Below are 221,621 nucleotides of genomic sequence, written 5' to 3' on the forward strand. Positions count from 1 at the left end.
CCCGGTCCTCGCCCTCCCCCCTGCTCCCTCCTCCTGCTCTCTCCTCCCCCTCCTCCTCGCCGGCTGGAGGCGGGCAGGTCCGGGCGGGGCCGCGCCGCTGAGCCCACAGCCCGTGATCCCGGCCCGGTAGCTGCCGCCGCGCCCTCCGGGAGGAGCTACCGAGCGAGGCTTTGAGGACGGAGCGGCCCGCGCGGGGCGGGGGGCATGAAGTTGGGTACGCGAGGAGCTCAGAGCAGGGGCGCGGCGGAGCCGGGAGCCGCCCGCATCTAGAGCCGGCTCTGTGCGCCATGGAGCTCGGGGCCCCGGGGACGTCGCCGCTGCTGCTGCTGCTGCTGCTGGGGGCCGGCCTCCTGCCTGGTAAGTTTCGGGGCGCTGGAAGGACCCCCTTTCGCCCGGTTCAGGGCGGCCTCGGACCTCCGGAGCCAGAGGAAGGGAGGCTCCTGGCTGCGGTCCCAAGCCGCGGGTGCGCGCAACGGGGCAGCCGCGGAGGTTCCCCCTCCCCCCGTCCCCCCCGCATCCCCCAGACGCAGAAGACTGTCCTGCGGACGCGGGCGGAGCCAGGCGAGGAAAGAGTTAACCTGTTCTGCAATTCGAAGAAAAGGATTGGGGTGGGTGTGGGGGAGATGTTGTTTCAAGAGCTGGACCCAGAAGCTCCAACTTGAATGGAGAGAGGTGCGGCCCACCCCCGTTTATCCATTCTGCCCAAATTCCTTCCAGGCTGCACCATGCCGTCCCACCCTCCACCCCTGGGGGCTAGGGAATCAGAGGGCTGGTCTCTGCCCTTGGTAGGGCCCCACCCAAACCCCTTCTGCTCCCCCAGGCTCACTAGGACTGTCGAGGTTCCAGCCCCCTGCTCCTCCCCATTCTCTGGGGAGCCACCTTGCTATTTCAGGGGTGCATGGAGGGAATTTAATCCTCTGGCCTCCCCAGTGAGGAAGGAGTGACACTGTACTGTCTGAGGGACCAGGCTGGGGCTCTGGGCTGGGAGTGAAGGTCCTGGGGGTCTAGGAATGACCCCAGGCGTACTTGTGAATGCCCTCATGGGTCCAGCTGTAACTCCCAGGTGAGCAGGACTGAGCTGAGAGGAGCAGGTAAGCAAGGGTCTCCTGTCCTTGCAAGGGTCTCCTGCATCTGCCCTCAGATGCCCTCCACAATGCAGTGGTCGCAGCACAGGTGCCCAAGAGTGGCAGGGAAGCCGTCAGACCACAGATTGGCCACTGGGCTGGGCTGAATGAGGAAACCCCTCCCCAGGTTCACTCCAGACCTGGTCATCGAGGAGAGACCATCCAGGAATGCAGCGTGCCAGAGTCACGGGGTGCCAGGTCACTCATGCATCCAGGATGATTTTCCAGGATGATCGCTTGCAGTTGCTGCAGCCACAGGAAACCCTCAGGGGTCAAACCATCACTCCCCATCCTTCTCTCCCTGCCTGGGCCTGCCCCCTCTTGTCCTGAGGTTACCCCCACTTTGTGCTTCGAGACAAGGTGCTCAGGACTGTGCTAGTAGCTCGAGATAGAGCCCCTCTCTCCTGTAGTCACGGTCCGATGGGGAGCCGTCCAGTCAGCACTCATCACATCAGTGATACCCTCCAGTGATGGACCCGGTACTCAGAAGGCTTCCTTTCCCTGGGGTAGAGGAGAAACTATGAATGGAAGTAGGGCAGCAGGTGCAAAGGTCCTGAGGTAGGAGGGAGGAATGTGCTTTGAGGGGCTGGAAGGGAGCCCAGGTGCTGAGTGTTGCCTGGCAGGAGGCCCAAGGGCGCAACCTGGATGGCCACCATCCCCGCCTCTGAGCCACGCACCCGCGTGTCCCCCCAGTGAGCAGCCACGCAGAGACCCGGGCTCATGCGGAGGAGCGGCTGCTGAAGAAGCTCTTCTCTGGCTATAATAAGTGGTCCCGGCCCGTGGCCAACATCTCGGATGTGGTTCTTGTCCACTTCGGCCTGTCCATCGCGCAGCTTATTGACGTGGTAGGTGCTGGGGATGGGGTGGGGGTCGGCAACTCAGGGCCAACCTGTGTCAGGGAGGGACAGGCCTGGAGATGGCCCCAGGGCTGGGGGCAGGGGGCTGAATGAGCTGGGAGGGCTGCATTTGAGTCCCAGCCCTGCTTGAGTCCTGCACATACACCTAAGCAACTTCCGGGGCAAGGACTGTTCCATACGATGCCCCTCCAGGCCCCGCCCATTCTTCCCTCTCCATGTAGAAAAGCTCAAAGGGCCAGATTTGCAGCAGGGGATCAGGGCTATGACAGCCAGAGACAGAGCAGAAAACTCGTCTGTGGGGCCAGTGCAGGGTCTAGGGTAAGTCCTGGTACTGAGTGGGTCAGGGTGGGGCTGTGTGGTGCCCTGGCAGCACCTCTTGACCTTCACCTTGCTCAGGAGGCCCCCCCTAACCTGTCTGGAATGGGGCAACCTGGCGAGTCAGACAGGCTGTTTGTCAGGTGTGTTTACTTTCCTGGATGGGGACCGAGGAGGCTATTGGGAGGAGGCCGAGGTCCAGCCTCCGAGTGGCTGCAGCTCTCGAGGGGCGGGAGTGACCATTCAGGGTGGGGGCCCGTCCTATAGGTCTAACTGCGTGTTGGCTGCACATCCTGGGGCAGCAGCCAAAGGGTCTTGGAGTGTGGGCTCCAGCCTGGCCTGGAGTCCTCCAGGAGCTGGTTTGCTGGCTGCAAGGGGCTGGCTGGGTTTGGACTGGGGTTTCCAGTCAGCTTGGGTTCCAAGAGGAGCTGCCAGGGGCTGTAGATCTCTCCAAATGTCCACCCCACGCCCCTGCCAGGACCCCAACCCCAAGCGAGCTCTGTGAGGGGGGAGCCACCAGTTTCGGAGCCTGGAGGCCCTTGTTTCTGGCTCGTGCCAGGTGTGTTGAGTGGCCCCTGGGGCCCTGGTATTCTCACCTGTGGAATGGGATGAGTGAGCCGGCCACATCTGAGGGGCTTTGGGAGGTGGGGGGTGAGAGCTGTGGCTACGTTCACACTGACAGAAAGAGCCATGCTTGCGTCCCATTAGCAGAGAGACCCGGTCAGTCCCCCATCCTGGCCTGTGCTCTCAGGCCTCCTGGAACCAAGTCTCAAATGCTTCCTGTAAAGTACTCCTGGCCCAGGTGCAGCCAGAAGGCAGTTCAGGATGACGGGGGTTCCTACCCACTGCATTTGCAAACACTGTTCCCAGTATGGCTGTGGCTTCATGTTCCCAGTCAGCTGCACTGTGGCCCAGCCTCCTACCTGAGCTCCTGGGGTTTTCTCATCCCCTGGCCACCATGTTGCAGCATCTCCCCCACTCCCACGTCACAGCATCCTCCTCCCCTCCATCTCCCTAGTTTTCCCAGGAGAGACAGCCGGAGCACACCAGTCCCGAGACCCCAGTGAGGGACCCGCCATGGGCCCCATGGCAACACTGGACTGGCCAGAAGCTGCTCCCAGCCCCGCTGTCTGCAGCCGAGTCGGCCAAGGACACTCCTGCACACGTGTGTGCTGATGAGACGTCCTTGCCCGTCCTGGGTGCTGGCCTTTTGTCGAAGGGGCCGCCTCCCTGCCCACTCTTTGAAGGGCTGTAGTGTTTGCTGCAGGTTTGTGCCCCGGTGTGTGTGTGTGTGTGTGTGTGTGTGTGTGTGTGTGTGTGTTCACGCCTGCAGAGGAGGCTAGGAATCCCTGGGTGCCTCTGGGCCCTGGGCTGACGTTTCAGGTGCCCGAATGTATGAAGGGCACTTTATACGGGTGGGGTGTGCGGGTGGACAGCTGCAAGGGGTGTATGTGAGGGGTGGGCACAAGGGGAAGGAGGCCAGGCCTGGCACCTGGAAGCTTGAGCTGGGGGCAGGGAATGGGGCAAAGCTACGCCAGCTGCCTCCGGGGGAATGCAAGGATGTGTGGTGGGGGCGGCACCACTGCAGGACTGCATTGCCAAGGTCGAGGTCGTTGGAGTGGTTTCCGGGCCCCGCTCAGGTCACACTTATCCTCAGTGTCCTCTGGCGGCCTGTCCCAGGTGGCCCCAAGGGAGATCAGGGCCAAGGGCAGTGCCTGGGGTAGCAGGAGATGTGGTCCCCTCCCATGACTCAGCCGACCCAGGGCTTGTCCCCTGGTGGGGCAGGAGGTGGGGCTCCCGGGCCTTGCCTTTGAATAACCATCTGCCCCTGGCCCTGGTCTGGGCACTGGGTGCTTCACTTCTTGACCATCCTCGGGTTTCTTTGGCCTGAGCAGTTGTCCTGACAACCTGCGTATCCCTGGTCTAGAGCCGACAAGGGAAAAAGTTGGGCCATCAGAAAGTGGGGAGAGGCTGGTTCAAGTACCACCCCCCAGAGCCTGTGTCCAGTCCCTCTACCCTCCCCAGGGGAACAGCCCCTGCCCCTCAGGCCCTGTGGGCACCCTGCTCTCTGAGAAGTACCCTCCATCAGCAGCAAGTGTCCCACCCCAAACCTTTTGCAAGGAGCCAGCCCCCTCCAGCCCCAACCCAGCTACCCTCTGCCTGGGCTGCGTATGGCATGGTCCCTGGAGGTTCAGGGTGGGGTAAGAGGACCCCTACGTCCATGCACAGAACCTGACGTTCTTCTCCAGCCTGTGCTGGGGCCTGGCTGCCTGTGTCCAGTGAACAAGGAGGGCTGGGAAGAGGGGTGGAGGGAGCAGGGAGTGTGTGTGTGAGTGTGTGTAAGTATGTGTGTGAGTGTGTATTATGTGTGAGTGTATGTGTGAGAGTGTGTCAGTGTGTACATGTGTGTCAGTGTGTATGCGTGCATGTGAATATTGTATGTGAGTGTTGTGTGTGAGTGTGTGTGTGTAAGTATGTGTGTGAGTGTGTATTGTGTGAGAGTGTGTGTGTCAGTGTGTATGCGTGCATGAGTGTTGTGAGTGTGTGTGTGTAAGTATGTGTGTGAGTGTGTATTGTGTGAGAGTGTGTGTGTCAGTGTGTACGCGTGCATGTGAGTATTGTGAGTGTGTGTGTATTGTGTGTATGTGTGTGAGAGTGTGTGTCAGTGTGTATGTGTGTGTCAGTGTGTATGCGTGCATGTGAGTGTTGTATGTGAGTGTGTGTGTATGTGTGTGTGTGTATTGTGTGAGTGTGTCAGTGTGTCAGTGTGTATGCGTGCATGTGATTGTGTGAGAGTGTGTGTGTGTGTGTGTTGTGTGTATGTGTGTGAGAGTGTGTGTCAGTGTGTACGTGTGTGTGTATGCATGCATGTGAGTGTTGTATGTGAGTGTGTGTGTATGTGTGTGTGTATTGTGTGAGTGTGTGTGTCAGTGTGTATGCATGCATGTGAGTGTTGTATGTGAGTGTGTGAGTGTGTGTGTATTGTGTGTGAGTATGTGTGTGAGTGTGTGTCAGTGTGTACGTGTGTGTCAGTGTGTATGCATGCATGTGAGTGTTGTATGTGAGTGTGTGTGTATGTGTGTGTGTGTATTGTGTGAGTGTGTCAGTGTGTATGCATGTGATTGTGTGTGTGTGTGTGTATTGTGTGTATGTGTGTGAGAGTGTGTGTCAGTGTGTACGTGTGTGTCAGTGTGTGTGCGTGCATGTGATTGTGTGTGTGAGAGTGTGTGTGTGAGTGTGTGTATTGTGTGTATGTGTGTGAGAGTGTGTCAGTGTGTACGTGTGTGTGTATGCGTGCATGTGAGTGTTGTATGTGAGTGTGAGTGTGTGTGTGTGTGTGTGTTGTGTGTGTGTGGTGTGTGTGTTCCAGCCCTTCTCACCTGGCAGGTGGCTGCTCAGTGGCCTGGAGAAGAGCCTGCCTGGTGTCCTGCTCCCACCTCACCTGTTCTTGCCCCTCACCTGTCTACCTCTAGGTCCTGAGGCTCCAGGCCTGGAGAGGCAGTTTGGCTAGTGAGTGGGTGGCTCAGGGGTAGTGGAGGGGGCAGGCTGGCTAGCTGGGAGGGAGGGATGCAGGTGGGCAGGACCAGCATGGGCTGCTGGGAAGGGGGCAGCTCCTCCAGCATCCAGGAGCCCTGGGTGCCACATACCCTTACTTACGTAGCTGAAGGGGGCCAGACCCGGCCACCTATAAAGTCAGATGGACACTGTTCTCACTTTCCTTCTCAGAAGGGTCACGAGGACTTACCCTGTGGCCCTCAGTCTCCTCTGGGCCTGCCATCCTGGGCTTGGTTGCCTCAAGGGGCGAGACACTCCCTCCCTCCTGAGGTCACCCAGGCCCCATGTTTGGCCCTGGCCCGTCCTTGTGGGTAAGGAAGCTTGGCCAGATAGATGTGTCCTGACCAGAAGGGATCACAACCTGCCTTCTCGTTCATGCCCTAGGACGAGAAGAACCAGATGATGACGACGAATGTGTGGGTGAAGCAGGTGAGTGGGAGAGAGCCCTCGCTGCCCCCTCCCCACCCTCTCCCTACCCCTCTCTTCTGATCCCCCTCTTTCCTTTTCTCCCACAGGAGTGGCACGACTATAAGCTGCACTGGGACCCCGCCGACTATGAGAACGTGACTTCCATCCGAATCCCCTCCGAGCTCATCTGGCGGCCAGACATTGTCCTGTACAACAAGTGAGCTGGGGCCTTAGTGGGTGGGGCCACGCCCAGCCATGCCCCCTCCAGGAATCTCTGCCAAAGCCAGCGCGAGCAAGAGACAGACAGCTCAGCCCTTGAACCAGGGCTCAGGCGGAGATAAAGAGGGTTCTAAGGCCCATTGACGGGCAAAGCAGCAAGGAGATGGGGACTCTGGGGGCCTGCAGGAGCCTAAGGGCTCCTTCCCTGCCCGTGCCAACCCTGTGGCTTCAGTCTCTTGGGGGGCAAGGAAGGGGTCAGAGCCCCTCCCAGGATGACTACAGGCCCTGCAGTTGTTCCCCCTTGGTCTGGAGTCAGTTCCAGAATCAGTTCCTGTCTGGGGAGGTTAGGCCCCTGCACACTGGTCACCCAGTCCTGGAGCAGAGAGCGGGGTAAGGGGCGTGGAGAGGGAGCCCTCAGAACAGCCTGCCTGTCCCTGTCCTCCCCTGCCCCTCCATCTGTGCTCACAGCTCCCTGCACAGACATCACCGAAAGTCCCCAAACCCCAGCTCATCACACTCCGCAAACAAAGCCTCTGTCAGGACTGTGTGTCCCGGCTGTGGAAGCTGAGCTGAAATCTCATCTCTGGAGGGTGTTTCTGTGCTGGGGGGCCAGGGGGCTATGGGCATTGCTGTGGCAGACGTGGGCTCCAGAGGGCTGGCCTCCTTGAACTTGTCCTTTCCCAGGACCTTGGCTGGGTCCTTGACCTTGGGGCAGCCTGATAGCCTCTCGTGTCCCTTGTCTGCTGTGTCATTGCCAGGCCAGCTCACACAGAGCTGAATCCATGCTGGAAGACCCAGGCTCTGGGCGGCCATGGCCACACAGCACTGACGAACACAGCCAATGGCAGCACTTGGTCCCCCTGCCCACAGCCCCCTGTCCTCCCACCCAGCCCCTGGTGCTTCTGCACAAAAGCCCTCCTGGGCCCCGGGGTCGGGCCTGACCTACAAATGCTATTTGATTAAGAAAGACTGGGCTCCACTCGCAGCTTAATTGATTCCAGTAATGGCAGCGGGGAGAGTGGCTGCACGTGGAGGAGAGGGTTTTAGGGATGCATTAAGGGGGGCCGCTTGGAGAGTGGGAGGTAGGGCAGGCTCTCTGTTTTCCCTCTGCAAGCTGCCCAGTCAGACCCTGAGCACTGGAGTCCTCCAGGCCCCCTAAGGCCCCCCGGGGTCCCCATTCAGCTCCCCCAGCCCCCTGCCCCAGGGGACCCAGCACTGAATCTGCCTGAACCTCTCTGACCCAAAACACAGGGACCATGGTCAGGACTCTGGGACCCAGGGGAGCATCGTGCTCTGTGACTGAGCCCAATAAGCGGGTCTGGGAGGCATACAGCCCCCAGGATGGCAGCCCAGCCCCTTCCCTCTCTAGACTCCCTACTGAGACCCAGAGGTATCAGGTTGGACCCCTAGCTTCCCTTGGGGATGGAGGCTGGCACCGAGGCCCTCTTTGGAGGCAGTTGGGTGTGGGCATGGATGGACCCCAGGGCTGGTGGTGATGTTAGCCAGATGGCCACGGGGGCCTGTTTCCAGGGATCAGGCCCATGTGCACTTGCATGTGGTCCAGTGGTCAGCACAGGCTGCTGGGCAAGGGGAAGGGTTGAGGGTGGCTTTTCTGAGAGCTTTGGGGTACACCTTCAACGCTGGGGGGAGTGCATGTGAGGCCGTGCTGTTCACGGGGGCTTCCCTCCACTGGCCTGTCAGGCAGAGGCGCTCACATGGACTGCATCTTCAGCCTAGAGCAGGAATCTGACCAGCCGGGGTGACCCCTCTTCCCCAGAAACTGTCCCAATGAGCACTCCTCCCGGGCTTGCTGGCCCAGCTTCTGGGGGCTGCTTTGTCCCCTGGCATGGGAAGCCCACTGTGGGGGAGGGGTGAGACTTCCTAGAGCGGTGATGGGGGCGGGGTGGGGGTGGCAGGGAGGTGGGGGTGGTGACAGCTTCCCTTGGGAAAGCTTCTTTTTCCTGGGGTTGCCCTGGGCGGCTGGGTCCCAGAGTCCCACATGCAGAGTGAGGGGCTGACCCGGGGTGGAAGTGCCCTTAGCACAGGAGCGTGAAGACACGGGCTTGGAGACTAGTGTCTGTGGGGCTGTCCACGGTGGGAGGGGAGGTCTCCCGTCAGCATTTCAGAGCCAAAGCCCGGGACAGCTGCTCCCTCACTTGCCTGTGGGTGCCCCACGTGGTAGGTGTGGGCAGCTCGGGCCTTGCGGGGAAACAGGCTGAGGGAGGGCCCTCCTGACTCAGGCAATAACAGCTTGGGACCCAGACTGGGGACTGGGCACTTCCAGCAGCAGAGGAGAGACTGGCTGACTCTGGGGGCAGGCAGTGTTCTCAGCGGACTGCGGGCAGGTGTCCCCAGGTCGCCCATGGCATCAACATGCCCCTCTCCTCACCATGGGCATCTTCAGTGGCTGTCCCTGGGAGACCCAGGCCTGGGCCAGGGCAGCAGCCCCTACCTCTGTTGCCTGCCAGGTCTATGGACAGGGCACCCCAAGGCCAAGGAACAGGCAGGAGGGCCGAGGGCCTGGGATGTGATGGCTGGAGTCCACGTCCCCCTCTGGGGGGCCTGGTCTTTGCCTTGTTGGACCCTGGAGTCTTCACCTATGCAAGAAGGGGAGGGGTCTTGCCTCTAAGTTTGGAGGGATCTGTGGGGGAGAAAATGCCGGCCTAGAGCAGGAGAAGGTGGTGAGACAGCTCAGACTTCCACCCAGCTCCAGGGTGACTGCAGGGAACGAGGCACTCTGTGTGCTGCCCTGGGGCCACTAGTGCATCTGGAGCCCCCAATGTGGCATGGATGGCCCTTCTAGCCCCCAAATAATCGTGGTCATCACCATGGTCAAGCTTGGATGTCAAGCGTGGTGTGGGCTGCTGAGACAGTCTCCACAGCGTGTCACCCCCAAGGGTAGGGGAAACAGCAAGGTGTGCAGGTGAGCAATGAGCTGGACATGGGCACCATGAGCAATGAGCCCAGAGCCGTCTGGTCCCGGCGAGGCCTCACTGTGAAGTGAGGGTGTGTGTAGTGGGCAGAGGCATGAGAGCTCTGGACCTCGGGTGTCAGGTACCTCACCCACCACCTCTCTCTCCTGCCCAGTGCGGACGGGGACTTTGCTGTCACCCACCTGACCAAGGCCCACCTCTTCCACGACGGCCGGGTGCAGTGGACACCCCCAGCCATCTACAAGAGCTCCTGCAGCATCGACGTCACCTTCTTCCCCTTCGACCAGCAGAACTGCACCATGAAGTTTGGGTCCTGGACCTATGATAAGGCCAAGATTGACCTGGTGAGCATGCACAGCCGCGTGGACCAGCTGGACTTCTGGGACAGTGGCGAGTGGGTCATTGTGGATGCCGTGGGCACCTACAACACACGCAAGTATGAGTGCTGCGCGGAGGTCTACTCGGACATCACCTATGCCTTCATCATCCGGCGCCTGCCGCTCTTCTACACCATCAACCTCATCATCCCCTGCCTACTCATCTCCTGCCTCACTGTGCTCGTCTTCTACCTGCCCTCCGAGTGCGGCGAGAAGATCACCCTCTGTATCTCCGTGCTGCTGTCGCTCACCGTCTTCCTGCTGCTCATCACTGAGATCATCCCATCCACCTCACTGGTCATCCCACTCATCGGCGAGTACCTGCTCTTCACCATGATCTTCGTCACGCTCTCCATCATCATCACCGTCTTTGTGCTCAACGTGCATCACCGCTCCCCGCGCACACACACCATGCCTGCCTGGGTCCGCCGCGTCTTCCTGGACATCGTGCCGCGCCTGCTCTTCATGAAGCGGCCATCCGTGGTCAAGGACCACTGCCGGCGGCTCATCGAGTCCATGCACAAGGCGGCCAGTGCTCCGCACTTCTGGCCGGAGCCCCAGGGGGAGCCCGCCTGCTCTCCGTCCCTGACCTGTGGGGTGGACCAGTCCAGCAAGCCCCAGCCAGCCCACACAACACCCTCGGACCAGGTGCCCACTCTGCAGCCTTCAGAGGCCAAGAAGGCCAGCCCCTGCCCATCTCCTGGGCCCTGCTGTCCCCCCACCAGCACCCGGGCCCCGGGACTCACCAAGACCCGGTCCCTAAGTGTCCAGCACGTGTCCAGCCCCAACAAAGCAGTGGAGGATGGCGTGCGGTACCGGTCCCGGAGCATCCAGTACTGCGGGCCGCGAGAGGAGGCTGCCTCACCAGCCGCCCACCTGGCAGATAGCTCCTCTTCCTCTCCGACCAAGGCTCCCTCAGCCGAGCTCCCGCCCCCAGACCAGGCCTCCCCCTGCAAATGCCAGTGCAGGAAGGAGCCGGGGGCTCCAAATGCCACGCTCAAGACCCCCAGCACCAGAGCGCCGCCTCTGCCTCTGTCGCCAGCCCTGGCACGGGCGGTGGAGGGTGTCCAGTACATCGCAGACCACCTGAAGGCGGAAGACACAGACTTCTCGGTAAGTCTGCACCACGGCCACCTGGGGGGGACCTGCTGCCCTGTCCATGTCATGGGGCCCCACCACCCCCATTCACTTTGAAGGAGGAGGTGACTGGTGAAAGCCATAGAAACCAGGACCCCAACCTGCTGTTCCCTATGCCCCGAGCCTCCATCAGCTTGGGGGCAGGAGGTACCCCTGTGGTAGCCCAGTGGCAGAGTGGACCTCTGGCATCTCCTTTGGGCTTCAGGGCACAAGGAGCCTGCAGGTGGGGTGTTAGGCAGCCCCCAGCACCATCCGCACCTGGTGAGCGCCTCCCTCGACCTCAAGTGCCCCCCACTCTGCTGTGGGCCCCCCAGGGAGGGTCTGCGGTGAGAGGAGATGGGATAAGATTGAGTGGCCTCTGTGGCCTAGCACGGGGAGAGGAGAAATCAGGCCTGGGACAAAGGACCCTCTGGCCAGCACCCTCATGCCCGGCCAGAGAGAGGGCGCCTGGGGTCTGGGCGGGCAGGGCAGGTGCTCAGACACGGGTCACATTCAGGGCCCTGTGGAGTCAGGGACTGGAAGGATGGGTCCAGGCTGAGGGCCAAGCCCCAGTTCAGATCCTGGGTGGGGTGGAGCAGGGAGCACATAGGCGGGCGGGGGAGGGCACCGCCCAGTTTGCTTGGCCAGTACTGGCTGCTCAACCTGGGCTGTGACCTTGCCCCACATCAGCTTCCTCCTGGAGGAAAGCAGGCCCGTAGGCAGGCAAGACACTGCGGTTCCCTCCCCCACCTCCTCGCCCCTCTGCCTCCTCGAGAACAGCCTGTGGATGTTTCCCAGACACACATGATCCTTGGGGACTGTCTGTCTTGTGGCTGGGCCACCCCACCCAACAGCAAGCCAGCCTCCTAGCTGTCCCCTGAATCCCAAGTGGTTGTGAAGTCATCCGAGGGTTTCTGGAAGATTCCACCCAGGAGACACTGGCTCTGGGCCCGTCGTGTTCCCTAGTTCTTGAGGAGCTCTGACGTGCGGGTCTGAGGGGCTGCTGAGAAGAGATCGATGCCTTTGAATGGTCTCAGAGGCACCCAGCAGTTTTTAGTGCAGGACCGGCCCCTTGTCCCCAGACCCCTCCATCTGCATCGCAGGCCTGGCTGTCATGACCTGGTTCTGGTTCCGGCATTGTGCCCAGGTTATGGGAAGCAAAGCGACTTCAGGGGAACCGACCTGGGATGGGGGCTGGGCGGCTTTGTGAGCAGCGTTTCAACCTCTGAGGGGGTGGCTGGAAAGACTGCTCCTGCTTGGATGCAGCAGCACCACCAGCTGCTTCCTGGAACAGAGGGTCCTATTGCTCCCTCACTTACAAGTGACCCCATTTGCTCTGGTTACCCGAGAATAAACTCGGTCCTTTCAGCTTTGGCTTAAAACCGTCATGATGCCGCCAATTACTTTAAACATCAGAGCAGAAAAAAGCAATGAAAAGTTCTCTTTCTCTCAAGGCCCCCAAAACAGGAGGCTGAGCCTGCCCTTGGCCAGGCCTGTGGAACCTGCTAGGGTCCAGCTGGCCCAAGCCCAGGTACCCCTCTTTTCTGGTCTCTCAAGTGCCGACAACTGCCCACCCGGGACCCGCCTGTGGCCTCCCTGAGGCTTTGCCTGGGGGCACCCCAGGTGGGGTCGGGACCCACTCCCCCAGCGTGGACATGTAACGTGACCTGTCCTGCCTCTGGGCCTCTGTGTCCTCCCTACAGCCCAGACGGTGCAGCCACCTTCCTCGTTGGGTCCAGGGAGTGGCTGCAGGTGGTGGGCTCAGCATGTTCCCCACCTCGAGCCCGAGGTCCCCTCCCTTGTCCCCCGGGAGCCCTCCACCCAGCAGCTGCAGGCTCAGAGCCTGCTCGCAGCACAGGGCTGTGCCTGCATTCATGCGTGACCCTCGCCCTCGGGGGTTTTGGGGACAGACCTGAGCACCCACTGACCATGAGGGGCACAGGCCACCTGGGCAGCCAGCCATGAGCCCCGCCCTGGGCAGAGGCAGGAGTGAAGGGCAGCCAGCTGTGAGCACTGCCCTGGGCTTCTTGCTGGAGGTCAACTCCGCCCCACCACCACTGTCCAGGGTGCTCTGGCCCCTGACTTGCACTGCGAGGGGCTGTGGGTACCCGCCGACTCCAGCCTCACTGGCTCCATCTGTAAATGCAGGGGCCGGGTGGTCCCCGCAGTGCCACCAACTATCAAAAACCCAGAGCACACTTCACCATGTCACAGCCTGGACCCTAGCCTTCCTTCAGAGGTGTCCCCATCGCTACCTCCTGGGAGCTCAGGCACCTGCCAGGCTGGTGGAGTTGGTAGGGCCACCATGCTGGACCCCGTTTCCCACAGTGGCTTTGCTGCCACCCCCCATAGACAGCGTTAACACCTGCGGCCCAGGGTTTCTGAGCCCAGACTTCAGACAAAGCCGTTTTCGCTGCACCCCTTACCTCAGTACAGGTATGCCTGCAACCTTGGTGACCCTGGTGGCAAGAATAGGAACAGAGCTTCTCGAAGTTGCTTGCTGTGGCGAGGCCTGAGGGAGGCCGCTGGGAGTGACTGTGTGTGTCTGTCTGCAGGTGAAAGAGGACTGGAAGTATGTGGCCATGGTCATCGACCGCATCTTTCTCTGGGTGTTCATCATCGTCTGCCTGCTGGGGACTGCTGGCCTCTTCCTGCCACCCTGGCTGGCTGGCATGATCTAGGGGCCCGGACTCGGGACTCCCTGAACTCGATGGGGTCATGCTACTTACCAGATTGCCCCCCATCCTCTGTCTGCTATGAGATGGCCTTGGAAGGAGCTGCTGACCCCTGGGGACCTGCCCGGGGGACTGGTGAATGCCTGTCTGCAGGGTGGTGTCACTGCCTGTCTTATTAAAGTTTAACCGGAGAATGGCGATACGATGGCCTCCCACAAGGACGTGCGGCTGATGGCTCTCAGCAAACATCCCAGCAACCCTGACTATCCTCAGGCCATGCCACTCAGCCACCCTCAGCCCCTCTTAGCTCCCAAAGCCCTTGATCCCTGTGGGATCCCCGAGAGCCAGGCACAGATCCTGGCCTGGGGCACCTCTGGGTCCACAGGCTTGCTCTCTCTGACCCCAGAGGTGAGTCAGCAAACACGTGACCCTCACCTGCCGGGGACAGGGTTCAAGCAGGGGGTGTCTGAGTGGCTGGGGGTGGGGTCCCAAGCTGAGGAGTGGGGGGATTCTGAGCAGGGGCTGGGTTTCGTCTCTTCTGGGCACATTAGGCAAAGCCCAGATTCTGCACCCAAGGAGCCTTGGGGTTGGAGTGGTTAGACATGGTCCCTGTGTAGGAGAATCAGGTGCAGGACCCCTCGGGTGAGGGACCCTCAGCCCCAGGCAGCCCAGATGTCTCCCTGGCAGGGGTGCTTGGGTCTTGGGCAGACACTTTGCTGGCCTGGTGATGCCCCCCAGGCCGCCCGTGGACTTGAGACTTTGTGAGGGACCCAGATCTGGGCTCCCCACCCAGCACCTCCCTTGATTTCCCCTCTGCTCACAGTCAGGGGACCCCTCTGGGGCATAGTAACAGGTAGGACCTCCCTGACATGGCAGCCGTGGTGACTCTGGAGGTCCTGAGGACCACTTGTCTGGCTAGCTCTGGGGCCCTCTGGAGTGTGGTGCCTTGCAGGGGAGGGGCTGAGAAACGGGGGTGGAGGGGACCCTCCACAGCCCAAAAGCCTCTGCCTCACACCATGTGGAGGTTGCCCTGCCCCAGGTGGCCGGGGGAGGTTGGAGGGCAATGGACCCAGGGGCCTAGTGTCCCCTCCTCTTGAAGGCTGAGCACCAGAGGCCACCACAGTGTCCCCTGAGACCCCAGGGAAACACTGGCCCCGTGGTAATGTGGGGGTGGGCTGCCCCTGCTCTCTGGATTCTTGCAAGCCCTTAGGCTCCAGATGCCAGGTGGGGCCTGAACAATGGCCCCTCCCTCAGGAGCCACATCTGGGTGGAGGGAGCCTCCCCAGGCCCCAGGAATCCCTTCTCCACTGACGGTCAAGCTATGCCTCTCCAGAATCTGTGTGTCAGGGGTGTAGCTGGCAGGTTGAAGCTCTGGGTCTCCCCCCAGGCTGTGCCTGGGTCACGAGGAACTTGGGAGAATTGAATGAATAATTTAGTGAAGTTCAAAGACATTTCTGCAGAGGTCCTGCTGGAGGGTACTGCCCGGGCGGAGGAGAGTAGAGTTCACAGCCTCCACCTGGCCGCCAGTGAACCGCAGACCAGCCCCCTGGACATTCAGGACTGGCACCCGTCGGACTGGCACCTGTCCCCCTGGGGGCTATTGGGGCACCAGTCATCTCGGGGTGCTAGGGGAGAGCCCAGACTGGCAGCTCACCAGGACACAGGACGGGCCCCAAGGTCGCAGCCCGGACGCAGATATCAGACGTCATCACCCCAATCCTCCTTACGTAAGCGGATCCAGCGCCAGATGTGGGGCAGCAGTGGGGGCCCTGGGGCCTGCGTGCAGATGCTCTTTCCTGGGTTCGGAGAGACCAGGAGCCCTAGGGAGGAGGACAGCCCCCACTTTCTGGTTTCTGTGTTTTCCTTTTTTTGAGACTCAAAAACAAGTCAGAAAATCCACATGCAGAATAGATCACCCACATTCCCACCAAATTAACCATGACCACTCTTTTGGGCTACTTGCCTTTTTTTTTGACATAAAATTTACCTACGACAAAATTTACCTGGTCTTAAGCCCTCAGGTCAGTGAGTTTTAACTAGATTCAACCCCAGACCCCTCCAGCCCCTCCAGCCTGTGCCTGGTTTCCTCCCCGGAGAGGGGCTTCCCCCACCCTGACCTTGGTCTGAGTGGAGCCCCTGGTTCACAACCTTTCTGTCCTATTCTTCCACTGGATGTGGTGCAGTCAGCACCCACCATGACCATGTCTCCATCCGTAAGCAATTTGTTGTGCTGAGTCACGTTCTTCTGTCCCAATAAACTAAAATGTGTCTGTGTCTCCGTCGCCTCCACCGGCCCGCGGGCAGGTCTCTCTGGGCGTCCGTTTCCTCTGTTAGTGTTGACTGTGTCTCATTTTCTGCGTCTTGTGATAACTTGACACCTGGGTGCCTCCCAGACCCGCCTGGGAGGGTTGTTTTAGCCCTATTTGATGAAACACTGACCATTTCACAGTAAAATGCCTGAAAAGTTTCCTTGTATATTTTCCCTGCTTTTTAATGGATTTTGGTCTGGGGTGAGCTACTCCATCAGGGCTAGAAGCAGGAAGCTGTATCTTGCCTTTTAACGCGATCTTTTTAAGAGCTAACCCTCCCCACCACTTATTGTAATTTCTGCTCCACCTATATCTGGCTAGGTCGTCTCCCTTATTTTCATGTGTTCTGTCCCCTCCCACAGAAGAAAACTTGATCTCGTTGGCTAATCTTGCAGGTCATATATTCAGTCTTTTCCCTCCTGGTGGCTGCCCCTAATATAACAGTGTCTGTAGTCTTTGAGTTCTTCCCAGGTAGTGCTAGTGGTAAAGAACCCACCTACCAATGCTATGTAAGAAAAGTGGATTTGATCCCTGGGTTGGGAAGATCCCTTGGAGGAGGGCACAGCAACCTACTCCAGTATTCTTGCCTGGAGAATTCCGTGGACAGAGGAGACTGGTGGGTTACAGTCCATAAGATCACAAAGAGTTGGACATGACTGAAGCGACTTAGCACGGATGCAGGCATGTATATATTCTTTAAGAGCTTGATAAGATGGTATGGAAACTGTCTCCATCAGGCCTCCCACCTCCAGACAAAGCAAGCACCTCGCTGCCCCTCGAGGATTCTGGAGCAACCTGGAATCTAGTTCTAGGTCACTATGGACATGAGGGTCTGGAGAGGTCTTGATGGTTCCATGAACGGCAAACATCACTAGGGTTTTACTCAACCAGGTGTGTGTGCATGTTAAGTCACACGCATGCTAAGTTGCTTCAGTCATGTTGACTCTTTGCAACCCTATAGACTGTAGCCCGCCAGGCTCCTCTGTCCATGGGATTCTCCAGGTAAGAATACTGGAGTGGGTTGCCGTGCCCTCCTCCATGGGGAATCTTCCCGACCTAGGGATTGAATCCGCGTCTCTTACATCTCTAGCGTTGGTATGCAGGCTCTTTACCACTAACACCACCTGGGAAGCCCACTCACCAGGGATTTCTGGTGTAGTGAGTCTAAGTGCTGATGATTTTCCCTTTCTGCTGAAAATGCCCCCAGCTGGGTTCAAAAGGATCCTGTGTGATGTGTGACCTGCCTTCTTAGGCTTGGGTCTCAGGATGTATTTTCATCCTATTCATTTCAGTAATAGTTCTGCCAGGTTTAAGATTCAAGCCTTTCCCTGCAACACTCTGAGGTCATTTTCTCTCATGTTCTGATGTCGAGCGGCTCTTGTCCTCTTGTAGAAAAGGGTTTAAAGACTTTCCCCACCATCTCTGTTTTTGCATCAGTGAATCTAAAGGCATATTTTAAAACCTGGTCCCATTTGGCCCTTTGAACCCTTCAGTCTGGGATTTTAAGTCTTTCTCTAATTCTCAAATCTTTAAAAAGCACCTATTTCAACAATCCGACCCCTCATAGATTCACTGCTTCCTCTGGGAGCCCCTCGTGTGGAGGCAATGCTTGCTTTTGCTATTTTATCCTTTCCCGAGCCTCCTGGGTAGCCTCTCTAGTGATCTCTCAGCCTGTCTGTGGTCAGGCTGTAATTACCAAGCCTGCCTCACTGACTTTACTTCTCCTTTTATGTTTCCATGCTGTATTTCCTCAAGCCTGTTAATTTTGGCTCTGTGTTATTACTACCCATCCTTCCAACTCTTTGAAGATACTGTGGTTTTAATTAAAGGACTAAACAGGTACTCACATTCCCCTTCTTCTCCTGAGTCCTGCTCGGCTCACATGTCATTTTTTTCCGGGTTACCTTGGCTTCCAAAGCTGGAAATAGGCTATGAGTGTGGATGTGTGAGAGTGAGTGTATGCACACACAGGGAGGTGCAAGAGTGTGTGTGCAGAGGGGAGATTTGGGAGGGACTTTCACTGTCCTGTGAGGCTTCATGTCAGCCCTTGGTCAGGTCAAACTGTGAAGGGCCAGGGCCCAGCTCGTCTCTCTCCAGCCCCTGAACCCAGCCAGAGGTGATGCTGGTGGCCACCTGCGCTCTCATCTACAGGCCATTCACATAGACATCAGGTCACGGCAGCCCGTGCTTGAACCCTGGGGGCTTCCAGACACTCTGAGGACAAGACTCAGAACCCTCCCTGCAGCACCCCCACTACGGTCAGTGGGTTGACCCCTGGCCCAGCCTGTCCTCAGTTTGCTGTCTCCTCCTGCCATTTCTGGCCAGGCACAGACCCAGCCTGTTCAGGTGGGTGCCCCTGCCCAGAATGTTCCACAGTCTCCCCCTCCCAGCCTGTCTTGCTTCTGCCCCCATGTCACCTTGGAGCCCTCACCGGCGCCCCCCAAACTCTTCCTAGTGTTCAGAGAGCTACTGATTGGGCCACAGCAGGTGCCACCCCAGGGCCCATGGCTGGCGGGCCTCCCCGGCGGAGGGGGAGCCGAGGGATGTGGTCACTGCACAGGCTGTGGTGCCCAGGTTGGTCGAGGCAAGAAGCACTGGGCAGTGACAAGGTAAGGGGCCAGCAGGTTGGGGTTCCATGAGGACTGAGCACTTGGGGGTGAGCCAGACATTACTAGAGAGGCCACTACGAGGGAGGTAGGGAGCCCCTGGCTGGGCCCAGGCTGAGAGCTCTGAGTGGGGCCTGATCCCTAGAGGGATGGGGCTGTGGGTACCAGGGCCTGGAGGCTTCAGTGGCCTCACAGGAAGAAGCTGGTGAGGGAGACCATGGTGGGGGGATCCTCACGACCAAGGACGAAAGGCAGCCCCTCTCTGAGAGGCGCGTGGGGGAGGGAATCGGGGACTCCACTCGGTGGGGGAAGGGGCGGATGGGGGGGTCCCCGGCAATGAGCAGCCACCTCCCTTGACAAGCAGGCATGTTTATCTGAACAGGAAATGCACAGAGGGGAGGTTTCCAGGCCCAGTCTCTGCCGCTTCTCCCTGCACCTCTGGACCCTCTTCTCCAGCTGCTCTGGGGGGTCGGATGTCGGGTGTCCAGGATCCAGGGGCACATGCGGGCTCACTCGAGGCAGCAGGGGGACCGTCCTGCAGAAGAAGAGGCTGGACGGGTCTGGTGGACAGCTGACATCATCAGGACATGATGCTACGTGCACCAGGCCCCCGGGTCCCAGTAGGACAGTGAGCCCTCTATCTGAACCTACTCCTCTGGGCACTGACCCTTGGGCCCCCAGCCCCGATATGCTAGTCCTGGCCGGGTGTCCCCGGAGTGCTGAGCCCCATGAGGCACCCACCTGCAGACCTGCTGGGCTCCCCTGGGGCCCATGGGCCCCCACAGGCCGGGCCGCCCACGCCTCTGCCCACCCTGTCTGATTGAGGGCTCCAGGCTCCACCAAGGGGTAGGAGGATGTGCCTGAGTGAGGGGAGCAGGTGGCACTGCCTTCCTTTCTCAGGGGCCCTGCTCTGACCCAGGGAAGGTGGGTCCTGAACCCCCTGGGGCCAGGGGGCATCAGGTCCAGCCCCCAAGTTGAGGCTGAAAGTTTAGGGCTGGTGGTCCCTGACCTCAGACAGGCACTGATCCTTGTTTCATCTCAAAGGCTGAGGTTTAGCATGGTGTGGGGTGAGGGAGGGAGCTGGGGAGGGCGTCATGACAGCACCTGCCAGCCTTGCCTGGACAGTGGGTACAAACTAGGGAGGTGCATACGGCAAAGGCTGTGTCTAGGGGACTGTGGTGGGTGCTGGGGGGCAGGGACCCCTCTCTTTCCACAAATGTGTGGGCCTGGGCAAGGTGCTGTGGGTGGGTCCCTTCCCCCTCCCCTGTCCTCCCTCACCCAGAGCTGCAGAACTGTCCCCCAGCCAGCCTCAGCCCCACCCCCACCCATCTCCTTCTTCAAGACTGTGAGCTCATCTCCCCTCATCAGCCCATCCATCCATCTCAGCATCTGAGCCGTGAGCAGCCGCAGCCCTGTCACAGGGACGGATCATGACAAGGTCACTGGACCAAGCCTCCCACTGTGTCCCAGCAAGGAGAGAGGGAAGGAGTGAGGGGAGAGGGAAGAGGTGGAGGAGGGGGAGGGGCGGGGAAGGGTGGGGGTGGGGTGGGGGGGGAGGAGAAAGGGGACTCTAAGCTCAAGGTTTCTGGGAGGTTGGGGAAGGGGAATTTGGGAGACCCTAGGCAGCCAGGCAGCCCCAGGTCTGTATGGGCTGAGAGGGCCTGTCCCCCAACCCGTGGCCAGTCCACTCAGAGCATGTAGCCCCAGGGTTGGGGAAGACCGCTCCCTCAGGGGCCAGTACCTCTGTCCCCAGGTCGGGGGCCACCATGCCCCACTTCTCCAGGGAGCCGGGACTTGCTGCTCGTGCCAAGGGCCCTGGGGGCCTCCAAGATGGGCATGGGGGGCCGAGTGCTCTCGTGGGTGCAGGCATGGAGCTTCAGCACGTGCGCTGGGGTTGGGGGGAGATGTCAGTGGGGGTGGGGAGAGCCTGCCTTGCTCCCTGCCTTGCCCGGAGGCAGCGGCCCAGGAGAACTGCTCGAGGCTGGGGCGCCAATGACCCAGTGTGGGGCTCCCTTCCCTCCAGTGTGAAGACAGGGGCACTGGGTACCACAGGAGGCGGGGCGACTCACCCTGGATGGCAGACTCGCAGGCCTGGCCCACGAGCTGGTAGATGGTGGCCAAGGACTGTGGCTCTCCCTGCAAGAGAGGACAGGCCACGTGGCTGACGGCTCAGGCAGCGTGGGGGTCAGTGCCTCCCTGTGCTCCCCCAGGGTCGGCCCGGACCCCAGACTCTGCACACTCACCTTCTCTCCTCGCTCCCCCTTGGGCCCCGGCAGCCCCTGAGTGGGAGGAAAAGGAGAAGTGCCTGGACCCCGCAGCTGCCCAGAGACCCAGGAGTCCCCAGAGAGCAGAGGACCCACCTCTGCTGCTGCAAGAGGGAGACAGCCGGCCGACTCAGGCTTCCCTGTCCCCAGGCCCCACCCAGCCTGCAGGCTCAGGTCTTCTGCCACCCTGACCCCTGGAGCCCAAGTGGGGAAGCCCCAACCCCGCCTGTCCCCCACTTCTGTCTCGGGCTTGGCAAGGGGGCAGTCCAGGGATCCTTCTTTGTCAGCCTCGCTTTAAAAATGTGCCAGCTGCTGGGCACCCCCAGGCATCAGCACACATGACTGGCCCCCCTGGCTGTCGGGATGGGTGGGGAGGAGACTTACTGTGGGCCCCACGGCCCCCGGGGGGCCCCGCTCGCCGTTGCTGCCCCTGGCCCCCGCAGTACCTTGGAAGCCCTATGAAGGTGGGAGGTTGGGTTTGGTGGCTGCCCCCCAGGGGTGGCCTCTCCCTCTGAGTGCCCCCACCCTGGACCAAGATCAGGCTCCTCAGCTTGTCCCCAGCCTCGCACCAGCTGAGCCCCACACCCACCCAGCAGGCCCTGCTTTCCTCACCCACCCAGGGCAGCCCCGGCCCACCCTGACCACTGGCACTGGCTCTATAGGAATACATCCCAGTTGTCCAGGTGTGACGGCAGGCTGGGCCTCCCAGGGTGGCCTCGTGCAGGAGGGGCAGCTTGGCCTCCCCGGCATCCAGTGAGGCTGAGCCCAGGAGACCCTAGCCGGGTCTAGGCTGCTGGCCCCAGACTCCCACCCAGAGCAGCTCCCCGCTCTGAGTTCAGCTAGGACCTCTGGGAACACTGGGCTGGGAGGAAGCTACTTCTGAGTGAGGGGGATGCCCTCTCCCTCTGGTGGGAAGGGAGCCAGACCCACCCGTTTGCCCTGCCCAGGCCCAACCAGGGGCTCAGGCACCTTCCTGCTTTGTGCAGTCAGGGTGCAGGTGAGGCTGGGGGCTGCACAAATGCAGCATTTCCTACCAACCTCCCTGGTGGGGTAAGATTGGGGGGGGGGGGTGCTACCTCTGTGCTCCTGAGCACAGGACGTTTACATGCCACTGCAGTCTAAGTCCTGCCCCAGCCCAGGAGAGAGAGGCCTCCTTAGGTCACCATGTTCAGCTCAGCCTCAAGGAAACTTGAGGGACACCAGTGGGGTGGGCAGGGCTGGGGGGCTCACGGAGGAGGCAGTGCTTACCCTAGGGCCTGGGGGGCCAGGCAGTCCAGCAGTCCCCTCCAGGCCTCTCATTCCCTGAGGGCAAAGGAAGGGTGGGTGGGGGCAGGGCAGGTACTACTGCAAGCCCCTCCCATGATGACCCCCCAGACCCACAGCTGTGGGGGGTACATGCCTGTGCCTGGCTGAAGCTGGCCCATCTCAGGCCTGGCCCCGCCCTGGGCAGTGACCGCACCTGTCCCCGGTCAGTATCGACTGACACTCCCCTCCCCACTGGCCAGGCCATGCAGAAGGCAGGCCTGTGAGGACCTGGGTGGGGCAGAGAAGGAAGCCCCCGCTGCCTCCATCTCAAGACCCTCCAGCCAAGCTTCTCTCCCACCTTTGGTCCCTGAACTCCAACCTTCCCGGGGGTGCCCTGGAGGCCGGGGTGGCCCTGAAATAGAACAGAGGTGATCGGCCAGGCTGGGGCTGAGGTCCAACCCAGAGGAGGAGGCTCTGTCCCGAGCACACGGCCCTCGCATCCCCAGTGTGGTCTGACCTGCAAGCCGGGGTGTCCAAGGTCCCCCTTCTCTCCTTTGACCCCTGGTGGACCCTGGAGGGGGAAGATGGACTGGGCGGGAAGGCGAGGGGAAGGAGTGGGAGGACAGGGCGAGGGGAGGCAGCACCTACCACGGGTCCCTGGATGGTGCGGCCCTGGGTGCCTGGTGACCCCTGCTGACCCCCAGGGCCCTCGGGTCCCATCTGTCCAGGTGGCCCGGGCTCTCCCTGGAGACACAGGGGTGGGGGGCTGAGGAGGCACGTGGCTTTTCCTGCAGCCCCTCCTTTGATCCTGCCCTGGGTTGGGGGGTGCAAACCTGCCTGCACACAGGCATCTTCACCCTCACGGCCCACCCTGAGAGGGTCCTGCTGCAACCACGCTCTAAAGATAGGAGCTGGGCCAGCTCTGACAGTCCAGTCCCAGAGCTCTGAACCCCAGACACCGGATCATCCTACCAAACCTCTAAGGGACAGAGGACACCAGTACCATTTAAATGGCTTGATTTGCAGCTTTTTTTTTAAAGGATGCTTTCAAATAATTGTGAGTTAAAGCATATCAATGCACCAGACTCTATAAAGAAAACCACAGGTATTCCCATTTGCGAATATCAATGTGAAAATACTAAATAAAACATGAGCACACAGAAGCCTGTAGCCTGTTAAATGAGTGGTGAGGGCTCAGTGACCATGCCGGCTTCTAGCAGGAGCAGGAAGAGTTCAGCATTCGAGAGAGATTAAATCATTCACCAAACTAATAGCTCCAAGAAGGAAAATGATTTGCTTGTGTTCAGAGCAGCTGATGAGGCACTAAATCTTATTTAACACCCATTCTTGATTTTTAAAGTCTCCTAATAAAATAAGGTTAGGATTTGACTATCACATGACAAAATCCATCTGTCTCAGCTCCCAGGCCTGCCCCACACTCAACGGGCAAACCCCAGAAGCATTTCTGTGAAGCCAACATGGACATGTCTGCTATCACCGAGGTTCCTTAACAAACTCTGGAGTGTCACACCAGAGAAATAAGCAAGAAAAATTTTTTTCAAAGGGAAAATTGAAAAGGAGACGGTGATATGATTTTTCACAGGTGCTGTAAATAAAAACCAGGAAAGTCCAAGGAAACCATATGAAACTAAAAAACAATTGCAAATAAGATAATTGAGTACAAAATGGGGCCCAAAAACAATACACAGAGAGGAGAGGGGGTTTAGGGGAGAGGATGTGGAGCTGGACACCGGGACCCATCCCCGCCTAGACAGCGGCTGTTCCTGGGTCTGAAGAGCCTTTGGACTCTGGACTCCGTGCAAAGCTGGTGATGTGATTAGACCGCATTTGAAGTGGCAGGGGGTGTGGGGGACTGGATACTCAAAAAATAGAGGAACGAGGGGCAGCGGTCTGGGGAGGAAGGAGGAACCACAGTTCTGGGCTGGAAGGTTTTAGAAGCACTTTGAGGCCCATGAGGAGGTGGTCCTCGCAGGCTAAGGAAGGCCTTTAGATACAAAGCGAGTCAGGAGCTGTGGAGACAGACCCACACAGCTGACAAGACAGAGGGGATCCTAAATCTGCCTGCCACACATATCATAAGCCAGGTCAGGAGACCACGACTCAGTACACTAGTCACAGCTCAGGGCACAGGGTTCCCATAAAACCTAGAGCCCCTCGAATGAAGGAGAAAAGATAAGCCAGTCGAACGGGGCCGGAAGACATGCATCCAACGATATGCCAACAACTTCCAAGGGGGTGGAGCTGCTAATGGTAGAAACACAGGGGAGGGCAGAGCACACACGGCCCTGCCAGGCACCCAAGACTGCCCGTCACACGGTGCCCAGACTGGGTCCCCCTCCTGCCTAGGGTTGGACTGCTGGGGGCTCACTCCTGCACCCACCCCCAGGATGCCCCATGACTCACCCTGGGCCCTGGGAAGCCTTGCTCTCCTGGGGCTCCGTTCCTCCCAGGGAGGCCCTGCAGAGGCACAAGCAAGGCTAAGGCCGAGCTGCACATTGGCCCCCCTGGCAGTGCCCTGGACTCCAGTCCCCACCTTCATGGTAGAAGAGGGAGGGACTCCGGGGGCCAGTGCCTCCTGGCCCGCCTCCCCCACAGTCACTGGTTACCACACACATGGGCTCATGGCTTCCAGCCCTGGCCCCTCCCTGGAGAGGTCTGTGGACCACCAGCCGAAATGGGTCCTGCACCCTCCAGGCAACCAGAGGGTCTGGACCTGCCCCACAGTGGGGCCCAGGCCTGGAGCTGTGACTCATGGCCAGGCCATGACCAACACCATGATGCAGCCTGATGGGCTGGGCTCCCACCCCCGGGGGGAACATGTGGGCTCCAACACCAGAGAGGAGCTGGCTCAGGAGAAGGCTGCAGTGGGAAGTAAGGGGCTTCCAGGAGGGAACTCAAGGGCCAGGGGTGGACGAGGCAGCCAGGACACTCATGAACTCTGGCCATCAGTGAGGCAGGCCCAGGGACATCTTCGGGGCTTGGAGAGGGGGCCATATCCATCACCACTGGCAGCAAAATGTTGCTGGAGTCCCTGGTTACCCCAGGAAGGAATTGCTGGACTCACCGGAGGTCCTTGGGGGCCTGGGGGCCCAGGGGTCTTCGAGGAACATGCACAGGCAGATGGGAAGGCAGGGCAGGACTCTCCCTCCTTCTGGGAGAAAGGAAACCCCCACCATTAAATGCACCCCCTCCTTGGCTCTTGTTTAACCCCAGAGCTCAGCATCTGCACTGACACCAGGGTCCAGGGAGGCGAGGGGTAAAGGGTGGAGACCTGGTCCTGGCTGCCACCTTCCTGGCTGCTTGGTACAAGCCTGCTGACAGGATGCCGTCCCTCACTCCCATGCAAGCCCCCAACAGGGCCAAGCCCAGTGTGGGCACACAGGGGAGTCAGTGAGGACCCCTACCTGCGCCTGAGCCCACAGAAAAGGGTAGTGGCCCTGAGTACATGGCAGCAGCCACCCCAGAGCTGGGGGCTGCCTGGCCTGCTCTAGCTCTCCTTGCCCCAGGCCTTCCAGGACACCCATCCAGCCACCCTGGGCTCCAGCTCTGGCCCTGTGGGGTCTCACCTCCTCCAGGAAGCCTGCCTGGATTTCTCCCAGAGTGGCAATGACCTAGATGGCTTGTCTACCCCCAGACTCTTGCCCTCAGTGGGCACTTGGCCACCTACTGATGCTGGGAGTTCGCAGCACCTGTCCTCCTCTGCCCAGGAATCATTGCACACAATCTGTAGCACCTGGAGCTGGAACTTCAGAGAGGAAGAGAGAGGGGTGAGGTTGGTCAGGTGTGGCTGGCACAGGGGGTGGGAGGGGCCCACCAGCCCCAGCTGGTCTGGCTCACCGAGGCTGAACTGCTCCGGGGGCCCCGGGCTTTGGCCAACCTCCCCAGCATGACGAAGCCAGCAGCGGGCAGGCTGCCAGCCTCCCCAATGGGCCTCTCAGCCACCTTCCGGCAGTCCACGTAGAGTCTGACCTTGGAGCGGCCCACGGCCACATGCACCTGGGAGACAGCAGGAGGTTCCCTGGGGCACCAGCCAGGATGGGCTCCCTCCATGCCCACGGGCCAGGGCCAGAGCAGGGAGGGGCAGGGACCATTCCTGGGGCTGGCTTCCGGATCCTGACCACTCCACATCTCCTGAAACCCCTCACAGGGCCTCAGTTTCCTTCTGTACAATGACACCCCAATGGCCCCTTCCAGGGGCTGTGGGACCAGGAGCAAGGGCTGGATGCTCTCTGACCCAGATTAAGGTGGGGGCATCCAGGGCAGAGGAAAGTTCCTGCATTCTGGGGGATGCCATGGTGACAGGGCAGCCTGTGTCCTGCAGAGCCCAATGGGGCTCTGTGTCCCAGAACCTGGGAGCATAGAGGGTCTCAGGCAGGGAGGCATGAGCTGTAGTCCTTTCAGGACTTTCCAGTACCTTGTGGAAACTCCCAAAGAATATCCTCCTCACTTCGGGCAGGTCGAAGGTGACCTCCTGCAAGGTGGCCCTGGGGTCACGGTTGAAGTAGGTCAGCGACTTCCTGCCAGCTGGGGGACGGGGCAAGGATCACATGAGACCCCATGTGGAAGGCGGGAGGGGACCCCCCAGAGCATCGCCTGGCCTACTGCTGCCCCTCCAACTGACCGTCCAGCAGAACCCCGAGGATGGGCTGGAAGTCCTCACTCGCCACCTGCCACAGTGCAAAGGCCTCTCGGGGCGTCTCGGGGAGCAGGCGCAAGAGGAAGACGACCGTGTGCTCTGGGGGCAGGGTGGCCAGGTGGATGTCGCTGTAGGGAACAGGAGGGGCACCACAGGCTCAAGAGGAGGTTGGACCCTGGGGACCGAGAGCAGGGTCCTCGGGGCCGGGCTGCGGAGTGTCAGCAGTAGAACTCCCCTCTCTTCCTGGCCTGTCGAGTCTCAAGGGGAGCAGCTCTGAGACCCCTGTGATGGCCCCACAGGGACGGGAGGCCATCGCTTGGCACGTGCTGCTTCTTTTCCCGTGCCCTTCCCCCACATTCTCTCCTCATAGCTCCTACTGTCTGCCACCTCCTGGGAGCCCTCCACTCTTTGCAACCCCAGAGTTGCATTTTGTATTTTTCAAGTTCCTATCAATATTATAAAGCACGTGATTTACCTTTGCAATTTAAAACACTTTAAGAAAAATTATGCTATGTGTGTGGAAGTTCCAATGTGTGTTAAAGACACTCTGTATATGAAGTGGGGTGATTATTAGACATCGCGGGTCATACCAGCCATGGTCATGGTGAGTCACAAAGCAGTGGCTTCTCACAAACCCTAGATATGTGCAGATTTGTAGGATCAAATTAAAGCACACAGGAAGCTGGAGTTCTCAGGGAGACAAAGGTGGTGGCCCCTGCCCTGAAGTGCCACCTGGGCAAAAGCCCTCCCATCCCACCTCCAGGGGCCTCATTCCACCCACAGGAGAGTTATTAATTTGTGGAACTCGGATTCCCAGGGTCCACATGCCCCCAGGAGTCTGCCCCATTGACGCCCCCAGGGTGCCCTGCTCTCCGGCCCACCCCAGCTCCCACCTGGCCCGGCGGGTCAGCTGAGAGTCCTTGAAGAGTGTGAAGGTCCTGGTGGGGCCAAAGGCCGAGGGCTCCATGGCCACACCACGGATGGAGGCGTATTCCTTCTCCACCAGCCCGAAGGCCACCATCAGGTCAAAGCCTTGGGAGGGCGGCACCATTAGACAGGAGGGAAGGTGGGGGTGAGTAGGAGGCAGAGTAGAAAACCACATGTCTGGTGAGAGGAAAGTGTGGGAGCCACAGAGACAGTGCAGGGACGTCGGCCCTCAGGGGTCTGGTCCCCCCTTCCCTCTATCCTGGATTCAGGAAGGACAAGCAGGGAGCACCAACCTGGCCCTTCCATGCCCACAGCCGTCACCTCCCCACGAGTCTCAGTGCCCAGACCCTCGCCCGTCCCATTCCCACTCCCACCCCAACTCAGCCGGCCCTGCAGCTGGGTCTGAGCAGCTGTGGACATCCTTCAGGAGACCCAGGTACCAAGATATGTCCCCCGCCCTTACTACTCCCACTGCCCCCAGCTGGCAAATCTCCCTGACCAGGTGGGGCCCACGTGTCAGCCTTCTCTCTGGGAAGGGTCTCAGACCCACAGCAGTAAAGATGTGATGCTGTGGACCCAGGCTCAGCCCCTCGCCCGCCCACCTCCTGGTCAGCACAGGTTCACAAAGGTCACACAGGACCCATGGCCCCCACCATTGCCTGACCCCAAACCCAGGCCACCCTCCCCCAACAAGGACCCAGAGGAGGAAGTGTGGGTGGGGGCTGGCAGGGAGCAGCTACCACAACAGGGTGGGACCTACCTGGGAGGGAGCCGTCCAGGTGGAGGGCCGGGCAGGCTGCTGAGAGGGGACACAAGGGCAAGGGTCAGCGGGGAGGGGCCCCTTGTGGCCGGATGCCCGGCCCTGTGGTTCCCACACTTCAGGGATAGGACAGGGACAGTGTCCAACCCCCAGGAAGACAGCACCCGACTGGGTGCTCTCACAGGGTCTGCGATGAGAGGTGAGATGCCCTAGGTGCAGGCCAGGGGAGATCTGGGTGTGTGGACATGCCTGGGTCCACACCATCCTGGGGCTGGGCTGAGCCAGCCTGCTCCACTTCCAAGCACTGTGTGGACACTCTGAGTGTTCATGTATGAGTGTGGGCAGGAACTGAGACTCTCGGGGCAGGAAGTGGCTCCCTGCCACCCAGAAAGGAAAGGTGCTGAGCCTTGGGTAGTGAGGCCCCTGTCCCCAGAGGTATTCAAGTCAAAACTGGGCAACACCATGGAGGGGACACAGAGGAAAGCTGGGGTGGTTGGCCGAGGGCCTTCTGCTCTGAGCATCTGATTGTCGAGAGAAGCAGCAGGAATAGCAAACAGAAACTGAGGCTCCTCTCAGCTGGGTCCTGGCCTGGGGGTGGTGGGACCTCAGGGACCACTGATACCCCGAGGGCAAGGCCAACCCAGAGTGGGCCCTGGGCTATGCTGCAGCCACCCCGTCTATGGCATGCATCCGGTTTCCCACTCCTACAAGCTGCACATCTGCCCTGCACCTCCTGGACACAGACCTAGAAGAACACCGCCCATCCCCCAGCCCCGGGCCTCTGCAGGCTGGCCACAGCCACAATGCCCTCCATGCCAGCCTGTACGTGCTCAACTGGACTGCAGTGGCCTTAATCCTGTACCGGAGGGTCTCTCACTAAGCTCTGCAATATGGGGTACATCTGGAAGTCACAGGGCCCACACGTCCTGGCTGCCAGGGTCCTGGGCCTGGCAGGGATCTGCTGGGATCTGGGATCTTGGTGCCCATTCACCCGTCCGGCCGGTAGCAGACACTGCCACACTCTCCCCTGCTCCATAGACGGCTGAGACCAGGACCCGGTACTTGGTAGCCGCCAGCAGGTCAGGGATCGTCACGTGGCTCCCAGGTCCTGGAACGGAGATCTGGGTGGGGGCGGGGTGAAGGTGGTCACATGAGCGTCTCTGCTAGTGTGGGCATCTTGGTCCCCTATCTGTGGGTCCCGCAGCGGAAGAGTGGCCTCCTAGATAGGCAGGATGGAACGTGGCTCCCCAAGCCCAGGATCTGGTGGCCCATGAGGGGCGATGGCGTCCCTGGCTGCAGGGAGACCCACCGACTTCTCAGGTCCGGAGCCTGAGGCCAGCGCGTAGGAGAGCCGGTAGTGGAGCACGTGGCCGCTCGGGGGCGTCCAGCTGACCCGCAGGCTGTCAGGCGACTCTGAGGCCAAGGCCAGGTTGGAGGGTGGGCTCCGGCTAACTGCGGGGGAGCAAGGGGCGTGGGGCACCACAGGTGGCAACACCCCCTCCACTCTGCACCATGCTCGCCACCCTCCCACTCCCCGGCCCCCACCATGCCCACCACGCTGCCCAGTGGCCCTGGCCCAGACAGGGCCACCAGGTCAGCTGTGGGACCACCTTGGGTGCGGTGTCACACCACGTGACCTGGACTCTTGGCCACCCCAGGGATGCCTGCCTGGAGGGCTCAGGGAGGCCCTGTGGACCCAGTGGCCCACTCGCAGGGTCAGGACTGGAGGGGCTGTCTGTCAGGCCCATGGACTGGGGGGTTCTGGGGCAGAGCAGGGTCACCTACCAGGGGTGTAACGGAGGGACACAGGGTCGCTGCGGGCCCCGTCCCGGTAATAGGCCAGGATGGTGATCTCATACTCTGAGTGCCTCCCCAGGCCAGGCAGGATGGCCGTGCCCAGGTTCCCCGGGACAGAAATCTGTGGAGAAGAGGGACTGGTGTCCACCGGGGGGAGCTGTCCTTCCCTGGGAGCCGGGTTCATGGGAGAAGCTGGGGAGGGGAGGGTCCGCTGCCCCCACACCTCACGGGCCTTCCCCTCTCCCAGGGGCGTCCACGTGATCTGGTAGACGAGCACGCCGGACACCGCCGCGGCCGCCCACTGGAGCCGGACTTCGTCCCCAGGCAGTTCTGTCACCGACAGCTGGCTTGGGCTGGGGACTTTCCCTGGAAGAGGGAGACCGAGGCTGGGGTGGCAGGGGCCCCCAGTCCCCACTCACTGTGCCTGCAGTCCCCTTTCCCAGAGTGGGCTGCAGGCTGGGCACTGGTCCCGGGCTCCACATCACACCCGTCCAGGTACCCGCCCTCACCTGACTCGTGTTGCTCTGAATCACCCAGGGGAGCAGAGGGAGGTGGCCTGGGGACCCCACCCCCACTGCCACTCACGTGTGGTCAGGCGGCCGGTCAGGGTGGAGGAGCGGTCCCCAGGGTAGAGGCAGGTGACGCGGACCGTGTATGTGGTGGAGGAGGAGAGGGGGCCCAGGGTGGCCGCGGTGGCGTTCCCAGGAACCTCCATCTGTTGGGGGGGCGGGCACAGGCAGCTTGAGGGGGGCAGCTCCTGCCAGAAGGAGACCCAGGCCTGCCCTACGACCACTCCCAGACTGGAGAGAGGGGACTGGGAGCGGAACCCGGGGCCCTGGTGGGGTCTTGCCCACTCCCCCAACACGCCGGTGTTTTTGCCTCTCAGGGCCTGCTCCCCCAGCACGTCCCGTCCGGCCTATCACGTGTAAGGATCCTTACAATTCTTTGCTTCACTTCTGCCTCATCCCCCCTGACTTGTACTGGGGCCCACAGGGGCTGGGGTGGGGCCAGCTGCCTTCCACTCCCCCTACACTGCTGAGGCTGAGCCTGGGGGAATGCGGCCACACCCACTGACCCTGAATTCAGGGGGCCCGGTCCGGGAGGCCGAGGGTGCTGGTCCCCGTGAACAAATCACCCCCCTGGACGTGCAGGCCTGCCCTCACCTGTCCCGAGTGGCCTCCCTTGCCAGAAATGTAGCTGACCCTGAACAGGCGCACAGGTCTTGCGGTGCCCTCCCAGGACACGCGGGCTGAATCATGGCTCACGTCAGAGAAGCTCAGGTGTCTGGGGGTGGCCAGGGCAGCTGCAGGGCACACCAAGGCCTTAGGACTGCCCCATGGGTACCAGGGAAGGGCAGGCGACAGCCGGGGTTGGGGGACTACTGGATAGGGTTGGGATCCCCCACCCATGGAAAGATGGGGGGAACCAGAGTAGGCAGCAACCTGCAGGATGCACTCACGGGTCCTGGCACGGATGCCCCGGGACTCGCTGGTCTCTGCCCCTCGAAGGCTCTGCACCCACACCTCATAGTCCCTGCCCGGGGCCAGGCCATCCAGCAGCACCTCCGGCCGCCCCACCCGCACCTGCAGGGACACACACGCTGGCCCACCTGTGCTCCCCGCACCCTGCCTGCCCCCTTCCCCCCTCTCCTATACCCCTCCCCTCCCCCCGTGCCTGCCCCCCCACCCCCCCACCCCCTGCCCCGCACCTCTCTCCTCTCTTCCTCGCCCTTGGGGGAGGCAGGTAACCACCGCACCAGGTACTGGGTGGCCTCTGCCGAGGGCTGCCAGGTGAGGCGGACAGTTTTGGGTGTCACTGCAGCCAGGGTCAGTGCCTGGGGTGGGGGCAGGGGTGCTGGTGGAGACGGGGGCAGAAAGTTTAAAAATGCGGCAGCAGGCAGAAATCAGACCCATAAACCAGCGGGAGTCGGGGGAGGACAGACAGCTGTCAGTCACTTGGTAGGCGCGGGCTAGGTGTGTCCTGATGGAGACACAGAGAGGGGAAGACCAGCAGGGGTGGGGAGAACAGACGACTGACTGTAAGTCCCGGAATTGATTTCACCCTGGACCACCCCGCACATTTCTGTTAAGGCCACCTGCCCTGAGGGTGGGAGGGCCGTGACCTGGGGTTAAGAGGCCACAGCCTATGTGGTCCTATTTAGATGGAGGGTCCAGGATCCGCAAACTCCAGAGAGAGCAGATCAGGGGTGGGCGGGGACTGTTGGGGAGGGGAGGATTGGGGTGACCACTAAGATGTGGGGCTCCCTTCAGGGTGAGGGGTGCACAATGCTGGGACTATATGGAAAACCAGAGTATCACCCACTGTGAACAGGTGACTGGGGGGTGTATCTCAATAAAGCTGCCAGGTTGAAGGTGGGGTGGTCTCACGCAGTACCGGGGAAACCACAGCCCAGGCAGGGCGGGAGCTCCACAGTGTGGCAGCAACAGTAATGGGTCCCTGCTGTGTTAGGGTCATGATACAAATGATGTCACTTGTGCTCAGAGGAGGACACTAGGGTCACAGCGGCCCAAGGTCTCGGCCTTTGTTGGGTGTGGTACCCTGCCTGGGTTCAGACCACCCTTGAGGGTGCAGGTGGGGGAAGCCCCTACAACCCTGAGCCCACACACACACCTGTGGTCGCCAGGCCCTGCAGGCCCTCGCCGACGCCGGCCTTGTAGATGGGGAACACAGAGACCAGGTACTCAGTGCTGGAGGTCAGGTTGTGCAGCTGCGCTGACGAGGTGGGCCCTTCCACCACCACCTGGAATAGGAGTCGCGAGGAGCAGGTCGGTGGGGTGCAGGGGAGGAGGCAGGGGTGCTGGGTCAGCCTTCACTCCCAGCACAGCTGTGTCCCCAGAGCAGGTCTGGGCCATCAGCCCATCACACAGGCGTGAGCACAACCCTGCCAGCCACAAGTGCATGGGGCCGTGGTTCCATAAACCCCCTGCACCTGCTCCTCCTTCACCTTGATTTTGTCACCGGTGGTCGTTACTACAGCTCTGCCTGCGGTGGGGGCGGCGGTGGGCGGGGGGGGGGGGGGGGGGAGAGGGCGGTGCTCACCTCCCTGGGGGCGCCGCCCTTGGAAGGCCTCCACACAATCAGGTATTTGAGAGGCGGCTGTGGGGCTGGGCTCCAGGACAAGAGGACGCTGGAGGAGGTCACCTGGGTCAGGACCAGCCTGGTGGGAGCGGGAGGGGGGTCCACGGCCGGTGTAGCTGTGGGAGGAAGAGGGGTCCAGGCCCAGGGGGCGACTGGTGTCAGTGGCTCTGCCTGCGCCCCCTGGCGGCCACTTCCAGGAAGGACAGGGGCTCCCCAGTTGTCGGGGGAGCTCTGAGAGCCTGGTGGAAGGGGACCTGTTGGGGCTGCAGCTGGTGTGGCGACCCTGCCCCTGTGCCAGCCCCGTCGCTCACCTGGACCCCCACGCGGGCTCCTGCCCTGGACCTTCTGGCAGATGAGCCTGCTGAGCAGGCCGGAGAGTGTGCTGAGCTGGGGGAAGTCCTGCACGTTGTGGACAGTGATGTCCAGCGGCTGGGAGGCCAGAAGCCTCAGCTCGGTTTCATCAGCATTCTTCACGCCTGCCGCAGGGTTGGGGGGAGGGTTAGCTCACCTAGCACCCTTATTTGTTGTACAGTCAGGGCCACTGGGCTCCTGCTGGTCACCCAGTGGGCAGAGGGCCCTTCCCAAGGACCCCAGACCCCACAGGCCCTGGAACGGGGTCACCTGGCCAGGTGCCCATGAGAGACAGGTTGGTGTGAAGGTGCCTGTGGCACGCCTGCTCAGGTCTCTGTGGAACTTGCAGCCAGGAGAGAGGTCAGTGTGCTTTCCTCGGGGTCCTGCTCATCCAGGGGCTGGGGTCAGGCATAGAGCAGGGTCTCTGCTTCCAGGAACCCTGCCCCCAGGTCTGGAGGTCCCTTCCAAGGGATGGAGTTAATGACCGGCTGGCTATGGGAGCAGAGCGAGGTCCCCAGGGCATATGATGTGGGGAGCAGGGAGGGGCCACAGACACATCCACAGGTGACATTGTCAACTGGCCACTTCACCGGGGAGTGGCCAGGCTGCCCACACCAACTTGTGTGGCCACCTTCGATTGTCCGGGTGGGATTCAGGTCTGCAGAGCAGGGACTCTTCCTCCCATTCACAGATGGGGTGGGGGGCGGGAGAGGGGCTGAGGCTCAGAGGCCACAAGACCTGAAGCCTGGGGATGCATGCTTATGCATGCTGTGAGAATGACCACCAAGAGCCCGAGGAGGAGGAGCTGCTCACCCACAGCAAAGATGTCAACACCCAGACCCTTGAGCACATGGCCAGCAGCGTGGGCATCGTCCTGGGACTTGCCGTCCGTCACCAGAATCACCAGCTTAGCTGCCTCTGGACGGAGACCTGCTCTGGGCTTCAGGTTCTGCTCCAGCACGTGGGTCAGGGCCAGGCCTTGGGCACAATGAGTGCAGAGTGCTGGTGCCCCCACGCACTCTCCCTGCCCACCCGTGATGGCTGCACCAGCCACTGGCCACCGGCTCTGCCCACCAGGACAGTCCTGGCCCCTCCAGTCTGCGGGTACCCAGAGGGCAGGGACGCCCCCCTCCTTCCCTCACAGGCACCTGAGACCCAGGGGCTGGCACCCCACACCCTGCTGCTGCAGGATGCACAGGGTGAATGGGGATCAGGGAAGGAATTGTGCTATCGGGGCATGGTCTGCCTGGGGGAGACCCCCTGAGGAGGACTGCTGACAGCAGGGCTCTCCTGAGCCATTGGTGGTCCCTCCCAGGAGCCTCTACTGACCAGAGGAGCCACTTGGTTTCAGCAGGACTGCCTGACTTGCCACGTTCACCATGGAAGAACGAGGCAGACTGGCCCTCTGCAGAGGCATGAATACACAGGACTCAGGCGTGGTTCATGCACGCCTCTCCTTATCTGAGGGTTCAAGGGAGACTGACCATGGGACAAGACCTGAATGGACCTTGAGGGTGGGGCTGAGGCCGGGACTGGGGCCGAGCAGACCTGTGAACGTGTTTCCTCCTCTGTAGCGGAGGTTGTGAACAGCACTCAACACCTCCTCCTTGGTGCCAAAGGCATTCAGGTCCCACTCGGTCTGGGGAGCTCCACTGTACTGAGTCAGGCCTGGAAGGGGAGGGGACCCCACTCTACTGAGTTATACTGGGAGGGGAGGGGTCTCCATTATACTGAATCAGGCTGGGAGTGGAGGGGGTGTGGGCACACAGCAGGTGGGCAGGACACACACAGCCTTGCCCGGGTCACAAGGAAGGCATGTTTGCAAAGCCCTACTTTCCACACAAGTTCCCCCTGGGAGCTAGCTGTCTTCCCAGTGCAGGTGGGGACCTCAGTTTTGCCTGGTTGGGTGAGAACTTAGCCTTGATTCCTCCCTCACTTCACACTTCCTTCTCCAAACTGGGGGTAGGGTATAGAATTGTGAGAACCACCCCAGTGGGGCACAGGGCAGGGCTGGGACCCACCTACTTGGACTTTGCCTGGCCCAATTTCAAAGGGCTCGATGACGCTGGCCAGGAAGTCTTTGACCTGCTGGAAGTGACTGTGGCCTATACTCCAGGACCCATCGACCAGGAAGATCATGTCTGCAGGCGTGGGGGGAGTGCAGCGGAACTGGGGTCTGCCTGGGGTGGGAGGGGAGGGAGGTGAGGTGTTGGGCAAGGTCATCACTGCTACAGGACCCTGAACTGCCTGTGGCTGGGCTCCAGTGCCCAGGATCTCCTTCCCTGGGGTTGGTAGAGGGGGAGGAGCTGCAGGGCTCTGACTTCAAGTGAGGTGGGCAGCAAAGTGTTGGGGGACAAGTACCAGGGTCTCACCAGACTTAGAAAACCACACGTGAAGCTCAGCCCACTGTCCCAGCCTCTCTGAGTCCCCCCAAAGGGGGCTCATAGGACATCTAGTTGCTCTGGAACCTTCACCCTCTATTGACCTGGCCAGTGCTGGTCACTGTGTGATTGTCCAAGGGGGGGCTGCACCTTCCTTGGCCCACCAGCTCCCAGGCTCAGCTGGCAGAGGCTGTCCAAAGGGGAGTCGACTGGGGTGAGTCAGCACCATGGACAGCGCCAGGTAGCCATCTATTCTGCCAGCTCTAGGCTGAGGCCTCACGGTGTGTGTGAGGGGTGTGTGTGAGGGTTGTCCTAAGGACCAGGAGCTCTTTGGAGACAAAGCCACGCCCCTTGATCTGGGGCTCCCAGAGCTGTGCTCTGTGTCCCCAGGCCAAGACCCAGAGTCAGGGCCAGACCCCTTCTTGGAGGCTCCTGGTGGGGTTGGTGTGGTGAGACCCTTACCGAATGCAGGAGGCACCCTCTGACCTCAAGGCCCTGCACTGTGGGGCAGATCACCCTGTAAGACCCCAAATCCACTGGGAGACAGTGGGAGGCCTGGACCCCAGGACCCCACATGAAGTCTAAGGAAGGAGGTGTCTTCTTCAATTCCAAGTCTGATGCGAGAGACAAAATCAGAAACTTCCCAGGCCTGGTGGGGGAGGCACATCTCTGCCTGCAGGGCCTCATGGGAAACTCTGTGCTGTGGTCCCGCCCTCAAGCCCGCAGATGCTGGCACCCCAGCCGTCTCACCTGGCTCCCCTCTCCCTCCAGCTGAGGTCCTGGCTTGGTTCTGCCCCTCCAGATCTGGAGTGGGCTGAGCAGGCCCCTCCCCTGTGGGGTCCCTGGGTGGGTGCTGCTCCTCGCCAGGTACTCCTGGGGGGGGGGGGTCACAGCTGTGTTACCCCTCACCAGCCACACTCAGGCTGGGGGGCACCTGAGGGAGGTCGAAGTAGTGGGACCAGGCACTGGGGCCCAGGGACATTCCCAGCAGATGAGCTGTCCCAGTGGGTTAATGAAGTCAGGAGCGGGCAGCCAAGCTTAATGAGGGCAGACGGAGGGAGGACCTCCTGGCCATGTGGAAACCGTGAGGCACTGAAGACTGCCCCCTATTCCCAGGCACTTACCGTCACCCGACTTGGACCCACCAAGTGTGGGCGGGTCTTGGCTTGGGGCCAGGGCCCCTGGGGGCTCAAGGTCTGGGCTCCCCGCGTGGGAGGGGGTGGGCTCCAGGGTTGCCCCCAGTGGCCTCTGGCCGCTCCTGCTCATGGAGTTACTCTTCAGATCCTCAACTACAGAGAGATGTGATGGGATATTAGGACTCCACTGCCCGGCAGGGGGGATAGAGGCCTGGGGGCTGCCCACACAACCCTTCCCACAAAGGCCCATCCAGGCTCCACGGGCTCCCAGCCTCTTCTGCACACAGGCACCCCCAGGGCACTTACTCACAAACTCCCTGCGAGCCAGCAGGACGTTCCCTGAGCCAGTGAGCTCGAAGATCTGCAAGGTGTACCCCTTGGAGGGGCTCAGGCCCCCCACAGTGGCCTTGGGGGTCTTGGTGGTCAGCATCACCTCCTGTTCTGGGTCCCCTGGGGCGGGGGTGGGGAGAGGGAGCAAGGCGGCCGAGGTGGGTGGTGTCTGCATGCATGTGTGCACTTATGCCAGAAGGTGTGCATGTGTGTGCATGTGTGTTGGGAGTGGTGAAATCTGCCTGGCACCCCCTCTTCCCCTCCCCTAGTTCCTCCTTTTGGGCCAGGGGAGGGAGTAGGGGGAGAGGTCTGTGCGTCTCTCTCTAGGACCTGATGGGAGTGGCCTGTGCTCCTCCCCAGAGGGACTCATCTCAGGGTCCACCGGAGGATCCATAAGTTCTCCAGGTGCCATCAGAGCAGCGCTGGGGACACCATGGAGGTGTCTGTGCAGACAGGGCTGCACGTGGGGAGGGGCCTGTCGCTTGTGCACAGGGGCTGGACAGCACATGGCAATGAGCCTGTAAGCACGTCCCAGTGTGACTGTGAGTCTATACTAAAAACAAAGAAACAATTCCAAGGGCATGCTGCCGTGCTCTCAGGGGAGGCGGCCGTGGAGGCAATAGGAGCGACTGATCAGAGGTCAGGAAGCACCTGGCAATTCTTGGACCTTAGGTGCTAGAAAGGGGACTAAAAGAGGAAGGACCCACAAGCCTGCCCATTGTCCAACATCCTGCAAGGTGGACAGCCCCCAGGCTGGGCCAAGCCCTACATGGGGAGGTGGGACAGGCCAGGAGGGTGAGGTCCCAGGTGCTTCACGTGACTCAAACTGAATAATTTTCACAAGCCCCCACCCATTTTGTAGATGGGAAATCGAGTCACGCAGTTGCTTGGGATCAGGATTTAAGCCCAGGTCTGCTGGGTTCCTGCTGCCTGCCAAGGAGGGATGGACAGGCAGGCCCTCTGAGGAGTGCATCCTTGGCACATCCCCCTTATTCTTTGGGGTTGAGATCCTGAAGAGCTCCACCCAGGAGCACGGGTTTCTGAGGACAGGTCAGCTCTTGAAACAGCTGAAGCCCAACATCAAACAATCTCAACTCTTAAAATGGAGCGGTCTGCCACTCGGGCTCGGTACTGTCAGGGTCCTGAGAGCTCTAAGCTGGGGGAAGGTCCTGAGAGCTCTGCAAAGTCATTGACCACGTTCTGCACGTGCCAGGTGTGGGGACACACAGTGTTACGGGCCCTGTTCTCCCACCACAACCTCCCTGTGCTAGCGGGGAGACAGCGAGGAGGAGGGCAGAGCCGAGGGGAGCCAGCACAGTGACCGCCGTGCTGTGTTCGCCGTCGGTCCGCACAGAGGCGAGGGCGGGCCCCTACCTGCCCTGGGCTTCACCTGCACCAGGTAGCCGAGGCTGCTCCCCTCTGACTCTCTCCACTTCATCTGCAGCCGGTCCTCAGGCAGCACCGCCAGCCTCAGGCGGCCACTCGCTGGGGAAGCAGGACAGGTGGTCAGGACTGATCCTCCTCGGTGACCTCCCCAACCAGCTGTGGGGCCCCATCCTGAGGTTCCGAGGAGGCTGTGGCCCCACCGGGGCTCAGAGGGGACTCCAGTTCCACTGGGGGGAACTTTGAGAAGAGGAGCCCACCTCCCCACCGCCAGGGTTGGAGGAGGACTGGTCCCCCTCGCAGTCCAAGGCTGCTGGCAGATCTGGGTGGGGGAGACTTCTGTCCAGAGAGGCCCCCTGGCTCTATTAGGGGTGCCCCGCACCGTGGATTTAGGCTCAGGCCAGCATCCCAGAGTGGTCCTAACTGCCCACCCACCCAGTGGAGACACAGGCTCTGAGCCAGCAGTGGTCACCCCTCCCAGTTCCCCGCCTGAGTCCCCGAAGTGCAGTGGAGACATAGTTGCAGACCCCCTGCTGCCACGGTTGCACAGCCCAGGAGGTGGGGGTGCATGGGGGCGGGGGCTCCCTGGGGCGGGTGCCCTGGCCATCCTGGGAGGAGGAAGGGGCCATGGAGGCCTGAGCCCTCCGGCATAGCCTGACTTCCAAGCTTCCGGCAGCTCCTTGGTGTGGGTGACTATTTTTGGAAAGTGGGGACAGAGATGGGCTTCTTCTGGCTGCCCCCCTCACAGCGGGGGCACAGGGGAAGGGCAGGGCTAGGGGGAGCCCGTGGCAGACACAATGGCCGCTTCAGAGCGGGGAGCAGCTGAGCTGGGCCTCCGGATGGGCCCCCTGCTCCTTGGAGTATGAGCTGAAAGGCAGGAATGTCTCAGCAGTGAGGGCCTTGAAAAGACGCTTGTGAGTGGGGGGCCCGGCTCATGAAGAGCCTCTGTCTCCCAGCACCCCTGATGTGTTGTGGGGGGGCATCCCAAGCTGCCTTCTGGGTCTGTAGGTTGGGGCCTTGGCAGGCGCTGGGGAGACAGTACCCAGCCAGGGGCGGCCCCCACAGGGCCATTCTTGCGGAAGGGCAGCCTGGATGTATGGGTCCCACCCCCATCTTCCAGCCACCCCCGCCTCGCCGCAGTCCACCCAGAGCCTGCAGGGGTGGACTGCACGAGGCCCCTGCTGTCTGCGTATGAGTGTCTGGGGTTCCTTACTGACTCGGTCCCCTTAGGGAGATCTTGTCAGAGCCCCAGGGATGGAGGGCCCAACCATCTGTGAGCAGAATCGTAGCCAGGAGGATGTGCCGCTGGTAAGAAGGTGGTTAGAGGAGCCAGGGCTCCAGGCTGGATGGCTGTGTGACAGGCTCCTGCTGCGCCCCTGTGAGGACTAGCTCAGCGGTCTCCTACCCTCTCGGCACCCTGGGGAGCTGGACACATGCAAGGGATGTGGCTGGGGGCGTGTGGAGGAGGCTTGCTGCATGACTCAGACACCACCTCCCAGGGTTGGTCTCTGCAGCCTTCCCCGACAGGTTTGAGCATCACCCTGAAAGGGACATGCCCCATAGGGAGCTGAGCGTCCCCTCGCTGGATGGGGGACAGCCGACCAAGGTGCTGCCCATAGCCATAAATGAGCTGAAAGGACCAGGGACCTGCTGGAGGCAGCGTCTTGGGCTCTCCTTGGGGGTGAGGGGAATATCACTTTACACCCTAGATTCTGTTATTTGAAAATTTCACAATGAAAAACATGTCTAGAGAATGATGAAAAAAAATCACTAATGCAAGAGTGAATCAAATGAGCAGTGTGTTAATAACTGTTGAAAAAACAAATGGATAATACCAAAAAAGCCCAACTAAAAGGAAAACTGCAATGCCAAAGGTCAAGCCACAGCTGAGGGTGACGCTGGGGGCAGAGCTGTCCTGTCTTCCTGTCTCTGTCCCCTGAGCACCTGAGCCCCTGGGAGCAGCAGCTGCTCAGGGCCAGAGGGAGACTGGTCCCGCAGGGGGGCCTGTACCCTGAGCAGGTATGGCCTGGGGGGGTCAGGCGGGAGCCACAGTCCCAGGAACCCTCACCCGTGTCCTCACCTTGTCCCTGGCTGAGCCCCAGGGTGACACTCAGATACAGACAGATGCCGACTGCAAGGTGAGGACGTACGCGGACGCTCATGGTGCGCAGCCTGCGGGAGGAGAAGAGGCCACTTAGCCACCTGTCTGACCATCCGTTCATCCGTCCATCCCTTCCTGATCTCTAAGCCAGAGTTTGTTCATCTTTGCCCTTGTGGGCCAGGGGCTGAGCCCCACCCAGACTCCTCTGGACACCCATCCTTCTGTCTATGGGGGCCAGTGTCCAACAGGCCTGGGGGGCTTCCTGGGTCCACAGGTCAGCTGCCCTTCACCTGCCCACTATCAGCTTCTGCATCCCATCCTTGTGATGTTCTCGACAGCCCCACACGGGGCCTGGTTTCTGCTTTGCCCACTTACTTGTCATTAGGCCAGTGTGGGGTGGCCAGCATCAGGGCTGAGAGGTCTGGGGAGGAAGTGGGGGCAGGTAGGTGGTCCTGCCTGCCGCCCTGAGCAGCGTCAAGCTGGGACCCCAGTTGGAGCAGGACCCTAGCTGTACTGCCTGCTTGCCAGCCCAGGAGGAGGTGCCCTGGCCGAGAACCTGCCCCCCAGGACACCAGCCTCTCAACCCCAGAGCCGGCATCTCAGTGAGGCAGGGGGAAGCCCTGAAGGGGGACTGAGTACTGGGGGGCTCCCTCCAGGCCTCCGCTGACAAAAAAGAGGTGGACGCAGGGCAGGATCTCAGGCTCCTGGGACCCCCAGCCCAGCCATACCCCTGGTGGTGGGGCTCACAGTGTCCTTGGGCTGTGAAGGGGCTAGAGCACAAGCCACAGTTTACCTGGTGACCTTTCTGGACCCTCCTCCACACTCTGAAACCAGGCTCCCCTCCCCAGAACTCCCGTGGGACCCTTCCAGGGGCAGAGAGATCAAGGCTGTGATGAGGATCCCTCGATGGCGTCTGCCTTCCTCCACCTGTGACCCTAGGGGGCCAGGCCCCACACCCACCCAACCCCATGCATCTGGTCCTGCTGCCCCCCCAGGAACTCAGCTCCCCCCACCCTGAAACCTCTCTAGAAGGTCAAGCTTATCTTCAAATCACACAACTGGAGCAGCCCCTAATAGGAGCAGCCCCTGCCCACCCAGCCTCCAGGCGAGTCACCAACCTGCTTCTGTCCCCAGGCAGCATCCCCTGGTCCTGTGTGCTCCCGTCCCACTGCAGCCACAGGAAGGCCGTGACTTATGAGGCCCCTTTCTTCGACGTCACTGCTCTGGCCTATCCCCACCCACCCGGAGCCTCCGCCCCTTCCCCACCCCCCAACCAGCTCTTCTATTTGCTGCCCAGAACATCTAAGAGCCGGGGGACACAGGCCGCAGCATGAAGGACCCATCATCCTGCAGGGTGGGGCCCAAAGTACCAAGGGACAAACACCTGTACCCTTCACTTCACAGGGTCTGTCCCAGAGAAGCCCACGGGGGAGGCCCCTCAGGAACCAAGATCACATGTGGCCCTGGGGGCCAAGCTATAAGTAATGGGCAGGGGGTTTCTGGTGGCCTGGGTGAGTAGCAGCCTGGAGCAACTGGACCCCAGGGTCACACCAGCAGCCACAGCCTCCTCTCTCATCCAGCATCGCCTCCCAGGACTTGTGACCCCAAACCCCAGCCACTTGTGGGACTCTCCAGTTCCCAGGACACCCCCACTCTGCCCTGCCCAGCCTCCTCGACACCTGCCCCTTCTCCATAACCCTCCCGTCTGTGAGGGCCAGCCAAGCACAGCCCCTCCCAAGCCCTCTCAGCCCACCCAACAGCCTCAGGGCCTGACCCAACCAAGGCTCGTGGTGGGGGCGGGGAAAGGCACCCAGTCTAGGTCCCAAGCACTCCCCTGCTGGACCCCAGGACACACCCCCCAGAGCCACCCGACTCTAATCTGGACCAGCCCCCTCTCCCAAGTGCTCCGAGGCTGCCAGGGCCCCTCTGGGTTCAGCTTCTGGAGGCAGAGGTGCTCTGGGGGAGGCAGGCGCAACACAGGGCCCTCGGGCTGCTGGCCAGCAGAGGCCACCATCCAGTCAGGGCTGTGATACTCGCTGGAGACTGGGAGGGGCTGGTGGGCAAATATCGCGGGCTGGACGCTGCTGGAGAGTGAGGCCCTTCCAACTCCTGTGGAGGCTCCTGTCCTCCCTGGACCCACAGCCACCGGGAAGGTGCTGCTAGATCTAGCCAGCGCTCCAGCCTTGCTCCAGGTAGCTTGAGACCACTCTGGCCTCCGCCTTGCCCCGTGGTTGGTGCTCCTGCAGCTAGGAGGGGTCTGAGGACCTGAGGCAAAGGCAGTCCTGAGACCTGCCGTGGCCTGAGAGCCGCCTATGGCTTCAGACTTATGGCTGGACACCACCATGGACAGCCACCACTGCAGAGCTGGTGGATGCCCTGCACTGGGCACTGGGGGTGCAGGTGGGCCCTGCCGACCCAAGTGGAGGCCAGCAGAGGGCGCCTGGCCCAGCTGCCTCAGATAGCACTGACACACGACCTTGCACATCCATGGATCACAGGTGCTCGGGACACGTGTGTACACAACCACACAGCACACCAAGGCGCTCTTGAGCCAGTCAGGTCCTCAGCACTCCCGGCCGGACCCCATCCAGCCCCCCACCTGTGCATACACCCAGGAGTCCCTGCATACAGCAGGTGCTCCACGCACCCAAGCCTCACAGCCCACCTGGCGGGGTCAGAGCTCAGCCAGGGTTTGAGTTGCCCTCAGAAAGGGAAGATTGGAGAAGGAAATGGCAACCCACACCAGTGTTACTGCCTGGAGAATCCCAGGGACGGCGGAGCCTGGTGGGCTGCCATCTATGGGGTCACACAGAGTCGGACACAAACGAAGTGACTTAGCAGCAGCAGCAGAAAGGGAAGGATGGGGCCAGGCTGGCCTCTGCTGGGTGAGTCCTGTCAACCTTCCGGAAGCTGCACAGCCGTTGTGGCCCTCACTCCAGTGTACAGGTGGGGCCTCCACAGTGGGGAGGTGGCCCCAAGAACCCCAGTCCTGATGTTTAGCAAGGGGCCTTTAGGGCTGAGCAGAGCTTCCCTGGCCCCTTGGGGAGGAGGTGCAGGGGGCAGGGCCTCCACGACCAGACAGCCAGCAGGAAGTCCTGCTCTGTTTTCCTATCAGGCCCAGCTCGGGGAATGGAGACCCAGGAGAGCCACCATCATCTGGCTTGCAGGCCTGGGCCTGCGGGGCAGGGCCACCATCTGGGAGTGATTACTGGACACGGTGGCAGCAGAGCGGTTCGTGTATAAAGCAGAGGCCCAGAAGATGAACAGGTCATTGGGCAAAGGTCCCAAAAATGAAGCTAAGCTGGGCAAAGACTGGCCTTGAGGTGTCTCCTAGTCAACCCTGGAGTCTTGGCAAGGAAGCCTGGGGCAGACAGGTGGCAGGGTTGGCCAGGCTTCAGCTGGTGGTTGGCCTGGCCTCCTGGAGCCAGAGCCTGGGTGGGACAGCACACAGCAGCCAGGGGCCGCAGGTAGCTGCACGGCCGACAGGTGTGCTGTCCAAAGAGGCAGAGGCCCACCTGGTCATCACAACTGGGACTGAGCTGAGAACAGGCTCTAAGACCATCCCACCAGGGACCACACCTGCCCCAAAGTGCTGCCCCGTGACAGAAGGACACAGAACCACCCAGAAGGCACAGCTCTGGTCCAGAACCTCCAGTGGCCCCAGGTGCCCAGGGTCAGGAGGTTTCAGGAAAACGAAGGCCCATCTGGCCACCTGCTGGCTGCCCCATGTCTAACCAGGGCAGGAGGGGGCAGTGCCAGTATGTCCTTACAAAGCTGCTCTCCCAGGCAGACACCCGCTGGGGACCTTTCTTCCCTTAGATGGTGAGGGCGATGCCCAGACCACCCTGTGTGTCCAGGTGCTTTGCTGTTACAGCAAAGCCCCGCGGGGGCAGGGGAGCTGGATGCTCAGGCCCTTGCTGCCAAGCCAGCCAGGAGGACAGGGCTGACAACCACCTGGGCCCAGCGCTTCCACGGGAGCCCAGTGGTTTGGACTGAGGCCAGGAGAGCTGCCACTCAGGCAGGGCTGCCGCAGGTCAGCATTAGTACAGACAGGACTGGGAAGAGGAGGTGGAGGCAGCGCTCAAACCTCAGGCAATTTCTTGCAAAGAAAAAAGAGAGCAAACAGAAAGTTAAAGTCCCTTCAAGGAGAATCAGGCCTCGAGCACGTGTGGCCGCGTGCAACACTGGGAGAGCATTTATTACCGAGCTCACCGGGGAGGGGCTGGGTGTGCTGGCCCCGCAGCAGCAGGGAGCCCTGCCTGCGAGAGCACCCGGCTTGGGTTCCCTGGAAAGCGAGCACAGGGACGCAGAAGTGCTCCCACTCCCACAAGCACGTGGCTCTTGGGTCTCGGCTGAGGCTGTCTTCTTGCACGTCCGGCATTTCTTGGATGGAATGGAAAGAGGGAGGAGGCAGAGCAGCCGCTGCACCTGGCCTTGGGGCCCTACCAGTCCTGGTTGTCCCAGCCATCGTCCACCGCAGGTGGCGGCGTGGCCTTCTTGGCGACCTTGGCCCGGCCCTCCCCACCACCCCCCCAGGCCTCCCCGCCGTCGCTGTTGTCGCTGATCCTATTGTTGGACGCAGACGCAGAGCCCGAGCCCCACACATCCCAACTGTCCGAGCTCCTCTTATCGGCCGAGGCATCCGCGCATGTCCAGCTGTCGCTGCTTGGGGACCGGTGGGCCCTGGCAGGGTCAGCGCTCCCGAAGGACTCCCAGAAGCTCTGGTCGAGGGTGTTCTGGGAGTTGTCTCCACCGCTGTTCTGGTAGCTTGGGCCCTCCGGGGGTCTGGGATAGACAGGGCTCTCTGAGCTCCCCAAACCGGAAGGTCACCATGGGGGCCCCAAGCCACCTGGCCTCCCCTCAGCCTCTCCCTAGCTAAGTCCGAGCTCCAACCCAGAGTCCTGGTCCACGCCCCTCAGGGTCCTGGAGCCTCTGCCCTCCTCAAGGGCAGAGGATGCCCAGCCTCAGGGTGGCTCTACCATGGAGTTGAGGCCGTGGAACCTGCTGGAAGGACTCAGGCCGCTTGCCACCAGAGCCCACCCTCCATCAGTCCCACCCACATGGAGGATGTTTCAGAGGAAAATGTAAAATACTACTTTCCCGCAACAAATAAGGGGAAGAAAACCCAGAGACTTGACCCTTCTTTGCACAGTGGAACCAGCTAAGGATGAGAATTCCTTGCCCAACTGCAACCTCACCACTGAACACGTCCAAGAGCACTGGGAGGAAGTGGCTGGTCCACGAGCAGGCAGACTGACAGCACCTGCCTTGGCAGAGTGGCTGCGCTCTGGGTTGGTCATAAGCTCATCCATCAGAGCCCCAGGGTCCCATCCGAGTCAGAGGAGGAGAAAGCTGGCCCACCTGGCTCCTAGCAGGAAGGCCTGGGCAGAGCCCTGAGTGCTGGAGGCCTTGAGGAGGTGGGTCAAAGCCCAGCGGTCCTTCCTCTCCCTCAGCCTGTCCCACAAGGGCAAGGCTGAGACCGCCCCCACCACCCGGGCAGCAGTAGCTTCCAAGGTAGAAGGCAGGGCTTCAGAGCAGGAGGTTGAGGCACCGACAGGCCTCTCTGCACCTCCAGGGCTCCAGGGGCTTCTGACTATCACCCAAGGCCGAGGGAGACGCCCAGCCTCTGAGATCTGGGGGAGATCTCAGAAGGAAGCCCACTTCAGGAATGGACACAGCATACCTGTCTGATGAATCCTCTGCTCTCCCAGAAAAAAACGTAGTGACATCCCGCCAGCCCCGGCTGCCAACTCCCTGGACCTGGAAGAGAGCGGAAGGCAGCTCAGTCGAGCTCTGCTGGGAGCATACAGTGTCCAAAGACCAGGGTGAAGATTAGAAATGCAGTGACACCGCCAAACTCAGGCCAGTTTACTGGACAGGATCGAACGGGGACAGAGGGATGCCTGCCGTGTGGGCCTAAGAGGCCACGGCTGGGAGAGCCTGCGGAGAGGCTCTGGGCTGGGAAGCAGGACGAATGCGCCCCCACCCATAGCGCTAGGCGGAGAGGCAGGCCACCCGCAGCACACTCACCAGGAAGGTTGGCCGCAGCAAGAAAAGAGTGAAAGAAAATAGCAACAGGTTAGTGGCTGGGACCGGTGCTCGGCCAGGGATTTCCATGTTCCTCAGGCTGTCAGCACCGGAGCATCTGCCTGACCCTCCTTGGTCCTACAGGCCCTTTGGACCAAGAAGAGATGCGCATGAAGCGCTGGCCCCCCCCCCGCTCGCGGTTCCGGGTGCCTTGGAACATGGAGACGCTTCCAGCCGAGCCCGCACGTCAGGCGGGGCTGCCCTACCTTGGACGCCAACTCAGAAAACCCACTGGACACATCATCAAAAATCTTCCCCTCCTTCACCTGGCGGATGGGAACAGCGTCGTCACAGCCCAGCAGACGCCCACTGCCTGCACTGATGAAGGCCGCCGCCCACCAGCGCGGGCTCCAGGGGCTTTGTCTTTGCGCTGTCCCCTCCCCAGAAGCAAAAGGGAGGGCCGGCCAACCACCCTGCAGCCCGGGCCAGTCTCACTGGACCCCCACCCCTGGTGTTCTCTGCGTCGCCCCCTACCTCCCGCACAGGCTGGCACTGTCCTGCCCTGGCCACCCCATGTTCCCTTGCCTGTCTGGGCCTCCAGGGCAAGTGGCAGGACGCATGCCCAGCCACGCAGGAGCAGGGCGCAAGGCCAGGCCTTGCTGAGCCCAGGATGAGGGCCCACAGGCACCAGGACACCAGGGAGTCTGAGGACCCAAACAGAGCCCCCAGGAGCAACTGCCCCTCGAATGAGGGCCCTGGGAACTGAACACAGCTGAACACCAGTTCTCCCCATGTTACCTTCTCCTGGGCAGGTTTGAGGACGCTCTCATTCAGACTGTGGCCCAACTCCGACGCCTGTTATTAGGAAAGACACGATGAAGAAAAGTCATGTGCGTGTGGCGGCATGTTCATTTCAGGATGGCAAACTGCCTGTGGAGGGAAGGTGGCTGACAACGCTGAGCCACTAGCACACGATGCTCCTGGCTGTCGTGGAGGCTGGGCACTGCTGTCCCTGGCCTATGGGCTCCTGAAGAGCCCCCGTTGTCCCTCATACAGACAGGGGTACCCCCAGTCCCATCTGCCCTCCAGGGACCCCCAAGGGAGCTCAGACGGAAGGGATGGAGCTGGGGGTGGGGGGAGGCCAGGCCAGGCCAGCGGTCAGGTCGGGGGCAGGCAGGACAATGGGGAGACGACCACAGTGCAGGGTCCTCACCACTAGGACCGGACTCTTTCAGATTATTCAGCTGAAGATAACTGAATCACATCATGAAAATTTCCCTGTAGACCTCAGGGTACCCTGGCCCATTGGCGTCCCTACGGCAGCCCTGAGCTCTGGACCCCATGCCTCTTGCCTGTGACCCAGATGCTCAAACGGGAGCCCATCGAATTGGGGAGCAGCTCTGAGTGTGAGCACATGGAAGCCCCAACATGCTGGCTGCAGTGCAGGCGCGTGCCGGATACATGTTGGGGGGTGGGGCTGGGGGGCATGCACGAGCACAAACGGGGCCTTACCAGCTCTGGCTGCTGCTTGGAACCCCAGAACTTTACCCAGACAGCGTGGGGAGACAGGGGTGGGGGAAGAGAAAGAGCAAGGCGGTAGGCGCCATGGTCGCGACCACCAGGACAGGGTCACACGGGCACCACACCCTCTCTAGACCCAGCTCCTCCCATCTGACCCTCCCAGGATGACAGCAGCAGGTGGGGTGGAAGTCAAGTGAAAGGGGGGCTTAGAGACGTCCCTGAGTGGGGCTGGGGGAGCTCAGCCCTCAGGGTGGGAGGGGCCTGCATGGTTCAGAGGCTCCTCTGCCGGCCCCAAAGCCGTTACCCCAAATCCTGAACCAAGCTCAGGGCCGGACACCACACAGGGGATCGCCAGGACTGCGAGCCAAGGTTTGAAAACAAGACAAACACTGGGCCCCAACGTGGCCAGAGAAGGGAGGGCACTAACAGAGACAAGGGATGCTGTATACTTGGGATAAAAACCCCCATCCCCAGGGAGTGCTGGGTCTCCCACCCGTGGCTGCCCAGACCCGGCACATGGCCTCCTTCCCCACAAGGCCAAAGGCACAGTGGCCTCCACCTCCCAAACCCACAGGCGCCTGAAGTGACACAGAGACGTGGGAGCCTGAGAGACAATTCCATGCAGGCCTGTGTGCGCCTGACTGCTGGTGTAACACACTCCTCCCCCGACGCAGGGCACGTGGAGGCCACCCAGCCTAGAGACCCCCACAGTGCCAAAGCAAAGGCTTCCTCCAGTACCTTCTGACTTGCCTGGGACCCGAACTTTGTCGCCTGAAAGGAAGCACAAAGAGGGTCTTCTGGTCAGCCGCCCGACACTGGGAGACGGAGCTGCGCATCTGCAGAGACTGGATGCCCAGGCCCATTTCCTGACGGCCACGAGGACTGGCACTCACTCCACAGTGGCTCTCAGGCACCGCAAAGCTGCCCTCCAAACCTGCTCCCCCAGGAGCTAGACCATCAGGGTAGGTTAGGGGCACCCAGGGCAAGGGAGCAGGCCCAATGCCGACTTTTGTGCTCTGGACGCGGGGCCCCCAGGCAGGGTGGGGCCGCGTCCAGCGGGCTCTGCTGTTCGCTTGAGCACAGCTGGTCATACTTCTCTCCTCTCCCCAGCACCCTGGGTGCTCGCAGGGTCCCTGGCAGAGGGGCCGCTCACAGAAACTCCCGTGGGGCAGATGAACTTGTGGCTGGAGCCCTGTCAGGACCCCTGGCTGCCCAGCCTGTGGCGTCGCAGGACGGGTACTTACGCCCTCCTTGGCCGCTGAAGCAAACCTGCTGGCTCCGGTAGCAAAGCTGCTCCAGCCCTGCAAGGAAGCCAAACATAAGCCATGTGGCAGCACTACGCGCAGACACAGGAGGGCGTTCTTTGCACCCATGCTCCGTGGGAAAGACACAACCAGGGGCCCCAGAAGCAGCCCAGGTCCACTCCCCAGAGACAGGCCTTCCCACCAGGCCGCAGGGGTCATGAAACCCGTTCTCCTTTCTGAGTCCGAGGTCATCTCCCCTGAGCCTCCTAACAGAAGCCAGTCATTTGGATTAAATGCCCACTGGGTCTGTGCCTCCCGGAGAGATGTGGAGGCACCCTCACGAGGACCTGACAAAGACGCTCAGCTTCTGCGGGTAGGATGGAAGGGACACAGGGACACGAACTTCACACCCTGGGAAGCGCTTCTGAAAAACAGGCCAGGCTGATGGCCCCTTCTCCCCTGGAGCAGACTCAGCCCAGAACCCATGCAATAGGGCGGCCCTGCCAGAAGGGGCAGCCAGGCAGGCTCCACTCAGAGCCCGAGGTCTCCGGGGAAAACATGCCTTGCTAAACCTGGGGCATGTGTGTTATATGTTGTAGCCAAAGCAAATGAAAGACAAAACACAATTGGGATTAAACCCTATAAGCCCAGCTTTAAGGTGCAAAGTCAGTGAAGGAAAGGGGAATGGGGCCAGTGCAATCCTAGGATGGCTGGTCTCCAGGAGGCCCTGGGGCATCGGGGCCGGGGGGTTGGGATGGCATCCTCACCGAATAGAGAGACGACATGGCGCTGTTGAGGAAGTCGTCTTCCCTCTTTGGAGGCGGCACCGTGTTCCCAAATCCCACATAACGGTTCTCCTGGGCCCTGGGGGACACAGGCAACAGGCCTCCTGCTCCTGACAGCCACAGGGTGCAGAGGCACCCAGACCCAGATACCAGGTCACTGCCAGAAGTGGGAAACACTCGTCCACAGGTCAGGCAGGTTCCAGGAAAGAATCACGGCCTTTCTCTCAGTGGTTTTCTCTCACTCAAGCACCCTCCTGAAGCTGCCACTCAGGACCCCACAGGGCCTGCTAATCCTGCACCCACCACACACATGGGCAGCAGCCTCAGCCACTCTCACAGTGGCCCCTGCCCCCAGCCTCCCCTGAGCCCACCTGAAACCCTACCCTTGATAGGAGCCAAGGTCATCATTCAGCCAGTCCTCGAAAGCCTTGTCCCCAGAGGCAGTGGAGTTCTGCAGCTGGCCAGAGGCTCTGCAATGGTGGGTCAAAAGAGGCCAAAAGAGAGTGGATACATGCCCGCAGGGGTCTCTGGGAGGTGCAGTCACGCCCACCTGCTCACACCTGGCTTCTCTGAAAACTAAGCTGAGCAGAAGGCAGCTCAAGCTTAGGCTCAGCGGCTGAAGCTCATGAGAAGCAGGGGAGGCACTGCTCTGGGGAGACGGGGGCCACAGTAGCTCCATGCTGGCCTGAGCCTGCAGGGGAGGCTGCAGGGAAACCAGGGGGATCAAGGCCACAGCAAGCACTGGGCTGCGGTCTGGAGCCCTTCTGACCAGAGTCTCACTACTGAAGGGGCAAGAGGAAGGGGCTGGGCTGAACCCAGCACGGAGCTGGCCAGAAGGCTGGACAAGTAGCTACCGGTGGGCAGAGGACAGCAGCGTCCTGGGCTGAGGCGGAGTCCAGCTCTGGGCAGGCGATGACTCAAGAGACCATTCTTTGCCTTCGGCCAGAGCGGCCACCTGCCAAGGGAACCTGGGTCAGAGAGCAGGGGTCCGTCAAAGTGGCCTGAATGCTCCTGACCACAGTGCACTCCCTGCCCCCCACACAGCCCCTCTGGCTTAACACCACGGGCTGGCGGCTCTGCGGGGTGTGGATGCCAAACGGGTAAGCTCTTGGTCTCTGAGGTCCCCTTTTTACACCGCAAATGATGGGCCTCCCCCAGCAGGCACTGCAGTTCTCAGGAGAGTTTTAGCCACACGCACAGAGATGTCTAGAAGCAGTGCTTTCCTGGAGGCTGGGAGGAAAGCCCATCCTCAGCCCAGTAAACCACAGGCCCTCCAAGTCCCCCAGGTGGGAAGAGCCAAGGCCATGCATGCTGTCTCCATGTGGACGGCACGTGGCCTCCATGGTCAGAGCCACAGGGGATCTCCGTGCCCGTGGCTGGAGCAGCCTTCACGTGGCGGGCGGCCTGCCTCACCCGGTCCCTGAAGAGGGCAGCAGCCCTGCTGTTGTACTTCTCCTGCAGCGACCAGCAGGGGTCATAGTCCTCTTGAGACTCCAGAAACTCCCGGAACCTAGCGTTCCCGCCCGCCTTCATCTTCTCCAGCTCCACGTCCTTCCACTTGTCCATCGTGACCGAGCGGACGAAGCTGCACGGCAGAGGGCTGGCCTGGTCACCGATGCTGCCCCCTGAGTCAGAGCCCAGGGGTGAAAGGGGCCAACCTACATGGGGGCCTGTTCCTCCCCACCTCCACGCACTGACCTGAGGTGAACCCCAAGCCCACGGTGCTTCCCCGAGCACTCCAGGCAGATCCAGATGCCATAGGTCACGCTCACCCACTGTGGGTTGAAGGCGCCGCACTCGAAACACACCTGCGAAGGGTGTCCAGGGGCTTGTCCAGGGGCCGAGGCAGGACCCAGGGACCCCCAAGACCCAATGGTGGCCCCAAGAGCAAGAACAGGGAGGCTGGTTATGAGGCGAATGGTGACAGGGAGAGAGGACTCTGAGACCACACACCACCCGGAGAGGTTCCTGAAACCTGCGTTGGGTGTCGAGGAAACACAGATGCTTACATTGTTTTCATCTTGCGCCCGAACTTCCTTAAGAACTTTCCTGGTTCTTGGGCTGGCCATGGTGCTGAGAAAAACAGGATTTTCAGAAAAAAATCAACCGCCAGTGCAAATAGACTACAAGATATAACCTCAAGGAACCCCAAGAAGCTGCTTGGAAGCTGTTAGGGAACAGGACAACTCACTGCAGGCAGTGCAGGGGTCCCTCACTGTGGGAACCTGTTCTCCCAGCGCAAGGAAAAGCCCAAAGCAGTGTGGATGCTGCCAGGCCAATAAAGTGATCATAAGGAGCAATGTGCAGCTACTAGAGGCCGCTTACCAAGTTGCATCAAGACTGTGTAATTTATGGAACGTCAGTTTCTGGTGAAGCTCCTAGCAAAGGGTTGGGCTTTATAAAATGTGCTCAGAATTGGCTGCTAAATCTCTTTTCCTGCCTTCACAGCAACATACTGGACTCAAGCTGATGGTACCTGAAGTCAGGGAGACCCACATTTTCGGTCCTGGCAATGCTCCACCCCCCTCAAGCCAGCGCAGGGAGGTTCCAGGCCTGGGGCAGAAGCGGTGGTCCTGACTGACATGGGACAAGGCTGGCCTCCCAGGGGCCACCTGAAGGATGGAGGTGAGAGAGAGCATGGCCACAGCAGGGCATGGGCAGGGGCCTATGGACCTGCAGATCTGCCACAATGCCTCATGGGGAGGCTGTGGGAAACAGCAGCCACACAGCCTGGGCTGAAGAGAAAAGCCATTCATGTCCTCATAGATCTCCTAGCTTCGGCCAAGTTCAAGTTCAATGGTGGCCTGTTTAATTCATGACCAGGAGAGTTGATACAGTAAGAATCAAGACAGGGAGGGAAAGGGTACCCAGCATGGTGCTGGGTGTAAACTAACCCTAACCTGGCCGGGGTCCTGGGACCAGAGTGTGCCCACTGTCCCTCCAGCTTCCCTGGCAGGTCATGTCCCGTCGAGGACATACAGGCCACTGTCAGAGACAGAGCCACATGCCTGGGTTGCTAGCGGTGTTTGCAACCTCCAACCCTGCGCCCTCTATCTGAGAGGGGCCTGTTCCCACCAGCATCCCTGCCAATGCAACAGCATGAAAACCCAAGAGTATCTTGGTCCTCATCTGCCTGTTACCTTCAGTTACTCCTCAAGGGGAGCCGGCTTGTCCCCACAACCACGCTTCCTGAATCTAGAATGCCAAACACTCACAGACCCACTTTTAAGCTAGGTGAAGTTAGGAAACAAATATCTGCTTTCTGCAATCCAGGGAAACAAACTAAGGGTTTGCCCAAGAGACCTTTCTGCTCTGTATGTCTCTGTGCTGCTCCTGAAGGTATCGAAGGCAGACACCTGAACCCACAAACTTCCCAGGCCCCTGGCACCTGGCCTAACACATCAAGGGGGGACCCTGTCCTCATGCTATACCCACAGCAGGAAGGCAAAAATGGGTGGCCCCTGGGAGTTTTTCCCATAGAACTGTGCCTGCCCAGGGCCCCTGCTCTGGCCAACAGGACACAGGCAAACAGAAGTCAGAACTAGGGTGAGCCTGCCCTGAATTTGTAGTTGTGTAAAAGGCAGAGTGAGGACTGGCAGAATGACAGCGGGGGGAAACCTGTAAAAGTGAACTCACAGGAAAGTGAATGATGTGGAATGGATTTAAGAGCAACTTTTTTGCATGAGAAGACCGTTTAATTCTGTGAAATACTAACTTTAATACATGAGAAACAAATACCTTCTTTCAAAACCATAGTTTATCCTGAAAAAGAATCCAAGAACTCCTGCTTTAATACTTGAAATCAAGATGGTAACACACAGCTCTCTGCAAGAGGACGTGGTTTCAGTAAATGGTAAATCAAGACACTTTCTCAGCTCATGAGAGAAGCCACTTGTCAGACCCTAGAACACAGTTCCCTCAGTGGGAACTTCTTCAACACTTGAGATTTAAAGGGATGACTTAAGCACACCGCCTGGGGCTGTCACCAGCAACAGGGACAAATCATGCTCATCTTTCTCTGAAACCACCTGAGCCCTCAAAGCACCTACATGGAAGGACAACCGTTTCTCACCCTAAAGCACTGTTACTTGTGCACTTCTGCTGGGTGGGGAAGAGATGCCAAAGCCAACTTCAACACTAGTTATCCCCTGGACCATTATGACAGCCCCATTTGGCACAGAAACCCATAGTGGCTGGACCCTTAAGTCTGCGCCAAATGAGCATAGTTAGCTCTCACATCTGTGGCAGGTGAGAAGCTGTTTAACAGGGCAGATGAGAAACACAGTCCTTCTACTAGACGTACATAAACTGAGGGAGGATTCCAAAGTCCTCTCTCAGTTTCCTCTCCCTCCCGCAACACGGTCACCCACCGCCAAGGGGTGGCTGCCGCTCCCGATGAGACCGGCCTCTTCAACCCCGAGACGAGGATCCTTCCCTCTGAGGAGTGGAAGACCCTTCAGAACTCAGAAAGAGGCCCGACGGGACCCTGAGTCCGGACCAGGTCTTGGATCCGAAGGAGGGGACCGGGCAGGGCCGGCTCGCCCTACGGAAGGGGTGCAGATGAACAAGGGCCCGTGACAGTCTCAGAGGAAAGAAGGTTGGGGATCTGGGGAGCCCTGCAGGGTGCGTGGGGGTCTGGGCGGGGACGGCCGGAGGAGGGGTGCTGAGGGGGGGGCGTGAAGGGGGGCCGTGGACCAGCCCCGGAAGGACTGGGGGAGGGCGAGGTGGGCGCTTCCAAATCCTGTGGATGGCTGCCTCAAGGTGGGTGGGCGTCTGGCGGGGGCGGTCGCCGGGAGGGGCCGTGGACCAGCCCCAGGGGGAACCAGGACCTCTAGGTCTCTGTCGTGCGCTTACCGGGCAGGGCGCTAGATCCTTTGCGCCAGATCGGGCTGGGGTCAGGGCGGGGGTCCCGGCGGGGGTCGGGCCAGGGTCCGCCGCGCCACGAAAAGCACAGAGGACGCGCGCCGGCCGCCCACCCGGTCGCCACCCGCTTCCGGCTACGTCGCGCTTCGCAGGGTCTCACGGGAAGCCGGGGGCGGGCCGGCGGGGGCGGGACTTCCGCCCTGCCAACTGGGCCGGAAGCGCGACCCTCCTCCGTCGCTATAGGGACGCGTTCTCCTCTGGGCTGCTGTGCCAGAGCTGATGGTCCAGTGGGGATCGCGGCGTCCTGGGGACCGACAGTCACGCTCACCGGCGCTGCCCCGTCAGGATTCGGACGGGATAAAGATGGCCTGCTCAAATTAGGATGATTCATGGGCGTTTACTTAACAAGGGGGCTGATTAGAAGTGTGTGAGCACATTTAGGGCACTGCAGGAATTCTGCGGGAACCCAGTGCTGGAGCAGCAGAGCTGTGACGTCATCAGGCTCCAAGTGGATGGGAGAGGTTCCGACTCTGGAAGGACAGTGTTGTTCTCGACGCCGCGGCCCCAGAGGAGCTGTCATCTCTGGTTGTGGGCATGGCCAGCCCAAGGTGATCCAGTAGGAAAAGATACAGAAGTGAATACCGGCTTCTCTGGTCTCCCGATTTTGCCTCTCCTACTGGCCAAGCCCACAGGTGTAATCTGAGGTAGAGAAGGGTGGGGGTGGATGTGGAGAACAGCTGGAGATGTTGCTGCTGCTAAGTCACTTCAGTCGTGTCCGACTCTGTGCGACTCCATAGATGGCAGCCCACCAGGCTCCCCCGTCCCTGGGATTCTCCAGGCAGAAACACTGGAGTGGGTTGCCATTTCCGTCTCCAGCGCATGAAAGTGAAAAGTGAAAGTGAAGTCGCTCAGTCCTGTCCGACTCTTAGCGACCCCATGGACTGCAGCCTACCAGGCTCCTCCATCCATGGGGTTTTCCAGGCAAGAGTACTGGAGTGGGGTGCCATTGTCTTCTCCGGGAGATGTTGCTAGCAGGCTACAAAGCAGTGTGAATAGTAGGGCCCCAAGTATGGGAACTATGACTGTAGGAAGAGAACTGTCCAGACTGGTGATCTCTCTCTGGGGAGTGTAACTGCAAGTGATGTTTGGTTTTGTTTTTACTTTGTGCTTTTCTGTGTATCCACACACTCTGCATTGATCTGTGTAACTTTTGGAGCGATCCAGTTGCCTGGTAGCTCAGCTGGTAAAGAATCTGCCTGCAATGCAGGAGACCCCATTTCGATACCTGGGTCAGGAAGATCCCCTGGAGAAGGGACAGGCTACCCACTCCAGTATTCTTCAGCTTCCCTGGTGGCTCAGATGGTAAAGAATCTGCCTGCAATGCAAGAGACCTTGCGTTGGGTTCCATCCCTGGGTTGGGAAGATCCCCTGGAATAGGGCATGGCAACCACTCCAGTATTCTTGCCTGGAGAATCCCCATAGACAGAGGAGCCTGCCGGGCTACAGACTCGCAGAGTCTGATAAGACCGAGCGACTAAGCACAGTATGAACATTTTTACTGAGGTAAAATTTACGTTCAGTGATTTACACTCAACAGGTTTTGAGAAATGCATACCCCAGTGTAACCTCCACCATAGAACATTTCCTTTACAGGCAACTACTGTTCTTATTTTTATCCCTGTTTCTTAGTTTGCCTGTCCTAGAACTTTGCATAAGCAGAATCATTCAATAAGTACTCTTTTAAATGGTTTCTTTCACTTAATATTTCAGCTCTTCATTCCTTTTATTGCTGAATACTATTCCATTCAATGAACATATCTCATTTATCCAGTCACATACTGGACAATGGAGTCATTTCTGTGTTTTGACTATCGTGGATAAAGCTGCCCTGAAATTCACACACAAGCCTTTTGGTGGATGTATCTTAACATTTTGTTTGCACAGTTACCTAGATGTAAAGTTGTTGGCCACCTCATGTGAAGAGTTGACTCATTGGAGAAGACCCTGATGCTGGGAGGGATTGGGGGCAGCAGGAGAAGGGGACAACAGAGGATGAGATGGCTGGATGGCATCACTGACTCGATGGGCATGAGTTTGAGTAGACTCCGGGAGTTTGTGATGGACAGAGGCCTGGCGTGCTGCAATTCATGGGGTCGCAAAGAGTCGGACACGACTGAGCTACTGAACTGAACTGACTGAAAGTTGTTGGGTGATAGGGGAGGTGTGTATTGAATTTCATAAGAAATTGTGAATCAGTCTTCCAAAATGGGGCCACCATCTCATGCCCCAGCAGCAGTGTGAGGGCTCCAGCGTCTGAAGGTACTCTGAATTATATCTCATTTGTAATTCCCTCCACTGCTGGTTGAAAGTTGCCCTGAGGTTTACCTGGGCTTCCTGGCCAGTCCAGCCCACCCTGTGCCCAGCTTAGCATGAGCATGTCCTGCAGGCAGGGGAAGCCCTCAGGATGGAGCCAGCAGGTCTCACAGAGAGAAACTGCTGGCATGCGCAGAAACAAGAGGGCTGAGGTGACGTGGACAGGGCACCCGTAGAGTCTACACAGGGGCAACGTGAGGCAGTGTAGATTTCAGCACGAGACCCCGGGCTTCAGGGAGCAAGAGCCCTGTGCTGGATTCCTTACAAGAGCTTCCTGGAGGAGGAGATATGAAGGATGTTGAAAGGTAGGAGAGGAAAAGGGAAAGTGGTCCTAGAAGGGGCACAGCAGAAGAATTGATACTTTCAGATTGGGTGTTGGAGAGTCCCTTGGGCAGCCAGGAGATCAAACCAGTCAATTCTAAGGGAATCAACCCTGAATATTCATTGGAAGGACTGATGCTGAAGCTCCAATCCTTTGGCCACCTGACGTGAAGACCTGACTGAGTGGAAAAGATCCTGATGCTGGGAAAGATTGAGGGCAGGAGGAGAAGCAGGCAACAGAGGATGAGATGGTTGGATGACATCACTGACTCAATGGACATGAGTTTGAGCAAACTCTAAGAGATAGTGAAGGACAGGGAAGCCTGGCATGCCGCAGTCCATGGGGTCGCAAGAGTCGGACACGACTGAGCAACTGAGCAACAACAACAACAAAGAGTAAACACCGAGCAGAGGCTAGATGTTCAGTTTTCCGACCATAAAGCTAAAAGTCAATCCCCACTCCACCACTGGGGGGCCTGGGGCCCCAGGGCCAAGAGCAGAGGGAGGGCCCTCCAAGGACAGGGAAGCCTGCCACATTGCAGCAGCTGTGGTGCCCCTGCCTCTCTCTCTGCCGTCTCAAGGCTGGCACAATGACCAAGTGACAGAGGATAAATCCGGGTATGACTTGGTGAATGGCGCAGAACATGGAACTGCAAACTGAAGGTGTTTTACTGCCCCATCTAAAACACATAGGTAATTTGTTTTTCTTTCAGAACCACCTCCAGTCAGAATAACATGATCATCTTAGTGGTTTCCTCCGCAGGGCTCCTGAAGTTCTCGATGTGAATAAATTGAAGGGAACACAAGAGCAGCAGAATGAAAACCTCAGAGTAAATGGTTCCGCGAGGCAAGGGCCAGCCCAAGCCCACAGTCCACCTACAAAGTTACCGTAAGCCCCCTCAGGTATGGGCCTGTGCAATGCCCACGTGGTGTCAACTCTCACTGTGTGAGTGCTGGGTCAGCTCTGCTGGATTCGACCAGATTGTTTGCAGAGCCGTTGTACCAAATACCCTGATGCCACTGCACCCGTTTCTTAAGTACGACACCTCCTGGCTGAGTGTCATCGGCAGCTCATCTTTGCCACACTGTGAACATATGTGTTGTCACTGCTGCTTTGATTTTCATTTTCATAATGATGGTGGAGCTGGGCGCATGCTCACTGGCCAGTGGACACCAGTCTGGTTTCTGTGCTCTGCCTGTTTCTATCCTCCATTGACCACTTTACACAGCCAGTGCCTCCCTGAAGTGGCTCCATCCTTCATCTGAGAGACAGGCATGGGACTGGCTCAGACCGGGGCTGTCACACTCCCAGCCTCTGGCCTGCTGCATGGATGGACTTGGCCCCACGTGAAGAAAGGCCTGGTCAACCTGGCCTATCTTACCCCTGCCACTGGCTCTGAAAGATGCACAGGGAAGAACTGTGCCCTGGGATAAAAAGGAGGTGGAAAGAAGTCGGAATGTGGCCCTGCTGATTCTCAAGACCATGCATCACTGCAGAGCACAGCTGCTTCTGAACCTGAGTTGTCTTCATCCTAAAACACCCAGGAACTTGCAGTTGTGCCAGAGGACACTTGGTTACTCAGGCTAAGGAGTCATAGCCAAGAATGTGTTGAGACAGGGCCAGCTTCTCAGATTGCAGACCTGAGGGCTCAGGTTCCTGATCTATGACAGGAAGACCCACATACCCCTTGCCTTAGCCCCTCCCATGCCTATATTAGTCAAGAATCTGTCTAAATTCTAGTTAGATACAGCCCCACATGGCTTAAACAACAAAAGGATGCTATTGGCTCATGTGGTGAAAAGCCCAGTGGTAATCTGGCTTTTGGATAAGGTTTGATCCAGCAGCTCAACGGCATCACTAAGAACCAGGTTTCTCTCTGTGTGTTTGCTCTGCTGTTCCATTTTCATCTGAAGGTCCCCAATATGCAGCTCCTAATGCTGTAAGCTTTGTGGTTCACATCCCAGTCAAAAGCCCAAGATTCAGTCACTTGGGTCACATGTCCACTTCTGAACCAACAACAGGCCAAAGGGATGGAATGTGCTGACCTGCGGCATCTAAGACCCAAGCTTCAGCCCTGGAGCCCCAGAGGGAGGCAGTTCCGAGGACTGCAAGGGCTCAACAGAAGTCTGAGGAGTGGGGAGCAAGCAGTCTACACCTGCTTTACAGCCCACAATGTTCCCTGGGGGTCAGGTGAGCTCTCCCTGTGGCCAAAGTTGAGGTGGGGATTTCATGGCTCCCTTCTGTGTCCCCGGGGCCCAGCCTGAGCCCAGCCAGCTTGGCACAAACACTGGAGATGCCTGGGTGGGGCTCTGTCCGCCTCCTCTTCTCTTTGGCGTGGGGTTAGAGAGATGGGGAGGAGAATTGCTACTGGAAGGAAGGAGGAAACCAGTGTAGGTTGAAGGGCAACTTGTCTGTCCAGAGAGGCAGGGACTCAGCCTGAAGGCGGGAGGGAAGAAGGGTTTCAGGTGGACTGAAGTGCCACGTGCTGAGCTGCCCCTCACCTAGTATGACCCTTCCCTCTCCCACCCATACAGCCACTCCTTTCCGGTCCTGCTCCTCCCCGGGGTCTAACCAGGGCCTCATGTCACCTCCCAGCATGAGGCACACTTGACCATGGCTCACACTGATAGAGAACCCAGAGGCTCCCTGTGACCAGGGAGAAGTCCCAACCCAGCTGTGCCCACACCTCTGGCCCCTACCTTAACTGCCTCCCTCCCACCATCTGCCTTCCCCCTTGCTCAGTCCCACCTCCACACCTGTGACCTGGGGGTCCTCCTCTAGTCCTCCCTCCAGTTAGCACAGGAACCTGCCTGCAACCCAGGGTCTCCCTCCCACTCCAGCCTGATCCTAGCATGGCCTGCAGGCCCCCCACGGTGCCTGGGAAGGTGAACTCCAATAGGCTGGCCCCCCCCCCACCTTCCTCCTAGGCCCTCACTCCCAGGAGGGGGACTTCTGAGCACTTGACCTGGTCCAGGAAGCCTCAGCGATTGAGGGTGCCTGGGGCCCCATTAGGAAGGAGGCTGGTTGATTGGGTCCCGCGAGGGCCTGGGGGCAAGCTCAGGAGGTGTGGGGTGGTGGGGGCGGAATATCCTGGACACTGGGGGGTGGGTTGGCAGCAGTGCCAGGTCTGTCCTGGAGCCACCGCAGGGCTCCTCCAACTCCAGGCTGCCTGAGAAGCCGCGCCATCGCCCCTTTAAGAAGGGGATCCCACGCCCCGGCCCTAGCTGGTGAGAAACCCCAGAGTCCGAGTTAGAGACGGAGACGTAGCACAGCTGTTATTCGAAGAGACGGGGCTGGGCTGGGGGACCCTGGCTGCCTGGCGGGGCTGGACAGAGGGCAGGTGGGGGCTTTGGGGTGGGACCTGGCCTGCGAAGGTCACGAGTGCGGGGAGGGGTCGGGGATTGGAGGGAGGGGTCAGGGGATGGCCCGTGGGCGGGGCTGAGTTGGGAATGTGAGGAGCTGCAGGGAGGGGGAGGCGGACAGAGGGTAGGAAGTCCGGGGTGCCGGGGGTTCCTGGTGCACCAGTGTAGGGCCGGTACCGTGGGCCGCTGCTCTGGCCGCTGCGCTCTCATCTTCCTCTGTACTTTCCAGCTGGTGTGTGGCGACCCGTCCCCGGCAATCCCGGCGCACAGGGGATCCGGACGCCGCCCCCGGCTCTCAGCCCTGCCCACTGGGTCCGCAGCAGTCTCTCTGCGGGCTCCCGTCTGGGCAGGGCCCACGCTCTTCTGTTGCCTTAGTTCCCCGCCGCCCGAGGGAGGGGAGTGGGAAGCCAGCGCCCAATGCGCGACCCCGAAGGCCCCTCCGTGCGACCCGGCGCGCAGTGTGTGCGCTCCGGGGCCGGGCTGGGGGCGCGGTGCGGGGCGGCCGCGAGGTGCAGAGAGGGGTCCTAAGCGGCCGCACAGGTGCTGGGAGCTGCTGAAAGTGGCTGGAGCAGAACTAAAGCCTCTAGGCCAGAGCGCCCGGCCCGGGATCTTTAAGTCCTGAGCTGGGAAGGGGCGCCGCTGCGCGCGGTGTCCACGAGTGTCCGAAGATGTGTGTGGCCCCGAGTGTGCGCACAAGGAACATATGCAAGGGTGTGTGTGAAGCCAGCACTAGGCAATGAGTGAGCCGCGGAGTCCCTCTTCTGAGATCTGACAGCCCCTGGGGGCCAGGGTTCAGGTGAGTTTGGGAGTATCTATCAATATGTTGGCCTGTCTGTGGAGGGGGTATTTGAGACCCGCTCTGCCCGCCCTTGGCGGTCCCAAGCTGGAGGAGGGCGCCTCTGCCCTTTGTCCTGACCTGAAGATTCGGGGAGTGGAGAAGAGGGTTGGAGCTCCCTTGCAGGGCTGCACTTCCATGTCTTTTGTGTCTGGGGTTAGCCGGGCTCTTTGAATTCCAAGCTTTGTCAGAGGACTTGGGCAGTCCTCTTTCCAAGTTTCTCCTCCTTTAGTTCTGCCCTTGGAGCTTCCTAGAGCTCCTGCTGCCCAGGAGGAAGGGCCTAAAGGAAGGTGGAGGCCACTGGGCTGGGGAGGAGATGAAGGTGGGCCTCCGGGTCTCTGGTCTTAAAAGGGAAATGCTGCTTTGTCGAGGTCTCTGGGTGCGCTCCTAGCTCAGCTTGCAGGGTACTTTCTCTGGAGCTGGAGGGCTGTGGAGGAGGAAGGGTCTTGCTTCAAAGAGGCTGTGAGTAGGAAGTCCTCCTCACTGTGCAGAGATGGGAAGACCCATCATGGTGCAGAGATGGGGGTCTGGTCCTTTGCCTGAGGGCAGGGCTGGCAGGAGGCCGAGATACACAGGTCCGCCTGGGGGCAGGAAGGGATTCCTGGAGCTTCCTCTGGGGCAGGCTTAGTGCTGTGGAATCGTGGGGCTGGGGCTATTGGTATCGAGGAAGTAGGTGGGCGATCTGCAGAGATTTTTCTGGACACATAAGGCCAGGTGAGAGCTCAGGCCTACAGAAGGCATGAGGCCCAGGGACTGTTCCGCCAGCAGCAGGGAGCCACCTCAGGCCTTAGAACAACCACGGCACTCATTATCTTTCGGTGGATGGTGCACAGATGGGCACCCCACAGGCCTCTGGAGATGTGGCTGCAGCTGGGTGGGGAGTGGGGGAAGGCTGTCTAGGCTTGAGGGGAACAGGGTTTCCCTGGATGGGGCTTCTTGCAGACTCTTTAGTCTCAGCCAGGCAAGTCCTAGTGCCAGGACAGAGCTGCCTCCCCACTTGGCCAGTGGCCACAGCTAAGAGCAGTAGACAGCTGCAGAAGGCCTTTTGTCCCAGCCATGCCCCTGTCCCTGCTCTGCTGAGTGGAAGGGGCAGCGGAGTAGGAAGAGGTTTGACATGGTCCACCGCTCGGGTCACTGTGTGTGTTGGAAGGGGGAGCAGAGGGAGAAACCGTGGACTGAGTCCTTGGCTTTCTTTTCTCTTTCTGACAGGCGTGAGTTTTCTTGTTACCCAACTTCAGGACAAAGGCCTGAGCATTTCAGAACCTTCTCCCTGGAGAATAGCTTGACCTTTGTGGGCTCTGAGCCTGAGGAACACCCTGGAGCCTTTTCTCAGGCTGTGCCCCAGGCTTTGTAGGAGCCAGGGCCCAGGGAGGGGTTTGGGACAGGCGAGCGGGCTGCTGGGGTGCTGCAGAATGCAGAGCCTTCCAGTACCTTGGCATGGAAACAAAATGACAGCCCCACCAGCCCCACCTGCGCTGGCCACCCTGCCAGCTGTGGGGTCTCTCTTTGGTGAGCAGACCCTGGGGACCACCCCTCAGACTTAGGGAGCCCTCAGCAGGGCTGCACAGCTGACTGGGTCAGGGGCGGGATGGAGAGGGCATTTGGAGCATCCTCACTTTGCCTCCTTGCTCCGTGCATGGTACCTGGAGGAGCTCAGGCAGGGCGGGTATTCTGCCCATTGGTCAAGGCTTCTGGACACCAAGGGGAGGCCTGTGCTCAGACTGGGGCTCATTCTGTGTCTAGAACAGGTGCTGTTGGCCAGCTCTGCCCTGAGGGCTGTGTGCATGCTTGTGTGCTCGTGCATGCTTGTGTGTGTGCGTGAGCACTCATGTGCACATGTGTGCTCATGTGTGCATAGGTGTGCTTGTGTGTGTGTGCACATACGTGCTCGTGCATGCACATGTGTGCTCGTGTGTGCATATGTGTGTTTGTGTGTGCTCTTGTGTGCATGTGAGTGAGTGTTTCTTTTTCCTGCCCCAAGGAAAGTCCCACCAATGTAGGGTGTTCTTGCTTCCCCTCCCCCATCTCCCTGCTCCTTTTTCACCACCTCTGATATTTGCCTCCTCATGGCAGTCCTTCCACCCACCCGTCCCTGCCCTCATCTGTGGCAGAGAATCCATGTGACCATCCTCCTTGGAGGCTGTCAGCTTGGGGTTCAAGTCCACCTGCCCACAGCTGCCCCGTCAGGCTGGGTCAGGGAGGCAGGACCTCTGCCCTGAGACACTCGTCTCTCTTTTCCTCTAATCTGTGTAACTGAGGAGCTTCTATGTGCGGGGCTCTTCTGGGTATTGGGGGCCATACTAGGGTCAGCTGAGTCCTGATGGCGCCAATAAGGCTCATTCAGGGCCCGGCGGTGGCCTAGCTCCAGGCAGTATCTGCCAACAGATGGACAGACAGACCCTCTTGCTGCCCAGGTCAGCCCTATGCACATGCTGGGAGAACGGGGCAGTGAGACAGGACCACGGCTCTAGGAGTTGAGAGGTGCAGGGTGTCAGGACGCAGCAATGAAGTGAGAGTGGGGCTGGATGGCAGGGCCAGGCTGCCCCACCTACATGAGGGGCTCAGACTTTGTCTTAAGGGCATGGGTGTTCTTGCAGCTGGGTGCCCCAAAGGCCTGGGGGCTGCTGTGCCCACCCTGCAGGGAACAGGCTTCCCTGGACAGCACCCAGCAGACTGAGGAGAAGGCTTAACATCTGCTCAATCAGACCCTGAAATGTACCCTGAAACTGGCCCAGTTCACTGACAAGTTCTCCACTTTGTGCCCTACTGCCTGCTTCCTCCTGCAGGGGAAGAACATTCTGGAGCCTCTCCATGGGGGTCCTGCCCGGCCACTCTGCTGAGAGACACCTTCCCCCTGGAAACTGCCTGTTGTGATCCCCTGCTTGTGGCCTGTTCCTACCTCCCTGCTCCCCACTCTAGCTGTCTCCTAGGGCAGAACCCAGCCTCCCGCAGGACACACTTGGAATAGAGACCCCTTGGAAATAGCTGTCACTGCTCTGGCCAGTGCCCAGGATGCACCCATAGCAGCTGTGTCCTGGGGGCTGGCTGGGGTTCCACGAGGGCTCCAGGACACAGGCTGAGAGCAGTGAAGAGGAGTGGGAGTGTTGGGGGAGGGCCAAGCATCCTGGCTGCAGTAGGGGCTTCTGTGGCTAGCAGGCCTGGTGACCACAGAGCCAATCCACACAGGCCTACCTGGCTGGGCTCCATCCATTAGTGTTGGGGCCATGTGTGAGGGAGATCGCCCCTCGCCACCCTGTCCTCCTCACTCCCCTCTGTCCCAGCTGTGCTGCTCTTGCCTCAACCCATCCAGGTCCAGTCCATCCCGGCTGTGAGAGGACTGGCTTCTCCCTCTAACACCCGAGGCTGCCTGCTGGGAAGGGCTCCCCTCTCTCCTCCACCCTTCAGAGTCCACCCCATGCCAGGGCTCCAGCCAGCAGCCCCTGCCCCACTTGCTCTGGGTGGGGATGGTGCACTTGTCTCTGTAGCCCTCCTGTTGGCAGTGAGTGCTGAGTTCACAGTGGGCATGTGGGGAAATTGCGGGGTACAGTGGATTCAGTCGTACTTTCTCCTGGCGATGAACTCTGCCTACAAACAAGATGAGTGAATGAATGAATGAATGAATGAGGGAATGCTTTCTGAAGTCATGACCAGGCTTGGAGCTGGTCCATCTCCCCTGCATATAAAAGGGCAGGTTTCTTAGGTATCTCTTATTCCTTAGTGTTGGTCCTCCATCAGCCGAGTCTGCAAGGCTGGTGCCCACAGTGCTGGAGTGTGGGAGCACCCTGGAAGGGGAGAGCACCCCCAAGCTGTGAGAGAACCCTGCAAACAGAGAGGGTGCTGATCTGGGGGCCCAAGGAGCTCAATGTCCCACTTGAACTTGAACTTTCTGTCCCATGTTCACTGTTTGGCCTGACAGCCTCCTGACTTAGAGCAGCCCCTGTGTTCTCATTATATAGGTGAGGAAACTGAGGCTGGGGACTTGCTCAAGAGGAGCACCCCAGTGGTGATGCTTCTGGGTGCATTTGACTCATCAGGAGATTTTTGTCGAGGAGCTGAGACCACAGTGGGTGCTGGATAGTGGTTATCAGGCAGGAGGAGGGTCCAGGGCCACCAGGGGTTTACTGCCCCTCATGCACCTGCCCTTCTCCTAGGTTACTGCGCTGGAGCTGCAGGTGTTTGACTTCCTGGGCTATCAGTGGGCACCCATCTTGGCCACCTTCGGCCACATCATCATGGTTATCCTGGGGCTCTTTGGCACCATCCAGTGCAGGCCTCACTACATTGTGGTGGTGAGTTGGCTCTGCTCCAGCCCTTCTGCAGGCAGGTGGGCTGGGATGGCCAGCATGGGAGACTTCAGTGACAATATTGTCCTAGAAGCCACTAGAAAACCTGGAAAGGCCAGGATTTCAGCCGCACAGACCCACAGGCACAAACCTGCTAGAAGCTTGAACTTCTGAGTTCTGACATGGAAATTGTGGCTTTAGGAAAGCTTCTGGGAAACTGAGCTGCAGGGCACCAGGGTGGGATTGAAACCCGCAATGTTCCAGCACCGCTTTCCCTGCCCTGCCACCTTCCCGTACCCACCTCCCCCCACCTCCCTGTTGCGGAAGAAGCTCAAAGGATGTGCAGGAGGTTTTGCTGCAAGCAGAGCAGCATTTTTCTTCAGTGTAGATCAGAATTATTGGTCTGGGCCAGGATGTGCAGCAAACACTACTGTAAAGGCCCAGGTGCGGGCTCCCAGGCTTCTTGACCACAGTCCTTGTGGCAGGTACTCAGCTCGGCGCAGCGGCACAGACCAGGCTGAGCGGTATGGTACAGTGGGCCAGGGCTGGGTCTCAGTAAAACTGGGTGCCAACGGGCAGCCCTCCCCCTGCAGGCAGCTCTTGGTGATCTTTGGGGTGGATTTTGGGGGTGCTCTGGAGTTCAGGCCACACATGCTCTCGCTGATTATTGGTCTACGTGGGATGGGCCACAGGCACCCCTGGGCCAGGACACTGAGCTCAGAAACTGTGCTCCATGCTGTCTCCCCCAACCAACTATTCCCATCTCCTGGGAGCACCCCCTACCCCCAAGGGAGCAGGAGCCCTGTCACCCCATCAGCACAGTGTGGGACCTGTCCCTGGTGGGCCGGAGGAGGCCCTCCTCCAAATGGAGCACCCTGGTCTTCAGACTCAGGAAGCAGAGCCCCCTACCCTGCAGAGGCTTCGTTCTCCAAGGGCATGGTGCAAAATCAAGCTCCCGCCCTGAAGAGCTGAGCTCACCCCACACCTGTCCTCCCCTGTCTCAGCAGTAGGCAGTGTGGGCAGCCACCTGGATGGCCTGGAATGTCTTGATTATCTGCATCTACTTGGATGTGGGGACCTCTCAAAGGTGAGTGAAGTTTTAGGAAACTCGTGCAAATAGAGGGGTCTTGGCCGGTTCCAGGGGCTCTGGGCATGTTTGCTTGTTTATTGCCCGTTTCCCTCGTGGAGGCAGTGGCTAGGTCTGCTTATGGTTGTATCCCCTGCACCCTGAGCAGTCCTGGCCCACAGCAGCGACTCAGTAAAGGTTTGGAGAAAGACCAGTGATCTGATGGATGGATGAGGGATTGTGGGTATTGGTGGGCAGGTGGTCTCCAGCTGGGAGGTGCACCAGGGAAGGCTTTCTGGAGGAGGGGGCCTGGGAGCCTGGGCAGCACCTGGAAGGAGAGCCAAGGCTGGGGAGCAGGAGCAGAGAGACTAGCCTTTTCAGAGGGATGCAGGTGGGAACACCACCCGGGTGGTAAGACAGACAGGATGCCATCCTCCTGCCCACCCTCTGGACTGCTCCTTCAAGTACTGATAAAGCCCCTGATCCCTTTACGGGCTGGGGGACAACCCTTCTAAGCTGTGCTCTGCTGGGAGTATCCATGTGAGCAAATCCTGCCCATGCAGCTCATTGGAGCACATCACATGAAGTGCTGTGTTTTGTCCTTGCCCAAAGCTCAGAGGGGTCTTAAGAGCCAGGAATGGGGCAGGCAGCATGGTAGGCAGTGGAGCAGATGGCCCCTGCTTCGTGGGACCACACCTGGACAGCAGTGGGGGGGGGGGGACAGATATTAGTTCCAACATACCTGAAATGGCAGCATTGGCCAGAGATTTGAAGGAGGGGCCCAGTGCACAGCATGAGTGTGTCCTAGGCAGCGAGGTCTTCCTGCAGGAGAGGATGTAAGCTAGGGTCCATGGCAAGCACAGTAAGGCCTTCCCTGCAGGAAAAGGCTGGGAGGGCCTTGGTGCCCCTGTCCCCAACAGCAAACCCCTTGCCCTGCTCAGGGAGCCCATCTGCACTGCTGTGGGGGGGCAGGCTGGTAGTGTCCCTGGCACTCATCCAGTCAGTCCCACCTCCTCTCCTCAGGAGGTCAGTGACCTCCTGACCTCAACCTCTCCTGGCAGCGGTCCTGGTGGTGTGAACATGGCCTGGGCTGTATGCACGAGGAAACAGCGACTGGCCTGTGTCCTCTGGACAGACAGCCATCCTGGAGCATGGCCACACAGAGGCCCTGCACAGCGCCCTGCAGACCTTGCTGGCAGTAAGCATGGGGGAGGGAAGATGAGGGGGCGTGCACCATGGCCTCTGCCAGGGCAGGAAGCCCCTCCTCACCCCATCCCTGCTGAGAGGTTAAGGAACCACACCACCACCCCATCCTCTGTGGCCTGGGCCACCCGCTCTGTGAAGTGGGCTCAGGACCAACTCTGACCCCAGGGTTGGCATGAGGATGAGCCGAGGAGACAGAATCTGAAGCTTCTGAGGATGCTGCGGGGCCAGGCAGGCATATGGAACCCTCCACTAGGGGCATTGAGATGAAGGATTCTGCACCCCTCTCCCTGCCCCCTAGGCAGCATGACAGGTGAGGAGCCCTGAGAGCTTCCCAATGAGCTCCTCCAAGTCAGAGACTCTGTTTCCATGCCCGATGGTGAGTCCTGGAGCCAGGGGTAGCAGGGAAACCCCAACCTGGCCTGAATACCGGCTGTTTTCTCCTCCTGCAGTGTTGAGAGTAGTAGTGTGGATTCTCCAAATAAAAATACATAATGCCCAGTTAAAGTTGAATTTTAGATAAACAGCAAGTTTTAGTGTAAGCGTGTTCCATGCTATGTTTGGGACATACTTATAATAAAAACAGTTTTACTGTGTTTCTGAAAATCAAAGGTAATTGAGTATGGGGTATTTTGTCCGCAGCCCCAGGGAAGCGATTTGATGGGAAGGGCCGGGAGCACGCTGAGCCAGTGCCAGGCAATCTGAGCTGACTCCAGGGCTCGAGGCAGAACAGGTGTGGCCACCAGAGGTCGCTGGTCAGACTTGAAGGCTCCTGACTCCCTGGTTCACACAGTGGGTCAAGAGCAGAGTGTCTGGGTGGATGCTGGGTTTACAACATGGATGCTCTGCACCAGCAGCTGACATTGGAAACTGAATTCCAAGTCTAGGGCCTTCCCTGGCAGAGAAAACAGGACAGTTTGGGTGCCTCTTGAGCGTCCAGAGCTCTCTCTCCTCCTGCTCTCCCAGGACCTGCAGGGAATCAACATTTGGGACACCTGGATGCTGCCCCAAGGACACGGAGCTGCCCCTCCCTCAGGGGGATCTTCCCAGACCAGGGTTCAAGCTCATGTCTCCTGCATTGGCAGGTGAATTCTTTACCACTGAGTCACCAGGGAAGCCTCCTTTTTAAAATTTAATTTTATGTTGATGTATAGCCTGGAGAATCCCATGGACAGAGGAGGCGGGTGGGTTATAGTCCATAGTGTCACAAAGGGTCAGACATGGCTGAAGTGAGTTAGTACGCACACACATAGTTGATGTACAATGTTGCGTTGGTTTATGGTGTCCAGCAGAATGGTTCAGTTATACACATAGGTGTGTCCTTTCTTTTCCAGATTCTTTTCCTGAGTAGGTTATTACACAGTGCTGAGTGGAGTTCCCTGTGCTATACAGAGGGTCTTCAGCAAAATGCCAGTCTCCAAATACCAGTCAGTGCTCTGCCGTTTGCTCTTGAGGATCCAGGAGACACAAACCCTTGACTGCACAGTTGGCCGGTGCTGGGGGGCGAGGATGGCAGGTCCAAGAGCCCCATGGAGGAGCTGGGCAGGATCCCGAGGTGGGACAGGAGGGGCATTGGGAGGGCAGACATGTGGAAGACAGGGTGGCCTCCCCTAGTGCCCCGCCTGCCCGCCGAGGAGGAGCAGGGCTGCAGTGACGAGGTTTTCAGCACCTTGGCCAGCTCTCGGGCGAGGCTGTTGGGAATGGCAGCTAGGTTTGCCTTTTGATGGCAAGCAGATAGACACAGCAGACACCCCTGGCCTGCCGTCTGGGAGGATGCGCTTCTGAGTCCTTTGAGCTCCAGCTCCTCCTTTGAGGTACATGGGGCATCGAGGGAAGCTGTTGGGCTGTATTGCATGAAGAGATAAGACACAAAGGTTAAGCTACTCCCTGAGGTCTCGCCACTGATGCTAGAAGGCAGCCTCTCCTTCCTGTGGCCCTTGCTCCTAAAGCTGTACTGCTGGCTGCCTTCATGTCCCTCCCCCCAGCCCCCGCTGTGATTGTCCCATAGACAGACCCCACCACCCTCTCTGAAACTTCCTTTCTGCTTGTTCCCCTGATCAGTCAAGGTACCAGCAAGACAGATATACACCAGGCGTGGCGGAACTCGTCCCCTCCCCACCGCATGCTTACCATTGCCCAGGCTTGGGTGGTGCTGGCCTTGTCCTATCTTAGCTGGAGCCCTGTCTCCTGCAGTGGCCCTGGTGCCCAGGGGTGTGTGGGGATTGAACACAGGTCTGCCCTCTTTGCCCTGAAGTCTGAGGATCCTTTGAGGAGCCCAGCTGATGAACTTGTGTCCTGCCAAGCCCTCACCACCTGCAGGGCAGCAGCCTGCCCCACCCACTCTGCCCAGAATTGCCTGTTGCACCAAGTCCTCAGTCTGTCTCCCCTGTGCTGTTGTGCAGACTGTGAACTTGGCTGACTTGAAGCTTCTCTACTGTGGCTTCCCAGGGGAAGAAATCCAGTCATTGTCTGCTTACATTGAGAGGCCCCAGGGAGGATGGCCTGGCTGTAATGGGGTATCAGCTCAGGGGACATCCTAGCTGTGGCCATGTGCCTCCCAGAGCATCTCTCTGCATCTTACGCCTCATTCAAGCAGGGGCTTGATCACCTTCCTGACTCACTCATCCACTGACTGCCCTCGCCCCTCTCAGCCCTTGCCCACAGGGATGCATGTGCAGGCTCCACTGGGGAGTGGACACCATCTGGAACTCCAGAGCTGAGGAGGCTGGCAGATCACCCTGCTTGTTCAGAGTTATAGATGAGGAGGCCAGCAGGCAGTGGCCACATGGTTAGGACATGCTGAGGTCCATGTCCCATGAAGATGTGAATGCATCTCCCAGGGCTTCAGTCTGAGGGACCTCCCCATGTCTTTCAGCCTGTGGGCTTCATCTGTGCCTGCCACATGGTCAGTGTGATCACCAAGGAGGAGGACAGCTGCAAGTGTGTGACCTCCAGCCTCCTGCAGAATCCCATTACCAACCTGCTGGCCCCGCCAGGGGGAGAAGAGAAGCTGCAGGCTGGCCACAGAGAGCTGGCCTCTTAAATGGGTCCCCAAGTCCTGGCTGGCTTACGCAGAGATGGGGAGGTCCTGGGCTGTGCGGACCAGGGGTCAGCACACCTCAAGCTCCCATGGTCTGAGGGTTCCTGTACTGCAGGGCTGGCCCCGCAGTCCCTACAGCTGTTGCAGGCAGAAGGCTGAGCTCTGACCGGCAGAGGAAAAGCCCTCTCTCTCCCCCTTGCAGTGGGCAGCTGGCCCCATTTCAGGCCCCAGTGCTGGTGGGACAAATTTGAGAAGCACAGGCACATCCCCCATCTGAGAATGCTCTCAACTTTCCTCTGATTTGCAGCATGAACATTCAGGTGTTCTCGCTGACCTGACCACCCCAGGCTCTGATGGGGTCTCGCCAGGATGAGAGGGGCTGGGTGCACCCAGGGGGCCCAGGGCTCCTGTGGGCAGAAACTTCTCTAGATCTGAAGCACAATTCAGAGCCTCTGTCCCTAGAGGTCAGGTGGCCATAGAGTGGGCGGGCAGAGTGTCCTCTGAAACCAGATTTGCTCCAGGGACCAGACTGCCCCATGGTGTCCGGTGGCCCCAAACCATCACTCACCCCACAGTCAACTGGGAGGAAGCAGAAGGGGCTTCCTGTATTGGTTACATTAAAATGTTTTAGGTCGGGAGCCAGCCCTGGGGTTCAGCTTTGCCCAGCGGGCCTTGGTCGCCCACGCACAGTGCAGTCACAGCTTTGAGGCACCAGGACTGGGGGAGCCCAGCAGAGCAAGGGGCAGCCCCCTGCTGAGAGGCCAGTGTCCTATGAAACCCTTTGCCTAGTGGGAAACCCGCCCCCTACCCTCCAGTCTGGGCCGCTACTGCTGCTGTGTCATCACCTGAGTGTTTGCACTCGGGAGCTCTGCTGTGCCATCCTGTCCATCATTTGGGTTGTTTTATTTGGGTCTTGGTTTGTTTCAGTTGGTTTCATTAGTGGATTTGACCCATTTCCTCTCTACCACATCAATGAAAAGCCTTCCAACCTCTAGTGCAAGCAGGCATCCTGTAAGTACGGCTGCAGAACCTGCCCGCTGGCCTGGCCACCCCAGAGTGCACAGCTGCCAGGCTTCTCTCCTGGGGGAGACCTCACCAGCCATCTGTCTGTCTGTCCATCCATCATCCATCTATTTGTCCATCCCCCACTTTCCTGAGATCTGCTCCAGGCTGACTCTGGGCTGAGTGTGGGGTAAAGAGGCTGAGGGGACACTGAGAGGTCCCTGCCAAGGAGAATGTCCTGCTGATTTTCCTGGGTCTCCCTGTGGCAGGAAATTTATGTATTTGGTTGCGTCGGGTCTGAGCTGCGGCACGAGGGGTCTTTGTGTCCTCATGCAGGATCTTCTGTGCGCGGGCTCAGCAGTTGTGGTGCACAGCTTAATTGCTCCAGGGCATGTTGGATCTTAGCTCTCCCACCAGGGATTGAACCCGCGTCCCCTGTGTTACAGGGTGGATTCTTAACCACTGGACCACTGGGGAAGTCTCCTGTGGCAGGAAATATGTAGTGTTTGCCCTTTTCAGAGGATCAGACTTCTTCCCTCTTGTAACGCTATGTCCACAGCCCTGCAGCCCCCAGGCCTCTAGTGGGGGTGCCTGCACTGTTGGCCTCCCTCCTCTGAAATGGCCTTTGCCACGGGCCCTGTCCCACATGGAATCCTCAAAGTGGAGTCAGAAGAGGCGGCTGATAGCCCCCTTCCTAAAGCTGTGCCTCCTCTGTCCTCCCCAGGCCCATGGAGACAAGCTTCCCCTTCAGGGCCACGCATGCAACCATCCCCTGGGCACCCTGGCCCTCTTGGCAGCCCCCAGCCCTTCTACCCTGTAAGTGAGGCCCCATGTCAGCCAAGGACCATCAGAGGCAGCAGGTGTTCAGGTCCCATGATGGGGTAGAGACCCAGCTCAGGCCCCCGGGCCAGGGCAGCATATGTGGGAGTCGATGACCCAGGGTACACAGGCTGGGAGAGCTGGCCAGGCTGGACAGGCTTTTGGGGTTTTCCTCCAGCCGTGGAGCTGGGGTGGCCAGGAGAACCCAGGGTGAGCCTCTCACCTCACTCCCAGCCCCCTGGCTCAAACTGAATGAGGTGTCTGCAGCCAAAGTCAGCTCTGCAGGGATAAGGCCCCCAGCTGCCTGGACGGGGAGCCCAATCCAATCCAGGGCAGGCCTGGCTGAAGTCCAGCCCCTCCCCCACTCCGCCCAAGGCCAGGACACGCTCCCCTTCTTGGGTTTTGTCCATATGGCAGCACCTTTCTTCCTCATCTCTGACCTTGCCCACCCCTCATCTCACTCCCACAGGCCTGCCTAAGTGAAGAGCAGCCATCCCGTTCCTGTGACCTCCAGCTTGTGACCCATCGTGGATGACAGGAGACTCCTGGCAGCGGACCCTCCCACCCCCACGGCCCTGCAGGTGCCGCAGGGTCTAGTAGCTGTACGTGAACCAGGGTGGCAAGGCCAGTGCCAGGCTGGGGATGGCTGCAACCTCTGAAGAGTTTGTTGCTTCCTTTTTCTGAAGAAAAGAAAAAGACACAATCGAAAACCTCATTGCTGGCCTCGGTAGTGCTGAGTCGCACTTCATCCACAGCATACCTGGGGTGGCTGTTCAAGGAGCCCCCTCCCTCAGGTGCCCTCCCCAGGGCAGCCAGACCCCCAAAGGCTGCACACACCCATGCTGGGGGGAGGGGCTGGCCAAGGGGACTGCAAGACGGGGCGAGTGTGACCCCAGCACAAGGGTCAGTGTGAGCACACGGTGACCCCACCAAGCCCTGTGGGAGTTAGGGTTAGGGCCACAGGTGCTGCTGCTGGTGGGACCCCTGGAGTGGGAGCTGGGCTTGCCCAGGAGCCCACAGGACAGGGGCTGCCTGGTGACAAGTGGAGGACACTGTCCAAGCCCCCAGGGTGCAATCGTCCTAGTGCGTCCCAAGGTGCCCACCAGCGGAGGAGAGAGGAACCTGCCTCCAGATCACCGGCCCTGCCAGACTTGGGGGACAATTGCAAGTTTAGTTTCAGAAGCAGCCCAAGCCAGTCCATTCTAAAAGTCCTAAAACATTGAAAAGATAGCACGAGAAATGGGGAGGGTAAGGGGAGGCGGGAATGGCCTGGAATGGACCTGACCGGTTGTGCTGCCCTGCTAGTGAGGTGAGGCAAGAGGGGGCAGGGTGGAGGGGAGGGGACAGGGTGGAGGGGAGGAGGCTGAGTGGAGGGGAGGGCACTGGCTGTTCTGGAACAGAGGCTGCTGGGCACTGTCCAGGGAAAATCCATGCTTTATTTTGACTCTTCTGAAGCATCCATGCTTAGGTAAAGCAGCCCCCACCTCCCCACGCCAAGCCGCCCGCAGCTCCATCTTCCACACAGGACTGGTCAGTGGTGGATGCCAGTTCAGGGCGCCTCAGCTCACAGCTCCTGGAGGGGAGAAGGGCTGAGTCCACAGCTCCACATGCTTCTCCATGCAGCTGGGGTCTCTCAGCCCCCAGGGAGTTCCCTTCCCTGCCACTTCTCCCCCACTGGAAGATTCTTGGAGAGATCTTGGGGCTCAGTGGCCTTTGGGAACCCTGGAGGGTCACGGCTCCTGCCCCCCATGAACATCGGAGGGTCATGGACCCCTCCCCCACCCACTGTGCATTTCCATCGGCCTCAGCTCCCAGCTTGAGAGCCCCGTCAGGGTCTTGTGCTCAGGAAGACCCCAGCCCTTCCTCCTGACAAGGGCATCCTGCTTTTCTCCACGTGCCTCCAAGGCGGTCCTCCCCTTGGCCTGGCTGCCACCCTGTATGCCCAGTTGGATAGGAGGCTTTATCCCCTCAACCACTAGGAAAACCAAGGCAGACAGGTGCCCAAGCAGAGTGGTCGTGGCGCCCCGGGATGGTGTGTTGAGAAGGACTCAGAGCAAGTCTCTGAGCATCAGGGGAAGGCATGGGGTTGACCTGCGTTGTCTGCCAGGGCCAGGGAGTGGGGATGGAGGTGCTGCCTCCTGCCACCCCCATCCCCGTAGGCGACCCCAAGTCAGGACCACAGGAGCCGCACGCTCACCTGGCCTAGGACAGGAAGGTGCGCACGCAGCTGCGGACGGGGGCCCTGCAGATGGGGCACTGATGCAGGCTGGGCGCGCACTCTGCACAGGCCAGGTGACCGCAGGGCACGAAGACGACACCCACTGTGCGGTCCAGGCACACCCTGCATGTCCGCTCCTCCCGAAGGCGCCGCAGCTGCTCCTCTGCATCCTGCGCTCCTCCTGGTTCTCCCCCGGGGGGACCTGTGACACCGTGCCCACACCTTGACCTCTGCCCTCTGTACTGGCTGAGGGGCAAGGCAGGCCAAACGGGGAGTGCCCACCCCCACCGTGGAGTGCAGGAGGGCCAGCCCCGCCCGACCCCAGATGGCTCTCACCCTCACCTGACTCCAGGGCACTCTGCACCTGAGCCTCTATTCTGGGTGTGAGCAGCTCAGGCCCTGGGGGGACAGGAGCTGTGGGCAATTAGAACAGACGAGAGGTTCCCAGGGGACCTGAGGCCTGGCCCCCAGCCAACAGGCCACAGGCCGGGTCTAGCCCCAGCTCCCCCACCCGCAGCACACCAGTGTCCCAGAGTTCACTTTCCACCAGGACTCTGCCCATCCAGCCCCTTGTGCAGTGGTGATGGACGCTGTGTGCCTGGCACCACGGGGGCAGCAGGGGCATCTGTGCCCAGAGGGAATAAGGAAGGAGAGGTGGGCCATGCCCAGAGACAGGAACATACCTCTGGCCCCCACCACCCGGCCCCCATCCTCTTCCTGGAGCAGGTCGGCTACCAGCTGCGACGTGGACATGCCGGTAGGCATCACCCGGTGGTACTTGCGCTGCAGCAGCCCTTGCACTTGGCCCGGCCTGAAGCCCATGCGAAGCACGGCCTGTACTGCTGGGCACTGGCTCCACGCCGGCCGCTCCTGGCCACCCCCCATATCTGCAAGGCAGAACGAGGGGTGCTGGGCCAAGCGCAGGCAGAGGCTGTGGCCTCGGGGTGCCAGCAGAGGCAGCGGCCGGCCACTGTGGCCTCTCACCAGGGCCACGTCGTCATTACAAGGGGCCCTGGCGCCATCATGACCGCTGCCTCTACGTCCAGAGCTGTGTTCCCAGGGCCTTTGTCAGAGGTGCCACGTTACAGGGAAGATGTAAACCTGATCACCGAAGTTGACCAAGAGCCAGGTACTGCTCCCGGGGTGGCACACAGACTCTTGTTTGATCCCAAGTGAGGTTGGCACCAGGCCCACTTCATGGCTTAGGGCACTGAGGCTCAGGTAGCACAGTATGGACCCGAGCCTGGAGCCCCTCAGACCATGGGCACCGACAGAGGGCAGAGCGCCGGCCTCTCCGTGTGATGGAGGCAGCGACTGGTCAGCTCTCAGGCACGGTTGGCTGATGGCAGCCTTTCCTGCTATGCCCCTCTGCCAGTCTCAGGACTGGCCATACCCATGGCAGCCAGTTCAGGGGTAGCAGGGGACAGCTTTGGCCTCCCTGGAGCCCTGGACACACACGCAGTGCCTGTGTGAAGCCCCGGTGAAGCAAGCCCAAGCAGCACACCCTCAGGTCGGGCCAAGCGGCCTTCACTTGCCCTGCTGTCCTGCAGGGGGCACACCCAGTGAGCCGGTCATGGTGTGGGCCAGAGGTGCCCAAGGGAGCTAGCACAGGCCGCGCATCCCAGCTCACCTGAGGGGGTGGCAGGATCCGCATCTTCTGGTTCCTCCGACCGGTCCTGGAAGGAGTCAGAGAACCCCTGTGTCCTGAGCAGGAGGAGGAGCAGGGGTGGGGCGGGCCCCTCACCACCACCCCCCGAAGCCCTAAGGGCAGGAAGGACTCACCCAGGAGCCCGGTGAGCAGCAACAGGACTCCTGGACCCTGTAGACAAAGTCTCTTCCTTTTGTCCGGAGCAGGAATTCACATCTGAAGAAAGCAGGTTCAGAGGCCCCATGGGCAGTAGGCTTGGGCTATCAGAGGACCCTGCAGTGTACAGGTGGAGCCCAGGGACCCCTGCTTCCCCCACCCCTGCCCCGGTGGTGGGCTTGCTGGGAAGCTGTTTTGAAGAGAGTTTTGAACATCAAGGGAGAAATAGAAGTTCTGTCCCCAGAGAGTCCCCCCACCCCAGTCCCCGAGACACCCTGGGACTGGGGAGGGGAGGTGGTACCTGGGGAACCATCTGGCGTGCTCTGTCCAGGGGTCGTCGCCTTGCTCCCAGCTCTGCAGACCCCCGTAGCAGAAGAAGCACCTCACCTTGTCCTGCTGGCCTGAGGTGGGGCAGAGACACTGGTCTTGACCACACTAGGTCCTTTGTATGGCCAGGGGTTCCCCCCCCCGGGCTGGGGTCAGGGCTCCCAGGTGGCCTTTTCTTCTAGGGCAGGGCTCTCTGGGGTTATTTGTGAGCCTTGGGGGCTCCCACTGGCCTTGGCCATCACTTTGCCTGGCATTCTCCTTGGAATTCACATGCACCTCGTTTCTCAAAGGTGGGATGGGGGGATACCATGCTTGGGGCACTTGCCAGGATCCAGGTGTGTGTTGGGGGAGGGCATGTGGGGGGAAGGTGTGGGGAGCCCTGGTGCCCCCCACCCTGCACCTCTGCCCCACCTTAGGATGCCCCCTCTTAGGATGGATTCCCAGTGATGTAAAAAAGGGGGATTGTGTGCATCCAGGCTTGGTTTTAAGGGCTCAAAACTCCCTAAACGGGAACAGGGACCTCATCTCTCTACCCCCATGGCCATCACCCCTGCCTCACCCCCTACAATCAACAAATTTGGAGCAGAAACCACAGATCGGGGGCTGCTACAGGCAACCCACACCACCAGCCCTCTGAGAGCTCTCCATGGACCTCAGGGCTGGTGGATATCCCCACACCTCCCGTTCCTCCTCCTGGCACTTCTGACACCAACAGTCATCCCCCCAGCACAGGTCTAACTGCTCCGTGTTATTCTGGCGTCTCCCCAGGTCTGAAGCACAAGAGAGACTGCAGTGCATGGAGCAGGTATAGAAGGGCCGTGGGGACCCCCGGGACTCACCGGTGTGGAAGAAGCCGGCAGCGGCCAGCAGCTCTGGCGGCACCACGGCGCTCAGCGGCCAGTCGTAGAAGGAGGCCAGCCGCAGCTCCTCTGAGCCCATCCCGGGGAAGGCAGGCCTTGGGGCCAGGGCAGCGCCATCTTCCTCCTCCTCCTCTGCCAGCGGGCGCAGCTGGCCCAGGATCTGCCCATCCATGTGGTCCCGGCCTCCACAGGACAGAGCACTATCAGTGCCCTGGCCCCGGGGGGGGTTGCACAGAGAGTGGGGTCCATGTTGCCCCCGGGTGGGGCGGCCGCCAGCTGCCCAGTGGCTTGGCTCTGGGCCATAGCACCAGCACTTGGTCCTGTCCTCAGGCCCCATAGCGAAGACAGCAGCTCCGACGAGTTCCGACGAGTGACGGCCCTGGGTGGCCAGTTCTGGAATCTGCCCAGCCAGCTCGCCCCAGCTTCCTGACCCCTGTGTCTTGCTGGGGGACAGCAGTGGCCTTTACTCCCAACAGTAGGGCAGCCACAGTCCTGCCCCCCAGATGCCCCGGGAGGGGGAGCAACCAGGGGCCTTTGGGGCCCGCCACGTTCTGGAAGGGACCAGCGTGGCAGCCTGTGTCACATGCTTGCTGCAGCGGGACTGTGTCACGGGGCCCCTGGCGGGGGCCTCAGCAACAAGGCCCCCATGGTGGGGGCAGTGGTTCTCACTCTGCTCTGCAGGGCAGGGCAGGGTCTCTTGGCACAAGGGGAGGGACTAGAGCACAGAGACCCCTTCCAAGGTGGCAGAGGGCTGGTACTGGCTCTGGGACCTCAGTGGGGGAGGGGCAGGGGTGGCTTATGCTCCCTGTTATGCTCGGGTTATGCTCCTGGTTTCTGGGCTGGGAGCCAGGGGAGCCTCTGAAAGCAGAAGTTTCCAGGTGACAGTCAGTGCTGCCTGGGGAGGGGAGGGCAGTGCCCACTACAGGGACGTGGGGCAGCCACGGACCCAGGGGCGCCTAGTGAAGGGTTTGGTAATCTGGAGTGGATTACCTGGATGTTCTCAGAACCCTGGAGCCCAAAGGGGCCCAAGCCATCCCTGTGCCTGGTCCAGCTGGGCAGGAGACCCTCAGCAGGCCATGCAGCGGCTCCTGCCCTCGGGCCTCGAAGGTTCTGTCTCCGCCCTCAGCCTTAGCCGCCGAGGGATCCGGAGGGGGAGCCACACACAGTAAGGTCAGTCTTCCCATTTGAACTGCATCCCCGAGGCACTGTGGCCCAGCCACCAGGGGCCACAAGTCCAGCTCCCTGTACCTCCAGTCACCAGGGGTGACCAAACCACCCCTCTCTGAGCCTGGCCCTCCTGCCTGCCCCCTCCCTACTAGGTGTGTGCCCAGCTAGCCCAGGGAGCTCCAGCTTCTGGTCTGGGGGTCCCCGGGTGGCTCCAGGCTCAAGTAAAAGCCATTGGCCACATGGGGGTCCCCCTTCTCTGGGTGGGCTGCCCTCAATCCTGGTCAGAGCCCAGGCTCAATGGCCCCAGTGTCCCCAAACCCACCAGTGATGGAAGATGAGAAGGACTGTAACCCCGGTGGGCAGAGCAGGGTCCCAAGGACAGAAAGGCTCCAGGGTGGAAGGGACAAAGAGGAAGACCAGATATGGTGCGGGCCCTGCCCCCCACAGCCCCCTCCCCAGAGCACAAACCTCCTCCCTGCTCCCTAGAGCAGGGCAAAGGGGAACAGGCTCTGTGGGACCCTGATAAGGATGGGGGAGGAGGGGATCACCTGCCCCAATGCCGGACTGGCAGGGTGGGCCAGGCACAGTGAGGGTCACAAAGAGGGAGGAGGGAGAGGCGTTCTCACCCAGGCCTGCAGCCCTACCATGTCCCCGAGCGACCCTCAAACCACCACCACCCCACTGGGCATGGAGCTGCATGAACCCAACACAGACCAAGGAGCCCAGAGCCCGGGCCTGCATCCTATTTCTGGGAGGGAGGGCTGCAGTCTCACCCTCAAGAGGACCCCATAGGCATCCTGGCTACACCAGCCACTCAGCCCCATGTGGCCAGGGTCCCACAGAGTCCTAGGAATCCTCTCCCCAGCCTGAGCCACCTGGCTCTGGGCAGCTGCCCAGCGGCTTGGCTCTGGGCTCTGGGTTTACCTGCAGGAAACCCTAGTGAAGCATGTGGCCTGGCAGCTATACCCCTCCTGGGCTCCTGGGCCTGGGCTGCCCATCCTGGTTAGTGGACCATGGGATGAGGGGTGAGTGGGCAACTGGAGAAGGTGGGCTGAGTCTCCCAGGACACATGGGCCCCAACTGGGACCTCCCAGCGAGATGCCTCGGGATCCTAGTCCTCGCCCTCTCTACTCCAGCTCCCCAGCCTGTGTGGAAACATCGCTACTTCTAGTCACTCCAGCAAAACTCAGGAGCGAGTGCCCACGTTGGGACAGCCCTCTGCCCTACCCACCCCCACCCTTCGGTGGATGGGGAGGAGGACCAGGGTTCCCAGGTGCTGGCTCTCCAACCACTCCTATCTCAGCAGGGAAATCACAGTCCCCAGGTTTGCTCTGAACCCTCTGGAGGTGGGGACTGGCCAGTCTGAGAATCCTCTGAGATGGACTGGCAGCAAGGGCAGCGACCCTCCAGAGGCACGTCTACAGCCTGTTCCCTCGGATCCTGAAGTTTGGGGGCTGGGAGAGGAGAAACAAGCTCCCATAGTTCTGAAAATTCCAAACATTCATTCTCCAGGCGCCACCCACCTCATGGTGGGATCTCCCCAGGAAGAGGGGGGCCACAGTACTTGAGCTGAGGGAACCCCCCCAATATTGTACACACACCAGGAAGCAGGTATTTCTGCAAGTACATCCAAGTGTGGGGCTGCACAGACGAGGGGCTGAGAGGGTCACAAGCAGAGCCGTAGGCATCTCAGAGGAGGACCAGCCTTGGCCTCTTTGCTTGTTTGCATCCATGGTTGAAATTCCCAATACAAGGAGTTATTCAAGTATTATTTATTCAATTAAATAGAAAGAAATCAGGAGCTAAAAATAACAATCATACCCTTGTTCCAGAAATTTTGAAAATACTGAAAGTATGAAGAAAATAGAAGTCAACATCTGAACCAGCTCTGGCACCACCACGGCTGGTTTCCAGAATGGACCTTGTCTGACAGCTGCTTGTGCTGGAGTTCCCTGGAGCCCCACATGTTTCTTTGCAACTCTCTGGGAATTTACAGTTATTTCAAAAGAAGCAACAGAAAAAAGCCATCAGCCTCCCCTCCACTGGGAAGGTTCTGCTGTTACTGTTTTGCTGTTTTCTTTCAGACATACTCTGTACGTTTGCCCCTTTTCCTCACTTAATGCTGTATGCCAGCTTTTTTTTTTTTAATGGGCACATACTGAGTTTTTTTTTTTTTTTTTTGATAGGGGGCAGCTTCCCTGGTGGATCAGGTGGTAAAGAATCTGCCTGCAATGCAGAGGACCTAGGTTCGATCCCTGAATTGGGAAAAATCCCTGGAGAAGGGAATGGCTACCTACTCCAGTATTCTTGCCCGGAGAATCCCATGGACAGAGGAGCCTGGTAGGCTACAGTTCATGGGGTCACAAAGAGTTGGACGTGACTGAGCGACTAACACTTTCACTGGGGTGGTTTTGATTTTGGCTTCTTTTTTTGTGTATGTCAGTTTTTAAACATGAATGAGTATTGGCCGATGCCTCGGATGGCTCCCCCCGACGGTCTTGCCAGGGGTGGGGGGGGTGCATTTCACTTCTTTACAATGAAATCTTCCCAAGCAGGATGATGCCAGAAGGGAGAAGGCAGGTAGGTCATCCCAACCTGTTTAGAGACAGGAGCCCAGAGATGATCCAAGACCCCATACAATTTGCTCCTGGAGTCAGACCACACCCCTACTCTCTTCAAAAGATTCAGAACCAAAAAAAAAAAAAAACCAAAAAAAGATTCAGAACCAGCTGGGGTTGAAGAGGAATATCCCCAGCTTAGGGGTCCCGCCATCTTGATGGGGCCTGGCCTGGGAAGGCCAGGCAAGAATGGTGGCAACCAGACCAGCATCATCACAGCACCTGTCTCCCCGAGAGCCACATGCTCACCTGAGAAAACTTATACGGAAAAAGTCCATGCAGCTATTCGAACGTGCTCTGGCTTTCCTTCAGGACGGCAGGGGCCAGGGCCATGTGGGTGGTGGGTAGACCTACTGGACTTATTCCCCTGGAATGAGGCTTCCGAGGCCTGGACCTGGGTCAGCACCAAGCAGGGGAGGGTGCTCGTCAATCTCTGTCAGGTCCAGGCCTTGGCCCCCCCTCCAGTCTCCTCAGTTTCCAGGAAACAGTGCTAGGATGCTGGGCCTACTGATCCAGCTAGGGCACCACAGACTCCCCTGGGAAAGGGGAGTGGGGGCCCATCTCTGCACCCTAACCCCACCTTTCTCCTGGCTGAGAAAAGAGCTGCATGAGTTCCTGACTCGAGGGTCTGGGAACCTGGCTGTCCCAGGCACCACCTGACCTGTGGCCACAGAGCCAGAACTCCGGGTGACCACAGGGTACCAGGCAAGTACGGCAGAGCAGGTGTGGGCTGGAGGCCTGGACAGGGGCCCCTACCTTCCCCACCTACACTCAGCCTCAGAGGATCTGTAGGCAGACCCCACATGGCGGGGCATGCCCCACCTGGACCCAACTCCTTGTGGAGGACTGGGTGGAGGGAGAGGGGAGGGAGGAAGGAGGGGGAGGGAGAGGGTGGAGGACGGCTTTTTAAACTCGCCTTTAGGAAAGTGTGCTGTGCACTAACCCACCTAACACCTGAGGCTGGGGTGGAGCCCCCTCAGAGCAGACCCTGAACCAAGACTGGGGGGGGGGGGGCTCTATTTGGGGGTCAATGCAGAAAGCAGCCAGAGGGGGTGGGCAAGGCGCAGATGTTGGGTGTGCTTCTGCAGGGTTCTGGCCCAGGCACCCCTGCTCTGGGGCCTTGGGGCTTGTGCAACCGCAGCAGCAGCCGGTCCAGGCTGGTGACTCCAGGCCTGCGGCGAGAGTCGCGGGCAGAGCCGCAAGACACCAGCAGGGGGCGCCCGGGGAAAGCGAGCGCCAGGGCCGCCAGCCTAATCCCGCGCGTCTCCCCGCTGGCTGAGGTGGGCCCCGCCCGCGAGCGGCTGTGTGGACCACAGCTTCCAGGCTGCCTAGGCGCCCCAGTCCCCATCGCCTGGGCTTGTGGAATCAGACGGTTTCCTGGGCGCACGCGGCCCCAGGCCTGGGCAGGACGACCGGCTTGTCTCTGAAGAGGACCCAGCACAGCTGAGCCTGACTCGTTCCTGCCCCTTCCCCAAGCCCTGGTGCCCCTGAACCTCAGTCGGGAGGCCAGTGCGGGGTAGGGGCGGGGAGGGCGTGGACTGAGGAGGGGAGGGAGGGAGGGAAAGGCGGGAAGGCGGAGTCCGGAACCTCCAGTGAATGACCACCGACAGCTCCTGCGCTCACAGCTCAGCCGCCAGAGGCATCTCACGTCAGGGGGCCCAGCCGCTATACTGGGCTGGCGATGGGACCAGGTGAGGTGCCCACCTTTAAACACACAGGGAGGGCGGGGAGGGACTCCCCAGAATTTTAGCAGAATGTGCCGCTAGACAGAAGGGGGTGATGAGACGTCTGGAGAGCTGTGCAGAGGGCCTTCTCTGTCCCGGGACAATTGCTGCAGGCTGGGGGTGTCCTTTCTCACACAGGAGGGCTGTCTGTCCAGCGCGATTCTCCTCCCCTGCCCCAGGACCCCTCCCAGTGCCAGTCCCTTCCCCGGGGCTGGCCCCTCACTCCTGCCCCAGCTGCCTGCCCTCCCCTGGCGCCCAGCCCACCCACAGCCCTTGATGTGTCTTGCTAGGTCTTGTCACACTGGCCCTTGGCTTCTTCTCCAGGTGCTGCCCCTTCCCTCGTTTTGTGGCCACACTACTCCCATGGTCCCTGATCTCCGTGGACCTCTAGTAGAGAGTCCTCGTGGTGTCCTGGGGCCTCAAGCATTTGACCCACACTGAGATGAGCTGGCACTTGGGGGTTAAAGCTCTGTGGTCACAATCTTGACAGTCTTAATACTTCTGTCTTTGAATGTATGCTTTTTAAAGTGCCATCTGATTGATGCTTTCGAGCTGTGGTGCTGGAGAAAACTCTTGAGAGTCCTGTGGAAGGCAAGGAAATCAAACTAGTCAAATGAAATCAACCCTGAATACTCTTTGGAAGGACTGATGCTGAAGCTCCAATCCTTTGGACACCTGATGCGAAGAGCTGGTTCATTGGAGAAACCCTAATGCTGGGAAAGATAAAAGGCAGAAAGAGAAGAGGGCAACAGAGGATGAGATGGTTGGGTGACATCACCGATTCAATGGACATCAACTTGGGCAAACTCTAGAAGATGGTGAAGGATGGGGAAGCCTGGAGTGCTGCAGTCCATAGGGTCCTGAAGAGTCAGACAAAACTTAGCGACTAAACAACAACAACAAAGTGCCATCCACTGGGACACAGGGGCACATGGCAGGGATTTGGGGTCTCCCAACAGCCCTTCCTCTAGGACCAATTCTTGGCTGCCCACTTCCCTGTCCCCCCACCAGTGACCATCACTTCCCCTTGCCTCGGGAGGGGTCTGATGGGGTGAACACAGAGGGACACTGATTAATAGAGATGGGCCCCAGGTGTCTACCAGGGTCTGTGTCCCCTCTGTGAGCCCCCCCAACATTAAACAGCAGATAATAAATAATATACTGTGGGTCACAGAGAGATGGCAGAGGGAAGGGAAGGCTCTTCCGGCTTTTGAAACAAGGGCCCAGGTTTCGCCCAGCACTATGGCAGCCCCACAGGACTGGGAGCTCGCCTGCATCACCTCACTGCCCAGGTTGATGCCTCCTGAGTTGGGAGGACGCTGCAGAGCAACATATTCCCTGCTGTTATATCAACCACCGCATAGGGTGAGTCCTGCTATCATACCTGAGAAATAGCCGGGCCCCACACCACCTGGTACTGTCTCTGGAGACAGATGATGGTTTGCTGCTGAGGCCCTTGACCACGTGGAGCTCAGACACCACCCAAGGGAAGAGCCCAGCCTTGCCTCCAGCTGGCCACGGATTAGCTGCATGGCCTGGGAAAGCTTTAGCTTCTGGGAGGCTTAGCAGCTCCAGGAAGCCAGAACCACTTCTATCTCACTCATTTGCTCTCTGTTAGATTGTGCGTCTCTCCTATGCCGAGCTGTCTTCCCAGCACTCAGCAGTGGACAGGGGCATGACCCAGACTGTGGGAGCTCCTTTTCCAGTGGGTGGGCAGCCAGTTCTGTGCCCTGGCTCCCAGTCCTGGCTGGTGAGTGTCTGCCTGTCCTGAGTCCATTCAGGGACAGACCCCAGCCAGTCACCCCTCCTGGCTCCATCTCAGCTCTGGTCCAAGGTGCTCTGTTCACCCTCACCTCTCTCTCCTCTGGGTCATGGGGCAGCATCTCTGCTCTTGAGCCTTCCCCTCAATGAATAGTCAACCAGCACTTTGCAGGCTGTGAGGTATCCCCCACGAGGGGGTGGGGTGGCAAGGAGGAAGGACTGCTTCTATCCCCAGAACCCCACATGTGCAGGGCACGTAGTCGCGCTCAGTTAACACTTAGGGAATTAGTGACCCAACGAGACATTTGAAGAGAGGTGGTTTCAAAGATGTTCTGTAAATCACAGGAGACCCGTCAAGTTTCCTCTGGAGCCAGGAGCAGGAAGAGCAGGTTTACGAGGTATGCAGCAGCTCCAGAGAACGTACAGAGGAGGAGGTTTCTGGAAGGAGGCCATGGGCCCCAAGCTCAGGTGAGAAGGGGACCGGGGAGTGGCCGATGCCAGCACAGGCACCTCCATCATCCCTCGGGTGAACAGGTGTCTTTGTTTGCAGGCCCCAGGAGGCCAGCTGTTGGGTGAGTTCTGTCCAACCCCAGTGGGGCTGTTTGCTGCAGCCAGGGGGGTCACCTGAACTCAGGGCCTATACCCTTAAGGCCCCTCTCCCAGTTGGGGGAAGGTCTACCTGCTGGTGAATCCACAGGCCTCTTCTGGGGGTGACCTGCCAGTTCTAACACCTTGCAGGTGGCCAATATGCGTGCCCTTTGACCTGGTGATCCTGCCTGCAGGCACCTCCTTCTTGGTGTCCCTGCACAGGTGTGCATGTGCATCGGGGTCAGCGAGGCTAGAAAGGCCTGCCTCCCACCTTGTTCCTCTGAGTACACAGATAGGTGTGTTTGTTTTTGGCAGTGTCATGTGTCTTGGGGGATCTTAGTTCCCCGCCATCAGGGATCGAAACCAAGGGCTACAGCAGTGAAAGAACTGAATCCTAACCACTGGACTGCTGAGGAAGTTCTAGGTGAGGTTTTTAACCATGGACTTATGTGCCTTTGAAATAAATAGAAAATCAAACCTTTTAAAATCATTTGTAGAAACATTTAGACAATCCTATCCCAGCTGGGTATGGCAGGGAGTAGGGGCCTGGGGGGCCCAGTATACAATGGGCTCTCTCTGATGGACCTCCTGGCAGGAAACCCCTGAGTCATGTGCCTGCATGGATGTGGCTCCTCCCCAAAGCTGAAGGGCGACCAGGGGTCAGGTGGGGGAGGGTGGGAGCAGAGTGTTCTGGGCAGTGGGGAGAGCCAGTATGGTTCCAGCACAGATCTTGGGTCAGGCCACCCTCTCCCCAGAGGTCCCGGTTTGCTCCAAAGCCTGAGCTGGTCACCACCACTTGAGGCCCCCACATCCCCTCCCTGTGCCAGGAGCTGGGACAGTTTCTCTCACTCCGTTCACGGCCTGACCAGGAACAGGAAGCCCATCTCCAGACTCCGTGACTCCATCCTTCCTGTGTCCGCTGGTTTGCCAGAGGAAAAGCTTCCCCTCGGGGCTGGTCTAGGGGGCCGCAGCCCCAATGCTGGGCCCACAAAATCTCTACATTGGGCCTCCGAGAACCCTCTGCTCCCTGCTCTGGGAGATCCTCACGCTACTCCACCCCACAATATCAGTGAGGACCACTGCCAGATTTCCCAGCTGGCTGGGTGGCAGTCTGGGGTAGGTCCAGTGGTGGCTCTCAGATCCTGCCTGCCTCTTCCCTGGCCAGCAGGCTGGTGTGGCTGCACCACCTGAGGCCTGTAGTTTCAGGGGCTAGTCCTTCCACGGCTCAGCCCCTGTTGAGCACCTCAAATGTTTCAGTTGACATCATTTGTGATCCCTGTCCTGGCTGAACAGTGAACTCCCAGACTCCTGTCCATTGGGTACCTGTGAGTATGGCCTTATTTTAAAAATAGGGTATGTGCAAATACAATGAAGCTAAGATGAGGTCACACTGGATTAGGGTGGCCCCAAATCCAATGACAGTGTCCTCATAGGAAGAGGAAGTTTCAGAGACACAACACAGGGAGAAGCTCGTGTGAGACACAGGCAGAGAGCCAGGGACACTTGGGGCCACCAGAAGGTGGGAGAGCCAGCATTCCAGGCCTTTCACCTTCAGCAGATCTCGGCCTTGGAACGATGTTACAAATGCCAGAGCTGGAAAAGAAGAGACCCACTTGGAAGCCATGTTGGAGCAGGGCCACAGGGGTTGGGAGGCCGGCTAGGCGTCCAGGATGGGGGCCTGGTGTGGGATATGGTGGGAGTGAGTGATGAGTGGGAAGTGATGTCCCTTCAGGAAGGAGGGCAGGAAGGGTTTCTCCATTCCCCAATAGAGACTCTAATGCCCTGAGCAGGTCCTGGACTAGGGCAAAGTGCAGCGCTGAACTGTTTTCTTCCCTGTGGTGAAATTCGAGGTCAAGAATCTAAATGCAAACTGGTTCTAAGCTGGAGAGCCCAAGGAGACCCAAGAGAGCGCTCGCTAGGTGGCAATCTCAGGAGGCCCGAGCCCAGGGCGCCATGGGGACAGAGCCTGCAGAAGTCCAGGAGCAGCCACCCGGAGGACCGCTAACCTCCGAGGGTTGTTGGCGGGTCGTTTGGGGCGAGCTGTGGGGTAGAGCGGACCGCAGCCCGCTGAAAGTGGCTTTCGGTGGATGCTCGCACTCGCGGGTTGCTCTTCTTCACACCTGAGGGACAAGCGCGGGGGTTGCCCCCGGGCTCACAATCTGTGCCAACCTGTGCCGGCAAGCGCCGTGCAGCCGCAGCATCATTGCCACCTTTGTGGCTGCGGGAGCGAAGCCAGACAGGAGCACACCTGCGGGGCGGGGCCCGCGGCGCTCCAGGACATGCCCACTTGACTGCCGCGGCTCGCCCCATCCTGCCGCGCAAGACTGGGACCAGGGCGCGATATCCGTCCCGCCGGGGGGCAGCGCGCAGGCGCGGCGCGTGGCTGCACGTCGACCTCCCGGCCTGCCCCGCGCTAGTGACGTCGTGCCGCCTGGTCCCAGCCGCTGCCGCTGCCGTCGCTACCGCCATTGAAGTCGGCGCCTAGACAGTACGTTCCGTCCCGCTAGCCGCCTCGCGCCCGCCCACGAGCGGCCCGCGCGCCCGGCAGCCGCCGCCGCCGCCGCCGCCCGGCTGGCCGGCGCCTGGGGAGGAGGCGGCGGGCCCGGGGCCGCGAGAGCTCGGGTGACAGGCCCGGCCTCGCGGGGAGGCCCGAGCCGGCGGGCGCCCTGGCCCCGCACCGCGCCGGTTGTTCATGAAGCATGTCGGCCACCAGCGTGGACCCCCAGGTAGCGGCGGGACCGAGGTCGCGGGGCCGGGCGGCGGGGTCGCGGGGGCCGCTCGCGGGGCCGGAGAAGGGGTCGGGCTGGGGTCACGGGGCCGGAGCGCCGTCGCCTGGGGCCACGGACCGGTTCGGGCCGGAGCGCGCCGCCCGCCGGGAGGGGTTCTGGTGGATAAGTTGTGTTTCTTCTCTCCGGGTGCTGTCCGTTCGCATGTCCGGCCTGCGGCGAATCAGAGAACAAAAGGACAAGATAATAAAGGTGAGCGAAGTCGGTATGGCAGCCGGGGACCGGGGCAGAGGGGCCCGAGAGCGGAGGGGGCAGCGCTCTCCGAGACCCGGTGCACGTGTATTGGGGGGAGAGAGGTCTCCGAAGCGGCGGCCAGGACCGCGGAGTTTTCCTCTCTCAGCTTCAGGGAGAGAAAACTTCGGAATTTGATACTGGGGGAGACGAAACAGGTCGAAAACAGGGACTTTTCAAGAAGTAAGTAAATCGACGGGGAGAGTAATTCCGTCGTTCCCTCTTTCCGCAGGGTCGGGGGTGGGGGGGCGGGGAGGGAAGGAGCCCAGGGGCTGAGCGACCCTCCTGTCCGTGACCCCAGGCGTGGGGCTGGCCTTTGGCCCTGTAATTCTGGCGCCTTACCCCAGTAGTTCAAGCCTCTGTCTTTTGAGTGTCCTGTAATCTCTTGGGATAGTCTGGCTTGGGGTCCACTCCCAGAACTCACTCCTGGGAAAACTGGTGACGCTTCATGTTTACTCCGTAGACTATTTTGAACCAGGGTGTGTGTGCCTCGGGTGTAACCAAATAGGGTTATCACGTTTGGAGATTGGAGAAGGCCCAGCACTTCTTTACCTTCCCCTCCTTTCCTGGCTGAGTATGGTGACAGTGGAAAGTAAGAGTGCAGCCAGATAATAGTTCAGAGACGTCCAGTTACAGCTTCCTGGCCTCACTCCCCACTCCTTGCTGGGCATACAAAGACCTTTGAATGCATCACCTTTACCAAATCCGGATTATGAGTTCCTGGCATTGTCTCATCTGCACCTTTGTTTTGTTCAGTTGTTAGTCCTGTCCAACTCTTTGCGACCCCATGAATCACAGCACACCAGGCCTCCCTGTCCATCTGTTTTGTTAGTGTCTACCAAATTCCAGTTAATTTTCATAAAAATCATAACCTAAGTTACTGAAAGTTTTGTTATCATTTTTCTAATTAGTTGTGTATCAATTCCGAACGTCTGTGTCCATTTTTAAAGTAAAAGCAATTTCTAGAAGTTGATGGACGTAAACTTGGGTTTTTCCAATTTCTATGATTAAAAGCAGTGTTTTAAGAATTCAAAGGTAATATGCTGCAAATTCTCTTGCAGTACAAAATGGATCTTTGCATCAGAAGGATACCGTTCACGACAATGACTTTGAGCCCTACCTTTCCGGACAGTCAAACCAGGTGAGTTTATCTTTTTATAACATATTTGCATTTAGTTCAACTGAGCTTTAAAAAGCAAATACACACTTACTACTGTATTTCTAACTTTATCATCCTGAAGAACAGAGATGCAGACCATAAAGTACTAGAGGTAAAGTAAGAAGCTGACAAAGGCTTGTTTTGAAGAGCAGCGTCACATCGAAGGTGGGGCATGAATGCAGTGAAGCTGGTCTTCTTTCTGGAGGAGATGACGTCCCACCGGGGCTGGCAGGCATGCAGCATTCTAGTTGGTTGGTCTCAGTATTGCTGGGTCAACGATGGCATTGCGTTTTACAAAGTGGAGCAGCACTTAGTTCTCTGAAGCTTTCCAGTGACTTTTTTTTTCTTAGCTCTGAGTGATTGGAATTTTGATCTAGGAGCAGCTAGAGCAGGACTCTGGAGTGAGGCTCCATCTTTGGGTTCTTCATGCCGCTGCTGACTGTGACGCTTTCTTGATGGCTTGCCCCCTCTGTGCTCGCTTACTTTTCTCTAGACAGTTAAAGAGGTGACTCCTGACAGCGTTGTGGGCAGGGTGAGATGACAGGGTGCCCTTAGAGCTCAAGGCAGTACCTAATGGGTTGTAGCCACCCGTTCTCTTAGGTGTTGCAGATTTTCTTAGCCTTGGCAGTAAGGGGATTGTGGATTGAAGTGCTGTCTGGGGGGCCGTCTTGCACATTGTAGGATGTTTAGGAGCCTCCTGGGCCTGCATCCATGAAATGTCATTAGTATCTGCATGCCATCCCGTGTGACAACCAGAAATGTCACAGGTGTCTTCTGGGGGGGCTGCGTTGTCCTGTCTAAAACCACTAGGTTAGTTTGAATTCAAGTTTAAACAAAACATCTGCCACTTCTAAAGTGCATGGTGTATGTTTGCTTTAGAATAAAATGAGGCTCTGCCTCTTTCCTGTGGAATGAAGCTGGGCTGCCTGTTTCCTTGCTTGTCTGCTCTTCTCTGGATTGTCTTAGGACTTTTCTCCATTCTCCTCTTTCCTGCTCCACTTGGCAGGACAGAGGCTGAGGGCCACACACAGCCCATCCCACCCCACCCCATCCCCAAGAACCCACCCCTCCTCTGGGCAGGACAAGGGACTGCTCTGTGATGGCCTTTCAGCCTGAGGTGTGGCAGGAAGTTGAGCAGACTTAAACTTATTTCTCTTGCATGATTTGCTCCAGCAGTGTTATGTATTAAATTTTAACCAAAAATATCGGGAGAGGAGGTTGCTTCACTTAAAACAAATTTTCATAAGGTAGGATGCTTTGAAAAAGAGTAGATGACTTTCTTTTCTTTTAAAATTTATTTTTGACTGCTCTGGGTCGTCTTCATTGCTGCATGTGGGCTTTTCTCTAGTTGCAGTGAGCAGGGGCTACTCTTTGTTGTGGTGTGTGAGCTTCTCATTGTGGTGGTTTCTCTTATTATGGAGCACGGGCTCTAGGGCCTGTGGACTTCAGTAGTTGTTGCACATGGGGTCAGTAGTTGTGGCTCATGGGCTCTAGAGCACCGGCTCAATAGTTGTGGTGCATGGACTTCTTTGCTCTGTGGCATGTGGGATCTTCCCAGAGCAGGGATTGAACCTATGTTCCCTGCATTGGCCGGTGGATTCTTCATCACTGGACCACCAGGGATCTTTGAGTAGGTGACTTTCTGATGTCAGTGGAGTACTCCAGCTGCCTTACTCTGGGGAGGCCATTTGGAAAGACTGGGGTAGGTTGGTGCTGTCAGTGGACACTTAAAAAATAGCCCCTTCATTCTGCGTGTTAAGATGTGCAGTTTTCAGCAAGATGACTAGACAGCACATCACTTAAGAGGGACTCTGTTGAGAAAACTCTTGACTGAAAGTAGACTGTCCAGAAATGCCCAATTGTGTAGGAAGCCTGCCACTCAGGAGGGCTCTTAGATCCTGGTTTTCCTCTCCTTTTCATATTAGGGACACAGACCGTGAGGGCCAGAGAGGCTCTGCTATGCCCAGTGGCAGAGCCAGGCTGTGGACTGAGGGGCGGAACTTCTCTCCAAGTGTGCAGCAGGGTCCATGGGTCCTGTGTGTGCCACTCCTGTCTTCACCAGGGCTGTGATGCCATCAAGAGTCCCTCCTCTAGATGTGGGCTCTGCTGCTGTATCCCTCCAGGCTGCTAGTGAGGAGGCCTGAGTGGTGATTGGTGTGGCCGGGAAGTGAGTGTCCACTTCCCGTCTGTGTGCTCAGCCTTTACTGAGGTGTTGTTGACATGAGATGAGCTGTATGTGTTTAAAGAAGGCAGTTTTCTATGTGACCTTTCCCTGGTATGCATGTGCACCTGTAGAGCTGTTGCTAAGGTGGAGGTTGTGGGCATATTCTTCAGCCTTGTGGTGCTTACCTGTCTTTTTTTAACCCAGACATTTTTTTTTAATCGAACTGTGCAGTAGCCAGTTGGAGACACTGGTTTTCTGGTTTGGGAAACCTTAAGGCTTCAAATGATTTGGAAAACATTTAAAAGCAGACCTGTCAGTTAAGTTAGGTGACTTGTACTGCTCTCTGGTAGATCTGCCTTCTTCGGATAGGCCCTGGGTCCCTGCTTCTGGTGTGTTTTTCTTCCTAGTGGCCTCAAAGAGCATCCTTATGTAGCAGCTCTGGATCTTCTTTTGTGACTTGAAATACTCGTCAGTCAGTACTTTGGAAATGATGAGGGTAGAGAAAGCACAGGGGAGGACAGCGGGGCTGGGGTAGGGGACCCAGGGGTGAGGGTGAGAGGCTTTGGGTGGGGCCCTAGGGATTCCCTGGTAGCTCAACTGGTAAAGAGTCTGCCTGTAATGCAGGAGACCCCGGTTCAGTTCCTGGGTCTCAGGAAGATTCGCTGGAGAAGGGATAGGCTATCCGCTCCAGTATACTTGGGCTTCCCTGGTGGCTAAGCTGGTAAAGAATCTGCCTGCAATGCGGGAGACCCGGGTTCAATCCCTGGGTTAGGCAGATCCCCTGGAGAAGGGAACAGCTACTCACTCCAGTATTCTGTCCTGGAGAATGCCATGGACTGTATAGTCCATGGGGTCACAAAGAGTCAGACACGACTGAGCGACTTTCACTTTCTGGGGCTACCAGGTTGTCCTGACTTTGCTCTCCTCAGGGTGTTCCTGCTTTCTAGTTCTCTGTTTCTACCTCTGAAAGGTAAGGAAAGACTGAAAGGACCCAGAAAATTCCTGCTCAGAGTTTTGGAGACAGTGCCTCTGAGTTTGGTGTGAGTGCTACAGGCTGACTGAGGGCCAAGTGTGTGGACGGAGGGGGCCCTGGGGCTCAGCGTCTTCACTCGAGCATCTGGTTTTTGGCAGACTCAGCAGCGTCTGATGGCTGACAGAAAGGGGGAAAGTCACCTTTTTCACTTTTCCTCTTGAATAATTCAGTTGTTCTGGGTGTAATGAGAAACGTTCACCTCCTAAGAAAAGAATGTTGTGTAAATTGACTCGTTTCAAGTTCTAGTGCTGATTCACTGGTAGTCGGTTTAAACCCGTTTGGGAGCCTTTTCGAAAGCTTTGCCATTGGTCGTGTCCTCTGATGAGATGTGGGCAGAGCCCCTCAAGTGCTGGGGGGTGTTCCTCCACCTGTGGGATCAGCGTGGCATCACCTCAAGACCTCATGTCCGCCGTCTCTCACATGCCATCCTGCGAGGTCGAGCTGGCTTGTCCCCATGTGAATGCTCCTCAGCATGCTTCGCAGGTGTTGTGTGTGTCTTGGGCTTCTGGAGGCTCCTTTCTGTTTCCCCTCCAGTCCCTTCTTTTGGTCATTGTAATGGTTGAGTCACTGTATTGTTTGTGAAACTTAAAGCATTTGAGTAATTTCAGAATTTCTTTCTTCTCAGCAAAATGGATATAGGGATCAAACATTTCAACTTTTAAAAGGGTGATTCTGGTCATTGAGAATGAGAGACTCTTTTTCCTAACGTGGCTAAGTTTTAAGTATAAAATAACTCTTAATTGTAGAATTAATTTATGGGTTTATTGTGTTTTACTGTTTGGGTTTTGGAAAAAGGTTGCCTGGGGCTGACTGTCAACAACTCTGAGTTTATACTGTTTGGAGTGTCCATTTTGTTTATCACTGTGACTTATTGGTCACAAGGAGGTGCCGCAAGAGTCCAACATATGGAGGTGTTTTTTCTACCATCACTGGACTAACTCTGCCTTGAAGACCTGTCAACCTTCCTTTTTTGAGGCCCTAAATTATACAGAGGCTGTAATTAGACGTCTCCTGTGTGAGAGGCAGTCGTCAGGGTTGTTTTACCTGAGTCCTCCTCAAGATTGAGTTTGTTCTGGACTGCTCCTTTGACTAGACCCGTGATATAGTTATACAGAGGTGTTAGTGTGCTCAGAGGAAGTGGGCAGTTTGTTTTATCCCTTTGGTCTCTGCACCCATGTCCCTGGCGGGTAAGCTTGAGCCTCCTGACCTCAGGTTGCATGGCTGACTAAGCAGACAGCGTGTTTGCTGTCTCAGGAGCCCAGCTGGGGAGCGTGTCTGTAGAGCCCGAGGGTGCGGTCAGGCGGGCTTCCGAGGGGCTGGGGTGATCACAAGCAGCCTGAACCGTGGGCGGCCCTGCAGCCCAGCTCACAGAGTGAGTACAGCTCAGTTGCCCTGTGACCTGGAGCCTGGACAGTCGGCCTAAGCACCATATATGGAAGGCCTTGAGCCCCATCTTTGTGAGGAGGGGATGCAGACTGCTGATCCCGGCAGCTTCACCTGTTACTCTGCTGCTTCACTCTCAAGAGTTTGGAGGGAGATCTGGCTGATGTGGGACTGGGCTGCCAGTGAGATGGGAATGAAAATGGATGTGGTTCCCAGTGCCAGAGGTCACTGCACACAGCCTGCTTGTGCCCCATGGTCCTGTGGGGACAGACAATGTCAGGAGGGGTTGGGCAGGGCTGGTTCGGCGCCTAGCTCTCCCAGTAGGGGGGCCCTGGCATGTGGAGACGCTATGGAGACTTGCCCATCCCCCATAGCTGGGTCCCCTCTGAGAGCCTGCCCAGCAAACGAGGGGCCAGACCTCTTTGGGCTCAGGGTTGGGGGTCCAGGCAGATGTCAAGAAAAGCCTGTGGAGGGATCTCTGGGGTGGCCCTTGACAGGGGCAGGAGTCCTGAGGGTTGAGAGTGGGAAAGGTATCCATCAGGTGAGTCATCAGCGAGCATCCTGGGCTGCTGTTAGACATGCCTGCTGCCTCTCGAGCACTTTGTCACCCTGTGCCTGTGCTGCCCGTGTCCCGCTCGAGCGTTACTGCTGTAGGACAGAGACCTGCCCTCAGGCTGCTTCCTGTGAGTGGTCACTCTTAGAGTGGCGGGGCGGGGGGCGTTTCCTGTCTTGAGTCACGATCACAACAAGTGGTACTGAGCATTTGGGTAGCCATGTGGGTCATCTGGATGTTTACCTTCTGTGTCCTGCCTGGGCTCCCATTGTGCAGAGTCAGTGCTGCTCACACCTGCGCTGAAGTGGATGTGCTTGGCGCGGTAGCGTCTCTGCCATGTCACGGCCTAACTTTTCCCATGCTTATTTCCGCAGAGTAACAGCTACCCCTCCATGGCAGACCCCTACCTGTCCAGCTATTACCCACCATCCATCGGATTCCCCTATTCCCTCAACGAGGCACCATGGTCTACAGGAGGGGACCCTCCAATCCCCTACCTCACCACCTACGGACAGCTCAGTAACGGAGACCACCACTTCGTGCACGATGCCGTTTTCGGGCAGCCTGGGGGACTGGGGAGCAACATCTACCAGCACAGGTTCAATTTTTTCCCTGAAAATCCTGCGTTTTCAGCCTGGGGGACGAGTGGGTCTCAGGGTCAACAGGCTCAGAGTTCAGCGTATGGAAACAGCTACACCTACCCGCCGAGCTCCTTGGGTGGCACAATTGTGGACGGACAGACAGGCTTTCACAGTGATACTCTCAACAAGGCACCAGGAATGAACAGCCTGGAGCAGGGCATGGTGGGCCTGAAGATTGGGGACGTCACCACCTCTGCGGTCAAGACGGTAGGGTCAGTCGTCAGCAGTGTGGCCATGACGGGCATCCTTTCCGGCAATGGTGGGACCAATGTGCCCCTGCCGGTATCAAAGCCAACCTCATGGGCTGCCATTGCCAGCAAACCTGCCAAACCACAACCGAAAATGAAGGCCAAGAGTGGGCCTGCCATTGGGGGGGCGCTGCCCCCGCCACCTATTAAACATAATATGGACATTGGTACTTGGGACAACAAGGGGTCTGTGCCCAAAGCCCCGGCCCCCCAGCAGGTGCCAGCCTCCTCGGTGGCCCCCCAGCCCCAGCCGGCCATGCAGCCTCTTCCCGCCCAACCTCCCCTTCCAGCCCCACCACAACACACGGCCCCCCAGCAGCTGCCCCAGACCCGCTGGGTTGCCCCTCGCAGCAGAAATGCGGCGTTTGGGCAGACCGGGGGCCCCAGCAGTGACAGTAACTCCCCTGGGAGCGCCCAGCCCAGCACGACCCTGAGCGCAGAGTCCCACCCCGTCTTAGAAAAACTGAAAGCCGCTCACAGTTACAACCCCAAGGAGTTTGACTGGAACCTGAAGAGCGGGCGCGTGTTCATCATCAAGAGTTACTCGGAGGATGACGTGCACCGCTCTATCAAGTATTCGCTCTGGTGTAGCACGGAGCATGGCAACCGGCGCCTGGACAGTGCCTTCCGTGCCCTGGGCAGCAAGGGGCCTGTCTACCTGCTCTTCAGCGTCAATGGCAGTGGCCATTTCTGCGGGGTGGCTGAGATGAAGTCGCCTGTGGACTACGGCACCAGCGCCGGGGTCTGGTCCCAGGACAAGTGGAAGGGCAAGTTCGACGTGAAGTGGATCTTCGTGAAGGACGTGCCCAACAGCCAGCTGCGGCACATCCGACTGGAAAACAACGACAACAAGCCGGTCACCAACTCGCGTGACACCCAAGAGGTACCCCTGGAGAAGGCGCGGCAGGTGCTGCGGATCATCGCCTCCTACAGGCACAGCACCTCCATCTTCGATGACTTCTCCCACTATGAGAGGCGCCAGGAGGAGGAGGAGGTGGTGCGCAAGGTGAGCATGGCCCAACACAGACGTTGAGCAGCTGTCACCACAGCACCTGGGTCCTAGCCAGTTGTTCAGAAACACTGGGTCATAGACTGTTGTAGAGGACTTGGGTGACTCGTTAGAACAGGGCTTCCCAGTCTCTGTCCAGCCCGGAACATTTAGAAATAGAGTTCTGTGGCCCCAGGGTGGATGGGCGAGGCTGCTGGGCCAGATGCCCCCACCAAGGCCCACCTGGGCGTGGCCCTCAGCAGTGGGGACACTCCAGTCTAGAAGTGGCTGCTTATTTCTTTTGTCTTAAAAACCCAGTATGCTGCAGTTTCTGGAAACTTGAATCTGCTCCATCTGGTAAGCAGCTGGCAGGGGAGATTGGGATGCAGACAGTTCATAACTGGAGTGTGTGTGTCTGGAAGCACAACAAAAGACCCTTGAACTAGTCTCTGAGCGGGTCCCCATCTCCTGTGACAGTGCACGGGGTGAGTCTGCTTGGTAGGAGACTGGCCCAGAAACGGGGAGGAAAGGGACACTGTGACACACTTAGTAGAGCCATTTTGTTAAGAGTTGAGCCTGAGATTCTTCCTGCAGCTTTGGTATTAAAATGTCTTTTCTTTCATGAAATGTCAGTTGATAATAGGTGGATTTTCAACCCTTTATAGTCTTCCTTGTCTTTTTTTTTTTTCCAAAAAAAAAAGCTTTGCCCATCTGGAAATTCAGTGTCCTGAGTGTTTTTTGACAGAAAGGCTTGTAAATGGGACATAGAGCACAGTGCTGGTAGCAGTTGGGAAGTTACACAGACTGACCACCTACAAAGCTTTGGAAACAGGTTGGTCCCACTGTCTCTTTGGGGCAGAAAAGAGATATCTTGTTATATTTTCAGTTAGTGTGAAATGGGGATGAAATGAAACGCAGAGATGCTGAATTTGCCTGGATAGGATGTAGGTCTTGCTCACGAGACTTGAGGCCCCTGGTGACCAGATGCTGGCTCTACATGTGTGTCTCATGCGCTGTGGCCCTTGGTTCTGATGGTTGTAATGAGCTGAGGGGTAGACTTCTGCCCTGCCCTGGTGAGTGTGTGAGGTACCCCTGTCCTGGAATTTGCCTTGTGGTGATGCGCTTGCATGTCGGGAACAGGTAGATGGAGGAGCCACCCAAGCCCAGACCCTCGGGGCCCATGGCTTGCAGCTGTTCCTCTGGGAGTCTCCTTAGCAGGGCTGTCCTCTGGCTTTGCTGGGAGGCTTACCTGGGCTGTCCCTCCCCCTGGGGCAGGGGTACTGCAGAAGCAGGCACCATGAGCCAGCTGCATCTGTCCACAGGGGTCAGTGCTAGGTTAATTCACGTCTTGGAACTCCAACCTGTTGCTGTCCTGGGGAGATCTCAGGTCTCTCTCGGCTCTGTGGGCTGTAGAAGAACGTGGGTGGGTCTTGTTTTGGCCCCACAAATGTCTACCAGGACACTTGTCCCTGTGGTTTCTTCTGGAGTTGGCAACTGGTGCTGATTTCCTGGCAGGAATTGGGTGTGTCCTTAAAAAAGATGTGACTGAGATGAGGGTTGAAGCAGCTCCCTTGTAACCTCTGAGCTTGCTGGTGGGGCCACCATCACCAGGAAGCCCACCCTGGAGATGCTCAGGTAGTCTTTTTGTTTATCAGCTGGTGTTTGACATGATTGTGACACCTAGCGACGTGTTGCATTGAAAGGTTAGATGTGCTTGCCGTTTTGCAGGTGTGCCACTGTCCTGCACCTCAGCTGTCCATCTGAAAGCGGGCTGGCTCTGTTGGGAAGCACCTGGTCTTGTGGCAGCTGGGTCAGACCCAGGCCTGCAAGCCTCTGGGCTTTAAATCTAGAGATGGTCACTCCCTAGGGTGCTTAAAATAGTGCAGGTTTTAAGTGACAGAATCACGTTGGAGAGTTCCTCATACGACCAGACTGGCCGCTGCCCGCAGTCAGCTCTGCAGACATAGTGACTGCATGGAAAACTGGGCAGAGATGGAGGGTCAGGATTGAGCCTCTGCTGGGGAGGCAGACAGTCGGCCTCTGTTGGGCTTGGTCTGAGAAGGGGCTGTTCCAATCTCAAGGTGGTGGTCGTTGTCATGGTTAGAGGGAGTCGGGGCTGTGGGAGAAGCCTGCCCTTGTCAGCATCACTTCAGCCGCAGCCACTTTGAACTCGGAAGAGAGTCCGGCCTTGCTGTCCACGAGGGGCAGGATCTGGGTTCTTTCTAGAAGGATGTAGGACACACAACTCCTAGCGTTTCCCAGTCAGAGTTCAGGGTCGGGAGGCACAGTTAATTCCTGGAGTCATAGCTGTCCAACAGCCTGCCTGCTCAGCCACATATTTTGGGGCTTTTTCAGGACAAGAGGATAGTAAGAAAAGTACAGCAGGTGCTCCTGAGGTTGACTAGCCCTGGGTGATGACATGGAGGACCAGGGAATTGGGGTCTTGTTAACCTGAAGGTACCTGAGGTCAGTTTTAGCAAAAGAGAGCGTTTTTACTGCATTATACTATACACGTGTAGTGACTCTTGATTGTTTGGGTGTTGTGTCATCGACCAGCCTCTGCCCAGCAGGGTCCTTCCCAGCTTCACCTATCAAGAGGGGCAGTGGAGGAGGGGGGGCGGCGCGGGCGGGGAACGTTGGCGCATTTGCAGTCGAGTCAAGTGGCACATCGTAAGGAGGGGCTGAGATGGCTTTCAGCAGGTGGGCAGATGTGGGGACGTGGAGGGCTGGAACTGTGCTCACAGGCTGCTCACACACCCGCCCTGGGAAAGGTGGTCCTGTGGGCAGTAGGAAGCAAACTCGCCAGAGGAGCCTTCCCTGCCCAGGTGTCACCACATGTCAGTGGTTATGAGGTGCCTGGCCCATGTGGCCAGGACCCTGTAGCTTGGAGCTGCCGTGGGTGGTGGCCAAGCGGGGAGCAGGGTCCAGATCTGGCCACATCAGCTGGACTTGGAGGCAGGTTGTCTGTGTGCGCGATGGTCCGTGTATTACACTCTCTCATTTCCTTGCAGGAACGGCAGAGTCGAAGCAAGCAGTGAGGGTGCAGCAGGCTCTCGTGCCTCTGACGTGGGGCTGCGCGGCTGAGGGCGTGTGCCTGGTGCTGTATCCTGGCGGCGGCTCTGCTGGCCTCGTGCAGTGCTCGCCTGCTCACATCTTTATGTCCTTTGTAGTTTATTTTTGCCCAGATGAATCTGCATTCATTTGTATTTTTTCTATGTATCATATAGTATTGTAGAACTCACTAATAAAGGACTATGTTTTTGTCAGCTTATCAATCACACTGACCTAACACGAAATGTAAGTATCCTTAAAAACAAAAACCTAATTCATCCCAAAGATTTATTATTTTGGGGGAACGTCATGTTCCTATTCTTATATTCACAGTCATTTAACATTTTTATGTGAGACCTTTTGTCTCTCACCCCTTTTGCTTTAATACTGAACATAAGACACCATGAGTTGTCTGCCGTTTTGTGTGTTGTGTTTTAATTTTGCTTCCCTTCAGGATGCTGAAGTCCCCAGGCTGATGACCACCTTGTTTGGCTGCTTTGCCATTTCTTTTGTTATCTGTCTGAGATGCTCATCTGCCCACTTGATAATCTACTAGGCAGAGGATAAATTTCAGTTTTTCGAAAAGTTTGGTGAACCTGCTCTCTCCTTGGAGCACCTGCCTCTTCCCTCCGTGTGCACCTGGGGTCTGCTGCGTTCCTGGTCGGAGGTGACCACAGGCCAGGTGCGGAGGGGTTCCTTCTGTGTGCAGACCATTTTACTTCCCCCTTTTTTTCACTGGAGAGTCCTCGAGCTGTTTCACGTTTTTATATCAATAATACTGAGCTTTAAACGTGAGATCTGGTAGTCCAGAGCAGTGTGATGGATGATGCTCCTGGTTGTAAAGTTCAGTGTGTGGGGTCTGTAGTTTCTTTTATCCTGTTGAATGGGTAAAACAAAAAAAATCTTTTAGAAACTTAATTTGCTGTCATGTTTTGTGGAATGAGGGGCCACTGAAGAACTCGCCATGGGAGTTAGAGCATGAACGTGGTGTGCATGCCTGCCTCACGCTCACCGCACACGATTCGAGCAGAGGGCCTCCCAGGCAGAGTGCAGGTGCTTCTGAAAACTGTGCTCGACAGGCCCTCCGAGTCACAGTGCAAACAGTTTTATTTAGACTTGTATTTAGAACGTGTCACTTTCTTTGAACCGTTACCGCCTGTGCAGTCTCGGACGACATCGGATAACTTTCTCTAGAAGAATACAAGCCTTAATAAACAATAGCCGTTCAGCAAGTCTTCTGTCACTTCATTCTTCACCCCTCCTCTACCAATTAACGTTTTAACTGCAGAGCCGGTTCACTCAACTCTCCAGAGGCCTGTGTGTCCCCCACGTCTGCTTCCATTTCTCACGTGTGCTCGGTCCTCGGGCAGCCTCAGAGAGCATGTGGTTCCTGGCTCAGCACATGGTCGGTGAGCAATGTGCCGACGGCCGCACTGTGCCAGGGCGTCCACCTGCTCCTGCCAGTCAGTGGCAGAGGTCAGGGCAGGATTGGCTGCTGACTTGCTCTGAGGGTGTGTCCCCCCCCCCCCCCCCCCCCCCCGCTGGCTTTGCAGACACTTCGGACTGAATGTGCCGAGGAGGACAACACATGCAGGTGTGTGCGAGGGGTTGCAGGGATGCGTATGATCGCCATGTCCCATCCTGCTTTCAAAGGGTTTGCTGCTTGTCAGCTGTCCCCTCACACCCAGCTCGTCAACCCGCCTTGTCCTCCCTCTGTCCGCCCAGAAGCCTGCCATGCGGGAGTTCCATGATGGGTTTCATCTGCCCCGTGTGCTCCACGGAGTCCCTCCAGCTCCAGAGGTTTCCTTGGAGGGTCTGACTGCAGACCCCATCCTCACGGGCTGGTCCGCAGAGAGCTCAGCCTGCCGGTGGCTTCTCCCTTGGTGGGGTCCTGCCCCTCTGGCCCCTTGCCATCCAAGATCTCCAAGATGGGGAGGCAAGAGCTGAGCTGAAGCAAGAGCTCAACTGAGATGAGATTTGGAGCCGAGGCACATGCTTGGGTCCTCATGTCATGTCAGCAGCCAACAGAGCCCCTTGGGCTCCTGGGCCCTGTGTGCAAATTGCTCTCCCACACATAGATACGCTGCTTCCTCCCCATACACACACACACACACACACATACATGTGCACACACAAACATGCTAGTTCCTCCCTCTACACACACACACATGCTGCTTCCTCCCCCCTACACACACACACACACACACACACACACACACATCTATGCTGGTTCCTCCTGTATCACACACACACACACACACACACACACACACATCTATGCTGGTTCCTCCTGTATCACACACACACACACACACACACACACACACATCTATGCTGGTTCCTCCTGTATCACACACACACACACACACACACACACACACACACACACACATCTATGCTGGTTCCTCCTGTATCCTGGAGTCACCTGAGATTTGCACAATCAACTTTTTTCCCAAAACCAGCGTGTTGTAAAGGAATTGGAGCAGCGGTCCCCACCTGTCTTCACTCCAGTGACTGGATGGATCCCGTGGGGAATGTTTTCCAGCTGAGCCATCACTGATGGACAGTGTTCTTATTTCTGAAAGGCCCCTAGAGGAGGGTGTGGGGAAGGTGGAGAGGATACCTCTTTGCCGGGCAGCAGGTGCAGGGTTATTGCTACCTGGACGCAGTGTCAGCCTCAGACCCACCTCTGGTGGGGGTCTTCCTGAGGGCAACTCTGGGAGCAAACAGGTGCCCGATCAGCTGTCCCTGTGGTGACATAGGGTGAGGGTCCTGGCAGGTGTGGAGCTGGGAGGGTGCAGGAGCAGGATGGCTGGACCTTCAGCATGGACCACTCTGGCCTCTTGCAGCCTGGGAGTCTGGGTGATGGTTTCTCATGTGACCAGGCTGCGTGCCCTTGGGAGCCTGGGAGGGGAAGGGAGATGAGGGGCTGGTGTGTGGCCCCTGCTGTGAGCACAGGGCCATATCACCTCGGCCCTGTGTAACTGGCTCGGAAATTAGGGACTTCTGTAGGTGGAGGGGAGAAGGGGGACCCTCCCTGGCAGGGGCCTGCCAGGCTGGGGACCCAAGGTACAGTGCTGTGGGCAAGTGGCCAGAGGTGGTGTCCAGCCCAGGCAGTGCCCCTCCCCACCACGTGTCAGTTCTGCTGCCACCTCCACCAGTGAGGAGGACACCCTCGGCCATCCCTCTGTCTTTGGATGGTTTGCCTGGGTTGGGTTAGTGGTGGCCTCAGCCATCGCCAGGGCAGATGTGGCCAGCCCCACCACTGACTTGGTGGGAGAGACGGAGAGGGAGCAAGTACTATTTCTCAGTCCAGGTAGAAAAGTCAGGAGGGTGGGCTTGATGAGCCCTGAGACATCTGGGTCCCTTGGCAGAGCTGCTGCATGGGGCAGAGGAGGGCCTTACTCCCCTTTGCTATTCTGGGGGACCTGCCAGCCCTCGGGACAGGGCTTAGGCACCTGGAGATGGGGAGGTACCAGGTGCTGTGAGAGGAGCCCTGGTTTCCGGTTGAGATGGCTGCTCAGAAAGGCACATTCCTGGGGGCGGGGACCAGTGCGGGGCTGGCGAGGAAGCCACATTCTTTGCTCTCCAACTTTTAATTTGGAAATAATCTCCAACTTTTAATTTGGAAATAATGTCAAGTTTACAGAGAATCTGTGAGAAGAGAACAGAGGGCACCTTTTACCCAGATTTGCTTGTTGGTAGTGTTTGGCCCCACTTCCTTGGTCATTTGCTTGCTGCGTTTGCATGGATGTGTCATACACGTGTGTTGTAGACAGGTGTGCCTGTCTTGTATGTGTATGTGTGTGTTGTGTGTGTGCATGTGTGCTGTATATGTGTGTGGAAGGTTGTGTGTATGTACCTAGGTATGTATTGTATATATGTGTGTGGGTATGTGTTGTGTGTATATGTCATATGTACATGTAGGGTTGGGCTTGCCCGGTGGCTCAGGTGTAAAGAACTTTCCTGCAATGAGAGAGATGGGGGATTGATCCCTGGGTTGGGGAAGATCCCCTGAAGGAGGGCATGGCAATCCACTCCAGTATTCTTGCCTGGAGAATCCGCATGGACAAAGGAGCCTGGAGGGCTACAGTCCATGGGGTTGCAAAGAGTTGGACATGACTGAAGCGACTCAGCACATATACACGCACATGTAGGGTTGCGTGTTGTTTATGATGTATATGTGTGTTTGTAGGTATGTGTTGTATGTGTGGGCTGTGTGTACAGGTAGACTGTTGTATATGTGTGTAGGTGTGTGATGCATGTATCTATGTGTAGATGTGTGCAGTAGACGCATACATGTGTATGTACAGGTAGGTATTGCTGTATATGTGTGTTGCATGTACGCACAGGTTGCGTGTGTGTTCTCGCCCCGTGGGAGGTCTGTGGAGCTCTCAGCAGATGCCCTTGTGTGTTGGGCTGCAGCACATTAGGCGTCAGTGAGTGGATACAGCTGGGCCCTGTTTGGTTGTCAACACAACAGTGTCCTTGGCAGCATCTTGGGGGAGGAGGGAGTGCTTCCTGGTGAGGCCTCCCCTCCCCCGCCATTGCCATGGATGATGACCTCCCACCCTACCCCACTCCTACCCCTCCAGCTCATCCTACAGACTTCTCCGGGTGGCCTGCCCCACAGTGGCCTCCTCTGGCAATTGCTATTCCAGGGCCGTGCAGAGGGAGGGCCCTCCACTGGCAGAAGGAGGGACAAGGGTCCAGGGTGGGCCAGCAGGCGCTCAGCAGGACCCATCCCACTGGAGGATGAACTGCGGTGTCCCCTTGCTCATGTGAGACTGGCACCAGCTCTGCAGGAGGCCCATCATCCAAGGGGTCCTGAGTGATGACTGCCCTCGGTTCCCCACCATGGTAGCAGGCTGGGCAGCCTCTCCCTGCCCGCACCCACTGTGAAGACAGCTGCAACGAAGGTTCCGACGTGGCCCTGGTAGATGAGGCCCCGTGCTTCATGCCTGAGCCCTGGGTCAGTTCTACCAGAAGTACAGTTTCCAGGGAGGGGCCAGGGCCTGTGGCTCACCTGTTTTTGCTAAATGGCACCCTTTCCCCTGGTCACCTCCCCCAGTGACGTCCGGGCTCCTTCCTGCCCAAGTGCATGCCTGGTGCAGACACCTGAAAGGTGTCACCCTGTGGAGTGGACATGTACCTTCATGCAGGTCCCCAGGGCCTCCTACTGTCCCCAAGCCCTGCAGTCACTGAATCCTGGAATTCAGCCAGCCTTTGGAGCTCTGGTCACTGGCCTTCTTCAAAGCTTGTTGACACAGTGCCTACCCCTGTGGGCCACAAGGGTCACAGAGAACATCTGGATGGTGAGCAGACGGCGGAATGCTGGTGGGGTGGACAGGGAGAGCCAGGGGTGAGGCCCAGCCACAGGGGGACTTCCTAGTGCTCCAGGTCCCAGCTGCATGGGAGGTGGGGGCGCTGGTGGTGGAGTTGGGGGCACTGGTGGTGGGAGGTGAGGTGTAAATGCAGGTGCTGCCAGAAAACACACGGCTCCGTCTGGCCTTCCTGGGACAGTTCCCACCAGTGCCTTACTCCTGGGCAGTTGAGGGCAGCAAAGCTCAGGGCTGGGCCCATCCAACCCCCTCCCCCTGCCCAAGGCTGGGGGTCCCAGGAGGGGATGGCCTAGAGCTGGCTTCACTCTCACCTCCAGCCACAGCTTTTCTGCCACAGACTGTGAAAGGGCGTGGCCTGGTGGCACCAGGATGGGGTGGAGATGGGGCTGTGGGGAGGCCCTGCCAGGCCTGGAGGGCAGAGGCTGGCTGGAGAGGAAGGTAGACAGACCCTGGCAGCCTGGGACAGGTCCTGATCTGGCCTCTCTGGCTGCCAGTGAGGGACCCTAGGGTTGGCCAGCTTAGCTTCAGGAGCTGGAGGGAGTGAGGAAATGACTGCGAACAGTACGGGTGCCCTGGGACACTTGCTCCTGGGGCGGCTGGGACAGAGCTGAGACCTGAGGACCATCTAGCCGGTGGGGAGGGCAGAAGCGCTTTCCATTTAGAGCACCTGGGAGTGCACAGGGCCCTGCTTCTTTCCGACCCTCAAGCTGCCTTCTGTGCTCTGTACACACACAGGGCTGCGTGCACACATGTGCACACCAGACATACAGACATGGCTATGTGCATGAGCAAGCACATGTGCCTGATTGTGGGCACACATGTAACCCATTACAAACACACACACACACAGACGTGAACATATACAAATCCACACTCCTGCACAAGCACATGGGCCCTGGCCACACCGATGGCTAGTTGTGAAGGTGACAGTGGTTCAAGATGGGCAAGGGTGGCTTGTCAGGAATCCTGCCTGACCCTCCATCTGGGCAGGTGGTCTGTGTGAGAGAAGTGGGGCTTACCTGGGAATGGGCCTTCTGTGGGCTCTGGGACATCATCCCTGGGAGTGGGCCTTCCGTTGGCTCTGGGACATCATCTGTGACCTTTGGACAGACAAGCTCTGAGAGGGATAGCCCCTGTGTGTTCTAAACCAGGAGGCAGGCCGTGTGCCCACAGTGGGGTCTGTACTTCTCCGAGTGTGACGTGGTTGGGAAGATGCGATCTGGGTGCCAGGACAGGGGTCTTTCCTGACATTTTGAAGGATGGTGGGGAAAGGACATTGGAGACTGTCCAAGTGTCAGCTGAGCCTGGGGCTGCCTGGGCAGTGAAGGCGGCAGCCTCCATGGCCTGGTGAGAGCTGTCCTGTGTGGGGTCAGGGACCCGAGCGTCACATCCAGCGACCTGTCTCTGAGAGCCCCACACAGCACCACTCAACTCTCAGCTCTTTGCCTTACTCTGTCACCTCCTCTCCTGTGTCCTCATTATGTGGCCACTCTCCTATATAAATGGTGATGATGGTGGTGGTGATCATTATGGTGATGGTGATGATTTACTGAGTGAACGTGTCTGAGCTCACCCTCCAGCCACAGATGAGGAAATAAGGCGCAGAGAGGCGAACGAATTCGGTGAGGCCCGAGACTGGTCGTAGCCGATGACTAAGGGGCCGACTTCCTGCCTGCTGTTATCAAGAGGCTCCTGTTCTGTCTGTTCCAGGCTCAGCTCCTGTCAGGTTCCCTCTCCACCCATCAGGGTCCCATCCCAGACCTTGGCGGCACTTGTGGCCTGGTCCCCCACAACGGACTCGGAAATGTTTGTTGAACGAAGAAAGGAAAGCATCTAGGTGCGCCCCTCCGCTCTCACACGCTGCAGCAGAATCCCGCAGCGTCCCAGAGGCGCCCTCATGTGGTAAGTCCCGGCATCTGCAAGGGGCTGGGCGCAGACCCGGTGCGTGTGTTTTGCGGAGCGCCCTGTCCTGACCTGCAGAGACAATACTCACTGAGGAAAGCTGGCCCTCTGTGCCTTCTGAGCTATGACAGGGCACAGCCTGGAGCTGGGAGTGTCCCAAGCCTGGTCTTGTTGGTCATCATTCCTGTGGGGTGCACACTGCTCACAGAGCTGATCTTCCCCGGGGCAGGTCACAGGTCTTGGTCCCAGCTTGCGACGCTCAGCAGGAGGGTACAGGTGGTCCAACCCCAGGACAGCCCAAGTGCCCTCCCCGAGTACCTGGGGCTCCTGGCGAGGCTGGGCTCCAAGGCCAGAGTGGTGTCCCACACCGGGTGGTGACCCTGGGGTGGGGAGTCAGGCAGCCCACAGGCAATTGGGGGCAGCTTGAAAGGACCTGCTGAACAAGGCTGAGGACCCGAGGTGGGGCCTGGAACCCTGTTATCTTTTGGGGAGGCTGTGTGTTTTCATCTCCCCCTGGCCCTGGGGCTCAGCTGTCGTCACCCCCACCAGAGTGTCTTCAGAGTGGCTTCTTGGAGGGCCTTGCCCCAGTCACTTCTGGCCCCCATCTTCCAGCACGGTGGGCCTTGCCCCGGTCACTTCCGGCTCAAGCTCCCTGGTGGTGAATGTTGAGGCACCAGCCCACCAGCTGGGGCGGGCAGTGGACCTGGGGAGGGCAGATTTGTGCCGGTCTCTGTGTCCATTCTTGTCTAGGCTGCTGATGTCCATCAGGGAGCCAGGCGAGTCCCTATGTGGAGGTGGGGACAGCTGCAGGAATGTCTGTGGGACAGGGAGTGTATGGCCATGCCCCCCCAAAATAACATGCCCCCAGCTCAGCCAAGGGGTCAGCCGAGCCTTGGTTTCCCCAGGGCCCCCTCTCTCATCCACCCTAGGAGATGCACTGGTCTTGTTCTCTTTGTGCCAAGGAGAACAGGGATGTGACGCTGAGGAGGGACGTGCCGAGTGCAGGGCCTGCCTGAGTGTGGGGGCCCCGATTCTGTGATCTCTGCTTTGCAGCCTTGTGGGCATGTGGAGAGGATGCGGTGGAGGTGTGTGTGTGTATGATAAGACCCCACCACCTCTCAGTCTCTCTGGAATGGGGACCCCACAGAGCGGCAGACCCCCCCCTCCCCTCTCCCTGCTGGGAAGCCTGGGGAACAGCCCTGCACCACCCCTGCTTCTCGACGGTCACTCATTGCTCTGCACCCCACTTGGCTGCTGGAAGCCCAGGGATGAAGGCTGTTCTGGTGAACTGTGCTCCCAGGGTCCCTGCCAGGCCAGGAGGTGACCAGGTAGATGGGTCGGAGAGCTGGGTTCCTGATCTCTGCCCCAGCCAGAGGATTGCTGGGTACCTGGACCTGAGGGCACCCTACCCTGGAGGCAGGGTCAGAACAGGGCAGAGAGAATGGGAGCATGTAGGAGGGGACTGTCAGGCCTGGGCTGACTGCTGCTTGACCTCGCATCGGAGTGGGCTATGCTGGAGTGCCTAGGGGCTGGGGGGGGGGGGGAGGGCGCGACGTGCTCCAGGGGTTTCTGGAGGCTTCTGTGGGCAGGCGGCATCAGCCTTGGTGTTTATTAGGTTTCATTCAAAGCAGAAAAGTCCTTTCCACAGGGCTGGACCCTTGGGCAGGCTCATCGTGGGGTAGGTGGGTCCCTGGCCATCGGCTGGAGTGTCCTGGCCTGGACCCAGGCTGGTACCAGCCCCAGTGCAGGGGTGTTTCGAGCACTCACACAAGCTTGTGGTCCCCAGGATGACTCCTTGGATCTCCATAGGGAGTGTCCCATGGGCCAGGCACTGGTCAGGAGCTCGGGGGCCCAGTTCTTCCCCAAGAGTGGGGTCAGGGGTCCGTGTGCGGGTGTGTGAGCAGGGAGGCTGAACACGGACCTGCAGGGCTCTGTGGGGTGCAGCGCGCAGGCCTGGCTCTGTCCTGCAGCACGTGGCCCTCCCCGCACTGCAGCTGTCTCGCAGCGGTATCCCAGCCCGGCACCGCCAGCCTGGCGGAGGTCTTGAGAACCCCTAGCACCACGGACCTGCTGGGTGGGATTGGAGCTTAGGCGGACTGTGACCTCAGACCTCCTTTAGGGGAGGGTTCTGGGGGGCAGAGCCCCAAGCTTCTTCCTGAGGCCTCCCACTGGATCCTGGCCAGCCTGGGGAATATGCTGAGGTGTCCCCCACACCTGGCGAACCACTTGGAAGGTCCATTCTGGTCAGGAGCCATGGCCCCAGGAAGGGAGATAAACAAGCACAGAGCCTAGCCGATTCCCGCTCCAGACAGCTAGGGACGCGGGGCCACTCCCTCAGGAAGAAGGTGCAAGCTGTCCCCTGATACAGCCACAAGAGAAAGCTCAGACAGGACAAGGCCCCCGCTTCCTTCCACACCTAGTGGGGACACCCAGACCTAGGGCTGCCCAGAGTGACCCTGAGGCCCCTGCTGGGCTCCTCCTTCCCCCTCGACCAAAGGTGCCCTTGGGGGTGCTGTCTGCACCCCTCACAGAGGAAGGAAGAAGGGACCAGCCGTGCTGCGCCACTGTCGGGCTGCGGCTCTCTTAGCCTTTCCTGTCCTCCAGGGGGCAGGAGATCAGAGGACCCTGTCTTAGGGCTCTGTAGTGACCCTGATGTGATGCTGTGGGGCAGACGGAGGCCCCTGGCTCCTGCTCCCAAGTCTCAGGGCTGGGCTGGAGGGCTGAGCTGCAGGGGAGGGGAGGTGTGTACCCTTGTCCTGCAGCTGCAGGGGGGAGGGGGGTCGGCATGGAGGGCCCACAGCTGGAAACCCAAGTTGTTCCTTGTGTGCTGATTTTCTGCTCCTGGCCTGGGGTCTGGAGGCTGGGAGAAATAAGGGAGACCAGGGCTCCTGACCAGGCTTGGAGTCTGGCTGGAGGGGCGCATCCTCACCCAGTTAAGAGGAAGGAATGCAGCCGCAGAGCCAGCCCTGGTGGCTTGCAGGAGGGGAAACGGGGCACACCGGCCTGGCCGGAGGGGACTATCTGCCCCAGGGGGTGACCCAAGATGCTGTCAGGATTGGGGCGCCTGGTGTTGAGAGGGGCACAGGAGCCCAGGAGCGTGCAGGCCAGGGTGCCAGCAGGTGGCGCTGGCTCCGAAGACAGAAAAAAAATGCCTGCAGCAAACCTGAGTGGGTGTCACTGCGGCTGCAGATGGTGGGGGAGGGGTCTGCTTCTCCCCGGGGCTGCGGAGCCTCACGTGCCTCAGTCCCGCACAGTCCAGAGGTTTGGGGCGCCATGCGGTCAGGCACATCCACCTCCCTTCTTTCGACCCTGACTGGCCCTGGGTGTAAACCACCCTCCCTCATCATTTTGACCCATGTCCGTGAGGTGCGGAAGCCGTTCCAGGAGCCCAGAGAGGGCCACCCCCACCCCGTGGCCCAGTGGACTGAGAAAGGACATACTTTGCAGTGACCTCAGGCCCTATCCCACCCCTTCCGTCGTAGTCATGGCAACTGCCCAGCGCGCCGCAGTTGGGGCTACTGGCCCTTGGGACACTGTTGGCCCCGCGCCCGTGGCGCTCCTGTCCCGCGGGGCCACCCGCCGCCAGCACCGCGGACAGCGCTCCGACCTGCCCGCGGGGTGGCCCTGGCCTCCCCAAACCCAGCCCGCGCGGCCGCCGACTCCCCATCGCTCTCAGTACCCCACCGCCGCCGCCGCCAGCGCCCACCCCCCACTCTGCCGACCCCCGCGGACCCTCCCTTTGTTTCCCGGTTCTCGCTGCCCTCTGGACGCTCTGTTCTGCGGGTACACGTGGCCGCAGCCTCGTCTGGGCCGCAGGCTTCCCCCTCGGCCTCCCCCACCCGCCCCGCAACGCCCGCGGCGTGCGGGTCCCTTTGTGTCCCGCGGCCAGGTCCCCGGCCCGGCAGCTGGGCCGCCCTCTGGGAGGGCGCATTGTTCGCCGGATTTGTCCGCGGCGCGAGGGGCCGCCGGGGGCCGGGCTCGCCTTCCTCCCGCGGGAGGGGCACCGCGCCGGCCCGGCTCGCGGGCCATTTCCATGAGAAAGGAGCGGCGGAGGCGCCTCTCTTGGCATTCACCGCGTGCCTTAATTGTATAGACATTAAATCAAGGTCCGCTGTGAACACGCAGAGGGGCCCTCAGGGCTGCAGCGGGCGGCGAACGGCCCGGCCCAGGTCGGGGCAGCGGCTCCGGTTCGCGATGGGTCCTCGCCCGAAGGGCGCGAACGCTCCGGCGTCTTCGCGGTGGGGCGCGCGGGGCGGGGGCGCTGCGCTACGCCGACAGTGCCTCCTCGGACTCCAGCCTGGATCCGCCCCCAACTCCGAAGAGCCCACTCTTCTTCCCCTTCCGTAGCAAGGAGGGGCCCAAGCAAGCCCCTCGGGCGTCCCCGGAACCTGGAACCCCGCGGAATCGCGGCAAGGAGGCGCTGGAGGAGACGGGGTGAGCAAGCGAGTGCGCGCCCGGCCGCCTGGCGCGGGCCGCCGAGGGGTGCGGTGCCCGCTCCGGCAAAGCGGCGCGAGGTTCTCCGCAGCGACCTCCCCCGCAGAGCCCCCTCCCCGGCACTACCAGCGAGCGCGCTTCGAAAGCGGCTAAAAGAAAGAATCTCGATGCTCAGAAAGGAAAGCCAGTCTCTTTTTACAGCCCAGCGAGCTCACCCTCCCCACGCGTCGGTACCCACGAGACGCTCAAGCCGTTGGTGGAGAGAAAGCCGGGAAGACACGGAGAAGCCGCTCGCGGGACTTGTCCCGGCCCGGCCCCGAGAGCAGTTACCCGTCCGAGGCGGGAGCTGCAGCCGCCTCCTGTCGCTCCTCGGCCACCGCCGCCTCCGCCTCCTCCTCGGGCCCCGCGCGCCTCGCGGGGCCCTCACGCCGCTGCCCGGGGCGGAGAGCGCCGGGACGCCGCCAAAGGAGCCAAGGAAGTCCCCGAGCTCCGCGGGCCCGCTAGGAGCCGACCGTCAACCGGCTTAGCGCGGCGGGCGCCCAGCTCCTGCTCACCCGGGCCGGCCCAGGAGCGACTGTCCCCCGCCCGCCGCCGCCGCAGCTGCCCCCGCGCGTATCCGCGCTCGGCTCGGGCACCGGGCGATTATCACTGGGGCGCGCGGTGACGTCACCCGGACACCGGCTCCGTCGCCGCCTCCCCGAGGTGTCCTTGAGAACTGCGGGGCACGCGCGCCGCGCACACGCGCATACACGCACTGCGCGCCCGGTACCTCCCGCGCACACTCGCCGCGTCGCGCTCCGCGCGCTCTTCCGTTCACACGGACGCCGCCCTCGAGCGCCCTCGACCGTCCCCGGCATTCCGCGGCCGCACGTCTGCCCACGGGAACGCGTCTCTCTCATCCACACACACACACACGGACCCTCCCGCGCCCCTCCCGCATCCACGCGAACACTCCTCCTGCAGCCCCGCGGCCGCAGCCCCCCTGAGTGCACGTTGACACCCACCAGCCACGCCTCGGCTGCACACAGCTTGGTCTCACACGCAGACGCACCTCCCCACGGCCTGCGCCGCAGTTTCGCGCTTCCAGTTTCCCCCCACAAGGCGCACATCGTCCTGCTCGCATCGTCACTACCCGCAGCGCCTGCAGCCCCCACAGGAAGGGAAGGCTCAGGAGCCCAGAGCTCAGAGCGGCCCACTGGCCGCTGGAGGAGGGAGATAGACACCCCATCAAAGACCATTCTCCTCGCTGCGTCCTGACTGGGGTGGGGTGTTCTCGTCCGGGGCCCACTGGCTGCGGATTCACAGGAGACACCCCAAGGCCTCACTCACACCCTGTCCTTGAAGCCCTGAGGGCTGAGCCTCATTCGAACCTCTCAGGCCAAGGACCAGTGGCTCCCCGAAGCCAGGCCTCCCCACCGGCCTTTGTTCCAATGCAGAAAATGAGGGAGCCTCAGGCCCAGGCCCGGCCAGCAGGCCTCTGTCCCCTCTCTTGCCCTTCAGGCCCACACACCCCCTGTGCCATCTGCCTCAGAGCAGAGCCTGCTGACCCTCACACCTTGGACATGAGGTCCTGGCCCTCCCTGCTGCCCCTCTCCAGCACTGCAGGAGCCCAGGGCAGCAAAAGCGACCGGGGCGGGCTCTCAGGGTGGCTGTGCGTGCCACCCCCGCACGCGGGTCCTCAATCCTTAGGATGGCTCTCCCCTAGGGCCCTTCCCAGCTGCAGTTCCTAGCCCTTTGCTGGAGTCGGAAGTGGCCCTTCTCCCTCGCATGGGGTGCAAACTGCCTCCTTCAGCCCGACATCCAGTAAAATCCCAAGCCTGCCGGGTTTCCAGACACAGCCAGCCCAGGCCTGATGCTTGCTGGCAGGGGTGGAGGGCAGGGGACACAGGGCAGCCGGCAGAGACTGCATCGACTGCAGCCTCTAATGCGACTGAGGCAGGTCCCCACAGGCAGCGGGGGCCGCTGTCCATGGTGTTGAAACAGAACCCCGAATCCCAGTCTCATCTTGCCCAGCCTCGCCTCTGGACTTTCTTCACCCCACTCCCATCTTCTCCCTAGAAGGGTTGGGGCATACTCCTGCCCTCATCCTTTGACTTCCTGGATGGGTCCTGGTCGCTTCTGGCTTCCAGCTCCCTACAGCTTGTCTGCATTCTATGGGGGAGGGCTCCTCAGGTTTACAGATCCCAAATCTTCCTTCAGATCCCCCTTTGTACCAGACTGGCTCCACCCAGAGCCAGGGGAGGATCACCAGCCCTCTCAGGCCTGCTTTCTTCTCTGGCTGAGCCCCTCCATTCTGACTCCCCTCACATCTCTCCCCAGGCAGGTAAGGTGGGGGTGTGTGCCCCATGCTTTGGATCAGACCAGCTTTCTGTGCAACCCCAAAGCAGCCTACAGCATTTGCTCTTGGGATCCCAAGCACCCACCCACGGAGCCTGAGGCTCACCCCTTCTTCCATTCCCAGGGACCTGTGGCCCCCAACCCTGGCCCACAGGAGGAAGGGTCGCCTTGGGCACGGGGTAGCTGCTGGATGAGAAAAGATTTCCTGCCCTGCCCGTCCTCCTGCGCCAGCCTGGGGGAACCTTCTTGGTGGCACTGACGCCTCTGAAGGTTCTATAGAAGTCAACTCACGGCTGCGAGACCCCCGCTGGGGTATGTGCTCCTTTCGGCTCCTCAGGTGCCAACCCAGCCTCACCGCACCCCAGCCCAGCCATACCCGAACTGTCTCTGCGCCGCTGCCCACGCCGCCGCTTCCGCCCAGCACACGGAGAATTTGTGTTTGTGGATTCGTTTATTTGCCAGCTCCAAGGATCAGGGCAGGGGCTCCTGGCTCCCAGCGGAGGGCGCGAGGAGATGCGTGGCCGATTGCTCAGTGCTCCGTATTCCGTGCTACTGCCTCCATGCGCACAAAGGCCCTGAGAGCCTGGGCCGGCAACTTGGAGGTGGGTCAGGTGGCTTCGCGGGGCGGGGGCAGGGAGGAGGGAGGGAGGGATGCAACCGAGACCCCCTTCCTCCTCCCCTCCCCTCCCCTCCGCCACCGTGAAAGGCTGAGAATAACGTGGGATTAAACAAATCCACAGAAACCAGGGAGGAACCCCCGCCCTTTCTGCTCCGGCTTCCTCGTCACACCGCCCGCCCCTCCTGGGTGCGAGGCCTGTCATTCCTCTAGAAAGGGGAGGGGCCGTGGCACCGCTGGCTCTTGGCCCCTCGACCCTTGACCCTGCCCTCGCTCCAAGGTGGAAGAGGAAGGGGAATGGGGCCTGGAGACCTGAAGGGAGTGGGGAGAGGCTGGAGGCCAGCGGCAGGGCCCTTCAGGGCAGATGTAGCCTGGGATGGGGAGGCTGAGAGCCTCAGCCCGAAGGAGGCGGAGAGTCTGCAGGCACAGGACTCCAGGGGGCCAAGGCCAAGCCCTGCTCATGGTCCAGCCCTGCTCTGAACCATGTCTTGGACGTGGTCCACTGCTTCCAAGCTCCGGCTTGGGTGGTCCAGGGACCTCAGAGGCTCCCATACAGTCCTACCCCTGCATCAAGGCCCCGGTCCCCCCAATTCCCCCAAGGAAGCGCCTGGCTCCCGCTCATTCCCCCCTTCCCTCCACATGGAGCAGGTGCCTGATGCCGTAGGGGGAGGGGTTCCACACCCCCCCCCGGGAGGGACCCCCCAGGAATTGGGACACTTCTGGGGCCTCTTCTGCCCCCTACGTGCTCCCAGGGTACTGACCAGTGGCTTCTCCCTGTATGACTGCAGGGTGTGCCGAGAGCAGGTGCAGCGCGAGCCCCCCATCATGTAGAGGCTAGGTCTCTGTTCCCATCCCTATGCTTAGGTCTGGATGGGGCCTGACGGGAGGGGTTCCTCCCTTCGCCCTTTGAAGTGGGTGGGGGGCCGGACGCCCGCCACGCCTGAGTGCGGAGGGCGAGGGCGGGAGCAAGGCCACCACAAAGGCTGCGATTGTTAGCCGGCGGTGGCACAGTGGGTGGGGCTCGGGGGCCAGAATGGAAATGAGGCTGCAGCCCCTCTCCCGGGCTCCCGCCCCTTCTCCCTCCTCCTTGGCTCCAGCTGGTCCAGCTCCGCATGGAGGGACTGGTGGAGGTGCGCCCAGCAGGCCCAGAGGTGCACCTCTCCTGCTGGGTCATCGGGCTGTGCACGCCGCGGGTGGTGGTCAGGAAGCCAGGTGAGTGGTGCACCTGGACAGTCAGGCACAGTGGAGGCCAGTGCAGAGTCCCAGGCAGGGCGTGGTGTGAGGGGTGCTGGCTGAAGCCTGGCCAGTGGGAGGAAGGGGCCTTTTGTTCCCCCAGAGCCCCTGTCCAACCTCCCTGAGGTTGTAGTTGCCTCCTTGGTCACCTAGCCACCCTCCCCTGCCCTGGGCTGGCCGCCTCCCTCCAGCCAGCTGCGTCCTGGCAGTGAAGCAGCCCCTGTTGTCCCCAGGCCCAGCCCAGGTCCCAGAAGGCATGTTGTGGGGAGGGGTCCCAGGCTGTCCCCCACTCACCCCACCTAGGGGTCTAGTGTCAGCAAAGTGCCCCTGGGAAGGTGAGGGTGAGAGCTTGCTGCCTCTGCTGCCCTCAGGAAAGCACAGACGAAGTCGGGGCAGGATCAGCCTGGGAACTAGTCTCCCTGGGGCTCCTCCAGGGCCTGCAGAGCCCCCTCACCAGCCCTGAGCCCCTTCCGCCCGGCTACAGGGGCCCAGCCCACTGGGACATGCAGGATCCTCTAGATTAGGATGCCCACTTAGAACCTGAGCCTCCTTGGAGAGTTGGGAGCAGGGACTGATTTCCTTGGCCCTGAGGTCTCTCTCCACCAGACCCCTGCCCCACTTGGCTGCTTGTCTCCTCAGCCAGGCAGGGTGATGGTGGGATGAGCCCAGCCCAGCCCTGGGCTCAGGTTGTCCTAAGTCTACACTGGTGGGGGCTCTGACTGTCCCCACCGCCTCCATCCACAGCCTGGGAGAGGGGTGGGCCTGCCCCCACCAAGGTCCCCTCCCCATCTCAGAGGTGAGGAGGCAGTTCTGCCCCAGGGACCCCCAGTGTGCCCCCTCCTCCCTCAGCTCCCAGAGACCCCAGCAAGGAGTCCACCCCAGGAGCATCCCAGACGGGGCCGGCCCAGGCCTAGATTCTGAAAGACTGCGATGGCTTGGCTCAGATCTGGGCCTCTGGCAGCCTTGGACACAGCAGGGAGAGAGGGGGTATCAGAGTGGCCTCCTACTGTGCACTCCTTCCTCAGGCCCAGGTTTCTGCCTCCTCCACCCCCTCTGCTGTGTCTGTAGCCCCAGTTCTTCTGCCTCCAGGCGAACTCTTTCCCTTTGGTCTTTGGATCTCTCAGATCTGTGTGTCTCCATCTCTCTCTGCACCTCCCCCCATTTCTCCCTCCTTCTCTGCTTCCTCTGTCCTGCCCCCTGCCCCTGCCTCTGTTCCCTCACCTCCCTCCACCTCTGAGCATCTGGCTCCTTTTCCTCCATGACCCACACCTCTCTCCAGTCTCTCAGACTTGCCTCCTCTCAGCGACAGGAGCACTTTACTGCTGCCCTCTTCAGGTCTGCCCCCACCCTCCAGGATGTGTCACAGAGAGTGTCCCCTGCTGGGGGAAACAGGTGGAACTTTCCACCAGGCCTTGGGAAGTGAGAGGGTGGCAGAGGGATGAAGGGGAGGAGGGGACAAGTTATGGTCCCCAGGAAAAAAGACTCCCCTGTCCAGCCAGTGTTTACCCCCAGGGTTGGAGAGGAGGATACAAGAGCCCAGGGGATGTAGGTGGATGTGCTGCAGTGGCCAGCAGTAGGGGACAGAAGCTGGGCCAACGCTGTGTGCCCCAGGAGAGGGGCAGGAGCATGCTAGTGGGAATGCAGGGCCGGGTGGGTGGGGGCTGCTCAGACTTGGGGGCTGGGGGACTACACCAGGGGCCTTGGCTTGACTTGGTAGGAGTATCCTGGGGTGCAGATCGGGGAGAGGAAGCTGGTCATCAGCCATCATGTTACTAAGAGCCTTCAGCCACCCATGGGCTGGTGTGGAGTCCAGGGGTCTGTCTCTGTGCATTTCAGGGTGAATGTTTATTTGAGACAAGGGGTAGTGGTTTCCCACTAATGGTGGAGTTCTAAACTGGAGGACAAGGACATGGCAGCCATTTTATTTGTGTAAGAGTAATGTGTTAATGACAGCGCACATGTCTGAAGTAAGACGGTCCTGAGGAGCTTGTCCAGAACCCTCTTTCCTCCCGTTTAGAAGGCCCCAGGTGTTCTAAGGGCACCTAGTTTCCACCAGGACTGGGTGAGGAGCAAGGAGAAAGCAGGTGACCAAAATTGGGCCTATGGGGAGTCCCTGAATGTGGCCCATCAGAGGTCTGGCAGCCTCAGGACAGGAGCCTCTGGGGGTAAGGGATTTGCCACCTTCTGCACCCCCATGCATGGCCTCAGGGGTGAAGGGGGTGGTGGCTTTCTCTCCTTGTCAAGCCCTCTCCAAGGATGCCAGCTTGACCTGGCTCTGCCATGGAGATCCTGATGGACCCCAGGGCAGGAGGGAACAGGACCCCCAGAAAGTGCCTGTGACTGGGCAGTGGGCAGGGAGCTGTCCAGGGTGCTGCTCAGACGGCCAGGGTGTCTTTACCCATGGACGGTGTCCAGTCTCTTTTGAAATGACCCTCTGGTCATCAGCCCACCCTTCGTTTGAGAGGGGCAGAAGCATACCCACAGCCAACCATGAAGTGTGGGGATCTCCAGATCCTGCCCTGGGCTTTTGAGAGACACCTTTCTGGCTTATCTAAAGCTCTGGCATCACCCCTCATACTCTGGGTGGCAGGAATTCAGGGGATTGTTGGTGGAGGGCAGCTTTCCAAACCCCTGGAAAACCCCCTGGACTGTGACCTGTGCACCACCTCAGTCCAACAGTGACTGTACCTGCAGGCTTCAGGAGAGTTCTGGGCTGCTAATTTGCCCTGGGCCTTGGGGAAGTCCCTGCTGGACCCATCTACAAGATGAGGAGGGGGATAAGGGGCCCTCCAGGACTCTCTTCATGGCTGTCTGGCAACCCCACCCCACAGCCCAACTGGGCCTAAGGACTCCTGTCACTGCACCCCCTCCCCCCGCCAGCCTGGGGCATCTGCCCCACAGTGCTGGCCGGGACAGGTCTTCACACCCCCAGCCCTCTCCCCCTGCTCTAGCCTGTCACTGAGCCTGTCCACTCTCCTCTGTAGTGTAATCCCCCACCCCCTGCCACCCTCTACTAGGGCCCCATCCTCTCAGCTTTCACCAGCTTAGCAGTTTACAGCCAGTGCTCCCCTCCAGGGTGAGACCCAAGTACCCAGCTGCCCCCCAGAACTGCAGGACTGGTGCCCACTCTGAGTAGCCCCCTTGATCCCAAATGTAGGGGGCGGGTTTGTGTTGTGTTTATCTGCCAGCACCTTCCTTGTCCCCTCAGTATGCTCCTTGAAGACAGACCATGTGAACCTCCTCACCTGGGGGCTGGCATTGGGCTATGGCACCAGATGCAAGGGGTCGATCTCCGGGGGACTCAGAGATGCACAGGCTGCAACTGGCCCTGGCCTGAGGGTCAGGGGAGGGCAGGGAGTGGGCAGCTGCCCGGGGAGGGGCTGAGGTGGAGGAAACAGACAGGCAAGGAGGGGCTGGGGCCATCACAGCTCCTGCCTATCTTCCTACCTGGATCCAGCTGGAAGCCTGATGGCCAAGGAGCAGAAGAGTGGTCAGCCTCCTCGCTGCAGCAGGACAGCAAATGGAGGCCATGCCTGTTTTCTCTTCTCTGAACCAGGCACAGGAAGGCTCATCTGACCACACTGGCAGGGTCTGTGCGTTTCTCTTGCTGAGAGAACTGAAGCTAAGATGCTGCAGTGACCCCCGGGGCCTGTGGCCGGTCAAGGAGGTCAGCACACAGGCCCATATGTCCAGGCATCCTCTCCCGGGTGCGGTTGGTCCTGAGTGCCCAGAGACCTTTTCCTCCATCTCGGTGGCAGGAAGGTTGGGATGTGGCCTCCCCTCTACCTGGCTCCTCTGGATGCCACCTGTATCCTTGAGCTGCCCTTTAGCCAGTGTGGGTGGGTTCCTGCCCACCTCCATGCCAGGCACCCACCTCTGCCCTGGCCTGGGTTGGGGGGTTGGGCAGGATGGGGAGAAGCAGAGTGTGCAGGCTGGTGGTGGGTCAACCCAGTGCTCAGAGCCCACGGGGCAGTGGGCAGGACTCAGAGCACCATGTGCTTGATGAGCTCAAGAGAAAGCTTGCTCAGACTCAGGGTGGGAGGGCCCTGACTTCCCCAGTGACCCCAAAGAACATGCCTGAAAGCAGAGTGTGGGCTCTTGAGGGGCGGACCTGGACCACAGGGGGAGGGATGGGAGGGAAGCAGGCACACAACCCAAACTCATCTGAGGGCTGCTCAAGACTTTCCAGAGGAGTCCCACCTGGCCCCACACCCAGAGGCGACGGTCTGCAGTCACCCCCCACCCCCAGGCCCCACCCCACAGAGCTCCTTTGTAGCCCGTGTGGTCCTTGCCCTTGGGGTATATAACCCTTGCCTCAGGCTCTGCTTTGCGGGCACCTTGGCTGAGACAGAAGTTGGGGCTCTGGGAAGTGGCTGGGGTGACACTGGAGAGGCCAGCCAAGGCTGGAGTCACTGCTGTGTCTCTGCCCCAATCAGGGATTGTGGAGTAAGAGAGGGAGTGGACAGTTGGATGCCTCCTTCAAAAAGTCCACTGCACTGTGCTTGGGCCCTGGGTGGAAACTGGAATCCTGAGAGGGGACCAGATGGCCGACTGAAGGACCGTGGGGACACCCTCTGCCAGGGCTAGGTCTGGGAAGCGCAAAGGGGTCTAACCCTGTGGACCCCCGCCCCCAGGCTGGGTGGAGAGCCTCGGAGCCTGCCCCCAGATGTCCAGCGATCAAAGAGAAGAGTGGGTCCAGGAAAAATCGAGCTGCCAAGTGGTTGATTGGCTTTGCCTCCATCAGCCTGATGAATATTCATGAGGTGCCGCTCTCTTCGTGAGCCGGAGCTCTGCGTTCAGTCTGTGCGCCTGCGTGTGCGCGTGCGTGAGTGCGTGTGTGCGGTGCAGGTCACACACGCCTCTTCCGCTGCCTGCCGGACGCTAGCCCGCGCTTTGCCCCGATTGGCCTGGCGGCGGTCTAGGAGATGCCATGGCAACCCCTGGCTGGATTTCTGGCGGGTCTCCCCTTCCCTTTTCCTGTCAAGCCCCTGCTGATAAACCCTAGGCCAATGGTGCGAATATCTGTGCTGGGTGTGTGCGCACAGGTGTGCAAGTATCTGTGAGCGAGTGTGCAAGAAGCAGGGAGTGGAAGCAGCTGTCATCACCCCCCAGAGCAGGCAGCCCACGGGAACTCGAGGGGCCCACTGGCCACAGAGGGTGTGGGTGGGAGTCTCGTTCTAATTTCCAAAAAGACTTGGGGCAAGGCCACCATTTTCCTCGTGGGAGGAGGTGGGTGAGAAATTGCAACCAATATTCTGGAGATTTGTTAAGTTTCCTTTATTTGGGGACATCAGAAAACTTAATTCTTTGATGTCAGCGGCTCATCAGGATCAAGAAACCAGAGGCTTTGGACCCAGAGTCAACCACTGACATCTACTCAGCATCACCAAGCAGCAAACTCCCTGCATGGGCACAGGGCGGACATTTCTGACACCCCACCTCCTCTGAACAGTGTGTGTGTGAGTGTGCATGCTCGTGTGTGCGAGTGAAGTGCACCCAGAGGTCATGGTCCCAGCTGATGCAGACACACTTTGTGAGCCACGAGGCAGACTCATTTGCACCGCCGACTGAGAACCAGGTGGCAGTGTGATCACCGTGGAGAAGCCCCAGGTCAGTTCCTGCTGGGCGCCTGGACCCTGGGAACCCTCCCTTCGCTTCTCTCTGGCTCTCCTGAGAACCCCATCCTGCTGGCAGGGGCTGTGCTCCCATCTGGGTGGTGGCAGGTGAGGGTATTTCAGTGGGTCCTGGAAGGAGCACGGTGCATGGTTTTCCATCAGCTGGGGCGCTGTCAGCCCAGGTTCCTGGTGTTGAGGGAGGGGCTTGCCCCAGGGAGTAAGGAGGGCTGGAGAGAAGGGAGGTGGGATCTGCTGAAAAGCCCTCAAAAGGCAGCCCTCAGGACCTTCTCCAGGGCTTGGGGTTGGGTCCCTGGGAGGGCCTGAGTGGGCAGTGGGAGCAGCGCAGGGGCCCATGGTCCTGGGTGCACCTGAGTGTGAGGATGGGTGGGTGTCCCGGACAGTCCAGGAGACTTGGAGAGGCAGAGAGCAGAGCATCCCAGAGAGGGAGTGTGAGAAAGGCAGGGAGGAAGAGCCTGGGATGACTGGAGTCTGCACGAGGACCCCTTGCCCCAGAAGCGGTATATAGAGAATCGTGTGCCCCACAGGGGAGACCCTCTGTGGTGTTTGGTGGTTAAGGAGAGAGTGAGGGGCGTGAGAGGGTCTGACACACCCTTCCCCACTCCGTAGCTGCAGGGCCTCTCAGGAGTGCGGAGGGTGGCCAGTGGCTGGTCGCCTCTCAGTGGGGTCAGACAGGCTTCAGAGCGCCAGCTGTGGCACTGGCCTGTCTGGTTCTCCAAAGGAGGAAGCGGGGACCCCGGGACCACGTGGCTTGCGGTGCCTGGGGTGGGGGAACCCCTGCCTGGTAATCAGGTGTCCCCGCGTGGCCGGTGTGTTCAGGGTGCAGCTGGCGGTCACTTCACACGCTCTTCCTGCCGGGCCACCAGGCCGTACCCTGGGATGCACAAACACTGAGGGAGAGAGGCGGCACAGACCGAGGAGTGTCACCATGGAAATAAGGTGTGTTGGGACGCTGCACTGCAGGGGAGCTTGTGGGCAGGATGCCCTGATGGTGGGCGCTGGTCAGTGACAGGTCTGTCCTCCCTCAAGTGTGGGAATGGGGGCATGCTGGGCTAGGGGAGCCAAAGCTGCCAGTGGCCCCATAGCTGGCTCTTCCGTAGCTGCCGCTGTGTTGTCCCCTGGCAGGTACGGGTGGGTCTGTGTGCAGGCCGAGAGGCACCCCCTTTGGGGGCAGTGGTCCCACGTGCCCCTTGGAGGGACGCAGGACACCAGGACACTGGCCTCTTCCTTCCTTCTGCTTCTCCAGGGAGAGGCATCTCCTCTTCCAGTCGCCCCGCCCCGTCCCATGCAGAGAGGAGGTGGTTCCACACCTGTAGCCAAAGCTCTGCCAAGAAAGTATCTCCACGTGGCTCCCGTAGCCACGCCCTGCACCCTCTGGCATCTGGCCCTATGGCGGGGGCCCGGGGTCTGCCCACCAGCCCTAGGGGACGAGTCCAGCAGCTCCTTCGCCCAGCACTGCTCTTGCCCATTTGAGGGAGCAGTATCCCTGCAGAGATTAATGTCTTGGTAAGCTGCGCCCTGCCACCTGGAATGTCACTGGTGAGGACAGAAGTCAGCAAGGTAGGGTGGATGTCTGCTCACCCCAGCCCTTGTACAACAAGGACCATAGCCAGGGTGTCTCCAGGCCTCTGCTCAGCCTGGAGGAAAGTTGTCCAGTGGCCAGAATGTGACCTCGGCTGTCTAGTTTCTAACCAGCGGTCAGAGCCCAGACCCCTCTGAGCAGTACCATGAGTGACTCTCATACTGAGAGTGGTAAAGAGTCCTTCCAGAGCCCCCAAGGGTCCAGGAGCTCCAAATGCCCCAAGAAGGACCAGGAAAGAGTGGCCCGGAGGCTGAAGCTCATTGCTCTGGGCTCCAAGGGGACCCATGCCACCCGCCGTGAGCAGTCTGGTGCCAGGATGGTCCTGCCAGCAGCTGGCAGCCAGCAGATGAGGGGAGTGGACGGCCAGCAGCCCTGGCCATCCCTGGGGAGCTGGTCTTCACTTAATACCTCCCGCTCCCCCGGGGCTGCACCAGCCTGACTGCCACCGCCAGTAGTGCTGTGAGAGAACTGAATCTGAGGCTTATCTTTGGAAATTAATCCAGCTCAGGGTGGGATTAACTAGGACATCCCTTTAGATAGTGGAACCCAAGGTCGGGGAGACGGGGGCTGGGAGCAGCCAGCTGGGAGCTGCTGAGCCCTGATTTTCCTCTAAGTAGAGCTGCTGGTCACCACGGGGAATCAGGCAGGGGCTGAGAGCTGGGGATGGGAAGGGAAGTATTGATGAGGGGGCAGGGTTTGGCCCAGAAGTTCTGGGGGGAGTGGTAGAGGGTTAGGGATGGTGGTCTCCAGAAAATAGAGGGAGAGAGATGGAGGGGGAGAAAAGGGAGGGGGAAAGGGGCACTTTTTTGCTGTTTCCCTGGATCCTCCCTGCAGCCTTCCAGGCAGTGGTCCTGCCCACCCCCAACCCTCCATTTTATAGATGGGGAAATTGAGTCCTGATGCTTCCTGCCCCCACAAGCACCCCAAAGACTCTTGTCCAGCCAGGTTCCCTCGTGGGCTGCCCACAGCACAGACAGGTTCAGGCCAACCAACCAAGGGGCAGACAGGAGGGCAGGTGGTGCTCTAGATGCCCCCGCTCTGCCCCCCACTGCCCGCCGCCCACCCCCCATCCCTCTTGCTTCCTCCTGCTCTCCTGTCCTCCCCTGCCTTCCTTCCCCCATCCTTAGTGGTCCAGGGCACCAAGGGGACGTGATCCATTGAGGGAGGTTCTCCCTGGAAGAGCAGCAACCTCCTCAGGTACCAGAGAGTCCTAGGAGGGTGACCAGCTCCTGGCCTGTGGCTGGCCGCACCATCCAGCCAGGAGAAGGGTTTCAGACAGCTTTGTCCAGAGTTGTGGCTTTTGGTGGTAATTTTATGGAGCTTCATGATTCCTTGTTAATTTTCTTTGATTAGACTTTGATTTAAAATCCAAGGCTCCTTGGAAGGGACAGGAGAGAAATTTACCTAATTCATCACCTCTGTGTGCAAACACATGAAGAAGAGACGCCCCTTTAAACGGGGCCTCAGGCCCAGCACCTTTGCAGGGTCCACACGCCACCCCCGCCCCCACAGCGAACACCTTTATTACTCTGTTAATTTGGAAAACAGGTCATGGGAAATTACATTGCTTAAAGTAGGACACCAATTATAACACTGCATTCTATTAAAAGGAGAGCATCTCAGGGATCTTTGTTAGTTTACTGTAATTAAAGGCAAAGTATTCGGAGTTTAGTCGTCACTGGCTCTCGACCTCACAGTGGCCTCGCCTCTGTCGGGGGCATCAAGGCGGCTCTGAGACCCCAGCACGCGAGGCGTCTTGGCTCATGGTTTGCCACAGTCAGTTTGTGATGCACGTCCCAGCAGGACAGAGGACAGATGGATAATAAACACACTGCTGCCCTTTGTTAATAAAAACGAGACAGAGTTCTGTCCACTAGCAAAATGGGATCACTGTCTCGACTGCATTCAGTCCGGGAAGCAGCGCCTGCAGGGAGCACCAGCTCAACAAAGCCTTGATAGACTGGGCGTCTGAGGGGCAGACCTGACTCCAGCCAGGCCAGCAGCACCCATGATCTTGTTCTTCTGCAAGCTCCAGGAGGAGACCAAGGCACAGAGAGGCTGAGGAGCTTGCCCATGGTCACACAGCCAGTGCACCTGCCCCTCACTCTCGTCCACTAGAAAACAGGAGTCTCCTCCCCAAAGACAGGCCTTGGTCAGCTCCCAGATAGGGCAGCTCAGGGAACTGGGGTCCACCTTAGCCCCCTCCCCTACCCCGAGGAGAAAAGAGTTGCTCCAAACCCCACTTGCCTGGGTCAGGGCCTCCCAGAGAAGCCCTGGATGCGACGGTAAAACAAAGGCTTCCCAATGAGGGGCTGTGTCCTGGGGGCTGGCAGCTGAGGGGGCCACACCAGAGGAGGGTTTGGGAGTGGGATGAGGCCCCAGGTGTGGGTGACGTCGGCCTTGGTGGGGGGTGGGGGTAGCTTCACTGGCCTGACTGTGTGCCAGCCCCACCTGCAGCCCATCTTCTGCCAGGTGATGGAGGAGACATGGGCACAGAGGAGCCCTGTGCCATGGGGTCTGCTCCCTTCAGCCCCACGAAGGGAGACCCAGGCAAGCTGCCCGAGGGCCTGAGCTTCAGGTGGCTCAGACCCCACAGAGAGAACCCTTGTGCGTTCCCTCGTGTTGACAGTGAGGGGGCAGCCACGCACCCTGGAGCCAGGGCCTTTCCCTGCATGCTTGCTGTGTGACCACGGGCAAGTTCCTCAGCCTCTCTGTGCCTTTGTCTCCCCTGTGCCGCACGCTGTGGTCTGGCTGCTGTCGGATGCCCAAGCACATCCAGGTCACATGGACAGCCTTGCTTGTTAATCCCTATTAACTGTGACGACACCGACAGTCCCAGCGTGGACCAGAGAGGGTCCTCTGGATGGGCACCATCTGGATCTCTTGGGAGGAGGCCTGGAGAGCCCTGGCCTCCACCCCGGGCACCTGCCTGGACAGGGGGCCCCAAGGCAAAGCCCTGGCAGCTCATGGGCCAAGGAACTGGGGTTGGCGTCATCATCTCGCACTGGGGGTGCCCCGCAGCTGGGCTCACTGACCTTTGAAGCTAGCATTATTGCAAAAATCATTTTGCACTTTATTTTAAACAAAAGGATGCTTCCCCGAGTGGCTCTTTGCTGTTGGGATTGCATTGTTTTTATTGCAATTTACGTGCATTGCTGTGATCAAGTTAAAAGCACACTCTAAAAATAAATGCTCCTCTTAAAGCGTCCTCAGGTTGAGCTGCCCAGGCTGATGCACTGTGTGTCCCGACTACAGCCGAGTGTGGAGTGTGTTCGAGGTGCCAGCATGCCTCCCCCACGTGGGTGGAAACCGGACCCGTCCAAGACTCTCCAAGGAGCCGTGTTCTCTGGACCTGGAGGCCCAATTACTGGGCTTCTGTGTGTTCCTCCTGCTGGGAGCGCGGGGGCCTTCTCCAGGCAGCGGTGCCCCAAGCTACCTGTCTCTGTGTGGCCTTGTTTCCTCTCGGTCCTGCAGGGCAGAGTCAGGGCACAGTCTTTGTGGGGACCCCAGCGACGGCCACTCCCTGATCCAGACCACAGGTGTGTCCCAGCCCAGCTGGGGGGCAGGGCACCCCAAACCTGCTTACACCTGTCCCTTGGGTCCCGCCCACCCTACGGACAGTCATAGCACATCCTCTGTGGGATGCCCGTTTGTGACCCCTTTCCTCTGCGCCCCAGCCTGTTCTGGCCTTGAGGTGTCAACATCCTTCCGGGGGTGGAGGGGGCCCCAGAGCTGCTGGTCTGTGACCCGGCCCACAGGGAGTGGGGCGGGTCTTGCAGTGCTCATCACAGAGACAGACCCCAACCAGCGGGAAAGACTCTGAAGGTCCCCAGGCCCCTGTAAGCCAAGGCCAGGCCCCAACGGCCACACTGGCCCCGCGCAGCCAGGCTCCCCCGGAGGCTCCGGGAGAGGGTCCTTCTTGCCTCTTCCAGCTTCTGGGGCCCAGACGTCGCTGGGCTTGAGGCCGCCTCCCTCCCATCTCTGCCTCTGTGGAGTTCCCCTGTGTGTGTGTCTCTGAAGCCGCCTCCCCATGAGAACAGTAGTCACTGGATTTAGGGCCACTGCCTCCACTGTGGCCTCATCTTTTTATACCTGCGAAGTCCCTGGTTCCATACAAGATCTCGCTCTCAGCCACTGGAATCCAGGACATGAGCAGAACCTACGGGAATGTGATTCAGCCCATGACAAGGGGAGCCCTGCCTCCCCACCCAGGCATCTGCACCCACTCGTGCCCCCGACCCCCCTAGGGGAGCCTCTCACAGCTCATCTTGTTACAGAAACACCTGGCTCTGAAATAGCAGGTTCTCTGGGTCCACATTTCCACTTCAGCTTATTTGTTTCACACCTGTCTCGAAGGATGTTCTGGCTGGGGGTGTCTTGAGGCTTCCTGGTGGACGCCAGGCCACCCGGATAGACACATCTGAGCTGAACACACAGCGCTGACCACACTGCCTGAGCCTGGCCGGGACCTAACTGAGAGTCTGCCTGGAACCAAAACTCTGTGGTTGGATGCGTGATGCTATCTCCCCTCCGTCCTTGCTGGCTTCACACGACGTCGAGGGACTGAGATAGAAAGTGAGTCATCCCCAGCAATTCGCAAGTCCCTGGAGAGCTCCCAGGAACACACATGAATTCAATATTCTCATCAGCTGCTGGGGATCATGCAGACCTGCTTTCTGCTGAACAGAATATTTGTGCGATTACAGCAAATCCTTGCACACAGAGGCCAGGGAAGGTGATGCTGATGCTGAGGCCTCGGTGCTGGGCTGTGGGTTCTAGAAATGCCCTGAGATGTGGCCGCAGGTTGAAACCTGAAACTGAAGTAGCAGCCGAAGGGAGGCAGGAGGGGCTGGCCGTTCCCATAGTGGCTCAGGAGGATGGTCTCTGAGGTAGGCTCCAGGGGCACCTTGCCTTTCACACCTCACCAGCCGTGTGACCCTGAAGCCATGACCTGACCTGCCACCCTGCTCTCCTCGTCCAACAGCTATGGTGCAGCCTCCTCTGGGAGGCTTGGACGAGGCTGTGCAGGTGTAGCATCTCCTTGACCTTCTTAGTGGGTCCCTGGATTCTCATAGTGCTCTTAGGACACTGCTTCTACCAGGAAGACACAAATCAACACACGTGGGACCCAACAACAACTTCAACTACCTGACGCAAAATCAGTGTAACTGACGGGAGAAATAGACAAACCCACGGTCATCGCTGGAGATTTTAATACCCTCCTCTGAGTCTTAGGACAACTAAACAAAAAGCTGGTAATGGTGGATAAGATTTGAACAATACTACCGGCCCACCTGCCCTAGTTGGCAGGACTAGGACGCAATGCCAAACTGCCCCAGGATTCACATGTTTTTCAAGTACTTGGAGCATTCACCTGGACAGACCCTCCTCTGGATCTTCAAGTCATTCCCACTACATTTTAAAGGATCGAAATCTTTAAGAGTTTATCTATTATAACAGTAGGATTAAATTAGAGATCGACATGATATTCAGGACTTCTGCAATGGCTCAGTGGTAAAGAATCTGCCTGCAATGCAGGAGATACAGGCGACACGGGTTCAATCCCTGGGTTGGGAAGATCCCCTGGAAAAGGGATAGGCTACCCACTCCAGTATTCTGGCCTGGAGAATTCCATGGACTGTATAGTCCATGGGATTGCAAAGAGTCAGACACAACTGAGTGACTTTCACTTCACATGATATTCAGAAAAACCTTCAACATTTGGAAATTAAGCACTAAATTTCTCAATCTCCCATGGGGACAGGGAGAAATCATAAGGGAAACCAGGACACACCTATAGTGAAATGAATTAATAATGCTGCTTTCAGGACTTGTGGGCTCTAGGAGAAAAGCAGAAAGGTCTAAAGGTCTGAAATTAGTGATTTTAAGTTTTCACCTAAAAGTAGAGGAAAATCACAAGTTAAACCTGAATTTAATTTCAGGTTGAAAAGTAGAAGGAAGAAAATAATAAGAATAGAAATAAGTGAAACAGAAGACAGACGATAGAACCTGCTTGTGTATCGGACTCTGGCCTCACCTGCCCCAGCTCAGGCGACTTTTCCAGGTGAGCCTGGCTGGGTCACGCTGCTTTGCCAGGCTCAGGCCTCATGGTGCAGGGTTGGGGGACACCAGGGCTCAGTGGGGGCAGCAGGGGGGACCTGCCAGATGCATGGCAGGTGCCAGCAAAGTACTAAAGTGAACTATTGAGGGAAAGCGTTGCTGGGGGATCCGAGTGATGGGGACCAGTGATGGGGAATTTTTTCCAGAGGGGGCTGCATAGCTGAGGGTGGGGCACCCGGACAGATGCACACCTGAGGGGCCTTGGAGGGACCCTGCTTCCAGCCCATGGCCAAAGCCGTGGTTCTGGATGGCCCTGTGCTGTGCCTGTGCCAGGTAAATGAACTACAGCCTCATGGAGACACACCGAGGAGGCTGTCCAGTGAAACCTGTGAGTCTGCAGGAACATGGGGACCTACTTCCATCCACGTGTCAGCATGGCGGCTTGTCAGTGTCCCAGCAGTCACTCTAGCAAGATGGTGATGCTGTAGCCAAGGGGCTGAACACAGAAATTTTGCAGGTGGCTATTGACAGTTCCCAGGACTTGTGTCCTTGCACACAGAGACACCCTGGCAGAAGAGATAAAGGCTCTGGTGTGGCCATGAGTTAACTCAACACTTGAGCTACATCTCTGCCAGCAGTCACCAGCTTATCTTCCGATGGGAGTGCAGCTTTGTGCGTGAGATCCCAGCTTCGCCCACCAAGCGCCCGCCCATGTTAGTATATTTGGGTTCAGTTGTGTGGTTTTGTGAAGAGGACACATAGAAACCCCGGCTGCTGGCACCACGTCATCTCCCCACCTGCCTGTCTTCCCAAGACTATTGCAGTTGGTTGCTGTCCTGCTGGGCAAACATTTAAAAATCGCTGTTACAACAATCAGGCCTTTTGCGAGATGCAAGGGTCATGGACTAGCCACTGCCAGACCACTGCGAGCCCTGGTGACTGGTAGCACATGCCTTTCACAACACTGGAACAGGCCCGCGATCCAGCTTGCCTGGAAGAAAGCAATGCCTGCGGTCATTAAACAAGCACTTTGTATTTTGAAATAATTATAGATTCACAGGAAGTTGCACAGATGGTGCAGAGGTGTCCTTCCTTGAGAATCCTCATTGGTAACATGTACACGTCACATAATACAGTCTGACATCACAGCTGGCACCGGGTCTCCCAAAGCGTGTGACCAGTCCCTGGTGTCCAGCATGCATGTGGATCCCAGGACACCCAGGCGTAAGTCTGTGCCCTCATGTCTCCCTCCCGTGGTCCTTTACTGTCAGCCGCCCTCGGCATCGCTCACCCTGCAGCTGAGAGTCTGTTCTCTGTAGTTTGTCGTTTCAAGAATGTCCAACGAACGGAAACGTATTGGTGTGACCTGGGCCCTGCTTCCTTCCCTCAAGGTGGGCTGGGCGACCATCCACGCACTGCTTCATTGGTGCTCCTTCCTGCACCCGAGCCTAGTCCTGGTCTGGCTGTGTTTGGTTTGTACGTCTGTTTAGCCTTTCACCTGTTGCGGGAGATTTTGTTTTTTCTTGGTTTGGCTGTTGCGATCAAGGTGTGTGTCCAGGTAAGTGTGGACAGGTCTCCATCCCTCTGGGATAAGCCCAGGAGACCAATGGCTGGGATGTAGGAGTAAGATGGCTGCGAGGTTCCCCAGGGAAGCTGCTCATTTTCCACCCCCACCTCGGCAGTGGGCCAGGGTCCCAGCCTCTCCGCATCCTCACAGCGCTTGGTGTTGCTTTTCCCAGTGTAGTCCTGCTGGTGGGTGCCTTTGATGCCTCCTTGCCCCTCCCCAGCCCAGCCCACAGGACCCCCCTTCACCTTCAGCTAGGGTTCTAGTCTGGGTGGGCAGACCACCAGGACTTAGGAAGGACCTCAGGACTCCAGGCCTCCCACCTCGGGGAAGTTGCTCTGGACACAACACAGGCAGTCAGGAAGGAACTAAACTTCCCCTCAAATCCCAAATCAGCAAGTTCCAGATCAGTCAGGCTGGTTCAGAGCCGCCGATCTTGAACTCAGAAAATGATTTTTCTGAGAGATCTATTCAGCGGCGTTTTAATTCACTGTCTATTAACTTGATTGAGTTGTGCCTCTTGGATTCATGTTTTGAAGTCCTGGTTAGGTTTTCCATCAGCCTAGTGGGTCCTCGGCCTCCAGCTTGAGGTAGTGGTGACCTCAGGCCTGGGGGGAGGAAGTGAGGGGACCCTCCTGCTTCTCCCTGAGGCCCCTCCTGCCTGTAGGCCGGGGGCTGCTTCCCAGGACCCTGGTGTGAGCTGAGGGCTACATTTTCAGGGGTTTCTTACCCCAAAGCCCCTGTCCGGTCCTCACCCTCTCACTGGTTCAGCAGAGGGAGCATGTGGCTGGCAGGGCCAAGTCCTCTGTGAGTCCAGGTCCACACCAGGGACTGATGAGGCTTCCGTCTGGGGAGTCTCACGGGGACCCCTGGAGATTCCTCCGAACCTCATCTCCCCCCACCCCGGACTTAGCCTGGTGTCGAATGCACACACAGAGTCCTGGGTCACCCCCAGGGTCCATGAATCCTCAGATCCAAAGGCTGAATCGTGGCTGCCCTTCCTGGGAGGAAGTGTGTCCTTTCATTGAGTTTTCAGACTCCCAAGGTCAGTCCAGCATCCTCATATTCAGGATGGAGATAGTGCCACCGACCCAGCCTCGCTGGACCATGGAGAGACTGGCACCATGGGGGGCCCCAGGGACTTTTTCATGGTGGGGTCACAAGCTGGGAGGGCTCAACTGGGCTCCAGATCCAAGCTGCCTCCCCTGTCGGCCACTGTGAGAGGCAGTCGAGCTACAGCCTTGCCGGGCGCTGGTCCCATGAGCTTCAGGGTCAGAGTCTGGTGAGCGCACGTCCACCCTTTCTCAGGACTGTGAGCTTTCCTGACATCACCTTAATGCCCCTTGGCCAACCAGGGTTGCTGCCCCCCTCCATGGAGTAGAGGGCCCTGCTCAGAGGGGCTCATGGGTGTCCTGCCCCCTCCACGGAGGAAGAGGACTGGCTCAGAGGGGATTACAGGTGTCCATGTGCCTGGCTGGACAGATCACCAGGATCCTGACTAGGTTCCTCTGACTTCAAAGCTTCAGCTCCAGCCTCTGTGCTGTCTGGTGTCTGAGGCATGTCCTCCAGGGTGACAGGAGGAGGCTAATGAGCCTGGGGTCAGCTATGATGCTGCAGCCCCTGAAAGACACATCCTCTGAGTTCCCTCATCTCAGGGACCAGGGACTGTGGGCTGATCGGGCTGCGACGCTGCTGTCGCACTCAGCTCTGGACCAGATGGAAGTGACCCTGAGCCTCTGGGAAGACTGTGCTTCCTGCACACCTGGCGTTTTTGTGACGTGGATAGCCCTGTCTCTGGGGATTGACACCCACCCTGTCTTATCCGAGAGCATCAAGGGAAATGCAGCCTCCTCCAAGTCCTGAAGAGGAGCCCCCCTCTCCGGGCAGGGGTGGGAGGGGGTCTTTGCTTTGCATTTCAATGGGTTTTTATGAACCCACCTGCGTGCACACAAAAAAAACCCCTTCTGTGCAGGAGGGGGGTAATTTCAGCCTCGCACAGTCTCGGGGCCTCTATTGTTCCCCAATGTACAGATGTTCGTTCCCCTCCCCCCTCCACGGCTGTCTCGCTATGACGACATAAATACGACGTGTCTCCCGCCAGCTCGAAAGCCTTTGTTTCCAAGGACAGCAGCCTATTATGATGTCACGGGTGGGACAGTAATCACCACCCCCACCCGAGAGTCTAACGCAGACAATGAAAGAGGCTGCGGTAGGCCCGGCAGAGGAGGGGAACCCAGGGACGGAGGAGAGGGCATCTCACCCAGACTGGGTACCAAGCTGGGGCCTCCCTTCTCCGTGGGCCCTGCCCTGCTGACCACATGGTCACTCGGGAAGGGAAATGGCCTTGAGTGGCCGTGACGGTGTCTGGGCTTGACCTCGGCTCTGGCTTAAGAGTGTAATCGCCTCTGTCCACCCACCCCCTGGGATTCGGGACACAGCACCAGGCCTCAGGTGTGGAAGCCCCGACAGACCAGGCCAGTCCCCTAGGCTCGGCGTCCACCTCCTGCGGCCTGAGGTGCAGTCAGGACAGCAGGTCATTGGTGAAGACTTTGAATGAAACCTGTCCTAGAGACTCATCACAGCACAGCGTCGGGGGCGTCTCCTTCCTTCCACAGACGCCAGAGAGATTTGATGAAATAAAACATGTTCTTATGATATTTAAAAAGCCTCGCAGCAAACTTGAAAGAGAAAGGAACCTTCTCCACCTGACCAAGGACAGCAGACACCCCGCACACTTCATGGAGCCGTCAGGGGCGGCGTGGGGTCGAGGCAGGAGCCTTTGGCCATAGTTTTCTGTCTTACAGGATGCCATGTGGTTGGAATCACAGTCTATAGCCTTCTTAGGTTAGCATCTTTCACTAGTAATATGCATGTCATTTCCTCCATGTCTTTTCTTGGCTCGATAGTTCATTTCTTCTCGGAGCTGCATAATACTCCTTTGTTCCTATGCCCTTTTTTTGCCAGTAAAATGAGGCTGTGTGACCAGTTGGTCAGCATGAATCTGGCCAGCCACACCCAAGGTCTGCTCACTCACCTGAGGACCACAACCCCTGGGATGGAAGTCCGAAGGCAAGTTCCCTCTTGGTGGCCTCCCCCACCCCACCCTGTTTTGTTTGCATGTTTAGGCAGAAACTTTTTGCCTTTTTCTCTCTGCTCTCTGAGGTCCTCCGGCCCCAAGGCCACTGACTGAGGGTCCCTGAGTGGGTGGAGTCTACCTCACCTGTCCGGGATTAGGGAGAAGTGTCTGCTGATGCTCCCTCCTGGGGTGGCACAAAGGATCCACAAAGTATCTTCTTTCCAGAATGGTCATCTAATCCCACCCAAAAGTTGATCACAGGCCCAGAGACCCATCCCTCCTGGGTGAGATTGGAGGGAGTGGGCATTCCAGCTCCTGGGTCCCTGGGAAGTCAGTCCTGTCCCAGTAGTGTTGGTGCCCCCCCCCTCTTTTTTATGCACATTTAAAAGGCAAACATCAACTCCTCCCCCAGACTCCCACGATGGGCTCCTTCTTCTGTTACATTTTCAATTACACTCTCACAGCATTCTCATTAGAGACGCGAGCTTGTCTTCATTAAAGACAAAACTAACTTTCCACCACGGAGAGGCCTGGGTGAAGAGGGTAATGATTGAATTTCTTCATTTCAGAGAATTGCATCTCTTATCCTGGGGCGATGTCTGTAAATGCAGACAGAGTACTGAGAGAGACTCCATTTCCGTGACTTTGTGGAGTGACGGAGCTGCCTCCTGGGGTCTGGCATCCTGTCTGTGGACGTGGAGGCTTGAGGGAACCACTGACCTGTTAACCCCATGGCCTCGCACAGCCCCCTACCCTCCCTCAGCTCCCCCAGCTTTTGAACAAAAAGTCCAGGCTCCACCCAGTAAGGACAGGGTGCCCGTGGGGCTCAGCTCACCTGCTCTTCCTGCAGGAACCACCCGGCTGCTGCCGTCCAGGTCTCGGGGCCCTTTGTAAAGCGCAGCTCAGAGATGCCCTGTCCTCCATCACCTAAGCCTGGTGGTCCAGGGGCTCGCCCCGAGTTGCCTCCCCATGAGGCCCCTGAAGCTCTGCTGAGGCCCCTCAGCCTCCAGCCAGCAGCTCTCTTTTCTCTCGGTTTGCCTTGTGTAATTTCAGCAGCAATGAAACAAATGCAGTCAGGCATCTCTGGACTGTCTGAGCACCCACCCCAGCCCCACCCCTCGGTGCTGTGTGGGCCTCCCCTTCCAGGAGGGCCTCCTGGATCTCCCAACCCAGACCCAAGCAGGGTCTTGCCTCCCCTCCCCACCCCAGCCCAGTCTCTGCCTTTGGTTGTGTGACCCAGACTCCTAGCAAGCAGCCTGGACCCCACAGCACTCTGCAGGCAGGGATGGGGCTGGTCTGGCTCTGAGCTGAAAGATGAGGACGTGAGAATATGGAGATGAGTGTTGTGAAAAAACGGGGATTCACAAGTATGGAGCTGAGGACTCGTGAATCTGCAGATGGGCATCCGTGGACATGGAAATAGGGTCGTGAATATGGAAATGAGACTCTTGAAAATGGAAATGTGGTAATGAATATGGTAATCTATATGATTATGGAGGTGAGACATGAGTATAGAGATGAGGGCTTGTGAGTATGGAGATGAGATCGTGAATACGGAGATGAGGACACATAACCGTGGAGAAGAAGGCTTGTGAATTTGGAGATGAGGACACATGAATATGCAGGTGATGCTATGGTAATATGGACTTGAGGACTTGTGAATACTATGGAGATGAGGCCTGTGTGTTGGCACCCACCACCCCAGGTCACTGGTGCATGGGGTCATCCACCCAGACCCCACTCTGGGGGAAGAAATTTCACCTCTTGGGAATGAGGCTGGCCCTGCTTGGCGTGGGGGGTGGTGGAAGTAGGGGGCAGTGCCACCTGCTGGCCACAGTCCTTCCAGGAAATGACCCCCACATCCCCCTCTTAGCAGTTGGCACACACTGTACCCCAAGAGCAAGATGCCCTTCTCTCGAGGTTCTTCCTTCTGGGGCTCCCGGCCTTAGTGCAGGGGGTGGGGGAACTGGGGATTCTGCCCTGTATGTCTGGCAGAAGGACGGTGCCGTGTGGGACCAGGGCCCTGATGGCCATCCTTCCTCCCGGGACTGTCCTGTCCTCAAGGCCTGCGAGGGGACCGGTGGTGCCCCTGAGAGTGGATGGTGCTGGAGCATGTGGCCAGCAGTGGGCATTGCTGGTCAGAGTCCTGAGCTGGGGAGAGGAGGTTTGCACACCCAGAGCAGGCATGCTTCTTTACTTAGGTAAATGGCCACGTAGATGTGGGGGCCGGGAGCTGGGCACATGGAGCTTCTGATCTGGGCCATCTGGTCCTTGGGGGCTCCTGCCACATGTCAGGAGGGGATAATAAGCACACCCCCAGAGTGCTGGGAATACCCTAAACCCAGGAGACACAGCAGGCAAGAACAGAACTGTAGGACGGGGACAGAGGGGTGCTGGAGAGGACCCCTGTGTTGGGGTGGGCCCGCCTGCAGCTGAGTTCCTGTCCTTCCTATCCCTGAAGATGAGGCCCAGCAGCCAGGAGTGGGTGGCTAGGGCTGCAGACAGAATCCCCAACCCACCCAGGCAGGAGGCATATGGTTGGGGGGGCCTCAAGGAGTGTCTGAGGTCTGTCCAGCTGTCTGTCCACACACGGGATGTCCTGGCTGTGTCCATCCAACGCATCTCATCCCGATCTTGTGCCAGGCTTGTGGGTTCCAGGAGTCATTTCTGAGCCTGTGAGGCTCCACCTCCTTTAAAGCCGAGAGGTATGTAGGTCCCCAGGGAGAGATTGGTCTCCTGCCCGATTTGCCACCAGGGGACTGTGATTCACCCCATACAGAGCTCACAGCCGAGCTCTGCGTGCCCGAATCCCAGTGTTCCTGCCATGACAATAAATGTGGAATTAGGGGCCCAAAAATGCCTGGGGGTTGGGGCAGCGGGGGTGGAGGAGGCAGGGAGCAGGAGCTGCCAGAACAGAAGGCTGATTTCATCTCATGTTTCTGGGTGAAGATGCCATGTCTGCTGTGAATGAAGTTGCAGCTGAGTCTAGAGCCTCTGGTCAGATGGGAATTTCAGAGAACAGCAGGATGGGGGTGTGAGGACGTCCCTGCAGTACTGGGGTAAGTTCCGCTTAGAGGTATCTCTTGTTTTTCTAAAATTTCAGTTGAACTAGGACAGGGCAGCCTGTCTGGAAGGGAGGAGACCCCCGGTTGGAGGTGGGGCCTCCTCTCAGCCTGGGGGTGAAACCAGCCAAGGACCTCAGCATCCAGTGATAAGTGCTCCCACGAGTTCATATCCATCCAGAACCTCAGACAGTGACCTTGTTGGGAGACAAGGTGTTTGCATAAGTGATTAGTTCAGAATTTTGAGATGAGACCATCCTGCATTGGGCTGGGTCATAAATCCACCTGTTATAAGGAGAGAAGGGCAGAGGGAACCACAGAAGAAAGTCCATGTGAGGATAGTCAGAGTTGGGAGGGAGGCAGCCACAAGCTCAGATGCCTGGAGCCCCTGGGGTCTTGGAGAGGCAGGAGGGACCTTCTCTTGGAGCACCCAGAGGGAGCATGGCCCTGCCACATCCTGATTTTGGATTCTGGCCTCCAGATCTGTGAGTGCATCACCTGGGGTGGTGTTTCTTTAGAGTTGCAACAGTAAGTGAGCCGATTAGGAACAGAAACGTCTGGACTATAGATCTGGTCCTCGATGGAGCAAGGTCTCCCTGTCCCAAAGCTTTCAAACATGTCTATGATGCACACACATGTGCCTGTGTGTACATGCCTGTGAGCACAGATACACATGCCTCCATGTACGCACACACAGGTATGCACACCCCATGCCCTGTGTAAATGCCCCTCCTGGCTTCCAAATGTGCACGGAGCAGCCCCATAACTACTGTCGGCTTGAGGGTTGTGGTCCGGGTAAACTCTAACAAACATCACGATGGGAACACCCAGCTCTGGGTGACATCCCCACATGCCTGATACTCCACAGAAGATGTGGGTGGAAGGCATCTGTTGTGATGGCTGAGGTGGTGTCTTCACTGAACATAAGCTGAAGGATTTGGTTCTGCCCTGGGGTCTGGGTGGGGGGTGCTGTTCAGGCCGCAGATTGTTGACAGTCAGCATGGCAGGCACCCACAGGGGGCTGTCCCTCCAGGCAGTGTTTGATGAGTGCAGTTCCCATGAGTGCTGAACAGAGAAGCCAAAACATCCCGTCCCAGCTGCCCCCAAGTCCTGCCTCACATAACAAACACACACTGATCACCTGCATCCTTCCCTGCAGAAGAACCCTAGCACTGTCGCCACTTCAGGGTCACCCGCCTCAAACATGTTTCAGAAAACAGACATGTCTCAGCCACCTCATCCCAAACAATAGCCACCCCACCACCACCCCGTCCCCCAGCTCAGCAGCCTCTCTGGGGCTTTGTGTGCACACAGGCAAGTGCTTGCATATGCATGGGCCTCCACCTGTGGGCAAGTATGTGGAATGCCTGGAAAGAGCATGTGTGCAAGCATGCATGCATGTGAACATGTATGTGCACAGTTTTCACTATTGAAGCTTCTGAAAGACACACAAAGCTGCCCATTTAGTGGAAGAAAATGGTGGGGTGAGCAGAGGAGAGCCCCCAAGGGCCCTTGAGTGGCCACTCAGCCAGGCTGGCCAGCCCACCAAAGTACAGGAGCTGGTCGGGGGCATGCCTGCCAAGGCTCTGAGGGGACCCCGCCCCCCCCCAGGGCTGGCCCTGCCCTCAGAGCCTCCTGACCTCAGGGGCCTCCTGCTGGAGGATATGATTTGCAGAAGGCACCTGGAAGGCAGGGCCATGAAGGGGTCGGAATGGTGGCCTCACCTCATCAGTTCCACAACAGAGTCTGTAGGGAGGAACACTGAGGGGCCTGCTTTTTAAATTACTCTGCTAATTGATATGAAACAAAAGGGATGCAGGTTTGTGGCAATTAGCAAATTAATTCTCAACACTTACAGACTCCATCGTGGAGCAGCTTTGCAGGCCTATGTGGGGTCTTGGTTCACTGACAGTGTTTTTAGAGAGACAGAAAGGTGGACTTGGGGCAGAGGGAGAGCAGGAGTAGAGAAGATGCTGGAAGGTGAACCAGTAACCCAGAGCAGGTGACATCCAAAGTCCCTCAGTGAGGCTTCAGTTTGGACAAATGCCCCCTTCCAGGAAGAGGAAACCTCATCCTGCTGGTGGGACGGAGGCCCTGAGGTGTTGTGAGGTCCACCCCCCAGCCCCCCAAAGCACACAACTAGGGAGCTGGGGGTGAGTGAACTTGGACTGGCCTCTTGTTCTGAGTCAGGGATGCTGAGAGAGGTAACGTGGGCCCTCTTGTCCTGGAGAAGCTTCATCCAGCATGACTTTGTGCATCAGCCCTTGTGATCCTGGGGTCCCAGGGCAACAGCAAACCGGTGCGGGGGCTGAGAGGCAGGCGCTGTCCAAGGTGCTGAATGGTGCCTATTGACCCAGCCCTCCACCCTCCAGACCCTTGGCTGGCTGTCTGTTCCCGAGCATAGTATCTCCAGGATGGAACCCTGCAAGTGCTCGGCTCTGTGGCTGCTACCTGCACAGACATGTGGCTCCTCACAGGTGTATTCACCTGGAGGGCAGATTTAATTGCAAAGAACCCCAAGGACTTTGTGAATTACTGTTTCCCATTGCAATATACGGGGCTTCCCAGGTGGCACAGTGGTAAAGAATCCACCTGCCAATGCAGGCGATGCAGGAGTCACAGATTTGATCCCTGGGTTAGGGAGATACCCTGGTGGAGGAAATGGTAACCCACTCCAGTATTCTTGCCTGGATAATCTGATAGAGGAGCCTGGAGGGCTGCAGTCCATGGAGTCGAAAAGAGCTGGACATGACTGAGTGACTGAGCGTGAGCACGACTGGAATATGTGTGCACTGGTATTTCACTGCATTTAATGAAAGAAGAGGTGAGTGGCTACAAGGCCAAAAGTCAGGTGCTGTTGTACTCTATTCCTGGCTCTGGGCCACATGAGGGTTCAGGTGAGAAGAAATTCAGGCTCGTGCTCATGGAGCCCACAGCCTAGTCGGATGGGGTGCCCGGCCTAGAATGCAAACTCGAAGGCTCCCATGCAGAGGCGATGGCAGAGGAGACCTCCCTGGGAGAGGGCCCGCAGCTTCAGTGAGCTACCTCTTCAGGTACTGATTAGAGACACTAGGGAGAGAAAGAGTGGGGCGAAGGGTATCCTGTGTCCTCCCACCCTTCTGTAATTTCCAGCGTGGCCAGTCACTGGGTAGCTGCCTGTGAGCTCTGCATCTAAGCCATCGCCTCTGGAGCCTCCTCAACCACCAAGTCTTACCTTGTCCTGAAGAGGGCACTTCAGGTGCCTGCCTTCTGCTCCTGTGTTCCCAAACCAGGGGTCAGTTCACTCCTGCCCACCCCTTCCCACACCTGCCTAGAGTCAGTCAAGGTCTGAGTCACACTCAGCTGTCCTCAGCTCACAGGCCCAGGGACAATATTAGCAACCTCCTCCTGGTGACACGTCCTTCTACCCAGAAAGAGCTCTCGCCCTCAAACCAATCTTCCTGTCTGTCATCTCCTTCAATTTTCTCTGCATTTTGAGATGCAGCTGGGTGGCAACCATCACCCCCATTTCACTGATGAGGAAGCTGAGTCCTGGGAGGGCCCAGTGCCTTTGAACAGAGTTGGGACCAGACCAGTTTCCTGTGTGCCTCTGGAGTGCCTATGTACATGTGCCTGTATGTGTGCACACACATGGGCATGTGGTGTGTGTCTTCCGTGTGAGCACACATGGTTGTGCATGCATGTGAGGGGAGGGGCTCTGTCCACCTCGCTCTGCCAAGATGCTGAGTGAGACCTCCTACCTGTGTTGTGGCTGAAAGCTTCACCCTTAACTCTTAGACTCTTAATCCTTAACTCTGCTGGAGAGTCTTGCTTGGACACTCTGTGGTGGTTTGCTTCTCACCCAGGCTGTCAGCCCTGCCCCTGGGGGACAGTCAGAGCCAGCGCCCCCTTGATGGCACCCTGACGTGATAGGATAAAGGTCACACACCAGTGTGCCCCACAGGCAGGAACCTGGGTCTGCCTCTGGCCACTGAGTCAATGCCCTCTGGAGCTCAGTTCACACTTACTGAAGGAAAAGCAGGTCCCATTTATTATTTTAGTGTCTACTTCAGTATACATAAGCATGCTCCCCAAACTGCAAATACAGGGAAATGTCACAGCTGGTTTGAATCTCAGTGGAGCAGATGCAGTCGGCTCCGCCCCTCTCCTGGGCCGCCCCCTCACAAGCTCCAGTTTATTCCCACCTGCCTTCTCTCTTTCTCTCTACCCCGGCTTTTCTCCTGAGCCACTGGGGAAGTGAGGAGGCAGGGAGCAGCCTCCCCGCCATGACAGGAGGAGTCAGAGTGTGCACGCTGGGGCCCCCACCCTCCGGGTACACCCACCTCTGGGTATGCTCGCATCCAGAATGCCACTGCACCCCTCCCCACTGCCCTACCCTGACCAGATTCCCTAAGAGCACCCTCCCTTGTGTGTGTGCACGTGTCTGTGCACTTGTGTGTGTACATCTGTCTCTGGGGGCCCCAAACAGAGAGGCAGGTCCCAGGCATCAATTCTGGGTGGTGACATGCCTGGCTTTCTGCCAGGAGCAGAATACAAGGGCCCAAGACCCCAGCTCTGTTTAAACCCCCAATGATGCTCTTGTGATGAGAGTTTCTGGCAGCAAATGGACTTCTAGGCTTAGTGCTACCTGCTGAATTTTCTTCCCATTCTGCTTCACAAAGACATACTTGATGCCCCCTGAGTGCTAATGCCTTATTTGTTTGACTTTTGTTCAGAAGCAATTTTATGTTCCAAAGTCTCATCTCCAGCGTGAGAGTCCTGGCCACCCTAAACAAAAATATCTCAAGGGTGATCATGACATCTTGCTTTAACTGCTAAAAAGAGAGGAAGAGAAAAAAATTCCATGGAAAGAGATGTGGAAATTCACCTAGAAATTGCTGGTTCACTACCTGAAAATTCTTAAATCTACATCTCTCTCCATCACTTATTTTAAAGGCTATTTTTAAGAGCAGTTTTAGGGTTACTGGTGTCATCATTTCATGGCAAATAGATGGACAAACAATGGAAAGTGAGAGACTTTATTTTCTTGGGCTCCAAAATCACTGCAGATGGTGACTGCAGCCATGAAATTAAAAGATACTTGCTCCTCTGAAGGAAAGCTATGACAAACCTAGACAGTATATTAAAAAGCAGAGACATTACTTTGTCAACCAAGGTCCGACTAATCAAAGCTATGGTTTTTCCAGTAGCCATGTACAAATGTGAGAGCTAGACCATAAAGAAGGCTGAGCCAAAGAATTGATGCTTTGGAACTGTGGTGCTGGAGAAGACTCTTGAGAGTCCCTTGGACAGCAAAGAGATCAAACCAGTCAATCCTAAAGGAAATCAACCCTCAATATTCATTGGAAGGCCTGACGCTGAAGCTGAAGCTCCAGTCCTTTGACCACCTGATGTGACTCATTAGAAAAGATCCTGATGCTGGGAAAGATTGAAGGCAGGAAGAGAAGGGGACAACAGAGGATGATATGGTTGGATGGCATCACTGACTCAATGGACATGAGTTTGAGCAAGCTCCGGGAGATGGTGAAGGACAGGGAAGCCTGGTGTGCTGCAGTCCATGGGGTCACAAAAGAGTCAGACACGACTGAGCAACTGAACAACAAAAGGGTCACAGCTAATTACTTTTTTAAAGGATTTTGACAGATGGGTGACAGGCTTGCTGAGGTCAAGGACATCTTCGGTCAAACAATACAAAGTAGTACAGCCTGTTTGTGTGCAGAGTGGGCCAGAGACCTGGGACAGTTATTCTGACAGTCTGTGACACCCCCAGCACCACCACCCTGCCCCCATATGATGGAAACTTGTAAATTCCTGGCCAGTTGGATCTGCTCAGGGTGATGTAGGCAGGGGTGTCACAGGTCCCTGATGCTCTGACTGCTTCTGGCCTTGCTGGGCTCACCTGGACTCGGAGGGCACCTGGCCTGGGGACTTTCAGCCCCATTTTGAGCCTGGCTCATTGGGAAGGGCCACTTCAGAGGGGCCAGGTCTCCTTCTCATCAGCAAGACCCCAAGGGAAGGGCAGAGCCAGACAGGAGCTGGAGTGGGAGCCAGGCTTGCAGCAGGCTGGCACTGGATGCCTCACCCGACCTCCAGCCTCAGTCCCCTGTCTGGGGAATGGGACACCCGGCCACCGCCAGGGGGCTGAGGACCAGTGCATGGTGTTAATGCCTGGGGTGCTAGGAAACTCTAGGGGCTGAACAACCATTACTTGTGCCACAAAAGCCCACAGCCCCGCCCTCCGGCTTCTCCCCTCTGGGCCCACCCCTCTGCCTCCAGCTCTGTATCTTCATTGTCCTGGAACCCTCCCCAACTGGCCAGTCCTCACCCCCCACAGAGCTCCCCATGGCCTTGGGCTGCCCTGGGTCCAGCCTGCTGTCCCCACAGCCCTTGTGCCACCCCCACCCCCAACTGGCCTGGACCCGCTCGGCTGTTGCTGCCGGGGCACCAGGGCAGGACCAGGCTCCAGGGAGAGGAGGGACTGCCTGTGCCCTGAGGGTCCGGGAGAGAAGCCACTGCAGGGCAGGCCAAGCACCCAGGCATCTCCCTGACCATTGCCACATGCAAGCCCAGCTCTAGTGAGTGGGGCTGGGCTCCAGGGCGTGACGGCGGAGGCCCAGGAGCAAAACTTGAGGTCAGAGATGGAATAGGCCTCAGAAATATTGATATCCACCTGGCTCCGCAGGTGTGTCTGAGGCCAAAGCAATTCTTTCTAGAATCTTGGGCTCTGTGGGATTGAAAATTGGGCCATGATATCCCTTCTGAGATCTTTGTTCTGAAGTTTATAAAACACATTTATATCCGAGGCTTCTGTGCGTCTTTCTTCAGCCCTGGGCCTAGGGGTGGAATTATGAGTCTCATGTTATATGTGGCAAGGGCTGGGAGGGTCCCCAAAGACCTGTCCTGGGGAGGGTCTGTGGCCTGAGACCATGACCCACCAAAGTGGACAATTACTGCCCAAGGGAGGCTCCCGATCAGGTCACAGGTTGTGGCAAAGATGAGTCCAGGAGGCTCCAGCTGGAGGTGGCATGAACTCCCCGACTCTGGGCCTGAGGCTGCAGGGACACCTTTGGAGGACTTTAGTCAGTGATGGCTCACATGCCTGTAGCCTCTGGAATGCAAAAGTCTTCCCTACCCCCACTCACCCTGGTTCCTGCAGGAAGGTCCCAAGCCTTCAAAAATGCTGGTTGCATGGTTGCTTCTTGGTTGAGTGCATCTCTGGGAGATGGGTGGGTGCAACGTTCCATGGAGACATATTTACAGAGCTCATACCAGCTTCTTGGGTCCCTGAGGTCATCTGTTTGTTGTGAAATCTTATTAACCTAGCTCCCACCAAGTTTGTGGTGACTTGGTGGCCACAGAGGGAAGGTAGCCCATGTGACCTCTCTCAGAGGCAAACCAAACAAGAAAAGTTCCTGGAAAACACTGAGAGAACCTGCTTCCAGGCACCTGAGAAGCTTCTTTTACGTGCCTACAGCCTAATCCACTGTGCTAGGGTTTCGTTAGCCTGATTCTGTGTGTTATATAGAATTGGAACCAACAAGCATTGTTCTAAAATCTAAATCTTCATGGTGGTTGTTCTGAATCACCTGTGTTTAGGAGGAAATCCTACAGGAAAATTAGAACATTAAAACCATAAAGTTCCTATGACTTTGTTATGCTGCTGCTGCTGCTGCTAAGTCATGTTAGTCGTGTGGGTGCAGCCAAATTGGCCATCGATCAGGTAAATTTTGAGACCGAAGTTCATTTATGAGAAGACATTAAGAACTGTATGCAAATGAGTTGAATGTTCAACTCAAGAAGCCAGAGGAGAACCAGAGAGCATACCTACAGAAGAAGAAGGAGGTGAATAAGGACAGAATTTACTGAGCAAAGAAGCAGCAGACACCAGTCCATCCCAGAACTGGTTCCTCCAAAACTTATCAGATAGGAAAAAAGGGAGTGGGAGAGAGATGCTAAAAATAGGAGAGAAACATCATGATATTGAACCATGAGTTACACAGACCTGGGCCAGAAGCCCCACCATCCCAGGTTAAGCACGGGGTGGACGCCGTCCATCTCTGGGGTTTTGGTCCCGCAGTGGGTGAGGGTGACTCTGGGCAGCAGACCTGGCCATGGCCCTGGGCCCTTCGGTCCCCACGGTGCAGGAGTTTGAGCTCCATCTGAGCAGGACATCCGCAGGTTCCAGGGGGAGCCTCCCCAGCTACTCATAGAGGCATGGGCAGTGCTGGGTCACCTGGCAGAGTGGCTCGGTTTTCACGTCCCCATGCGGGATGGTCTTTTGGGAAACGGTTTTGCTGGAGGCCCCCTTGGTCCCCTCCCTACTATGCCACCCCCCCCGGAGGGAGGAGGTTCCATCAGGCATCAGACTGTGACTGCTGACTCTCTGCCCACTCTGCCCCTCCACAGAGAGGTAAGGTCTAATAAAGAGGAGGATGGGACCCCAAGAGGCATCTCCCACCGCCTCAGCAGAGTGCATTGGACAGGAGTTCAGTGGCCACACTGGTGTCTGACCCCTGGGGGTGGTCTTTGAAATCGTAAATCAAAGGTCACTGCCCTTGGCCCCAGAGCCAGGAATCTCTTCTTTAGGGGATTTGGGGCATCAATAGCAGCAAGGTGCTCAGAGCCCTGACTCAGGAGCAGGACGGGACAGGCAGCTCTCCCCTCCTCCCTTCCAGACCCCCAGCCCTGCCCACAAAACACCCGGGCTGCAGACACCCTCATCCTCCTCCCCTCCTCCCACTAACTTGACTTACTAGAAGCCCACTCCCCTACTCCCCACCCTGCAGAGCAGTTTAATTACACGGTCTGTGGGTAGGGGGTGCAGAGAGGCTCCCGCCCCCATCTGGGTCTACGGTGTCCCTGGCCCGCTTAACCTTGTCAGGAGCAGCCTCTCTGATTGGCCACCGTCCTGAGGTCGGAATACCATTAATCACTGTGAATTCATTAGGCATTTCACAGGGGACCTGGGGACCCAATGCAACATCAATTACATTGAAATTAAGTGACAGTGGGGACAGAGCTCTGGGACCATGTGCGCCTCCCAGAGCTAATGGCCAGCAGTCAGCCACACAGCCTGGCTCCCAGGCAGGCGAGACCTGACCACAGGACTCAGACCCAAGGTCGCCTGGCCTCCCTCTCCAAGGGGGCAGCCAGCTGAGGTCCCAGGCAGCAGTGGGGCCTGGTTCCTATGGTCTCCAGGGCTAACGCAGCCCCAGGGCCCCCAGGCACGGCCACTTCTTGGAGCTCCTGCCACATCAGCTGGGCGCTGCTTAGAGATGTGGAATTGGACCTTCAGTGTCAGAATCTGCACCCTAACATGGGGTCCAGGAGGCTCCCAGGTGCATTGGGTTGGAGCGGCCCAGCTCCAGGAGTCCCTGGCTCTTAGCAAGAACCTGGGCCCATCTGGGCTCTGCTCATAGCTGCCCTGGGCCTGACCCAGCCACAGTGCAGGTAGGCGGCTAGCTGCGTGCCCCAGTGACCATCTCCCCAGCCGATGGCCGCTGAGTGTTTGATAAGCATATAGCAGAGATGGCAGCTAAATTGAATGCCTGTGTCTGCTCGGCCTGTTTGTGCAGTTCTGATGGCCTCTGAGCCCCCAGGGTCCTCCTCTTGGATGGCCCCGCCTGGTTCCCCGGCCTGGTCTCTGGGCCCGTTTTGAGCTGGGCAGCCAGGGAGCAGCCACAGGGTGGAAGAGACCGCAGTCACAACTGTATGTGTGGTGCTTCTGGGTGATCCAGCAGCGGCACGGGAAATGGGATTTGCATAATTTGAAATTTAAGGAAAATCTCTAAATACTTTAATTTTGATAGAAACGGTTTCCACTGCTGACATGTGTCTACACCTATAATTTCAGCTGATGAATTGCTGTAATTTCTCCTCCATTTCGTGTTCTTTGGAACATTAATTGTCGGTTGCAGGGGAGACACTCCAGAAGAGAGAGGCGGGACAGAGCCTGGCTGGCGCAGGCGCGTCTGGAGGGCGGTTGAGTGCGAGCTGGGCTCCCACAAAGATGCGCTGTCAGAGCCCCTCCCCCAGCCTGCAGCCCCAAATCGAGAGGATGTCGGCCACTTGTCACCGCAACATGTGTGTGTGCACGCATAACACTGACACGCGCAGACTCTGACACACATGCACACTCACACACACACATACACGGGGGCGTGTGTCGCTGTGACTGTGTGAGGGAAATTGTCTACTCTGTCTCTCAGACCCACAGCCCTGAACTCTCCCTGGGAATCTCAACTTGGTCTCAAGGTAGGGCCCGTGGTCCTGTCCTCAGGCCAGCCTTCCAGCAAGCCCTTGATAAGGCACCATCCACAAAGCCTTCCCCAGTGTCCCCAGGCCTCACTCACACTCACATCCAGCTGAGAGGCAGACGAGAATCTGTCTGGATGCTCCATGTGCAGGTGGTAGCTCTGCCTTCAAGGTCAATCCCGCATTCCATCTCCACCTTCAAGGTCAACCCCATGGCCACATCTGCTATGGCCGTGATTGGCCAGGAAGAGACATCTCACCCAAGCTGAGCCAGAGAGGGTCTCTATCCTAAGATCTGGCTCCAACCACAGGACCCCGCCCACTTGTGTTGTAACCTACCATTGTGGGGTTCCTGTGGACTGTTTCCACCACAGCCTGGTGAGGCAGGGGTCTGACCTCAGGTGTCTGAACAGAGAGGACTGAGGATGCCCCTGGGCCTGGCCCGTAGGGACCCAGAGAGATGTCCCCTCTTTAGTTAGCCCCCTGCACTCAGTTAAACAATTTCTCTGGATCTTTGGAGACTCAGAAAATTCCTGATGTTTGCCAAGGAGGAAGAAAAGCAGTAGGGAAACGTGCATGGTGGTGTGGAGAGGAATAAACACACACCCACTGGGGAGGCTGATGTGTCACTGGCACTGCTGGGCTGTACACTCTTCCCTGAATTTTTGAGAGAATAAGGAGCTGGCCCAGTTGGCTGGTCCAGGCCTCACCCATTCATCTCAAATGCTCTCAGGATCCAGTCCCAAGGTCCTCGTCCACCCAGGATGCATCCACCCTGCTCTGTCTCTCTCTCAGATCTGGATGTTTCCCATCAATGAGGTCTTACATGTGCGTCTAGCTTCCTTAAATCAGCCTTGGGTTTGGAAGGCTATGTGAGAGATGCATCTTTTCACAGGTTGAATCGTGTTCCACTTCGCGGAAGGACCACATTTCGCTTATCCTTCATCCACTGGTGGACGTCTGTGTTCTGTCCGTCTCCGTTTTGGTGAGTAAGGCTGCTAGGAATACGCACGTACCAGTTTCTCTGTGGACATGCTGTTGCTTCTCCTGGGGAGCTCCTGGGGTCGTGACTGCTGAAGAAGCGGGACGTGGTGTAACCACGGGGCCAGCGTGGTGTGGACAGTCCCTGTGAGGTGTAATGACAGCCTGGGCTCTGAAAGGCAGATGCACCAGGTCCTGCTGTCCATCTGCTCAGATACTCACATGTATGATGGAGGGATCGTTCCCCCAGACACCTGGTTCTGAATCTGCTTTGCCCCTGACACAGAAGTGGTAAAGGGGGGCCCCCAGGAAAGTCAGCACTGGAGGGAGGGGGCAGGGACGAGCTTTGAAGCATGACTGCTGGGCAATCCAGGCCCCCATTCATCCTTCCTGGCGGGTTGCTGCCTCCAGCATCTGCATCAACTTAACGCCTCCAAGGTTGGACCCCAGATGGTGCCCGGTACCACGGGGGTGGTTTCTGCATCCCACCTGCAGCCTGTGGTCACTGGGCCCCTCAGCTCACCCTGGACCCTGGGCTTGACTTACAAGGGTGTCTTTGTCACCCCTGTGAGCTCCCCGTGGCCTCCCACCCCCTTTCTACTTGTTTGAAACCAGACGATCAGATAATGACCTGCTCACTTCAGAGCAGAGTATTAAACCGAGGACACAATCTGCTGTTACTGCACTGAGCAAGGATTTGTTTCTGGAAAGAAATCTCAGTGCGACTGTGAGGAGAAGGCAGTCATCAGGTGCCTCTGTTCCCAGGGCTCCTCTGGGACCGAGAACCATCAGAGGACGGAGAAGCATCAGATGACAGAGAACCACCGGGCCTGGCAGCGAGGACATGGGTGCTCTGGAATATCCCACACAGACTGCCTGCAGAGCTTTGCGTGTCCACACTGGAAGGACATCCTGACAACCTCGAGCGGACTGTTGGGATTGCCACCCACTTTCCCACAGGTTTTCCAAGGAAGCACCCATTCCTGCGGGTGCGTCCAGCACCTCTGTTCACAAATGGTCCTGAGAACCTGTTCGGCCGCATGGCTCCAGACTGTAACATATCAGGAGCCTTTCTCAGGAACTGTGTCCTCCTAAATTCTCTCTCCTGTGCCAGGTTTAAATTACCTTTAATTCTTTTTCCGTAAAAGACAAAGCTATTTTTAAACTGCATGCCCTATTGAATAACAATGTGATGGACAATGAGAGGGCCCTGTTTTGTTTTTTCATGTTCTTTAAAATTCATGTTGAGTTTCCTTTTTGTTTTTTTATCTTTTGAAGTGTCCCTGTTGTTGGGGAGAAGGTGGGGTCTGTGATGAGGTTGAGGCTACTGGGTTGAATGTTTGCCAAGGTGGGGTCACCCTCCTGTCCCCAGCTCTGCTCACTCCCTGGCCTGTCAGCAGATTTAAGGGAGAATCTAGTTTGCTTCCTGCATTTATTCCCACCCCTACCCATCTCTGCAGAGGAGCCCGTGGCTCCTCTGGGATGAAGGAGGGTGGAGATGAGGGTACCTCAGTGCTGGCTCCGTCTGTGGATCAGAAAGGCAAGAACCAGGACCTTTGGACCATGGTCTCCTGCAGGAGCCCAGGAGCCAGGTTGGTCTCGAATGTTCTGGAAACCATCTCTGCATGTTGACCAGAGGTCTCGTCCTCTGATCACAGTTGAAGCTGTGACCAACCAGGTCCAGGGAGGGAGCCTGCGAGGATACGACTATGAGGACACCCTCCGGGCTGTCAGTCCTGAGTCTCTCTTCTTCTCTGTCTCTGTCTGTCTCTCCCTCTGTCCTTCTCTTTGTCTCTCTCTCTCTCTGCCTCTCTCTCTGTCCCCTTCCTCACTTCACCATCCCTCTGCCCATTTCTATCCAGGACACTGTCCTTGGGTTCATGCAGGGTGATCTCATCTCAAGACCCTTTTTACCAAACAGCGTCCCTCTCACCATTTCCAGGTGGACTTACATCTGGGGGGCTATGTTCTCACTATAGGAATGACTTAGGGGATTTTGACACACACCACAATGACGTAGAATTCACGCTAAACAAACAGTGCAAGAGCTCTGGAGCCAGGAAGAGGAAGCACCAGACAGGATTCCCCTGGAAAGGACACAGCCGGTGCATGGGATCTGCCTGTGCCTCCAAGGAGACCCTGACCCCCGTTGACCCCCCTTGGCAGGAGGGCAAGCATCCCTGGGGCCCAAGGAAGCTGCCTTCCCCTCCAGGATTCACCCGACTTGGGAACTGCTAGGTTCCCCTCCCTGGAAGAAACCTGTTCTTAGGGTGGGCATTTTAACATAAAATGAAGAGACAGAGAAGAGGGGAAAACTGAGGAATAAAGAAGGTACAGAGTGAGGAGCAGCTGGAGGGGAGGATGCGCAGACAGAGAGTGGGCAGCCTGTGGTGCTGGGAACAAGAACCAGTGGCCTTGTGACCCCAGAACCCAACCACCACCCAGCCCCCAGTCCTCCCAGCCCAGCACCAACCCTGGAGATGCGCCCCAGCCCCCCTGCTAGTGTGAGGTTGGCAACACCTCCAGTGGGCCAGCCTGTACCAGAGGCTGCAGTGGACAGCCTGCACACGTGTGTCCCCAGACCCTCCCACTCCACACCTAACCTTTTCTTCTCGCTGCTAAATTGCCGCTAGCCAGTGTCCCCGACAGAAAGGAAGAGGTTGGTCTAATTTAGAACAATATTGACCTTTTCTTCTTGCCCTTTTCACTGTGACTAAATTACCGGGTGCAGCTCCGACTTGGGGCTTTGAGTGGCTGCGGCGCCAAGTGACCTGGGTCGGCCCCCCTCCCTGCTCGGAGTTTAATCAACCAATGGTCTCCTTGCTGATGGCCCAGGAGGGAGGGTGGTGCAGGTGGAGTCGGGGTCATCTCTGCACCTGCCTGGCTCTCCAGGTGGGGCTGAGGTTCAGAGGGAGACGGGCCCACAGGTGAGGTGGCTGCAGGGGGAGGCAGGGCCTGTGGGGCAGCTGAGGGGGTGCCCTGCACTAGGCTCCCCGTGGGAGTATGGGGGAAGAGGGGCCGCTGAGCCCTCCTGCACGGACTCACAAGGAACCACTCCCCCACCTGACTCCACGGCCACGGCTTTGGTGTCCTTGCATCAAAGTCATGAGCAGGCCCAGGTTTCAGGGGCAGAACCAAGGGCCCCCTGAGGGGTGATGTGAGCCCAGCCAGATGGTGTTCGGATCCCAGCTCAGTGGGGAGGGGTGAGAACAGGCCACAAGCAGCACAGGGACAAAAACACCGGATGCTGAGGAAGGGGAGGTCCCTGGGGGCCGGCCTGGACCTTTCTGGGGGTGATGAAAGGTTTCCCCAGTGGTGCTGGGCCCTGGGAGGACCATCAGGGCAGAGGGGCCAGAGGGAGAGGGTTCTGCCAAGGGGCTGGGCTCTGGGTGCTGGGGACTGAAACAGGCCTCATGAACCTGGACCCTCAGGTAAGAACGCTTTCAGCTGATTTGGGGCTGTCGGTCAATAACAGGCCCCACGGAGCACCTACTGTGTGGGGTCGTCAGACCAGAGAGACCAAAGAGGGCCACACATTTGTCTGGGAGACCCCAGCTCCCCTCCCAAGCAGAACAGGGCCCCGGGACCCCTGGGGTCAGCTCCTCAAGTCTGTCTCAGCCAGCTCAGCCTGCAGTAACAAAAATGCGGTAGACAAGGGTAGAGGGGTCTTCCCACTTTGGGGGGCTGGAGGTCAGAGGTCAGGATGCCAGCATAGCTGAATTCAGGTTCATGAAGGCAGATCTCGCTGGGCCCTCACCCAGCAGAGAAAGATTGGGGCCCTGAGCCTCTTCCTATGGGGGCACTAATCCCTTCATGGGGGCTGCACCCTCAGAACCTCATGGCCTCCCAAAGGCCCCTCCCTACACATCACCTTAGGGCTTCAACGTGGGAACTCGAGGTGTTCCCTCTCAGGGGCAGCAGCCTCCATCTGACCACTGCACATGGGGGAGGGGGCGTCAGGGCAGGAGGACCGACACTGAGTGGACAGGGAAGCCCGGCCTGCTGGGGGCCCCCACCCCTCCAGGATGGGGAGAACCGCACCCAGACAGGTCGCCTGCTGGGTCACCACTAGGTGACCACCGGGAGAGGGGCAGCCCTGAGTGCACCAAGTGAGTCGGGGGTGTGGCTTCTGGCCCCGGTCCTGCCTGTCTCCTCTGGAGGGCAGCCAGTGCTGCAGCCCCAGGGGGTTCAGGAGAGAACGATTTTCCTGCAAAACTGGCCCCGCCCAGCCAAGTCCACAGTGATGCCTGGAGTACCTCCCCGGGTCACCAGCGTCACTCGTGGGGTCAGCTGTGTGCAGGGAGGCGGGGACCAGGCGTGACGTGAGGACACTTGTGTGCTCGGCTGCTCCTCTGGTCAGCACACAATTACATGGTGACAACAACTCCTCGTGTGTACAGTAGCCATGCAGCCTATGGATTACCTGATCATTGTTCCCCTCATTAACGTGTGAATCGGTGTATAATTACCCTGCATAATTGTCCCATCTCATAGTAACACTTTAATTTGCAAAGCGAAAATAACCATATGATTACCCTGCAATTATACGATACTTGCTAATCAATGACTTGTATGGAATTTGCTGCTGTTTACAGACTGGCTGAGGCCCGTGGCCCATCCTCAAGGACTGCTCTCGGGATGCCCAACTGGCAACCACCCCTGGCCTCTCCAGGCACCAGCCTCCTGTCTCCCTACCTGTTAGATTCACATCTGGAGCCCAGGACCCAGGAAATGCACTTCACTGCAGGAATGGGGACCACAGTACACTGCTTGGAGCTTCTCCAGCTGTAAGTGAGAGGCTGGGACCACCACGTTGTGAGGTGAGGAACCTAAGACCCAGACAGGGCATGCCCTGGGGGTCCTGAGCTTCACTGTGTCAGCCCTGCCTGGGAGGAATGAATGCTCCCCACCTGTGTTGGGGCTGCAGGTGTGCTCAGCTGAAAGCTGACCCAACTGCCAAGGTCGTGCCAAAGCTGCTGATCCCCCAGACAGGAGGCTCCAGCAGGGTCCACCCTGGAGGGCCCAGGTGCATCTTTTTTTACTTTTTAATTTATTTTGGCTGTGCTGGGTCTTCGTTGCTTTGCACAGGGTTCTCCAGTTACAGTGAGTGGGGGCTACTCTCTAGTTGCGGTGGGCCAGCTTATTACAGTGGCTTCTCTTGTTGCAGAACACCAGCTCCACATACATGGGCTACAGTAGTTGCAGGTCTTGGGCTCAGTAGTTGTGGCACATGGACTTAGTTGCCCCAAGGCATGTAGGATCTTCCCAAATCAGGGATAAAACCCGTGTCCCCGGCATTGGCAGGTGGATTCTCAACCACTGACCCACCACTGCTTCTTTGCAAGTTGTATCTGACTCCAGAGTTGAGGCCCCAAGTGCTCAGACTGCAACTTGTGGCGTTTTCCTCCCTTAAGAATCAGTGCCTCATGCCCAGCCCTGGGCAGGTGTGGATGCACCAGACAGGCCCATCCACCTGGGGTGTGGGGAGCACAGCTCACCTGGGTGATGATACAGCCCCAGAAATAAATGCCTCCCCAGTCTCGGGTCCCCTTCTCCATAAGCAACCAGTGCGAACAGGGAGAAGGGGCCACTACCTGCCCCCACCAGAGGAAGAGAAGGCGTGGTTGAAGGCAGCCCTTTCCCACAGGGTCTCACTAGAAAGTGCCTGCCCCCCGCCGTGTGTGAGCCTTAGGACAGGCTCTGTGAAATGCTTACACCTGCGAAACCCCCCACATCTCCTGTGGACACAGCCTTGATAATGAGCGGATGGCCACCCACCCCAACATGCCTGGGCCCTGGCCCTGGTTTGAGTTGGTTTGAGTAGACTGGAAGGCCTGTGCAGCCACTCTCTGGTGAGGACTGTGGGGGTGTAGCCACCTTGGATACCCCTCCACCCACAGTTCTCCCGCTTGTCACTGAAATCCACAAGCTTCGACTCTTCCCTGCTGTCTGCGTTGACTCCGCCCACCTCCGTCCCCTGGACCCCTCACCCATAAATGAAAACAAACAGTGCTCTCTGGGGGGGGCTGCTCTAAGCTGGGGAACGTGACCCAAAATCCGGGGCTGTGACTGCCCGTCTCCCTGTCTCCTCGGAGGGGCAGCCTGACCCCCAAGGCTCCTCCCATGAGGTGGATGCAGCAGCCCAGGTCTGGTCTAAACAAGAAGGGCTGGAATAAAGTCCTCTGCAAGGAGTCCACAGTTGTGTGCAGAGGTGGCCTGTGCCCTGCGGGGGAGGAGACACAAGGCCTCGCTGCTCCCACCAGCAAGCGTCCTGGAGGGGCAGGCAGCTCTCAGGGTCCTCCCCCTCGGCTCACTTGGAGGTCTGGTCTCTGCACAACACGCCCCCACCCTCACTCCTTTCAAGCAAAAGGTGGTGATGGATGCTTGTTCCCTCGGAGACCCCCCAGCTGAGCAGACTGGGCTCCAAAAGGTCCAAAACCCAGCAGGAGAAGCACCGACCTTTGTACAGCCGACTCAAGATAAACCGCAGGCTGAACCATTGCCGGGTCACCCCGCTTTGTTTCCAGGGGGACCAAGCTCAGCGACTACGGCTGTCCTGTCCCCACGAGTGCCTGAGTGGACACAGGCTGCTGCGGAATCTCTTCTTATTGTGAAAAGGCAGGTGCTGCTCTGTGCAATTGGAGCAAACATACAAACACATGCAGACACAAAACCGGGTACATGCAGATACACAAACACACATGCACAGACAGACACACATCCACAGGGACACACAGACATACACTCATAGGGCCACACAGACACACATAGCCACAGGACATACAGACACACACACTCATAGGGACACACAGACACAGGAACACACAGATACACACAGCCATAGGGACACACAGACACACACAGACACAGGAACACACAAATATACACACAGCCACAGGGACACACAGACACACACTCACAGGGCCACAGACATATACAGCTTCAAGGACACACAGATACACACTCACAGGGCCATGCAGACACACATAGCCACAAGGACATACAGACACACACACCCATAGGAACACACAGACACACACAGCCACAGGGACACACAGATGCACACAGGGACACACAGAACACAGTGTGAGGCTGGGAAAGGCCCTGAGACCCCAGGGAAAGCCATGCCCGTAATGACACATGTGATAACAAAAGAATACAATAAATACAAATAGCATATGTTTTAAATGGTTTATTAGATAAGCTCACATAAAATCAGAAGAGAGCGTTGCAGGCTAGGCTGGGAGAGAGCTTCTCATCCTCCGAGTGTAAAATTCCTGGCTCGGGAGAAATGGGCGTCTCTCGCTGGTAGATCCGCCAGCTCCACTCTGTCGCAATGCGGAAGTGAAGCCCGGGGGCCTGCAGAGCCCTGGCACGAGCGGGGTGGGCACTCCTCCTCTCTCTCGGGCGGGGATCTGCGGGAACCTGGGCACCAGCCTTGCTCCCTTTGCTGACCGGCTAGAGGGTCTTTGCCAGCTGAGAGCAGGGGGAGCAGGGGATGTTCTGCCTGGGGGGAGGGAGTGGGCAGGAGACCTGCACAGACCCCAGGTCCTTTGTGTCCACAGAGGCCTTGGACTTACCAACAAGACAGCCAGTCTGACCTCCCACCCCCAACTAGCTGGCCCCTCCAGCAGCCACCTCAGGGCCCCCTCCCTGTGCTGCTCCTGAGAGGAGGAAGTTTAGGGGCCCCCAGGAAGGTGCCTGGGGGTTGGGAGTGGCAGGAACAGAAGAGGTGCCCCAGCCCTGACCGGATGAAAGGGATTCATCGCATGTGCTTTTGCAAAGAGAAGGGAGAACAGCTTCAAGCTGATCTGAGTAGATTTTCATGAGAAATTGGACAGTAGAAGGCGGGGGTCATCTCTGACAAACCAATCTGGTTCCAGCTGGACCGTACATCCCAGGCAGGGTTTTCACTGCCCACGATCTCTTGGAATTTTGGGGCAATGGGATGCAGCGGGGAGCAGTTTAGGTGGGGGCTGCATACCACCAAGTCCACACTTAGCGGGGACTCGGAGCTGCCGGGGCCTCTCCACTGGGGTCCTTCCAGAGCCAGACCTTTCCAGTACACTCTAGGAGGGCTGTCTTGGAGCTAGCCCTGGGGGGCCCTTCCTGAGTACCCCTGTCACTGCTGTCCGAGGCTCTCTGGCCCCTTCCCTGGACCCCCAGGGCTCCCCTGAGCAGCTGGAGAGAGTGGGCCCCACCCACTAGACCTTGTAGGCCTGCCCCTGCCCCCACCCTCACCCCCACCCCAGGCGCCCACATATCCGCTGCAGCATAGCCTCTCCTCCCGCCTCCTGGGGGGCTGAGGGATTGTCTGGTGGTCCCTGCCTGGAGCCTCTTGCAAAGGACGAGATCAGCTGCCAGGAGCCTCGTGGGGCTGGGGAAGTGCCTGTGGCCGTGAGGTGATCAGCAGGCAGCGTTGTCATCATTATGCTGCTAATTAATTCCCAGTTCATTACGGTTCCTGTGGCTAATTTGTTCTCCGGCTGATTTGATTAAACTCATCTCTATGCTAATAAATGTTTTTTTCCATTTGTTTTAGTGGCTGAAGGAAAAGAGCTTGATATTTACATGTTTTGACGCTTTTCAGAGGAATCAGGCACCGGAATTAATTCCTCTCTGGTTTAGCAGCTGGTGGGAAGGGTCAGGCATCTCGATGGGTCAGGTTGCCCTTTCTTTGTGACCCTCAGGCCCAGCCCAGGGTGGGGGTCTCCACCCCACCACAGCCCTCCTGGGCAGGGCCCCCCTCGCCTCTCTCTGTGGGTGTGGGGGTGCCCAGGCCCCACTCCGCTGACAGGGAGAGGGGACAGGACAAAACCAGCCTTTGCACCCCCCAGCACTGAGCAGTGTGGGTGACCAGGAAACACGCTGTTTCCCTAAATCAGCCTCATATTTACTGCGGGCCTCATCAGCCCCCCACCCCACCACAGGTCCCTCCAGCCACTGTGTGAGCCCCCGACCCCCGCCTTCAACACACACACACACACACACACACAGAGCGAGGCATGGGGAATCAGAGTCAGCTCCTCTGCTTTTCTTTTTCGCCTCTGTTTTTCTGATGGAATGTTGCCCCTCCTCCAAGAAGGGAGCTCCAGCTCCGCTCCCACACACTTGAGCTGTTCAGGGGAGGGGCTAAGGGAGACCTGGAGATGACATTGGCTGAGATTCCTGTGGTGGGAATCCAGGGCTGGGCTGCAGAGAAGGGAGGGCAGTGTCACTAGTTGCTATCCGGGAAGAGGGGATGGCAGTCGGGGACTCAGGGCCTCTTTCCAGCCCCAGGCATCACTGGGCCCCTGACCACACGGCCCACTGAGGTGGGCCAGGAGCTCTGGCCCAGGGACCAGCTTGCAGCAATGGGCCTCTGACAACATGGCCATTTTACAGATGGGGAAACTGAGAAATGAATGATGGTTCAGAAACAAATCATGCAGTCTTCCCAGTCCTCCAGGGTCACACCTTCGGTGGCAGACCCAGCACCTGCTCAGATGGGAAGAGTCCAGGCCCACACCCGTGCTGGCTACTCTGGGCTGGTCCCTCCTCCCTGTCTCCTTCTCTGGGTGTCAGCCCCTGCATCTGGCACAGCCCCTGACACTTTGGGTTGGTTTATGCCCCAGCCAATGCTCAGACCAGGCAGCCTGCAGCCCACCTCCCCACCTGGCGTCTTCCCCCTCTCAGTGACAAGGACCAGGGAGGAAGGCCGTGAATGTACTGGGCACGCGCTTGTCAGATGGAGCCCTGATGAGTGGGGAATGAAGGGGTGGCCCTGCCTCCTGGACTCCAAAATCTTGGCATTAATTCAGGGTCAGGACCAACAAACAGGCCTGCTTTACACCATGGGGTGCTGGGGCACATCTGCCCTGCACATCTGCCCTGCCCACATGCCCTAACAGAACTCTCAAGGTTGGGAGAAACCTGGACATTTCCAAGTCATCTTTCCAGGGAACCAAGCAGAGGAAGGGTCCCTCTCTCTCCTTTGGGGGAATTGCTGTGGGGAGGGAGGAAGAAAGGAGGGGGAGAGGAAGGGAAGGAGGGATTGGATCAGGACTGTGGCATGAAGGATCAGTGTCTGACCAAGTTCAACAAAAACACTTCTGCTCCCAAGATGCACAGGCAGAACCATAACTCACGATGTGTGAAAGCAAGGCCCAGTGGGCTGTGTTTGTCAGAGCCACTTGAAGCTCTTGGAGGCTGGAATGTCTGTCTTCAGCACCTTGGAGAGTGACGCCAGGCCCAGTGCACTGACTTGGCTGGGTCCCAGCGCTGCGGACAGCCATCCAGACGCGCTGGTACCCCAGGGACTGGTGGGCACAGGGCCTGGCCCTCTCCAGTGGAAATAAGGCAGGGCGACTGCCGTCGCTCTGCCAACAACCGGGCAAGGACACACCTTGTCCTCCCCTGAGCTGGCTGTCCTCCATGGGGCTCTGGCACGCGCTTGGCTGTCCTTCCCTCCCTTGGTCTACTCTCAGAAGCATGAGCGTCGGCTCTCCAGGGTCCCACCTCTCCCTACCCCAGGACAGTAGTCCCCGCTTCCTGACCTCTAAAAACTCCCCTTTCCCTGGAAAAGTCCCTTAAGCTTCCCAGATGGGAAAGGGTGTGAGGACACTTTTGGAGTGGATAGGGTTAAGGATACAGCGCTTCTGCCATGCCCTGGCCAGCTATTCTAGGGACATGTTCACGGAAGAAAAGATGCCTTCATCCCTGTGCTGCCCGCCCCAGGATGCCTAGGTGTCTCTGGGCTCCAGGAAAACAGATGGTTTCAGCCAGTGAGGCCTGGGGCCCAGACCCCAGGAGCTGTGTCTGCTTCTGTCCTGGCTGCTGTGGGTTCCCCCGCCCCCGCCCCTCCTTAGCATCCGAGGGAGGTGAGGGCAGGGGGCTGCAGAGGAGGGAGAGCTGGTGAGAATTTCCAAGTTCTGAGAGGAGGGGGACCCTGTCCCTCAAGGTGACTCCTTCAGATGGGAGTCCTGGTTTGACGGGACCTGAGCAGAGAGATGGCCTTGGGCTCTGACTGGGCCTGTGCTCCTGGAAGTGGCCACTTGTTCACAGCGTGTCTGACAGGCGGATGGGTGTCAGGGCCAGTGGAGAGCAGGCCTGCTCATTCAAGGTCAGTTTCCATCACCTTTTGATGGCCCCGCCCCCAGGGATGAGCCTCAGAACATAGGACTCGTCGACTCCCTTCTACAGGGCCTTTCAGGTGGCAAAACCAAACTGTTATTTACTTATGTCTTAAACAAACCCTGGAAACCTTAAATTCTGAATTTTGTGACCACACTTTGCCCACAAAGTCTCAGCACCACCAGGTCAAAGCCATCAGTCCCTTAAAGAGCATGCAGGGTCCTTGTGCTCTGGAACCAGAGAGAGGGAGGCCTGGGCCAGGCTCTGCCAGGTGAGCAAGCAGGAGAAACAGCACATAACCTGGGAGAGTGGTTCAGAGCATAACAAGTGTTATGATTCCACCCCTGATCCAACACTTAAAATACAGCATTTCACGTTATCCAATCTGAGAACAAATTTAATTGAAAATGGCAAAAAAAGAAAGAAAGAAAGAAAATGGCCTCAATGCTGAGCCGGCAAGTTTCTACCTGAGATGACAGAGTGGCACCCAGGGAGGCAGCTGCTCCCATCCCCCAGTGTTCTGTGGCCTGTGTGCCTCGTAACACATGGTCCCCAGGAGGGCTGTTTCCCTAAAGGCTGGGAGTCTTACAGCCCCAGGGAGGAGGGTCTCGGGCCTCAACAGGGTCTGGACTGGAGCCCCTTCTCTGGAGAACCACCCACCCACCATCAGCAGAAAGCCAGCGAGATGGTGGTCATCCTGCCCACCCCCACCCTGAGGTCTGAGGTCCAAGACCGGCCTTGTCCAGGAGCCGCCCGTGGCCAAGTTCCTGGGGGCAGCCGTGTGGGTTGGCTGATCCTCATGCCGGTTACGGTGTTTTGCCTCCCAGGGAGAAATCTCCCCAGCCCAGCACGCAGGGGCAAAACCACTGTAATCTCATGAGATTCCCCCAAAATGTATTATTACCCAGTCAGGAAGGGAAGCGAGGGACTTTTTTAGGAAAGCGATCCATCTCTGGCATTCATCGCAGGGGTAAGGAGAAGGCTGCGGGCGCTGTGTGTCCACTAGTGGGTGGCTCCCCTTACAAGGCAGATGGTGATAACCCCGACCCCTGTCACAGCCTGTGATGGAGCCTGAAGTCCTGGGGCACCACCCTACCTTAATCCCAGAGTCGCATGGCGTACTTGCAGCCTGGACAACACCCGACCAGAAAGAGAAGACTCGGACGTGGAGGATGGGAACTGGAAGCAGCCAGGTCTGGCCAGCAGTCAAGCGGGACCCTGTATCCAACCTTGCGGGTGCTCAGGATGAGGGCAGCCAAGCCCACATCCCAGCAGCCCAGTGCTTTGCAGGCATCCCTGTCCACCAGGCCCCAGACTGAACACCAAGCCTGCACGGTTGTGACTGGAACAGCTGCTGGGGCGGGGGCACAGGGAGGGGAGGGTGGTAGGGGCTGCTGTTGACACCCTGCACTTGCTTCCTCCTGAGGTCTCTATTTCTGTCCATTCCCCGACTGTCCTCCTGGTTGGCATGTTAATTTTGCATCCGCTGACGACTGTTTATGGCTTGTTTTTAACCATGAGAAACAGAAGCTTGTGATGAACAATAGCTTCTAAAATTATTTCTGCTCTGACAGTTTGGGGAAGAATTAACGCCTTGGCAGAAGATACAAAGATTCTCATTTTCCTGTCTTCGCTTCGAACCAATGCCAGCCTCAGCTGATCCTGGACCACGGAGACAATCAGATGGCTCCCTGGAGATACCCACAGCTCTCAGGGGCTGGAGTCAGGCCGGAGCAGGGTCACCTCCCTGGGCTGAAAAGTGCGCATGCACGGGCGGCGGGGCAGCACCCTGACGAGCAGCAAACAGGCGGCCGTGGGTGGACACACCTCCAGACGGCAGGAAGGGGCCTCCTCTATGCCAGAGATGGACCAAAAGCTGACTCAGGCTCCCAAGCTGCCTCCTTCGCCAGCCCCATGGCCTCGCTGAGCCTGGAGCAAGAGAGGTGCCATTCCTCCTTCCACAGGCCCTTCGCCTCTGGGGGCTGATTCAGACTCCATCTCTCTTGCAGATTAATTTTCCACTGAAACAGCTGCCCTCGAAACATTCTTTCTGAAGGGATGTCCTAAGCTGTGAGGTGCTTGCGCCTCCCCTGTTGACTGCTGGACCTATGGTCCAGCTTGACTAGGTGGATGCTACAGACCCTGGAGTAGAGAGCGGAGGCCATGGGGTCCATGTCTTTAAACCAAACCTGACCTGGAAGTTCTTTCCAGATGGCACCTGGTGGGGAGATGCCTCCAGCTCCATCACGAGGCAGCCCCACATTTGGGGAAACTGCGTGAAAGTGACTATTTAAAACCATTCCTCAATCGCCATTAGCAAAGTCAAAACAGGAGCTGAGGGTGAGCAAGTTTTGACAAGACAAGCACATACAGGTGGTGTCGTCAGCCCCTTGGTGGCAGGAGATCCACACGGTAGATGTGATGTGAGCATTTTCTTAGTAGGAACGTACGGGCTGCCAGGGATTCCTGTCCGTCCCTGAGGGAAGCTGCGTGGGTTTAAGCCGATACAGCCGCCAAGAGCAAGCATTCCCTGGAAGGTGCTGCTCTCCCCTGAGGTGGGGCAGGCGCAGCCCCCAAAGCCAGCCCCACCCTCTGTTGCTTTCAGAAGCTTCCCACCCAGAGCGCAACCACAACGACCACAGTGCGGTGCCCAGTGGGTCCCCCTGACCCCAGCAACACAGAAGAGGCTCATGTGCGTCCCCTTTAACAGGAAAAGGAGCAGAACCAGGGGCAGGTGGTGAGGCAGCCTCGTGCCTCCACCTCTGAGGAACCTAACATCGCTGGAGGGTCCAGCCTGCAGGGCCCGTTGCCCGGGAGGAGGGTCACCTGTGTGGTGGCCCCAAGGAGGAGGAACATGGAGGCGTCTGCAACTAAACAACCAGGGGCGCCATCGACCTGCACACTCAGGGAGATGCTGAGGATGTGACCAGGAGTACTGTGGGGGGGTAACAGGCCCCAAGTCACACTCCTACACACATGCACCTGCAGGGACTCATGACCACAGGTGTACACACTCCCATACATGCAACCTCTCATGCAGAGTGTGATAACATGAACACGTGTACACTCATAGATACACACACACATATACACCTGCAGGCGTGCACATGCAGGTACACACAAACCACAGGTGTGCACACTCCCACATGTACAACTACTCATGCAGAGTGTGACAACTTGTGAACATGTGTGTACACTCACAGATACACACACCTGTACAGAGAAACCACAGGCACTCATGTGTGTGTACACCCAATGCAGAAAACTCACAAGTGCACATGCATGCATCCATACATGGGAGAACCTGCACACACACATACACACACCTCTCAAGTAGAGCACACAGCAGGCTTTGGGCAGTGGCCACCTCCTTGGGGTTGCAGACCCTTTTCTCCTCTGGCAGAACCCCTCTTCCTGAAGTTATATACACATGGGTCTCCCCCTGGTCCACCAGATCCCCAGGAAAGGGCTGGAGGGGGGGTCTCTGAGCTACAACCCCCATGGGAAAGAGGACAGTTAACCCATCTCCCCTAGCCCAGAGCCTCAGCGGGGTTTTCAAGAGCTTTGCAACGCCTTGCAGGACCTTCCTTCCAGACCACGCTGCAGCCCCAGCTTCTCCACCCCTTGCGGGGCCATGACCACCTGGGTTCCTCCAGCGCTCTGGGCAGCGCAGCACCCCAGGTGTTGGGCTGGGAGTGGTCCCGACACCCATTCTTCCAGCTCCACCAAAGACCAGTCACCAGCAGGGTTAAGGGCCATACGGGTGTAGAGATGGACATGCCACGTGGACATGTCCTGTGGACCTGCCGCTAGTGGTGCGAGGCTTTCACTTTCGAGAAGACAAGACCACAAAAGTCAGGGTCTACGTCTTGCCCTGTTCGCCTTCCCCACAACCTACTCCTCCACCCTAACTCCCTACCCCTGCCCCGCCAAGTGGCTGGCCTGCCACTGCCCTCTGCTGGCCATACTGGCCCACTGCACCCCGGCCTGGAGAGGGAGAGGGAGGGGACCACCGCAAATTGGGACGGTGTCAGCTCCAGTCAGCGTCACCGAGCCGGTTGCCATGGTAACAGGAGGATGGGGGAGGGGCTGCTGCGCGGACCTTCTGGAAAGTGGGGAAGTCGTCCTCCTTTGCCGGAGCCAAATTCCACGCGTTCAACCTCTCCCAGGAAGCCCATGTGACCACCCAGCCTGGGGATCGGGGATGGAGAAGGGACATGGGGAGTGGCCTGGCTCTGCTTGGGATGCTGTAGGTGGGACTATTCCTTCCTCCTCACTGGCCACTGCCCTGAAGGCTCTGCAGAGACACGCCCCTCCTGATGGACCTGGAGGGCGCCTGAGGGTGGTCACCTGGGATGGTCACCTGGATCCCCCCTTGCTCTGCTGGGGGGCTCAGCCAAAAGCAGAAGCCAGGGAGGCCTGACATGGAGTGGGGACCCCCAGCTCTACCGAGGCCTCTGTGCACAAGCCCACCCCTTAGGGAGAGTGGAAGCTGCTGCCGCTTAGATGGGGGTAAATGGCAGAGCTGTTCGAAGTCGAGACCTCAGGCCCACAGCCGGCAGCCCCATTAGCATGAAGCTCACAGTCCTGGGGAGGAATCCCCTCCAGAATGCCCTGGGCCAGATTGCAGCCTTGGGGCAGCCCCAACCGTCCTACACTCTTCACCTAGCAGGGGGTGAGCAGCTGTGCTCAGAGGGAGGGGGGCATCAAGGGAACCCTCACTGGGGACCCCACCCAAGGGGAGGCTCAGGAACCACCCTCAGCATCAGCATCCCCCAGATGTTTCTTCAACATGAGATGTCTCCTGGTTCTCCAGCTATTACTTCATGTAAACAAACAGGAGAGTCACTGGTTCTAAATAAAGTTGTCTGTCTGTGTGAATTAATGCATCATATTCTCTCCTAAAATAGAATTATTCGTCTCTGGAGGAATCATGTTAAAGACTGACACTGGTATAACTGCTCATTTGCATATGCAAATATGTCTAATTATTCAACTCACAATTAAAGGCTGTGTCAGCAAATGAGACTAATTAGATACATTTATCTATGATAATCAGCTTTTTACAAACAGAGTAGATCCCCCTGCGTAGCACTGGGAAGGGTCTCAGGAGCCGGCCTGGAGCCTGGTTTGGGGCTGCAGAGTACAGACAGCCAGCCAAGCGCAGGCGGACGGGCTGGTGGGGGGCACTCAGCGCACAGTGCCCACCCTCCGGGAACCCCCGGCCCCCCCACTTCTGTCTTCCTGCCTCAAGCCTGCTGAGCGCCAGGCTTGTCTGTGGCCGCTGAGGCTGTACGGGCACTAACGAACACGGCAGGGCGCCAGACAAGAGAGGGGCCCTTGGGCCTGCATCCAGCACGACCGGCACAGCCACGTCTGGACACAGGGAACGTGGGCGGGTGGACAACAGGCAGATGGGCCCCCTGGAGGTCAGGGGGCACCTGAGCCTCTCCCAGGATGGCCGCAGCAGGTCCCCTCCCCGCTCGCTGGAGCTGGTGGGAATCTAATTAGGCGGCCAGTCTGGCACCAAATGTCCTAATTTTCCCAACGCTCGGGGGACACGAGTGTCTCTTCACGGCTTTGGCTCCCAGCCCACCTGGTCTTCGCATCATCCATGACTGTGTAAGGGGACACCCTTGGGGAACCTTCACTGTTTTCAGAACCTCTAATTAATTAGGCCCAGTCTCAAGCATCACTGACATGTTCAAAGGCAGCACGTGACAGCAGAATCAGAGCCTCCCCGGGCAGGCATCCCTGGATTCCACAGGGGGGTGGGGGTCAGTGCCACCCCTCAAGAGAGACTCCCCTGCACCTTCTGGCCCCCTCACATCTCAGGGTCCAGGGCACAGAAAGATTCTGTGCAGATGGACACACTGCCCTGATGAGCCTGGAATAGGGGCCACAGCAGCACCCAGGAGGTCAGGGGCCCGGGGGGTCAGGTCCCAGGGGTCGAGGGCCTGGGGGCTGGTCTCCATGGACAATACAGTGCCTGCGCTCTGGCTTCTGGGTGGTTTTAGCCAAGAGGGCCCAACAGGAGGAGGAAGTGGAAGTGGGTGTCTGCTTCCATCCCTCCTTTCGTGTCTGCTACAGACTGTGCCTCTCCCGAGGGCCGGGGACCCAGAAGCCCATGGCTCCCCAAGGGTTCTGCCCTGCATCCATGGGCACTGGCAGCCTCACACTTCCCTGGGCCCCCCCAGCCCCCTTTCCACATGGCTCCCCAGTGTTCTGGCCGAGGCCTGTCTCCTGGTGGGGTCCGGCTGGTTCGGTCACTTGCTGGTGAACTGTCTGTGTCACAAATGTGCTCCCAGCCCCCGCGGTATATCCATGGGCCTTCAGACACTGGAGACACAGCAGAGGGTGAAGCGGGACATCTGTGAGGTCCAGGCCCTACGTCCTGCGCGCGGGTCAGGAGAGGTGGTGGTGATGGTGATTCCCCGCCCAGGGGCCCGGCAGCCGTGAAGACACTCCAGGCCTACAGCAGCTGCTGGAAAGACACACAGTGGCTGCTGAGGCTGCCCAGACGATGGCCCTCATGTGCCCCTTCCCCAGCCTGGATGAGGGAGCTGTCTGCACAGCCCCCCAGCATCTGAGAAACAGAGCTCCAGTTCAATGAGGGTTTCATCACCAGCCAGGGCACTCCAGATCTCGGGCACAAACTTCCTGAGGCCACGAGGCTCATGCCCACTGAGGCCACTGCTCTGGAGGGTGAGAGGGCTTCCTGCAGCTTCCCACAGTCAGGAGGGCAGGACCCTGGCAGACGAGCCCCCCATGGCCCAGCCAGGACCCTCCTGGACAAGAGGCCAGCTCCTGGACCTCTGTTCCAGCCAGACTAATCCTCAGGGGCCTGTGGTGGGGAGAAGGGAAGGGAGCTCCTTCTCAGGCAGATGGAGACAAAAAATGGGGGCAGGTGGGAATTAAGGTTGTAAATGAGATCGGAATAAAACCCTGGCATTCTGAGAGCTCACAGTTGGGAGAAACCCCAGCCTGCATCTTGTTCCTGGGTAGGGGGTGGCCACCTGCCCACTGCCGGGCCCCGGGGCCCCTGTCACCACCCTCACATCCCAAGCACAGGTTCCCTCCAGGATCACGCCTTGCAATCAATGGAGTTAATATGTTACCCCTAAATAAGCTAATTATATTATTACTTTTTGACGCTGCAATCACAGATTTTTGTTTTGAAGCTAAATTTGGTAAAACTTTAAATTAGGGTAATTAAATAATTAGTTGTAAGATGACAAGCTAGCAAACAACTCATCTGGCCCTCTGACGCCCAGTTTCACCATGGCAGAAACTGCCTCAGGGAGCAGTATGCATAGAGCCGGAGCCGGCGCCAGGTGTTGATCCCGACGTCAGGCCGGCCTCTGCCTTCCCAAAGGGTACCAGTGCGCACCTCTCAGGCCAGGGCCCAGTAGCCTCTGGGTGCTCGGTATGGAAGAAGCCGAGCCTGGCATGACCTCTGCCTTCAGGGGTCCCCATGTTTTCTGGAAGCATCGCTGCTGGAGGACACTATGGCTTCGGGTTTAGGGTGGACACAGGCCTACAGAGCCGTCTATGCAGCAAACCAAGCACTTGTGTCCCCGGGGAGGCTCGGGGTGGGAGCACAATCAAAGAGCAGTTTGGGTTTGAGAAGAGGTGAACCCATGGCCACCCTGCCGTCCCCAGACCTGAGCCCTATTCCTGCCCTCCTCCCAGCGTCCCCAAGAAGGTGCCCCTTACAGACAGGGAGGCAGTTGTGTTCTGGAAAGTGCAGCTATCTGAGGGGACATTCAGTCTCTAGGTAACTGTGGTACCTTTAGTTCCGAGACGTTCAAGAAAGCAGTATTTATGGAGTGTTGACACGTCTGTGGCCATGTTTTTTTCCAGGTGAATCCCCGTCAGGGTTAGATGTCAGCTCTGTCTTCTGTTTCCTCACGTTTCCAAGGGTCAGACTCCAGGCCAGTGCGGTGCCCATGGACCTGAGACACTGTTCATGACCAAGCCCCAGGCTCCAGGAGAAGCCGTGGTTTTTACACCGGCTCCCTTGTTGTGATAGTACATCAGTCAGCCCACGTTTGAGAGCCTGCAGCTGGTCTGAGTGTGGGCAGTACTCGAGGGGGCTGCAGGCATGCTCCTTGAAACTGACCAGTTACACACATCCCGAGTGAACCATAACACGGTCCTCCCGGGATGGGCTCACCTCCACAAGGCCCTGAGCCCCCGGGAGCCGCACCCACGCCTGGTCCACTGCAGGTGATGGGGCCGGCAGCCTGGGGGCCTGCTCAGTGAGCTGTGATCTGCCCAGGACACTTCTGCCTTTGGAGTCATCATTAGGGGGTGGGGGGCAGTATCATTATTCACTAAATGCAGGTGAAGCTGTGCCCACAGATACCATTGGAGGCGGCAGTGCAAGGAGAAGGTGACTCGAGGCCAAGGCTGAAGGTGCCCCGGGGCTGCCTCTGCTGGGCTGGTTGCAGAACTCGGGTCCTGAAAGGACACTTTCCTCCTGCCTGACGCGGAGTGCCGTCCAGACCCTGCCCATCAGGGCTGCCCATCACAGAGCCTCCTGATGAATGGTGGGGCCCATGGCTTCCTGATCAGTCAGGCCCCACCTGCCCAGCTGCCGGCTTTCTTCCCAGCATTGGTCACGCTGCCAACATGCCACCGGCCGTAGAATTCCTGCTGACCTCTGGGAGCTGTGACCCTGGAGACGCAGGACAGGGCAGGTGCCAGGTGACTCTGCCAGACAAACACATGCCCTTAGTAACTTGACAGGGAGCAGTGGCTCTGCCTGAACCTTCCAGAAGATTCTTCCTCTTGGATACAATCACATGACCAGTCAGCCAGCAGTTGTGTGGCCTGAGGCTGGAGGCTCAGCCAGGCTGAGGAGTCCACATGCCCTGCGTGCTCGAAAGGCCTGTGTCACCTGCTCAGGGCACTGCTGGTGGGAGCCCCCACCGCCTGAGCATTAAACGTTGGCGAACGTTTCTCAGCTTCCAGACCCCAGCAGGCACATGGCATCAGGGATCCCAGGGTGGCACTTGACACCCTCCCAGACCCAGCCTCCAGCCCAGCACCCCCTCCGCCTGCCACAAACAGCCCCCCCACCACAGAGCCCAGGAGACCTGGTTCTCTGTCCCCAGCATGGCTGTAGCTGGCGGTTTACAATTTTGTCCTAAAAGGATGACGAAAGCAAGTAATCTGGAGGTGAGACCCGCCACCCCTTTGGTGGGGAGCCTGCACTTAACTGAGGATGTAGCTATTTATTTCCTCCCCTCTCTGGTCCAGAACATGAAACATTTATTTTTCCTTTTTCGCCTGTGCACTCAAACAGCCTCAGACCTGCTCCCCGCAGTGCCAGAGAGAAAACTGTCCACTCTCACAGGAGGGCGTGGACCACATGGAGGGAACGATCCAGTGGAACACAGGGGGCGCTTCTGCAGAGAGCCATGCACCCCCATCCCCGTCCCCTGTCCGGAGGAGCCAGGAAGGAGGGGGGAGCCAAGCACAAGGAGCCGCCGACTCTGCCCTTGGGCACACCGCATCCAGCGGCATGGAGCATCAAATGAACCTTGTGGCCTGGCCGTCCAGCCAGTGGGATGGGGCATTCAGGTGTCTGTGAGCTTTAACATCAAGAGAAGACAGGAAAGGGCTGGAGAGTCTGAAGCGTCTGCATCCCCCCGCCCCAGGGAGGGTAGAATCCTGCCTGTGGTGCTGCCCGCTATAAGTAGGACAGCTGCTTCTGTGGACCCGCTTCCCCGTTTATCCTGAGAGTCTTAAAAATGCAGAAATCATTTCTGAAAGGAGGGCATGCCGGCTCCGGGAGCTGTTCAGGGCGGGGCGGGGAGTACGTCCTGTTTGGGGGAAAAAACAAGGGAGGGACCCAGCGGACCCTACCACCCACTGTGGGAAACAGAGGATGCCTCTCAGTTCCAGGAGGGCGAGGTGCCCAACCCCACCCCACCCCTCCATCAGAGGACCCAGCACAGAAGAAGGAAGAGATAAGCAGGGGTCCTGGAGTTGGTAACACCGCACCTTCATTGCCAGCATGTCGGGCAAGCTGGCCAGTGGAGCCCCTGAGGGTGGCTGCCTGTGCCAGTGGCTGGACACCAGCTGACTGTGTGCCCCCCCACCCCCCGCCCTAGCCAGGCCAGCGCCCTCTACTGACGATAAGCCAGATTCAAGGGCATCGAATTAACTCCATCCGTCTCCATGCAGTGAATCAGCCACTCACCCCTTTCTCTCTGCTAAAAGGAGAGGGAGGTGAGCACAAAGTCACACAACCTCTGCTCACTGCAGGGCTGGATGCCAGGGACACGAGACGCTGCTGCAGCTGGAGACACGAGAGCCACAGCCCAGGTCCCAGGGTGATTTCCAAGGACCAGCAAGCAATCCCACAGCAACAGACCCAGAGCCATTTCCGTCTTGTGGGGGATGCTCTGTGTGTGCAGAATGTGCTGGCATTTTTCACCAGCTAACATCTTTATGCTTCACTGTCTAATTTTTGCATTGTTCTAGATTCTGACCTTATATGGAAAATGTGAGATAATTCTGAGCTTCCATCCTGTTTTTGAAAGTCGCTCACATTTGCCCAATTTCAGAACGTGGGGCTGGGTCGGCTGCAACTGTCTCCCATCCCCACCAGGTGGCGCCACCGCACTGAGCCTCCTGGAGCCAAGCCCATAGACGCCAGCGAGTGGCTGGGGTGGTCCCAGCCAGGTTGGGGGTATCCGGCTGCATCTCCTCCTGGTCAGTACCCACAGTAGCCAGCGGTCTGCTGTTGACACGCGTTGGAAGGTTCCGGCTGCCTCGGGGGCACATGACCCTCATTCCCTCCCTGCTGCCCCGCCCCCTAATCAGGCAGAAAGTGGGGTGACATCTCCCAGGACCAAAGGTCTCAGCAGCAGTCCCTCCAATGCTAGGACAGGGCTCAAGAGCATGTGCAGCCAAGGTGTAGACGCCCCGGGACCATCACGACCACCAGCCTGTGTCCAGTCCTCGCACTTGGACACGCGTCATGGCGTCAGGGCTCAGACCAAAGTCCCAGGTGATGTGTCCAGGCTGAGGGACCAAGGAGAGGCATCATCACCCAGGGTGGGAGACTGACCCTATGGTCTCTCCAAGGAATCTTGGCCTCGCCGCCGCATTCTGCGGACAGGGAAATAGCCAGCCTCCTATTCAGGAGGCCCATGGAAGAGCAAGACCATCCCGGATGGCGGGTCCATGACGCAGTCATCCAGGCAGGCCTGACCTGTCAGAGCACGCAGGGTGGACAGCTCACACACGGCTGTCCCAAGACGCATATGAGCACACAGCTGCCATGTCTGGGCCTTGTACCCGTCTCACAGATGAGATGGGGGCCCAGGTGGGCTGTAAAGGGAACAGCAGCCTGGCCTCAGCGTCTGAGCCCTGAGCACTGTCCATCTGTGCCTGATGCTCCCTTGGCCCATCCTTGCAGCCAGACCTGCTCCCTTCTGGCCCCAGGCAGTCATCGCACAATCATCCCCCTTCCCGCCCCCCATCACACTCCCACCTCCCAGGCGAAGACCTCTGCCAGTGTCTGCAGCCCCCTCTGGAGTTCACCCTGACCCAAGGCTTTGGGAGGGCAGGACTGCTGCACCCTGAGCAGGACTGGTGGGGGGGTGGAAACTGGGGGCCTGAGATGTGGACAGTGCGCCCCTACCCCCCACCCCTGGAGGCACCCATCCCCTGCAGGCACCCATCCTCCTTCTGGACTCCTGTGTAGAGCCCAACACTGACTGCCCTCCTGGCTGCATCCCGGTTACTCCAGAGGGTCCAAGGGGTCTGGCCCAAGGGCAGCCAAGGCCACACTCGGACACCAGGCTCCTGCCGCCCCCAAAACTCCCTCCCCTGGGATGGGCCACTGGCCACACAAAGAGGGGCTTGCTGCCCCCTGGAGGCCAGAAGGAGAACCGCCCCTAAGTGGCCACTCTCCTCTGCACCCTGGTCAGGGGACCAATCCCAGCAGGAGACTCTGCCTCTTATTTCTCATCATGGATGCTGGTCTGTAAGGCTCTTCTCTCCTGTCCTTGTCTGGCTTTGGTATCAGGGCAACGCTGGCCTGAAAAAAATGAATTTTGAAATGTTCCCTCCTCTTTAAGTTTCTGGTAGATTTTGAGATGTTCTTTCCTTTCGAAACGTTTGATAGAATTCACCCATGAAACCGTGGTGCTGGGCTCCTGTTTGTTGGGAGGTTTTTAGTAATTGATTCAATCTCCTTACTTCTGACTGTCTGCTGAGATTTTTCATTTTTCATGATTTAGTCTCACTAGGCTGTCTGTTCCTTGGAATTCCCTATTTCTTCAGGTTTGTCCAACTTACGGTGTCTTGTTCATGGACATCTCTCATGATACTTTGTGTTTCTGCGGTATCAGTCATAAAGCACATGCATATTTATAGCAACTTTATACACAACTGCCAACAACTAACAGAAGAAATAGATATTTGTAAGTATCTGGACATCTTAAACCATATGATCAATACATTTGATCAAATTAATTTATAAAGAACACCACATCTCCCCTCAAAAAAGTTTACACAACTTGAACAGATGAGATAGTCCTAGAGGCTGGGGGAGAGGGAGGGACGCATAGGTAGCACACAGGGGCCTATTAGGGCCATGAAACTATTCTGTGTGGTGGATACATCTCATTCCTTGTTCAGTCACTAAGTCGTGTCTGACTCTTTGTGACCCCATGAACTGTAGCCTGCCAGGCTCCTCTCTCCTAACCCTAACCCATGGGATTCTCCAGGCAAGAACACAGGAGTAGGTTGCCATTTCCTTCATCAGCATACATGTTATTAGTGTGTTAGTCGCTCAGTCGTGTCTGACTCTTTGCGACCCCATGGACTGTGGCCTGCCAGGCTCCTCTGTCCATGGGATTCTCCAGGCAAGAACACTGGAGTGGATTGTCATTCCCTTCTCCAATACATGTCATTATACCTTTGTAAAAACCCATGGAATGTACGACACAAAGTGTGAACCTAAACTATAGATAATAATAATGTATCAAGGGCTTCCCTGGTGATCCAGTAGTTAAGAATCCATCTACCAATGCAGGGGACACGGGTTTGATCCCATATGCCATGGAGCAACTAAGCCTCTGCACCACCACTGATGATTCCACGCTCTGGAGCCCAAGTGCAGCAGCTACTGAGCCTTTGTGCCCTAGAGTCTGCTCCACATCAAGAGAGTCACCACAAGGAGAAGCCTGGGCACTGGAACTAGAGAGCAGCCCCCACTTGGTGCAACAGAGAAAGCCTGTGTGTGGCAACAAAGATCCAGTGCAGCCAAATAAATAAATATTTTTAAAAAATAATGTGTCAATATTGGTGCATTGGTTTTAACAAAAGTAGCACACCAGTGCAGGATGTTAATAATAAGGGTGGGGTGGGGAAACGGGGTGTGTGGGAACTCTGTGCTTTCCCATCCATTTGTCTGTAAACTTTGAAACTGTTCTTTAAAAAAAGTGTATAAATGGGACCTAATGAAACTTAAAAGCTTTTGCACAACAAAGGAAACTATAAGCAAGGTGAAAAGACAGCCCTCAGATTGGGAGAAAATAATAGCAAATGAAGCAACAGACAAAGGATTAATCTCAAAAATATACAAGCAACTCCTCCAGCTCAACTCCAGAAAAATAAATGACCCAATCAAAAAATGGGCCAAAGAACTCAACAGACATTTCTCCAAGGAAGACATACAGATGGCTAACAAACACATGAAAAGATGCTCAACATCACTCATTATCAGAGAAATGCAAATCAAAACCACAATGAGGTACCATTATACGCCAGTCAGGATGGCTGCTATCCAAAAGTCTACAAGCAATAAATGCTGGAGAGGGTGTGGAGAAAAGGGAACCCTCTTACACTGTTGGTGGGAATGCAAATTAGTACAGCCACTATGGAAAACAGTGTGGAGATTTCTTAAAAAGCTGGAAATAGAACTGCCATATGACCCAGCAATCCCACTTCTGGGCATACACACCAAGGAAACCAGATCTGAAAGAGCCACATGCACCCCAATGTTCATCGCAGCACTGTTTATAATAGCCAGGACATGGAAGCAACCCAGATGCCCATCAGCAGACGAATGGATGAGGAAGCTGTGGTACATATACACCATGGAATATTACTCAGCCATTAAAAAGAATTCATTTGAATCACTTCTAATGAGATGGATGAAACTGGAGCCCATTATACAGAGCGAAGTAAGCCAGAAAGATAAAGACCATTACAGTATACTAACACATATATATGGACTTTAGAAAGATGGTAATGATAACCCTATATGCAAAACAGAAAAAGAGACTCAGATGTATGGAACAGACTTGTGGACTCTGGGAGAAGGCGAGGGTGGGATGTTTCAGGAGAACAGCATTGAAACATGTGTATTATCTAGGGTGAAACGGATAACCAGCTCAGGTTGGGTACATGAGACAAATGCTCGGGCCTGGTGCACTGGGAAGACCCAGAGGGATCGGGTGGAGAGGGAGGTGGGAGGGGGGACTGGGATGGGGAATACATGTAAATCCATGGCTAATTCATATCAATGTATAACAAAAACTACTGTAATGATGTAAAGTAATTAGCCTCCAAGAAAAAAAAAATATTAACTATTGTTGCATCATATTACTATCCATGTTATTTATAAATATATATAGTAATAATAATTAAAAAAAAGTATATAAAAATTTTTAATGCCCATAATGCTGAGTCTAAACCAAGTTTCAACAAAGAAAATAAGCAACCACATTCATGTCCTTAGGGAACAAATTTTTCAGATGAATCTTAACATACTCAATATAAGAGCTTAATGGACCGTTGTTGATTTTTTCTCACCACCTGTCAATTTTTGTCTGATATATTCAACAATATGGTAAAAGACGTTCTCAATCCTGTTTCAGCACCTATCAGACAAATACTCAAGTAAGAATATAAAGGATTTAAACAACACAGCACACTTGATTGAAGACATATATATATATATATATATATATATATATATAAAATTTCAACTATGTCCAATAAAATCCCCATTATATATATGAACCATCATATATATGAACCACAATGTGATAACATTAGAAATCAACAAGAAAGGAAAACCCTAAAGGTATTTATAAATTTGGGTATTTCGCCCAATATTTATTTAGACTAGCTTTCCTATGAGGAAATCTTCTAACACTGTTACAGAGAAACTTAAAGACTCTGGGCCTAAACCTGGGGAAGCAGGCAGTGATCTCAGAGGGAAATGATGAGCCTTGATCTAGTGTTACAAGCTTTTGGCCAAGCTTATCACTCTTAATGAGCCACAGTGGGTGGACATCTTGTATGGCTGGGGGAGGATGTCAGGAGTGCTTCCTGGAGGAGGAGGTGCATTCAGCCCAGTTGGATGGGCAGGGTGTGCCAGGTGGGCAGAGAGCCAAACCCAAAGCACAGAAACCAGAAACATGCACATCACTGGGGCAGTGCAGTCCATCTGGCCAGTGCTGACGGCGAGCTGCGACACAGCTCTGGAGCGGGGCTGGGAAGGTGTAAAGACCCGGAACGCCCCAAGGAGCAGGGACTCTACCCCACAGGTGACCAGGACCTACCGGGAATCTTAAGTGGAAGGAGATGAGGTCAGCCAGAAATCTGTGCTGATGGAGAAGGAGGGGCAGAGAAGATGCAAGAAAACCAGAGCTGAAGCCACCAGCGCCAGAACCCTGGGAGGCCCCACTGCCTCGAGTTTCCTGTGGACTCAGGAGCTCTCTCATTATTACTCAGGGGCAACAGTTTTGCCGTTAACCAAGGAGTCAGTTGGGGAGACATATTCATGTTGATGCATTCCATGCATGCCACCTAAACACACAGCAGGGACCACCTCCGCGGGGGACCCAAAGGTCCAGTGGGTGGGATGTGATGTGGCAGTCGTGAGCAACATTCAGGAGATGGTCAGAACCAGGGGACTGTCTCCTACATACCTCGCCCAGAGGCCACAAACCAGCAGCTCATATAGCATTAACACCTCCTCTCCTGCAACATGGATAAACTTGGGAACACACTTAGTGAGAGAAGCCAGTCACAAAAAGCCACACAGTGTGTGAGTCCATTTACATGAAACATCCAGAGCAGGCAATCCATGGAGACAGAAGGCAGATGCTGGTTGCCATGGGCTTTGAGAAAGGAGGAACGGGAGGGATGCGGGTCTAACGTATGTGGGTCTTTTCGGGGTGACGAACGTGCCCTGGGACAGATTGTTGTGATGGACACGTGATACTGTGAATAATCTAAAAACCTTGACTTATACACTTTGAATGGGTAAACTGTGTAGTACTTGAATTATATCTTGATAACGCTTTTTTTAAAAATTCTTCTCATCACCCTGGACTCACCCAGCACAGTGCACCCTAGTGGAGTGGAGCGAGAGAGGGAGCGGGGAGGGAGGGCTTTATAAGCTGTCAAGTCCTGTCCGCGTACAGGAGGTGGTGCTTCTGTAGGGCTTCTAACAACCTTAACAAACAGGTTCTGGTAAGAGGACTGGGAGCATCTTTCTTTGCCTTCCCCCCACGGGGACACAGAGATGGTGGACGGTCAAGAGGCCAGAGCTGCCACCTGGAGGCTGTGCCACTCTACTCAGGGGACTTGAAGGGCAATTACCAAGCATTACCCAGAGGTACTTGGCGAGAGGTACAGGGAACACACACCCCTAGAATGAACCTCAGCCCAGGCCCTCCATCACCAGAGAGCCCCAAATGCAGGACCAGTGCTGCCCCAAAACAGCTGCTAACCTCTTCCCTGCTTGGCGGGGCCTGACACCTCCTGGCTGTCCCAACCTGCTGCCCTCGGCCTACCCACAGGGACCTCATCCCAGAGGAACCACCCACAACAAACAGCAAAGAACCGACCGCATTTAACCTTCTGCACTTAGGAAATAGCCCAGAAAAAAAAAAAAAAAAAATCACACCCCAAAAGCAAGTGTGGGCATGCAACACAAAACCAATAAAAACATGAAGAGGTTTGAAATCAATGTTCTTTGGGCCTCTTTCAGCCATGTTTCAGGATTGGCCATGGAATGCCTCTTAGTGTAAACAATTAAACAACTGCCCATCAATGACGTTTGGAAAGAAACTGCTGAGACATCAGAAGTGACATAAGGAACAAAGAACACCCTCTTAGCAGGTGGTGGAGCAGGCGGGGTTCTTGTGCCCACCCTGGAAGGCAGATTCTTCCCCGGGGCTGGCATGGCTTCGGAAGAAGCCGGCCAGGTCTGGGGCAGCGGCCAGGTTTGGGGTAGCAGCTTCACCTGGCTGCCTTGTGTTTTACCCAATTTTAGTGAAGCACTGACCTTTGGAGCCGCCACCTCCAAAAGCAGAGAGGGGAGACTTGCCAAGGGTGTCAAGGGTGCCTCACTGTGCCTGGCTGTGCCAGGAAGTGAGGCTAATGGGGACGGGAGGGCCTGAGAACGCTCATTAAACAGCAGGGCCCGCAGGTGGAGTGCAGTCTCCCAGGCGGCCAGCAGGTGGCAGCGTCTGCCCAAAAACCACGCCTGTCCAGGCATATTCGGGACTCTCAGCCACGGAGATTGCTTCTACGGCCGCTGTCAGAACCCGTAGGGGGTGGGGGGCCGGGCTGACGTCGGATTTAACTGAACCTCCCAGCGATGCTGACCTGCAGCCACAGCGGGAGCTCTGCTCCAGCCCCTGTTTTGAAAGTCGATCTCCTGGGTGCCTGTGGTTTCAATGAGTACATATTCTGATGACATTCCCACGACTCCACAAGTGCCTGCCAGACACCCCTTGGTTGGTTCAAACGCCCCCATCCTCAGTTTGCCCACTGAGCATACCCTCCCCCTCAACCCCACCCCCAGCCCTGAGGCCCAGAGGCAGGAGGCCCTCAGCTCTCATCAGACCCCACCACTCGCAAGGGCCCGGGGGCATCAGTGGAGATGGCCCACCTCTGCTTACAACCCCTTTCACCCGGAACAGCTCTGCCAGGCAGGGAGGGACGCCCAGGAGGAAGCGTCCCCAATCCCCTGAGGGCTGCGGTGCAGTGGTCTGCAGAAAGCGTTCCCCTCAGCTCCTTCTGGGTGGCCTCTGTCCTCCCAGCAAAGACCAAACTCCCGACCAGGACCAGCCACGCGGGCCTCTGCGCCCACTCCCACCCCCGCCCTCTGCTGCCCCTCCAACAGCCTGGATGCCCCCTGCCCCTCAATGTGCTTCCCCACCCCAGCGGCTGGGCCTCCCCGACTCGCTCTCCAGACCTCGGCCCAGGAGGCAGTGCAGGGTCTCCTTGGAAAAGGCCTACCCCAGACCCTCCTGGCCCTTCATTCCCAGCCGGACACGCAGGTAAGTGAGACCTGCTGTCCTAAGCATCAGCCCCAGGTTCCGCTCCCCTCAACCCGGGGCCAGAGCGCCGGTCTCTGATGTTCCCACGATAGATGATCCACGTGTTTGCGCTGTCTCCTCGAACACTCGCATCCAGTACCGAAGTCCTGGAGAGCCAGCAGGCCCTGGAAGGAGCGCTGGGAGCGCCCAATTTGCCCCTCGGGTTACCTGGCTGTGCGGTACTACTAGGACACCCATCCGGGAGGAACGCCCCAGGCGTGCGCCCGGCACCTGATCCGGACTCGGCTGGTCGGGCTCCGCGGTGTTCTGCACGCTCCCTGCTCTGATCCCTGCCTGCGCGACGCCGGTCGTGGCTCCTGCAAATGGCACAGAAGAAGAGAAGGAGCCGGACTGAGGCGGGTGCCCACGAGGGACAGGAGCGTGAAGCGGCTGCACCCCCGGGGGCGGCAGAAAGCAGCGGGGAGACGCGGAGACGCGGGAACAGCGCTTCTAGGCCCCACCGCGTCCACCACTGTCTCCGACCAGACCCCCGGCTCCCTCATCCCGGTGGCTCCCCCACCCTTGGCCGTCGGTCTGCGCCGCCGAAGCGGCCGGGCTCCGGAAAGAGGCAGTCACCAGGTCCCCTCTGATTGGACGGCTGCGAAGTCCCGGCGGACACCTACGCACCTTAAAGGGGGAGAGTCGGCGCGAGTGGGAGGTAAGCGCTCCCCAGCCCAGCCCAGCGCCCGGCGACGAGCGGTGGGGGGTGGGGGGGGGGCGGTAGGAGAGAAAGAGATGGAATAGGAGGGGGAGGGGAGAAGGGAGAAGGGGGAGGGGAGAAGGGGGGAGGGGGAGGCGACCAGGAGGCGGGGCCGAGAAGCTGGGAGGCTCGTGGACTGACCGACTGCCGGACGGACGCGCGAGCCGAAAGCAGCACCGAGGCGGCTCTGGCGGCCAGCGCGCGCGCGGACCCTGGGGCGGCACGGCCTGGGCCGTAGGAGCACCTGCCCGCCCGGCGGGCCCTCGGGCCCAGAGGCGCGGCCATGGCAGAGCTCAAGTCGCTGTCGGGGGATGCGTATCTGGAGCTGAGCCACGGCTACGCGGCAGCGGGCCTCGCCTACGGGGCGGCCCGGGGACCCGAGGCGGCCCGCGGCTACGGCATGCCGTGCACGGGAGGTGACCTCCCCGCGGCGTCCGCGCCCAGAGCCCCGGCCGCGGCGGCCGAGAGCAGCGGCGAGCAGAGCGGAGACGAGGACGACGCCTTCGAACGGCGGAGGCGGCGGCGTGGGCCGGGGGGCGCGGCGGACGGGCGGCGGCGGCCGCGGGAGCAGCGGTCGCTGCGGCTGAGCATCAACGCCCGGGAGCGCCGGCGGATGCACGACCTGAACGACGCGCTGGACGGCCTGCGCGCGGTGATCCCCTACGCGCACAGCCCGTCGGTGCGCAAGCTCTCCAAGATCGCCACGCTGCTGCTCGCCAAGAACTACATCCTCATGCAGGCGCAGGCCCTGGACGAGATGCGGCGCCTCGTGGCCTACCTCAACCACGGCCAGGGCTTGGCCGCGCCGGTTGCCGCCGCGCCCTTGACGCCCTTTGGCCAGGCTGCAGTGTACCCCTTCTCTGCTAGCGCCGCGCTGCCCTGTCCAGACAAGTGCGCCGCCTTCTCCGGGACGCCCTCGGCGCTTTGCAAACACTGTAACGAGAAGCCCTAAGGACCCTGTGCCGTCCCTCCCGCACGCGTCCTTCATTTTACCTTGCCCCCATAACTGCCAGCCTCCCCCACTGGACTCCGCTCACGGGGAGAAGACGGCCGCACCTCGCTTCCAGCCCTTGTGTTCTGAGCAGTTGGGCCGGCGGAACAGAAGGGCAAAGCCCAGACGGGAGTGGGACTGAACCGGACAACGGGGTTCTGGAATCCAGGTCCTAGAGCCTGCAGCGTCCCTGGGCACTCTCTGGACGCCGCCAGCCATCGACCCTGGAGACAGGACCGGGCTGACCAACCGTGTTTCTCTGGGCGGCACCGCTCAGCCTCAAAAAGAAACCCGGGGTCGCAGCGGGAACAGGGGTTGGCGCGATCCCCGCGCGGGTGGTCCTCTCCAGAGCCACCTGGGGGCTCGCAGAGCGCAGGGACGGAGGGTAGCCCGGGTCCCGGTCCTCTCGGGGCGCGTGTTTGGCCTCCGTCGGCAGTCTTGCCAACCGCAAGGCCGCGCTCTGTGTGGGAGTGTTCCGCCTCTGCCGGCTCCATGACCGCCCCCCCACCCCGCCCCGCGCCTCAGGAGCGGAACTGCGGGATGCGCCCCAACCCGGTCCCGCAACTGTGGTTGCAAGGGAGCTAGACCGCGGACACAAGAAGACCCCGGTTGGTAGCTTTTCCCCTTTCCCGTTTGTTACGTTTCTTTTCTAGCCTGCCTGGAGATGCTGACCTCTGGGTTAGCGGACGTTAACGCCGGCTGCTTCCCATTGTCCCTAAGCAGCCCCTGGACTCTCCGGCCACCACCGCCCTGGCGCGGCCCTGGTGAGGCTGTATGGAGATGCGCCCTCTGCTTAAAGGCGGCTGCTTGGAGGAGGGCTCCTGGGGTGTCAGGGGAGGGCCTAGTTTAGCCCTGGTGACAGGCCAAGGCCCCTCCCCACCGGCCCGCACAATTCTGGGAGAGGTGACCCGGCCACGGTGAGTACATGCTGCTGGGGGCACGCCCTGGCCGAAGTGCACGGCGATGGGATCTCTTTTAAAGGCAGTTCTCAACTCAGAACTCTGCTTCCAGCCGTGGTCCACGCGCCGCGCACAGCCTGGGCCTCCCACAGGGACCGAGCTGTGCTCGCCGGTTTTCGCTGGAGCGGCTCTGCCACAATACCCGGCTTTATTAACCCAATTTCCTCGGCTGTCCTTAATGCTATGCTAATAGGGGGAGGACTGCGGCCCTACAAAGCGGCCTGTCTACAGCGGTTAACTTTAATTAATACATTTCAAAAGGCCCTTTTGTATTTGCAAAATGAAGTGTGTGATTAAGTCTTATTCATAAAGACATATGTTTAATACTGGTTTTTGCTAATTTCCATATTTATTTCTTATTGTCTTTCCCCCCCATAACAGACTAGTTTATCAGTTTTGCACATTCTAAAAGCTGAATGTTGGAAAGTGCGTTTCACATGCCTTTTAGATAACTGCATACCGAGTGTCATCAATTTCTAGGGTCATTTCAAAGTGACTCTGAATCAACTTTACAAATTACTTACTTATAATCTGAAACAGAGCTGCTTATTCTAAAGTCAGAACTGTTTAGCACATCATTTATATTCAGAATAAAGTATTTGATTTCAACTAATTTTTTAAAATAATATGATGAAATTTTAATATCAAATTAAATAGTGTTCATTTGTGACAGAACTCATAATTTCAGCGTTCTGAGAGTTGTGTCAGTTTGGGCCACATGCTTCTAAATCAGTCTAAGAAGTCTCTAAGACACAGGCAACTGATCTGTAAGCAGCCACTCAGCAAATACACCAAATAATAAGAAAAAGAGCTTCCCTGGTGGCTCAGATGATGAAGAATCTGCCTGCCGATGCAGATGCAGGACACCCGGGTTCAATCCCTGGGTTGGGAAGATCCCTTGGAGTGGGAAATGGCAACCCATTCCAGTATTCTTGCCAGGAGAATTCCATGGACAGAGGAGCCTGACAGGCTACAGTCCATGGGATTGCAAAGAGTCAGACACAACTGAGGAACTAACATACACACACAATAAGAAAAAAGTGAAGAAAAAAATTTCTCTGCCCCTCTAGGTGAAAAATAACAATTTTAAAAAGAACCATTAAAGTGAATTCTTCCAATAATTTTGTTTAAGTAAAAGTTAAACTTAAATATTTTTAAAAGCTGCAAACCTGTTTATCCATGTCCTCCCAAAATGGTAGCCATGCTGTTCCCTGGGATTGAGTGAAGGAGTTTTATAAAGTGAAATTAGGTGGGTTTCTCAACAGCATCCGCTAATCATGCAATCTGAAATATTAAAATGAATGCTTGTTTGGCTTCTCTCAAGTTTATACGACAAAACTCCTCATTCTAAGACAACCTAGACATTGGAAGAACATTCCCAACAGGAGGGGTCTCACCACTCCATGGCCTGTGTCCCCCCAATATAACCAGCCAGAGGTGCCTGTTTGTGAGCCCTAAACTCTGGGAGCTTCTGATGGGGGTTCTGGTGTCTTCCCCTAAGGCTCATTTTCCTGCAGGGGTGGCATGAGTTGCTGTGAATGAACTTGAGAAAACTCATCACCTGGCGCCTAACCCAGAGCTCGCCTCCTGAACAGGGGACAGGTGGGGGCAGAGGCAGGGGAGGAATTCAGTGGGAAAGAGCTTTTTGTAGCTCAGGTTTGACACAGCTTATTTTCAAAGGATGTTGTTCAGTCACTCAGTCGTGTCCGACTCTTTGAGACCCCATGGACTGCAGCATGCCAGGCTTCCCTGTCCTTCACTATCTCCTGGAATTTGCTCAGACGCATGTCAATTGAGTCAATGATGCCATCCAACCATCTCATCCTTTGCCACCCCCTTCTCCTCTTACCCTCAATCTTTCCCAACACCAATGGGAAATCAATCTTTTCCAATGAGTCGACTCTTCACATCAGGTGGCCAAAGTATTGGAGCTTCCCATCAGCATCAGTCCTTCTAGTGAATATTCAGGGTTGATTCTTGGAGGAGCAAGATACTAAGGCAAGCCTTTTAAAACTGGGGCTGCCCAACACAGATAGTGCTGGCCATGTGTGGAATCTTACATTTTCTGGTGGCTATGTAAAGAAAATAGAAGTAGATGAAATTAGCTTTAATGACTTATTTATTCCACCATAGCCCAACTATTATCATTTTAACATGCAATCAGTATTTTTTAATTATTAGGAAAATATAAATTACTAGGGAAATATTTTACATTTTTTCTTTTTTGTACTGAGTCTTCAGAATCCAGTGTGTCTTGCGTTCAGAGCCCATGTCAGTTCGGAACAGCCCATTTCAAGTGCCCAGTGTCCACGTCCTAGTGGAGATAGCAGCTCGAGATGATAAAAGTGCAAAGCATTCAAAGTGCATTTTTTAAGTTTTTATTTTTAATTGGAAAATAATTGCTTTCCGATGTGTTGGTTTCTGCTGTACATCAGCTTCACACAGGCCAACCACACTGACTCCTGGGGAGCCAATGGAGTGACCCTGGGGTCCTCCCCGCTCTGGCCAAGGGGTTGTCTTGATTCAGCGGGCCCTTCCTCTAGTGTCCCCACAGATGAAGGGCTTGACCGCACTGGCTGCTTGCGTGAGTCACTAAAGGACCAAGACTCCTTCACACTCAGGTTACGAGCCCAAGAACCCTGGCTCCTGGCAGCTTGGGGCAGGCTTCTCAAGCCCAGTGGCTCCATGGCGACTCTGGCCAGGGTCAGAAGAGGCAAATTACTTGATCACAGTCCTGCACCTCATTTTCATTTACTGACTGACATGACGGGTGTGGCTCCAGCACTTTCGGTTCTGATGGTGCCCAACACACTTTATGCCCAAAGACCATTCTTTTCTTGGTAGGAAATTCACGTACCTAAAACAGCATCCCAGTTTCCAGTAATAGGTAAGGGCGCTCAGACTCCGAGGGCAGAACTCTACCTACACCAGGCTCTACCCCCAGAGACCAAGAGCGTGGCCCACGCAGAAGGCATCCAGCCCCCACGAGCTCAGGGATGGACCCCCGAGTACCACACACATGCTTCCATTGATTTGTTTTGCTGATTTCATCCCAAAGATGAGGTTTCCTTTTCACATCTGCAGAGGTCATGGAAACCTCTGGGAACCTCGTTTTCCCTTACGAGTAAGCTGAGGAGCATCCTAGTGCAGATGCTTGCTTTGTCAAATATGCCTGTCTGTCTCTTTGCAGTTTGGGGGCATTAAAAGAAGTTCTGCCTCACAAAGGACAGATACATGGTTTCCTGAATTGATGGGGAAATGTGTCAACCATCACTCCGCCTGGCCCAGCCAGCCTGCCTCTCCCTCGGCGCCTGCACAGACCCTGCTCCGCAGAGGCTCCGGGCCCTGCTTAATCCAGCAGAGAGTGATTACAGCAATTTTATCATGTGAATTTGCCTGGGATATGTTTTTAGTCTTTAATCCCTTTGGGCATCCCATTTGAAGGGATGGGATAGAGGGATTTATGATGGATTAAATAATTTCTCCCTCAATTGCCTCTTTGGACTTGTAACTCGATGTTCCAACTCCCCAAGTCTGTTCATAAAATCAGAGAGTTAATACACATTTGTACATTTAACCCCAAAGGAGCAAAACCCACGTTACCATAAATGCAGGATAGCTGAAATAATTAGCAAAGTAACCTTTGATCCGGGGTTTACCCCATTTAAAAAAGTGACTTGTGCCATTTTCTTCCCAGCCCAAAGTGCCTGAGGCATATGCATTCATATCACAGTATAAAAGCTGTTTTTTCAGTATGGCTCTGAGTGGGAAGGTGGCCAGAGGTGTTCTGAAGGTTAACACGAGGGGGTCGAGTTTGTAAATGAGGATGTTTCGGTGTCGGCTCTGCAGGACTCCCAGCTGGTGCCCGGTAGGGACACAAAGGGAAGATGCTCTGTGGCCCCCGTGTCTGGGTCCGCACTTCCTGGGGGCACAGCCCCCTGAATGCATCACAGAGACCCATGAGGCCTTGTCCCCACGACCCACAAGGCCTCCTGGGGTGCCAGCCCAGCACAGTGCTATGCTGCCGCCAGGGATGGGAGTGAGGGAGGTCCTTGCGAGAGAAGCTTGCCTGCATGTTGGAAGCAGCCCAGCCTTCCCAGAGGCCTGGCTTTGCCTCCAAGCTCCATTTTGTCTAAAGTGATGAGTCCACAGTCAGTTGCTCTCCTGGGGGCCCTGATTCGGCCTGACGGCAGCACAGTCTCCCCAGTTCCGCGTGGACAGCTCTCGCTGCCCTAATGAGGCCAAGGCCAGCCTGGGAACCTGGCTTCCAGTCCCAAGATGCCGTAGGGACGCGCGGGGCTCTTGGACGGCCTCGAGGCATCTGCCAGGATGCGTTTTGTCGCCTTTCTCACTCCGCAGCCGCTAGCTCGGGGCACCAGCCTGCATCCCTGCCTTTGACCACAGACGGCACCCAAGTTACAAGATCCATGGGAATGAGCGGCCAGTCTGAGTGCCTCGTGCATGTGGGGTGACAGGTCTGGGTTGGGCCCAGGCTGCACCTGCCAGGGGTCCAGAGACAGGCTCATGTGACACGGCCCCGAGTCATCACCGAGCAGGCAGGAAGCCAGGTCCCCCCTGCCAAAGTCACTCCAGGTTCCAGGACGGTTTGAGTAGAGCAGCCTGGATGCTGACCGAAAGCTTGATAGGGGCCAGCTCACCACTCAGGAGTGGACACGTCCATGGGCTTGGTAACAGGGGCACAGAAACCCCACTGTTCATAAGTTGCTCTCTGGCCCATGGTGCCCAGACTGTGGGTGGGAGGAGCTGGGTCTCAAGCCTCTGGGCATTAAGACTCTTTGTCCTTCCAGCACCTCCCTGAGTAGCACAGCTGCGCGGCCCTCAGCCACCCTCGAACCACTGAAGGCCTAAGATGGCAGGGCTTCCTTTGATGCATCACAGACTCATAAGCAGGTGTTTATTTTCCATGCAGGAGTCTGGGTTTCCAAAATTAATGTGAAGTCTGTAACCTGCTTCCTGGATGTGAAAATACTACTCTTCATCAACCCTGAGCCCTTCTGGGTTCAGGGTCAGCAGTGATGTTCCAGAGCTTTCCATGAGCTACCCCCCACCCTCGCCCCACCTCAGGGACCTGGGGCTGCCAGATGGGATGAAAGCGCCGTCCTCAAATGTCCCAGGGCTGCTTCTAGGGAAGAGAAGCTGCCTCCAGGCCCTCTGCACACACAGCCTGGCTCATCTCCTCCCTTTCTCTCTTTTCTCTCTCTTTCTCTGTCTCTCCCTGTCCTCTCTGCTGCAGCTACTTCTGGGGAGAAGAGACTATAACCCTCCCTTCCCTTTGGCAAGCCCTCCTCCCCTAATAAACACGTTCCTTCAAATATTGCAGGTTTAGGGTCTCACGACCCTGCTCACTGCCCGTAGTGCAATGCTGGTTGCCTCTGCTTTGGGAAGGTCTGGCTGATCTGGAAAGGGAACACCTGATCCAGGAGAACAGCTGACCACGCCTTTTCAGTCCAGCCTGGAGCCAGGTGGACACAGCCTGGGGCAGCCCTGCTGTCTGCCCAAGCATCACCTGAACTCACGTTCAGGTGAGCACGCTCACGTCCACGAGTGCATGTACAGGCGAGACACGCTGTAGACGGCTTCCTCTCTGCCAGGGCCACATGGTGCCCTTCAGGGGTGGGAGGGGGCTGTTGGGGAGGTGGGTGAGACAGCTCTGTAGGTCAGCGGGCAGGACCCGAGAGGGGACAGCCTCACCGTGAGGGGGCCTGGGTGGCCGAATGTGGCCACTGTCTGAAGGGACTCTGCAGAGACGGGGGTGAGGGCAGTGTTCCCTGAGCTGCGGTCATGTCCTGAGTCCCCCAGCCTGGCCAGCCCCAGCACTCGACCCTCCCCACTTAACCTGTAGCCCAGCCCCATTTCAACAGAGGCAGAGGGGAGCCGGCTGAGAGGGAGGAGGCCCTGGCCACCGCTGGAGCTGCAGGAACGTTGGGCAGGGGTCAGCACCTACTAATCAGCACGTTGTCGGCAGGTTTGCTCTTGTTTTCTGTTTAACACGCTGGTTAAACAGTGCTTTTGAAGGGCCATGGGTGCCCACACCTGTCGTTCTCACCTCTCTCTGCACTGCAGGGAACGCCGCGGCTAATTAATGTCGTGCTGCGAAGTGGCCATGCTGACGGATGAGGGATGCGGATGAACTTTCAAGGATACTGACTTCATTAAACTGGCTCATTACAGCCGCAGACCTGCTAAAGACGTTTTTGAAACAAGGCCCTTGGCTTTCTTTTTTTTTTTTTTTTTTTGGCCCTTGGCTTTCAACTGCTCCTCCGCCCACCACGTCTGGGAAAGAACAGTGTTTCCAAAATAACCACAAATGAGCAGACATTATTGAGACCCAGTGAGCATCAGCCCAGCACCCAGGCGAGGATGCAGAGCCCCCAACACCCATTTTCCCCTCTGTCCAGGGACCCTGTGCCGCAGGAGGATTGAGTAGGGGTCCTGAGAAGCAGCTTCCACCGCTCCCACCCCGTCAAGGCTTCATCAGTGCCAAATGTGCTCCCAGCCAGGGGAGGTCATGGCCAGTGTCTGGGATCATGTACTCGGTGACCCTTTGCTGAAGATCCCACCCCCACCCCCTTAGGCCCCCTGCAGAGCCTGCAGGAAAAGATGAGAGGGCAACTGGGCACCACTGCTCCAGAGGGGCAGTCCCTTCATTCTTCGAGGGGTTACTGCTTCCTGTATCTTTTTTTTTTTTTTTGGCTGCACTGGGTCTTTTTTGCTGCGAGAGGGCTTTCTCTAGCTGCCAGGAGTGGGGACTGCTTTTCCTTGTGGAGTACAGGCTCCAGAGTTCTTGGGCTCAGTAGTTGGGGGAGTGGTCTTTGTTACCCTGAGATGTGTGGAATCTTCCTGGACCAGGGATGGAACCCAGGTTCCTTGCACTGGCAGGCGGATTCTTAACCTCTAGACCACCAGTGAAGTCCTTCACAGTATCTTTTCATTGTGGTGAAACATACTTACATAAAACACTGTTTAACCCCTTTTTGAGTGTATGATTTGTTGGCACTAAGAACATTCACAAGGTCATGCAACCACCACTTTCCCGCCAGTCTATTTCCAGAGAGCTTTGTTAACACCTACAATTTGGTTTTTTCAAGTCAGGCTTATTGAGGTGCAATTTGCACCCAGTAAAATGCACCCCTTAGATGCAGTTCACTGGATGTGGGTAAATGCATACAGCCTGAGACACAGCAGAGCAAGATACACACTCTAGCCATTAGCCTAAAAGCCCTCTTGTGCTCGCCTGATCTGAAACCACAGGCCTGCTGTCTGTCTCTACAGTGACTTTCTCAGGAATGTCTCCTAAATGGATTCTTAGGGTGTGGGGTTTGGGGCCTGGCCTCTGTCACTCAGCCCAGGGAGTCTGGAGCTTGTAGAGGTTACCATATGCTATGTGGGTGGTGAACTCAATGGTGCTGGAGATTTGGGGGCTGGGTGATGGTGTCTCCTACTGCTCCACCATGGGCACTGATCTCTGAAAGTCAGGGGCCACCCTGATTGTTGCAGAGCCTTGCATGAGCCGCCGTGTTGTGGAAGAGGCTCTGAGGGGATGCAAGCACCCCACTTTGCTCTTTGTGGAGCTGTTTCTGAAGACGACCCTGCCGGCCATCTGGGGCACCCCATACAGGAGGTCCAGCATCCACCACTCCGTCCATGCCAATCACCCTCTGGAGTCCTGTCTCCTGCATTTACTCTTCCTTTCAAAGACACGTCCTCTCCAGGGACACCTGGGCATGGCTTCCCTGACAAGGTGGGGGCAGTGAGGTGGTCCAGGCCCAGGAAAGGTGAGGGAGAGTGGTCATGTCCAGCTCCTGAGCTGCCTGGTGTCCATCCATGTCCTTGTGAGGGGCCGGGCCAGTGCGTCTGAGTAAATGGGGCTGACAGCAGTGGTCAGGGAGGGGCCCCAGGAGGGCCAGGCAGGCAGGTGCCTCATGATATCACTTTTCCATGAGTCCAGTGCCCAGGGCTGCCGCTAAGCTGCTTGTCAGTTAGCGTTAACCTGGAGACACCCGGCCCCTTCCTGGGAACCACAGAAGGGCAGCCAGAAGCCTCAGACTCTCCTGAGGGAACAGGAAAAGCTTGCATAGCGGGCAGGGCCCTGCCTGGGAGGTGTGATGATGTGATAGTGGGGAGATGATCCAGTGGGGGGAGACGAGAGGCCATGTCTCACAACCACTGTCTCCACAAAGTGAGAATGTGGCCCAGGGTTTTTTGCTCGAATTTTGTCTCAGGTTTTCCTCCTTTTGTACTTTTTTGATAGAGAAAAATATGGAGAAGGTTCTAGTGAGCAAAGTGAGTGTCATGGGCTGTGGTCGGGGTGAATCACTGCTGCTGGGGTGACCTGAGTGCCCCAACACACCCTGCCTTGTCCTGGGGGGTGGCTGTGGGGGCCCAAGGCACAGACATCAGGGGAAGCTATTCTAGCAAACAGGAGGCGTTCCTAATCCCCGCGTGGCAGCTCCATTATCCATCGGGTGGCACGGGGATGTTCGGATGGGACTGTGATTAAATTTCCTTGCATAACGAATGACCCTGAGTAGGTCTCTGCAATTTTCATTTTATGGAGATTTAATATAAATCAGTGCCCTGTTGCTGGCCCCATTTTAATCCAGAATCACTCATTAGATGAAGACCAGCAGACATCGGTGGGCAAGGCCTATGGGCTGAGCCGTGGACTGGACCCACCTGAGTGCGTCCAGATGGACGGCTGCTGCCCTGGATCTGTGACGGGTGCTAATCTCAGGCCTTGGCCCGCTTCCTCCCATTACACATATTAAATGCAGCCAAAAGTCCAGGGTGGCACTGTCCCCGCTACTCTCCTGAGACTCCTCTGTTGCTGCTCCCGCCTGCCCACCCCACACAGAAACAAAGCTGCCCAGGAGCCGGGGCTGGGGGGTACCCACTGACAGATGCCTCCTGGAGACCGGCAGGATCCGCATCCTCCTGGCCAGACACACAGCTGGCTTCCCAGGTGAAGAGCAGGAAGTCATTTTAATAAGCCTCTGCCCGAAGTAACTGCAGGGTTCATACTTAATACTAAAGACTCGTTTCCTGATCATCTGAATTCAGATTGCAGCAGGTGTCCTGTGTTGGTATTTGCTGCTCTGGCCACTGTCCTGGCCCCCGCACGCTTAGCCCTGAGCCTCCCCGAAACCCATTGACCAGGTCACTCATGTGGCTGCAGACCCCCTGGCAGCCCTGCCTCCTATGACTCCATGGGTTTCCTGGGGGCCAGATGAGCTACAGAATAGCAGTCCCAGTGCAAAATGAAACTATGGGGCCCTGGCTCCAAAGTGATTAAGAATTACAGGATGGAAATTACAGAATTACAGCGCTGGGCTCCTGGCACACCGCTCAGGTCAGGCTGCCTCCTGCAAAGCCAGCCCTGCTGGGGGAGGAGGAATGCAAAGAAGCCGGCCCCCACATGCTCACACACAAGCATGCACACACGTACTGAGACACATGTTCACATTTGCACACATGCATACATGTATCCAGACACATGTTCACATTTGCACACATGCTCACATGTGTGTACATGCATGCACACACATGTACTTCCATCAGATACTGCCCATTTACAGGCATGGTGACAGGTCTGGCTTGGTCGTGTCCCCTTCTCTGCATAACTGACTGTAACCTTGCAGGTTCTGCATTTATGAGCTCCCCCTATGCTGAGATCTGACAGTACACAATTCAGGTGCTTCTTGAATCTGTTTCTCCCAGGCTTCAGTCCTAATAAACCCCAAGTAAGCACTAGCATTTCAATCAGGTCTCCATTTCAGAAATTTTGGTTGATACGGCAATAGGCATGATGAAGGATCCGAGAAGAGGCAGCTACCTGACTCATCTGGGTGGGCTCTGAGTGCTGTTACATGTGTCCGCATAAGAGAAGGTGGAGGGAGCTCAGTAACAAGAGCCACAGAGGGACAGCTCCCGCCAGAGTGGGCACAGGGAAGGGAGACACTCCCAGGAGTCTCTGGAGACTCTGGCCCTGCCCATACTGACTTAGGACCTCTGGCCCCCAGACGGCACAAAAGCAAGTTTCTACTGTTGAGCCCAGGTCTGTGGGTACTTCCACGGCAGCTGCAGAAGCCATGGCCAAGCCCACCCTGGAGGATACAAGGACCCCACCAACCCTCATGGCACTACCTCTCCTTCGTGGGCTGTCCAGGGCTCCTCCATGGCTTTACTCTCCCAGAGGTTCAGGAGGGCAGGGAAGGGCCCATGGTGGCTGCTCCAGGCCCCCTGGCTGACTGTGTACATACAGCCCCCGGGGTGCTCACAGCACTACCATCCTCTTTGCAGGTCGGTCCATGGGTCTTCAGAAACAGCACAGAGCTGCCTAGATGGACCTACGGAGCCATGTCGCAGAGTTGTGGGAAGGTCACGTGGACCCTGACACAGTCACAAGCTGGGCATGCCTACTGGACCCTCTGGGGACCCCAAGGGGTTAGTCGTCCTGGGAGAACCACCCTCACATCTCACAGGTGGGAGACAATGAAGCAGGTGGAAGGCTGTCTTGAGTCACGGTGGCCACGGGGCAGCTAGTCCCTGAGGCAAACAATGATGGGTGACATCGGCTTAGAAATCACAGTCACCCCTCCCACCACTTTTTATTCATTAGAAGCACATAGTTATGCCCAGGCCACACTCAAGAAGAGGGAATTAAGCCTTCTCCTGTGGTGAGGATTGTCAAATAATCTGGAGGTGTATTTTAAAACCATCATGCTAGCATAGGTCACTCGAAGGGATGGAAAGAAAATCACCGAAAGATACCCTGTCCGGCATGTAAAAATGTTGCCACAATCACAGAGTCTAATTTCAACTTTTAGGTGTTAATTTCTTTAAGCATCTAGTCCCCAAGTTCTAAAGTTGGATGCGACTGTCTCAACAAGGGGTCACATGTGAGGAAACTCCTTGTCAGTCCTTTCCAAGAGCAAACTGCTGTCCTCTCTCTTCGGGTCTCTGCTGACTGTCCCCTCAGCCCCTGGGTCATGCTCAGAAACAGGAGGCACTCAATGAAGAGATGTGACATATGACCCTGGACCCCAACGGGGCCCCAGTCCTCTCCAGTAAGTCCCCCAAGCCTGGACATCTGGCCCAGGTGCTCAGGAGGCAGAGCGCCCGATATACTGGCTCCATCAGTGCCCTGATGTTGTCCTTTATTGGCAGCAATAAATGCCTGTGCTAGTTAATGGAATGAGTTTAATTGTGATAATGACTTTGTACCATAGGAGTGGCCATTCAGAGTCTGATATAAAAGCTACAATAATAAAACTTCCGCTGTGGTCATTTCATCTCTATTTTTTTGCAATGTGGATTGTGCTAGAATGTTCTGGAAGAGGTGCCCTTCTGGGCATGGAAGGAGTCCCAGGACTAGAACAGCCCACAGGACATTTCCCATTGCAGATGCTATGGTCTAGCTGGACAGGGGCTGGCTGTGAGCAGCAGATGGGGCGCCCCTGACCAGGCAGGACCCAAGGCCTGGATCGGCCACTGGCCACCTGGAGCCTCAATGTCCTGGTGTGTAAAATGGGTTAAGTCTCTGCTGGGCTGGGAGGTGCCCATGGGACCAACAGACACCCAGATGGGCAGTGCCCTCAAACAAAAGGCTCGCCTGGGTCCCCTGACACTGTGTAAAGGGTTGAACACAGACCCAGCTTGTGTGTGACTCTCCTGATAATCATGCTGTTCTCCAGGACAAGACCCTTAAGTCTCCCTCGTGGATCAGCTCCCGGGACTCATTCTTGGTTGCCAGACTCTGGGGCTAACTGTGCTGATTGACTCCGTGTAGACATGGGGAGGCCACGTGGACAGAGGGCTTCTCAAATGCCAAAGAGGGTGGATTGGAACCAGAGGCCCTCCCCCAAGAGGCCTGGACCTGGCCTTACAGGGGGCCCAACTGGGCTTAGGTGGTGGGAGCTCCAGGCCAAAACCACTGTCACCAGCACAGTCAGAACCAGCAACTCAGGGGTGCAAATGAGACCAGACCATCCACACTTGGAAGACCCAGCTCTTTCCCCTCTCCCTCCATTGGCAGGGCCAACAGTCCCCACCATCCTAGACCCCATGGTCAGTTCTTCTGAGCTACACGTGCTACGCTTGGAGAGCAGTGCTGGATATCAACCCCTGGATTTAAAAATCAGCCAACTGAGTTCAGGCTTTCTGCTGATTCAGTAGTTCTCAGCTGTCTACGCTCCTCTTGGGGCCCCATCCCTCCCTGTACCCCACCCCTCAGGGCTCCCCTTTCTCCCTCTCTTCATCTTAGTCTGGGGAGGGGTCTGCCTTCACAGGGTCCTGGGCTGATCCCCGTCTCTGCCCAGGTGAGAACCGTGGCCCCCCTCTCTTCCTCTCAGTCTGGGGAGGGCTCTGCCCTCTGACCTCACAGGCGCCTAGGGTGATCTTCCATCTCCCAGGTGAGGACCATGGCCTCCCAGGTCCCTCTGTGTCTCAGATGCTTCTGCAGACTCTGAAGGCAGAGTTGCTGTTTGCAGCCCAAGCAGAGAGCTGACATACTGCAGAGAGGGGAGAGAGGAGAGGTGCCGGCCGACCATGAATATTGATGGCCCTTCCTCTGTGACATGTCCCGCCTGGGCCTGCTGCAGAGCAGAGCCGCGGCCGCGCGGAGATCCATGTGCCTTTGTTGAGTGTCGGGACGCACAGCGCGACAGATGGACGCTTGCCTTCAAACCCCCGTGCCCGAGCCCCAGCACTGCGCTGAGGGCTGGGACGTTTCTAGTATCACACACTTGCCTCGGGGCTTGTTCTAAATCCCACTTACTGGGGGCTCCAGCTTTTTATCAGTCAAACGCCTTAAGCACTTTGTCAACTTGGACATCTGGCCGCACAGTTTAAAATTTTTTTATTTGCTAAAATATTTAAGATTTTTCTATTTCAGGGGTTTCATGGGGGACTAGGGCTGCCAGGCATATGTGGACGCCAGGCGCTCCAGCAGAGAACTATGGGGCCACTAGGCACAGGCCTGGGCAGCAGCGATAGCAGACACTGTCCTGGCTGGCACAGTCCTCCCTGGTTGAGAGGTTAGAATTCACTTCATTTGGGAAGGGAGCACTTTGTCCCTCTTGAAGTCGGGAGTGGCTGATGGCCGAGGGAGTGTCATAGGCTCCCAGGATGGTCACAGTTGAGAACAGGGACATGGGACTTTGGACACCTATGTCTCTGCAGCCTCAACATGCTCCTCTTGCTGCTGAGTACTGAAAAGGAGCCTAAACCAGAATCAACCAAATGCCCACCAGCTGAGGAGTAACCAACAGAAGGGGCTCATCTATTACTCAGCTACACGTGACACCCTGATGAACCCAGAGGATATCACCATCAGTGAGAAAAGCCAGACACAGGAGACCCACAGTGTGTGATTCCACTTGTACAAAATGCCCAGAAGAGGCAAATCCAGGAAGACGGAAGTAGATTATTAGTTGTTAGGAGCTGGAGTAAGAGAGGGTTGTGGTAACTACCAATGGGTACAAAATATCCTTTTGGGGTGGTGAAAAGGTTCTGAAACTTGATAGAGGTGTTGACTGTACAACATTAAAACCAGTGGAAGTGGTAAATTTGAAAAAGACAGTCACCACAATGAGATGATGTTGGTATCAATCATAACAAACTAACCCTGACCAATTAACTGACTAACCTACTCAAAGACTGTTAATGATCAAGCATCTCCATGTGCCAGGCACAGCTGTCTGCAGAAGACAAATTGTGAGCAAGAACAGGTGAACCCTGGCAGAACCCACCATTGAGAACTGGCATGGACAGTAATAAGATAAGTTAGCCTGAGATGAAGGAAGACTTTCTGGAGGAGGTGACTGGGGGCTGAGCTTGGGAGAATGGGGTGAGCAAGCCAGGCAGAGGAAAAGCAGGTACAGAGGCCCCAGGGCAGCAGTGGGGCCCTAAGGAATGAGGGAAGGATGAACTTGGTGGAGAGCTAAGAGGTTGGGAGGGCAGGGCTAGGGTCCCCGCTGAGCACAGGTGAGGAGTACAAGACCAATGACGGGAGGGTCCCACAGCAGTGGACACCACTGGAGGAAGAAGGTGAGTCCAGGGCAGCTCATGTGCCTGACACCAAGCCTTTCTCTGAGCCTGGTCAGCACCTTGGACAGGGCCTGGGGCTGGAGCCCAGAAAGATGCCAGAAAGAGCTCACAAGTCTGTCACTCTGACTCCCAAAGAGGAGGACAGCAGGCATGACATAGCAGCAGGCATTGTACCCGCTCGACCTGGCGGGGGAGAGGCAGCAGAGGCCAGGGATGGGGAGGGGAGGGGAGAGCGGGCAGCACACAGAAGTTGGCATGCCCATGCAGCCTCATCCGAGACGCTGTGTCCTTCTCACTTCTTCCAAGGGGAACTTGTCCTCCTCTCAAGGAGACCAGCTCCCCAGCCCCCATCCTCGGGTGAGCTTTTATGTCCCACAAAGGCCCAGAGTGGACAGGAAACGGTCTGCGGATCCCATGCTCCGGTGGCCTGTGTCTCAGGCTGACCCTGGTCACATCCATCCCCCAATGATCCCCTGCTTCTGTCCTGCACCCGATCCCTGGTGGGTCTGGGCCTGCAGCCCCCTCCGCCAGCAACGCGGGGACCCAAGCCGGCCGGTTTGGATTCTGTTGTTTCTCTTACCTTTAGATGTTCAACAGCATGAATATTCTTATTTTTTATTTAAAACTAATTTGGAGTTCTCGCTCTCCAAGGGGCTTCTAATCACCAAAAAGTGCCTACGGCAAGAGCTGATTGACAGGCCAGCGTGGCCACTTCTGAAGAACAAATTGGCCATTGGCAGAGCCACATACAAAGGAGGACGCCCAGGGCTGGTTATTTATGAGCTATTAGGGAGGCGCAGTCAGCATCTGCTTCCCACATGGGCAAAAACACCTGTCAGACATCAGGAGGCCGTAAAACACACACGTTTAACAGTTACTTTGTTTAAAAAGTCATTAAAATTGAATGTCAGCTAAAACTTAGGAAAACATTTATTCTTCAAACCCCTTTGAATCTTGCTGGTGAGCCAGAGACAGGACTGTCTCTAATTCAACAAAGACACGAGTGTGTAAACAGGCAGGCGAGGCCCTGGGGTGGCTAAAGCGACAGAACAGAGTGTGGAAGGAAAGGCACCCACCAGGGCCGCCCAGGCCTCCTGCCCACCCCGCGCTGACTGCAGATGAGCTGGCCCTCCACCTATGAGGAGGCAGCTACCGGCCCCCCACTCCCATTTGCCCAGAGCTGCCCATTAGGCCAACTCTGGAGATAAGTCCACGATGGGAACCCACTGGCCCAGGCCCAGGATGGGGTCCAAGCAGCAGGCAGGACCCGGGGCAGGGGTTAATCCAGGAGTTACAGCAGGGCCAGGCCAGCCCTGAGGGTCTCCTGCCAGAAGGCTGAGACCACGTCCTGCTGCTTCTGAATCACAGATGTGCCCAGGATGAGAGGGTAGATGCCCAGGATGAGAGCATAGGTGGATATAGGCCCCAGAGACTGGACTTTATAACTGGTCAATTTTGACATAGACCAAGTAGCCGAGCCTTGTATGTTTTTCACGTAAAAGGATTAACCAGGGGACTTCCCTGGTGGTCCAGTGGCTAAGACGCCTCACAACCAATGCATGGGACCCAGGTTCAATCCCTGGTCAGGGAACTAGATCCCACAGGCTACAACTAAGAGTTCACATGCCGCAACACAGTTTGAAGATGCTGTATGCTGCAACTAAGACTTGAAAGCTGCTGCTGCTGCTGCTAAGTCGCTTTAGTCGTGTCCGACTCTGTGTGACCCCATAGATGGCAGCCCACCAGGCTCCTCTGTCCCTGGGATTCTCCAGGCAAGAATAATGGAGTGGGTTGCCATTTCCTTCTCCAATGCATGCATGCATGCTAAGTCGCTTCAGTCATGTTCGACTCTGTGCAACCCTATGGACAGCAGCCCTCCAGGCTCCTCTGTCCCTGGGATTCTCCAAGCAAGAATACTGGAGTGGGTTGCCATTTCCTTCTTCCTGGAAGAGCCAAACAAATAAATTAAAATAAATATTAAAAAAAATTTGCCCTGGGAATTCCCTGGTAGTCTAGTGGTTAAGACTCTGCACTTCCACTGCAGGGGGAATGGATTCAATCCCTGGTCGGGAAACTAAGATCTCATATGCTGCATAGTGCAGCCAAAAAGAAAGAAAGAATTGACCTTGGTGATTTTCACTTCAGAAAAGGAAGCATGGAAATAGAAATGATAAAAATGTGAGTGGTCCAAGGGACAGATGACTGATGAATAGGCAAAGCCCAGCAGTGGGGAGACAGTTGGGAGGGGGTGTAGCTCTGGGACTTTCATCACCTGGCTCCTTGGACCTGTCCGTGTTCAGTTCATCCACTTGGGGCAAAAATACTGGAGAGCAAGAAGACAGAGAAACCTCCTGAAGTCTCACCAGCCTGTGGGGAGAACTCCGGGAAACTATGGTGCTGAGGGTCCTTAGGACCCCGGACTCTGAGGTGCTGCAGCACTGTGAGCATCTCCCACCCCCGAGCTCCAACCTGACCAAGCTCGTCCTTAGCCAAAGAGAGAAAAAGTGCTGCCTGAGCCCAGCTCCACCATCCCTCAGAGGAGGGCAGGGCTGCAGGGGGCTGGTCCCCACCTCCTCTGTGAACAGGACCAGGCTGGGCTGTCACTTACTGATCGCCTGGGGCCTGGAGGGCAGTTCATCCGTGTGGCGTCTTCTAGTCTAACAGATGGAGAGTCTCAGATGCAGGAGCTGTGTGTCCCTCCCAAGTTGGGAGGAGTTCTGGAAGCCCCCAGCCTGGGATGCAGGGCCTGCCTCAGCCCAGGGCCCCTGCAGATGAGGCCAAGGTGGAGATTTGCAGCAGGAGGTCATGGGGGTAGTCTAAGCACCAATGGTTTGAGGGGAGAGGGGGTGGGGGGAGGGAGCAGGGGAGGAATTGGGATGCTTTGCTCCTACAACCGAAGCCTCCACCACCCCATGGGAGCTCTGGAACCTGATACTCCTTAGGGTTGTCCCTGCTGAGGCCAAGGGCAGGGCCTCTGTCCCTCCACGCTGGAGAGGGGTCAACCCCAGGAAGGAGATTCAGCTATGAGCCACCAGTAACCCCACCTCATCCATAACGGGGTCTCAGTGGCCCACAGCACCCACTAGGTCTCCAGGGCAGCTTCTCCTGGTTCCTATGGTTCTGAGCTCCAGACAGGTAGAAGTGGGAGAGCCACACTGTTATGAGCTGAACAAGGTCCCCAAAATTCATATGTTGATGTCCTGAACCCCCAGGATCTCAGAACATGACTGTGTTTGGAAATAAGGACTTTCCAGGGTGGGGATAACTTTAAACCGAGGTCCTTAGGGTGGCCCTGATCCAATCTGTTTGTCCTGATAAGAAGAGATTAGGACAAAGACATAGAGAAGGGACGAGCCCAGGAGGACACGGAGGGGAGGGGTCGCCATCCACATGCATAAGAGAGGGACCTCTGCTGGAACCTTGACCCCAGACTTCCAGCCTCTAGGCCTGTGAGAGGTTTGCTGTCCCAGCCTCGGGTCTGAGAGCTTGGTCCTGCAGCCCCAGGACACTACCACCTCCAGACCGCCGGGGAGAGTTGGGCTGCTCCCTGTGCATGTGCCTTATTCTGGTCACAAAACGCGTCCACACCCATCAGAACAGAACAGGGACTCGGAGCCCAGGAGGGGGAGGAGGGCTCAGCTAACTGGCCCGGGGGTCTTCCGTCCTGCCCCAAGGTGTCGGGGCACTGCTTTGAGCCCCCACACACAGGACACTAGCCCGCAGGGCTGCACGTACATCACTCTCTGGGCCCTCCTGCCCGGGACCCCTCCTGCGCTGACCTGTGACCACACAGGACCCCACATGGCCACCGCCTCTGGGCTCAGGGAGGAGCAGCCGGGGCCCTTGGCCTCAGAGGGGCTGGAAGGCGGAGGGTCCCGAAGCCAGAGGACACCAGTCCCCTGAGTCCTGCACCAGCCTCCTGGCCAGTTTCTTTGAAAATTCGGAGCCTCTTTTGTCTTCCAAAGGTCAAAGGGCCAAGCTTGCCTTTAATTAAAATGCACATCCTTTAATTAAAGTCCCCATAACACATGAAGGGCATCCACTGAAATACGACTTGTGACACAGTCATTTCTCTGCTGTTAATTACTAATTAATGAAGCTATTTCAATTAATAGCTTCCCCACCTCGCTCCCCCTTTGACAGGCCCCGTGCTGGGTGCATCCTGCAGTCTTGCAGTCTGAAGAGGCTCCTGCCACCTTGCTGAATATTCATGCCATGGCCTCAACGGCCTTCAATTAAACATGATAAAGCAAATTCCCTAAAAGTGTGTTTCTACGTGCAGCTCAGCTCCCCCTGCTGCGGAGGGAGGTAGTGGCTCCACTGCACATGGGAAAGAACTCAGCCATGGTCCCCAGGGTTGGGAGTGGTCCCCAGGGTTGGGGGTGGTCCAACTGCCCAGGGTGGCCCCAGTACCTCCCACCCGGGGAAAGGTGAGCAAGAGGTCCCCAGGGGCAAGCAGTGACCCACAGGGCCTTGCCGTCCTAGGGCTGAAAGACAAAGCCAAGAAATCGGGGTGGGGAGCTCAGAGGGGTGTGTCTAATTAGCATGCTAATTAAAAATATTAACTGGCCGTTAAAGATCCTGTTTTAAAGAAAAGACAGAAAAGAGTCACTTACTGAGGGGACACCTTACCTGTGGGGGTAGGGGTGGGGGTGGGGGCAGAGGGGTTTTGGGGGTGGGGCACCTAGTGAGGCCTGAGTGGGGCTTTTGGGGTCTAGGACAAGACCTGGGGGGACTTCAACCGGCCCTGAGCCCTTCAACATCCTGAGCACCGGAGGCCCCCAGGCCCACCTGAGGCCAGACTTCCGCAGTACCGAATGGGGGTGGGGGGGACAGTCCTGCACCTGAGGACACCTGCGCCCTGGGGAGAGGAGAGGGTGGGGGGAACAGACCACCTCGAGGCCTCCAACCATTAAGTCCTGCTGGCATGTCATCTTCTTATTAGAAGTGGACACAGAAACCCCGTGTGTGCAGGAGGCCTGGCGGCCAGTGGGAGGTACTCAGACTGGGGGAGGGGTGGTGAGAGAGGGCCCCCGCCCCCGGAAGTCGCCCCACGGGTGCACTCCCAGGCCCGGCCACTCCTGGGTCCCCCTCCTGCCTCGGGCTCCAGTCTTGTGCATCCTCACTCCTGGAACATCCTTCCAACCTATCCCTTCCTACGGAGCCGAGAGGCTCGAGCGCCGGTGCACTGGTGGCCAACCGGATCCCTCAGCCCCCAACCTGGCGTCCCAGGGAAGAGCCAGATCTGGGGCTGTGAGGCTAGGACAAAGCCCTGTCGGACGGCGCCCTCTGTCGGCCGGCTGCGGGGCAACAACAGCCTGGTCCTCCCAATGCACTTCTGGCCGCGGGCGGTGCAGGCATAAACACACACACACACACCAGGCACAAATGCACACTCATGGCCCTGGGCAGCCAGAGCCCCTCCTCTCAGGAGTGAAGGCACAGCAGGTTTGGTGTCCAGGGTCCGGTGACCCTGCCGAAGCCTGCCCGCCCCATGCCCGCCCCCGTCTTCCCGGGGGCACTCAGGGTCAGTGTTGGCTCTGGGATCCTGCCAGGGCCACCCAGGGGTGAGGCCGTGTCTGGGCCTGCCTGCACCAGATAACACATGGCCTCCTGCCCGCCCTGTCTCTGCTAACAGCACTTGTCTGCCCACCAGCAAACGCTTTCACCTAGAATCCAAGGAGCCCATTCCAGGGCCCAGCATTGGCCTTGGGAAGGGGTGGAGCTGTACCCAGCTCCCAGAGGACACTCAGGACCAGGAACAGCAGTGATGGGAGGAGAAGGCCCAGCTGCTCACGGCAGGCCCAGTGCCCCGACACCGGCTCCTCCTTCTCCTGCCCTCTGAGGTGGTGACTGCGAGGCCCTGACAGAAGTCCCACCAGACTCAGCATCCAGGAGGCCTGGGATCCCAATTTACACGAGTGCCCTGGGCCCCCATCCCTCAGAACTCAGGCACAGAGACACCAAATGGGATGGCTGTGTTCCCACAGGCAGGGCCGTCTCTCTCAGTCTCTCCAAGAGTTTACAGTTCGCTGTGGGTTAAAGACAAAGGAGAAGAGGGTGAAAGAAGATGAGACGGTTGGATGGCATCATCAACTCAACGGACATGAGTTTGAGCAAATTCTGGGAGATAGTGAAGGACAGGGGAGCCTAGTGTGCTGCAGCCCATGAGGTTGCAAAGCGTAGCAGATGACCGAGTGACTGAACAAGAGACAAAGGTGTTATTCTTACACCCAGGCTCACAGCAGTGAATTCACAGTGGCCAAGAGGTGCAAGCAGCCCGTGTTCCCCTGACGGATGAAGAGATAAACAAGATGTGGTCCATCCACACGATGGAATATTACATGGACTTAAAAGGAAGGCGATCCTGGTACATGATTCAGCACGGATGCACAGTGAGGACATCATGTTTAGTGAAACGAGCCATCATGAAAGGACAAATACTGTAGCACTGGTTCCCATGAGGGCCTCGAGGGGTCAGCGTCATAGAGACAGAACACAGATGGTGGATGCCAGGGTCTGGCAGGGAGGGGACAGTTCTCATTCGGGAGGAGAAAGTCATGGCGGAGATGGGGGTGCTGCTTGCCCAACAAGGTGAACGTACAGCGGCACTCATAAACGGCCACAAGCCCATGGCTGTCCTGCGTCCCGTGTCCTAAGGAGGGCACCCCACTGTGGGGGAACTTTCTGGGCTGGGTTCCCAGCTCAGGTCAGCATGGCCTGGAATTCCACCTGAGGTTTCTCGTGAAAAACCCCAGCCGAGCAAACAGAAAGGCCTTCATGGTAAATTCATATTCTTGCTGCGTCTCTGTAAACAATCAGGCCAAACCTAGAGAGGCCAGACTCACTTTGTAATCGAGAATCTTTCTTTCTGATTCTTCCTATCAAAAGTGGGGGTGGGGGGCTGTTGGGGGAAATCTTTGCTCACATGGAAAATTAGGATTTGTCTGATTCTAGAATCTGCACAGAGGACAGCACTGCCGAGAGGCTCTGACACAGACGCCCAGACGGTGTTTCTGGGGTGGAGCAAGGAGGGCCCATCTCAGTGGTGCTTGCGCATTCATGTCAGCACCCACGTGGATCAGTGTGTCTGTCTGTTCGTGATGTTTTCCTTGAAATGGTTGTAACGCTTTGCTGGTTTCCTCAAATGAATGAAATAAATCTTTAACATGTGTTTATTCTTTTTATAAATAGAGTGTTAAATGACATAATAGTCTTTTTAATAGTTTAATAGTCATCATTTAAATAAGGCTTTGGTGTGATTTTCCATATTCTCATAGTTTCTTTTTTCTACATATACATCTTGCAGAGTCTATTATTAATCTGTAAGACAACTGGTCCCTCTAGTGTAAACAGGGAGGGAGAAAAACAAGGAGGACAGGGGGTTTCACTGGTCCAGGCTGTGTCCTGCCCAGGAGGGGTGCCCATGCACCCTCACAAGGCACTAGGGGAGCAGGTCCATCAGCAGTGCCCAGGGATTCACAGGAGGGGGCACCAGGGACAGGTCCCCTGGGGACACTTGGTCATGTCAGGAGGCAGGACTGGCTGTTGGGACTAAGGGCCTGTCTGGTGGGTGGGGGCCAGGGATAGTGCTAAAGACCCTAAAGTGCATAGGACGGCCCCCTCCAGAGCATGATCCGGCCCTCAGTGTCAAAACACAAAGCCAAGCAGGTTCTGGGGGGAGAGTCCAGTCGACCGCCTGCCCTGCACCAACATGACCCCAGGGAGGGATGACCGATGGGGCTCATATGAATCTACACAGAACAGACCGTGTCTGTCATGAAGCTGCTGCAACTAAAGATACTAATCCATCCACACTGTAGTTTCACTAACTGGAAGAAGGGTGAGACCCCCACGGGCGGGGGAAGCAGGCTGCACCCCCCTGGGCTGAGGCTCCCTCCCTTTAGGGCCAGGAGCAAAGGGGCCCCTAAGCAGGGCCCAGTTCCCTGCTGATGGCCCAAGGTCCTCAGGGATGTAGGTCAGGGCGGCTAGAGGTCCTCATGGGCGGGGCTCAGGTCCACCCGCTGGGCCTTCCCAAACACAAGGAAGGTGCACAGCCCCAGGCTGCTGATGGCAGCCACCAGGTTGAACACAGATGTCCAGGAGCCCGTGGTCTCGATGAGGTAGCCGCCCAGGCACACGCCCACTACACCTGTACCGCAAGAGGGGACAGGCTGGTTGAGGGACAGACAGGCTGGCTTGAGGACAGGCTGTCCAGCCCCTGCGAGGACAGTGCAGAGAGAAGCTCAGGGCCCTGAGGGCAGCAGGTCTGTCATTGCAATCCAGTCCTCAGCCTCTGAGGCCCTGCACATGTGCAGGGGCTCCACGTCATTGTGAGCGTGAACACCACAAAGGGCAGCTCTATTCTCGCCCCACAGCCAGCTCCATGGTCTGAGCTCCCCCCAACTGCTCTAACACTATGGGACCCCCAAGGGGCACCATGCCCCATCCTGAGGGCTGAGGCAGAGGGTGGGAGGACACAGGGGTGGGGCAGCTTGAAACCCGAAGGCAGGGGACCCCAGCCCACCTCTCACCTGCCAAGGCCCCGGCTGTGTTGGCCACACCTGGAATAGGACAGGGAGAATGAGGATTGGTCAGTGGAAGCCCACTGGAACCCTCCCACAGCCCACATGCCAGGGGGTAGGTCCTAGGGGCCCTGAGCAGGAAGGGGCAGCTACTCCCTATTCAAAGAGGGCCTGTGGTCCTTACCAAACAGAAAGCCAGCACAGGAAGGGGCCAGATCCTGGATATTAACGGAAATGCCGCTGCGGGAAAGAGGAGAGAACGGGGGCGAGTGATCACAGGATGACTTCCACCCACCGTGCCAGCTGTAGCTCTTTTGATCACCTGGATCCCAGAAGCCAGCCAGGCCTGTCCGCCATACCAGGAGGTCAGCCCCAGCTCAGCAGTAGTGATGGCGCAGGACCCACTCCCAGGATGAAATAAGACGGGAGGCAAGCTTGCTTGAGTGCATGCTCAACTTTGCTGCCCAATAATTTGGAGAACGACATCAAGTTCCAACTCAGAACAATTCAGAGCTGTTTTCCTGATTAAACCCTGAGCTGCAGTGCAGGTTGGGGGCCTGTAGAGCAGGTTGTGGGACATGAGGCTCGATCCCCACCTTCAGCTCAAAGGATGCTGCTCAGAGATCAGCATCTCCTCACCACTTCGTTTTCCCAAAAAGCCCAGGTCCTCACAGGCTCCATTCCTCTTCACCTCATGGCTCACTCGTGGGGACCTGTCACCACCCACCCTCCACGTGCATGCCGAGATACATGGCTCCTCCCCCGTACCCAAGACCCAGGAGCCCAAAGGCAGCGTGGGGGGCTCTGGTGGATGAGGCGCCTGGCCCTCACCTGTGGTTGAAGGTCTGGAGGCCGATGGAGGCTGACGCGAAGACCACAGAATTACAAAAGCTCGACGTGTGGCCCAGACACAGGGCAAAAACACTGGACAGGCCAAGGCCCATCACCTGCGGGAGAAACAAGTGGGGACGCGGCGGGAGCCTTGGGCCTTCCTGGGCTGCCCGGGGTGCCCTGAATGAGGGTGAGTGGGGCTCCCTCTCAGGTTGGGCCTGCCCAAGGACATGGGACAAGGCTACCAGCTGGCCATGCTAGTTGCAGCCAGAGAAGCCCCAGTCGACAAGCGCAGACCCAGGCCCAAAAATGGGCACCGGGGCTCAGGGAAGGGCCTCAGCTAGCCAGACCAGTCCCCAGAGCTGACCCAGGGAGTCCTCCGGCTGCTGCACCACACTAGCCACCTTCTAGGTCAGGGGCCCCAGGAACAAAAAAGGTCAGAGTGGGAGAGTTGGGAGAGAGAGAGGTCTCAGGACCTTCCTACCTGCATGAACTTCCGAACAGTGATGGTCCTGTAACCTGGACGGGGGAAGACCAGAGAGTTCCGCTGGCCATCTGTGCCACCCACCCCTGACAGCATCTGGAGGGGTCCCACCTGGCAGGGCTGCGGGGAGAGGAGGGCCGGGCCAGGCTCGTGGGGGACAGCCTGCATCACCTGAGCCGTGTGCACATGTGTATGAGTGTGTGTGTGCACTTAGAGGCTGGGCAAAGCAAGGCGCTCAATGATTACAAAATGTTGTCTTTGTGTTTCTGCAAATTTTCTACTTTTCCCTCAGTGAGTGGGTGGTTCCTTTGGTAACAAGGACAAGACTGATATTTAAGGCCATGTAGGGCAGGGTCATGGGGAGTGTGCCTGTGAGATGGTCATCCTCGGGTGTGCATGGGTGTGCAGGTCTGTGCTCTGACCCCACCAGGGGGGCTGCGTCTAGCACCCAGGTGGGAGAATCTACTGCTACGTGGTGAATATGTCCTCTTCACGGGGAACAGGCTAGGGAGGAGGCAGCCTGGAGGCAGCCATTGGCTGTCAGGCTGGGAGTTGGGCACCAGGGCCCCCAGGGCTGGCTCTCTGAACCGGGGACCCACATCATGGCTAGTCCTCAGGGGTGAGGCCTCCACCTTGCTACAGTGGCACCCAGGAGGGATGCCCCCCTCCCCTCCCCCAGGGCTCACCCTGATTGATGAGATGGTCAGAGAGAAGCCCGCTGAGTAGACTGGCAGGAATGGCCACCAGCCAGGGCACCACATTGAAGATCCATCCCTGGAGGGAGGGAGTGGAGGGACGTAAGAGGTGTCCAGAGTGGGCATCTGGCCACCTGGAGAGGACAAAGGGGTGGGGCGGCCGCTGCCCATGACCACTGTGCAGTAAGTCTCTCTTCTGCCCACAGGCTAGGCCTCCCAGACCCTAATCCATCCCCGACACAGACCGAGCGCTGGGCCCACTGGTGCTGTCTCCCCTATGAGCAGGACCTCCCTTGTGGCTCCCTCACAGGGTGGGGGCAGAGCTGGGGACTGCGTCCTGTCCAGAGTGTGTGACCCGATGTTCCTGGTCACCAGACCGGGGGGTCTGGTGGCTGGGCAGCTGGGGTGAAGCCAGCCAGGCTGACTGCAGCACATCTGTGCCCAAATCAGGAACACTGCATGCCCCCCAACCCCAGGAAGGACTGTCCACAGTTGGGTGGGCAGACAGGGCAGCAGCTGGGCCTCTCCTGTGTGCACCCAGGCACCAGCGCTGAGCCACACGGTGTCAGAACTGCCAGAGCCTGGGCAAAAGGAACCCAGCTCTCTGCACACGCCTTGCGGTGCCCCCCACCCTGCGAGCTGCCTGGTGGCCAACCCACCTTGGAGCTGGGGAAGGTCTCCTTAAAGAAGGTCGGCAGCCAGGAGAGGAGGATGAAGAAGGAGCAGGCCGCCGAGAGCTGGGAGATGATGGCTGCCCTGGGGGGCGGGTGCCAGGCTCAGCATCCACACCTGGAGCCCCTCCCCACACCAGGGTGGCCAGGGGCTGAGAGCGGGGAGCCGAGTGGAGCTGCCTCCGCACCGGCCGTTCCCCTGTGGTGGTAGACCCAGGCCCCCAAACCCCATCCCCACGACAGCCCGCTCACCAGACAGAAGGCTTTCGGAAGAGCTGTCTCCAGGGCACCTTGGTGTGTCTGGACACGGGCAGGCCCTGCGCCAGGATGCCCAGGGCCAGGATGAGATCTGAGGGGGGAGGCAGGTCCACCTGAAAGCCATCCAGGGGAGGATGGACCTGCTCCCAGAGACCAGAGGCTGGGGGCAGCTTGTGGGCCCCTGGCTGTGCGTGGGGGATGTACACCCTCTCTGCCAGCCTCTGGGGTCGGCAGCACTTGCCTTCGGGGGTGGACATCAGTGCTGACCATCTGTTCCCCGAGCCCTCAAACCTCCCAGGCCCCATTCCTGTCACTGGAGGCCACCACTTCCCCTGCAAACTGCCTGTGCTGGCCGAGCAGCCCCTGCACGTCTGCATTCATCCAACAGCTCCCAGACTTGACCGTAGCCTGGATGAGACTCAGGGAGCAGGCATCCTCTCTATTTGGGGCATCCTTCTCTGGAGGGCAGAGCCACAGCCCTGGGTCCCCGGGCCCACCTGCTCTCAGGGTTCAGCGGCCCCTCCCTGGAGGGGACGAGGCACCAGGAGGGCACCAGGCCTCCCAACCTCCCCGGGGAGCGGCACGTACCTCTCTCATTCAGGAGACACCTGTACACGTAACCCACCCACAGCAGGGTGAGCCCGCCCGAGAAATAGAAGACGCTTGGCCAGCCATACCAGTCCAGGAGCAGGGAGCCCACAGCCCCAGTCACCAGCGTCCTGCAAAGACAGTGGGCGTGGCCGGGACCCTCACTTCACAGGGGCCAGAGCTGCCTCTGGGACCCCAACCTGTGTGAGCTGAGTCCCTGGAAAACAGGGCACCCTGTCATCTGTGGAGCAGCTGCCCATGAGGGCAGGCTCCGTGCGGGATGCTAGGGGTGCGAGCTGGCAGGGCATTCTGATGCCATGGGCTGACGTGGACTCAGGCATAGCCACGCAGCCATGATGTGGCACAGGGGCCCCGCTTTGCTCTAGGATCTCCCTACTAGGCCTTCAGTTGCCCTACACTTGCACACGAATCTTTTTAAAATAAAAAAAGGCAACAAGAAGGCAGTGATGACAAGAATTCGCTGACATAAAACCACCACGCTGTTTTCAGCTCCTCGTTATCAGAGAGGATGAAATTTCACAAAGACTTCTAAACGAAAAACAACCTCCAAACCCCACTGCCTCCCTGTGTCCTGCTGATCCTGTGTCCTGGGGGCCTCCCCGCCACAGGCTGGCCTGTCTGCCCAGGAGCTTCTCCCCACTGCCCCCCATCTGCCGAGGCTTGACCAGGAGATGGTTAAAGAAGGAAAAAGCTTCCCACCAAGGCCCGTGGAGGCTGCCTTCTGCTCTGAGCCTCCATTTCCCCATCTGAGGGGAGGGGGGTGGGCACAGTCTCTCCCTGTGCCTCCCTTCTACCTGCTCCCACCCAACAGGTCCAGGTCATCCAGTAAGATGGGATTTCAGATGCACTGTGAACCTTTCTTGCTGTGATTCGTCTCATATTGCTTCTCTGAAATTCATGTTTCACTGGGCACCCAGGGCTTCCATCTGGGCAGCTCCCAGCATCCCCACAGGCACCCCTGGCTCCTCTGCATTCTTGCCTGGAACTTGGCAGCAGTGAAGTGAGGCCCTGGACCCAGGGGTTGTAAAGCCCCATTAGGACAGCAAGACACCCCATGGAGGGTCCGGTGCTCTGGGGGACACGCAGTGGAAAGGGACACAGGATCAGATCTGTCATGACTGGACCATGATAGGTGCCCTCTAAAGCAAACGCAGGCCACCTCCCCCATGGGGAAGGCCCCCATCCAGTTCTGTCAGTGCAGACGGAAGGGAACATAAGTGGGCAAGAGCCCCAAAGCCCATTTCATCTGCCTCTGGCCCCAGGGAGACAGAGCAAACACAGTGATGGGAGGGGGGCGGTGGGCAGCAAGTGCCTCCAGGAGCAGACTCTCCGTGTGTCACCATCACTGAACCTGTGTGGCCCTGTGGCATTCGCACAAGTGGCCTGTCCCCGCCAGCCCCAGGCTGGGACTTACCCGAACTGGGAGCCGGCCCCCACGGTGCTGTAGGTGAAGGCTCGCTCACTCTCCCGCACCTTCTGGGACAGCAGGCTGGTCAGCGCAGGGAAGTAAACCCCTGGAGCAGGTGGAGAAGGAAGGGGCCATGTGGAGCTGTGTCCTGAGCCAGCTGGCCCACAGGGCCCACCAGGGCAGCAGGTCGAGGCATGAGAGATGGGCTGGAAGTACCAGGGGCCCTTGGTGATTGTCCAAGCCCAGGTCTCCTTCCTCCTTGCATCACCCCCAGGACAGTAGATCTGGGCTTTTCCTGACACTTGGCTAAGGAGACATTCAGCTAGGGCAGTTGGGGGTGGTGCAGAGGGGAGTTATGCTGGCTCTCAAGGCCACAGGGCCCCAGAGTCCTGGGACTGACACAGGGGATCATGCACACACGTGACAAGTGCATACACTAACACACACAGTTCACGAATGTCAGGTGAGACCTGCAAGGCCTTGAGGGACCACCGTGCTGGGTCCTGGCTGTGACATTGCCTTGTAGCTATGGGATATGTCGCTGCAGGGAGTTTGGGGGGGGCGGGGTGGGGGAGCAGCTTTGGGCCTCCCAGCAGCTTTCATTGCAACTTCCTGTGAAGCTATAATTATTTCAAAATCTAGTTTTGAAAAAAACAAAACTGTACTGGGGGCCTGCAACTCCTGCCTGTTACACTGGGTTTTTCTCCAAAAGGACCCAGGAGAGGCTCAGAGGCAGGGGCACTGGGAAAGGACATGGCCCCCACCTTCCCTTTGGAACCCAGCACTGCCCACACCAAGCGCTGGTCAGCCAGGGTAAGAATTGCCCCTGGACCCCTGGTCTGTTCACTGTTACAGGCCACACAGAGAAGTCCTTCCGCCTCATAGGAGGGTGGGGAGAAACAGCCGGGTGCCCAGTGGGCAGCCACCAGCCAGGTGTCACACAGCTCAGTCCTGCCTCAGCTGCAGGACAGGCAGTACTAGACATGGTCATGTGGGGTGAGTTGGAAGGAGTGCAGGTGCTGGACTGCCTGGAGCACCAGGACCACCCCTAGGCTGGGCTGATGGGGCTGATCAGGAATCAGGGAGAGGCCCAGTCCAGGATGTCTGGGATCCTAGGGGTGTGGGCTGGAGGCAAGCCCACCCCCAGCCCAGGCTCTGGGAAGTGGGAGATATGGTAAGGAACGGGGTGTATCCTGTCAGATGCCAGGCTGGGGTAGGGCAGGAACTCAGAAGGTCATCCCACCCCCGGAGGGAGGGTGTGAGACCCTGCCACCAACTCCCCCTGCACCCCGGGGGCCTTTGAGGAGCCCTCTCTCCAGAAGTGTAACGTCCCCAAAGCATGAGACCCAGAGGTCTTGGGAATGCTGGCATCCCTCTGCCCACTGGCCCAGCCAGCGTGGCGTGTGGACTCCAACTGGGCATATCTCCATCGTGGAGCTGACAGCACCACGAGGCAGCCTGGTGGCCACCATCCCTGGAGCAGACTTTGTGGCGGGAGGACATGTGAGATTAGAACGTGCCAGCCAGCCTGTGAAGTGACTCTAGAAAACAGAAAGTGTTCGGGTGCCAAGGCACCAGAGCACAGACAAACACCGGTGCAGGGATGTGAGACTGAGAGCTGGCTGCCCGCCAGTGGGAAGGGTCCTCCACTGGCCACTAGGCGCGGCCTCAGCAGCAACAGCCTTGGGTGCTTATGCACCCGCTGTGATTTGAGGCAGAGTCTGAGGCATACCATACACAGGCCCCCACACAAGGACACGTATGCATGCTCAAGAACACCTGCCTGAACACGCACCCATACGCACAGGTACACACGCACACACACGTGTGCACACAATCCCTTGCTTTGCTGCGCTTGGGCCCCCACCTTGGAGCAAGCCCGTGAGGATGCGAGAGAAGGTCATGAAGGCCAGGTGGGCACTGCCAAGGTGCGCGAGCAGTGGAGTGGCCACGGTGATGAAGCCCCAGGCAGAAGCTGAGAGCAGGATGACCTTCTCACCGCCGATCCTGCAAGGGGGACAAGAGGGAGGCCATGCGGAGCTGTGCGGCCAGGCTGCCAGGATGGGCTGGACCAGGAAATCTTGCTGAGGAGGGGATGGGGTCCCCAAGGAGCCAAGCACCCCAAGACAGCTGAGTGCTGGCCAAGCCCACCCCTGCTCAGACCTCGGGTCTTCCAGTCCCTACATTCTGTTCCTAGGAGCCCCCTCTCTCAGCCTGGCCTGGGGGGCAGGGATTACCGGTCCCCCAGGTGGCCGCCCACCACCTGAGTCAGGCAATAGCCCCAGAAGAAGCTGCTGAGCACGACGCCGGCCTCTTTCTTGTTCCAGCCGAAGTCCTGGCTCATGGAGGCGGCGCAGACAGGCATGCTGACGCGGGCACAGTAGAGCAGGCATGTGCCCAACAGCAGCGTCCCTGTCCATACCTGGCACTCGGGCCTGGGGAGAGAGAGGCTGATGTGAGGGACAGCTCGGCCACCTCTCGAACGCCCACCTGCCCCTGTCTGGTGACTCCTGGGAGGAACAAGCAGATGCTAGAAATGACGCCTGAGGTCCCTGAAACAGCGGAGGTGGAGCACACGGTGGCCAGCAAGGGCAGGTTAATAAGCTGCAGTGGGGGAGATTCAGTGCTCCAGGACACAGGCACTCAGTTTCCACAGACCAAATATAACCCACCAAGGGGGCAACGGGCTGGCAAGAGGACCCCAGTTGAGGCAGAGGGGAGGTAGGAGCAGTGCTGTGGCCCCTGCAAGGCCCCCAGGAAAGCTGGGTCTGCTCATCAGGGAACCCAAGGGAAAGTGGTGTGAGGTGGCCAGCATGCCGTGGGGGCCAGAGGCCCCTTAGAGGAGCCTGGGCAGCAGGAAGGCAGCCCTGATCTCCTAGGAAGGTTGCCAGACAATATCCATACGGGGACTGTCTTCCAAACTCCTGGTCAGCACTCCTCAATTATCAGTCACCAAGTCAGGAGAAGCCAGAGACAAGAGCCCAGGGGCTCAGCACCTATGGGACCCTGGTCCAAGGTGGGGTGGGAAGAGGCATCCCAGGACATCAGGGGGAAGTGCAGGACCCAAGCACAGTGTGGCTCAGTGGCAGTACTGTCCACGGCAGTCCACGGACAGTGACAAATGGACACTGATCTGGGATGTGAAAGGGGGACTCTAGTATGGGGCACAGGGAAGTCTTCACCAGCTTCGCGGTAGCTCTGTAAATCTGTGTGTGCATACTAAGTCGCTTTAGTCATGTCCAACTGTTTGAGACTCTACTTTGGGACTGTAATCCGCCAGGCTCCTCTGTCCATGAGATTCTCCAGGTAAGAATACTGGAGAGGGTTGCCAGGCCCTCCTCCAGGGGATCTTCCTGATCCAATCTACAACTGTTCTTAAAGATGAGATGGGGGTGGTGGGATTTTTAAGTGAGAGAGAGAAGAGCCTCAGTGCCCTTTCCCTCGGGGGAGGATGGGGAATGGCCTGGGGGAGGGCACCACTAGTGACTTGTGATGTCTTTGTGCAATGTGGGGACATCCCCTGTAAGGGTCACAGCAGTGGGGAGTTCAGGAGGGGGGAGGCTTTGAGGCAGCCTTGGGGTGCCTTGGGGATACTGCATACACCTGGGCTCACCTGCCTAGCTGGGGCAAGGGTTCTCCTGGGGCAGGGGTGAGGTGGGGGGGTCAGGAGAGTGGGGAGGCCTTGAGGCAGCCTTGAGGGGGTGTCTCGGGCATCCTGCTTACACCTGGGCTCACCTGCCTAAATGGGGCAAGGGTTCTCCTAGGGCAGGGGTGAGGTTGGGGGGCAGGGGAATGAGATGCTGCTCAGGTTGTGGGGAGGAGACAGGGCAGAGGCTTCAAGTCTGCCCGCCCCCCACCTCCACATCCCCAGGCCTGGCGGAAAGGGGCCAAGGCAGGCCTTGGGCAGGCCACTGGGCAGGCAAGGTCGGCAGGAGTGCATGGGCAATTCTCAGAACAGTTCAGTTTAGTTCAGTTGCTCAGTTGTGTCCAACTCTTTGCGACCCCATGAACCGCAGCATGCCAGGCCTCCCTGTCCATCACCAACTGCTGGAGTCTACCCAAACCCATGTCCAAGAGAGGGAATTTCCCTGTGATCCAGTGATTAGGACTCTGGGGCAGGGGGTGGGGGCTGGGGGGTGGGAGGTGGGTTTCAATCCCTGGTCGGGAAACTAAGATCTCACAAGGCATGCAGTGGTGTCGCCAAAAAAAAAAAGGAACAGAGGGAAGGGACCTCAAACCTGGCAGATGAGCCAGGACCCTGGAGTCTCACCCTTGCGCCCCAAGCCCATTCAAACCTTTGAACCCCTGTCTGGACCTGGCGGGGGGTCCCTTGGCTGCCTCGCTGGGCATTGGCCTGAAAGCAGTGAGAGGGGCCAAGGGTGGCAGAAGCTTGGACTCCATCTGTGGGCACGGAGGCATATCCCCTCCCTGTGGCATCCCCCCAGGCTGAGGCCGCCTTGGGGGACAGTCCAGGGTGAGGCCAGGACCAGCCCTAGGAGGGCTGGAGCCCTTGCCTGGACGCCTCCCAGGAGTAAGAGACCTCAGAGGCCCTGAGTGTAACTTTGTGCCCTGAGCCAGTGGGCGTCACGCACCAGGAGACTGGTAAATGGGTGTGATGGGCCATGTCCATTATCTCCAGGTCATAGCCACTGCCACCTGGGGCAAGTGCAGCCACATGGTGCGGGCGGACACGGGCCCAGCCACCAGGCCTCCTGAGCTTCAGTTTCCTCGGTGAAGATGGGCTCATTCCCCTGACGCCTGTCTCCCTCATAGGTCAGTGACTAGCAAGGTGACTGCCAGCACCCGAAGCCCCAACAAGGAGCTGTTGACTGGAGGGGTGGGGCCGGGGGAGGCTTGGCAACAGCATCCGCCTCATGCCAGCATTTCCCCCCCAACTCCGTTCCACTCCCCCTGGCAACTCAGTGCACTTTCCCAAAGGCCAGGAAACGAGATGGGGAGCCTTCCTGTGTCTCAGGCTTGCAGAGGCCCTGGGTGGGGGGAGGCTCAGGGCCACATCATCCAGCTGCTGCCCCCTGGAGGCTATAGGGTCCTGCAATCCCACCAGTGGAGACAGACCTCCACTCGAGGGGACTTGGGGGGCATAAGCCCAGCCTGCTTCCCCAGAGGGTCGTGTTTGCCAGTTAGGAGTCTGGGAATTACTGTCCAAAGTGCTGTTAGCTCTGGACGAAGGGAATGGTCTGACGTGATGAGCAACTTGTGTTGCTTGTGTCTCCCAAGGAGACACTTGGGTGCTACTCTGGGCCTCAGCCTGACTGGGGGAGCCCCCCTTTCCCTGGGCCTCAGTTTCCCCAGGTGTATGGACCACAGATTTCAAGCTGCGTCTCTGGTCTCTGGGTGCCTTGAGGAGGGGCAAAGATGGGGCTCCTGGGCAGTACTCTGTGACAATTTGCATTTTATATTAGAGCTTCCTATGAGTCCAGTGGGAAAGTGTCCCATGTTGGAAGGCCCGCCGTTCTGCAGTCCCAGGAGCCATCTGCTCAACTGGTTGGGGGCAGATGCCCCCTTGAAAGCTGCCTAGTGATCCTCAGTGACCAGGGAGAGGCCATTGTGCCCCCACCTTCCTTCCTGGTTGGCAAAGTGTGACTGGAATGACTCAGAAGTGGGGATAGCAGCGCAGTGGCTGATGAGGCAGGTCTGGGGGCTGCCCCTCTCGAGAGGCGAAGCGGGGGCAGAACCCCATAGGGCAGGTCGAGGACTCTCCTGGGACCTGGTGGCCTCAAATGCTAATTTTCTTTACAGAACCAGACTGTGAGTGGGGTCTGGGGGTAGGACAGGGGAGGGGCATCAGGAAGGCCAAGGAGGCCACAGGAGGCACTGGCTCAGAGACCCCCAGAGGAGCTCAGGGACTGTCTCCTCTGGGGCTCCGACCATGGAAATGATGTCTCCAGTCCCCTCTTGCCCCCACTTTTCCAGCCTGGCACAGCAGGCCAGCTGGCAGGAGCGGGCAGAGGACTGGTGAGTGCAGGTCCATGAGCCTCAGAGGTTGGCGCAGGGTGACCTCCACAGCCTGCAGGTGAGCTCTGCGAGCCCAGGCACAGGGGAGCAGAGCTTCTAACACCCACGAACAGCCACAGCTGGAAGGTGCCTTTAAAAAGGAAGCTTTGACCATTACAGTATACTAACACATATATATGGAATTTAGAAAGATGGTAACGATAACCCTATATGCAAAACAGAAAAAGAGACTCAGATGTATAGAACAGACTTGTGGACTCTGTGGGAGAAGGCGAGGGTGGGATGTTTCAAGAGAACAGCATCAAAACATGTATATTATCTAGGGTGAAACAGATCACCAGCCCAGGTTGGATGCATGAGACAAGTGCTCGGGCCTGGTGCACTGGGAAGACCCAGAGGGATCGGGTGGAGAGGGAGGTGGGAGGGGGGACCGGGATGGGGAATACATGTAAATCCATGGCTAATTCATTTCAATGTATGACAAAAACCACTGCAATGCTGTAAAGTAATTAGCCTCCAACTAATAAAAATAAATGGAAAAAAAAATAAATGAAACAGGAAACTGAAAAAAATAAATAAAAAGGAAGCTTTGTTGCTTTCTGTGGCCAAAGTTATGAAGGGTCACCTGCATAGATGGGACCGCACCCCCAGCACACCTGCCCCTCCTTTGGATGCAATCAGCCAGCGCCCCAGGAGCCTGGTTCTGTTTGCTCTCTGGGTGGGAAGTCCAGTTGGAAACCGGGGAAAGCCGGCTGAGACTGGCCTACTCTGGAAGGCTGGCAGGGCACCTAGAGGTCAGGAAAGGCATCAGCTTCCAGACCACCAGTTGGCCCTGAGCTTAAGGCACCAGAATGGGGACCCCCACAGGAGTTGGGGGACCAGGTGCTATGGGCTTCCTCCCAGGGCCCTGGAGGACCCGCAGCCCTGTCCCTGAGCCGACAGGCAGTGCTGCTGGCCGGGCGAAGGGACATCCTCCACGGGTGCTGGGGACACAGAACCAGCAAGTCTGCTGGTGCAGGCAACCCAGATGTGGCGACTGATCAGAACGCCAGACCCAGAATCCTGGTCTCCGGAAGGGCTTGCTGGGAACACGTAAGGTCATGACAGGATCAGCCATGAAAAGTCCCGAAGACCTTCATCCCCTCATTCTGCCCAGTCCTGAGTCTTGTCCATGCCCCCAACTTTTCTAGAAACCTCTGCTTCCTGCCAAAGGCCCCCATGCCTGAGAAGCACCCATGGTTGAGCAAACATGAGATCACGTGGACCCTCGATTCAGAAAAGGGAACTGTGCCTGCTGCTGGGGACAGAGGGCAAGGGCCAGAGAGAAGCGGGGCTGAGGCTGCCGGCTGCCCTGTCAGATATGTCCCTGGGGAACGGCCCTGCCTCTGGGTGGTCCACACAGCAGTCAGCAGCTGCACACGGTCGCCATAACCCTTTGTCACAGTTCTCATCACCTTTATCCACACAGGGTGTGAACCACTCCACCCAGGACCCTGCTGCCTGCCTGTAAGGTGCTCCTTTCTAAACCAGGCAGGGAGGGAGGGAGGTGGTGAAGGCAAAGCCAGACTGTTACAAAGCAACAGGACTCTCTAGAAGCTCCAGCCCTCTGCCCAGCCGCCTGCAGAGCTCCTGTCACTAGGGTTGGCTCCTGGGTCAGCTCGAGGGAGGAGGCCTGCCTAGACAACCAGCAGGGTGGGGAGGGAGCAGGTGAATGGGAGGCAGTTACACCCAGTGTGCAGCCCTCCTGGCACCCAGCACTTGGTGGGTGATTTGGGCTCTAGAGCTCCCCTGTCCCTGGGCCCTGTCCCCAGGGAGCCCCTGGCTTCCAAGGTCTTCCTGTGACTGTCTCTGGGAGGCTGGGGGAGGGGAAGGCAGAGGTGATGAACCAGCCCTGGAAGCAGAGCCAGTTCAGGGGAGGCAGGGGAATGTCAGGGGGGGGCAGGGCCTAACGTTCACTGACTTGGGGACCTCAGTCCCCCCAGAACCGGAGGGGGTTCTCTTGCTCCTGGTCACTGTGTGAGGCACGCTGAGGGGCAGAGCCCCCAGCCCAGGGCCATGACCTGCCCAAGGTCTCCCTGTATGGTGAACCCCCAGCCCTGGCGGGGCGGGGGGGGCGGGCGGGTGCCCTTGTGTGCATCACACAGCTGGCCCAGGATGGCAGGGGTCAGAGACTGCTGCAGGTTCCAGCGTAGCCCCCTGCCCCCAGCCCACTGACTGGGCACCTACAGGTGGCCCTCAGGTGGGTGGTCACAGGTGGGGGCTGGGGACTGTCAACGTGTGTGGTCCTGAGCTGGGAGGCCCTGCCCCCAGCCCTCCCATCCCCCCAAGATCCGACCTAGCCTGCAGAGAACTGACGGCGCACTGGGGAACCGGGCCCTGGATGGAAGGGAGGCGGCCGGGCGGTACGTGGCCCCTAGCCGGAGCAAAGGTGCCGCCGGCAGGCGCTGTCTCCGCCCAGGACGCCCGCACCCTCCCCTGACCATCCCCCGACGCGCGCGGCCCCACCTGGACCACTGGGTGTCCTCGGCCGCGTCCCTGCGGGTCTCGTCCGGGGGCGGCTGCATCGGGCGCGGACGGCGCGGGCGCAGCGTGTCCGGGGCCGCTCCCGCCCGGCCGAGCCACCGGGCAGCGCCGCCCAAGTCCACGTGTCAGTCCCAGCGGCGCTTCCGTCCGGCGCGCTCCCAGGACGTGTCGCCCCCGGACGGCCACCGCGGGGGGCGGGCGGGCAGGGCGGGGCCCTCAACTCGGTACCCGCCCCACTCACATCCGTCGGGGAGGCCGGGCCTGCCGCTCCCGCGGTCGGGGCAGACCCCTGCGCGCCCCAGGGCCTTCTCGCGGCCGCCGCGGACGTCCGGGACGGCGCGGGCGCTTCCCCTGCAGCTGGCCGGAAGGATGGGGCTCGGGAGGGGCTAAGCTGGCGGTGACCCTGGCAGGCAGCCTGCATGCCGTCCACACATGGGGGGCTCCTCACCTTGCAGGGCTGTGCACACCTCAGGTGAGAGTTGGGGTTGGTCTCACCCACTGCAAGGGGAGCAAGACTGGAAGGGAACCAGTTTCAAGATGGGTCTGTGAAGGTGGGCTCTGGCCCCGGGACCCTGGAGCAGTAGGGGGAAGCCTGGCGATCCAGAGCCCACGGAGGGGACCGAGTGTTCTGACTCCTGGCAGGTGCCAGGCCTCGCCCTCGGATCCCTGGATCCTCGCTCTTGGGGGGATTCTCGTGACTTCAGAAGTCCTGACGCCCAGGGGTGGTGGGCACAGCCACAGAGAGGCAGCAAGTGGACTTCTGGGCAATTCCGCTTCTCCCAGCTGCTGCCTCTTCACACCCACAACCCCACCTCCACCCCACTCCCCTGGGTTCATCCTTCACATGGCAGCCTGGTGAACCTGGCCGGGTCACACCAGGAGAAAGCCCTCTGAACAAAACCTAAAATGCCCTACCCCTTGGCCTTGGCCTTCCCCCTCCCCTAGCTCCTTCTGTGCAGTGGTGCCCACCGCAGGCCTGGCTCGCCCTGTTCCACACATGCTAGCGGAACAGGTGGCGCTTCTTCTACCCATACGATGTTCAATGGGACAGAAAGATGGTGTGGAGAGAGGGGTGCTCCCCCAAATAACCCAGGACTGAGGAAAGTGTGAGAATCCTTGCTAAATTCTACCTGGCAGTTCACTGCCACCTACTGCCCCAGGCGCTTTGATGATGATTTAAAAATTTTTGGCTGCATCAGGTCTTTTTTTTTTTTTTTAATCTATTTATTTACTTTAGGCTGTGCTGGGTCTTCGTTGCTACACAGGCTTTTCTCTAGTTGTGATGAGTGGGGGTTACTCATCATTGTGGTGCATGGGCTTCTCACTGCGGTGGCATCTCTTGTGAAGCACAGGCTTCAGTAGTTGTGCTGCTTGGGCTCAGCAGTTGCATTTCCCAGGCTCTGGAGCACAGGCTCAGTAGTTGAGGTGCACTCACTTTGTTGCTCCGTGGCATATGGGATCTTCCCGGATCAGGGATCCAACCTGTGTCTCCTGCATAGGCAGGTGGATTTTGAACCACTGAGTCACCAGGGAAGCCCTGCATTGGGTCTTAGTTATAGTATGCAGGATTTCTCACTGCAGTGTGCAGACTTCTCTCTAGTTGTGGCATGCAGGCTCAGGAGTTGCAGCACATGGACTTACTACTCACCCCACAGCCTGTGAGATCTTAGTTCCCTGGCCAGGGATCAAACCTGTGTTCCCTGCATTGGAAGGTGGATTCTTAACTACTGGACCACCAGGGTAGTCCCTGATGGTGATTTTATGTGAAAACCTAGAGCCGCACCATGGGGGGCATTTGTCATTTGCTTACCCAAAGCCCCTCTGCTCCTGGAGCTGTGCATGAGCCAAACACAGAAAGGAAACCAAGAGGGCAGGGAAGGGTGGCTTCTGCCATGGGATGGGCTGGGAAGTGTCCCTGAAAAGACCTGTGTATCAAGTCTGAGAGCAATGAGCAGGGCATGGGGGTGGAGTGGGCAGAGGCCCAGGGTAGCTCCAGGACCACAAGGAGCCTGGTGGGTGAGTAAGGGGACAGGAAGCGGGACAAAGCAGTGGGGAAGGGCAGGCTCATGGGTCTTGGTGGTCAGGTAGAGTCCAGCCAGGGCTCTGACACTGGAAGACCTAGAGGGTCACAGGATCACCCTGGCTGCCATGAGGACCACTCAGGGTGGCCAGAGCAGAGGCAAGGAAGGACAGGCCACTGCAGTACTCCAGCCCCAAGGTGAGGAGGCTTTGGCTAGTGGGGAACAAGAGGTGGAGGGTTGCTCGGAATGCACAGAGGCCAATGGAGGGCCAGGGGCGAGCATCCGACCCCTTCCTGAGCCTCTGAGCTGGGCAGGGTCATCCTCCATGAGGCAGAAGATCTGGGCGTCAGCTAGGGCTACTAGACCACATGTCCCAACCCGAGAGGAAGCTACGCTCACGTTGGCAGCAGCTGGACACGCCTCCAGCTTCCAGTAACCTCTGTGAGGGACCTCATATCCAGCCAACCCACTGTTCCTGAGTTTCAAGGTGGAGAGTGATCAGTGGGTTGTGTAGAGACTAGCCCTGGCCCCCAATGCTGGTGACAGCTGTTCCGGCGGTGCCCACTGGTGTTGGGGCCTTGGCTCTTACTCGTTTGGGGCCTGTGCATCTTGTGTAAGTTTTATTTCCAGTCTTGCTGCCTAGACGCACCACAAAGGCCTCACAGCTATGTCGTGACTTCACCTTCCTCAGCCTCCAGACACGTACCTACTGTGCAGCACAGATGGGCTGCTACACCTGGCACAACTTCTGGTCAAGTGCAGCCCCGCTGGACCATGGCCTGGGTGTCCCTGGGGTCCTCACCACCTCTGGCCCCTGTGTAGCCCAGTCAGCATTTGGGGAAAGCACAGACGTCACACTGCTTTAGGAAAGCTGCACACCACATGCTTGCTCTGCACGTCGGTCTTCAGGGGGCATCCTGGATGGACGGCACAGCCAGGCTTGCAGCCACGAGGCTCACCCCTGGCATTTCAGTCTGCACCAGGACTCATCCCAACCAACAGCTGCCTTTTCTAGAAGCTGGAAACCTTATTTCTCATGTGCCTTGCAATAATCCCTATGCTTCGGAAGAATCCAAACTAGGGGTCATTTCTCACGTGACTTCACAATATCAGGAACACAGAGCACCAAAATATTGTCATGTTTTATTTATTTCAAGGCACTTTCCACCAGAAAGTGTAAAAAAGAAGAAATAAACTACCCTGGTAAAACATCACATTTTAACAAACATGAGGAGATCCAAATGAGATGAAGTAGAAAAATCGACATACTTAATGTTCATTATCTTGAAATGCTTACTGAAAAATGCTTACTGCAAGAGGAGGAAACAGAAAAGTCTGCAAAGCCTCCCCTTTAAAGATTTCCAGCCCATGGGAAAGGAACCACGCTCTTTATACAAAGGAAAAGAACCTAACAGCACCATCTGAATTCTCAACATCTCGCTGGCACCCAGCTCACATGGGTCTTTGCACTGACTGGTCAAGCCCCTCACTGACTAAACGGTGAACAAGCCAGCATTCGACAACACTTCCTACACGTGACAGGCCCTCCTCAGGTCCCCATAGTTTATGGATGATTCTTACCCAGTAATATACATCTCAAACCCGCTATTTTGAAAAGTGTTAGATTGATTGTATGTTAATGATGCACATAAATTATCTTATATACACTAATAATAAAGGATAGGAATATGCTGAATTACTTCGTGCTTTTCGAAAAGTTTAATTTTACCTCTACTTCCCTAATTTTCTTCAGCTTCTGCTGTATTTATCACCTGAAAATTAAAGGCCCCTTTCTCCCTACTTTTATTCCCAAATCTTAAGAGGAAATGATCATACAGAAAGGTCATATCTGAATTGATGACTGAGACAGAGGTGAAGCTCATCACTTCCAAGGGGTGAGCAAAGGACCCCTCCCAGGACCTGATGGTCTCCTGATGGTCTACGAAGACCTCAGTGCTTTTGCCTTTGCTCTGTGACTGGGGAGGGAAAACTGCCTGAAGCTGTACCCACTGAAAACCAGTGACCTGCAGCCTCCCAGCGCAACTGGAAATGAGTGGGGAGAGGAGCTGAAGCCAGAGACCCTGCAGGACAAACACTGAGTGTGTGGGGATGTGACTGAGCCACCTCACAGCCGGAGCGGACCTGACCTCCCTGAAGACCTGCCCAGCTGAGCACCAAGGCCAATGGACTCGCCAGATTCGTCTGCTGATGATGTGTGTCTTTGCGGAGCCCAGGTGCCAGCACAGCCCACCCTGCAGGAGCGATCAAGTGAGAACTGAATCCCAGCCACGCAGGTGCTCCCATCAGAGGATGTGTGGGGGTCACCAGCCCCAGGAGCTCTACACGCCACGGCCCCTCCATCTCCACCAGCCT

At 57.9% G+C, this 221,621-nt stretch overlaps 7 protein-coding genes and 2 long non-coding RNA genes across 31 annotated transcripts in view; 5 read left to right on the forward strand and 4 right to left on the reverse strand.

The window, feature by feature from the left end:
• CHRNA4 (cholinergic receptor nicotinic alpha 4 subunit) overlaps positions 1-17,754 on the forward strand; it is an 18,786-nt gene extending 1,032 nt beyond the window's left edge. The window contains exons 1-6 of one of the 3 annotated variants that reach the window (XM_020875365.2): positions 1-357; positions 1,818-1,969; positions 6,236-6,280; positions 6,367-6,476; positions 9,566-10,901; positions 13,460-17,754. The exon at positions 1-357 is cut by the window's left edge and continues 1,032 nt beyond it. In XM_020875365.2, the coding sequence (XP_020731024.1) occupies positions 288-357; positions 1,818-1,969; positions 6,236-6,280; positions 6,367-6,476; positions 9,566-10,901; positions 13,460-13,585 (1,839 nt within the window). In that variant the 5' untranslated portion in view covers positions 1-287 and the 3' untranslated portion in view covers positions 13,586-17,754. Of the gene's footprint in view, positions 358-1,817; positions 1,970-2,233; positions 2,300-6,235; positions 6,281-6,366; positions 6,477-9,565; positions 10,902-13,459 lie in introns of those variants that run through there. The other 2 variants (XM_070472432.1, XM_020875366.2) reach the window with 2 other exon arrangements.
• A 1,093-nt stretch (positions 17,755-18,847) lies between these two features.
• Positions 18,848-39,341, reverse strand: COL20A1 (collagen type XX alpha 1 chain). Its single transcript, XM_070471819.1, has 37 exons — positions 39,260-39,341; positions 39,093-39,146; positions 38,816-38,926; positions 37,418-37,561; positions 37,100-37,264; positions 36,726-36,848; positions 35,616-35,774; positions 35,143-35,262; positions 34,408-34,572; positions 33,555-33,719; positions 33,205-33,359; positions 32,776-32,905; positions 31,853-31,998; positions 31,604-31,727; positions 31,308-31,447; positions 30,730-30,859; positions 30,368-30,510; positions 30,133-30,265; positions 29,657-29,799; positions 29,339-29,468; positions 28,348-28,386; positions 27,554-27,692; positions 26,646-26,788; positions 26,439-26,548; positions 25,862-26,020; positions 25,692-25,769; positions 25,089-25,175; positions 24,428-24,481; positions 22,652-22,747; positions 22,521-22,574; positions 22,362-22,415; positions 22,007-22,060; positions 21,143-21,214; positions 20,738-20,773; positions 20,564-20,630; positions 20,236-20,382; positions 18,848-19,029 (listed from the first exon to the last, which is right to left on the reverse strand). Exons 1-37 carry the CDS (start codon positions 39,339-39,341, stop codon positions 19,004-19,006), a joined length of 4,077 nt encoding a protein of 1,358 aa, XP_070327920.1. The 3' UTR covers positions 18,848-19,003.
• Positions 39,342-45,055: 5,714 nt separating this feature from the next.
• ARFGAP1 (ARF GTPase activating protein 1) lies at positions 45,056-55,516 on the reverse strand. 10 transcript variants are annotated; one of them, XM_020875397.2, is made up of 14 exons: positions 55,357-55,516; positions 52,512-52,575; positions 52,201-52,310; positions 51,916-52,087; positions 51,357-51,457; positions 50,886-50,972; positions 50,485-50,581; positions 49,718-49,774; positions 49,212-49,244; positions 48,465-48,494; positions 47,751-47,807; positions 47,219-47,278; positions 46,609-46,685; positions 45,056-45,710 (listed from the first exon to the last, which is right to left on the reverse strand). In XM_020875397.2, the coding sequence occupies exons 2-14, from the start codon at positions 52,569-52,571 to the stop codon at positions 45,368-45,370; spliced, it is 1,284 nt and encodes a 427-aa protein (XP_020731056.1). In that variant the 5' UTR covers positions 52,572-52,575; positions 55,357-55,516; the 3' UTR covers positions 45,056-45,367. The 10 variants fall into 10 exon arrangements, with proteins under 10 accessions (XP_020731056.1, XP_020731057.1, XP_020731060.1 ...); XM_020875398.2 differs by lacking the exon at positions 55,357-55,516 and adding an exon at positions 54,873-54,893; XM_020875401.2 differs by lacking the exon at positions 48,465-48,494 and having other exon boundaries at positions 49,224-49,244.
• Positions 55,517-55,563: 47 nt separating this feature from the next.
• LOC139036718 (uncharacterized) lies at positions 55,564-74,898 on the forward strand. The gene is made up of 3 exons (XR_011489543.1): positions 55,564-56,069; positions 60,082-60,250; positions 74,140-74,898. It is a non-coding gene; the product is annotated as an uncharacterized lncRNA (long non-coding RNA).
• Positions 74,899-75,872: 974 nt separating this feature from the next.
• Positions 75,873-79,216, reverse strand: BIRC7 (baculoviral IAP repeat containing 7). Its single transcript, XM_020875416.2, has 6 exons — positions 78,859-79,216; positions 77,994-78,093; positions 77,671-77,752; positions 77,519-77,564; positions 76,231-76,302; positions 75,873-76,066 (listed from the first exon to the last, which is right to left on the reverse strand). Exons 1-6 carry the CDS (start codon positions 79,214-79,216, stop codon positions 75,873-75,875), a joined length of 852 nt encoding a protein of 283 aa, XP_020731075.1.
• Positions 79,217-89,160: 9,944 nt separating this feature from the next.
• Positions 89,161-101,189, forward strand: YTHDF1 (YTH N6-methyladenosine RNA binding protein F1). Of its 4 annotated transcripts, none has more exons than XR_011489544.1 (6): positions 89,161-89,463; positions 89,691-89,715; positions 90,816-90,895; positions 96,421-97,941; positions 98,625-98,755; positions 100,935-101,189. XR_011489544.1 is itself a non-coding variant. In XM_070472434.1 (5 exons), exons 1-5 carry the CDS (start codon positions 89,437-89,439, stop codon positions 100,959-100,961), a joined length of 1,680 nt encoding a protein of 559 aa, XP_070328535.1. In that variant the 5' UTR covers positions 89,163-89,436; the 3' UTR covers positions 100,962-101,189. The 4 variants fall into 4 exon arrangements, 1 of the variants encoding a protein (XP_070328535.1); XR_011489546.1 differs by lacking the exon at positions 89,161-89,463 and adding an exon at positions 89,864-89,937 and having other exon boundaries at positions 89,568-89,715; XR_011489545.1 differs by lacking the exon at positions 89,691-89,715.
• A 12,559-nt stretch (positions 101,190-113,748) lies between these two features.
• LOC110134837 (uncharacterized) lies at positions 113,749-150,301 on the forward strand. Of its 6 annotated transcripts, none has more exons than XR_011489548.1 (8): positions 113,749-114,975; positions 115,327-115,591; positions 120,395-120,646; positions 122,133-123,410; positions 127,258-134,521; positions 134,642-137,812; positions 148,965-149,054; positions 149,816-150,301. It is a non-coding gene; the product is annotated as an uncharacterized lncRNA (long non-coding RNA). The 6 variants fall into 6 exon arrangements; XR_002313183.2 differs by having other exon boundaries at positions 113,750-115,591; positions 134,642-137,458; positions 137,703-137,812; XR_011489547.1 differs by having other exon boundaries at positions 113,750-115,591.
• Positions 150,302-179,392: 29,091 nt separating this feature from the next.
• Positions 179,393-181,511, forward strand: BHLHE23 (basic helix-loop-helix family member e23). The gene has a single exon (XM_070471845.1). It carries the CDS (start codon positions 179,514-179,516, stop codon positions 180,180-180,182), a length of 669 nt encoding a protein of 222 aa, XP_070327946.1. The 5' UTR covers positions 179,393-179,513; the 3' UTR covers positions 180,183-181,511.
• A 14,648-nt stretch (positions 181,512-196,159) lies between these two features.
• On the reverse strand, positions 196,160-217,324 carry SLC17A9 (solute carrier family 17 member 9). 4 transcript variants are annotated; one of them, XM_070472438.1, is made up of 13 exons: positions 217,210-217,323; positions 210,966-211,163; positions 210,596-210,735; positions 208,735-208,834; positions 207,300-207,430; positions 206,706-206,802; positions 206,442-206,538; positions 205,774-205,861; positions 205,088-205,122; positions 204,604-204,719; positions 203,957-204,012; positions 203,782-203,811; positions 196,160-197,190 (listed from the first exon to the last, which is right to left on the reverse strand). In XM_070472438.1, exons 1-13 carry the CDS (start codon positions 217,266-217,268, stop codon positions 197,108-197,110), a joined length of 1,230 nt encoding a protein of 409 aa, XP_070328539.1. In that variant the 5' UTR covers positions 217,269-217,323; the 3' UTR covers positions 196,160-197,107. The 4 variants fall into 4 exon arrangements, with proteins under 4 accessions (XP_070328539.1, XP_070328538.1, XP_070328536.1 ...); XM_070472437.1 differs by lacking the exon at positions 196,160-197,190 and adding an exon at positions 200,788-201,279 and having other exon boundaries at positions 217,210-217,324; XM_070472435.1 differs by lacking the exon at positions 196,160-197,190 and adding an exon at positions 202,418-203,468 and having other exon boundaries at positions 217,210-217,322.
• Positions 217,325-221,621: the final 4,297 nt, after the last annotated feature.

This window comes from Odocoileus virginianus, chromosome 9, assembly GCF_023699985.2.
Source record: "Odocoileus virginianus isolate 20LAN1187 ecotype Illinois chromosome 9, Ovbor_1.2, whole genome shotgun sequence".
Lineage (NCBI taxonomy): Eukaryota > Metazoa > Chordata > Mammalia > Artiodactyla > Cervidae > Odocoileus > Odocoileus virginianus.

Excerpts from the sequence above, each read along its gene's own strand:
- COL20A1 (XM_070471819.1), bottom strand. The coding sequence starts at position 39,341 with ATGTCTCCACTGCACTTCGGGGACTCAGGCGGGGAACTGGGAGGGGTG. Across the intron at positions 27,693-28,347 it reads CCTGGACGGCTCCCTCCCAG|GCTTTGACCTGATGGTGGCC; the intron begins GTAGGTCCCACC and ends CGCCCTCCCAAG. Across the intron at positions 21,215-22,006 it reads CTGGCCCCCCAGGCCCTAGG|GGCTTCCAAGGTACTGCGGG; the intron begins GTAAGCACTGCC and ends CCACCTTCATAG.
- ARFGAP1 (XM_020875397.2), bottom strand. The coding sequence starts at position 52,571 with ATGGCCAGCCCAAGAACCAGGAAAGTTCTTAAGGAAGTTCGGGCGCAA. Across the intron at positions 49,775-50,484 it reads CCATGTCGTCTCTCTATTCG|GGCTGGAGCAGCTTTGCTAC; the intron begins GTGAGGATGCCA and ends GCTTCCTTGCAG. Across the intron at positions 47,808-48,464 it reads CCAAGCAGCAGCCAGAGCTG|GCGTCGGAGTTGGGCCACAG; the intron begins GTAAGGCCCCGT and ends TCCTAATAACAG.
- BIRC7 (XM_020875416.2), bottom strand. The coding sequence starts at position 79,216 with ATGGGGCCTGAGGACAGGACCAAGTGCTGGTGCTATGGCCCAGAGCCA. Across the intron at positions 78,094-78,858 it reads TGCCGGCTTCTTCCACACCG|GCCAGCAGGACAAGGTGAGG; the intron begins GTGAGTCCCGGG and ends GCCCCACCTCAG. Across the intron at positions 77,565-77,670 it reads GCTGCTCACCGGGCTCCTGG|GACCGGTCGGAGGAACCAGA; the intron begins GTGAGTCCTTCC and ends GACTCCTTCCAG.
- YTHDF1 (XM_070472434.1), top strand. The coding sequence starts at position 89,437 with ATGTCGGCCACCAGCGTGGACCCCCAG. Across the intron at positions 89,464-89,690 it reads CCACCAGCGTGGACCCCCAG|AGAACAAAAGGACAAGATAA; the intron begins GTAGCGGCGGGA and ends GCGGCGAATCAG. Across the intron at positions 90,896-96,420 it reads TTTCCGGACAGTCAAACCAG|AGTAACAGCTACCCCTCCAT; the intron begins GTGAGTTTATCT and ends TTATTTCCGCAG.
- BHLHE23 (XM_070471845.1), top strand. The coding sequence starts at position 179,514 with ATGGCAGAGCTCAAGTCGCTGTCGGGGGATGCGTATCTGGAGCTGAGC.
- SLC17A9 (XM_070472435.1), bottom strand. The coding sequence starts at position 217,268 with ATGCAGCCGCCCCCGGACGAGACCCGCAGGGACGCGGCCGAGGACACC. Across the intron at positions 211,164-217,209 it reads GAGGACACCCAGTGGTCCAG|GCCCGAGTGCCAGGTATGGA; the intron begins GTGGGGCCGCGC and ends CTCTCTCCCCAG. Across the intron at positions 206,803-207,299 it reads GTGTCTCCTGAATGAGAGAG|ATCTCATCCTGGCCCTGGGC; the intron begins GTACGTGCCGCT and ends CTCCCCCCTCAG.